General features: G+C 51.5%; 8 protein-coding genes and 3 long non-coding RNA genes across 22 annotated transcripts; 8 read left to right on the forward strand and 3 right to left on the reverse strand.

The window, feature by feature from the left end:
* The first annotated feature begins 2,728 nt into the window (after positions 1-2,728).
* LOC135191524 (complement component receptor 1-like protein) lies at positions 2,729-19,145 on the forward strand. Of its 2 annotated transcripts, XM_064173876.1 has the most exons (14): positions 2,729-2,812; positions 3,507-3,661; positions 4,897-5,088; positions 6,222-6,321; positions 7,050-7,135; positions 8,446-8,658; positions 10,082-10,264; positions 11,483-11,671; positions 12,620-12,817; positions 14,125-14,307; positions 15,557-15,742; positions 16,329-16,508; positions 16,671-16,840; positions 18,193-19,145. In XM_064173876.1, exons 2-14 carry the CDS (start codon positions 3,574-3,576, stop codon positions 18,331-18,333), a joined length of 2,109 nt encoding a protein of 702 aa, XP_064029946.1. In that variant the 5' UTR covers positions 2,729-2,812; positions 3,507-3,573; the 3' UTR covers positions 18,334-19,145. The 2 variants fall into 2 exon arrangements, with proteins under 2 accessions (XP_064029946.1, XP_064029947.1); XM_064173877.1 differs by lacking the exon at positions 12,620-12,817.
* Positions 19,146-19,579: 434 nt separating this feature from the next.
* LOC135191537 (uncharacterized) lies at positions 19,580-25,065 on the forward strand. The gene is made up of 4 exons (XR_010308839.1): positions 19,580-19,698; positions 22,966-23,145; positions 24,053-24,232; positions 25,009-25,065. It is a non-coding gene; the product is annotated as an uncharacterized LOC135191537 (long non-coding RNA).
* A 73-nt stretch (positions 25,066-25,138) lies between these two features.
* On the forward strand, positions 25,139-28,806 carry LOC135191534 (complement component receptor 1-like protein). Its single transcript, XM_064173894.1, has 5 exons — positions 25,139-25,191; positions 26,165-26,353; positions 26,968-27,147; positions 27,715-27,914; positions 28,154-28,806. The coding sequence occupies exons 2-5, from the start codon at positions 26,266-26,268 to the stop codon at positions 28,313-28,315; spliced, it is 630 nt and encodes a 209-aa protein (XP_064029964.1). The 5' UTR covers positions 25,139-25,191; positions 26,165-26,265; the 3' UTR covers positions 28,316-28,806.
* A 3,098-nt stretch (positions 28,807-31,904) lies between these two features.
* LOC135191348 (complement decay-accelerating factor-like) lies at positions 31,905-43,848 on the forward strand. The gene is made up of 10 exons (XM_064173570.1): positions 31,905-32,070; positions 33,630-33,821; positions 34,419-34,518; positions 37,965-38,047; positions 38,709-38,903; positions 39,124-39,195; positions 39,312-39,440; positions 40,803-40,991; positions 42,408-42,504; positions 43,426-43,848. The coding sequence occupies exons 1-9, from the start codon at positions 31,905-31,907 to the stop codon at positions 42,497-42,499; spliced, it is 1,218 nt and encodes a 405-aa protein (XP_064029640.1). The 3' UTR covers positions 42,500-42,504; positions 43,426-43,848.
* A 4,801-nt stretch (positions 43,849-48,649) lies between these two features.
* On the forward strand, positions 48,650-65,285 carry LOC135191526 (membrane cofactor protein-like). The gene is made up of 15 exons (XM_064173880.1): positions 48,650-48,795; positions 50,813-51,004; positions 52,376-52,567; positions 53,312-53,408; positions 53,851-53,936; positions 54,341-54,535; positions 56,399-56,470; positions 58,044-58,070; positions 58,289-58,352; positions 58,513-58,605; positions 59,624-59,815; positions 60,292-60,384; positions 62,336-62,452; positions 63,823-64,021; positions 64,726-65,285. Exons 1-15 carry the CDS (start codon positions 48,729-48,731, stop codon positions 64,777-64,779), a joined length of 1,740 nt encoding a protein of 579 aa, XP_064029950.1. The 5' UTR covers positions 48,650-48,728; the 3' UTR covers positions 64,780-65,285.
* Positions 65,286-70,025: 4,740 nt separating this feature from the next.
* LOC135191530 (complement component receptor 1-like protein) lies at positions 70,026-82,298 on the forward strand. 2 transcript variants are annotated; one of them, XM_064173888.1, is made up of 12 exons: positions 70,026-70,331; positions 70,481-70,663; positions 72,693-72,789; positions 74,394-74,476; positions 75,194-75,385; positions 76,380-76,562; positions 77,474-77,659; positions 77,788-77,881; positions 78,404-78,489; positions 78,791-78,985; positions 80,084-80,107; positions 81,000-82,298. In XM_064173888.1, exons 1-12 carry the CDS (start codon positions 70,268-70,270, stop codon positions 81,041-81,043), a joined length of 1,431 nt encoding a protein of 476 aa, XP_064029958.1. In that variant the 5' UTR covers positions 70,026-70,267; the 3' UTR covers positions 81,044-82,298. The 2 variants fall into 2 exon arrangements, with proteins under 2 accessions (XP_064029958.1, XP_064029959.1); XM_064173889.1 differs by lacking the exon at positions 78,791-78,985.
* Positions 82,299-85,435: 3,137 nt separating this feature from the next.
* CR2 (complement C3d receptor 2) lies at positions 85,436-107,959 on the forward strand. The gene is given in 27 exon segments (XM_064173571.1): positions 85,436-85,508; positions 86,323-86,511; positions 87,441-87,623; positions 87,898-88,077; positions 88,260-88,442; positions 89,073-89,255; positions 89,531-89,710; positions 89,893-90,075; positions 90,669-90,893; positions 91,946-92,137; positions 92,421-92,520; positions 93,273-93,358; positions 93,896-94,090; positions 95,390-95,572; positions 96,881-97,063; positions 97,191-97,373; positions 97,855-98,037; positions 98,622-98,804; positions 99,412-99,603; positions 99,861-99,960; positions 100,626-100,711; positions 101,889-102,068; positions 103,301-103,483; positions 105,874-106,053; positions 106,318-106,347; positions 106,944-107,019; positions 107,818-107,959. Coding segments are annotated over 27 exon segments (4,176 nt in total). The 3' UTR covers positions 107,900-107,959.
* A 4,332-nt stretch (positions 107,960-112,291) lies between these two features.
* Positions 112,292-150,929, forward strand: LOC135191496 (membrane cofactor protein-like). Of its 7 annotated transcripts, none has more exons than XR_010308830.1 (14): positions 112,292-112,483; positions 114,898-115,089; positions 116,234-116,330; positions 117,015-117,100; positions 118,396-118,605; positions 118,948-119,130; positions 122,041-122,229; positions 122,962-123,153; positions 123,483-123,509; positions 124,834-124,900; positions 143,582-143,727; positions 144,680-144,785; positions 145,133-147,271; positions 149,557-150,929. XR_010308830.1 is itself a non-coding variant. In XM_064173823.1 (12 exons), the coding sequence occupies exons 1-11, from the start codon at positions 112,396-112,398 to the stop codon at positions 127,275-127,277; spliced, it is 1,419 nt and encodes a 472-aa protein (XP_064029893.1). In that variant the 5' UTR covers positions 112,293-112,395; the 3' UTR covers positions 127,278-127,281; positions 129,993-130,072. The 7 variants fall into 7 exon arrangements, 5 of the variants coding, with proteins under 5 accessions (XP_064029897.1, XP_064029893.1, XP_064029895.1 ...); XR_010308831.1 differs by having other exon boundaries at positions 145,133-146,351; XM_064173823.1 differs by lacking the exons at positions 143,582-143,727; positions 144,680-144,785; positions 145,133-147,271; positions 149,557-150,929 and adding exons at positions 127,190-127,281; positions 129,993-130,072 and having other exon boundaries at positions 112,293-112,483.
* LOC135191497 (uncharacterized) lies at positions 134,410-147,083 on the reverse strand. Its single transcript, XR_010308832.1, has 3 exons — positions 147,005-147,083; positions 145,372-145,482; positions 134,410-134,798 (listed from the first exon to the last, which is right to left on the reverse strand). It is a non-coding gene; the product is annotated as an uncharacterized LOC135191497 (long non-coding RNA).
* An 8,241-nt stretch (positions 150,930-159,170) lies between the features above and the next one.
* On the reverse strand, positions 159,171-163,907 carry LOC135191492 (uncharacterized). Its single transcript, XR_010308829.1, has 2 exons — positions 163,268-163,907; positions 159,171-159,925 (listed from the first exon to the last, which is right to left on the reverse strand). It is a non-coding gene; the product is annotated as an uncharacterized LOC135191492 (long non-coding RNA).
* A 6,771-nt stretch (positions 163,908-170,678) lies between these two features.
* CD34 (CD34 molecule) lies at positions 170,679-192,651 on the reverse strand. 4 transcript variants are annotated; one of them, XM_064173655.1, is made up of 8 exons: positions 192,368-192,651; positions 184,361-184,492; positions 182,493-182,803; positions 182,318-182,395; positions 177,202-177,349; positions 176,881-176,921; positions 175,651-175,815; positions 170,679-172,787 (listed from the first exon to the last, which is right to left on the reverse strand). In XM_064173655.1, exons 1-8 carry the CDS (start codon positions 192,444-192,446, stop codon positions 172,602-172,604), a joined length of 1,140 nt encoding a protein of 379 aa, XP_064029725.1. In that variant the 5' UTR covers positions 192,447-192,651; the 3' UTR covers positions 170,679-172,601. The 4 variants fall into 4 exon arrangements, with proteins under 4 accessions (XP_064029725.1, XP_064029729.1, XP_064029727.1 ...); XM_064173659.1 differs by lacking the exon at positions 170,679-172,787 and adding an exon at positions 175,235-175,315; XM_064173657.1 differs by lacking the exon at positions 170,679-172,787 and adding an exon at positions 175,235-175,318.
* Positions 192,652-233,014: the final 40,363 nt, after the last annotated feature.

Raw genomic sequence — 233,014 nt, forward strand, 5'->3', positions numbered from 1 at the left:
AGGACATCATCTTTTTTTTTTCCCCAGGGGGTGGAAAACAAGCAGAGAGCAGCAGCTGGTTTGACTCAACTCTGATTTAAGCCTGAAGGAGCCTCATCAGCCATAGCCTAAAGAGAAGTGCCCTTGGATGTGGTCAAGAGAAATGCTTTTTCTCCTCCTGTGCACTGAGGAGGTCTGAAAGTGTTCAGCAGCCATCAGAGCAGCAGGTGGATGTGCCCAGTGAGAGGACAAGAGGCAGCAGGTACAAACTGGAACCCAGGAGGTTCCATCTGGAGAGGAGCTAAAAATCCTTTGGTGTGAAGGTTCTGGAGCCCTGGAGCAGGCTGCCCAGAGGGGTTGTGGAGTCTTCTTCTCTGAAGAGCTTCCAACTTTCCCCTGGCTGTTTTGCTCCTGGGTGAGCTGCTGTGGGTGCCCTGCTTTAGCAAGGGGGGGGGTGTGGGGGGGGGGGGGGGTGTGGACTGGATGATCTCCAGAGATCCCTTCCAACCCCTACCATGCTGGGGTCCTGTGAGCACCCTGTGCAGGTGCTAAATAACCTCCTGGGTGCCCAGCAGGAAGCTGCTGATTTCTGGGGTACATAGAATGAAGCAGGTTGGAAGAGAGCTCCAAGCTCAGCCAGCCCAACCTAGCACCCAGCCCTGCCCAACCAACCAGACCATGGCACTAAGTGCCCCAGCCAGGCTTTGTTTGAACACCTCCAGGGATGGCAACTCCACCACCTCCCTGGGCAGCCTATTCCAATGCCAATCACTCTCTCAGCCAAGAACTTCCTCCTAACACCCAGCCTAGACCTCCCCTGGCACATGAGCCAGCTTGTTCTGAGTCCCAGCCAGAGAGGCTGTGTTTGTGTTGGTGATTAACTGGATTCTTCTAAGCCTTCAGCTCAGGGGCATGTTGTGAGCAAGCTTCTGCTCATGGAATGAGGGCAGGAAGCCTTCTGCTATGTCCTGCAGAGCAAGAACTACATCTGCTTCACTTGGTTGTGGGCTTGGGTGATGTCCCAAGCACAGCTGAGGCTTTTGTAACTGTTTCTGCCCCCCCAAAAAATCCAGGTGTGGTGAACAAAGCTCTGCTTGGGAGGCTGGATAGGGCTGGGTGCTAGGTTGGACTGGATGAGCTCGCAGGTCTCTTCCATCCTGGTTGATTCTGTGATTCTAAGTACAGCCCAGGGTAAAAAGGCCATTGCTTGGTTCTTGATAGGGGCTGGAAGCCTTGGATGGAGCTGTGCAGCCAAAGCAGCAAATGGTTACAGCTGCTGCCAAGGCTCTTGTTGCTGGGAATTCCTGGGAACTGAGCCCCCCCAGTGAGAGTAGGAAGAGCTTTCAAGGAGACAAGAGGCAGCTGGGTTCCCATCATGGGCTGGGGTGTTCAGCTCTGAACCATGCTCCCTCAGACCTCCAGTGCTGCTGAGCTCCAGATGGTGCTTCCTTAGTGGGAGTAGCTGGAAGTGGTTGGAGAAAGCAGAGCTTGATCACTGGGATTTGATGTCAGAAAGGGATGAACTTAGAGAGAGGTGAGGGATGAGTGGAGCCAGGCTCTGCTGGGTGATGCCCAGAGCAAGGGGCACTGGGGGAAGATGAGGCATAGAAGTTTCATTTAAAGATGAGGAGGATTTTTTCCCTGTGAGAGTGACAGAGCCTGGCACAGGCTGCCCAGGGGGGTTGTGGAGTCTCCCTCTCTGGAGATATTCAAACCCTGCCTGGATGTGTTCCTGTGTGATCTGCTCTGGCAGAGGGCTGGACCAGATGATCTTTCAAGGTCCCTTCCAGCCCCTGACATTCTATGATTCTATGAACTCATGGATGATGTGCCCCATGATGACACCAAGCTAGGAGCAGCTGTGGAGCTGTTGGGAGGGTAGGAGAGCCCTGCAGAGGGACCTGCTCAGGCCACCCCGGAGTGCTGTGTCCAGTTCTGGGCTCCTCAATGCAAGAGAGATGCTGAGGTGCTGGAAGGTGTTTGGAGAAGGGCAGCAAGGCTGGGGAGGGGCCTGGAGCACAGCCCTGTGAGGAGAGGCTGAGGGAGCTGGGGGGGTGCAGCCTGCAGCAGAGGAGGCTCAGGGCAGAGCTCATTGCTGCCTGCAGGGAGGCTGTAGCCAGGTGGGGTTGGGCTCTGCTGCCAGGCAGCCAGGGACAGAACAAGAGGACACAACCTCAGGGCAGGTCTAGGCTGGATGTGAGGAGGAAGTTGTTGTCAGAGAGAGTGATTGGCACTGGAATGGGCTGCCCAGGGAGGTGGTGGAGTGGCTGTGCCTGGAGGTGCTGAAGCCAAGCCTGGCTGGGGCACTTAGTGCCATGGTGTGGTTGGTTGGGCAGGGCTGGGTGCTAGGTTGGGCTGGCTGAGCTTGGAGCTCTCTTCCAACCTGCTTGATTCCGTGATTCTATGACCATAATGTGTGCCCAAGGCCCCCTGGGCATCACTGGGGGAGCAGCAGCAGCTCTGGCTGGGTGCCACTGTGTCAGGGTGGAATGGGCAGCATCCTGTTCTGCAAGGATGGTTTCAACAAAGGACTTGGCAGCTCCACACAGCAAACAAAATGATTTCAACATCTTCTTGGGCTGCATTCAGGGCTTGAATGTTTTGCTTTGTGGGTTGGATAAATAACTTCCTCTTTGTTCTGGTGAAGGGTTAATGATTTATGGTCCAGCTCTGGTTTCTGCAGAATTCAATCTTGCCTGGATGAAGCTGTATTTAAGGATGTAGCTGCTCCTTCAGTGCTGAGGAGCCTGGATAGAGCAAGGAGACAAAGTCACTTTGCCATGCAGGAGCAGAGCACAGCAGGTCTCTCCATCTCCTGCTGCCAGACCTCCAGGTGAGATTGGCTCTGAGTGATGCAGCTTTAGGTGTTGTTGCTTTGGGGGAATTGGGTTGGGGCTTTCTTGCACCTCCTGCAAGTCCAAAGCTGAGTAAATGAAATCAAATGAGACCCAAGAGCTGTTGGGGGATTGAGGGAAAGCCAGGGGAAGGAAACTCCTATGAGGAGAGACTGAGGGAGTTGGGGCTGGAGAGGATAAGGCTCCCAGGTGACCTTATTGTGGCCTTTCAGTATCTTAAGGGGGACTACAAGAAAGCTGGGGAGGAACTTTTGAGGCTGTCAGGTAGTGATAGGGCTTGGGGAGGGATGGAGCAAAGCTGGAAATGGAGAGATTCAGACTGGATGTTAGGAAGAAGTTCCTCAGCATGAAGAGAGCCTGGAATGGGTTGCCCAGGGAGGTGGAGGAAGCCTCATGCCTGGAGGTGTTTAAGGCCAGACTGGATGAGGCTGTGGACAGCCTGATCTAGGGTAGGGTGTCCCTGCCTGTGGCAGGGGGTTGGAACTGGCTGACCTTTGCACATGGCTGCTCTCTGACACCTCATCCCCCAGCCTGTACTGCTAGTGAGGATTGCTCCATCCCAGGTGCAGGACCCTGCAGTGCTGCTGTGGAGCTCCATGAGGTGAGAAGTGAGATGTGTCTGGATGGGCTGTGGTTATCCTGAGTATTGATCTTCCTGTGCTGTTTCTACAGGTATTAGGCCTGGAAAAAGAAGCAACTTCTGTGGGATCTTCAGGCAGGGAAGGTGGGATAAAGGAAGATGCCAGCTCTGGAGCCAAGGAAGCAGAGGGATTGTGCTGTTGTCCTTGGCTTATTCCTTGTTGCTGCTCGTCTTGTAGCTGTCCAGAGTAAGTGAACACAAGGAGAGAGCAAGGGATAAACATAGAGCCCTCAAAGGAAAACCTTCTCCTGGGGTTCACAGGACTTGGGTTTCTCTTTTCCTTGCTGCCTTTGCATTTCCAGGTCGTTGTAAATCTTTGTGATCAGAATCCATCTTCCTTTGCCTTTTCTCCCCTCTCTGTAAAGTGGACATCAAATTATTGCAGCTGAAGAGGTGCAGAAGTGACACAAACTGGGGAGAGGAAAGGATTAATCTGCAGTTTGTGCCCAGCCTCTGAAGCTGCTGGCTGAGGGGCAAGGAACAAGCAGGACCTCACAGGGCAATGCTCCTTCTCTGTCCCTGCCAGAGAGGTGAGCACAAGAAGTTGTGGCCACCTCATCCCTGGAAGTGTTTCTGACTGAACTGGAGGCTTTGAGCAACCTGAGCTACTGGGAGGTGTCCCTGCCCGTGGCAGGGGAGTTGGAATTGGATGATTTGTAAGGTCCTTTCCAACTCAGAGTCACAGAATTAACCACGTTGGGAAAGACCTCTGAGATCAGAGATCTGCTGGAGAAGGTCCAGCAGAGGGCTGTGAGGATGCTGAGGGGACTGGAGCCCTGAGGGGAGAGGCTGAGGGACCTGGGGCTGCTTAGTCTGGAGAAGAGAAGACTGAGAGGGGATTTGATCAATGCTTATCAACATCTGAGGGCTGGGGGTCAGGAGGGGGGCACAGGCTCTGCTCACTGCTCCCTGGGATAGGACAAGCAGCAGTGGATGGAAGCTGCAGCACAGGAGGTTGCAGCTCAACACGAGGGGGAACTTCTTGGCTGGAAGGGTCCCAGAGCCCTGGCACAGGCTGCCCAGAGAGGTTGTGGAGTCTCCTTGTGTGGAGCCTTTCCAGGCCTGTCTGTATGTGTTGCTGTGTGCCCTGAGCTGGATTGTGTGGTCCTGCTCTGGCAGGAAGGTTGGACTGGATGAGCTCTTTGGGTCCCTTCCAACCCCTGACATCCTGTGAGCCTGTGAACTTATCACCTAACACCTTCTAATTAACTAAACCATGCCACTAAGTGCCTCATCCATCCTCTTAAACCCCTCCAGGATCCTATGATCCCCAGTCCCAGGCTGTGCTTCTCCCCTTCACTCCCAGTTGTAAGGAAACTTAAGGCCACCAAAGTATCCTCAAGTGGCCCTACAGTGCAAATCAGGGCAGAGCTCCTGCTGCTTTTGCTCCCAGCCTCTTTCTGATGGAGTTGCTGTCTCCAGGTTTCTGCACTGCTCCACCACGTCTGATATCTGCAGAGCTCAAGGAGGAGTTCCTGGACCGTACCACATTCCCCCCTAGATCCAGAGTGGAGTACAAGTGTCGGCCAGGCTACAGCAGGAATTACAGGGTCCCAAATGCCTTTGTTTGTAGACAGAATGGCAACTGGGATGGCTCTATGGAGATCTGCCAGCGTGAGTACAGCTGGGGCTGGCTTGGGGCTTTGCTTTCAGAGCAGCATCCAAAGGGACCTCATGGGCTGGGGCCAGATGAGGTGATCTGGTGTGAAGCATCCACTGAGTACTGGGCTCTTGCTGAATGAGGAGGGATGGGTTTGAAGTGGCAGAGGGGAGATGGAAAGTGGATGTCAGGAAGAAGTTGTTTGCAGTGAGGGTGGTGAGATACTGGCACAGGTTGCCCAGGGAGGTTGTGGAGCACAGAATCCTGCTGGGGTGGGAGGGATTAATGAATGAATGCAGGCTGAAATGGGGTAAGAAAGATGGGTGGATGGTTGCAGACTGGGGTGGGAAGGGTGGATGGATACAGATTGGGGTGGGATGGGTGGATGCAGGCTGAGGTGGGAAGGATGGATGGATACAGAGTGGAGTGGGATGGATGGGTGGGTGGATGGATGCAAGCTGAGGTGGGAAGGATGGATGGATACAGATTGGGGTGGGATGGGTGGATGCAGGCTGAGGTGGGAAGGATGGATGGATACAGGTTGGGGTGGGATGGGTGGATGCAGGCTGAGGTGGGAAGGATGGATGGATACAGAGTGGAGTGGGATGAATGGGTGGGTGGATGGATGCAGGCTGAGGTGGGATGGATGGATACAGATTGGGGTGGGAAGGATGGATGGGTGCATGGATGCAGGCTGAGGTGGGATGAATGGATGGGTACAGATTGGGGTGGGATAGATGGATGGATACAGATTGGGATGGGATGGATGGATGCAGGCTGAGGTGGGAATGATGCAGGGCTCAGCCTAGGTCTCTCCTTTCTTACACCTTTTCACCCTTCCCCATGCAATCCTTCCCAAAGATTTTAAGGGGGAAAGAAGTTAAAGGGGGCTGAAGATTCAACATATAAAAGCTGCAGCTCACTTTGTACCCTACAAAGATGTCCAAGATGTGATCTTTGATCACATTGGGTGATTCTGTGCTCCATGACCTCCCTGGAGGTGTCCAGGACCAGGTTGGATGAGGCCTTGAGCAACCTGTCCTAGTGGGAGGTGTCCCTACCTATGGCAGGGGGTTGGAACTGGATGAACTTTGAGGTCCCTTCCAATCTAAACCATTCTGTGATTCTAACTGCTGTTGTCCCCCAGCAAAGGCTTGCACCAACCCTGGAGAGCCTCACAATGGCAGACTCATCTCAGCAGGGCACTTCTACTTTGGTTCAACTGTGAACTTCACCTGCAATGAAGGGTAAGTCAGGAGCATTCAGGGCATGCATGAAATACCCTCAACACCAGGGGGAACTTCTTGACTGTAAGGGTCCCAGAGCACTGGAACAGGCTCCCCAGAGAGGTTGTGGGGTCTCCTTCTCTGGAGACTTTCAAGGCCTGTCTGGATGTGTTCCTCTGTGATCTGTGTTAGATTGTATAGGGGGGGTTGGACTTGATGATCTCCTTGGGTCCCTTCCAACCTCTAACATCCTGTGAGCTGTGACCCCAGGATGAAGGGTCTGGAGAACAGGGCTGATGAGGAGCAGCTGGAGGTGTTCAGCCTGGAGAAAGGGAGACTAAGAGGAGAGACCTCATTGCTCCCTTCAACTCCTTGAAAAGAGGCTGGAGTGAGGTAGGAGTTGGGTCTCCTCTCCCCAGTATCAGGTGATAGCAGGAGAGGAAATAGCCACAAGTTGCACCAGGGAGGGTTAGGTTGGAGGTGAAGAAAAATTTCTTTGCTGCAAGAGTGGTCAGGGATTGGCACAGGGATTGGCACAGGCTGCCCAGGGAGGTGATGTAGTCCTCATCCCTGGAAGGGGTTCAAGAAACCTGTGGCCTTGGAGACAGAATTTAGTGGTGATGGTGGGGTTAAGTTGCTGGTTGGACTGGATGACCTTAGAGGGCTTTTCCAGCCAAGACAAGTCTCTGATACTCTGAAATGGATCCAGACTGACTTTGTGGAGTAACTCCTCCTTCTGTGTCATGCAGGTACAGGCTGGTTGGAAATCCTCAAATCCACTGTGTCGTTGTTGATGGGAGTGTTGGGTGGGACAGAGATTTTCCTTTCTGTCAGGGTAAGTGGAGCTCCTCAATTCATCTGCTGCTTACATGTCACTGGGGGTGGGCAGAGAAGCAATCACATTGTCCTGCTGAAGGGTTTCAGCAGTTTGGTGCATGGTGGAGTCTGGAAAGGTTTATTGTTTTGTTTCAGTTTTCTTCCTGCATCATCCTGCAGGGAAGGAAACAAAAGTCCCTCCCTCTCTGGGAGTCAGGCAGCAGAGTGTAAGGCTGCCAACTGCCAACCCTTGGCATCCCTCCTCCCAGACACCAGCTCAGCTTCTTGCCAAAACCTTTCCACAGCAGTTCCCAGGCAATAGAATGGTCTTTTGCTGCCTCTTTCATTAGGATCATGGAATTGTTTCAGCTGGAAAAGCCTCTGAGCTCATGGAGTCCAACCAGCAACTCACCACCACCAATCCCATTAAATCATATCCCCAAGTGCCATGTCCACATGTTTCTTGATCCTCCCCAAGGATGGAGACTCAACCACCTTCCTGAGCAGCCTGTTCCAGTGTCTCACCACTCTTGCAGCACAGTTTTTTCCCCCCAGATATCCAATGTGGTAAATTCCAAACCAGTTGGTGCCTGGGGCAGAGCTCTGCTGCCTGTGGGCTGGGGAGCAACCTGCTGGTGCCACTGGCAGGGGTCTCAAGGACTGGAATGGGCTCCCCAGGGAGGTGGTAGAATCTCCATGCTCAAAGAGGCAGAGATGTGATGCTGAGGGACACAATTTAGCCTCAGCCTTGGCAGTGGTAGATTGATGGACCAGGCTGGAGCTGGTCTCTGCTTCCAAATTACTAACGACAGGACAAGAGGAAATGGCCTCAAGTTGCATCAGGGCAGGTTTGGGTTGGCTGTTGGGAGGAAGCTCTTTCCTGAGTGGGTGGTCAGGCACTGGCACAGGCTGCCCAGGGAGGTGGTGGAGTTGCCATCCCTGGAGGTGTTTAAAAGGAGAGTGGCTGTGGTGCTTGAGGCTGTGGTCTGGTGATGAAGGATGCTGGGATGAAGGCTGGACTGGATGATCCTGGTGGTCCTCTCCAACCACAGCCATTCACAGTGATTAGATGTGCTGAGGGGTTTGGGTTAGTCCAGGACTTGTCAGTGTGAAACTAATGATTGGACTTGAAGGGCTTTTCCAGTCCAAGAGATTCTCTGAAGCTTGGGTGGGATGATCTTGAAGGGCCTTTGCCAAGCAAAACAATTCCTGAGATCTGCCCCTTCTGGCACTTTGGGTTTCAGAGTTTGGCTTTTTTTTCTTACCACCTTTTTGATTCAAAATGACTTAAGTCCTTCCTGTTGTCTTCTTCCCTCCCTCCCTCCCCAGCCATACCTTGTCTACCCCCTCCAAAAATAGCTAATGGAGAGCACAATGCAGTCAACAAAGAGAGCTTTGAGTATGGAACCTCAGTGACTTACAGGTGCCACGATGTCAGGAGGGGAGATGCTCCTTTCTCACTGATTGGAGATGCCTCTATCTTCTGTACCACCACCGACAACGTCAACGGGGTCTGGAGCAAGCCACCCCCTGAGTGCAAAGGTGAGGTGCCCCCGGGGTGAGCTGTGAGGTTGCCAGCTATGAGAGGGTGCCCCCAGGGGTGAGCTGTGAGGTTGCCAGCTGTGAGAGGGTGCCCCCAGGGTGAGCTGTGAGGTTGCCAGCTGTGAGAGGGTGCCCCCAGGGTGAGCTGTGAGGATGCCCCCAGGGTGAGCTGTGAGGTTGCCAGCTGTGAGAGGGTGCCCCCAGGGTGAGCTGTGAGGTTGCCAGCTGTGAGAGGGTGCCCCCAGGGTGAGCTGTGAGGTTGCCCAAAGGTTGAGCTGTGAGGTTGCCAGCTGTGAGGGTGTCCCCAGGGTGAGCTGTGAGGGTGTCCTAATATCCAGCCTAAACCTGCCCTGGCACAGCTTGAGGCTGTGTCCTCTTGTTCTGTCACCAAGCTCCAGCCACAGCTCCTTCTCCACAGCCTGCTGCTCCATCTGCTGGAGCTTGAAGCTGTCTCACTCTCCTTCCTGTTGGAATCTCCTTGTAGATGAGACTTGCTGGCTTTGGTCACAGTGAGAGGATTTACACAGCCAGAAGGGCTCTTACCAATTTGGCAGAGAAAAGACCACCACTAACTGCATTAATCACTCAAAGCTGAGCTACTGTGGCCACAACAACCCCAAGCAGCACTACAGGCTGGGGCCAGAGTGGCTGAGAGCAGCCAGGCAGAGAGGGAGCTGGGGGTGCTGGCAGAGAGGAGATGAGCAGGAGCCAGCAGTGTGCCCAGGTGGGCAGCAGAGCCAATGGCATCCTGGGCTGGCTGAGGAGCAGTGTGGGCAGCAGGACAAGGGAGGTTCTTCTGCCCCTGTGCTCAGCACTGCTCAGGCCACCCCTGGAGTGCTGTGTCCAGTTCTGGGCTCCTCCATTGCAGAGAGATGTTGAGGTGCTGGAAGGTGTTTGGAGAAGGGCAGCAAGGCTGGGGAGGGGCCTGGAGCAGAGCCCTGTGAGGAGAGGCTGAGGGAGCTGGGGGGGTGCAGCCTGCAGCAGAGGAGGCTCAGGGCAGAGCTCATTGCTGCCTGCAGGGAGGCTGTAGCCAGGTGGGGTTGGGCTCTGCTGCCAGGCAGCCAGGCACAGAAGAAGGGGACACAGCCTGAAGCTGTGCCAGGGCAGGTTCAGGCTGGATGTTGTTAGGAAGTTGTTGTCAGAGAGAGTGATTGGCACTGGAATGGGCTGCCCAGGGAGGTGGTGGAGTGGCTGTGGCTGGAGGTGTTGCAGCCAAGCCTGGCTGGGGCACTTAGTGCCATGGTCTGGTTGGTTGGCCAGGGCTGGGTGCTAGGCTGGGCTGGCTGAGCTTGGAGCTCTCTGCCAGCCTGTTTCATTCTGTGATTCTCATGCTGGTTTTGCTGAACAGCTTTCAAGCTACAAGAATGTTTTTAAGCTCCTTGTTCCCCCTCTTTGAGCCTCTCTGCTCCTCTCCCTGCTGCAGTGGTTACCTGTGAGCATCCCAGCATCCAGAACGGGAGGCTGCTGGGTGGGTTCCGCTCCTCCTACAGCTACCAGGACACAGTCTTCATGGACTGCAACTTCCGCTACACCATGAACGGCAGCAGCACCTCCACCTGCAAAGAAGATGGCTTCTGGGACCCCCCACTGCCCCTCTGCCAGCTCAGTTAAGTGTGGCAGACCCAGCACTGCCCCCACTCCCCCCATCTCACCCAGCAGCTCTGCTTCAAGCTGCTTCCCACCCCCTCAAAGAGGCTGTTAGGACTTGGGAGTGAGGGCTCCAAGATTCACTTTTGGGAGGTTTGGGCTAATCTCTCTCTAGCACTGAGGTGTCTCAAGGAATTTGTGACCTGAGGGCACAGAGGCTACAGCTGTGGTGCCCAGTGGAGGCTATGAGGATGCTGAGGGGCATGGAGCATCTCTGGGTGGGATAGGCAGCCTGGGGCACTTAAATTTCCTCTGGGTGACACCTGAAGGAAAAGGCAACCAGAAATCCAGAGCCAAATCCCTTCCCTCCAGCTGTGCCTTACTCTTCCCCAGCCCACAGCTGTCATTCCAGTGGGAGAAGCAACCCCACACTCTGCACTCAGAGCTGCACCCTAGGAAGGATGTGCTGCGAAAGAGCCACCCAGCCTCTGTCCACAAACTCCTTGCAGTGGACCAGAGTTTGCATTCCAGCATCATCTCTGTGCCACATCCCTCTGCTCTGCCCTAGTGAGGCCACATCTGGAGTGTTGTGTCTAGTTGTGGACTTGCCAGTTCATGAGAGACAGGGAACTGTTGGAGAGAGTCAAACAAAGATGCTGAGGGGTCCTGGAGCATCTCTGTGAGGAGGAAAAGCTGAGAGTCTGGAGAAGAGCAGCCCCAGAGGGGACCTGATCAATGCTCAGCAAGAGCTGAAGGGTGAAGGTTATGAGGATGGGACTGGGCTGGTTTTAGTGGTGCCCAGGGACAGCAACAGGGGCACAAACTGGAACCCAGGAGGTTCCATCTGAATAGGAGGAGAAACTTGTTTGGTGTGAGGGTGCTGGAGCCCTGCAGCAGGCTGCCCAGAGAGGTTGTGGAGTCTCCTTCTCTGCAGAGCTTCCAACCCCCTCTGACTATTGTGATCCTGGGCAGGCTGCTGTGGGTGCCCTGCTTTAGCAGTGGGGTTGGACTGGATGATCTCCAGAAGATGAGGGGCAAGAAGCTGGGGCTGGGGTGTTGGAACTGGATGATCTTTAGGCTCCCTTCCAACCTGTGATCTATGACCATCACCTGCATCTCCAAAGAACAACTCCAACATGCCATTTTCACCCCAGTTCTCTCTCTTGTTGCATCCCATTGTGCACCTCCACCTTGATTTATCACCACCCATGTCCCTAATTTGCTGTCTCTCTCCTAGGCAGCTGTGATTATCCTCCAGATGTGTTTAATGCTGTCAAAGTGAGGCTGGCTGGGAATCTGTTCCCTGTGGACACCATCATTACCTACGAGTGCAAGGAGGGCCACGAGTTCAGCCCAGGAGAAACCATCAGGCACATCCAGTGTCAGCCAGGCTTCACATGGTCTGAAGCTCCACATCCTTGTGAAAGTAAGTGCAGGTTCCTTCAGCTCCCTGCCCCTGGGATCTGGCAGCAGTAATCCTGAGAGAAGAATCTGCAACTTCCTCAAAGGAGGTTGGAGCCAGGTGGGGGTTGGGCTCTTCTTGCATGCAGTGAGTTCCAGGACAAGAGGAAGAGGCTTCAAGTTGTGCCAAGGGAGGTTCAGGTTGGGTATTAGGAAAATGTTCTTCCCAGAAAGGGTTACCAAGCAGTGGAACAGGCTGCCCAAGGAGGTGGTTCTTGCCAGAGAGAGTGGTTGGCATTGGAATGGGCTGCCCAAGGAGGTGGCTCTTGTCAGAGAGAGTGATTGGCATTGGAATGGGCTGCCCAAGGAGGTGGTTCTTGCCAAAGAGAGTGGTTGGCATTGGAATGGGCTGCCCAAGGAGGTGGTTCTTGCCAGAGAGAGTGATTGGCATTGGAATGGGCTGCCCAAGGAGGTGGTTCTTGCTAAAGAGAGTGATTGGCATTGGAATGGGCTGCCCAAGGAGGTGGCTCTTACTAAAGAGAGTGATTGGCATTGGAATGGGCTGCCCAAGGAGGTGGTTCTTGCTAAAGAGAGTGATTGGCATTGGAATGGGCTGCCCAAGGAGATGGTGGAGTGCCCCAGACAGGCTTTGCTTCAACACCTCCAGCCACAGCCACTCCACCACCTCCCTGGGCAGCCCATTCCAATGCCAATCACTCTCTCTGCCAACAACTTCCTCCTAACATCCAGCCTAGACCTGCCCTGGCACAACTTGAGACTGTGTCCCCTTGTTCTGTTGCTTCTTGCCTGGCAGCAGAGCCCAACCCCACCTGGCTACAGCCTCCCTGCAGGGAGCTGCAGCCAGCAATGAGCTCTGCCCTGAGCCTCCTCTGCTGCAGGCTGCACACCCCCAGCTCAAGTGCTTCTGCCATGGTTGGTGGCTTCACACTTGCTATCTTTTGTCTTTTCTCAGGAATTCGTTGCCCAAATCCAGACATCAGGAATGGGAGGCTTGTGAATCCCTGGGAAAATAAAGAGTATTATCAGTTTGGAGACCACCTGAAAGTGACCTGTGAGGATGCCTACTCTTTCAAAGGTCATCCCGATGAAGTTGTCCTCAGGTGTCTCAGTGATGGGAGCTGGGATCCACCAGTACCTGAGTGCACTCTAGGTAGGTCAGAGCTGGGAGTGGTAGCCAAGGAGAATTTTGGTCTACTGCTATGTATCCCAGATCTGCTCTTCCCATGTTATCCTGGAAGAAACTGGTCAGGCACTGTGGTGGTGGAAGTGAGGTGGGAGTTGGCCTTTTCTAGTTGGTTGGCCAGGGCTGGGTGCTAGGTTGGGCTGGATGAGCTTGGAGCTCCCTTCCAACCTGCTGGATTCTGTGATTCTTCCTAGGATCAAGGGATGGGAGAAGAGGAAATGGCTTCAAGTTACATCAGGGGAGTTTTAGGCTGGGCAGTAGAAACTTCTTCACTGAAAAGGGTTCTCAAACACTGGCAAAGGCTGCCCAGGGAGGAGGTGGAATCCCCAACCCTAGAGGTGTTCAAGAAACTTGTGGATGTGGTACCCTGGGACATGATTTAGTGGGCAGGGTGGGGTGGGGCTGATGGCTGGGTTGATGCTCTTAGAGGGCTGAAATAATCCAGCTGAAATAATGCAGCAGAAGATCTGAACAGATCATTCTGTTGTCTGGGAACTGCAGGGGGAAAGCTTTTGGCAAGGGACTGAGCTGGTTTCTGGGAAGTGAGATGCAAAGGGTTGGGTGTTGGTAGCTTTCAGAGGCTTAGGGTGTTCCTTAAAAGCCCAAGGAGCCTGGGAGACACTTACCCCACTGGAAGGGGATGTGGTTTGTGCTTTGGGCAGTGGTTGGACTGGTTTGCTGACACAAGGCTTGGGAGCAGAGGATGTTCTCAGTGCATTTCCTCTCCCAGAAGAAAATGCAACAGCACAAAACCCCTGAGACTGCTGAAACTGCTCCCCCAGCACTGGGACAGCAGCACAACAGCAGCAAGCTGCTGGGAGCAGGCTGAGCCCAGCTCAGCAAAACCTTGCCAGGAGGAAGGAGCCAGCTCCAGCTCACAAGGCAGGCAGCACTAGAGCATGGATGCTTCCTTGTCCTGGCCCTAATGCTGCCTGGGATATGCTCAGCACTCTCCCAAGTGCAGCTGGGTGGCAAAGCAGGAGCTGCAGCCCCTGGGATGACTGCAGGGTGTGTGTGGTACAGAGGGCCTCGAGGGTCAGGCGTGGACCCAGCTCTGCAGCATCTTCCTTTCTCAGCAGCCCCTGGAAAAGCTGAGTGTAGAAGCAGAAGCTCCTTTGGAGTTGCAAAGGATGCATTCAGGCCTGCATCTGGCTGCCAGGCACTGTTTCTCCCCAGGCTTTGGATGTTCCTCACACTGTCTCCTCCTTAGGGAGCCCCCTGGCTGGAGTTCTTCCTGGGATTACACTATGCCCTTTACTCTCTCTGCTTCCTAGAACCCCGTTGCCCAAAACCAGTTCTTGCTCATGGAAGAGAGCTTGGAGGAAGCAGAAATGACTACAGAGTTGGGACCCAGCTCAGGCTGGAGTGTGATGCAGGCTATGTCCTCAGGGGCCCAGACTCCACCACGTGTCAGGCTGATGGGACCTGGAGTCCCTCCTTATCATCCTGTGACAAAGGTAAGTGTGACAATGAGTCCAATTTTGAGCCCCCGAGCTCCAGAGAGACATTGACCTGCTGGAAGGGGTCCAGAGCAGAGCCATGAGTATGACTGGGGGACTTGAGCATCTCCCCTGCAAAGAGGGATTGAGAGCCCTGGGGCTGTTTAGCCTGGGGAAGAGATCTGATCAATGTGTACAGATATCTGAGCAGTGGGGGTCAGTGGCTGGGGCCAGGCTCTTTTCACTGAGCAGCAGCAATAAGCCAAGGAGCAATGGATGCAAAGTGGAACACAGAAGGTTTCACCTCAACAAGAGGAGAAACTCCTTTGCAGTGAGAGTGCTGGAGCCCTGGAGCAGGCTGCCCAGAGAGGTTGTGGAGCTTCCTTCTCTGGAGAATTTCCAAACCCACCTGGCTGCATTCCTGTGAGAACCACCCTGGGTGATCCTGCTTTGGCAGGGAGGTTGGATTGGATGATCTCTGGAGGTCTCTTCCAGCCTCTAAATTCTGTGAGAGAACTTCTGCATCACTGCTCAGCAGCAGCAGCAGGCAGTGGGTGACCTGCTTCAGGCCTCAGGTTGCAACAGGGGAGGTTCAAGGTGGATATTAGAAGAAGCTTCTTCCCTTAAAGGGTTCTCAGAGGCTGGCACAGGTGGTTGAATCCCCCTCCCTGGAGGTGTTTCAAGGAGGCAGAGATGTGGTGCTGAGGGCCATGGTTTAGCCCCAGCCTTGGCAGAGTTAGGGGATGGTTGGACTGGATGAGCTTAAAGGGCTTTGCCCAACCAAGATGATTCTGTGGTCTGGAGAAGAGGATGGTGATTGTTTCAGCTCATGGCCTGAAGGTGTTGGGGAGTCCTCTCCTAGAGGGAAGACCCAACTGGGTGCTGGGAGCCTTGAGCTGATGTAAGAGGCAAGAAGCCAGGCAGCAGCTCGATGTGACTCTAGCACCCTGCAAGCCTGGCACTGAACTCTTGCTCTGGTTTCACAGAAGTGCTGTTGGTTATCACCTGTGACCATCCTCTGCTTCCTTCTCAACACGAGGAGGAGCTTCTTCACTTGGAGGGTGGCAGAGCACTGGAACAGGCTGCCCAGAGAGGTGGTGGAGTCTCCATCTCTGGAATCATTCCAAAGCCACCTGCATGCCACCCTGCACAACTTCCTCTGGGTGCCCTTGCTTTAGCAGAGAGGTTGGATTGGATGATCTCCAGAGCTCCCTTCCAACATCACCATTCTCTGTTTCCTGTCTTACCAATTCCCTTTGTTCTACAGTCTGTGCCCCCCCTCCACAAATTACCAGTGGGCAGCACTCTGGCTTGGGCAAGGAGCACTTCTATGGAGCAGAGGTGACCTACAGCTGTGCAGAAGGATTGTCCCTCGTTGGGAATGCCTCCATCTACTGCACCTCCCATGATGGGGTCAACCTGGCATGGAGTGGGCCTGCCCCACAGTGCAAGGGTGAGTTGTGCCTCCTACTTAGCATCAGACTGAAGCCAGGAGCTGGGCATGATGGAGGGGCCAAGCCCCAGCCTCACTACCTGCTCTGCTCCACAAGCTCCAAACCCTGACCACGCAGCTCCTGCAGCTGCTGTGTGAAGCTCTCAGCACCATGAGCTGCTCAACAGCACCAGGGGCAGGCAGGGTGCCCCTGGGAGCTGCTGCAGGCAGCTCTTGCCCTGGAGCATAGAAGTGGTGAGAGAGCATCAGGAGAGCAGCTCTGCCCTGGCTGCCTGTGGTCCCTGGGGCAGGGCAGCTGCCATCCCCCCCTCACCCAGCTCTGCCATCCCCTCTAGCTCTGCCATCCCATCGCCTCCCTAGCCCTGCCATACCCCCCCCAGCGCTACCATCCCCCCTAGCTCTGCATTCCACCTCTCCCCCCCCAGCGCTACCATCCCCCTAGCTCTGCATTCCACCTCTCCCCACCCAGCGCTACCATCCCCCCTAGCTCTGCATTCCACCTCTCCCCCCCCCCAGCGCTGCCATCCCCCCTAGCTCTGCATTCCACCTCTCCCCCAGCGCTGCCAGCTCTGCTCTGTTCCCGCAGTGGTTCGGTGCCCCAGGCCGGCGGTGGAGAGGGGCAGGATGCTTTCACAGATGGTCACCTTTCCCTACAAGGCCACCGTGAGGTTCTCCTGTGATGAAGGCTTCGCCCTGGATGGTGCTGCTGAGAGCCAGTGCCTGGATGACAGCTCCTGGCACCCTCCTCTGCCCACCTGCCAGCGAGGTGGGTATCAGAGCTGGGCAGATGCCCTCTCCTCCTCCCCACCCAGGGGCTTTGCACAGGCTGCTGTGGCTTTGAGTCACCAGAAAGTGGGTGGAATTTTCAGGGGGGTTTTCTCCTCTGTCTCTTCCCTTTCCATCGTTTTGGCTTTTGCCTCCCTCTCAGTTCGCTGTGCCCACCCCTCTGGAGGGGGAGTCTCACTGACTCGTCCTTGGAAGATGTGGTATGAGGTGAATGAAACCATCTTCTTCCACTGCAACCTCGATGCCCCCCCAGGACAGAGCTTCAAAAGTACCTGCTCGGCCACTGGCACCTGGGTACCACCACCCACCTGTGTAAGTGACCGAGGTGACCTTCTTGTGGCCTGCCAGGATCTGAAGGGGGCTACAAGAAAGCTGGGGAGGGACTTTTGAGGCTGCCAGGGAGTGGCAGGAGTGGGGGGAATGGAGCCAAGCTGGAGGTGGGGAGAGTGAGGCTGGAGGTGAGGAGGAAGTTGTTGAGCAGGAGAGTGGTGAGAGGCTGGAATGGGTTGCCCAGGGAGGGGGTTGAGGCCCCATGGCTGGAGGTGTTTGAGGCCAGGCTGGCTGAGGCTGTGTGCAGCCTGCTCTAGGGTAGGGTGTCCCTGGGCATGGCAGGGGGGTTGGAACTGGTTGCCCCTTGTGGTCCCTTCCAACCCTGCCTGATTCTATGTACCAGCATCAACTCAGCCTTTGGCTGGAACTTGCCTCATTTAGAATCATTGAATGGGTTAGGTTGGAAGGGAGCTCAAAGCTTATCCAGTTCCAACCTCCTGCCATAGGCAGGGACACCTCCCACTAGAACAGGTCGCTCAAGGACTCATCCAGCCTGGCACTGAACACCACCAGGGAGGTTGTGGAGCACAGAAGCACCCAATGTGATCTTTGATCACATTGGGTGCTTCTGTGCTCCACAACCTCCCTGGGCAACCTGTGCCAGTGTCTCACCACCCTCAACCTGTGCCATCTAGTTTAAATCTCCTCTCTGCTAGTTTAAACCCATTACCCCCACAGCCATTTGTAGTCATCTCTCCTATGTAACTGGTGCTAGAGAGTTGCTCACTCTCTACAGCTCCCTGAAAGGAGATTGGAGTGAGAGGAGGGAGAGGTTGATGTCTTCTCCCTGATATCAGGTGATAGGATGAGAGGAAATCATAGCATCACAGCAGGCATCTCTAGAGGTCATCCAGTTCAACCTCCCTGCCAAAGCTTGAGCACCCAAGGCAGGCAACACAGGAGTGCATCCAGGCAGCTTTTGCTTGTCTGCAGAGATGAAGACTCAAGTTACAGCAAGGGAGGGTTAGGTTGGGCAGCAGGAAAGTTTTCTTTGCTGCCAGAGTGGTCAGGGATCAGAACAAGCTGCCCAGGGAGGTTGTGGAGTCCCCATCCCTGCAGGGGTTCAAGAAGCCTTTGGCTGTGGCAGCTGGAGACGTGGTTCAGTGGCCATGGAGGTGTTGGGTTGATGGTTGGACTTGGATGCTCTTAGAAGACTTTTCCAACCTTAATAATTCAGTGATTTCCAGCCTGGAACAGCACTGGTCTGACCTCAGGGATGTGACTGCTTCGTTGCAGTTGGTCTCGACCCAACTGAAGGGCTGCAGCAGGAGGGGGATGCTCAGCACCTAGGTCCTGCAGCAGCCTCAGGCCCTCTCTCTTTGCTTCCTTTAAAGAAAAAGCCTCCTGTGTGTGACAAGATCCTGCAAAATGCTGAACCTTTCCAGTGTGGAATTCCTATGGAAGAACTCAAAACTCTGCTGGAAGTCCAGAAACTCTACCTGGAGGTCGAGAAGCTGCGAAGAGAGTCCCCCTGACTGGCATCACTGGGAGCATAAGGACCCAGCCTTGTGTGTGCAGTGAGCCTGGGGACTCGAGGGGGGGGTTTATGACTTTGTAGTTCATGCAAGTGCTTAAGTAGCCTGGACAGAATTTATCAGCCAAGGAAGGGGTTTGGTTATGGTGAGGGGAGGTCAGAAAGTGACCTCTCCTGGCTCATTCTGTTAGAGCTCACTCAGGGTGGCTTTTTCCATCACTTTATACACTTGAAAGCTTTCCCTTTTGTGCTACCTAGCATCAGAGACTGGTTTGGGTGGGAAAGGACCTCAGAGGTCAATAAATGCTCCAGACAGGAATGTTTGCTCTACTGACAAGTGGTCAGTTAGAAAGGAAGTGGAAAGAGGACTTCTGTGGGTGCTGAGCAGACATGTGGCATGGTCAGAGCCACCAGCCCACACTGACCCCACAGCTGCTGTGTCCCAGCTGGCACTCAGCATCACCCATTGCTTTGTCCATACCTTGCATTCATTATCGTGACCAAGCACTTTGCTGCCTCATTAGCTGTGACCTTCAGAGCTGGCATGACAAAGGAAACATCAAAGCCTGGTTCCTAGCAAGGCAGAAATGCCAAGCAGGGTGGATGTGTGCCAAGGATGTGCTCAAGGCCATGGTGGTGCCACTTGCTGCACCTTTGCTGGGTGCAGCTGCTGGAAACAAGTGCAAAGGGAGAAGTGGCTCCAGTTTTGCTGCTCCCTGCAGCAAGGGGGAAGTGCTCTGTTAGCTCACATCTTGTCATGGGATCAGTGCTCCTTCACCACCACATCCCAATAAAGCTGCAGTTGCAACAAGAGTTGTCTCTGGCATTCCATGGCTCTGTCCTAGCTCCAGGAAGGGCATTTGCTGCTTCAAGAATCGTTCTGGAATCACAGAAGCATTCAAGTTGGAAAAGGCTTCTAAGGGCATCAGGTCCAACCTCCTGCCCAACACCTCCATGACCTGAAGGCAGATGATGGATCAAGCATGGAGGGCTGCAGGGGGGGTGGTCTTTCCACAGCAGCTCATCCCCCACCCACTGCAGAGGTGAGGCCAAGATGCTGCAGAGACCTTCCAGCTGGAAAAGAGCTTTCCTCCCCCTGTCCCTACCCAGGAAGGAGGCAGAGCAGACTTCCCTCCCATGGCACCTCCTAGCTGGAGAGCTCAGGGAGGGCAGGTCAGAAGGGCTGGGGGTGGCTTGTCTGGTCTGTCCCTAGCTTCCCCCAGCTGCTTCCCTTTCTCTGACAGGCTCAGGGCAGGGAGAAGCTCTCTCCTTCCTCTAGGTCCCTGCACCATGTTGGTGTCTCTCCTCTGGCCAGGGCAGGTCCTGGCAGTGGTGGTGGTGCTGCTGCAGCTGGGCAGGAGTCTGGGTGAGTGTCACTCCTCTGCTGTTTCCTTTGCTTCCATGGCTCAGCTCTGCTTTTAGGGATCAGTGGAGCTAGTGAAGTGCATCAGGAGACCTTCCTCTAGCTGAAGTTGCTGCTAGCCTGCTGTGAGTGCCCTGCTTTAGCAGGGAGGTTGGGCTGGATGATCTCCAGAGCTCCCTTCCAACCCCCACCATGCAGGGATTCTGGGATCCTGTAACCTCTTTCTGTGCCTGATGTTCTTGTAAGAGCCATCTGGGCTCAGTGGCTGCTCCTAATTGCCTGCTCCTCTTCTTCAGCTGCACTTCTAAATACTTGCAGAGAGCCACCCAAAATTCCCAAGGCTTTTCAGAAGCCTCATGTTGGGCCATGGGTTCCCTTTGGGAGCAGTGTGAGGTGCAGCTGGCTCAGAAGCCAGGAGCTTGTCCCTGTGACAGCCCAGGGCCAGGTCTGCTGTCTGCAGAACTCCTTCTCTGGAGTTCAGAGCTGGTGGTGCAGGGAATCTATCACCCTTTGCTTCATGAGCTAGCTGAGAAGTCCTTCCTAGGCTCAGGAGATGCTTTTATGGACTGAGGATGGTGGTAAGAAGGGGAAGAGTCAGACAAGTAAGACTTCTCCCCATTTAATTACAAGGGCCATGGTCACCCATTTGAGTGGCTTCAGGCTGGGGCCAAGGTGGATGCTGAAGCCCCGAGGCAGCTTGGAAACTTGCTGAAGGGAACTGGTGCAATGTCCTGCACACCACAGGCTGACCTCAGAACAGAAGTGGGGGTTTGCTGACTAATGCATGTCCCTGGGAAGAGGACCACATCTCAGTTTATCTGCCCAAAAGCTGGCAGTTCCTTTAAAAGCAGGCATCTGGGGGTCACTTCTCCAGCACCACAGCACCTCCCTGCAGAGGCAGCTGCTGCCCCCCCCCCAGCTGCCAGCACCACCCTTACCCCTTTGGGTTGTTTTTATCCTTTCATGGTGCTTCCCAGGCCCTTTTCCAAATCCAAACGTGGATGCCAATACCTAAGGTGCAGCCTGGGGAAGACAGGGGTGGGTATGGAGATGTTCTTTCCATGGGTACAGGTATCAAAGGCAGCAGCAGCAGTGCTGCTCTGGCATGGTGCAGGCATAGAATCAGAGAATTGGTTTGGTTAGAAAAGCTCTCCAAGATCATCCAGTCCAACATCAACCCACCCCTCCACCATGGCCACTAAACCATCTTCCCAAGTGCCATGGCCACAGGTTTCTCCAGGCATGGGCACTCCACCACCTCCCTGGGCAGCCTCTTCCAATCCCTGACCACTCTGGCAGCAAAGACATTGTTCCCAATCTCAAACCCTAACCCTCCTCTGGCACAGTTTCAGGTCATTTCCTCTCCTGCTATCACCTGATAGTAGGGAGAAGAGGCCAGCCCCCACCTCACTGCAGCCTCCTTTCAGGGAGCTGTATCACTCAGAATTAACCAGGTTAGCAAAGACCTTCAAGGTCATCGAGTCCAACCTATCACCTTCTAATTAACCCCTGGCACACAGTGCCTCATCCAGCCTCCTTTTAAACCACTCCAGGTGTTTAACACCCTCCAGGGATGGTGACTCCAGCACCTCCCAGGCAGCCCATTCCAGTGCTGGCTCCGTAGGTGCCCAGGATGCTGCTGTACCAGGATGTATCACAGCATCATCAGGGTTGGAAGAGACCTCACAGATCATCAAGTCCAACCCTTATGTGAGCCAGGCAGGATGGCAGCATGGACAGGCTGTGTCTGGGTGACCTGCTGTAAGAACATGAAGTCCCAGTCCAAACTGCTTCATTTGTTTCTTCTTTCATTGAAGTTTTGTGACCAGCCCCAAAATCTTTCTCCTGGGAGATACAGTAGCTGGAAACCAAGTTTTGTGCTGGGCCATCAGTGCTGTGTGTGTGAGAGAGGTTAATGAGTTATTGGAGAGGCTCTTGTTTGTTGTGGAGATGGAGAGGGGCTGCCAGCACCCTGGAGCCATCCATCCCTGAGTGAGTTGTGTTGGAACCTGCCAGAGCAAGAGCTGTTAGGAAAGGGAGGAGTCACAGGAGCCTTTTGGATGCAGAAGGCCTCCAAGATGATGGATGAGCAGAGGGCTGGAGCTGCTCTGTTATGAGGAGAGACTGAGAGAGTTGGGGCTGTGCAGTCTGGAGAGGAGAAGGCTCCCAGGTGACCTTCTTGTGGCCTTTCAGTATCTGAAGGGGGCTACAAGAAAGCTGGGGAGGGACTTTTGAGGCTGTCAGGGAGTGACAGGACTGGGGGGAATGGAGCAAAGCTGGAAATGGGGAGATTCAGACTGGGTGCTGGGAAGAAGTTGTTCATCATGAGGGTGGTGAGAGCCTGGAATGGGTTGCCCAGGGAGGAGGTGGAAGCCTCATTGCTGGAGGTGTTTGAGGCCAGGCTGGAGGAGGCTGTGTGCAGCCTGCTCTAGGGTAGGGTGTCCCTGCCCATGGCAGGGAGGTTGGAACTGGCTGCTCCTTGTGCTCCCTTCCAACCTTGACTGATTCTATGATCATGGAGTTCAACCAACCTCTACCTCAACCAAGTCTGGTGCTAAGCCACAGCCCTCAGCACCACACCTCTGTATCTTTCCAGCACCTCCAGGGATGTGGTTTCCACCACCTCCTTGGGAAGCCTGTACCAGGGTTTGAGAAACCCTTTCAGGTGAGAAGTTTCTCCTAATGTCCAACCTAAACCTGCCCTGAAGGAGCATTTGGCTCTGTGCAGGGGAAACACAACACTGTTGGAGCTCTACAGGTGATAGCTGCTCAGCCACACTCAGCCCTGATCTCTCAGCCTCAGCTGCTGCAGCTGTTAAACCATTTCACCCTCCCTCACTACCAGGCAGAGGTTCAGGGCCAGTTGGTCACCACAGCTGTGGTTGGCAACAAAAAGCCTCAACCTCAGGGGTGATCTTATTATTATCTACAACTACCTGAAGGGGCATTGTAGCCAGGTGGGGGGTGGCCTCTTCTCCCAGGCAACCAGCAATAGAACAAGGGGACACAGTCTCAAGTTGTGCCAGGGTAGGTATAGGCTGGATGTTAGGAAGAAGTTCTTCACAGAGAGAGTGATTGGCATTGGAATGGGCTGCCCAGGGAGGTGGTGGAGGCACTGTCCCTGGGGGTGTTCAAGAAAAGCCTGGATGAGGCACTTAGTGCCATGGTCTGGTTGACTGGATAGGGCTGAGTGCTAGGTTGGACTGGATGATCTTGGAGGTCTCTTCCAACCTGATTGATTCTATGATTCTGTTTTCTGATGCTCCACAGAGGCTGAGTGTCCCATCCCAGATATCCCACATGGGCAGCTGAAACCTGCACTGAACAACCCCTTTGGCAACTCAGCCACTCTGGAGTGTGATGAAGGCTACATCCCCTTGGGTGGCTTCACCACTGTGCGGTGCCTGAGCAGTGGCAGGTGGCATCCAAGGGTGCCCACCTGCACCCTAGGTGGGTACACATCTCTCTTCTTTTTCCCTTGCCTCCCATGGTCTTGTGTTTCAGGAGTGCTGGCAGGACAGGGCCTGGAGGCTGGGAACCCAACTGTGCTGCAGTGTCTGATGGGCTCCCCTCTGCTCCTCCATTGCCCCTGGGTACTGTGGCAGGGTTGTCCTCATAGAATTGTCCTACCTCACTGCACCAAGGAGATTCCAAACCACCTGAGAGTCAAAACTGCTGTTGGATTCTCATCACCTGGGCAATTTGTCCCCATTCTTTTCCTTTCCATTTCACTTCATCCTCACCATAAGCTGCAGGTTGCCCAGGGAGGTGGGAGATGTCCCCTCCCTGGAGCCGTTCCAGGTGGTGTTAAACAGGGCTCTGAGCACCCTGCTCTGCTTGAAGATCATAGAGTCATGGAATGGGTTGGCTTGGAAAGGATTTTAAAGCTCATCCAGTTCCAACCCCCCTGCCACACATGGGCAGGGACACCTCCCACTAGCCCAGGTTGCTCAGGACCTCATTCAACCTGGCCTTGAATGCCTCCAAGGTGGGTGGCATCTGCTGGGCAACCTGCACCAGTGCCTCCCCACCCCCACTGCAAGGAATGTTGTCCTAATCTCCACTCTAAATCTTCCCTCTTCCAGCTCAAATCCATTCTCCTTCCATCCTATCACTACAAGCCCTCATGAAAAGATGTCCCTGTCCAGCATGAGATGACCTTTAAGGGTCCCTTCCAACCCAAACCTCTCTGCCATACCCCAGAGCGATGCTCAGGGTCACTGCTGCCCCTTGCCCTGCTGTTTTACCCTTGCCCAGGGGGCAGCCTGGGCTCCCCTAAAGGCAGGGCTCAGCTTCATCCCCAGCAGGTCCTCCCAGCAATGAATGTCTACGTTGTTGTCCCCTGCTCTGGCACCAGGTCGCTGTCTCTACCCTCCTGCTGTCAGCAATGCAGACCGAGCCCCCCAGAGTGAGTTTCTGGTTGGGACAACTGTGACCTACTCCTGCATAGCTGGGTACACTTTGCTCCCTGGAGTCACTCCAACAACCACTTGCCTTGCAAACTTCACCTGGTCCCCAGTCCCCAAGCTTTGCCAAGGTAAGTCCAACACTGCCTCCACTTGGCCAAGGAAGCCTCAACTCACTGCTGTGGAAGGTGTTTGGAGAAGGGCAGCAAGGCTGGGGAGGGGTCTGGAGCAGAGCCCTGTGAGGAGAGGCTGAGGGAGCTGGGGGGATGCAGCCTGCAGCAGAGGAGGCTCAGGGCAGAGCTCATTGCTGCCTGCAGCTGCCTGCAGGGAGGCTGTAGCCAGGTGGGGTTGGGCTCTGCTGCCAGGCAGCCAGCAACAGAAGAAGGGGACACAGCCTGGAGCTGTGCCAGGGCAGGTTCAGGCTGGATGTTGTTAGGAAGTTGTTGTCAGAGAGAGTGATTGGCACTGGAATGGGCTGCCCAGGGAGGTGGTGGAGTGGCTGTGGCTGGAGGTGTTGCAGCCAAGCCTGGCTGGGGCACTTAGTGCCATGGTGTGGTTGGTTGGGCAGGGCTGGGTGCTAGGTTGGGCTTGGAGGCCTCTCCTCTAACCTGCTCGATTGATTCTATGGTTCCTCCCTGGGCAGCCTGTGCCAATCCCTGACCGCTCTTGCAGCAAGGAAATTTCTTCCTAACATCCAATCACATCCCAGGGCCTGGACCATTTTGTGTTCTAAGGGAAATGGGTTCTGGCACCCCACTGCCATCCCTGAAGGTGCCAGCTCTGCTTGGAGATGTCTGTGGGCATTAAGAGGTTCTCTGGCTCAGCCCACAAGAGTCCTCCACTGTGGAAACATCTCCTGCTCCCCCCTCCTGACCTGAAGCTCTTTCTGCTGCTGCTGTTTCCTCAGAGGTGCACTGTCCCAGCCCTGTTCTGCCCCACGGGAGGTTGCTCACACCTGGAAGACAAAACTACACCTTCAGGCAGGAGGTGGAGTTTCGATGTGACAGAGGCTACCTGCTGAGGGGCAGCCAGAGGAGCCAGTGCTGGTCTGATGGAACCTGGAGACCTCCTGTGCCCTACTGTGACCAGGGTGAGTGGGATTTGGGGAGAGCAGAGTGGATGTTGGTCTGATGGGACCTGGAGAAACCTTCTGTGACCAGGGTGAGTGTGAGCTGGGGAGAGCATGGTGGGTGCTGGTCTGATGGGACCTGGAGAGACCTTCTGTGCCCTGCTGTGACCTGTGTGAGTGTGAGCTGGGGAGAGCAGAGTGGGTGCTGGTCTGATGGGACCTGGAGAGACCTTCTGTGCCCTGCTGTGACCTGTGTGAGTGTGAGCTGGGGAGAGCAGAGTGGATGTTGGTCTGATGGGACCTGGAGAGACCTTCTGTGCCCTGCTGTGACCAGGGTGAGTGTGAGCTGGGGAGAGCAGAGTGGATGTTGGTCTGATGGGACCTGGAGAGACCTTCTGTGCCCTGCTGTGACCTGTGTGTGAGCTGGGGAGAGCAGAGTGGATGTTGGTCTGATGGGACCTGGAGACCTTCTGTGCCCTGCTGTGACCAGGGTGAGTGTGAGCTGGGGAGAGCATGGTGAGTGCTGGGGAGCAGCAGGACCAGCAGGGAGAAATTGATGTCACCTGAGCATTGCTCCCTGGAGAAGCTGTTGTTGGGAGATGGGGCCCAGATCAGCACACTATACACCTTTAGTGTCCTTATCTCCTGTTAGAACTGGGATGGAGTGAAGGGGGGCAGCCATGGGGCTTGCAGCTGTTCTCCTCCAGGACCCTTCAAGGGTTTATGAGCCTGTCCAGCAGCAGAGTCATTTCTCTTGGAGAGGAAGAGGGGATAAGGGAAGGGCACTGGGGACACATGGTGTGGCACTGGGGCCATGCTGACTGGTTGGGATGGTCAGCCTGGAGCAGTGCTGGAGCCAGGGGTCAAAGCTGGCAAGGAGGACTTGAGGAGAGTAAGCCCAAATATGAACATATCTCCTGTTTCTTCCCTGCACTCCTGTCTCCATGGCCAAATGAGGACAGTCTTGGCTTTAACTTCCTCTGTTCTCTCCCAGTTTGTGGTCCCCCTCCACAGATCAGCAATGGGCAGCACTCCAGCCCCAGAGAGGAGAAGTTCCCCTACGGCTCAGAAGTCAAGTACAGGTGTACAGAGGGGATGGCCCTCATTGGGGACGACTCCATCTACTGCACCTCCCGTGATGGGGTCAACCTGGCATGGAGTGGACCTGCCCCACAGTGCAAGGGTGAGTTGTGCCTCCTGCATGGCATCAGACTGAAGCCAGGAGCTGGGCATGATGGAGGGGCCAAGCCCCAGCCTCACTACCTGCTCTGCTCCACGAGCTCCAAACCCTGACCTCGCAGCTCCTGCAGCTGCTGTGTGAAGCTCTCAGCACCATGAGCTGCTCAACAGCACCAGGGGCTGGCAGGGTGCCCCTGGGGGCTGCTGCAGGCAGCTCTTGCCCTGGAGCATGGAAGTGGTGAGAGAGCATCAGGAGAGCAGCTCTGCCCTACCTGCCCTGGCTGCCTGCGGTCCCCGGGGCAGGGCAGCTGCCATCCCCCCCTCACCTAGCTCTGCCATCCCCTCTAGCTCTGCCATCCCATCACCTCCCTAGCCCTGCCATACCCCCCCCAGCGCTACCATCCCCCCTAGCTCTGCATTCCACCTCTCCCCACTCAGCGCTGCCATCCCCCCTAGCTCTGCATTCCACCTCTCCCCCCCCCAGCGCTGCCATCCCCCCTAGCTCTGCATTCCACCTCTCCCCACCCAGCGCTGCCATCCCCCCTAGCTCTGCATTCCACCTCTCCCCACCCAGCGCTGCCATCCCCCAGCGCTGCCAGCTCTGCTCTGTTCCCGCAGTGGTTCGGTGCCCCAGGCCGGCGGTGGAGAGGGGCAGGATCCTTTCACGGATGTTCACCTTTCCCTACAAGGCCACCGTGAGGTTCTCCTGTGATGAAGGCTACACCCTGCATGGTGCTGCTGAGAGCCAGTGCATGAGTGACAGCTCCTGGCACCCTCCTCTGCCCACCTGCCAGCGAGGTGGGTATCAGCTAGGGGATGAGCAGTGGCCCCTGTGCCAGTGTGGAGAGGTTGGGGTGCAGCACTGTGTGCCTGTGTCTGTCTTTGGGGCTCCCCCAGCACCTTCTCCTCTGTGCAGAAGACAGAAGCTCCTCAAAGCTGATGCTTACCAGGCAGGAGCTGAATTCTTCTCAACAGTCCCCTGCAGAGGAGGCTCTGGGGTGGGTCTCAGGGGAGACCTTCTGGCTCTCTACAGCCCTCTGAAAGGAGACAAGGAGACTGGGGATTGGTCTTTTTTTCCTGGTAACAAGTGGTAGAATGAGAGGGAACAACCTCAAGTTGCCCCAGGGGAGGTTTAGGTTGGACATTAGAAGGAACTTCTTCCCTGAACAGGCTCCCCAGGGAGCTGGTTGAATCCCTGGAGGTGTTTCCAAGAGGCAGAGATGTGATGCTGCCGGGCATGGTTTAGCCCCAGCCTTGGCAGAGTTAAGAGAATGGTTGGATTTAATGCTCCTAAAATGCTTTTCCAACCCAAATGCTTCTGTGTCCCTCTCACTGAGCTGCTCCTGCTGTGGGTTTCCCTTTCAGTTCTGTGTCCACAACCACAAGTGGCCAACGGGAAGGTGGAAAACTCTTTGGGTGACAGAAGCTGGTACCCAACAAATGCAACTGTCACTCTCGAGTGCCTTCCTGGGTACCACCTCTCAGCTGATGGAGATGTGGCTTTGGAAGACTCCTGGACAGCCACCTGCTTGCCTGATGGCAGCTGGACACCGTTGCCCCAGTGTGTACGTACCCTGCTCTGACTGGGTAGGTGCTGCCTGGCTTCAAATACCAAAAGCAGCAGCTTGAACTCGTTGAAAGCTTTACTGGTACCAGTATGGGATGCAGCCTGCACTGGGGCAGAGCACAGCAGATGGGCTGGGCCAGGCTTGGAGCTAAGGAGTGGTTGCTTCTCCATCTGCTGCAGAGTGACCTCAAAGGCTTTTCTCTGGGCTTTGCTTCTTGTGTTCTCCCTTTTTAACAGAAGGAAGAAGAGGCTGCTGATGTGTGTGAAGAGCTCAGAGCCATGAAAACACTCTTTGAATGTGGTGTGCCTGCAGCTGAGGTGAAAACTCTGCTGGAGGTGCAGAAACTCTTTCTGGAGATACAAAAACTGAAGGCAGAGCTGGAAAGCTTGGCCAAGTGAGTCCTGCCACACGCTGGAGCCATCCCCTGTCCTCCAAAACCACACTTGGTGTAGTCACTCTGTGCACACAGAGCCTCTTGGTGGCTTGGTGCTTTCTGCTTGCATGCCTGCAGCCAGAGCAATGACAACCCAAGTGTGGCAGATGGCTTTTGTCACGCTGGATGCTAAAGCACAGGGAGGTTGCTGCTCTTCTACCCACCCCTGACTCGCTGCTTAACAAACCTCTTGTGCTGCTTTTGCTATGGGGAAGCACAGCAGGAGACTCATCTGAGCTTCACTGAGTCACTGTGCAAACTCTGCTGAGCCAAGGGCAGGGGGACTGAAGTCCCCAGGGGTAAAGCTCTAGCTGAGGTGAATGCCTGGTGGCTCTCTCTGCTGTAGCCTTCTGGCTGGTGAGGTGTGCCTGTGCTGCACCCTCTGCTTGGACCAACCTCAGCCTCTCGTTGCTGCCACACTGAAATCAGCAGTGAAATAAATGTTGAGCTTCAGGATTTCCTGTGAATGCAGCCTGTGATTTCCACCCAGCTAAGAGCAGTGACATGCAGGACACTGCTGGCTAAAGGCTCAGCTCTGGAGTTAAAAGAGGCAACAGGTCCCTGGCCCAGCACCTGGCACATGTCTGTCTTGGTGTCATCTTCCCCATCCCTATTTCTGGGAAGCAAATGCTAAGAATAGATGTTGAGAGGTTAAGAGTAGAGGTTCAGATAGCAAACTTGGTTCTCCTTCCTCAATAAATGATGGTTCATGGCCCATGGTGCTCTGTGATTGCTCCTTCCCTGCATGATGATGATGATGATGGAGTTGAAACCATGGGAGTTTGGTCACCAGTCATGCTGGCAGATGTCTAGATGGGTCCAATGGTTGTTCTGCAGGAGCTGGGTTGGTGCTTGAGGAGCTGCAGTGGACATGGCCAGTGCCAAGTCTTGGTGGAGCACTCAGCTCCTGCACAAGTGACCTGCAGTAGTACCTCATTGGTTTTCTGAGTTATTAGAATCACAGAACTGTTTCAGTTGGAAAAGGCCTCTAAGGTCATCCAGTCCAACCACCCTGGACACTAAACCATGTCCCCAGGTGCCATGGCCACAGGTCTCTTGAACCCCTCCAGGGACAGTGCCTCCACCACCTCCCTGGGCAGTCTGCTCCAATCTCTGACCACTCTTGCAGTGAAGAAATTTTGCTTTAAATGAGTTGCTTTATAAGTTGCTAGAGCCTGGAGCCCAACACCCAGGGAAGAGAAGGTGTCTGTCACCTCCACACAGAGAGCAGCTGGGATAATGCATCCTGTGCATCACCACAGCCCTGCAATGAGAGACACTTTCAGACCCACTCCAGCTCTTGTGCCACAGGGATTGGCTGGGGTGAACCCTCCTGGTGTGACACCTCCCTCACAGATGCTATCAGGCTGGAAGGGACCCTCAAAGGTCATCTTGTCCAACCCCACTGCAGTCAGCAGGGACATCTGCCCATGGCAGGGGGGGTTGGAACTAGATGATTCTTGTGGTCCCTTCTAACACTGACTGATTCTATCCTTCTGTGATCTCCAACTAGATCAGGCTGCTCAGGGCCACCAAGATGCTCAGAGGGCTGCAGCAGCTCTGCTCTGAGGACAGGCTGAGAGAGTTGGGGCTCTGCAGCCTGGAGAAGAGAAAGCTTGGAGGAAACCTTGGAGTGGCCTTGTAGGATCTTTAGGGGGGGACTACAGGAGGGCTGGGGAGGGACTATTGACAAGGGCTTGTAATGAGAGGAGGAGGAGGAATGGGTTTGAAGTAGCAGAGGGGAGATTGAAACTGGATGTTAGGAAAGGGTTCTTTGCAGTGAGGGTGGTGAGACACTGGCACAGGTTGAGGGTGGTGAGACACTGGCACAGGTTGCCCAGGGAGGTTGTGGAGCACAGAATCACCCAATGTGATCTTTGATCACATTGGGTGATTCTGTGCTCCACAACCTCCCTGGAGATGTTCAAGGCCAGGTTGGATGAGGCCCTGAGCAACCTGTTCTAGTGGGAGGTGTCCCTGCCTATGGCAGGGGTTGGAACTGGCTGAGCTTTGAGGTCACTTCCAACCTAAACTGTTCTATGATTCTGTGCTCGTTGTTCCTCTCCCTGCTGAGCACACCTGGGGCACAGAAGGTTCCTTATCTCCCTGTGCAAGGCTGGAAACCCATCAGCACGACTAAGACCTGGGTGTTACATCCTGCCTGCGTCCAAGAACAGCTCTGAGTTGTGCTGCCTGATGTCAGAGGATATTTCAGAGGGTTAGTCAGCACACAGATGCATCCCCTCACACCCGCTGCTAATTACAAGATGACTCAGGCAAGGGAGAAGAAAAGAATCAACAAACCAAAAGGAAAAAGGCTTTGGGGTTTCTTTGCTTTCTTTGTTTTCTTTCTCTTTCTTCTCTTTTTCTCTCTCTCTTTCTTCTCCTTCTCTATCTCTCTCTCTCTTCTCCTTCTCTCTCTCTCTCTCTTCTCCATCTCTCTCTTCTCCATCTCTCTCTTCTCCATCTCTCTCTTCTCCATCTCTCTCTTCTCCTTCTCATTCCCTCTTCTCCTTCTCTCTCTCTCTTCTCCTTCTCTCTCTCTCTTCTCCTTCTCATTCCCTCTTCTCCTTCTCATTGCCTCTTCTCCTTCTCATTCCCTCCTCTTCTTCTCTCTCTCTCTTCTCCTTCTCTCTCTCTCTCTCTCTCTCTTCTCCTTCTCTCTCTCTCTCTCTCTTCTCCTTCTCTCTCTCTCTCTCTCTTCTCCTTCTCTCTCTCTCTCTCTTCTCTTTCTCATTGTCTCTCTCTCTTTCACTCTGCTCATGGAGATCTGTGTTGTGTTACCTGCCAGGAAACAGTGAAGCAGAAGTTTTTCCTACCCTGCTCCAGTAGAGGCTGGGTTGGGCTGGGTTGGGTAAAACTGGGTTAGTCAATGCTCACTGCCAGCCTCATGTCAAATAAAAGGAGTTATTCCCCCAGCCCTTATGGTGAGGCAGGAGGAGCCAGAAGGATTCACCCAAGCCTGTGCATGACAATTGTCCTCCACCCATGGCTGCTCTCCATCTCCCTGCCAGAGGGTTTAGCTCCCTGTGTGTTCTGGAAAGGTTCTCACTGCTCCAGAGGCTTGGCTGAGGCTGCTGTGCTGCATCTCCTCCCAGCTTCAGCAACAGTCCCTTGGAGCCTGTGATGCTTGACAGAGGAGCACAGAAACTGCAGCAATGAAGTCTGGAGAGCCAGGGCAGGAGAAGCATCCCAGCAGCCTGAGCTGCAGGGCATCTGCCAGGCTATGGGGATCTGGTCACTTTATGCTGCCCCTGGCCTTGATGGGGCTCCTGGGCATGCCTGTGGCCTGTGGTGAGTACATGGGCATGGGATGCAGGGGGAGAACCAGCTTCCCATCTTGCTGCTCAGATGCTGGGAGGTGAAGCTATCACCCTCAAACCTGGGCACTTGCTTGGTGCTCTCAGAGATGCAGCTCTGCCCAGAGTGGGAGCCTGGACCAACTCAGCTGCCCTCCTGGGATGCTCTCTGGCACTGGGAAAGAAGCCAGGGAATGAGATCCTCACCTGAGGAGGTTTTCCTCTGCAGCAGATGACTGTGGGCCTCCACCTCACATGACCTACTCCAGCCCATCCATCGATGAGCATCTCAGCAGCTTCCCTGTCGGATCCAGGGTGACCTACACCTGCCTTGAGGGCACCATCAAGGTGCCTGGGAGGTCAGACACGGTGGTGTGCCTGCCTGGGGCACGCTGGTCACAGCTGCCCGAGCCCTGCGGCCGTGAGTACCTCCTCTGGCTGAAGCACAGCTCCCAGCCCTGGCCCTCTCTGCTGCTTTGAGGCTAACTGGAATGTTTTCAGGAGATTCTAGGCTGTGAGAAGGAAACAATGCTGATGTCTGCTTCACTCACAGGCTGGCTGAGATGTGGAAAAGCCAGGACACAGAGAGAGATAAGACAGAGAGCCTCTTTCTGGTGGTGTCTGTGTTTTCTCCCTGGGCTGCTTCTGTCTAACCCAACTAATCATGCTTCTGTCTAACCCAACTAATCATGCTGCTTCTAACCCAACTAACCATTCTGCTTCTATCCCAACTAATCATGCTGCTTCTAACCCAACTAATCATTCTGCTTCTGTCTAACCCAACTAATCATGCTGCTTCTAACCCAACTAATCATGCTGCTTCTGTCTAACCCAACTAATCATGCTGCTTCTAACCCAACTAACCATGCTGCTTCTGTCTAACCCAACTAACCATGCTGCTTCTGTCTAACTCAACTAATCATGCTGCTTCTATCCCAACTAATCATTCTGCTTCTAACCTAACTAATCATGCTGCTTCTATCCAACCCAAACAATCATTCTGCTTCTAACCCAATTAAACATGCTGCTTCTGTCTAGCCCAACCATTCATTCTGCTCCTGACCCAGCTAATCATTCTGTTTCTAACCTAACTCTTCATTCTGCCTCTCTCTAACCCAACTAATCATTCTGCTTCTAACTCCCCTTGCTGATTCTCATCTTAGTACGTAAGGCAGACTCTGGGGTAAGGTAGAGGGGTGGGAAGAAGGTGATTGGGAGCCCCTCCTGGGCACTCTGGTTTCTAGGAGGGGGAGTTGAGATTCTGTATTACCTTTAACTTGTCTATTTCTGTATAGAGCTGTAGATATTGGTAATGTACTGTCAATGTCTGCTTGGATCTTGTGCTAAGCTGGGAATATAAAGCTTCAATCCTTAGCTTCCAGCCAGCTGAGTCTAGTCTGAGAGACTTCATTGTGTGCAGGGGGCAGGTAACTCCCAAACCATCACACCCTGGCTTAGCTTCGTGCTTCTGCCCCTTATGGTGGCTGCTTTGCCATGGTACCGACCTGCTGGCAAGGTACAAACCTGCCTCCCTTAGCTGCAGGTCATCAGAGCTGCTGATGGGGGCAGGATTTGTGCCTCTCAGGCTTGATGGGGCTCTGAGCAGCCTGCTCTAGTTGGGGATGTCCTTGCTTACTGCAGGGGCATTGGACTGGATGACATTTAAAGGTTGCTTCCAACCCAAACCTGGTTGGTTCTGCCACTAAGAGGCTGGAGCCAAGGATGCTGCTGTGCCTCCTCAGACCCCAACTTGCATTGCCCCATGCCACATGCAAGGGACTTCTTATTTCCCACTGACAGCTTTGCCTGTGCTGCATCTTCATCTCTGCTTTGCAAAAGGTGCATCCAGCAGAAGTAGCCTGTGATGACCACCAGGAGCTCACCCAGAGCACCACGGTGGCAGCGCTGTGTGGTGCCAGGGTTGATTTCAGGTGCTGCCTGCTGGGCAGCACCTTCAGATCTGCTCTCCTTGGCTGCCAGGGAGCTGCTCTGCCCCAACAAGGCTGAGGTTTGCTGCCCTCTCCAAGGTGGATGAGAGGATAAATTTCTTTCCTGTTGGGACCAATGTGAGCTACTTCTGCCGGCCTGGCTACGAGAACACCTCGGACAGTGTCCCCACCAGCACCTGCCTGGACAACCTGACCTGGTCAGAAGCTGCTGAGCTGTGCAGGAGTGAGTATCTCTGCCCCAACAAGCTGTGGTGGAGTTCAGAGCAGGTCAGGTAGCTCCCAACCCACATCCTGATGTGCAGCCAAGGGGTTACCATCCCAACAGCTGCATGGTGAGACTTTTGACAAGGGCTTGTAGTGACAGGATGAGAAGGAAGGGATGGAAGTTGGAAGAGGGGAGAGTGAGACTGGAGATTAGGGAGAGATTCTTTAGAGTGAGGAGGAGAAGACACTGGAAGAGGTTGCCCAGGGAAGCTGTGGATGTCCTCTTCCTGGAGGCATTCAAAGCCAGGCTGGATGAGGTTTTGAGCAACCTGGGCTGGTGGGAGGTGTTCATGCCTATGGCAGGGGGGCTGGAACTGGATGAGCTTCAAGGTCCCTTCCAACCCATTCTGTGTTTCTATGCTTGGTGCAATGTTAGTTTGATGTTGCTGATATCCATCTTAAAGATGAGCAGCAGGACTACCAATAATGGTTGTTGGGTTTCCCCCCCCCCCCTGCTGGCACAAACAGATCTGGTTTGACTTCCATGGCTCGTGGAATGGTTTTGATGTCTGCATCACTCTGTGGTATCACTGACAGTGACCTCCTTCTCCTGCAGGGAAATCCTGTGGGGAGCCAGGAGTGGTGCCTGGGGGCAGGATGGACCTTCTGACAGACCTGCAGTTCGGTGCCACAGTGAAGGTGCTCTGCCAGCAGGGGTGAGTCAGGGAGCAACGATCCCAGCTCCAGCATACAGCATCCCAGCATGGGTTGGAAGAGACCTCTGGGGGTCATCCAGTCCACTCCACTGCTAAAGCAGGGCACCCACAGCAGCCTGCCCAGGATTACAATGCCCAGGTGGGGTTGGAAGCTCTGCAGAGATGGAGACTCCACAACCTCTCTGGGCAGCCTCCTGCAGGGCTCCAGCACTCTTACACCAGAGAATATTCTCTTTCTGTTCAGATGGAACCTCCTGGGTTCCAGTTTGTGCCCCTTGTCCTGTCCCTGAGCACCACTGATGAGGGCCCAGCCTCTTGCCCTTCCAGCCTTTAGCTCTTGCTGAGCACTGAGCAGATCCCCTCTGGGGCTGCTCTTCTCCAGGCTCTCAGCTTTTCCTCCTCACAGAGATGCTCCAGGACCCCTCAGCATCTTTGTTGGACTCTCTCCAACAGTTCCCTGTCTCTCATGAACTGGCAAGGCCACAACTGGACACAACACTCCAGATGTGGCCTCACTAGGGCAGAGCAGAGGGATGTGGCACAGGGATGATGCTGGAATGCAAACTCTGGTCCACTGCAAGGAGTTTGTGGACAGAGGCTGGGTGGCTCTTTCACAGCACATCCTTCCTAGGGTGCAGCTCTGAGTGCAGAGTGGGGGTTGCTTTTCCCACTGGAGTGACAGCTGTGGGCTAGGGAAGAGTAAGGCACAGCTGGAGGGAAGGGATTTGGCTCTGGATTTCTGGTTGCCTTTTCCTTCAGGTGTCACCCAGAGGAAATTTAAGTGCCCCAGGCTGCCTATCCCACCCAGCTGGCCTGATGGTACCACCAGGGTGTAGCTAAAGACTTCAAACCAGCTCACTACAATCTTTCAGCTGAACATATTTGGCAGACAGTGGGCAAAAGGAGGTAATGTTTGAGTTAAAATGCTCAGTGATGGCCAAGTAGAGAAGTGCCCTGAAGCACACTTTCCATCCATCCATCAGGGAGCTGACTCACACTTTCTGCCTGCTTTCAATCAGGGCACACAGGCAGCAGCCTGACTTTGCAAGATGAAGCTCTTCCACCAGCAGCAAGTACTGCAGGAGCTCACTGGCATCCTCTGGCTTTTTCTGCCCAATCTTTGCAGCTGCTTCAACTACAACAGAGTTGTTTTAACCTCCAGCTATTTAATTTGGCTGGCCTCTGGAGCAATGACAGCATGTCCCACCCTTCTGGGGCTCAGCTGAGCTTTGGAAATGCACATCAGGGTGGAGGGAGAACAATTTCCATCTAAGCAAGAGCAGATACCATCAATCCTGTCCAAATGATGAATTCTCTTGAACAGGAGGATGGAATTGGGAGACTGGGGAAAGGTGTTGGTGCTGTCAGGATGAGATGTGGCATATTCCTGCATCTGGGTCAAGGCATTCCCAAATACCAATCCAGGCTGGGCAGTGAGTGGCTGGAGAGCAGCCCTGAGGAGAGGGACTTGGGGGTGCTGCTGGAGGAGAAGCTCAACAGGAGCCAGCAGTGTGCACTTGCAGCAGGGTGAGGGAAGTGATCCTGCCCCTCTGCTCCCCACTGCTGAGACCACACCTGGAGTACTGCATCCAGTTCTGGAGCCCCTGGGACAAGAGGGCTGTGGATGTGCTGGAGAGTGTCCAGAGAAGGGCCAGGAGGATGCTCAGAGGCTGCAGCAGCTCTGCTGTGAGGAGAGACTGAGGCAGTTGGGGCTGTGCAGGCTGGAGAGGAGAAGGCTCCCAGGTGACCTTCTTGTGGTCTTCCAGGATCTTAAGGGGGGTACAAGAAAGCTGGGGAGGGACTTCTTAGGCTGTCAGGGAGTGATAGGGCTGGGGGGAAATGGAACAAAGCTGGGAATGGGGAGATTCAGACTGGATGTTAGGAAGAAGTTGTTGAGCATCAGGGTGGTGAGAGCCTGGAGTGGGTTGCCCAGGGGGGAGGTGGAAGCCTCATCCCTGGAGGTGTTCAAGGCCAGGCTGGATGAGGCTGTGGGCAGCCTGATCTAGTGTGAGGTGTCCCTGCCCATGGCAGGGGGTTTGGAACTAGCTGGTCCTTATGATTCCTTCCAACCCTGACTGATTCTAGGATTCTTTATTCCAGCAGCCAGTTTAATTCTTGCAGATTCCTATATTGGTCCTTGCTTGCCTCTGCTGTGGTGGAAGCAGCTCAACACTTGCAGAGACCAGCTCAGGAGGTAACACCAGCAGCCTGCTGCCATTTGCTCCTCTGGCAAGACTTCAGCAAAGCATCTATGCCCTCATGACCCAAAAGCAGCCTGCTAGAGAGGAGGTGGCACTGAGGAACATTGGGCACCAGCAGCTCCAGCTCACTGCACCCTGCACTGCAGCAGTCAGGAGCTGAGTGGAAGCCTTCAAAGATGCTGTGGGTGCTCAGGAGGGAGCTCCTCACCTCCTCACCCCATCCTGGTGGGTGGCAGCAAGCGTGGGAAAGGCTTTGGATGCCAGCAGCCTGAATCCCAGTGCTGTTCTCCACCAGGAAGCAGGCAGGAAGAAATAGTTCCTGATTCAGCAAACCCAAGCCTGGTGCATCCATGGAGGAATCCAAACCTAACCACAGCACTGTCTGGCATTCAGTGTGTGTGTGCTCTGCCAGCTGTGGCTTCTCCCAGCCCCTGATGAAGATGTGCTCTGCAGTGAGTCAAAGGAAGGAGTCACCTCAAAACAGAGTAACAGAGCAGGGTGAAGGAGCTCTTCATGTCTGCTTGCTTTGAAAGTGTCTTTTCTAGCAAGAAGGCCAATGGCAGCCTGGCTGGGCTTAAAAATGCTGTGCTCAGCAGGAGCAGGGAGGAGATTGTGCCCTTGCACTCAGCTTTAGTGAGGCCACAGCTTGAGTATTGTGTTCAGGTCTGGGCACTGCAACACAAGAGAGATGTGGAGGTGCTGGAGCAGGTCCAGAGGAGGGCAATGAAGCTGGAAAAGGGCCTGGAGAATAAATCTTATGAGGAGCAACTGAGGGAGCTGGGGCTGGGTAGTGTGAGGAAGAGGAGGCTGAGGGCAGAGCTCATTGCTGTCTACAGCTACCTGAAGGGACAGTGTGGAGAGGCTGCTGCTGGGCTCTGCTCACAGGGAACTGGAGACAGAAGAAGAGGGAATGGCCTCAAGCTGAGCCTGGGGAGGTTTAGATTGGACATTAGGAAGAAGTTTTTCATGGAGAGAGTGGTGAGGGAGTGGAATGAGCTGCCCAGGGAGGTGCTGGAGTCCCCCAGCCTGGCTGTGTTTCAGGGTGGTTTGGATGTGGTGCTTGGGGCTGTGGTTTAAGGTGAATGGTGCAGAGGAGGGCTCTGGGTTGGCCTTGGTGCTCCTGAGGAGCTTTGCAGCCTGCATGGTGCTGTGATTCTGTGGTCATGCTGGTACCAGTGTAAAACTCCTGTTCTCAGTTTCTGGCTGATGGCACAGATTTGTCTTTCCTTCTGCATCTTCTCCTAGGTACAGATTAGAAGGAAGAGATTTCATCCTGTGCCAGCTCAAAGGGAACGACGTCGAATGGAGTCAGCTCCCAACCTGTGAACGTAAGATGAACTCAACCTCACTTCTGACTTCAACAACCTCAGGGTTGCTTAGCCTGGAGAAGAGGAGGCTCAGGGCAGAGGTCATTGCTGTCTGCAGCTGCCTGCAGGGAGGCTGTAGCCAGGTGGGGTTGGGCTCTGCTGCCAGGCAGCCAGCAACAGAACAAGGGGACACAGCCTGAAGCTGTGCCAGGGCAGGTCTAGGCTGGATGTGAGGAGGAAGTTGTTGTCAGAGAGAGTGATTGGCACTGGAATGGGCTGCCCAGGGAGGTGGTGGAGTGGCTGTGGCTGGAGGTGTTGCAGCCAAGCCTGGCTGGGGCACTCAGTGCCATGGTCTGGTTGGTTGGGCAGGGCTGGGTGCTAGGTTGGGCTGGCTGAGCTTGGAGCTCTCTTCCAACCTGGCTCATTCTCTGATTCTGTGTTTTAGCACCAGACTTGGTTAAGAGAATGGTTGGAGTGAATGATCTTAAAGGTCTTTTCCAGCCCAAGCAATGCTGTGATTCTAGGAACTGGTGACTTCAGGAGGGAGCCAGAAGGCAGTGCTGGTTACCCATCTTCAGCTGTCCAGAAAGTTTCTTCTCCTCAAGAATCCTTGGTGGACTCAAGAACCATTTAGCATTTTCATTATCACTGCAGTGTCTCATGCCAACCTTCCTCCCTGCAGTGATCACCTGCTCCTCACCTCCTCAAATCAGCAATGGGCAACACGATGGTGAAGGTGTAGGGAAGTTTGTGTACAACTCAACAGTCACCTACAGCTGTGCCCCTGGCTTCCAGCTCGTTGGCAATGCAAGCATCCATTGCACAAGCAGGGATGAGACAAAAGGAGTCTGGAGTGGAGCTGCACCAGAATGCAAAGGTGGATTCAGCTGAGCTTGGTTCCTTTTGTAAACTCAGAGTTTAGTGTGGGCCAGCTTAAAATGTGCTCATTGCTTAGCACAGGATGTGTCTGGTGTCAGGCTGGGATATAGAGGAAGGGGAGGGAGGAATGGAGTGCTGGAGAAGTGAGTAAGGAATGTGTAAGTGCCTGTGCAAGCAAGGTGTGGTCCTGCTAGCAGTGCTCATTCCTTATACCCCAGAGAAAAGCACATCTGTCAAAGCTGGAGGGAAAGACATGCAGAGGAGACCTGCCCACAGCCCTCCTCCCCACAGTGAGTTGAGCTGATTCCACATTAACTCCACATCCCCCAGCTCAGTTTGCTCCTTTGCCACATTTCCATTCACAAGCTGCTTGAGGAGTCTCACCCCAGGATTTTCACTCTTCCAGGCTCCCATGGGAATGCCATCCAAGCATCTAAGAAGGCTTCCAAGTGGGAAATGAAGCTGAGCCTCTACAAAAAGTCACTCCAGAGCACAGCCTCCTTCTCCCACTCTTCTTCTTTCTCCAAGACACCAGGTCAATCCTGGTAGCTTATCTGGAGTTCAGAAGAGCTCATCAAGAGTAACTAATGGGAGGTGACCCTGCCTTTGGCAGGGGGTTGGAACTGGATGATCTTTGAGGTCACCTCCAGCCTAAACCATTCTGTGATTCTACTCCCAGATCTATATAAAATGAATGAAATTGAAGAAGGTCAAGTGCAGGGTTCTGCACTGTGGCCACAACAACCCCAAGCAGTGCTACAGGCTGGGGCCAGAGTGGCTGAGAGCAGCCAGGCAGAGAGGGAGCTGGGGATGCTGGCAGAGAGGAGATGAGCAGGAGCCAGCAGTGTGCCCAGGTGGGCAGCAGAGCCAATGGCATCCTGGGCTGGCTCAGGAGCAGTGTGGGCAGCAGGACAAGGGAGGTTCTTCTGCCCCTGTGCTTAGCACTGCTCAGGCCACTCCTGGAGTGCTGTGTCCAGTTCAGGGCTCCTCAATGCAAGAGAGATGTTGAGGTGCTGGAAGGTGTTTGGAGAAGGGCAGCAAGGCTGGGGAGGGGCCTGGAGCACAGCCCTGTGAGGAGAGGCTGAGGGAGCTGGGGGGGTGCAGCCTGCAGCAGAGGAGGCTCAGGGCAGAGCTCATTGCTGTCTGTGGCTGCCTGCAGGGAGGCTGTAGCCAGGTGGGGTTGGGCTCTGCTGCCAGGCACCCAGCAACAGAAGAAGGGGACACAGCCTCGAGCTGTGCCAGGACAGGTTCAGGCTGGATGTTAGGAGGAAGTTGTTGTCAGAGAGAGTGATTGGCACTGGAATGGGCTGCCCAGGGAGGTGGTGGAGTGGCTGTGGCTGGAGGTGTTGCAGCCAAGCCTGGCTGGGGCACTTAGTGCCATGGTCTGGTTGGTTGGGCAGGGCTGGGTGCTAGGTTGGGCTGGCTGAGCTTGGAGCTCTCTGCCAACCTGCTTGAGTCTATGATGAAGAGTGGCTGAAGGAGCTGGGGATGGTTAGCTTGAAAAAAAAGAGCCTGAAGGGAGACCTCATCACTGTCCATAGCTACCTGAAAGGAGGCTGTGGAGAGGTTGGTGCTGGTCCCTTCTCACAGGTGATAGAACAGCAGGGAATGGCCTCAAGCTGCCACTGGGTAGGTTTAGACTGGATATTAGGGGAAAAAAAAATCTCAGCAAGAGTTGTCAGGCACTGGAATGAGCTGCCTAGGGAGGTGGTGAAGTCACCAAGCCTGGAGGTGTTTAAAAGTCGTTTGGATGTGGTGCTCAGGGATATGGTTTAGGGTGCACCTTGCAGAGAAGGGTTCATGGTTGGAGCTGATGATCCTGAGGGGCTTTGCCAACCTGAAGCTTTCTGTGACTCTTTACCTGGAGTTTTCCTTTGGTCCTGTGTTCTCTCTGCAGTGCCCAGGAGCTGTGCTGCCTCAGCCCTCAGATTTGCTGTTCCTCTGTACAAAACCCACAGCTACTCAGCTCCTGGCACCGGCCGAGGACGCTGGTGTCTGCCAAAGTACATGGGCATCTCTGGCATCCTCCCCCAAGCCAGCTGCTTTGCAAACATGAAAAGGTCCAAAATGGCATCATTTTGTGGAAGTGAGTGATTATTTTGGGTTGTCTTTCCTCCTCCTGTAGGCTTTCTCTGTGTAATTTGTCTTACTCACTGGTTTGAAGCCCAGCTCTGTCTGCACCGACCTCCTCCTCCTCCTCCTCGAGCTTTGCTTCGTATGAAGCATTAGCACAGGTTGCCCAGGGAGGTTGTGGATGTCTCCTCCCTGGAGGTATTCAAGGCCAATTTGGATGAGGTCTTGGAGCAAACTGGACTAGTGGGAGGTGACCCTGCCCATGGCAGGGGGGATGGAACTGGAGGATATTTAAGATCCCTTCCAACCCAAACCATTTGTGAAGGTATGAAATCATGAAAGCTGTGACATCCATCACCAGTAAGTTTGGAGATGACACCAAGCTAGGAGCAGCTGTGGAGCTGTTGGAGGGTAATATAGCCCTGCAGAGGGACCTGGCCAGGCTGCATGGGTGGGCAGAGGCCAAGGGGATGAGATTGAAGAAGGCCAAGTGCAGGGTTCTGCACTTTGGCCACAACAACCCCAAGCAGCACTACAGGCTGGGGACAGAGTGCCTGAGAGCAGCCAGGCAGAGAGGGAGCTGGGGGTGGTGGGAGAGAGGAGCTGAAGAGCAGGCAGCAGTGCCCAGGTGGGCAGCAGAGCCAATGGCATCCTGGGCTGGCTCAGGAGCAGTGTGGGCAGCAGGACAAGGGAGCTTCTCCTGCCCCTGTGCTCAGCACTGCTCAGGCCACCCCTGGAGTGCTGTGTCCAGTTCTGGACTCCTCCATTGCAGAGAGCTGTTGAGGTGCTGGAAGGTGTTTGGAGAAGGGCAGCAAGGCTGGGGAGGGGCCTGGAGCACAGCCCTGTGAGGAGAGGCTGAGGGAGCTGGGGGGGTGCAGCCTGCAGCAGAGGAGGCTCAGGGCAGAGCTCATTGCTGCCTGCAGCTGCCTGCAGGGAGGCTGTAGCCAGGTGGGGTTGGGCTCTGCTGCCAGGCAGCCAGCAACAGAAGAAGGGGACACAGCCTCAAGCTGTGCCAGGGCAGGTTGAGGCTGGATGTTGTTAGGAAGTTGTTGTCAGAGAGAGTGATTGGCACTGGAATGGGCTGCCCAGGGAGGTGGTGGAGTGGCTGTGCCTGAAGGTGCTGAAGCCAAGCCTGGCTGGGGCACTTAGTGCCATGGTCTGGTTGGTTGGGCAGGGCTGGGTGCTAGGTTGGGCTGGCTGAGCTTGGAGCTCTCTTCCAACCTGCCTGATAAGAAAACAAGAAAAAGAAATGTATTTCCATTTCCCAGTGGTTCTCTTGCCCTCGTGTCACACACTTAACCAAGGCAGAGCTTTGTACCATGTAGCCTCCAAGGTGCTGGAGCTTCTTGTTGCTTGGCAGTCCTTGTGCCTGGAGTCCCTGTTCTGGCAGTAAGAGGCAATGCACTAAATGAACCTTGTTCCACACCAGCGAGGTCGTGGGCAGCCCGGAGGAGCTGGGCATGGCAGAAGTGCTGCTACAGCAGGTTCCCCATCCCCTGCAAAGGATTCTTCTACACATGACCAAGGTGAGCAGCAGCTGTGGTGCAAACAGTGTCTGGGTGGTTGCTTTCAACTCCAACCTCCTTTCAGAGAGTTGTAAAGTGGGGATCAGTCTCTTCTCCCAGGTAGCTAATGACAGGACGAGACCAAATGGCCTCAAGTTGCACAAGGTTTAGGTTGGGTATTAAGGACAACTGAAACTGTGGTCAGGCATTGGAACAGCCTGCCCAGGGTGGAGTCTCCATCCCTGGAGGGGATCTAAAACCACAAAAATGTGGCACTTGGGGACATGGTTTAGTGGCCATGGTGGTGTTGGGTTAATGGTTGGAGAGGAGGATCTCAGGGTTCTTTCCCAGCTTTAATGATTCTATTACTCTGCCCTGCTGAGACCTCATCTTGAGTATTGTGTTCAGGTTTGGGCTGCCCAGTTAAAGAGGGGCAGGAATCTGCTGGAGAGAGTTCAATAGAGGGCTACAAGGATGATGAAGGGACTGGAGCACTGCCTGAGGAGGAGAGGCTGAGAGACCTGGGGCTGCTTAGTCTGGAGAAGACTGAGAGGGGATTGAATCAATGTCTATAACTATCTGAGGGCTGGGGGTCTGAGCAGTGGATGGAAGCTGCAGCACAGGAGGTTCCAGCTCAACACAAGGGTCAACTTCTTGCCTGGAAGGGTCCCAGAGCCCTGGCACAGGCTGCCCAGAGAGGTTGTGGAGTCTCCTTCTGAGGAGCCTTTCCAGGCCTGTCTGGATGTGTTGCTGTGTGCCCTGAGCTGGATTGTGTGGTCCTGCTGTGGCAGGGGGGGTTGGACTGGATGCTCTCTTTGGGTCCCTTCCAACCCCTGATATCCTGTGAGGCTGTGATCATTCTATCAGTAGATATTTGTAAGTAATAAAGGTGGCAAGGAAAGACTTTGAGTAATAAAGATGCACATCTCCATTCATCTGCAGCTTAGAAGCAGTCTGTGATGGACCTGCCCTCCTCCAGTGACACCATGACCGAGGGACCCCTGTGCAGGAAACCCTAGGAGGAGGCATTTACACCTTCCTGGCATGGTTGCAAGGAAAATAGGTACATGCTGCTGCTGCTGCCTCCCCACTGCAGATGTGGGCACAGAGAAATGAGATCCCACCTAGGCAGAGCTGACACTTACCTGCTTAAACACAGCACTGGAAGTATGATGCATGGAGACCTTTCACCATGGGCTGGTTCTGAAGTGCCCCAGGTCATGGTTGGACTTGTGAGGACTCTTAGACTTTAAAATGATAAGAGACTAAGCTGGACCAGGTCTGTATGTACAAAATGCCTTTGTTCTGGTTTGATTGGTGACATGTTCTAAAGTTCTAACACATCATTTAAAAGGGCTTCTGAAAGTGCTGGCTGCTGCCTGAAATTCCTTCTTCCATCTGCATCTCCACTGATTGCATTGGGTTGGAAAGGAGCCTCAGAGGTCATCTTGTCCAACTCCCCCACCAGCAGTCAGCAGGGATATCTCCAACTAGGTCAGGCTGCTCAGGGGCATATCAGGGCCACCAAGATGCTCAGAGGGCTGCAGCAGCTCTGGTCCAAAGACAGGCTGAGAGAGTTGAGGCTCTGCAGCCTGGAGAAGGCTTTGAGGGGACCTTGGAGTGGTGCTGCAGGATTTGAAGGGGGCTACAAGAGGGTTGGGGAGGGACTATTGACAAGGGCTTGTAATGGCAGGACAAGGAGGAATGGGTTTGAAGTGGCAGAGGGGAGATTCAAACTGGATGATAGGCAGAAGTTGTTTGCAGTGATGGTGGTGAGACACTGGCACAGGTTGAGGGTGGTGAGAGACTGGCACAGGTTGCCCAGGGAGGTTGTGGGGCACAGAAGCACCCAATGTGATCAAAGATCACAGCCTCCCTGGAGGTGTTCAGGACCAGGTTGGATGAGGCCTTGAGTGACCTGTTCTATTGGGAGGTGTCCCTGCCTATGGCACAGCGGGGTTGGAACTGGCTGAGCTTTGAGCTCACTTCCACCCTAAACCATTCAACCTTCCTAGGAAGAAGTTGTCTGCAGTCAGGGTGGTGAAATGCTGGCACAGGTTGAGGATGGTGAGACCCTGGCACAGGTTGCCCAGGGAGGTTGTGGAGCACAGAAGCACCCAATGTGACCTATGATCAGCTCCAACTTAAGCAGGACCACTTCAAGTTTGATCTTGAATGTCTCCAGGGATGGAGCTCCAACCACATCCCTGGGCAACCTTCTTTGATTCTCTTTCAACATCCCAAACCCAGCTGCCATTCCCTGCTGAGCTGATCAGCCTTCCTCCAGGGGAGGGGGTGGGAAGTTCCTCTTGAAGCTCATGGAGTTTTGAAGAACCTCTGACAGAGCTCAGCTGTGTCACAACCTGCTTGTTTCCACAACCACACACTTCCTTGCTGGCTAGCAACGGCGACCTGCTGCCACAACAGCCGCCACAAATAGAGCCCCACAGGGCAAGCTGCGGGAGAGCTACAGCTCTGCTGGCCAGGAGCTGCTCCTCCTCTCGCCAGGAATCTCTCTGGCCGCAGCACACTGCAGCTGCAGCTACACCCAGCAGGGATGTGCTGAGAGCTAAACATGGACCTCCCTGCCCTGCAAAGCTCATCTCTGCCAGGAAATCAGCACTGAATTCAGTGTGCAAATGCTGACCTTTATATCTTCGGTACTTTAAGCTCTTTCCTTAGCAAAGCTGGGGCTGGGGGGGGGGAGTTGTTGGTATTGATTTCTATGAGAGGGGTCAGAGATTTGGTCTCAACAACCCCAAGCAGCACCACAAGCTGGGGACAGAGTGGCTGAGAGCAGCCCGGCAGAAAGGGAGCTGGGGGTGCTGGCAGAGAGGAGCTGCAGAGGAGGCAGCAGTGCCCAGGTGGGCAGCAGAGCCAATGGCATCCTGGGCTGGCTCAGGAGCAGTGTGGGCAGCAGGACAAGGGAGGTTCTTCTGCCCCTGTGCTCATCCCTGCTCAGGCCACCCCTGGAGTGCTGTGTCCAGTTCTGGCAGCCCTGGTTTTGCTGGCTGGGTTTACTGGAAGCCTCCTGCCGTTCCAGTCTGAGCCTGGCAGCGTGGCTGTGCAGAGCAGCATGGGTCAGGCTGCCCTCACTATCTGCTTGGCCTGGTGTCAGCAGCCTTTAGGGGAAGGGATGGCAGGGCAAGATAAAGCCAGTGGCCCTCAGCAGCCTCAGCTGAGCAGGCACAGACCCACTATCGCCAGGCTCACCTTCTGGGCACAACCTGCCCAGGGAGGCTTTGTGTTCAGTTGGTCCTTGAGATAATACAAGGCCCCAGCTCAAGAGGGACAGGGAACTGGTGGTGAGAGTTCAATGAAGAGCCATGGAGATGCTGAGGGGCCTGGAGCATCTCTGTGACATAGAAATGCTGAGAGCCCTGAGGCTGCTGAGCCTGGAGAAGAGCAGCCCCAGAGGGGATCTGAGCAATAAAGGCTGGGGGGCAAGAGCCTGGGGCTGGGCTCTGCTGAGTGGTGCCCAGTGCCAGGACAAGGGCAGTGGGCACAAACTGGGACTCAGGAAGCTTCACTTAAACACAAGGAAAAACTTTTTTTCATTGTGAGGGTGCTGGAGGCCTGGAGCAGGCTACCCAGAGAGGTTGTGGAGTCTCCTTCTCTGCTTCCAACCCCACCTGGGCATTGTGATCCTGGGCAAGCTGCTGTGGGGTGCCCCTACTTTAGCAAAGGGGTTGGACTGGCTGATCCCCAGAGGTCCCTTCCAACCCCTACCATTCTGCATTCTGTAACCTGAACTATTTAGGGAGATTTCCCTGGGTGAAACTTGCAGCAGTTGATGGTTGTGATGCAGCAGGAGCCCAGCCCCTCCCTGAGAAGCATTTCAGGAAGGCTTTGCCAAACACTTCTCACCACCTCACTGTCCCATGCTGAGCTCACTGCTTTAAGCTATTACCAGAGAATTCCCTAGCATTTAAAGCATTTTTTTCTCCCTCTCTGTTAGCAGCTTCCTTTTGCCTTGGCCTTTGTGCAGATGCTTGTGTTTAGGTATTCTTGGAGCTTAAATTGTGTTGGAAAGGAGAAATTAAAGAGGAAAACAAGACATAAAAAAGGAGTAGCTGAGTTAGTGAGTGGAAAGTTCAGTGTTTCCTGGCTGCCCTCTCCTCAGGGTGAGGTGATACATGTCCCTTCCTGGCAGCACTACTCAGCAGAACTGGACAGGGCAGCAAATAATAACCCCAACCCTTCCTTCCCAGCCCTGTGGGCAGGGATCCCAGAGCAGCTCTGCTTTCCCATCATAGAGCCAAGGAAAATTCCTCCTGTGCCCAGACAGCCTGGAGGAAATCCCCAAGCCTCTGTGGGCAACACAGAGCCTTGGTCAAAGAGTTTTGTGTCTAACTGGGATTGTTCCACTGGAGTTTTGTGTCTAACTGGGATTGTTCCAGTGGAAATGGTCTCCCCACTGCCTTGTTTTGTGTGCAGATGTGAATGGAAGGAGCTCCATTAGCAGCTTCCAAGTGGGGCTGACTTACAGCCCTCTGGTCTCCTGTGCACCCCTTGGGCTGCAGCAAAGTCCTCTCCTCTCCTGCAGAAAAACCTCTCTTCACATCCTAGGGATGGGTAGGGCATGTTTGAAGATGGTTTTGGGGAGGGTTCTGGCAGGGAATTGGTGCCCCCAGGCTGGGCTTGGCTGTGCTCCCTGGATCAGATGCTCTCATAGAGGGATGGAGGCACTGATGAAGATGCAGCTCTTGTCCTCACAGGCAACACAACCAAATGGGGAGGACAAATGGGATCTGCTGGAGTGAGTCCAGCAGAGGTCTATGAGGATGATGAGGGGACTGGAGCACTGCCTGAGGAGGAGAGGCTGAGGGCCCTGGGGCTGCTCAGTCTGGAGAAGAGAAGACTGAGAGGGGATTGAATCAATGTCTGTATCTATCTGATGGCTGGGGGTCAGGAGGGGGGGACAGGCTCTGCTCACTGCTCCCTGGGATAGGACAAGCAGCAGTGGATGGAAGCTGCAGCACAGGAGGTTGCAGCTCAGCACAAGGGGCAGCTTCTTGCCTGGAAGGGGTCCCAGAGCCCTGGCACAGGCTGCCCAGAGAGGTTGTGGAGTCTCCTTGTGTGAAGCCTTTCCAGGCCTGTCTGGATGTGTTCCTGAGTGCCCTGAGCTAGATTGTGTGGTCCTGCTGTGGCAGGGGGTTGGACTGGATGGTCTCTTTGGGTCCCTTCCAACCTCTAACACCCTGTGAGCCTGTGAAATGGGACCTTCCCTACCCCTCCTGGCTTTGGGGTGAGCTGCAGGGTTAACAGCTGAAGCTGGCAGGATCCTCACGCTGCCTTTTGGGTTATTTCTTTCTTCTCACATGGGGTCTGACAGCTTTGCAAAGCAGGGTTAATTTACTGGAAGGTGTGGAGGAAAGGTTTGAGGGAGAAGCTGAGGCAGTGGGAGCCTGGAGAGCCCCACCACATTCCTCAGGATGCTGGAACGAACCTCTTGGAGCAGGCAAGAGACTCGTTTCCTTCAGCCCCAGTCCTCCTCCGGCTGCAGGTGACCCTTCGAGTAGGACCCTTCCAGCGGCAGCCTTCCAGGAGCCGAAACCGCAGGGAAGGGAGCCAGGACCCGTGGGAAGCTGGGGAGGTGAGGAGGGTCAGCCCTCGGCTCTGCCTTTGGCCGCAGGTCCCGCAGCGAGGGCGTTTGCCCCTGCCTGGCAGCAGCAGCACCGGCACCCACGGCTGCTCTTGAGCAACATCTCCCCTCCCTGCGCTGCGCCCCTGCGCTGCCCGCCCTGCGCTGCCCGCCCTGCGCCCGGCGGCGCCGCTCGGGCAGTGCTCGGGGCTGGGCGGCTGCGGGCACTGCTGGGCTGGGCACTGCTGGGCTGGGCACTGCTGGGCTACCCGGTGCTCCGCTGGCTGATTCCTAGCCCGGTTCCTTCTCTGGTTCCTGCTCTCCTGCCCGGTTTCAACTCCGGTGCTCTGTTTACCGTCGCTGGACTGCCTGACGCTCCGCTCTCCGGTTCCTAGTCCGATTCTCGCTCGGATTCCTGCTCCGCTCTCCGGTTCCTAGTCCGATTCTCGCTCGGATTCCTGCTCGGCTCCTCGGTGTTGGACTGCCCGCTGCTCCGGTTCCCGCTGCTCCGGTTCCCGCTGCTCCGGTTCCCGCTGCTCCGGTTCCCGCTGCTCCGGTTCCCGCTGCTCCGGTTCCCGCTGCTCCGGTTCCCGCTGCTCCGGTTCCCGCTGCTCCGGTTCCCGCTGCTCCTTACGGTTCCCGCACAGGACGGGCAGCAGCGATGGGCTCCGGGCACCGCCGCTTGCTCCTGTCCGCGCTGCTGCCGCTGCTGCTCCCCGAGGCGTGGGGTGAGCAACCCGGCGAGAGGGCTGGGGGAGACGGGAGGGTCCTGTTCCGCTGGGGGTGTGCTCCTTTTGTGCTCTGCTGTGTTGGGTGCGAGGTGTGGGTGCTTGTGCTCCACGTGGATTCGTGTGCTCCATGCATGGAGATGTGCACCACACATGCATGTGTGTGCTCCAAGTGGGTTCGTGTGCTCCATGCATGGAGATGTGCACCACACATGCATGTGTGTGCTCCATGTGGGTTCGTGTGCTCCATGCATGGAGATGTGCACCACACATGCATGTGTGTGCTCCAAGTGGGTTCGTGTGCTCCGTGCATGGAGATGTGCACCACACATGCATGTGTGTGCTCCAAGTGGGTTCGTGTGCTCCGTGCATGGAGGTGTGCACCACACATGCATGTGTGTGCTCCATGTGGGTTCGTGTGCTCCATGCATGGAGGTGTGCACCACACATGCATGTGTGTGCTCCAAGTGGGTTCGTGTGCTCCGTGCATGGAGATGTGCACCACACATGCATGTTCTCCACATGTCCCTCACACAGATGTGCTCCACATGGGTTCATGTGCTCCATGCATGGAGATGTGCACCACACATGCATGTTCTCCACATGTCCATTACATAGATGTGCTCCACATGGGTTCATGTGCTCCATGCATGCATGTTCTTCACATGTCCTTTACATAGATGTGCTCCACATGGGTTCATGTGCTCCATGCATGGAGATGTGCACCACACATGCATGTTCTCCACATGTCCATTACATAGATGTGCTCCACATGGGTTCATGTGCTCCATGCATGCATGTTCTTCACATGTCCCTTACATAGATGTGCTCCACATGGGTTCATGTGCTCCATGCATGGAGATGTGCACCACACATGCATGTTCTCCACATGTCCATTACATAGATGTGCTCCACATGGGTTCATGTGCTCCATGCATGCATGTTCTTCACATGTCCCTTACATAGATGTGCTCCACATGGGTTCATGTGCTCCATGCATGCATGTTCTCCACATGTCCCTCACATAGATGTGCTCCACATGGGTTCATGTGCTCCATGCATGCATGTTCTCCACATGTCCCTCACATAGATGTGCTCCACATGGGTTCATGTGCTCCATGCATGCATGTTCTCCACATGTCCCTTACATAGATGTGCTCCACATGGGTTCATGTGCTCCATGCATGGAGATGTGCACCACACATGCATGTTCTCCACATGTCCCTCACACAGATGTGCTCCACATGGGTTCATGTGCTCCATGCATGGAGATGTGCACCACACATGCATGTTCTCCACATGTCCCTCACACAGATGTGCTCCATGTGCTCTGCTTTGCTGTCTGCACGCTGTGGGGGTTGTGTGCTCCATGGAGGTGTGTTCCACATGTGCTCTGTGTGCTAGTTTGAGCCCAGCTAGGATGTTTTGCTGAGAAGAATTAGATGCTAGGCTGTGAAAAGGAAACAATGGGGATGGCTGCTGCCCTCATAAGCTTGCTGAGATGGATAAGAACAAGAACACAGAGATAAGGGAGTTTGCTCTCTAGCTCTGGGGCTGCATGAACTTCTCTCTTTAACTGTCTATGTGGCTAATCCTTTTGCTTCCTAACCCCCCTGGCCCACTCTCCAAACTCACCTTGAGCATAAGGCAAAGCCTGGGGTAAGGTAGAGGGATGAGAAGAAGGTGGAAGGGTGGTTGGGAGCCCCTCCTGCTTTCTGGGAGGGCTGTTGTGTTTCTGCACACCTTTTTCACTTGTCTGTAGCTGTAGATGTTGTAAATACCTGCTTGGATCTTGTGCTAAGCTGTAAATATGAAGCTTCATTCAATTTCCAGCTGGGCTGAGTCTAGTCTGAGTGATTTTCTTAAGTTGGGGGGGGGGGAGGGCAGGTAACACCCAAACCATCACCCTCTGCCAGGGGTGTGCTGTGAGTGCATGCCCTCTGCTCTCTCTGGACTGCCTGTGCATCCCTGCTGTGCCTTGCCCTGCCCCATTACATCCCATTGTGCTCCCCTGCAGGTGACTGCGGACCGTTGCCAACCCTAAACCACGCAGAGCCTCCGGAAGACACTAAACACCAGGAAAGCTTCAGCGAGGGCTCCAGGGTGACCTACAGCTGCGTTCAGGGCTACGTGAAGCTCCCCTTGCACTCAGGCACCACCCAGTGCCTGGCAAACTCCCAGTGGTCCAACCTCCCCGAGTTCTGTGGCCGTGAGTCTTGGGCTGTTTCCTGAGCAGTTGCTTAGTGATGCCCCTTGGCTTGTGAAAGCCTTTGCTGCTTTAGCAACCTCTGCCTGCAGGGTTTCCTCACCCAGCATGACACACCATCGAGTTGCTGGCCACAGCATCTCCTGCTGCCCCTTTTGCAGGGCTCTGCTTAGCCTGTTGGAGCTCATTGGGCTACTAAAAAGCAGTCATGGAACTGGTTTGGTGGGAAAAGCCCTCTGAGATCATTAAGTGCCACCGTGGCTATTAAACTGTGTCCCCAAAGTGCCTATGTCCACATGGTTTTTGAGCTCCTCCAGGGATGGGGGTTTCACCACCTCCCTGGGCAGCCTCTTCCCATCCCTGACCACTCTTGTAACAATGATTTTTTTCTTTCCTAATATCCAACCTCAACCACCCCTGGTGCAACCTAAGGCCATTCATTTCCTCTCCTTCAATCACTTGTTACTAGGGAGAAGACTCCAACCCCCACCTCACTGCAGCCTCCTCTCAGGGAGCTGTAGAGAGCAATGAGGTCTTCCCTCAGCCTCCTTTTCTCCAGACTAAACACCCTCAGGTCCCTCAGCTGCTCCTCCCCAGCCCTGTTCTCCAGACCCTTCCCCAGCTTTCTTGCCCTTTTCTGGACCTGCTCCAATGTTCTTCTTGGAGTGAGGGGCCCAAAACTGATCCCACAGTTCAAGATGTGCCCTCACCAGTGCCCAGCACAGGGGCACAGTCGCTTCCTTCCCTGCTCGTGCTGGCCACGCCATGGGTGATCCAGGCCAGCAGGCTACTGACTGTTGAGCAGCACCCCCAGGTCCTTCTCTGCTGGGCACTTTCCAGTTGCCCTTCCCCAAGCATTGCACAGAATCATAGAATCAGGCAGGGTTGGAAGGGACCACAAGGATTATCTAATTCCAACCCCCCTGACATGGCCAGGGACACCCTACCCTAGAGCAGGCTGCACACAGCCTCAGCCAGCCTGGCCTCAAACACCTCCAGCCATGGGGCCTCAACCACCTCCCTGGGCAACCCATTCCAGCCTCTCACCACTCTCCTGCTCAACAACTGGGGGGCTGACTCTCCCCACCTCCAGCTTGGCTCCATTCCCCCCATTCCTGTCACTCCCTCACAGCCTAAAAAGTCCCTCCCCAGCTTTTTTGCAGCCCCCTTCAGATCCTGGCAAGCCACAAGAAGGTCACCTCAGAGCTGTTCAGTCTGGAGAAGGGGAGGCTCCAACTCTTTCAGTCTGTCCTCACAGCAGAGCAGCTCCAGCCCTCTGCTCATCCTTGTGGCATGAGCCTGTTGTGACTCAGGTGCAGGACCCAGCACATGCCCTTGCTAACTACACCCTCTGGTTGTCTCTGCTGTCCCCAGGCAGCTGCCCCAGCCCCCTCCATGTGCCCTTTGCCAGAATCTCACAGGAGGATGAAGTGCAGAACTTCTACCCCGTGGGTACCAGCGTGACCTACGTTTGTCGCAGAGGCTACGAGAACACCACAGCTCAGCTCCCCACCAGCACTTGTCTGGACAACTTAACGTGGTCAGAAGTTCCTCAGCTGTGTGAGAGTGAGTCTCTGGGTGGTGTTTCCTAAGTTCATGGGATGGGTTGGGTTCGTAGGACCTTAAAGATCAACCAGTTCCAACCCCCCTGTCACAGGCAGGGACATCTCCCACTAGCCCAGGATGCTCGAAGTCCTTGGTCCTCGCACTGCCCTTAGCACAGTGATGTCTCAATGCCTTCAGGTGCTTCCACAGCACTGATGGGAAGCAAAGTCAAGCAGAGATCTCCCCCAGATCCTCCCTCATCTGCCAAGGCTGGCAGCTGTGGGGTGAAGGAGCACTTCATAGAATCACAGAGTCACAGAATGGGTTAGGTTGGAAGGGACCCTAAGGACCATCCAGTTCCAACCCCCTGCCATGGGCAGGGACATCTCCCACTAGCCCAGGATGCTCAAGGCCTCATCCAACCTGGCATTGAACACCTCAAGGGAGGTTGTGGAGCACAGAATCACCCAATGTGATCTTTGATCACATTGGGTGATTCTGTGCTCCACAACCTCCCTGGGCAACCTGTGCCAGTGTCTCACCACCCTCACTGGAAATAATTCCATCCTTATCTCCACTCTAAATCTCCTCTCTTCCAGCTCAAAGCCATTGCCCCTTGTCCTATCACAACAAGCTCTTGTCACATCCCCATAGTGGTGTGACATCCCCATACTGCTGTGACATCCCTGTACTGTCATGGAAAGCACAGCTCTGAGCCTTTTCCCACCCTAGCAGTGTGCTAAGGATGCTCTTGCTCTTTTCTAGGGCAGTCTTGTGGTGTTCCAGCAAATCCCCAGCATGGCAAAGTCCTTGCAAAGGATCATCTGTTCAGTGCAAAAGCAGAGGTAGTTTGTAACCCTGGGTGAGTCTGAAGCCAGCTGCCCACTGCCTCCCAGTCTCCTGGCCAGGGTCACTGGTGTGTGAGATGGGACAAAGAGCTTTGCCTGTTAAGTCTTCAGCACCTCTGTGAGGTGATATGGTCTGGGTTGGTGACAACAACAAATCATAGAATAGAATCAGTCAGGGTTGGAAGGGACCACAAGGAGCAGCCAGTTCCAACCCCCCTGCCATGCCCAGGGACACCCTACCCTAGAGCAGGCTGCACACAGCTTAATCCAACCTGGCCTTAAACACCTCCAGGGTGTTTGGGTTGCAAATGACCTCAAAGATCATCCAGTTCCAACTCTCCTGCCATGGGTAGGGACACCTTCCACCAGACCAAGTTGCTCAAGGCTCCATCTAACCTGGCCTTGAGCACCTCCAGGAAGGGCAACTGATCTATTGCTGTGCTTTCACCCCTGCAGGTACACATTAAAGGGACTTTCCCCTTTTGTCTGGTGCTCCCTAAGGGGAGATGGAGTTGCCTGGAGTGAACTTCCCACCTGTTGGGGTAAGTGAAAGTGTCCAGCCCTTAGCTGGAAACACCAAACCTTGCAAGCCTTGAGTCATGGGGGGATTGCACTAACTGTAGTTGGGTATCTCTGGGAAGGAGCTGCTGCTGGGATGGAAGCAGGCACTGACCAGTAGCACTGCTGCTGCCTTCTGCCTGGGAGAGAGTGGCATAGATGAGCAGGCAGTGGTCTTGATGTCACAGTGTCCTGCCCCTGGGCACACAGGACAGCAGGCTAAGTGGCACCTCAAGCCACTGTGTGCCAAGAGGGTGGCCAGTGCTTCCACTTAGCCTCTGCTCCTGCCACTGGTGCAACATGAGCCTGTGTATGAGCAGCCCCTGGACATTCCTCTCTTCAGAGGAGCTTCCCAAGGGTCTCCTCATGAATTCTTTCTCTCCCCCAGCTATTTCTTGCCCTCCACCTCCATTTGTTGCCAATGGGAATCACAATGGCAGCAGCTTGAAGGAGTTCACCTACAATGTAGTGGTGATGTACACCTGTGAGCCTGGCTTCCAGCTTGTGGGGCGCGGAACCCTTCGCTGTGCCATGGAGAACAGCCCCGATGGCTCCTGGAGTGGGTCTGCTCCTGAATGCAGAGGTGAGCAGTGCTGGGGGCACCATCCTGCTCTCCAGCAGTTCTTCTTGCTCTGCAGTGAGTTACTCCTAAATCTCTGCTCCCAGAAAGGGAGAGAGACCAATCTGGGCAAGCAGGGAGCAGCTTCCAGGGGCGCAGCATCTTCTCCCAGCAGTGATGGTGAGCAGGTCTCTGCTTTGCAAGGGGCCAGGCTCTGCTGCAGAAGACTCTGGGCAGAGTCATGCACAGAGTGACATTTTTCCCTTCAAGAGGAGCAGTCAGAATGACAATAAGCAGTGTGAAGTGTGTCAGTTACCAGCCAAGCTGGTGGACTAAACCTTTCTGGAGAAGATGCTGAGGGGAAGCCTTCTGGGTTGCTACAACTAACCTGAAAGGAGGTTGGAGCCAGGTTGGGGTTGGTCTCTTGTCACTACTGACAAGTGAGAGGATGAGAGGAAATGGCCTCAAACTGCACCAGGGGAGGTTTAGGTTGGACTTTGGAAGAAACATCTTGACTGAAAGGGTTCTCAAACCCTGGCACAGGCTGCCCAGGGAGGTGGTGAAGTCACCAGCTCTGGAGGTTTCATCAGATAGATTTCATAGAAGCAGTCAGGGTTGGAAGGGAGCACAAGGAGCAGCCAGTTCCAAGCCCCCTGCCATGCCCAGGGACACCCTACCCTAGAGCAGGCTGCACACAGCCTCAGCCAGCCTGGCCTCAAACACCTCCAGCCATGGGGCCTCAACCCCCTCCCTGGGCAACCCATTCCAGCCTCTCACCACTCTCCTGCTCAACAACTTCCTCCTCACCTCCAGCCTCACTTTCCCCACCTCCAGCTTTGCTCCATTCCCCCCACTCCTGCCACTCCCTCACAGCCTCAGAAGTCCCTCCCAATTTTTTGGTAGCTCACTTCAGATCCTGGCAGGCCACAAGAAGGTCACCTGGGAGCCTCCTCTGCTCCAGCCTGCACCGCCCCAGCTCTTTCACTCTGCCCTCATAGGTGTCTCAAAGAGGCAGAGATGTTGTGCTGAGGGCCATGGTTTAGCACCAGCCTTGGTGGGAGAGTGGGAGAATGTTTGGACTCAGTGACCTTGAAGGTCTTTTCCAGCCAAAACCATTCCATGATTCTCAGGTTCTAGTGGGTTTGTATCTAATGGGCAACAACAACACTTGGACAAAGCAGCCAAGTGGGCCAGCAGCTCCCCTCCATCCATCAGGCTGTGGTGAGCAAGGGGTCCTCGTGTGCCTCTTCCACAGGTCCCCTGCCCATGCTACCTGTGCTCCTCACTGAGGTCTCCTAAAGGTCATGGAAAGATGGAGAATGCACAGAGTCTGGAGTGGTTTTCCTCTCTTTGTGTGCCAGTTTGAAGCTAGCTAGAATGTTGTGGTGAGAAGGATTAGATCACAGGCTATGAAAGGGAAACAGTGCTGATGTCTACTTCACTCATAGGCTTGCTGAGAGGTAGGAGAATCCAAACATAGATAAGGGAGTCATCTTCTTCTGCCTGGGAGCTCCAAGCTGCACTTCTCTCCAGCCTCTCTGCCTCTCTCTGATTAATCCACTTTGCTTCCTAACCCCCTGGCTGAACCTTCATTCTTCCTTGGGGCTGGGGTAAGGTTGAGAGGGGTGGGAGAAGGTGGAAGGGCAGTTGGGAGCCTCTCCTGGGGACTCAGGTTTTTGGGAGGGCTGCTGTGCTTCTGGATTGCCTTTTACCTTGCATATTGCTGTCTATAACTGTACATGCTGTAACTATCTGCTTGTGTATTGAACTAAGCTGCAAATATAAGCTCCATTCAATTTCCAGAGCCAGCTGAGTCTAGTCTGGGTGATTTCCAAAGTGGGGGGGGCAGGTAACACCCAAACCATCACACTTTGTTTCTCTCCACAGTCAGCACCACAGCAGCCACAGACCAAACCAAGCCCCCAGAAGAGAAGATTGCAGAGAATCCTTCTTGGCTAGGTAAGGGCTCAGGAGAGGTTTTCAGCCTCTGAGTCCTTTTGGCTGCTGTCATTGGCCCCATGTTGGGCACCCATGACTTGATATGCCATTGGTTTTCTGCTCTCCCTGTGCCACCTTCATTCCTTTTGGGAGGGGGGGGGTGTCCAACTCCCAGTCTCTTTCCCAGGCTTGTTCCCTGCTCTAATGCCCTTTTCTCTCTGCTCCCAGCTGAGGCACTCCTTAGCTGGCATGACACAAGGTGGGAATTTGATGCTTGGATCTCCTTCTGTGAGGCCAAGCACCTCAGTGAAGGCCATTATGTTACCTTGGCTGCACTCAGACATTGCTGAGGGTGGAATTAGATGAACTTATGAACCTCATCTCCATCAGTGGAGAGTGGTGGGGTGAAGGACTCAGGAAGCTGGAGCTACAGCCCTCAGCTCCATCAGTGGAGAGAGGTGGGGTGAAGGACTCAGGAAGCTGGAGCTGCAGACCTCAGCTCCATCAGTGGAGAGAGGTGGGATGAAGGACTCAGGAAGCTGGAGCTACAGACCTCATCTCCATCAGTGGAGAGAGACAGGGTGAGTGGCTCAGGAAGCTGGAGCTACAGACCTCAGCTCCATCAGTGGAGAGTGGTGGGGTGAAGGACTCAGGAAGCTGGAGCTACAGACCTCAGCTCCATCAGTGGAGAGAGGTGGGGTGAAGGACTCAGGAAGCTGGAGCTGCAGACCTCAGCTCCATCAGTGGAGAGAGGTGGGATGAAGGACTCAGGAAGCTGGAGCTACAGACCTCATCTCCATCAGTGGAGAGAGACAGGGTGAGTGGCTCAGGAAGCTGGAGCTACAGACCTCAGCTCCATCAGTGGAGAGTGGTGGGGTGAAGGACTCAGGAAGCTGGAGCTACAGACCTCAGCTCCATCAGTGGAGAGAGGTGGGATGAAGGACTCAGGAAGCTGGAGAGCTGCAGACCTCAGCTCCAACAGTGGAGAGAGGTGGGATGAAGGACTCAGGAAGCTGGAGAGCTGCAGACCTCAGCTCCATCAGTGGAGAGAGGTGGGATGAAGGACTCAGGAAGCTGGAGAGCTGCAGACCTCAGTTCCATCAGTGGAGAGAGGTGGGATGAAGGACTCAGGAAGCTGGAGAGCTGCAGACCTCAGCTCCAACAGTGGAGAGAGGTGGGATGAAGGACTCAGGAAGCTGGAGAGCTGCAGACCTCAGCTCCATCAGTGGAGAGAGGTGGGATGAAGGACTCAGGAAGCTGGAGAGCTGCAGACCTCAGCTCCATCAGTGGAGAGAGGTGGGGTGAAGGACTCAGGAAGCTGGAGAGCTGCAGACCTCAGCTCCAACAGTGGAGAGAGGTGGGATGAAGGACTCAGGAAGCTGGAGCTGCAGACCTCAGCTCCAACAGTGGAGAGAGGCAGGGTGAGGGGCTCAAGAGCAGCAGGATGAGGTGGGCAGTAATTAAAGGCAGATTGTTTGATGGTCACCTGGGTCCGGCCAAAGTGGTTCTGTGGGCAGAGATGAAGCAGCTGCCCTGTTTACTCAGCAGCATGCTTGGCTTCATGGTTCTAACATCCATTTGTTTTCTTCTCCAGCAAGTGTCCTCATCCCCTGCTGCACTGGTAAGTAGTCTTAGACTGAAAATCATAGAATGGGTTGGCTTGGAAGGGACCTCAAAGCTCACCCAGTTCCAAACCCCTGACATGGGTAAGGACACCTCCCACTAGCCCAGGTTGCTCAAGGTCTCATCCATCCTGGCCTTGAACACCTCCAGGGAGAGACCACAGGGGTTTTTTTTTGGTTGGTTGGTTGTTTTTATTCTAACCTCTCTGTTTCTTAGTTCCCCCAATAGCCTTTGGACTTGTAGCTGGGATCATCCTGAGAAAAAAAGGCAATAAAACCCAGTAAGTGAGCCTAAGGCATGACATTGCTGATGGATAACTGGATGTTCCCTTTCAACCTCTGCCAGTAACTCCTTCCAGTGGGTACCTGCACAATTAATATTGGGTTTCCATCTTGCTAAGACTCTTTGTTCCATGAATTTTCCTCTTGCTGTCTCCCCAGCTCTTACAATATGCATTTACATCAGGAGAAGAATGGAATGGATCCACCAATGCACCCAAGGGGGGTGGATGCTGAGAAGCAGTCTCATTTTAGGTAGGTTTCCTGCCTAAAAGCTTTTTGGCTCTAGCCACTGGTGTGATTCACTACATCACTGAATGCCAGGGGCTGGAAGGGACCTCCAAAGCTCAGCCAGTCCAACCCCCCTGCCAGAGCAGCATCTCCTAGAGCAGATCACACAGGAACACATCCAGGTGGGTTTTGAATATCTCCAGAGAGGGAGACTCCACAACCCCCCTGGGCAGCCTGTGCCAGGCTCTGTCACCCTCACAGGGAAAAATTCCTCCTCATGTTTCCATGGAGCTTCCTCTGCCTCAGCTTCCACCACTGCCCCTTGTGCTGGCATTGGGCATCCCCCAGCAGAGCCTGGCTGCAGCCTCTGCCACTCACCTGCACATCTTTATAGCCATTGCTGAGGTCACCTCTCAGCTCCTCTGCTCCAAGCTCCCAGCCCCAGCTCCCTCAGGCTCTCCTCCTAACAGAGCTGTTCCATTCCCTGCAGCATCTCGGTGGCTCTGGGTGGACTCTCTCCAGCAGTTCTATGTCCCTCTGAACTGCAGGACCCAGAAATGGACACAGCACTTCAGATGTGACCTCAGCAGGGCAGAGCAGAGGGGCAGGAGAACCTCTCTTGACCTAACCACAGCCCTTCTAATCCACCCCAGGATGGCATTTGCCCTGCTGGCCACCAGAGCACACTGCTGGCTCATGCTCACCCTCCCATCCACCAGGACGCCCAGATCCTTTTCCCCTTCTCTGCCTTCCAACAGCTCAGTTCTCAACCTATCCTGCTCCCTGGGGTTGTTCTTTCCCAGGTGCAAGACTCTACACTTGCCCTTGTTGGATTTCATTCCATTTCTTCCTGCCCAAACCTTGCCATGCCTGACTGCACCACCCTGGCACGGCTTCATGCAGCTTTGGGCTCTAGAATGCCAGCACCTCTGTGCTGGTAGCCACCAAAGTGGTGGTTGATGCTTCATGGGAGGGTTTGGTGTCCACCAGCTGCTCTCAGTGCTGGGCAGGAGGGATTCTCCCCCATCTTTCTCATCCACAGCCCCACCACGACTTGCCACGTCTGGTCCACGCATCAACAGGAGCTGCACACTTCCCTGGCTCCTCATGCCCAGCCTGGGGACCAGGGCTGTGCCACCTGTGAGCAGTGGCTGAGTGCCCAGCCTGGCTCACCATGCATCTACTCAGTCCTCAGCATTGGTGACAGCGAGAACTGGAGTCCCACAGGCACAAGGTACTGCAGCTGAGCAGGCACTTAGAGATCCATAGAATGGGTTGGGTTGGAAGTGACCTTCAAGAGCATCCAGTTCCAATTCCCTGCCGTGGGCAGGGACACTTCCACTGGCCCAGACTGCTCAAAGCCTCATCCAAGCTGGCCTTGAGCATCTCCAGAGGGGGATTCTGTTCCCCTTGCATGAACAACCTAAACTCTTCTCTCTCTGCATTTAGGACTTTAAGCACTGGAAGGCTGCTCTAAGCTCTCTCTGGAGCCTTCTCTTCTCCAGGCTGAACAACCCAAACTCCTCTCTCTCTGCATTTAGGACTTTAAGCACTGGAAGGCTGCTCTAAGCTCTCTCTGGAGCCTTCTCTTCTCCAGGCTGGACAACCCAAACTCCTCTCTCTCTGCATTTAGGACTTTAAGCACTGGAAGGCTGCTCTAAGCCTCTTCTCCAGGCTGAACAACTCAAACTCTTCTTTCTCTGCCTTCAGCATTCCTGCCAAAGCTGCAGATGTGATGAGGGATGAGGACACAGGAGAAGCTGTTCCAGAACATGAAGCAGAGCAGCCCATGGCCCATGGCAGGTTTGTCTTCCACTCACAAACAGAGATGCCAGGGTGGGCTTGAATAAAAATCACTGCAGAGCAGGGCTGAAAACAATCCCACAGCTCCTGCTTTATTCCCACTGTTTTCCTGTCTTCACTATGGGCTGAGTTTTGCAGCACTTCATCACTTCTAGAACTCTCCCCTCTGCCTTATCCCCCCTAAAGCAGAGGAGCTCTGGCCAGTTTTTTGAGGTGCTTTGTTCTCTTGGTGCTTTTAAAAGGTGCTCAGCACATTTTTCTCCCCTTCCCTTCCTTGTGGTGTGCTGTGCCCTGCAAAATCTGCAGCTGCCTTACTCTTGCTCTGCCCTGCAGCCCTCTGCCCTACTGCCAAACTCTTGCTCTGCTCTGGGGGGGGCAGCTCCAAGCTGAAGCTCTGTTGGGTTTGATGAGGAGTGGTTGGGAAGTGGGGACCTGGTTGTAAGGAGAGTTTGGATTTGAGGTTGTTTCAGAAGAAAAGAGAGATTTTAGCAAAGCAAGGATGGTAGTAGCTAATTCCAGGGATTCCTCCTGCCTTGGATGGTTCCAGGGAAGCTGCAGGTGCTGAACTTCCCATTCACCCAAGCGTGCACCATGGGCACTCACCTGTGGTGAGTGTGGTGGTCAGAGGCTGCCTGGGGTCCAGTGACCATGAAATTATAGAGTGAAACCAGGAGGGGCATCAACTAAACCTCCAAACTGCACTTCTGGGATGAGATTGAACAAGGCCAAGTGCAGGGTTCTGCACTTTGGCCACAACAACCCCAAGCAGTGCTACAGGCTGGGGACAGAGTGGCTGAGAGCAGCCAGGCAGAGAGGGAGCTGGGGGTGCTGGCAGAGAGGAGCTGAAGAGGAGGCAGCAGTGCCCAGGTGGGCAGCAGAGCCAATGGCAGCCTGGGCTGGCTCAGGAGCAGTGTGGGCAGCAGGACAAGGGAGGTTCTCCTGCCCCTGTGCTCAGCACTGCTCAGGCCACACCTGCAGTGCTGTGCCCAGTTCTGGGCTCCTCCATTGCAGAGAGATGCTGAGGTGCTGGAAGGTATTTGGAGAAGGGCAGCAAGGCTGGGGAGGGGCCTGGAGCACAGCCCTGTGAGGAGAGGCTGAGGGAGCTGGGGGGGTGCAGCCTGCAGCAGAGGAGGCTCAGGGCAGAGCTCATTGCTGCCTGCAGCTGCCTGCAGGGAGGCTGTAGCCAGGTGGGGTTGGGCTCTGCTGCCAGGCAGCCAGCAACAGAAGAAGGGGACTAAGTCTCAAGCTGTGCCAGGGCAGGTCTAGGCTGGATGTGAGGAGGAAGTTGTTGTCAGAGAGAGTGATTGGCATTGGAATGGGCTGCCCAGGGAGGTGGTGGAGTGGCTGTGGCTGGAGGTGTTGCAGCCAAGCCTGGCTGGGGCACTTAGTGCCATGGTGTGGTTGGTTGGGCAGGGCTGGGGGCTAGGTTGGGCTGGCTGAGCTTGGAGCTGTCTCCTAACCTACTTGATTCTATGATTCTGAAGGGCAGGCTTTGGCTTAAGGAACTAACTCAGAAAGTTCCTTGGTAAACAGCCCTTAAAGAGGTCCTTCTCCTCCAAGATCTCTTGAAGGCACAGGCTCAGGCTGTGCCCATGTGCCCGAAGATGAGGCGAGGAGGGAGACAGCCAGACTGGATGGGCAAGGAGCTTCTGAAGGGATTAAGGGAAAAGAAGAGGGTGCATCAGCTTTGGTAAAAAAGGGAAGGTATCCCAGGAAGAGCTCACTGCCTTCTCTATGTTTGTGTCCTGGCTTTTGCACATCTCAGCAAGCCTATGAGTGAAGCAGACATCAGCATCGTTTCCTTTCCACAGCCTGCAATCTACTTTCTCTATTGAAACATTCCAATTAGCCTCAAAGCAGCACACAGCCCCCAGCCCTCCCTGCTTCTGTGTGATTTTTGGGGGCTCCCTAGAGAGGTTTGCTGCCTGTCCTCACCACTGCTTCTCCTCAGCAGCCACCACACCTGTCCCATCTGTGAAAGCTGGCTGCGTGCCCACCTTGCCCAGCCTGGCAGCTATCCTCTGGTGCCCAGGGAGCAGCCAGGGCAGCCCCAGCAGCAGGACCAGGGGTGAGTATGAGGAACCATGGTGTGTGCTGAGCATCCTCAGAGCTGAGTTAGCCACTTAAAGCAGTGGTGGAGGTGGGTGAGTGTTGGCTCTTCATGCTTACAGCTTGGTGTCAGGGTCAAAGGGTGGTGCAAGCAAAGGGAGGGGATGCTGCTGAGAGGTTTCTTTGGGCAGCACTTGGGTGGCCTCCTTGGGTGTCTGCCAATTAACTTCTGCTCCTCAGCCACCCTCACTTGGCTTGGCCTCATGTCTTCTTTGGAGCTCTGGCTATAAAGCAGTACAGAATCCCAGCATGAAGTGACCTCTGGAGAGCATCCAGTCCAACCCCCTCTCCACTAAAGCAGGGCACCCACAGCAGCTTGCCCAGGATCACAATGGCCAGGGGAGGTTGGAAGCTCTTCAGAGAAGGAGACTCCACAACCTCTCTGGGCAGCCTTATGCAGGGCTCCAGCACCCTCACATCAGAGAATTTTCTCCTCCTGTTCAGATGGAAGCTCTTGGTGGTGGAGTGGCCATCCTTGGAGGTGCTGAAGCCAAGCCTGGCTGGGGCACTCAGTGCCATGGTCTGGTTGGTTGGGCAGGGCTGGGTGCTAGGTTGGGCTGGCTGAGCTTGGAGCTCTCTTCCAACCTGCTTGATTCTATGATTCCCTTGGGTTCATTTGTGCCCCTTGTTCCTTGAGGGCCTGGGGTGGTCTTCTTCCTCCTGGGATCCTTTCCCTGCCTGCAGGCAGCCTGCTCCTTGTCTTGACTTGAGGATGCAGCCTCTGCTGATGGATGTGGGTCCTTATTTTTCACAGTGGTCTCTGGGCCTCCCTTCACAAAACTAACTCTAAGCTCAGCAGCAGTTCACCACTGGTGGCCCAAGGCTTTAGCAGCTCTTTCTGTTCATGCTTGTAGAGTGGATGCTGTCTGAGCTACCACAGCAGTGGGCTTAGGTGGGGGCCCAGCAGTGATGCTGCACAGTCAGTTTATTTCTGAGCCTTGCCTATATGAATCTCAACCTCCCAGAGCTTCCTTGGCAGCCACCAGTGACAGAGGCAAATTGAGGCAGATGTTTGGACAAAGTAAGCCTGGTTTGAGGTGTGGATCTGCCTCCTTTAGCTTGAGGAAAAATGAATCTCTTGCTACCAGCCATTTGTTTCATGCTGGTCCTGCCTAATGCTGGTTCCACTTGCTGTTGGACTCACCTCTGGAGGAACTGTTTTGCTTCTGTGCTCATCAGCTGCTGCTTGTCTCAGCTTAAAAAGTGAAGGTCTTTGAGACTGCCCCTGAAAGGAGCTCTGTGGGTGCTGGAGCCTGCATGGTGCAGCTTGGCCAGCAACACTTTCTGATGCAAGCCCACCAGGGCTCACCCTTGGCTCTCTTCCCACAGCCCACAGGGTCCCATCTGCTCTCCCTGCACTGACCAACTGCACCTCTCCCACGTCCACAGCAGCACTGCCAGCAGCCCTGTGTGTCCCCTGGTCAGAGAGGGGACCTTAGGCCACCTTGTCACCCGCTTCACCCCCAGCTGCCATCTCTGCCCCATCTGTAAAGTGGCCACCCACACCCACCTGTGTGAGGCACCTGAGGTAAGGACCTGCTTGGGGAGCACCCAAAGGAGCCTTCTGGGCTGGCTTAGGAGCAGTGTGGGCAGCAGGACAAGGGAGGTTCTCCTGCCCCTGTGCTCACACTTGGAGTACTGTGTCCAGTTCTGGGTTCCTCAGTTCAAGAGAGATGTTGAGGTGCTGGAAGGTGTCCAGAGAAGGGCAATGAAGCTGGTGAGAGGTGGGAGCTGGGGGGGTGCAGCCTGCAGCAGAGGAGGCTCAGGGCAGAGCTCATTGCTGTCTGCAGCTGCCTGCAGGGAGGCTGTAGCCAGCTGGGGTTGGGCTCTGCTGCCAGGCAGACAGGGACAGAAGAAGGGGACACAGCCTCAAGCTGTGCCAGGGGAGATCTAGGCTGGATGTGAGGAGGAAGTTGTTGTCAGAGAGAGTGATTGGCACTGGAATGGGCTGCCCAGGGAGGTGGTGGAGTGGCTGTGGCTGGAGGTGTTGAAGCCAAGCCTGGCTGGGGCACTTAGTGCCATGGTGTGGTTGGTTGGGCAGGGCTGGGTGCTAGGTTGGGCTGGCTGAGCTTGGAGCTCTCTTCCAACCTGCCTGATTCTATGATTCTATGGTCACCATGGTTGGGGCCAAGGTGTCCCAAACCAGAGGCTGCAAAGGTCACTCCTTCCAAAGGCAAGGGCATGCAGCACACAGTAGCTAACCCTTATTAACAGCTCCTTTCCCTCTTGCAGGGGAAACTGAAGCAGCAGGAAGGTGTTGGAGAGCAGAGAGAGCTGCCACACTAAGTCTTGATGTAGTCAGGAGCGAAGTTCTAAGTGCAATAAGGCAACCTGAGGTCAAGTGGCTGACTTCACCATCAAGAGCTTCACAGTAAAGAAGCAGGAAGTTCAATCCGAGTCACATCCAGCTCTACCTAGCTTCAAGGCCTCCTTTTTAGTCTGTTTTTAGTATGAAGAAGCTACTTTTGCTTACAAGTGAGGCTTTAAAATGACAGAGTGGTAGAATCCTTCTGGTTGTGCAAAAAGCCCTCTAAGATCAGCCAGTCCAACCAGCAAGCCAACACCACCATGGCCACTAAACCATGTCCCCAAGTGCCATGACCAAAGGTTTCTTGAACCCCTCCAGGGATGGAGACTCCACCACCTCCCTGGGCAGCCTCTTCTCAATGCCACTGAACATTTCTCTCCCCCAGGAAAATGATTCCTCTGTCTTTTTTTGCACAGTCCTGCAAGATTTCCTCTTCTGTTTGTTTGGGTTCTTATTCCCTGAGGTTCCTTCCCTAGGGTGCAGCTGGGGGGGGGGGGGGGGGGGGGGGGGGGGAAATGGCAGGGCTGATTGTCCAACAGGGTTGTCAATAAAAGGAATGGCAAATCAGCAGTGCTGGTGTCCTGCCTGGGGGTTGGGTTTTTCCCTCCCCTTCACTAATCAAACCTTCTCATAGAATCGTTTTGGCTGGAAGAGATCCCTAAGATCATTAAGTCCAACTCTCAACCTAAGACCACCATGGCCACTAAACCAAGTGCCATGGCCACAGGTTTCTTGAACCCCTCCAGGGATGGGGGCTCCACCACCTCCTTGGGTAGCCTCTTCCAATCCCTGACCACTCTTGCAGCAAAGAGATTTTTCTCCTCATCTCCAACCTAAACTTGGTGCTATTTCAGACCATTTCCTCTCCTTCTATCTCCTGAGACAGGTAATTGGAAACAGAGCAAGGGGGGATGGCCTCAAGCTGAGGCTGGGGAGGTTTAGATTGGACATTAGGAGGAAGTTTTTCATGGAGAAGAGTGGTCAGAGGCTGGAATGAGCTGCCCAGGGAGGTGGTGGAGTCCCCCAGCCTGGCTGTGTTTCAGGGTGGTTTGGATGTGGTGCTTGGGGCTATGGTTGAAGGTGAATATTACAGAGTAGGGCTCTGGGTTGGCCTTGGTGCTCCTGAGGGGCATTGCCACTTGCATGGTTCTGTGCTTCTGTGAGTGTGGTGAAAGGTCCAAATTATACCTAAAATACATATCCAAGACATGTCCTAAACACCTACCTGAATACCTACCTTGCCCTTCCTCTTCTTCACGGGTGGAAGAAGCATGGGAATGCAGACAAAAGCCTTGGCATGCCTCACTCTGTCCCTGAGACACCACATTTGGCCTTGTTTTGCAGCCTGCCTTGTCTTTGGGAAGCACAGGTCAGGGATGCTGGGCATGTGCATCTCCCTTCCTTGGTGAATTCCCCTAGGACTGGCTCCAGAGGTGTTTCTGTCTGTTCCTACTGGTCAAAGGCACTTGTCCAAATGCTCAAAACCAACCCAACTTGTTTGTTGGCTGCTGCTGCCCTCGTTTAGTCTGCTCCCTGTCTGCCTTGCATGCCTTGCACCACACCTAGCTGGGGACTTGCCTCTCCCACGAAAGGCAGCCCTGACCCTGCCTGTCTTCTGCCCTGAGCCAAGGCACTGAAGCTGCCTGCCCGCTGCTGGGATATAGTTGTTCACTTGAGCTCAGCCAAACCTGAGTCCATTTGACTCTGGCTGAGTCTAGGCAATGCCCCAGCAACGACCTAGCAAGGAGTTGCTCCCCTGGGACCTGCTGCTTGCAGCTCCAGCCCGAGGGCTGACTCCTTTGCTACACACAGCACCCATCAGACTGCTCCAGCCCACAAACCTGGACCCTGCTTTGCCCAGGTGGCTGACCACAGCAATCACCTCCTGAGAGCCACAGAGGATTTGCCTTCTGTCTGTGGATCTTCTCAGACAACCTGCTCCATCTGAGCTAGGCAAGCAGCAAAAGCTTCCTGCATCATCACCTCGTGGAAGGTCACCATGGGGCTGGGACTGGATTTTCTTCCACTTATGATTGAGTCCAGCAGCAGTAAGTTTGCAGGTGACACCAAGCTAGGAGCAGCTGTAGAGCTGTTGGGAGGGTAGGAGAGCCCTGCAGAGGGACCTGGCCAGGCTGGATGGGTGGGCAGAGGCCAAGGGGATGAGACTAAACAAGGCCCATTAAAATTCACCTCTAACCCAGGTTCAAACCCTTCCTTAACAGTGAGGGGAGAAGAGACTAACCCCTACCTCACTGCGACCTCCCTTCAGGGAGCTGTAGGTGGATACAAAGCTCTTGGAATGAGTTTGCAGCCTCATTCTTTGCTGGCTGCTGTCAGCTTAATTGCAATGCTCAGGTAATTGCTGCTGGGGTTGTTCTGTTTTCCATTGCATGCCCAGCCTTTCCTGAGAATCCTGATGACACAAGTGATGCTGGAGCAGAGCCCATTTCCACCCCAGGGTGGGGGCAGGAAGGTGTGTGCTCTGTGTGACCGTCCATTGGCTCAGCCCAAGTAGAATCATAGAAGCAGTCAGGGTTGGAAGAGACCACAAGGATCAGCCAGCTCCAAACCCCCTGCCATGGGCAGGGATACCTCATACTAGAGCAGGCTGTGCAGAGCCTCATCCAGCCTGGCCTAAAACACCTCCAGTGACGAGGCTTCCACCTCCTCTCTGGGCAACCCATTCCAGTCTCTCCCCACTCTCACACTAAAGAACTTCTTCCTAACATCCAGTCTGAATCTCCCCATTTCCAGCTTTGTTCTGTTGCCCCCAGTCCTATCACTCCCTGACAGCCTCAAAAGTCCTTCCCCAGCTTTCTTGTAGCCCCCTTCAGATCCTTGCAGGCCACAAGAAGGTCACCTGGGAGCCTTCTCCTCTCCAGACTGCACAGCCCCAACTCTTTCAGTCTCTCCTCACAGCAGAGCAGCTCCAGCCCTCTGCTCATCCTCGTGGCCCTTCCCTGGACACACTCCAGCACATCCACATCCCTCTTGTCCCAGGGGCTCCAAAACTGGACACAGTACTCCAGTACTTAGTGACATTTGGTCAGCTGTTTCAGTCACAGAGATGGATTCTCACTCAGCAAGTGACAGAGAGGGCAGGCAGGAAGAGGGAAAACAAATTAAGTGGCAGCTATACAAGAGACACTTTGGGTCTGGTGCTAAAAGCAAGCCAAAAACCACACTGGAAATCTGTCCTGGTGTGAGAAAAGAAGTGAGTTCCATCAGCCTGGCAATTACTGAAGCCATGAATGTGCACCTGTACTGCAACACAACTGCACTTTCCTCACTGCATCCCCCACCAAGGCAGCACTTTGTGTTAAATAAGTACTGCTGCACTGGTCCTACACTTCACCCAACCCCCAGCTGGCAGCTCCAGCAAAGGACCTCAGGGGGTGATAGGTTGGACTGGATCATCTTGGAGGTCTCTTCCAACCTGGTTGCTTCTATGATTCTATGACCCTGAGTGCTCCCAGCTTGGTGTTTGCTGGCTTGGGCTCCTCGTTATGTCTTGGCATGGAGACACAATTAATTGTGATAATGCAGAGGCTTTAACTTTTCTGCTTTGCTTTATTAATTCACTCTAAGTGATCCTGCTCTAGCAGGAGGGTTGGAGTAGATGATTCCCTGAGGTCCCTTCCAGCCCCTGCCTGCTGGGATTGTTGGTGTTCTGGCAGCAGAGAGGCAGTGCTCTGGGCAGGACAGGGAGCTGCAGCTTAGTTTTCTGATGCTGCTGTTGTGTTTGCTGTTGAGCTTGGACACAGCATCTTCCCACAGGCTTGTGCTGCTGGATGCCATCCTCATATTGCACCTAAAGTCAGGCTTGATGCGCTTCTGAGCAACTGATCTAGTTGGGGATGTCCCTGCTGACTGCAGGGGGGTGGAGTAGAGGACAGGGGTCTGCTGGAGAGAGTCCACCCCTTGGGCTGCAGCAAAGTCCTCTCCTCTCCTGCAGAAAAACCTCTCTTCACATCCTAGGGATGGGTAGGGGATGTTTGAAGATGGTTTTGGGGAGGGTTCTGGCAGGGAATTGGTGCCCCCAGGCTGGGCTTGGCTGTGCTCCCTGGATCAGATGCTCTCATAGAGGGATGGAGGCACTGATGAAGATGCAGCTCTTGTCCTCACAGGCAACACAAGCAAATGGGGAGGACAAATGGGTTCTGCTGGAGCGAGTCCAGCAGAGGGCTATGGGGATGATGAGGGGACAGGAGCACTGCCTGAGGAGGAGAGGCTGAGGGCCCTGGGGCTGCTTAGTCTGGAGAAGTGAAGACTCAGAGGGGATTTGATCAATGTTTATCAACATCTGAGGGCTGGGGGTCAGCAGGGGGGACAGGCTCTGCTCACTGCTCCCTGGGATAGGACAAGCAGCAGTGGATGGAAGCTGCAGCACAGGAGGTTACAGCTCAGCACAAGGGGCAACTTCTTGCCTGGAAGGGTCCCAGAGCCCTGGCACAGGCTCCCCAGAAAGGTTGTGGAGTCTCCTTCTGTGGAGCCTTTCCAGGCCTGTCTGGATGTGTTCCTGAGTGCCCTGAGCTAGATTGTGTGGTCCTGCTGTGGCAGGGGGGATTGGACTGGATGGTCTCTTTGGATCCCTTCCAATCCACAATATCCTGTGATCCTGTGACCTCCAGAGGTCCTTTCCAACCCAGTGCCTTTCATGATTCTTCTCTTTGAGGAGAGGAAAAGGCAGCAGCCACCCAAGCAGCTGAGCCGTGCCGTGTCCTGCTGCCATCCTTCACTCTGCCCTTTCCATCATCCCTTTAGACACGGGTCCAGAGGCAGCGGGGGCCAGTGGTACCCCCAAGCCTCACCTTGCTGACGTGGAAGGAGAGGTGCAGGGAAGTCCAAGCGCTCTTCAGGGGAAAGCCTGGACCGAGGAGCAAAGGTAAGGGGATGGGACGGACCGCGGGAGAGCAAAGATCACGCAGCCACTCCCCGCTGCTTACGAACCGCTCAGGGTCAGCCGGGGCGCGGGTTGGTTATTTACCCTCGCTTAAACTCTCCCCGCACCACCCGAGCTCAGCCCCACGCTGCTGCGGAGGAAGCGGGGGGGAGAGAGAGCACCGAACCCAGCGGCAGCTGCTCGGTACCGCCGCTCCTCGGTTGTTAAACGCCTCCGTTCGCATTCGACCCAGCTCGGCAAAGCCCAGGCTCGCCTGGAGAGCTCCAAGCGCAGCCTCGCCGCCCCGCTGACCTCAGCCGGGGCTGGCCCGGCCCCGGAAAGGGCTGCGCCCTGCGCTGCGCATCGCTCCGGGAGCGCCGCGGGGAGCGGCACCGGCACCGGCACCGGCAGCGGCAGGAGGAAGCGCCGCGCCGCTGGGAGCACGGCCGGCACCGGGATAAGGACCGGCACCGGCAGAAGAGCTAGGACCGGGACCCCGAGAAGGACTGGCACAGAGACCAGGAGAAGGACTGGCGTGGGGAGCGGCCCCGGGAAAGGCAGAGGCGGCGGGAGGAGGCCCAGCCATGGCTCTGCGCCGGCTCTGCGCGGTGCTGCTGCTGCTGCTGCTGCCGCTGCCCGGCGCCAGGGGTGAGCGGGGCTGGGGCTGCCTGCGGCTGCCGGTGCACGGCCTTGGGGATGGGGCTGTGTGAGGCTGGGTCTCCGCGGGGTGGGGATGGGTTGAGGAGAACCTCTCCGCCCCTAATCCATCACCGTCCGTTCTCCCCCCCTGCCCGCAGGTGAGTGCCAGCAGCCTCCGAGGTTTGCCTATGCCGAGCCTTCCTCGCCCGCGCAGCCCCCGTACCCCGAGGGCACCAGGCTGAGGTACAAGTGCCGCCCAGGGTACGCGGTGGACAAGGACAAGTTCCCCATGGTCACCTGCGCCAACTCCACCTGGCTTGCTCAGCCTGACTTCTGCATCGGTGGGTCCAAGGGCTCGGGGAGGGAGGCAGAGGGTCCCTTCTGTAGCCCCCGGCCCCCGCTTGTGGTACTGCGCAGTTGGGATGGATGGTCCCAAGTTGCTCATCTTAGAATCAGTCAGGATTGAAAGGTACCATAAGGATAATCTAGTTCCAACTCCCCTGCTATGGATAGGGACTGCTCACACTAGAATCAGGTTGTTTAGAGCCTCATCGAGGCTCTCAGGCAATTAAGAACGTGCTCACTCTTCCTTCCCGGGGTCAGCCCTTCCACTTTGAGATGTTAAGCTCTGGGAGATGATCTCTGTCCTTCTTAATTACTTTGCCATCTGCTGGCAGTGTAAATGTTGTGAGAGATTCACACAGCCACCAGGTACGCTGTGACAAACCCTGCGGGAGCCTCTTGCCCCCATGCTGAGGACAAGCCTCTTGCCCCCATGCTGCAGGAGCCTCTTGCCCCATGCTGAGGGCAAGCCTCTCGTCCCCATGCTGCAGGAGCCTCTTGTCCCCATGCTGTGGGAGCCTCTTGTCCCCATGCTGAGGACAAGCCTCTTATCCCCATGCTGAGGGCAAGCCTCTTGTCCCCATGCTGCAGGAGCCTCTTGTCCCCATGCTGCAGGAGCCTCTTGTCCCCATGCTGAGGGCAAGCCTCTTGTCCCCATGCTGAGGGCAAGCCTCTTGTCCCCATGCTGCAGGAGCCTCTTGCCCCATGCTGAGGGCAAGCCTCTCGTCCCCATGCTGAGGACAAGCCTCTCGTCCCCATGCTGAGGACAAGCCTCTTGTCCCCATGCTGCGGGAGCCTCTTGTCCCCATGCTGCGGGAGCCTCTTGTCCCCATGCTGCGGGAGCCTCTTGTCCCCATGCTGCAGGAGCCTCTTGTCCCCATGCTGCGGGAGCCTCTTGTCCCCATGCTGCGGGAGCCTCTTGTCCCCATGCTGAGGGCAAGCCTCTTGTCCCCATGCTGTGGGAACCTCTTGTCCCCATGCTGAGGACAAGCCTCTTGTCTACTCTGCTGGCCCTAGTGTGGTCAGTGGATCCCTTTCCATCCCCTTCTTCACACTGTTCCCTTTCCCTATGGATCCAGACCTCTGCCCTGAGCCCACTAAAGGCTTTTATCAGTCTCCTTGCACAGTAAGCACAAACCCTTTGGATTTTCTTATCTGTCCTTAGCTTTATTTGAAGGTTTTATTTGCCTTTAATTTTGTTTGCTTTTAGATAGTGTGGCCAACAGGAGCAGGGCAGTGGTTGCCCTCCTATATTCTGCCCTGGCAAAGCCTCACTTTGCTTCATAGAATCAAGCAGGTTGGAAGAGAGCTGCAAGCTCATCCAGTCCAACCTAGCAGCCAGCCCTGTCCAGGCAAGCAGACCATGGCACTAAGTGCCTCATCCAGGCTTTTTGCAGTTTTAGGATCCTCACTACAAGGGTATTGAAGTGCTGGAGCAGGTCCAGAGAAAGAACAACGAAGCTGGTGAAGGGTCTGGAGAGCAGGGCTGGTGAGGAGCAGCTGAGGGAGCTGGGGGTGTTTAGTCTGGAGAAGAGGAGGCTGAGGGCAGGACCTTCTGGCTCTCTGCAGCTCCCTGAAAGAGGTTGGAGCAAAGGGTTAGTACCTTCTTCCAAAGAACAAGTGGTAGGGCAGGAGGAAGTGGCTTCCAAGTTGCACCAGGGGAGGTTTAGATTGGATATGAGAAGAAACTTCTTGACTGAAAGGGTTCTCAAACAGGCTGCCCAGGGAGGTGGTTGAATCCCCATCCCTGGAGGTGTTAGAAAGAGGCAGAGATGTGGTGCTGAGGGCCATGGTTTAGCCCCAGGATTGGCAGAGACAGAGAATGGTCAGAACTGGATGAGCTTAAAGGTCTGTTCCAACCCAAACCCTTCCACACTTCTGTAACTTCTGGTTCCTCAGACATTGACCTGGATCTTGGCTGCCTGACAAAAGGTTAACGAGTCTGTAATGACACTGACCAGCACTGTCACCTGCTGGGTCACCCTCATGCCATAAAACAAAGCTTATGCTGATCACTTGCCCTTCCAGGGAAGTCCTGTGGCCCACCCCAACTCATGAATGGCAACTTCAACTTCACAACCAACCTGCAGTTTGGGGCAACCATAAGCTACACATGCAACCTTGGGTAAGCATTGCCTGCTTGGTGGAGCTGAGCCTGGGTGACAGCCCCCATGGGAGCCTCAGGAGGCTTTTAATAGCTGAAGGCTGTTTCCTTGGCAAACAGAGTCACGGTGGGGAGGTGTTTGCAGGTGTGGGGGTCAGGCTCTTTCCTGTTCTTGCTGTCAAACCAGATTGTCTGCTCTTGGGAGCATGGTCTCTGCAGATTGCAAACCTTGCAGGTTTTGGTCCTTTCCCCTTGGTGGCTGTTAATAATTCAAGGTTTGCTGTTGTGTGATGGGTCTGGTTCCCCACATCTTAGCTAAAGGGTCTCAGGAGAAGAGGGTGGTGGGGTCCTGGGGATGCCAGGATAGGGATGAGAGGGAAAGGGAGCAGTTATGGTACTTTGGTGTCACCCAGCTCTGCTCAGACAAGGAGCTGCTTTTTGGATCTGCCACTGCACAGCATGGGGCTGAGCAGACTCAGGATGGGGAGGGCATCTGGTTCATGGTCCTGTGAACTCAGGATGGGGAGGGCATCTGGTTCATGGTCCTGTGAACTCAGGATGGGGAGGGCATCTGGTTCATGGTCCTGTGAGCTTATAACCTTCTCTTCTTCTTGTTTTGGGTACCCCAGAACTGGTTGAATCCATCCCCTAACTTTCCTCCAGCTGCACTATGTATTGCCTTTGTTGAGGTGCTGAGAAAATTCAGTTCAAGGAGAGCAGGGAACTGCAGAAATGATTAAAGGACTAGAAGATGTCTTATGAGGAAAGGCTGAGGGACTTGGGGCTTTCAGCCTGCAGAAGGGAAGACTGAGGGGGATCTTACCAATGTTGATCATTACTTAAAGGGTGGGTGTCAGAAGGAGAGAGGCCAGGCTTTCTTCAGTGGTGCCCAGGGACAGGACAAGGGGTGTTGGGAACAAACATGAACATAAGAAGTTCTACCTAAACAGGAGGAGAAACTTGTTTGGTGTGAGGGTGCTGGAGCGCTGGAGCAGGCTGCCCAGAGAGGTTGTGGAGTCTCTTTCTCTGCAGAGATTCCAACCTGCTGTGGCCATTGTGATCCTGGGCAAGCTGCTGTGGGTGCCCCTGCTTTAGCAGGGGTGGGGTTGGTCTGGGTGATCTCTAGAGGTCCCTCCCAATCCCTACCATTCTGTGTCATAGGAGGGCTGCTTTCCCCCTAGGGTTCAGCTCCTCCAGAGAATGCCTTTAGATACTGCAACTTTCTGAATTATAGAATCAGGCAGGGCTGGAAGGGACCACAAGGAGCAGCCAGTTCCAACCCCCCTGCCATGGCCAGGGACACCCTACCCTAGAGCAGGCTGCACACAGCCTCAGCCAGCCTGGCCTCAAACACCTCCAGCCATGGGGCCTCAACCACCTCCCTGAGCAGCCCATTCCAGCCTCTCACCACTCTCCTGCTGAAGAGCTTCCTCCTTATGTCCAATCTGACGCTCCCCACCTCCAGCTTTGCTCCAGTGCCTCCAGCCCTGTCACTCCCTGAGAGCCTAAAAAATCCCTCCCCAGCTCTTCTATAGGCTCCCTTCAGATACTGAAAGGCCACAACGAGGTCGCCTCAGAGCCTCTTCCCCCTCATTGCCAAGAAATTCAACCTTCCCTTTTCTCAGGTACCGACTGGTTGGGAAGTCCACTGCCACCTGTGTGCTTGATGACACTGGAGTTTCCTGGGACAACATTCCATACTGTGCCAGTAAGCAATGCTTTGTGTGCAGCTCTTCCTCAGCACTATGGCGACAGATCTGCTAGTGTGGAGCACAGCAGGGTGGATGCTTTGGGCTCCCCAGTTCAAGAGGGACAGGGAAATAGTGGAGAGAGTTCAGTAGAGGTTACAAGGATGCTGAGGGGCCTGGAGCACCTCTGTGAGGAGAAAAGACTGAGAGCCCTGGGGGTATTGAGCCTGGAGAAGAGCAGCAACAGAGGGGATCTGAGTGATGCTCAGCAAGAGCTAAAGGGTGGGGCTGGGCTTGTGGCAGTGGTGCCCAGGGACAAGTGGCACAAACTGGAACCCAGAAGGTTCCATCTGAACAGGAGTCAAAAATTACCAGTGTTGATCACTACTTAAAGGGTGGGTGTCAGAAGGAGAGAGGCCAGGCTTTCTTCAGTGGTGCCCAGGGACAGGACAAGGAGTACTGGGAACAAACATGAACATAAGTTCTACCTAAACAGGAGGAGAAACTTGTTTGGTGTGAGGGTGCTGGAGCCCTGGAGGAGGCTGCCTAGAGAGGTTGTGGAGTTTCCTTGTCTGGAGAGATCCCAACCCTACCTGGCCATTGTGATCCTGGGCAAGCTGCTGTGGGTGCCCTGCTTTAGTAGAGAGGTTGCTGAGGGATGATCTCCAGAGGTCCCTTTCAACCCTTACCACACTATGATTCAATGCAGATGTTCTTGCTGTTGTTTTGCCATGCAGTTATTCCCTGTTTCCCACCTCCTGAGATAGAGAATGGGCAGGTCACTGATGGGGACAGAGACTTCACCTTTGGCATGACTGCAACCTACAGCTGCAACAAAGATTTTGCTCTCATTGGAGATGCCACAATTCAGTGCTTGGCAGATGAGAACCATGAGGGAGTGTGGAGTGGTTCAGTCCCTGAATGCAAAGGTAAAGGCTTCCTCTCCTTATTCTTTTGACTTTGTTTCTCATCCCTCCCCTGATTCTAGGGATGCTGCTGGACAGCCAGCTGAACGTGAGCCAGTGTGTGGCCAGGAAGGCCAACAGCATCCTGGCCTGGACCAGCAATAGTGTGGCCAGCAGAAGTAGGGATGTGATTGTGCCCCTGTACTGGGCACTGGTGAGGCTGCAGCTTGAGTCCTGGCTTCAGTTTTGGGGCCTTCACTCCAAGAAGGACATGGAGGGGCTGGAGCAGCTCCAGAGGAGGGCAACAAAGCTGAGAAAGGGTCTGGAGAGCAGGGCTGGGGAAGAGCAGACTGAGGGAGCTGGGGGTGTTTAGTCTGGAGAAGAGAAGGCTGAGGGGAGACCTTCTGGCTCTCTGCAGCTCCCTGAAAGGAGGTTGGAGACAGGTGGGGGTTGGGCTCTTTTCCCCAGTAACAAGTGATAGAAGAGGAAATGACTTCAAGTTGCACTAGAGGAGGTTTAGGTTGGACACTGTGAAAAATTTATTCCCTGAGTAGTCAGGCATTGGAACAGGCTGCCCAGGGAGGTGAAGGAGTCACCATCCTTGGAGGTGTTCCAGAGCTCAGAGGACAGCCCAGAGTGAGTCCAGAGCTCAGGGGACAGCCCAGAGTGAATCTGGAGCTCAGGGGACAGCCCAGAGTGAATCTGGAGCTCAGGAGGCAGTCCAAAGTGAATCCAGAGCTCAGAAGACATCCCAGAGTGAATCCGGAGCTCAGGGGGCAGCCCAGAGTGAGTCCAGAGCTCAGGAAGCAGCCCAGAGTGAGTCCAGAGCTCAGGGGGCAGCCCAGAGTGAGTCCAGAGCTCAGGGGGCAGCCCAGAGTGAGTCCAGAGCTCAGGGGGCAGCCCAGAGTGAGTCCAGAGCTCAGAGGGCAGCCCAGAGCTCTTTGTGAGCTTCTCACATAGTTCAGTGCTGCTGCTGGTCTTGTCCTCCTTGTAATATCCTCGCTCTGTTCATGTCCAGTGGTCAGCTGTGAGAACCCAGAGGTGCCCAACGGGAGAAGGTTGTCTGGCTTTGGCACCAAGCACACCTACAAAGACACAGTGACCTTCGGGTGTCTCCCTGGCTATCGGCTGCGTGGCAGCAGCCTGGTCACTTGTGAAGCAAACAGTGACTGGAATCCACCTCTGCCAACCTGTGACCCAGGTGAATGCCAGCTTCTTTCCCCCAGCAACTGCAGTGAAGCAGGTGAAGGAGCTGTTGAGTAGGTCAGCATCCAGAGCTTGAGCTCTTGTAGCCATGGCCTTGCAGACAGGGCTAGCCCATCGAGTGCTGGCTCATCGAGCTAGCCCAGCCCAGGTCATTGTTTAGACCTGAAACTGCTTGTTTGTGAGCAGCAATTGAGGCAGAAATGCACTGAGAGACAAAAGGTCCTCCCTACACCTGACTTGCTTCACCAGCTTCCAGACCTGCTGGGGAGGTTTGGCTCTTGAGCTCTGCTGAGTCAAGGTGTTGCAGGTTGGGTTGTGGTCAGCAAGGGAGCATCTCCGAGGCTGCCCCAGCTGTGTCTTCTCTCTGATTAAGTAAAGGAACTGAGGTTGTTCAGTCTGGTGAAGAGGCTGAAGGGAGACCTCATTGCTCCCCACAACTCCCTGAGAGGAGGTTAGAATGAGGTGGGAGTGGATTCTTTCTGCCAGGTGACAGAACGAGAGGAAGTGGCCTCAAGTTGCACCAGGAGAGGCTTAGGTTGGGTATCAGGAAAGATTTCTTTGCTGCAAGAGTGGTCAGGGATTGGAACAGGGAGGTGGTGGAGTCCCCATCCCTGGAGGGGTTCCAAGAAACTCGTGGGTATGGCACTTGGGGACATGCTTCAGTGGGCATGGTGGTGTTGGGTTGCTGGTTGGACTGGATGCTCTTAGAGGCATTTCCAGCCAAAGTGAGTCTGTGATGAGGTGTGAGATGTGCTGCTGTTTACTAACTGGGTTGAATGCAGACTCTCTCCCAGACCCAAGCAGGGTGAAGTGTTGTGTGCTGCAAAACACACTGTTTGCTGATGTTACTCAGCCCCCTTTGGCTGCTCTCCTCTAACCAACCTTGCTGTGGTCTCCAATTGTTAGTCTACTGTGGTCCTGCTCCACACTTCCCCTTCGCCCAGCTGCCGGTGGCTGTAGGTGAGAGCTTTCCTGCTGGAACTGTGCTGAGGTATCAGTGTAACCCAGGCTATGCTGCAGCAAGTGGGAAGTCCCCTGATGTCACCTGTCAGGATGATGCATCCTGGTCTGCAGACACAGACTTCTGTACACGTGAGTAGCTCCATCCCTGTCCTGTCTTGGCTGCCTGAGTGATCTGCACCTGAGGGGTTGCTCTCAAATCTGGGTGATGCTTACCTCTGGCTTTGAAGTCATTCCTGTGCTGCTTTGCATCCCTCTAGGACAGAGCTGTGTTGCTCCCACCATAGCCCATGGGGACGTGACTGGCAGCAAGTTCCTCTTTGAGTCAGTGGTGATGTTCAGCTGTCATCCTGGGTGAGTGGATCACTGCTTCAAAGTGACCAACTTGGGGGGCAGAGGACACAGGTCACAGGTGGTAACATCCACCCCCATTCCCTCCCTGGTTTCACAGAATCCCAGCATGGTAGGGGTTGGAAGGGACCTCTGGGGATCATCCAGTCCAACCCCCTTGCTAAAGCAGGGCACCCACAGCAGCTTGCCCAGGATCACAGTGGCCCAGGGTGGGTTGGGACCTCTCCAGACAAGGAGACTCCACAACCTCTCTGGGCAGCCTGCTCCAGCACCCTCAGTGTGAAGAGGGTTTCCCAGTGCAAGTCCCCAGTGAAACTGTTAGGTCCTCAGTGAGGTGAGCAGGTGGAACACACATGGGCTTGGTCACTCAGCCACCTGCTTCAGTTCATCTCTCTTTAGTGCCCTGATTTGCTGGCTTTGATGTGGCCAGGTCCCATGTCACAGCAGGGACATCTGGTTGCCAGCATGCAGTGGTAGAGAGCAAAGGAAGGAACCTTTTTGGGATGTCTTCTTCTCTTGCCTCAGGTACCAGTTAGAGGGTTCATCTTCTGCCAAATGTGTGGTGTCAGGAAGTGGAGTGGATTGGGAGCCAGAACCTCCATCCTGTAAAGGTAAGAGGGGAAAACCCTGCAGAGAGACATGAAGATAAGAGCTGGAGCTGTGCTGGTGTAGCTGCCTTTATGATGGGCTTGGGCTGCTTGCACTTGTGCTGTGCTCAGGGTGTCAGTGCTGTGAGACCCCAGGTTCAGTTTTCTTGTCCAACAGGCTGCCCAGGGAGGTGGTGGAACTCAGAGCAGTTTCAGCTGCTGCTAGTTGCATGAACTTTGGCTGCACCCCCTTCTCCCCACACCCCTCTTGGCCTTCTCAGTCAGAAGGAGCACTCAGACACTCTTGCTGCTGTCCCTCCCTTAGGCCAGCACTGTGAAGAGCCTCCCAGCATTGCCAATGGGCTGCACAATGGCACAAAGGGCACAGCCTTTCTCCATGGCTCCGTGGTAGCTTATAAGTGCAAGGAAGGCTTCACCCTTGCTGGAACAGCCTTTCTGCAGTGCCTTGCAGGAGATGCATCCCAGAGAGGCTGGAGCAGGCCTGCTCCTGAATGCAAAGGTGATGTCTGTCTGTCTGTCTGTTTATCATCTCCTGGGGCTGTCTTGCTGCCTCCTCTCTGTCTTGATAATGCCTTTTTTTTAACCCTTCCTCTGGCAATGCTCAAATCAGAAGGATTAGAAGGGCAACAAATCTGGTGGAGGGTGTGGAGAAGAGGTCAGGAGAGGAGCAGCTGAGGGCAATTGGCTTGTTCAGGCTGGAGGCTGAGGGGAGACCTCATTGCTTCCTACAGCTCCCTGAAAGGAGGCTGCAGTGAGGTGGGGTTGGCACTGGAGGTGGTGGAGTCACCACCCCTGAAGGACATAGCACTTGGGAGCATGCTTTAGTGGCCATGGTGGTGTTGGGTTGCTGGTTGGAATGGGTGATCCCAGAGGTCTCCTCCAGCCTCAGTGATTCTGTGGTAGTTCAGAAGTGTTGACAAAGTGGAAGGAGCAAGGGAAGGGCAGAAATTGGCCATGGTTTAGCAGCCATGGTGTTGATGCTTGGACTGGATGGCCTTAGAGGACTTTTCCAACCAAACCAGTGCTGTGATTCCATGGTAATACTGCTAGGGATTAAACTATTGCTACTTCCTGGGGCAGCTTCAGTTCAAATCTAGTGCCAAGAGAGCAGAATTAGGTTGCAACATGAACCTGCAGGCTGGTGGCAATGCATCCAGGTCGATGCATCTGGCTTGTAATGAGGCTCTGGAGTTGGGCTGTGAAGGATTCTCACTCTCTTCATGTTGCCAGCATGATCTGCTCTGTTGTGCAGGGTTCTCACTCTCTTCATGTTGCCAGCATGATCTGCTCTGTTGTGCAGGGTTCTCACTCTCTTCATGTTGCCAGCATGATCTGCTCTGTTGTGCAGGGTTCTCACTCTCTTCATGTTGCCAGCATGATCTGCTCTGTTGTGCAGGGTCCTCACTCTCTTCATGTTGCCAGCATGATCTGCTCTGTTGTGCAGGGTTCTCACTCTCTTCATGTTGCCAGCATGATCTGCTCTGTTGTGCAGGGTTCTCACTCTCTTCATGTTGCCAGCTCTGATATGAGCTGCTTCTGTTGTGAGTTTGATGAACTTCTCTGCTGGGCCTCACATTTTGGCTTCCTTCCTTTCCAGGTGGTGCAAACATCATCATTGCTGGTAAGTGGAGGGAGTTGGGGCTGTTCAGTCTGGGGAGGAGAAGGCTCCCAGGTGACCTTATTGTGGCCTTGCAGTATCTCAAGGGAGACTACAAGAAAGCTGGGGAGGGACTTTTGAAGCTGTCAGGTAGGGATAGGAGTGGGGGGAATGGAACAAAGCTGGAAATGGGGAGATTCAGACTGGATGTTAGGAAGAAGTTCTTCAGCATGAGGATGGTGAGAGCCTGGAAGGGGTTGTCCAGGAAGGTGGTGGAAGCCTCATCCCTGGAGGTGTTCAAGGCCAGGCTGGATGAGGCTGTGGACAGCCTGATCTGCTGTGAGGTGTCCCTGCCCATGGCAGGGGGTTTGAAACTGGATGATCCTTGTGGTCCCTTCCAACTCTGGCTGATTTTATGATTCTAAGTGACATCTATTCCTTGTGCCCCACAAGTGTGCTCTTATCTGCCTTTATGGTGTTGCCTCCTCTGTCTTCTGCTTGAAATAGGCTCCAGATATGACCCAGATCATATTTGTGCTGTTGTTGCTTTAAGATCATGCTGTGAAAAGGGGGAGGAAAGGTAAAGAGGACCAGGGAGGGAAAAGATAGTTGAGGATCTACTACTGAGTGATAGGACGAGAGGAAATGGCCTCGAGTTGGACCAGGGGAGGTTTAAATTGGATATTATGGGGGAAAAAAAATCTGCACTAAAAGAGTGGTCAGGCATTGGCACAGACTGCCCAGGGAGGTGGTGGAGTCCCCATCCCTGGAGGGGTTCAGAAAACGTGGACATGGCAGCTGGGGACATGGTTTAGTGGCCAGGGTGGTGCTGGGTGGGTGGTTGGACTGGATGACCTTAGAGGCCTTTTCCAAGCCAAAACAATTCTGGCTGAAGCTTCTAATTTGTCCCTTGTAGGAATCTTCCCTCTCCTCCTGGCAATGCTGATTATGAATGTCTAAATGAAGGAATGGACACAGCCTGGAGGGCACCTCCAGGCATGTTGGACTCGATGACACTTGTGCCCATGCTCTCCTGCTCCCTCCTGTGAAACTGGCCAAGAAGAGACCTTGGATGACAAAGCTCTGCTGCTCCCAGCTGCATCCCAGCAAGCACTTGGCACTTTTGGCTGCACTGCATTGCACACAGCAGCTCATGCACAGGACTGGGCTGGGAGGTCTCCACCACCCAGCTGAGAATGCTCTACAGAAATCAGGAGCAGTTATCCCCATCACAACAGTGCCAAAGACAAACAAAAGTTGGCTCAAGAAAATTCTGCTCTTGGGGGGGCACCTCCAGTTTCTCAGCCCCACTAAAGCCACCTTGTGCCTGGATCTGATCAGGATTCAGGGCATTCTTGAATGTGTTGAGATGGAAAGTGCTGTGGAGAGGATTAATGGTGAATGTCTTTGTCTGAGTGATCAAAAGGTTGATAGAAATGGGGAGGGAGGGGAGGGTGAGTCTGGTAGTGAAAGCACTGGAAACACTGATGTGAAAACAAAGCTGCAAATGCTGCTTCAGGGTGAGCCTGAGCCTTGTCCCTGCAGCAGTGCACTTTAGCAGAGAGAAAATAATTGAACTGCCACATGACAAAGAAGTGTTGGTGTTATTCTGCCTCCTGCTGCCTGCTCTAAGGCCAGTGGTAAGCTGCAGCTGAAGGCCTCTGCTCTGCCACTATCTCTGTATCGCATCGGAGCTCTGCAGCAAGCACCCTGCTGAAACATCCTTCCTGTCCCTGCAGTGCCTTGATGCTTCTCTTGAAGTGCTGAAGCTTTTGGCAAGCCCAAAGCCCCAGGAGGAACCCATTTGAGTGGGTGCTCAGGGTGCAGTGGAGCTCATCTCCAGGCAGGTGCTGTCCAATCCCACTTGCAGGTGTCCTGGCAGATGCCACCAAGCATCCGAACGTTGCTGCCTGTGAAGCTTTGCACTTTCGGCTCAAATGCAGCTGCTTGGAGTGACTGAGGCAAGGGACTGCTGTCTGGATTTGGGCTTCAAAGGCTCTTCCAGGTGGTGCTGTACACCTGGAGACCATGCTGGCCCCCACAACGGGTTGGCTGGGTGTGAGCTCAGCCCCAGGATACCTCAGGTCTGCTGTGATATTGGAGAGGCTTTGGGGCTCTTGCTCTGCTCCTTGCTCAGATGCTGCACTCAAAGTAAGGGCAAATGCTCATCAAGCCAAAGTCTTAATTTACCCCTCCAAGGAGGACACAAATCTGCTCTGTGTGTGGTGTGTTTTCATCCTGTCTCACCTGATCATTCTGTTGAGGGGTGGGTAGAGGTGAGCAAAGAAACCTGCGGTGCCCAACTCAAGTCAGACTTTGGCACTGCCATGAGGGCAAGGTGGATGATGAGACCTCACTCATCATGTCTAAAGACCCAGGCAGACCTGCCCTTGGTTTGTCTGGCTGCTAGAAAGCCCACCCTGTGGTGGTGGTGTTAGCTGGTTGGTGGTGTTAGCTGGTTGTTGGTGTTAACTAGCTGTTGGTGTTAACTGGTGGTTGGTGTTGGTGTTAACTGGTTGTTGATGTTAACTGTTTGGTGTTGGTGCTGGTTTTAACTCAGCCTCACTAAATGCTGACTGAATTAGGGAGATCTTGTAGCATCAAAATCAATGAAGATTTGAAGCTTTCCTGTTTATGAGGGAAACCAAACTGTGATGGGATTGAAAATTGTGAAGCCTGAAGCCAGCTGAAGACACTTGGGACTTTTAGCTGCTGGTAAATCAGGGCTTTGAGGGTTAGGGTTTTGTCTGCTCCCATCTGAGCTCCTCATGATGCATGGCTGGGAAGGAGAAGTGTTTGAAATGTGTCCACTGCAGACCCTTTTGTTTCTGCATTTTCAGCAGAGCTTTCCTGCTAACAGGAACCTGCATCTCATGGGAGTCAGAACCACAAAGGGACATTTCTACCTGCTCTTCTTCCAGGCAGACCCACAAAGTTCTCCCTTCCTAGCAGAGCTTGTTCCTGTTCTGCTGTCCCTGGGGCACCCTGAGGGCCTGTTTTGGGAAGCCAGACTGCAGAACAAGCAGGTTGCTGTGAAGATTTGTTTCTCTCTTGCCATCAGCCACAGAAGTGACCAGTTGAAGTGAACCCAGAGGTGAAGCTTCATCACTTCACCTTGTGACCTGCTTTGTGACTTTCATCCCAGCACAGCTCTTCCTACTGTAGAGTCCAGAGTGGTTTTCACAAAGGATTTAACAGTTGATTTAGGGATCAACTTGAAATGATCTCCCTGCAGCCAGCTGGAAGGAGCTGTGAGTGCTGGGACATAGCTTGTGGGTATGGTCAGCAAAAGGCAGTGTTGAAGGTAGATGAGAGACTTAGCTGCTGTGTTTGTAATTGAGTTCTACCATCAGAGAACAGTTGGGGTTGGAAAGGACCTCTGGAGCTGATCCTGTCCATAGATTATTAGATCCAATTCATGGATTATTAGTGTGGCCAGCAGGGCCAGGGAGGGGATTCTCCCCCTCTACTGTGCTCTGCTGAGACCCCACCTGGAGTACTGCATCCAGCTCTGGAGCCCCTGGGACAAGAGGGCTGTGGAGATGCTGGAGAGTGTCCAGAGCAGGGCCAGGAGGAGGCTCAGAGGCTGCAGCAGCTCTGCTGTGAGCACAGACTGAAAGAGTTGGGGCTGTGCAGGCTGGAGCAGAGGAGGCTCCCAGGTGACCTTCTTGTGGCCTGCCAGGATCTGAAGGGGGCTACAAAAAAGCTGGGGAGGGACTTTGGAGGCTGCCAGGGAGTGCCAGGAGTGGGGGGAATGGATCAAAGCTGGAGGTGGGGAGAGTGAGGCTGGAGGTGAGGAGGAAGTTGTTGAGCAGGAGAGTGGTGAGAGGCTGGAATGGGTTGCCCAGGGAGGGGGTTGAGGCCCCATGGCTGGAGGTGTTTGAGGCCAGGCTGGCTGAGGCTGTGTGCAGCCTGCTCTAGGGTAGGGTGTCCCTGGGCACGGCAGGGGGGTTGGAACTGGCTGCTCCTTGTGGTCCCTTCCAACCCTGCCTGATTCTGTGATTCTATTATAATGATTTGGATTGGAAGGGTCCTTGAAGATCATTTAGTTCCAGCCACCCTGCTGTGGGCAAGGACACCTCCCACCTCATCCAACCTGGCCTGGAACATGTCCAGGTGGGTTTGGAATCTCCAGAGAAGGAGACTCCACAACCTCTCTGGGCAGCCTGCTCCAGGGCTCTACCATCTTCAAAATGAGGATTTTTTCCCCTTTCCCTTTTTTTCCCCTTTTCCAGTTTGTGTCCACTGCCCCTTGTCCTGTCCCTGGACACCACTCAGATAAATCTGGCTCCAATCATTCTGCTTTTGAATCTGAGTGTGCACTTCTGAGGTGTGACTGTTGGCTCTGTAAACACTGGAAGCTCTTTGGCAATAAAAGAGATTAAGAGACTTGAGTGGTAAAGTGTCTTGCTGCTGGGCTTAGGCTCAGAAAGCATCTCCTGCAGTCTGAGGTGGGGAGCTGGAGGTTGCTGCAGCTGCCTCTACATCAGAAAGTCCTGTCCTTGGGTTTTTATTTGTCCTGCTTGAGGGTTTTTGTTTTCCCAGCCAGTGGCAATGGATGTCATTGGCTGGATGAGTCCCCAGAGAAGCCAAAATTGGGTTAAGAGGATTGGGATGGAATCATAGAATGGTTTAGGTTGGAAGGGACCTCAAGGTCCAATTTCAACCCCTCTGCCATAGGCAGGGACACCTCCCACTAGAACAGGTTGCTCAAGGACTCATCCAACCTGGCCTTGAACACCTCCCTGGGCAACCTGTGTCAGTGTCTCACCACCCTCACTGCAGAGAACCCTTTCCTAACATCCAGTTTCAATCTCTCCTCTGCCAGTTTAAACCCATTACCCCTTGCCCTGTCATTACAACCCACAGCAAGGTTGGGCTGTGCTCTGCAGCTCCTGGCTAGAGCACCCAGGGTCCTGAGGGACAGATATGTCCCCAGCTGCCACCCACTGCATGAGTATAGAGGGGGTGAATGCTCTGCTCTGCCCTTCCTGTGCTGCTTCAGCTCTCAGCACTACCTGGGCACCTGTGCCACTTCCCCTAACCAAGGATGCTCTCCGTTGAGGGCACAGTGTGGTTGCCAGCACAGCACCTTTGTGCCTGCACCCACCTCTCTAGTTCCCAAGGGCCCATCCTCTCCTGCCCAAAACAGCAGCAGAAGCAGCCTGTGGGGCCCACAGTCTGCCTGGGGGTGGTGGCAGCCTCCTCCCCGTGCTGGGGAGCCCACAGGTTCCTGTCTTGTGGCCCTGGGAAGCCCCACAGCTGTGGCTCCTTCTTCATCTGGGGGGAACTGGGGTGTGCATATCTTCCAGCAGCCAGCCAGGGGCTGCAGCCTGTGCCAGGGACCAGAGCATGCTGCTCACCTTCACCCTCCACCTCTTGGGCAGCTCTGTTTTGCTCCTGGCTGCCACAGCTGGGGCTCAAGGTAAGGGAGTCCAGCAGGTCTGCAGCCCTGGGGCCTTCCTCCCACAGCCCTCTTCACCATCTCTGCTCCTCTCCTTGCTCTGCAGCCCTGGGGCCTTCCTCCCACAGCCTTCCTCTTCACCATCTCTGCTCCTCTTCTTGCTTTGCAACCCTGGAGCCTTCCTCCCACAGCCCTCTTCACCATCTCTGCTCCTCTCCTTGCTCTGCAGCCCTGGGGCCTTCCTCCCACAGCCCTCCTCTTCACCATCTCTGCTCCTCTCCTTGCTGATCCTTTTGTCTGTCCTTCTGGAGGTATCTGGGAGCCCTGTGCTGGGCCCAGGTGGAGCACAGCAAATTAGTCCCTGAGCATCACAGAGCCTCTGAGCACCTCTGCTCATGGGAAAGATCTCCTGGGTCAGCCCCAGAGCCACCCTGTGCCCTGCAGCAGCCAGGGGGAAGGCAGTTAGGACCTTGCTACAGGAGGCTGTGGAGACTCTTTCTCATCCTGCCCAGCTTCTTGGAACAAGGGCTTGACCCAGGTGCTCAGGCTGCCGCAGAGAGGCTGGTTATGGGATGCAGCAGCTCACAGCAGCGAGATGGGGAGCTGGCCCAGTGAGGGATGGGGGCTGAGCTCTCTCGGGTTGCAAGTGGCTGTGATAAGCAAAAACCGAGCTGGGGTGAGGCAGCAGAGTGCAGTGGCAGACAGGAGGGCAGGCTGAAAGGCTGCAGGGCATTGGAAGCCTGGCAGGCAGCCCGAGGTGTGCCGCAGCAGCTGCCGCAGGCAGGGGCACGCTGAGAGCTCAGAGGCTCAGGTTTTCCTCCTCTCCTCTCTCCAGCTGCTCGCTGCCCGTTCCCACACCTCCGCTATGGGAGGAGAGTGCCCTTCAGCCGCAACTCCTACAGGGCCGGGGACAGCGCCAGCTTCGCCTGCCACAGAGGCTTCACCCTGCAGGGCTCCCGCACCAGCACCTGCCAGCCTGACCTCACCTGGAGCCCACCTCTGCCAGCCTGCAAAAGGGGCAAGTGTCCTGGCCACGGCCGCGGGGGAAAGCTCCCTCCTGTGTCCTCTCCAACTTGCTGCCAAAGCAAAGCTGGGATCAATCTGCCCTCCTCCCCCTCTCCCCTCTCCTCCTCTCTCCTCCTTCCACTACCTCAGCTCTCAAAATGCTGAACAGAAAGGAGCATGGATGGGTCACAGGGATGGCTGCAGCTGTGGGGATGGCAATTTCTGTTACCCCAAGGGTGGATCCTGGGACTCCTCTTCTAGTCTTGTTTAGCCTGCAGAAGGGGAGGCTCAGGGCAGAGCTCATTGCTGCCTGCAACTACCTGAAGGGAGGTTGTAGCCAGGTGGGGTTGGGCTCTGCTGCCAGGCACCCAGCAACAGAACAAGGGAACACAGTCTCAAGCTGTGCCAGGGCAGGTCTAGGCTGGATGTTGTTAGGAAGTTGTTGTCAGAGAGAGTGATTGGCACTGGAATGGGCTGCCCAGGGAGGTGGTGGAGTGGCTGTGGCTGGAGGTGTTGAAGCCAAGCCTGGCTGGGGCACTTAGTGCCATGGTCTGGTTGGTTGGGCAGGGCTGGGTGCTAGGTTGGGCTGGCTGAGCTTGGAGCTCTCTTCCAACCTGCTTGATTGTGTGATTCTAGTCAGGTGTGGGGTGTCCTCATCTCCCTGCTGAAATGGGAAGCAATCACAACTTTCCACAGCTCTTGCTGTTTAAATGGCCTTGTGCATCTTCTGCCAGGTCCCATGATGGGCTTCTGGGCTCTCCTGTTGACAGTCGTTGCCTCTGGCCACAACCCAAGTGCAAGCTTGGTGCTATTCTCGCTGTGCTTACTCTGGGCCAGCAAATAGAACCAAGCCTGAGCAGAATTCAGGACAGAACCCTGATACCACCCAAACGGTGCTAGGAGCAGACAAACCACTGACCCCCAGGGCAATTCCTTTCCCCTCTGCAGAGGTGAAGTGTCCTCGGCCACCAAACATCGCCAACGGGCTGCACACTGGGCAGTCCCTGCAGACCTTTGCCCCGGGTGTGAGTGTGCACTACAGCTGCAGGGAGGGCTACCAGCTGCTCAGCAACGTGTCCATCAACTGCACCGAGACTGGGGTGTGGAGCAGGCCCCTGCCCCGCTGTGAAGGTGAGTGGAGGCTGCACTGCAGGGGATGGGGCTGCTGGAAGGGATGCTGCATGCTGGAGAGGCACCGATGGGGGGGGGTTGCAAAGCAACCTTAAGGAGCCTCTCGTTCTGACCCCCTGCCACAGAGACACCTTCCACTAGCCAGGGTTGCTCAAGTCCTGCGGGAGCAGCGCTGCAGGAGCAGTGCTTGGGGCAGCGGGCAGGAGGGAGGGGGCTGTGTGTGCAGCAGCTGCCCCTGCACCGAGCTTCACAGCTGCTGCTCATGTCCCTGCAGCCATCGGCTGTGAGGTGCCCGAGGTGCAGAACGGGAAGGTCCATGGGCTGCAAAGCACCTACAGAGCAGGAGAGACTCTTGAGTTCAGCTGCGACCTTGGCTATGCCGCAGAGGACACCTATGAGAGTCAGTGCCAGCCGGGGGGCAGCTGGGACCCACCGGTGCCTGCCTGTGAGAAGGGTGAGTGTGGGTGCCCCGAGGGCAGCCCTGCCTGGTCGCTGCTCCTGGCAGGCAGCAGCAGCTTGTGCGGCCTGAGCCCTTCCCCTGCTGGGCAGCATCAGCCCTGCAAGGCAGCATCAGCCTCCTGCCTTCCCCTGGCTCCTCTCTTGCTGACTTCCACTTTGTCTCCCTCCCTGCTGCAGTCCGAAACTGCTCCACGCCTCCAGGGCTGAGCAACGGCAGCCACAACGGCCAGGGCAGAGCCTGGTTCAGCCTGGGGATGGCTGTGACCTACTCCTGCGACCCTGGGCACTACCTGGTTGGAGACCCTACTGTGTTCTGTAAGGCATCAGGGAACTGGAGCCAGCCTGGCCCTCGCTGTGAAGGTGTGTCCATGGGCTGGCCCCTGGGGTGAGAGCCTCCCAGAGTGGCTCAGAGCACTGGGACGACCTTGACCACTGCCACTGGGACCTTGAGTGAGGCATTAAATTCCCCTTCAGTGCAGTCTGCAGCTCTTGTTACATAAAGCTCAAGCTGCCATGCATCAGTCCAGAGCTGGCTACAGTTCCAGCATCTCTCCTGCTGGGGCTGGGTGCTGGTGACCCCACAGTGTATGCCCAGGAGCTGGCACATCACTTAGTGGTAGACCAAGTGAGTTGGGGTCTCCACAGCCAGCACTCTCCTCCTGGTGCTCAGGTGGCAGCCAGGGTACAACATGGTATGGAGAGCTGACCAGTGAGGGTGCTGGGGACCAGGCACAGGCATGGGGCATGGCACAGCCTCTAGGGTGAGACCAGATGGATTCTGATGAATGATTCAACCTTCCTTGTCCAGGAAAGTCAGCAAAGAGACAGAGCACCCACAGGCTGGCTGTCAGGACAGACCTGGCAGCACCTGGGGTGCCTCTGCCTTCTCCTTTGCCTTTCCCCATCCCTGAAATGCAGGAGGTTGGAGCTGAGATGTCTCTCAGGATCACCTTTCCCAGGTCCCATGGCTTTTTCCTTTCCCCTCTGCAGAGGTGAAGTGTCCTCGGCCACCAAACATCGCCAACGGGCTGCACACTGGGCAGTCCCTGCAGACCTTTGCCCCGGGTGTGAGTGTGCACTACAGCTGCAGGGAGGGCTACCAGCTGCTCAGCAACGTGTCCATCAACTGCACCCAGACTGGGGTGTGGAGCAGGCCCCTGCCCCGCTGTGAAGGTGAGTGGAGGCTGCACTGCAGGGGATGGGGCTGCTGGAAGGGATGCTGCATGCTGGAGAGGCACCGATGGGGGGGGGTTGCAAAGCAACCTTAAGGAGCCTCTCGTTCTGACCCCCTGCCACAGAGACACCTTCCACTAGCCAGGGTTGCTCAAGTCCTGCGGGAGCAGCGCTGCAGGAGCAGTGCTTGGGGCAGCGGGCAGGAGGGAGGGGGCTGTGTGTGCAGCAGCTGCCCCTGCACCGAGCTTCACAGCTGCTGCTCGTGTCCCCTGCAGCCATCGGCTGTGAGGTGCCCGAGGTGCAGAACGGGAAGGTCCATGGGCTGCAAAGCACCTACAGAGCAGGAGAGACTCTTGAGTTCAGCTGCGACCTTGGCTATGCCGCAGAGGACACCTATGAGAGTCAGTGCCAGCCGGGGGGCAGCTGGGACCCACCGGTGCCTGCCTGTGAGAAGGGTGAGTGTGGGTGCCCCGAGGGCAGCCCTGCCTGGTCGCTGCTCCTGGCAGGCAGCAGCAGCTTGTGCGGCCTGAGCCCTTCCCCTGCTGGGCAGCATCAGCCCTGCAAGGCAGCATCAGCCTCCTGCCTTCCCCTGGCTCCTCTCTTGCTGACTTCCACTTTGTCTCCCTCCCTGCTGCAGTCCGAAACTGCTCCACGCCTCCAGGGCTGAGCAACGGCAGCCACAACGGCCAGGGCAGAGCCTGGTTCAGCCTGGGGATGGCTGTGACCTACTCCTGCGACCCTGGGCACTACCTGGTTGGAGACCCTACTGTGTTCTGTAAGGCATCAGGGAACTGGAGCCAGCCTGGCCCTCGCTGTGAAGGTGTGTCCATGGGCTGGCCCCTGGGGTGAGAGCCTCCCAGAGTGGCTCAGAGCACTGGGACGACCTTGACCACTGCCACTGGGACCTTGAGTGAGGCATTAAATTCCCCTTCAGTGCAGTCTGCAGCTCTTGTTACATAAAGCTCAAGCTGCCATGCATCAGTCCAGAGCTGGCTACAGTTCCAGCATCTCTCCTGCTGGGGCTGGGTGCTGGTGACCTTACAGTGTATGCCCAGGAGCTGGCACATCACTTAGTGGCAGACCATAGGCTGGCCCCTGAGGTGGCTCTGAGCTTGGGGTGACCTAGACCTCTACAACCAGACCCTTAGAGATGATTAATCCCACATGAAGTTGGGACAAATTTGAAGCCCTCCTGCTCTGAAGGTGGAGCTGGGAACATTTGGGATATGTTGGGGAGTTTTATGGAGATGTTGGACAGGTTTATGGAGCTGATGTTGGATTTGGTTGTGGCAACATTAACAGCCTGGTGGGGTTTGGTTGCCTTTCTTCTGACTCCTTTTGCATATCCCTCTGTACACTGATGATCCTAAAGGCCTTTTCCAACCCTAATGATTCTATGCTCATTCTTTTCAGCAACCATCTGCATAAATCCACACCTAGAGCATGGATGGCAAGCTGATGGCCAAGGATTCATCTCTGCACCTGGGCAAACGGTGACATTTCAGTGTCACAATGGTTACAGCCTGCAAGGCAGGGCTCAGATCTCCTGCCAGGAGGATGGCAGCTGGGACCCTCCTGTTCCTACCTGTGTTAGACAGCACCGTGGCCAGAAGCTCCCCAACAGGCTTGAACACCCAGGTAAACCATAGAACCATAGATCAGGCAGGGTTGGAAGGGAGCACAAGGAGCAGACAGTTCCAACTCCCCTGCCATGCCCAGGGACACCCTACCCTAGAGCAGGCTGCACACAGCCTCAGCCAGCCTGGCCTCAAACACCTCCAGCCATGGGGCCTCAAACCCCTCCCTGGGCAACCCATTCCAGCCTCTCACCACTCTCCTGCTCAACAACTTCCTCCTCACCTCCAGCCTCGCTCTCCCCACCTCCAGCTTTGATCCATTCCCCCCACTCCTGACACTCCCTGGCAGCCTCACAAGTCCCTCCCCAGCTTTTTTGGAGCCCACTTCAGGTACTGACAGGCCACAAGAAGGTCACCTGGGAGCCTGCTCTGCTCAAGCCTGCACAGCCCCAACTCTTTCAGGCTGTGCTCACAGCAGAGCTGCTGCAGCCTCTGAGAATCCTCCTGGCCCTGCTCTGGACACTCTCCAGCATCTCCACAGCCCTCTTGTCCCAGGGGCTCCAGAGCTGGATGCAGGACTCCATGTGGGGTCTCAGCAGAGCAGAGCAGAGGGGGAGAATCCCCTCCCTGGCCCTGCTGGCCACACTGCTGCTGCTGCAGCCCAGGCTCTGCTTGGCTTTCTGGGCTGCAAGTGCACACTGCTGGCTCCTGTTGAGCTTCTCCTCCAGCAGCACCCCTAAGGCCCTCTCCTCAGGGCTGCTCTCCAGCCTGGCACTGCCCAGCCTGGATTTGTGCTTGGCATTGCCTTGATTTAGCTGCAGGATCTTGCACTTGGTCTTGTTGAACCTCATGACCCCTACCTGATTTATGCCCCCTAACTCTGCTAAAATGATGTGGCTCAACCTTCTGAGTGGAGGGTTTAGATATATCCTGGGGCTTTATTCTCCAGAATCTTTTGGGGTATACATATATATATTTAGTTAATAATGGTTCTGTCACAAATGAAAAGAAACTATTTTTATCAAGCCAAACACTTCTCCTCCTCACAGTGCTCTGCACCCAGCACTCCTCCTGTCCTAGCCCAGTTCTCACCTCTCTTTTCTTTCTCACCAGGTGGTTGTGGTGCTCCTCCAAGGCTAGTCTTTGCTGAGCTAAAAGGGGAGCACAGAAATGAGATTGATTTTTCTGTGGGGAAGACTGTGCACTACACCTGTCGACCAGGATATGTTAAGCACCCAGGAATGTCACCTACTGTCACATGCCTTGAGAGTGGAGCGTGGTCAGCAGCTCCAGAGTTCTGTACAAGTGAATAACAGCTCCTTGGTTTGGTGTCCTGTTGCTTGAGAGGGGATTGGTGTCCAGGCTGCAAAAAAAACAACCCTTTCAATGTTATTCTGGTGCTCAAAGAATATGTGACTGGTGAAGCCATGTATCCTAAATGCTGTTGGAAACCCATTTTTGGAGAGGGGGGGGGGGGAACTGGAAATGTGGCCAGATTAAGTGGAGTAATAACTGCATCTGTTGAGCCATGGTGTAGACAGAAGGCTGAAATAAGGCTCCCCCAACTCCTTTCTTTTCTCTCTCTCAGGGAAAAAATGCAGTCACCCTGGGGAGCCAATGAATGGGAAAATTATTGCCCTAAGGGATCTCTTCTTTGGGTCAACAGTGGTCTATGGATGTGAAGAAGGGTAAGTGCTGGGCTTGGTTACTGCTTAAAGCAGTGAGGGGAGCTCGCACTGGAGTGTGTCCAGCAGACCAAGGGAGGTTCTCTTCCCCCTCTGCTCTGCCCTGGTGAGAACCTATCTGGAGTACTGCATTCAGTTTGGGGCTCCCCAGTTGAAGAGGGACAGGGATCTGCTGGAGAGAGTCCAGCAGAGGGCTATGAGGATGATGAGGGGACTGGAGCACTGCCTGAGGAGGAGAGGCTGAGGGCCCTGGGGATGTTTAGTCTGCAGAAGAGAAGACTGAGAGGGGATCTAATAAATGTGAAGGGCCTGGAGAATAAATGTTAAGAGGAGTGACTGAGGGAGCTGAGGATGGTTAGGCTGAAGAAGAGGAGGCTGAGGGCAGACCTCATTGCTGTCTACAACTACCTGAAGGGGCATTGTGGAGAGGCTGCTGCTGGGCTCTGCTTGCAGGTAATTTGAGACAGAACAAGGGGGAATAGCCTCCAGCTGAGGCTGGGGAGGTTTAGATTGGACATAAGGAGAGAGTGGTCAGAGACTGGAATGAGCTGCCCAGGGAGGTGGTGGAGTCATCCAATCTGGATGTGTATAAGGATGGTTTGGATGTGGTACTTAGGGCTATGGTTTAAGGTGAATTTTGTAGAGTAGGGTTCTAGGTTGGCCTTGGTGATGCTGAGAGGCTTTGACAATCTGCATGGTGCTGTGACTCTGTGTTTCTGTGACCTGAGATGAATGTGCCACTCGTTTATCACCAGGCACAGGTTAATTGGACAGGCCAGCAGACGATGTGAGCTCTCTGGTGGACATGTGGCATGGAGTGGTGACATTCCCATTTGTCAGCGTGAGTAGTTTGTGGCTTCTTGGAAGTGGCTTCAAGCTCTAGGAGTTTTCATGGGCCTGGTAAATATTTTTCAGCAGAGGACTGCCAATTTTTTCCACTCAAAGCTTTCCTGTGGGCGTGAAAAACATCACAAAGTTGTGGTGCTGCAAGCAGCATTTCACAGGAAGGATGGAAATGATATTTGGTCTTCTTTATTTCCTTAACAGTAGCAAAGATCAGAGAGATGCAACCTGCTCTAGGTAGGGACATCCCTGCTGACTGCAGAAGGGATGGACTAGATGAGATCTAAAGGTCCTTTCCAACCCAGTGTATTCTATCATTCCTCCACAGAGGTTTGCCCTACTGCTCTGCTTTCTGTCATAGGAATTGCTGGCCAGGGAGCTGAGATCCAGTTGCCTACAAGGCCTCACCTAGAAGGTCACTTCAAGTGCAATTATTCCATCTCTAGGACGTGTGATTGTGCCCCCCAAACCCGAGGGGTTTCAAATCCCTTGGTGCCGCTGTTGAATTGGGGAGCTTTGTTCTGTCCCTCTGCAGGTATCCCTTGTGAGCCACCTCCAGACATTCCCAATGGGAAGCACACAGGCACGCTGCTGGATGAGTTCAGCTTTGGCACAGCTGTGACATACACCTGCAACCCAGGGTACCCCCTCTACGGAGAGTCCTCCATCCACTGCACCACCCAGGATGGAAAGAACGGAGTGTGGAGCGCACCCGCCCCGCGCTGTGGAGGTAGGGCTGGGGGTGCTTGGGCACATCCTTGGGCATAACCTTCCCAACCCTACTGGATCACAGAATCATTCAAAGGTGGCCTTGTAAAAAGGACCTCTGCAGATCACCAGTTGAAGTGGGACAGGGATTTGCTGGAGAGGGTCCAAGGGAGGGCTATGAGGATGATGAGGGGACAGGAGCACTGCCTGAAGAGGAGAGGCTGAGGGACCTGGGGCTGCTTAGTCTGGAGAAGAGAAGACTCAGAGGGGATTGAATCAATGTCTATAACAATCTGAGGGCTGGGGGTCAGGAGGGGGGGACAGACTCTGCTCACTGCTCCCAGGGATAGGACAAGGAGCAGTGGATGGAAGCTGCAGCACAGGAGGTTGCAGCTCAACACAAGGGGGAACTTCTTGACTGGAAGGGTCCCAGAGCATTGGGACAGACTCCCCAGACAGGTTGTGGAGTCTCCTTCTCTGGAGCCTTTCCAGGCCTGTCTGGATGTGTTGCTGTGTGCCCTGAGCTAGATTGTGTGGTCCTGCTGTGGCAGGGGGCTTGGAATGGATGATCTCTTTGGATCCCTTCCAACTCCTGACATCTGTGAGTCTGGGATCTAATCCAACCACTGTTAGAGCAGGACAAACCACAGTAAATCACAGAGGATCACATCCAGATATGTTTTGAATGCCTCCAGAACAGGAGACTCCACAACCACTCTGGGCAGCCTGCTCCAGGGGTCTGCCACCCTCCCAGTGAAGCATTTTTGGTTGTGAGTGGCAGGAGGAATGAAGATGGCTTCAGAGGGGGCTGCACCCATTGACAGCATGAATTTGCCCTCCTCTGGCTTTTGAAAGCTGGAGCTTTATAGACTCAGAGGATGTCATTTTGGCTGGAAAAGACCTTTCAGATCATAAATGAGAGGGAATGGATTGAAGCTCGAGGAGGGTAGATTTGGAGTGGAGATTAGGAAGAAATCCTTCCTAGTGAGGGTGGTGAGACACTGGCACAGCTTGCTCAGGGACACTGTGGATGTCCCCTCCCTGGAGGGGTTCAAGGCCAGGCTGGATGAGGCCTTGAGCAACCTGGGCTAGTGAGAGGTGTCCCTGCCCATGGCAGTAGGATTGGATCTAGATGATCTCTAAGGTCCCCTCCAACCCAAACCATTCTCTCTGTGACTCCCCCACTGCAGCCACTCTCTAACCCTGCCAAGTCTGATGCTAGACAATGTCCACCAGGACTACAGCCACACCTAATTTTAACTCCATTTTTTTTTCTTTGCCCTCTCCATATTTCTTCTCTGCCTTCCCTTCTGCCTCACAGATGTGAGGTGTCCTCCCCCTCCCAGCATTGCCAACGCCCAGCACAGTGCCCAGCCCTCGGGCACTCATCTCCCAGGCTCTGCCGTGCGCTACTCCTGCAGGGATGGCTACTCCCTCCTGGGCAATGCTTCCATCAGCTGTACCCCTGCAGGGACATGGAGCCAGCCCCTGCCCCGCTGTGAAGGTTTGTATTGGCTTCTTTGGTCTTTCCCCAGGCCCTTTCTTTCTTCTTGGTTTTTGGTCTAATGGTTGCAGACCAAATTTTCAGGGAGAGATGGAGACCAAAGGCTCCCCCAGGCAGGAGGAGCTCCATCTGCCTCTGGGGCATTCCCTTCCTGTCCCCCAGTAAGGGCAAGCTTTCAGGAGAGGTTGAAGAATGGTATTTTGTGTAAAACTGAGTCAATATTGTTGGCATGCCTGTGACAGTGGTGGCAAGGTTCAGCAGCAGATATTGCCCTGGGTTAATGTCCCTTCACACCCCCAGCTGTGCCTCCTGCTCTTCACTTCCAGCCACCGGCTGCAAAAGACCAGAGGTTGAGAATGGAAGGACATCTTGGCTGGACATGTCCAAACCTGGGGACACTGTCACCTTCAAATGCAATGTTGGTTATGTCTTGAAGGGCTCTCAGGAGTCTCAGTGCCAGTTTGGAGGCACGTGGGACCCTCCTGTCCCCACCTGTGAGAAGAGTAAGTATAAATGAGGTGGCAGGGGGCAGCTGATTTCTTCTGAACCACTGTGTGAGTGCTACCACCTCTTGTTGGAGGTAAAAGAGACACTCACCTCAGGTTTTCTCTTTCCAGTCCTGGAATCTGAAAGTCACCTACAGGAAGGATGGGGAGGGGCTGTTTAGAAGGGCTTGTGGTGACAGGATGAAGTGCAACAGCCTGAAACTGGAGCAAAAGAGATGTAGGTTAGAGAGCAGGAGGAAGCTCTGCACAATGAGGGTGATGAAATACTGCAACAGGTTGCCCAGGGATGTGGTAATGGACCTGACCCCGGGACCCTGAGCAGCCTAATCTAATTGGAGGTGTCCTTGCTGGTTGCAGGGAGGGGGTTGGGCAAGATGACCTCTGAGGGCCTCTTTCAACCCGATGCATTCCATGGCATCTGTCCTCTGACCTCCACCAGCCCCACTCAGACCTAGGGAGAGCTTTCATCTCTTTGAATGAACCCACGAAGGGAGCCAGCCTGGTGGCTCCACCTTGATCACAACCAACACAAGGCCAGAGCAAGCTCTCAGGACCACAGATGGAAACTAACCACTGTAAATGTCTAAGGTGTGAGAAATGATCATTCTTGATGTCAGTAAGCTCATGACCCACAAAGGCTGGGAGGTCTGTGAGGGTAGGATGGAAACATAACTCAGGGACAGCCCTAGTGACCTGGTAGGAGTTAATGGGAAAGAAGGAAATGAGAAGGCTGCCTGCACCCTGCAGTGGGTGTTCATGGTACCAGCTCTTCACCAGCTACAACTTCTCCCCCTCCTTGTAGTGCTACAATGTCCTTCCCCCCCAAATATCACACATGGCCATCATGAGAGCAAGGAGGTGAAAGTGTTCCTCCCTGGAACATCAGTGAAGTACTTCTGTGACCTGGGCTATGTCCTCACTGGGAAGACAACACTTTCCTGTTTGGCATCTGGAGCCTGGAGCACCCCTTACCCCCGGTGTGAAGGTGAGCTGGGAATGCTGCTGCCCACAGGGAAGGGGAAGCTGCTTGGTCTGCTTGGGAAGCCAAAGGGACATGTCCCAGCTCCAGCAGCTGCTTCCTCAGCCCACACTCTGCTGTGGTCCCCTTCCAGTGAATACCTGCACAAGCCCTACCATTCAGAATGGAGATGTGGCTGGAGGACAGAGCACTCTGCACCATCCTGGTGCCAGCATCACCTTCCAGTGCCACCCAGGCTACCTGCTGCGGGGCAGCCGTGAAGCCAAGTGCCAGCCTGATGGGCGCTGGGTACCTGCTGTCCCCACCTGTGAGCCAAGTGAGTGGGGCACATGGGGGATGAGAAGGAGGACAGTTAGGGTCCTTCCCACAATGTGCCCTTGTGGCCAAGAGGACCAATGGGATCCTGGAGGCATTCAGAAAAGGGTGTCCAGCAGATGGTTGCAGACCAAATTTTCAGGGAGAGATGGAGGCCAAAGGCTTCCCCAGGCAGGAGGAGCTCCATCTGCCTCTGGGGCATTCCCTTCCTGTCCCCCAGGCCTGTCTGGATGTGCTCCTGTGTGACCTGAGCCAGACTGTATGGTCCTGCTCTGGCAGGGGGGTTGGACTAGATGATCCCTATGGGTTTCTTCTAACCCCTGACCTCCTGTGAGCCTGGGATCCTTGTGCTGGACGGGCCCTGCAGCGATGTTCTCTGCCTCACTCCTGTCACCTTATCACAGCACACTTATGTTGTGCTCCATATGCTCCTCCACTAGGCACAATGACTAAGAAGCCATCCTCTGCTCCTGCTCTGCCAGTGCTGCCCTGTCCTCCACCTCCCATCATCGCCAACGCCACGCACGGTGCAGAGCCTGGCACCAACTTCACCAGTGGCATGTCCGTGAGCTACAGCTGCCAGCCTGGCTTCTCCCTCCTTGGAGACCCCTCTGTCTTCTGCACAGCCTCAGGGACCTGGAGCCTCCCATACCCACGTTGTGCAGGTGGGGCTGGCTGCTGCCCTGGCACCCACAGCTGGCTGAGCACCCATCCTGGACTGGGATGAGTCTGGAGCAGGCAAACCTGGAAACCTACAGAACCTCTTTCAGTTCCTGAAAGAAAGCTGGGAAGGGACTTTATCCAAGGGCTTGTGGTGATAGGATGAGGGAGAATGGATTGGAGGGCAGGTTCACACTGGAGATTAGGAAGAAATTCTTTCCAGTGAGGATGCAGAGACACTGGCACAGGTTGCCTAGGGACACTGTGGATGTCCCCTCCCTGGAGGTGTTCAAGCCCAGGATAGATGAAGCCTTGAGTAATCTGGGCTGGTGGGAGGTGTCCTTGCCCATGGCAGAGGTGGTTGTCTTTGAGCTCCCTTCCAACCTAAACCATTCCATGATTCTAAGAGTCTATGAACTGGCATAGAGGGGGTGGGGGGGGAACTGCACATCCAGGGACAGCCACGGGTCTAAGCCTGCTCCCAGCACCTGCAGCAGCTGTGTTCACTTTGGTGGCTTTGTGCATGGATCCTCCCTGCCTGCTACCCTGCCCATGCCATTTTTCACTTTGCTCTGTCCTCTCTCTTTAGTTCTGCAATGTCCTTCACCTCCAAATATTGACAAAGGAAATCACAACAGCCAGAACTTGGAAGTTTTCACTGCTGGGATGGTTGTGAATTACAGCTGTGACCCTGGGTACAGCCTCCTGGGAGAGGCATCCATTTACTGCATGGACTCTGGAAACTGGAGCCTCCCTCTTCCTCGCTGTGCAGGTAGGCTGTGCTTGCAGGATGGGAGTTATGGATAGTCTGGGAAGCCTGTAGGACTCAGCTTTAGTCTTCCCAAAATGTTGAATCCTTCAGTCCTCCCTCTTTGTTTTCAGTTTTGACTGGAAACTTTGATCCATGCATCCCTACTATAGATTTCAAACCAGCTCATCCCAGCTGATAGCCCAGTTTCTGCTCTGAGGGCAGGCTGAGGGAGCAGGGGGTGTTCAGCTGGGAGAAGACTCCAGGGGGACCTCAGACCTGCCTTCCAATAGCTGAAGGGATCCTGCAGGGAGGCTGCAGACAGACTTTTCCTGAGGGTGTCTAGAGGCAGGCCAAGGGAAAATGGTTTGAAACTGAGGGAGAGCAGGGTGAGACTGGAGCTGAGGAAGAAGTTGCTCAGTACAAGGATGGGGAGACTCTTGCATAGGCTGCCCAGGGAGGCTGTAGCTGCCTCCTGCCCCGGGAGTGTTGAAATTCAGGTTGGATGAAGCCTTGAGCAGCCAAGTCTAGTTGAGAGGTGTCCCTGCCTATGGCAGGGGGTTTGAAGTAGATGATTTGTGAAGTCGCTTGCAACCTGAGCTATGACTCTTTGTGTTTCCTATCCCGACAGGTGTCTGTAGTGCCCCTCCAAACCTGACCTTTGCTGAGCTAACTGAGAAATACAAAAACCTGAGCAAGTTTCTTGTTGGGGACACTGTGAGATACAGCTGCCAGCTGGGATATGTGAGACAGCCTGGAGTAACCCCAACTCTGACCTGCCTCCCAAACCGCACATGGTCTGCGGCACGAGCGTTCTGCCAAAGTGAATAGCTCCATCACTTTGCTGTTGGTTGTTCTGAGAGTTGCCTGAGCTACATTTTGTGGGTTTCTTACAAGCAGTTCTTTAACAAAACAACTCATACATGGCTTCACCAGTCACATCCTTTGAGCACCTATTGGCCTTTTCCAAACCACACCTTGCTTGGTGGCTGAAGGTGGACAGGTCCTTTTGATTGCCTTCTCGTAGTGAGTTAGACAACTGCAAGAGAAGAGTTTAAACTCAGCCTTGTTCTTTCCCAGGGAAGAAATGTAATTACCCAGAGGCACCAGAGAATGGCAAAGTTGTTGTTCTGACAGATCTCTTCCTTGGGTCAATGGTGAGCTACATGTGTGAACAAGGGTGAGTCCTACATTGCCTTTGTAAACCATTTCTGAGCTTAGTACTAGGCAACTTCGAGGCTTAGAGCCCACTCCTCTGTGGGGGTCATTCTCCCAGGGCTGCTGTTTTGGGACCAGTTTGGCCATAGCTGCCTGCTCAGGGAAGGAAGAAGTGTCTGGAGATACTCAAAACCCTCCTGGATGCATCCCTGTGTGATCCTGCTCTGGCAGATGAGTTGGACTGGCTGAGCTTTGGAGGTCCCTTCCAGCCCCTGACCTTCTCTGATTCTGTCTCTTGTTTTTTTTCCCTGCCTGTGCTCAATATTATCTTGCAAAGCTTCAGTTTCAGGTGGACACCCAGCAGGACCTGAGGGGGCAGCTGAGCACATGCTGCAAGGAGGCTCCAGCAGTTTGGAAATCACTTGGGTCTGAGTCTTGATTTAGCACCTGACCAATCCACCCCAGAGTAATTTGAGATCGCTGCTGTTCCTCTTGAGCTCTGGAAGAAGGAACTTGGGTGTCCTTCATTCCTATGTCTCAAAGCAACAGAAACACCTCAGTGACCAGGCAGAATGAGGAGGCTGCAAGGGGAAAACTTCTGGGGGGGGGGGTAGTGCTGGAGTGAGTGGCCAAAATCCAAGCTGAATGACTTGCTATCAGCTGATATTTCTGTCTCTGCCACTCCAGGCATCGACTGGTTGGACAACCTCAGAGGAAGTGTGAGGTCTCTGGACCTGCTCTCACATGGAGTGGTGCTCTTCCCACTTGTCAAAGTAGGTCACCACTGGATTCCAGCCCTTTAAAAAGTGGCATTTGCTTACAATACATCAAACCTTGAGGAACAAGACTTGTAAAGCATAGGATTGGGTGTTTTTACTTGCTTGCTTCTCAATTCTTCCAGAGCCTGGCTTTTGATCTCTCAAAGTTATGTAGATGCCAGAGCTGCAAGAGGCCTGCAGGGATTTGTCTCTTTTCTCTCCCTTGTTCATTTTCTCTCCCTTGATCCTCTTCTCTCCCTTGTTCCTTTTCTCTCCCTTGTCCCTTTTCTCTCCCTTGGCCCTTTTCTCTCCCTTGTCCCTTTTCTCTCACCAACCTAAGTAATAAATTAATGAAGAAATGTGTCTCAGAATACAGGAGTGGGATATTGAGTAAAGCACAACTGGAATCTTTCAGACACTGCTGTCCAGATCACAGGGCTGGTTTGCAAGGGTTGATTGCTGCAATCAGTCTTTGCTTCAAGTGGAATTGCTTTGGGAGGCAGGAGCTGGGTGTGTGGGAAAGGAGTCATGGTCATAGGAATGACTTACTGTCGCTGTGGGGACAGGCTGAGTGAGTTGGAGCTGTTCAGCCTGGAGAAGAGAAGGCTCCAGGGAGAACTCAGTCTTTCAGTACCTGAAGGGGAGTACAGGAGAGCTGAGCAGGGACTGTTTAGAAGGGCTTGTGGTGACAGGACGAGGGGCAATGGCTCTGGGCTGGAAGAGGGGAGATTGAAACTGGAGATTAGGAAGAGATTCTTTACAGTGAGACACTGGCACAGGTTCCCCAGGGAAGTTGTGGATGCTCCCTCCCTGGAGGTGTTCAAAGTCAGGTTAGATGAGTCCTTGAGCAACCTGAGCTAGTGGGAGGTGTCCCTGCCCATGGCAGGGGGATTAGAACTGGATCATCTTCAAGGTCCCTTCCAACCCAACCCATTTTTACCCTGTGCTTCTCAGTATCTGCATTATTGTCTACAGGCACAACACTATGCTTATAGACCTAACAATGTGGTAACCCCAGGAGGTCAAGGAACCTAAAGGAGCTCAAACCCCTTAATTCTTGAAATTCTTCCTATGTGAATCTCCAAGTGCTGCCTGTGAAGCTTCTCTGAGCAGTGCCATGTTAAGGATGGACTTTCTATGTGCACCTAGTATCAGTACAGCTCCTGCTGAGACAAGGACTTTGTTTTTTCAGAGGTGGCATGCCCAGCCCCACAGATCAAGAATGGGAGAGTGATTGGTCATAAATACACCTACACCTACAAAGACACTGTTACTTTTAAGTGCCACAAAGGTTTCATCTTGAGAGGCCATCGCACAGCCCAGTGCCAAGCCAACAAAACCTGGGATCCTCCTCTCCCGGTGTGTGTGCAGGGTAAGTGTCAGCACCCAGACTTGACAGCATGGCAGGTTCCTCCTCAACTGCTCCAACCCATGCACTGAAGCCAAAGTTGGCTTTATTTTCCCTCTTGCCTCCAAGTACTTTTAAGGAGAAGCAGAAAATGTTCCTTTTGTTGATGCCTTTCTTCTCACCCAGGGGGAGAGCCTGGTTTCGGGTGATGCTGTAAGTACAGAGGTGATGTGCACTTTGCTCTCCCTGCTTCTTGCAATCCCTGATCCACGTTCTCTTTGTTTCCTGAAAGTGAGGACGTTGGGAGCTTCATGGCAGGGAAGTGACTATCAGAGAGGAGTGAAATTCTTGCTGGAAATGTAAAGGCAGGGTGGTGAAAAATGGAGGCAAATCTGTACATTGTATTTGCTCAAGCAGATGTGGGTTTTTTAACTCCTAGTGCAGCACCCAGGTGGAAAGGCAGAACGTTATCAGCATCCTGACACCACAACGAAGCCAGGTAGGGCTGTTTTAAGAAGAAAAGTTACTCAACACTCACTCCTCCTCCCAACCCATCCTGCTCTTTGCAGGGAAGAGCAGTAACTGCACTTTCCTCACTTTCCTGTTACCACCTTTCTAGCAAGTGAACGTATTTGCCTTCCCTGCCTATCCTCTCCCTCTCCTGCTTTCCCCCTCCTTGCCTTTCTCCTCCTCCTTTTCTCCTCTTTTCCCTTTCCCCTTCTTTCTCCTCTTTCACCTTTCCCCCTTTCTCCTCTTTTCCTTTTCCCCTTTCTCCTCTTTTCCTTTTCCCCTTTCTCCTCTTTTCCTTTTCCTCTTTTCTCTTTTCCTTTCCCACTTTCTCTTGTTTTCCTTTCCCCCTTTCTCCTCTTTTCCCTTTCCCCCTCTTTCTCCTCTTTTCCCTTTCCCCCTCTTTCTCCTCTTTTCCCTTCCCCCTATATCTCCTCTTTTCCCTTTCCCCCTCCTTCTCCTTCTCTCTCTCCTCTCCGTTTCTCCTCTCTCCTCTCTGTTTCTCCCCTCTCTCTCCTTTTTCTCCCCTCTCTCTCCTTTTTCTCCCCTCTCTCTCCTTTTTCTCCCCTCTCTCTCCTTTTTCTCCCCTCTCTCCTCCTTTTTCTCCTCCTCTTCCCTTTAGTGAAGTGTCTGCCTCTTCCAAGTTAGTATAGAACACAACAGTCATTTCTCAGACACTTTTGATGTAGAAGCCCATGTGTAGTCCATCAAGATCCTCTAGTCCTGGTCCTCTCTCCCTGGTCTTCCAGTTGTGAAGTGTCCCCATCCTCCAGCCGTCACCAATGGGAAGCCCAAAGGCAACATCTCTGACACCTTCCCCTATGGAGCATCTGTATCCTACAGCTGCAATCCTGGTTATTCACTTGTTGGGAATGCCTTCATCAGCTGCATGGGGTCAGGAACCTGGAGCCAGCCTCTTCCTCAGTGCACAGGTGTGTTTGTGATTAGTTTGCTCATGTGGCTTGAAATTCCTGGTTGGCAGAACCAGACTCCCTCAGAGCTGAGATGCTCCAGGCCCTGGATCATAGAATGGTTTAGGTTGGAAGGGACTTCAAAGCTCAGCCAGTTCCAAACCCTTGCCATAGGCAGGGAGAACTCCTACCAGAACAGGTTGCTCAAGGCCTCATCCAACCTGGTCCTGAACACCTCCAGGGAGCTTGTGGAGCAATTTGGTGATTCTGTGCTCCACAACCTCCCTGGGCAACCTGTGCCAGTTTCTCACCACCCTCACTGCAAACTTCTTCCTAACATCCACTTTCAATCTCCCCTCTTCCAATTTCAACCCATTCCTCCTCACCCTGTCCTTACAAGACCTTGTCAATAGTCCCTTCCCAGCCCTCCTGTAGTCCCCTTCAGATACTGGAAGGCTACTACAAGGTCTCCTTGAAGCCTTCTCTTCTCCAGGCTGAAAAGCCCCAACTCTTGTAGGCTGTCCTCCTCTGGACTCACTGGATAGGTCAGAGGTGGATGCAGTATCAAGGCAGGGGGCTCACAAGTGAGTTATCAGGAAACAAAGGAAATTATTACATCAGAGAAGTTCTCTCTGATGAGTGGTTTGTAGATAACATGAGCCTGACTGCTGCCTTCTCAGCAAATGCCTCATTTTATGTGTCTTGGCACCTCTACAGCACCAGTATGGGTTGGGAGGTGATCTACTGGGGAGCAGCCCTGTAGAGAGGAACTTGGGAGTGTTGATGGAGAACATCCACGGCACAGCAATGTGCCCTTGTGGCCAAGAAGGCCAATGGAATCCTGGGGAGCATTCAGAAGAGTGTGTCCAGGAGATTGAGGGAGGTTCTACTCTGCCCTGATGAGATCTCATCTTGAGTACTGTGTTCAGCTTTGGGCTCCCCAGTTAAAGAGGAACAGGGATCTGCTGGAAAGAGTCCACAGGAGGACTACCAGGATGATGAGGGGACAGGAGCACTGCCTAAGGTGAGGCTGAGGGACTTGGGGCTGCTCAGTCTGGAGAAGAGAAGACTGAGAGGGGATTTAATCAATGTCTATAACCATCTGAGGGCTTGGGGTCAGCAGTTGGGGGACAGGCTCTGCTCACTGCTCCCTGGGATAGGACAAGGAGCAGTGGATGGAAGCGGCAGCACAGGAGGTTCCAGCTCAACACAAGGGGCAACTTCTTGCCTGGAAGGGTCCCAGAGCCCTGGCACAGGCTGCCCAGAGAGGTTGTGGAGTCTCCTTGTGTGAAGCCTTTCCAGCCCTGTCTGGATGTGTTGCTGTGTGACCTGAACTAGATTGTATGTATGGTCCTGCTCTTGCAGAGGGCTTGGACTGGATGATCTCTTTGGGTCCCTTCCAACCCCCGACATCCTGTGAGCCTGGAATCCTCTGTGTAGCTGACTCAGAAGGTCACCAAGCAAACCCAAGACAATTTCATGAACGTCACAAGATTCCTGGGTGTCCCTGCAGCAAAATGTGACCATTCACCAGAAGAAACTCAGGGTGCTTCCTCGAGGAAGTTGTACCCACCTCAGTGACTCAGGAGTTAAACTGGGCTCAGATAACAATGAGAGGAAAGAGGATGCCCAACAGTTATGTAAATGAGTCAGAGGCTGTTTAAAGGAAGCAGTCACACAGGAAAACACTCTCCCTGCCAGTTCACAATCTTGTGGTTTGCAAATGCCTTTAGTAACTACTGTGTGTCAAAGTCAAAATAAACATTAAGACATCAGCCCTAAAACAAAGGGTAAAGGTGACCTCTTGACATCACTTGGTGATGTCACCATCACTTGGTGACTTGGTGATGTCAAGTGAAACTTTGGTTTCTACTGACAACCTCCTCCTCCTCCACAATTCTTGGGCAGTCAGAGGTGATTTGATGCTTAAACTGAAGCAACTAACTGGAGTTTGAGGAGGGCAGATTTAGGCTTTGAGTTGGAAGAGATTTAGATTGAAGCTGAGGAAGAAATTCTTTCCAGTGAGGGTGGGGAGACACTGGCACAGACTGCCCAGGGAGTTTGTGGCTGCCCCCTCCCTGGAAGTGTTGAAGGCCAGGTTGGATGAGGTTTTGAGCAACCTGGGCTGGTGGGAAGTGTCCCTGCCCATGGTAGAGGGTTTGGAACAGGATGGTTTTGAAGGTCCCTTCCAATCCAAACCATTCTATGAATCTATGAAATATTTACATATGGGAGTCAGACAACCACCAACTTCTCCAGCTACAAAGAAAGGAATTAACCTTTGGAATAAGAATTAATTCCTGGTTCCATCCAGGAAGAATTTAAGAGCAATGTCTCAGACAACCCACAGGTCTGTTCTGCTCTATTTTATCTCTTTCCTCATTACATGTCCTTTTTTCTTTTCATTTCAGAGATCAGATGTGTATTCCCAGAAGCTGAAGGTGTCAAGAAAACCATGAAAGGAACCACTTATCTCTTTGGGACTAACATCACCCTTGAATGTGATGATGGTTACAGGTTGGAAGGCACCAGCCAGATTCAGTGCCAAGAGGATTTCAGCTGGGATCCTCCTGTACCAGCCTGTAAATTGAGTGAGTGAAATGGGAACAAAGCAAAGACCAAACAAAAACGTGCAAACACCTTCACAGCATGAAAATGCCTTTTAAACAAGCAAGTGTGGGGGAAAAATAAGTCTAGGATGGTGTGGGTTTAAGACCTCCTCACTGTAGGTCTGAGCTGTAAAAGCTTTATTGAGGAAGTGATTCACTTTCTAATGAATTTTGTGATTAACAGCTCAGAAAGACCAAATCTTCTTGCAAGAGTTGGCTGATTTTTCTTTCTTTTCTCCCCTTCAGTGTCACACAAGTCTGGTTCAGCAGCCCTAGGTGAGCAACTCAGAGCCACTTTTGTGGCCAGAAGCAGGGGGCTCGGTGGCGCTTGCTTGCTTTGATAGAACCACAGAATGGCTCAGGTTGGAAGTGACTTCAGAGGTCATCTACTCCAACCTCCACACCATGGGCAGGGACCCCTCTCAACTAGACTCAGGTTGCTCAAGGCCTCATCCAACCTGGCTTTAGCACCTCCAGGCAGGAGGCAGCTACAACCTCCCTGGGCAGCCTATTCCAGAATCTCCCCAACCTTGCACTGAAGAACTTCTTCCTCAGCTCCACTCTAACCCTGCTCTGCCTCAGCTTCAAACCATTCCCCCTTGGCCTGTCTCTAGACACCCTCAGGAAAAGTCCCTCTGCAGCCTTCCTGTAGGATAGCTTCAGGTATTGGAAGACAGCTCTAAGGTCCCCCTGGAGCTTTCTCTTCCCCAGGCTGCACACCCCCAGCTCCCTCGTCCTGTCTTTACAGCAGAGATGCTCCAGTCCTTGGATCATCTCTGTCGCCTCCTCCAGACTCCCTCACCAGCTCAGTGCCCTTATGTGCTGATGAGCTCTAAAACACACAGTGAGAATAACAGACTCTTCTCCCTCAGGAGCTGCAGCTGCTGGAATCCTGCTTCTCCTGGGGGCTGGCATTGGCTGGAAAATTCTCTTGAAGCAGAAGGAAGGGTAAGGTGGTTTTCTGGATGTTCCTGCATGACCTTTGTGTGATGGTTTGGGTGTTCCCCACACTTTAAAAATCACCCAGACTAGACTCAGCCAGCTCTGGAAATATGAATGAAGCTTATATTTACAGCTAGCACAATATACAAGCAGATAGTTACAGCATATACAGTTATAGACAGAAATAGACAAGGTAAAAAAGGTAATACAGAAACACAACTCTCCTCCCAGAAACCTGAGTCCCCAGGAGGGGCTCTCAACCACCTCTTCACCTTTCCCCTACCCCTCTCAACCTTACCCCAGTCCCAAGGAAGAATGGAGGTTCAGCCAGGGGGTTAGGAAGCAAAGTGGATTAGTCCAAAATGAAGGGTGAGGTTAGAGAGTAAGATGCAGCTCAGCCAGCAGCCCAAGTGAGAGAGAGAGAGACTCCCTTATCTATGTTTTGCTTTTACTCTTATACATCTCAGCAAGCCTATGAGCAAAGTAGACATCACCTCTGTTTTCCTTTCACAGCCTGTAATCTAGTTCTTCCCACCAAAACATTCTAGCCTGCTTCAAACTAGCACACTTTGTCACCAAGTTTCTAGTTTTAAACACTCCATAGGACTGAAATATCTGCCTGAGAGTGCCTGGGTCTGGTCATTTTTGTCTCTTCAGCTCACACTGGCAAACTGCATGAGGCACAACAGCCTGGACCTGATGGTGTGGTTGTGGTGGTTTATTTCAAAGCTTTCTTCCTTCAAGGAAGCCAACCTGAGTGATTTTTTTGCAACCCTCTAAAGTGTTTTCCTCTTTGCCACTCAGCTCTTATCACACCTATGAAAACCACAGCTGCCAAATCCCTCTGACCCAGACACCTGACCAGAAATCCAGATGCCTTCCATAGAAGGTATGGATCTGTATTCCTCAGCCTAAAACATCAGCTAGAGCTGCAAACCTGAGTTGTTCCCATAAAGCCATCCAAGGTTCCCTCCAGCCTCCTGCTAAGATGCTTCCTTTTGCTTACATAAACCTCTGTTTTAAACATAGTGGCTTTTGAAAACTGGTTTTCCTTTCTGACACTCCCCTGCAGGGGTTGGCTTTGGTTTCTGTGATCTGAATAATTGTCATTTACAGCTCAACCTTTCAGCCTGTGCCTTGCTTCTGATGTAAACTTGGGTTTTTTGGTAAGGATTGCAAGAGAGATTGCTTTCTAATCAAGTACCTTTAAGAGCACTAGCATAAGAAACTGAGCCTTTGGGGGGGGGGGTTGGCTTGTTTTTATGCTTGTCTGGAATCCTAGAATGGTTCAGGTTGAAAGGGACCACATAAATCATCTGCTTCAGCCTCCCTTCCATAGGCAAGGACACCTCTCAATTAGACTCAGCTGCTCAAGGTTTCATCCAGCCTGGCCTTGAACACTGCTGGGAGGAGCCAGCACAACCTCCTAAGAAGCCTATTCCAGAATCTCCCCACCCTTGCACTGAACAACTTCTTCCTCAGCTCCAATCTAACCCTGCTCTGCCTCAGCTTCAAACCATTCCCCCTTGGCCTGTCTCTAGACAGGAGCACAGCCCTGTAAGGAGAGGCTGAGGGAGATGGAGGTGTGCAGCCTGCAGAAGAGGAGGCTCAGGGTAGAGCTCATTGCTGTCTGCAGCTGCCTGTAGGGAGGCTGTAGCCAGGTGGGGTTGGTAACCAGCAACAGAACAAGGGGACACAGCCTCAAGTTGTGCCAGGGCAGGTCTAAGCTGGATGTTAAGAGGAAGTTGTTGTCAGAGAGAGTGATTGGCATTGGAATGGGCTGCCCAGGGAGGTGGTGGAGTTGTCCCTGGAGGTGTTGAAGCCAAGCCTGGATGAGGCACTTAGTGCCATGGTCTGGTTGGTTGGGCAGGGCTGGGTGCTAGGTTGGGCTGGCTGAGCTGGTTGATTCTCTGATTCTATTGGCAGGCAGCTCTAACATCCCCTGGAACCTTCTATTCTCCAGGCTGATCACCCCCAGCTCCCTCAGCCTGTCCTCAGCCCAGAGGTGCTCCAGCCCTTGGATCATTTTTGTGGTCCTCTTCTGGACTCACTCCAACCAACATCACTGTGTCCTTCTTACCATGGAGACACCAGACTTGGAATCCCACTTTAACTTATAGATTATTCTGCTTTCTATGCTGAATCTATTCCAGATGATTACTTTTCACTTAGCAGTGCTCTGAACCTCCTCAGCTTCGACTACCAAAGAGACACCTGCAAACAAACTCTTATTTTCTCTGCTGTGAGATCATTGCCCCTCTGAAACAACCCACAGTTTCCCAGAAATCCTCTCCTCCCTCCCTCTGCTGGAATCTCATCACAGCATGAAAACAGGAAAAGTCTAATTTTAACACCAGATGTCATCTCTGTCCTAGGCTGGGCATCCATGCTGCTGCTGGCCCACATTCGACTCCTCCTCTATACAGAGTGGCTGCAGGTTGCATGGAAGTGTAGCTGTGACATTGAGGCTGAAATGTAGATTCAACATTAATGCTTCTTCTGCTCCTGTTAGTTACTGTAAGGATCTAACAGCACAGATGCTGGCTCAGGTGAGCTCAGGTCAGCCATGACTTCTGTGTGCTCCTGCTCTCTGTCCTCTTCTGGCAAAACCTGTGACAGCATCCACAGCATTCCTGTGATCCTCGACAGCATTCCTCTGTTTAAATCACAATCATGAAACCAAAGCTTCTTTTAAGGACTGTACTGATGTTTGCAGCTGCAATGGCTGCTGCTCAGTGTGTTCTCCCAGGAACACTTACATGCAGTGTTCCTCTCCCACTGCTTCACCTAATAAAAGTCGAGTGTGAGACAATAATTTGGTTTTGTTTCTCTGTGCATCAAGACTTGGAAGTGGTTTAGGATTAGTTTTTAGTACTGCTCTGCTTGCAGTCAAAGGAGCAGCAGCCCTGCTGACAACTGTCACACAGGAGCCTTGATTTTCAGAATCATTTTGGTTGCAAACAGCCCTTTAAGATCATCAACTCCAACTGTTCTCTACCTCTGCCGATGTCTAGTGCTAAGTTGCAGCCCTCAGCATGCAAAGTAGCTCCTGAGAGTTCTGTTAGCTCTCAGATCCATGTCCCTTTGACCGCTTCTCCTAATCCTGAGGTTCAATCCAGCAGAGCAGTAGTTCAATTTCTCCTTAAAGAATACTTCTTTTTCAGAGACAACTAAGAGGTGACCTCATTCATGCTTCTAAGTATGTAAGGGATGAGTGCCAGGAGGATGGAGCCAGCCTCTGCTGGGTGATGCCCAGTGATGGGACAAGGAGCAATGGATGGAAGCTGAGGCATAGGAAGTTCCATGTGAACCTAAGGAGGATTTTCTTCCCTGTGAGGGTGACAGGATTGGAACAGGCTGCCCAGGGGGGGTTGTGGAGTCTCCCTCTCTGGAGATATTCAAGAACCATAGGGATGTGTTCCTGTGTGATGTGCTCTGCGTGATCCTGCTCTGGCAGGGGGGCTGGACCAGATGAGCTTTCAAGGTCACTTCCAGCCCCTGACATTCTATGATTCTATGACCTGCTTGTTAAATTTCAGTGATTTAGGACAAGCAGGGCTTTACAGCAAAACAAAGTAGAGCTTACTCTTCTTGTGACCAAAGCCACAACAGCAGCCAAACACACACCTGCAGCGATGGGGATTCAACCATGTCTCAGGTGAGTCAGTTTCAGTCTTTGGGAACCCTTTCAGTCAAGAAGTTAATTCTAATATCCAACTTAAACCTGCCCTGGTGCAATCTGAGGCCATTTCTTCTTGTCTTAATGTTTGTTAGTACAGAGAAGAGACTAATCCCTATCTGGCTCCAGCCTCCTTTCAGGGAGCAGTAGAGGGCAGTGAGGTCTCCCCTCAGCCAGGCTGAACACCCTCACTTGCTCTTCCCCAGCCCTGTTCTCCAGACTCTTCCTCAGCTTTGTTGCCCTTCTCTGGACTTGCTCCAGCACCTCAACATCTTTCAGGGAGTGAGAGGCCTTTTACTGAGCCTTTGCTGGTGTTACAGAGAGTGGTGGTGAATGGTGCCACATCCAGCTGGCAGCTGTCACTGGTGGTGTCCCTCAGGGATCAGTGCTGGGACTAACCTGTTCAATATCTTTATTGATGACCTGGACCAGGGAATTGAGTCCAGCATCAGTAAGTTTGCAGATGACACCAAGCTAGGAGCAGCTGTGGAGCTGATGGAGGGTAGGAGAGCCCTGCAGAGGGACCTGGCCAGGCTGGATGGGTGGGCAGAGGCCAAGGGGATGAGACTGAACAAGGCCAAGTGCAGAGTTCTGCACTTTGGCCACAACAACCCCAAGCAGCACTACAGGCTGGGGCCAGAGTGGCTGAGAGCAGCCAGGCAGAGAGGGAGCTGGGGGTGCTGGGAGAGAGGAGCTGCAGAGGAGGCAGCAGTGCCCAGGTGGGCAGCAGAGCCAATGGCATCCTGGGCTGGCTCAGGAGCAGTGTGGGCAGCAGGACAAGGGAGGTTCTTGTGCCCCTGTACTCAGCACTGCTCAGGCCACTCCTGGAGTGCTGTGTCCAGTTCTGGGCTCCTCCATTGCAGAGAGCTGTTGAGGTGCTGGAAGGTGTTTGGAGAAGGGCAGCAAGGCTGGGGAGGGGCCTGGAGCACAGCCCTGTGAGGAGAGGCTGAGGGAGCTGGGGGGGTGCAGCCTGCAGCAGAGGAGGCTCAGGGCAGAGCTCATTGCTGTCTGCAGCTGCCTGCAGGGAGGCTGTAGCCAGGTGGGGTTGGGCTCTGCTGCCAGGCAGCCAGCACCAGAACATGGGGACACAGCCTGAAGCTGTGCCAGGGCAGGTCTAGGCTGGATGTTGTTAGGAAGTTGTTGGCAGAGAGAGTGATTGGCACTGGAATGGGCTGCCCAGGGAGGTGGTGGAGTGTCTGTGGCTGGAGGTGTTGCAGCCAAGCCTGGCTGGGGCACTTAGTGCCATGGTCTGGTTGGTTGGGCAGGGCTGGGTGCTAGGTTGGGCTGGCTGAGCTTGGAGCTCTCTGCCAACTAAAGCCGCTTTGAAGCTTTTCCTCGCAGAAGCAGCGGGCGGCTTCCTGGGGACCCTGCCCAGGAAAAGGCCTGGCTTCCTGCGGCCCAGAGCGCCACACGAAGCGCCCCAGCAGAGCGGCTGAGCAGGGAGGGCAAGGCCGAGGCTGAGGCCGCCTCTGCCGCCGCCGCCTTGCCTGGGCTCCGAGCCAAGAGCGGTCCATGACGTCAGCCCCGCGCATGCGCCCCCCGCCCCCCCCCCGCCTAGGCTCCGGCACAGGAGGGCCAGGCCCGGCCGCGGCGTCGCCTCGCGGCGGGAAGGGGAGGGTCTCGCCCGCCCCGCGCCTGCGCCTCAGCCCTGCCCTGCGTCTGCGCTGCCGCCGGAGCGGGGAGCGGCTGCGCCTGCTGCAGCCATGCGGCCGCCGAGCTGCTCTCTCGCCCGCGGTCCTCTTCTGCTGACGGTGTTGGTGCTGCCGTGGCTCGGCGGAACACGGGCTCAGGGTGAGGTAGGGGCTTCTGCTCACTCCTCCCTGCCCGCCATGGCGGGGGAGTGGCTCGGGGAGGGTGGCGAGCTGAAGGCTTAGGGGTGCACGGCGACCCCCGCGGGCTCTCGGCCTGGAAAGCAGCCGGGAGGAGCGAGGGAGCGAGGCAGGGAGCTCGTCCAGCTCTGGCCTCGGGGATGTTGCTGGGGTGAGGGGAGTCCTCATGGGGCCTTCAGGGGCCATGAAGAGGGAGAAGGAAATGGCTTCAGGCGGTGGCGGAAACTGTGAGAGCGTTCGGGGAGGCTCCGGTGGGGTTTGGGACGAGGTGGTTAGAAAATGGTTGTGCTGCAGGCTGAGGTGTGCTGATGGGTGCCGAGGCTGACCCTGAGCTCCTCCTATCAGCTTCATTTCTGCTTTGGTAACTATAAACAGATTGGGCAAGAAACGAGTAGGTAACCTGAGAGAGGTGATGGCCTCTTGGTGTGGAGGCTTTGCTCGGGCTGGGGTGGTCTGGCACTTGCCTCTTGCAGCACAGAAGGTTCCAGCTCAGCACAAGAGGCAACTTCTTGACTGGAAAGGTCCCAGAGCCCTGGCACAGGCTGCCCGGGGAGGTTGTGGAGTCTCCTTCTGTGGAGACTTTCGAGGCCTGCCTGGATGCGCTCCTGTGTGCCCTGAGCTGGATTGTGTGGTCCTGCTGTGGCAGGGGGCTTGGACTGGATGATCTCTTTGGGTCCTTTCCAACCCCTGACATGCTGCGATCTCTGTTGTAGCGGTTTGAATGAGTTTTTGTGAGTCTTTCAGCATCAAGGAGTTAAATATCTCCAGCATTAACCACACCTCAAAGTGTCCCTGGGCTTGTAGGTCTGTCTTGGGTTGTCTGGCTGGAGTTTAAACAGCACTCTCTTCATGATCATGGAATCGTTAATCATGGAAAGGTTTGGGTTGGAAGGGACCTCAGAGATCTCCCAGTTCCAGCCCCCTGCCATAGGCAGGGACACCTCCCACTGGAACAGGTTGCTCAAGGCATTGTCCAGTCTGGCCTTGAACACCTCCAGGGAAGGAGCAGCTACAACCTCCCTGGGCAACCTGTTCCAGTGTCTCACCTCCCTCACTGTAAAAAACCCTTTCCTAACATCTAGTTTCAATCTTCCCTCTTCCAGTTTAAACCCATTACCCCTTGTCCTGTCGTTACAAGACCTTGTAAATAGTCCCTCCCCAGCCTTTTCCAGTCATTTCCATTAAGGTTGGAAAAGACCTCTAGGATCATCAACCAGTAGCCTGGCACCACCATGGCCCTTAAACCATGGCCCCAAGTGCCATGCCCCCACGTTTCTCAAATACCTCCAGGGATGGTGACTCCCCTACCTCCCTGGGCAGCCTGTTCAAGTGTCTGACCATTCTTTCAGGGAAGATACTGTTTCCAGTATCCAACCTAAGCTTACATCAGTACAGCTTGAGGCCACTTCCTCTCATTCTACATGAGAAAAGACCAACACCTACCTTACTCCAGCCTCCTTTTGTCTTCCACCCGGCCTTTTGTCATGGGAAGGGAAATTAGCTATGGGAGTGTGGTTGGTTTTGTTTGTTTCTCCTGCAGCAAGCTCAAGAAGCATTTTCCTGCGACTCAGTGTCCAGTGGATTATGTTTTGTGTTTGGGTACAGCAATAAGGCAAACATAAAGGAGTATAAACAGGGACAAAAGGTATTGTCTGGGTAAGATGCTAAAGACCCTGAGGAAACAAAGGTATAAGTAACTTTACACAGTTGTAATAAAAATATCAATTTCAGAATCACAGAGTGCCAGTTTAGAAGGGACCCCAAGGTCCATCTGGGTCAACCTTTCTGTGGAGTGGTGGACTTGAAATGAGCTGGCCCAGCAGCCTGGCAAGCTGAGTCTTAAAACTGCCCAGTGTAGGGCAATTCACTGCTGCCCTTGGGAGATGATAAGCTGGATGTTAGGAAGAAGTTCTTCACAGAGAGAGTGATTTGCCATTGGAATGGGCTGCCCAGGGAGGTGGTGGAGTCGCTGTGTCTGGAGGTGTTGGATAAAAGTCTGGATGGGACATTTAGTGCCATGGTCTGGTTGATTGGATAGGGCTGGGTGATCTTGGAGATCTCTTCCAACCAGCTTGATTCTATGATTCTGCGATTCCAATCTCTGACCATTGACATGGGAAAACATTTTCTGGATTCCAGTGGGAATCTCCTCAGGACTAACTTGTCTCTATCACCCCTTGTCTTTTCCACCTGAAGCATTAAAAACCTGTAACCTAGTTAAACATCCAAGTAGCTCTGTCTCTTAAGAATGCCACTTGAGAAGCCTTTAAATCCTCCTGAATTAGCCTGAACTGCTGTGCTGTTACACCTCAACTTGTATCTCCTCATGCTGACAAGATCATGCATTTGCTTTTTCCACTCTCTTACTCCCAACAGACACCTGTGCACCTCCTGAAAGGCTGACATATGCAGAGCCTAAGGAGGATATCAGCACCATGAAGGACTTCCCTGTTGGAACCACAGTGTCCTACACCTGCAGGCCAGGGTATGTGAGAATCCTTGAAAAACAGTTATCTCGTACCTGTGGTAAGGACTTGGAGTGGTCACCCAAGGAGCAGTTCTGCACAGGTAATACCTGCAATGAGCTCTTTTGCTTTTTTCCCTTTGATCTTTAACAACTACAGTTGGGTTTGTATTTGTTTGTTTGTTTTTTTTCAAGTGAGAGTTAACATTCTGTGGTACTTTACATTCCTCTGTGATCTGGTATAGGGGATGTGGTTTTTTTAAGTTAGAGTTAGTATTCTGTGATATTTTATGTTCCTGTGTGATCTGGTATAGGTGATGTGTTTTTTTTTCAAGTGAGAGTTAATATTCTGTGATATTTTACATTCCTCTGTGATCTGGTATAGGTGCTGGAACATGTCCAGAGAAGGGCAACAAAGCTGGTGAGGGGCCTGGAGCACAAATCCTATGAGGAGAGGTTGAGGGAGCTGGGCCTGTTTAGAAGAGGAGGCTCAGGAGTGATCTTATTACTGTTTACAACTACCTGAAGGGGCATTGTAGCCAGGTGGGGGGTGGCCTCTTCTCCCAGGCAACCAGCAATAGAACAAGGGGACACAGTCTCAAGTTGTGCCAGGGTAGGTATAGGCTGGATGTTAGGAAGAAGTTCTTCACAGAGAGAGTGATTTCCCATTGGAATGGGCTGCCCAGGGAGGTGGTGGAGGCACCGTCCCTGGGGGTCTTCAAGAAAAGACTGGCTGAGGCACTTAGTGCCATGGTCTGGTTGATTGGTTAGGGCTGGGTGACAGGTTGGACTGGATGATCTTGGAGGTCTCTTCCAGCCTAGTTGATTCTATGATTCTATGTGGGTTTTTTTTCAAGTGAGAGTTAATATTCTCTCACTAGATGTGATATTTCACATTCCTCTGTGATCTGCTATAGGTGATGTGGGTTTTTGTCAAGTGAGAGTTAATATTCTGTGATATTTTGCATTCCTCTATAATCTGCTATAGGTCATGTGTTGTTGTTTCAAGTGAGAGTTAATACTCTCTCACTTGATGTGGTATTTTACATTCCTCTGTGATCTGATATAGGTGATCCTGCTCTGGCAGGGGAGTTGGACTAGGTGATTTTTCGAGGTCCCTTCCAACCCCTGCCATCCTATGAAGCTTGAAAAATGGAAGTGTAGTATATACCAGACTGTCTTTGTGTGTGACTACAAAGGTGTAGATTGGTTTTGGTGGCTTTTCCTCCCCTTTTTCTTTTCCTTTAGAGATGAAATGCAGCCATCCAGGAGACTTAGAGAATGGTGCTGTTACTGTGACAGACCTCAAATTTGGTTCAAAAGCCACTTTTTCCTGTGGAGCAGGGTGAGTGTTTTGGGGAAGTTAATTAGCCCTTTTTTATTTTTTTCCTGTTTAGGTTTAAACCAAGCCCAAATTTTCTTATGCAGACTCCATTCCACTTCTGACTTGAAATGCCTCCTGAATTCTACCTGGAGCAAATGAAACAACAGCCAAATTTGATTGGATTCTTGGGTTTAGCTGCTGTTTGCATCAAGCAAGGCTTAAGCTTTTTAGTGAGGTTCTGCAGAGTGAAAAAGTCTGTTTGCTTTAGTGGTTTCTTCTCCCACAGGCACATTAAAAGATACGAATGTACATATTCATTGCCCTTCATTATTGCATTGAGCAGTGCCCACTTGTCTCTGTCTAGGAAATTAAGTCAGAAGCCCAAACCTTTTGCAAGGCTTTCCCCTCTCCTTTCAACAACTTATTTCTTTAATCTGAGTGACTTTGGAACATTAATATTAAAGAGAGCACATCTTAAAGTGGCAGGACATCCACCCCCTCCTTTTGTCGTGTCCCATTTGCTTCTCTTTGTGTTTCCAAGTTTGAAGCTGTTAGTAAAACTCAACTAAGGAAAAAAAAAATGAAGGTAACACTGTTACCAACAACAGAATCTTGCTATGCCTCATCCCCATCATCACAGAATGATCTGAACAAAGTTTTTGCCTGTTGAAGAAATAAGAGATTTCTTTATTTTAACCTCTCTAGGTTCAGGTTAGTTGGAACTAGTGAAGCTACCTGTATAATTGTGGATAAAGGTGTTGCATGGGACAGAGATCTTCCTTTCTGTCAAAGTAAGTAAATTGCTACTCTGGTTTAAGTTTATATTTGGCTGATGTGAGTTCAGTTCAATCCAGAAATGTTCCAGTATCAAAAATGATAGTCAAATGAGATTGATTTTTATTGATTTATTTTCTAACTACTAGCAAGGTGCCTGAGAAGTGATCACTGAAATATATCAGTTACTGTGGTAGTTAGCTCATATTAATTAAGTCCTGAAAAGGACTTGGGGTTGCTGGTTGATGAGGAGCTCACAATGAGAGGGTGTCTGGGCTGACCTCCAGCAGTGGGGGCAGCAGGAGAAGGGAGGGGATTCTGCCCCTCTGCCCTGGACTAGTCCCCTGCAGTGTGGATAGCAGAAAGAGAGGGAATTCTGCCCCTTTGTTCAGCTCTGCTCAGACACCCCTCTGACCCCTGTAGTGCTGGAGCCAGCTCTGGAGTCCTCAGCACAGCAGAGACAGGGGTCTTTTGGAGTGGGACTTGAGGAGGCCACAGCAATTGTGGAAGGGCTGGAAGCCCTCTGCTGTGAGGCCAGGCTGAAAGAGTTGGGGTTGTTTGGTCTGCAGAAACCTTAGAGCAGCATTTCAGTGTTTGAAGGGGACTACACAAGAGCTAGAGAGGTACATTGTACAAAGGATGATGGATAATGGCTTCAAAATGGAAGAATCTGGTTTGAGATTATAAACATTAGGAAGAAATTCTTCCCCATGAGGATGGTGAGACACTGGAACAGGACGTGGAGAAGTTGTGGAGGCTCCAAGCCTGGAATTGTTTAAGAGCAGGTTGAATGGAGGCCTTGAGCAAGCTGCTGTAGTAGGATGTGTCCCTGCCCATGACAGGGGAGTTGGAACTAGGTGATCTTCGAGGTCCTTTCCAACCCAAACCCTTCTGTTTAGACTGCAGGTTAGGAAGAAGTTCTTCAGCATGAGAGTGGTGAGACCCTGGAATGGGTTGCCCAGGGAGGTGTTGGAAGCCTCATCCCTGAAGGTGTTTAAAGCCAGGCTGGATGAGGCTCTGGACATCCTGATCTAGTGTGAAGTGTCCCTGCCTGTGGCAGAGGGCTTGGAACTAAATGATCCTTGTGGACCCTTCCAACCCTGACTGATTCTGAGTCTATGACAGACAACCTCTTCTTGAAATTGAGGCTCCTGTACATTAATGAGTTGGTGACTTTCAGTCCTACCTGCAGCTTATCTAAAAAATAGCTCCCATGTCAGATTTTAAGTGAAATTGCTTGAAATGAAGGCTGTGTTCCTGAGATGAGTAAAGTAACAGCAAAATTCTGTCTTAATTTGTGCTTTCTTTGTAGAAATTCCTTGCAAGCCACCTCCTGACATAGCCAACGGGCACCACACCGAAGCAGCTGAGTATCTGTATCAAACATCAGTAACCTACACCTGTAATGATGTACCCAGAGGCTCAGATCCCTTCTCACTCATTGGCTCAGCTACTATTGTCTGCACATTTAATCAAGACACGCTGGATGGAGTTTGGAGTGGACCACCTCCAGAGTGTAAAGGTGGTTGGGCTTTTTCATGTACTTGCTTTGCAGATAGAGGGGGAAATGCCAGATGCTGGCCTTTTGTTATTGGGAGGCCTAGACAATAGCTCTTTGTTTTCCACTTCCTTTGGAGGTGGAACACGATTATCTCAATTACTACATCTTATTTGCTTCTCTGCCATTACAGCTTAGTAAACCAAGGATCTTCAGCACCAGAGAGAATAAACTTTGTTAAGAGCTTCTCCAAAACTCTTTGAGGGAATAGATAAAGAAACTTACAACTAGTAAAAGGCTGCTGTGGGTGTTGCAAAACTCCTGCTAATGAATGTTTCAGAGAGCTTTTTCTTTTATCTGTTTCAGTGGTCAAATGTACTGCCCCAAGAGTTGAAAATGGGTTCAGAAGAAGTGGACTTGGGTTCTCTTTCACCTATAATGACTCGGTGGTGTTTGAGTGTAATCCAGGCTATTTCATGGTGGGATCAAACGTCGTTACCTGCACAAAAGATAGCACCTGGTTTCCTCCCACACCAACTTGTAGGGAAGGTAAGCCTTTTAGTAAGAATCTTACTACTACTCCAGGAGAGCCAGTGGCATCCTGGCCTGGATCAGGAATAGTGTGGCCAGTAGGATGAGGGAGGTTATTCTTCGCCTGTACTCAACACTGGTCAGGCCACACCTCGAGTGCTGTGTCCAGAGATGTTGAGGTGCTGGAACATGTCCAGAGAAGGGCAACAAGGCTGGTGAAAGGCCTGGAGCATAGCCCTGTGATGAGAGGCTGAGGGAGCTGGGGTTGTTTAGCCTAGAGAAGAGGAGGCTCAGGAGTGACCTCATTGCTGTCTACAACTACCTGGAGGGAAGTTGTAGCCAGGTGGGGGTTGGTCTCTTCTCCCAGACAACCAGCAACAGAAGAAGGGGACACAGTCTCAAGTTGTGCCAGGGCAGGTTCAGGATGGATGTTAGGAGGAAGTTGTTGGCAGAGAGAGTGATTGGCATTGGAATGGGCTACTCAGGGAGGTGGTGGAGTCACCATCCCTGGAGGTGTTCAGGAAAATAATGGATGAGGCACTTGGTGCCATGGTCTAGTTGATTGGCTAGGGCTGGATGCTAGGTTGGACTGGATGATCTTGGAGGTCTCTTCCAGCCTGCTTGATTCTATGACCCTATATATGTTCTATGACCCATTCTGAAGAGAGGCTGAGGGAGCTAGATCCCTTTAGCTTGGAGCAGAGGAGCCTGAGGGCTGCCCTCATTCCTGTTGATGAAGATGTGCAAGGCAGTGTTGGGAAAGTGGAGCCAGTCTCTGCTCAGTGATGTCCAAAGATAGGAGAAGGAGCAGTGGGTGCAAGCTGGAGCAGAAGAGGCTCCATAGGAACACAAGAAAAAACTTCTTATGTTGTGAGGGTGGCAGAGCCCTGGAGCAGGCTGCAGGCTGCCCAGAGAGGTTGTGGAGTCTCCTCTGGAAGTTTTCCAAACCCATCTGGTTGCATTCCTGTGTGACCAGCTGTAGGTGACTCTGCTCTCACAGAGGGGATGCACTCAATCTTTCAGGGTCCTTTCCAACCTCTACCATTCTGTATGTTGAGTATGATGTAAACCTGTCCTAGGTAAGTGTGATGGTTTGGGTGTTACCTGTCCCACACACACACCTTAGAAAATCACTCAGACTAGACTCAGTTGATCTGGGAATTGGAGACTGAAGCTATATTTATAGCTTAGCACAATGTACAAGCTGATATTTACAATATATACAGAAATATGCAAGTTAAAAAGGTAATACAGACACACAACAGCCCTCCCAGAAACCAGAGTCCCCATGAGGGGCTCTCAACCACTCTTCCACCTTCTCCCCACCCCTCTACCTCACCCTTATGTTCAAGGTGAGCTTGGAGGATTAGTCAGACAGACAGCAGGTTAGGTTAGAGAGAACTTCAGCCCCAAAGATAGTGAGCAAACAACTCTGTTATCTATGTTTACATCCTTGTTCTTGCACATCTCAGCAAGCCTATGAGTGAAGTAGCCATCCCCATTGTTTCCTTTTCACAGCCTATAATCTAATTCTTCTCACCAAAATATCCCAGCTAGGCTCAAACTGGCTCAGTAAGATGTAAAGTCAACACTCTTTGTAAACTGGAAGCTAAGGAACTCAACATGGAGCCTTGTGGATGGACAACAGTTGGAGGTGTTCAAGTGATTTAAGCCCAGAGATGTTTTGAGTGCAAGCAACTTGTGTCTGTAGAAGTGATGTGGACATCCTGGAACAGCATGACAGTGTTTGCTGTAGTGATTTCCTATGCAAATGCAGGAGGAAAGATGTGCTTCTGAGTTCTGATAGGAAGATCTAGGAGCATGCCTGGGGAGGAGACCTGTGATGATCTTTAAGGTCCCTTGCAAGCCAAACCATACTGTGGTTACTTGCCTATTCTCTCGGGCAGCTCTTCAGGTTTGACTTTCCAGGCATCTTGTCTGCTATGCTGAAATGCTAAGCCAGGAGTAATTTATAGAGCTGGAATCATTACAGAAGTCTTTCCTGTAACCTTTCTTGTTTCCTCTCTGCTAGAGGGACAGGAAATGTTGTAAAGTACAGTAAAAGAATTTTTTCCATGCCTACTGGAATCATGAGTTCCACTTCTGCAAAGAGTGCTGGGATGATGCATAAGGAATGAGACTGATAAGGCTCCTGGAAATGATTCTGGAGCTTTCAAAAATAATTAACCAGCAGGAAATTTAGACTGGAGATTAAGAAGAAATTCTTTCCACTGGGGGTGAGGAGACACTGGAACAGGTTGCCCAGGGAGGTTGTGGATGCCTCCTCCCTGGAGGTGTTCAAGGTCAGGCTGGGTGAGGCCTTGAGCAACCTGGGCTTGCAGAAGGTGTCCTCCCTTGTCCTTGGCACAGGGGTCAGAACTGGATAATCTTCAAAGTCTCTTCCAACCCATTCTATGAATCTCTGAATATTAATTTCTTATCCAGAATATGATAAATATTACCTTAATGACCACCTACAGTGATGATGCTTTTAGAATCATAGAATCAGTCAGGGTTGGAGGAGACCACAAGGATCAGCCAGTTCCAACCCCCTGTGCCATGGGCAGGGACACCTCACACTAGATCAGGCTGTCCAGAGCCTCATCCAGCCTGGCCTTAAACACCTCCAGGGATGAGGCTTCCACCACCTCCCTGGGCGAACCATTCCAGGCTCTCACCACCCTCATGCTGAAGAGCTTCTTCCTAACATCCAGGCTGAATCTACCCATTTCTAGCTTTGTTCCATCCCCCCCAGCCTTATCACTGCCTGACAGCCTAAAAAGTCCCTCCCCAACTTTCTTGTAGGCCCTCTTAAGACACCTTAACTCTTCTCCAGGAAAGATCAGCTGTTCTTTAGTCATACAAATGCAGCAAGTGAATGAATTATGAAATTAACTCATGACACTTCCTTTTAAATTCCTCCCTTAGTTACTGAGAGTGGCTGTGATGCCCCAAAGGTCACACATGGAGTAGTGACTCCAGAGAAATCTGTGTATGCAACAGGAGAATCAGTTCAGATCAGGTGCACTGCTCCCTGTACCTTCCCTGGTGGTGCTGAAGAGATGACAGCCACTTGCCAAGGACAGAATACATGGAGTCCTTTACAAGACTGTGCATGTGAGTCCATCTCCTAATTAATACAATCAAAGGCAGGCTGACATCTTCCAAAAGCCTGGTGTAGGAGTGTGCAGAGCCTGAAGGTCAGAGAACTGTCAGTAGCATGCCAGCAGGTTGTGGTAGTAGGGTTGTGAGTGTTGCAGAGGGGGAGTTTCAGCAGCTGAGAGTTCTTAGCAGCTTTGGAGACCTTGTTCAGGCTTAGTTTTGTTTATGGAGTTCAGAAGCCTGTGGGAAGGCCCAAGGAGGCTGTGGATGCCTTCTCTTTGGTGATGTTCAAAGTTAGGCCAGATGAGGCCTTGAGCAACCTGGGCTGGTGAGAGGTGTCCCTGCCCATGGTGGGGGATTTGAACTGGATAATGATAAGATCCCTTCCTACAGAAAGGCTGCAAAGGCACCTTTCATGAGAGTGTCTAGAGAGAGACCAAGGGGGAATGTTTTACAGCTGAGAGAGAGTAGGCTTAGACCAGATTGTAGGAAGAAGTTCTTCAGTATGAAGGTGATGACACTCTGGAATAGGTTGCCCAGGGAGGTTGTGAATGCCCTAGGGGTGTTCAGGGCCAAGCTGGATGAGGCCTTGAGCAGCCAATTCCAGTTGAGAAGCAAGAAGATTGGAGATGATCTCTGAGGTCCCTTCCAACCTAAGCCGTTCTGTGATTCTTCAGTCTTGCTTCATCTCCTCTGTTGATGGATTTGATTCCATTATAATTTATTTTCCTTTCCTTCTCATTCCAGGTGAGGCAGAAGGTTCTGGTTCCACTCCTCACATTCATAAAGGTAGAGTAGTTGATGGACAAAAACCTTCTTACACCGTGGGAGATTTTATTACCATCGAGTGTTACGCAGGCTACACCTTACATGGTTCAGCTCGGATCCAGTACATTGGAGGGAACCAGTGGGCTCCTGAAGTGCCAACTTGCCACTTGAGTAAGTGACAACTGCAAGAATTGTCCACCAGAATTAAAATACTTGTAGCAGAGGCTTGATTTCTCAGGGGGCTTTCTTTTAGTAGCCAGAAGAAATCATTTAATGCAAACTTTCATCTTTAGTTTGACCTTAAACAAAATAAATTTGGGCAAGGGAATTTAAAAGGAGTGGTTTAGGTTAAACACATCTTACAGTGACAACTGACCTGCTGCAAGGAATATGTTGACAGGAGTGCTTGATTGGTTTGAAATGAGTGAGTGTTTTAATAGCAATGTTGGAATAAGAAGCACTTTTGTTCCTCTTGTGATGTTGCTTTGCTCTCTTTTTAGGTGCATATATTACGGCCATCATCTGTGGTAAGTATCTTTATAAAACCTGAACAAGATAAGATGTGGGGTGTGGGGTTTTATGTTTTGATTATCTGCTCATCCCCTTTGGCTGCTGATTTTGGGAGCATTGGTTGCTTTTAAAAATGCTTTTCTAGTGTTAAAGCTGTGTATCACAGTATCATCAGGGTTGGAAGAGACCTCACAGATCATCAAGTCCAACCCTTTACCACAGAGCTCAAGGCTAGACCATGGTGTAGGTCAAGGAAAGGCAAGATTGATTAGCAATTATGGATTCAATCAATTGTGTGGTTTTTTTCATCCATGTGAGGCAATCATCCACAACTTAGTCATTTAAATAAGCTTTTCAGAGCTTGGGTTTCCTGGAATCATAGAATTGTTGAGGTTGGAAGAGACCTTTGAGGTCACAGGGTTCAAGCATTCACCTAGAGCTCACAATGGCACCACTACCACTAAACCTTGTTCCTCAGCACTACATCCACACAACTTTGAGACCACTTGAGTCATGACAGCTCCACCACCTCCCTGAGCAGCCTGTTCCAGTGCCTGAGAACCCTTTCTGGAAAGAAAATTTCTCTCATATCCAACCTGAACCTCCTCCAGCACTGCTGGCTTATTCCTATCCAGTAGGATCAGGCTTTTCCAGGAGCAGCTTCATTAGGGCCTGGCAGGGAAGGAATACAGTGGTGCCAGGCATGGGACAGCATGAAAACAGAAGTGAACTATGCTGGTAAACAGAAGTGCTCAGCCCCTCTTCTGCCCATCCGTTGTGCTAGGATGAGGGCCAGTGGCTGTGAGCTAGAAGAGGGGAGATTGAGACTGGAGATGAGGAAGAAATTCTTTCCAGTGAGGAAGGTGAGATACTGGAAGAGGTTGCCCAGGCAGATTGTGGATGCTGCATCCTGGAGTTGTTCAAGGCCAGACTGGATGAGGCCTTGAGCAACCTGGGCTAGTGGGAGGTGTCCCTGCCTATGGCAGGAGGATTGGAATAGAGGATCTTGAAGGTCCCTTCCAACTCAAATCATTTTATGATTTATTACCCACTTCTGCAAGGCCACCACTTGTTTATCTGAGCTATTGCCTTCACAAGTTCATGTTGGCATCTGAGTTAATGTTACAGAGCTGATGTGGTGGATCACTGCTCTTGAGCTGAACTGTCTTGAGAGAAGCAGCAAATACACATTGGTGAATTAAATCATGCCAGTTTCAGGGTGGGTTTTTTGGGGTGGGGCTGAGGGGTCTGTATAAGACTGGGTGATGACAGTGCTATTTCTGCTAAAACTTCTGGAGGCTTTTTGTGGTGCTGAAGATGTTTTTTTTTAACTTCCTAAAGTGATTGTGGCAATTGTGGTGATCCTGGCAGCCTTCTGGATCTATAAGAAATTCTTTTCACAGAATGGGTGAGTAAACCTACTTTTGATTATCATTCTTACTGCAAGTCTCTACATACTTGAGCAAAAGCAGAGCTAACACCTGTGGAAACTTGTATGGCTTTACCTGCCCTTTCTTTTGTTTGTTAATGCCTGGTGATTAAATGTGAGCTTATCCCATCAGCTGATGGGAAGCTGAAGTGTCTAACAATACCTTTTGGCTTTGTGTCTGCTGTTCAGATAAGCTGCTCAATTAACACTTGCACTAATTTCTAGGAAGGAAGAACCCCTTAAGCTTTTGTTTAGCACGGGTACAGTTATGGAGGAAAGTGCTGTTTGCATCTGCTCTGACTGTGTCAGTTTGCCTCATAAAACCAGTGGTAGCTTTGGCTTGTGTGGGCTTGAGTTATTTTAGAGCTTGAGTTACCCTCTGGCAGCAGCAGATCTCACAGGTTTTTAAAAGCCAAAGTGGTTCCCATGAACTGGAAGCTGTGGAGAACTGAAGAGCTTCCTCTCTTCCATGCAAGATGTACTAACAGTCCTGGAAGGCTACTTGAGAGCCACTGTGTTTTGTGTGTTGGACCAGAAGCACCTTGAATAAAGTAATATGGGCTTAGATGCAAGGAAAACAAAAGAATTGGCCTAAACTGGTGCTCCTGTGCTGTCTGACAAAGGCAACTGGTCAGCTCTGCTGCTGGAATGTTGAATGTGTGGGATCTCTCCAGTCTTTCCTCCTGCAGCAGCACTGATTGGTGTCCCTGTGTTAAAGACTTGAATAGCTGTCAAATACTAGTGATAATTCTGCTTGTAGTGAGCCACACAGGACCCTTCAAGTGTTGTCTTCAACACAACTTATTTATGCTTTTTGCTGGAGGGGTGGCAGATTGAAATACTTCTTTGTGCATTGCTTCTTGCAGTCATAACTTAATTTTCTTGGGGGGAAAAAAGCCTGTTTTGTTGGAGGAATAGTCTGGAATATGCTAACTGCTGACCAGAGCACACAGTGTTCTGAGAAACACCTCATTAAAACTCACTTAGCTTTTAACAAGTATCTTGAGATGTGTCTGGATGTGGGAAGTAAAGGAAAGGGTGCTAAAAATTAATTGAACCAGGGGAAATGTTCCTGTGGGTCATATCCCCAATACAAGAAGGACATGGAACTGTTAGAATGGGTCCAGAGGAGGCCACAATGATGATCTGAGAGCTGGAGCACCTCTGTTGTGAAGATAGGCTGAGAGAATTTGGGCTGTTCAGCCTGGAGAATCCTCCAGGAAGACCTTGGAACAGCCTTTCAGGATTTGAAAGGGGCTACAGAAGACCTGAGAAAGGACTTGTGACAAAGATATGGAGGGACAGGATGAGGGGGAATGGCTTCAGTCTGGAAGAAGCCAGATTGAGATCAGGCATCAGGAAGAAATTCTTCCCTATGAGGGCAGGGAGACACTAGAACAGGTTGGCCAGACAAGCTGTGCAGGCTACAAGCCTGGAAGTGTTCAAGGCCAGGCTGGATGTGGCCTTGAGCAACCTGATCTAGTTGGAGGTGTCCCTACCCATGGCAGGGGATTGGAATGAGCTGATCTTTAAAGTCTCTTCCAATCCAAACCAGGTTGTGATTCTGTATTTGTAATGAAGTACAGACAGTGCTACTTGGGAGAGCCCTGGAGCTTGCATCCAGTGAGATTTTGGCCTTGGCATCTCCCACATGGGCAGCTCAGCCTGATTCTAAGGCTAGAGTGGCCCTGTAAGCAATACTTCTGTATCTGTGTGCTGCAGAGGAGCTTAGTACTTCTGAGCAATCTCTTCATCCATGTCTTGGATGATCTGCAAGCTCTGTCTGGTCCAAAAAAAGAGTATGTAGGAGTTCATAGTACTAGGGCAGCACTTTCTGCCTTCATCTGTGAAGAGACTTGTCAGGGTGTAGAGAAGAGGAGGGATGTAAGACAACATCATCAGAAATTACAAGGATGTCATAGTCTTCAGAACTCTGCAACATGAGGAGTCTTACTGTGCCTATTGCTTTCCTGGAGCTTCCTTGCTGTGAACATCTGACTTTTAAACCTCTTTTTTTTTGTCTGACCCCCCCTAATCTAATCTCCTTTCATTAAGGCCTAGATCTCCCTATTGAGTTTTTCTAGACTCTTGATGCAGCTGAGCCTTTGCGAGCTGTTGTGCTTCCAATGCCTCCTACTTGCTGGCTTACAGTCTTCAAATGCCAGCAGAGAAAAGAAAAAGATCTTTTCTTGCCCTCTCTTTCTTGTGTGTTTAATCTGCCAGTTTTAAGCACATTCAATCAGACCTTTCTCCCCTTCTGCTGTTCAGCTCGTACACAGTTGATGAGAGTTGCAAGGAAACATGTATTTTAAAAAGTAATGTGCCAGCTGAGATGGAAGAATTAATTCAAGCTTAAAAAGGTATTAAATCCTTTCCACTTCCTTTGGGCTTTGGTTTTTTTTTGCTCCTGTCTTCTATGATGCTTTATGTGGAATTTCAGAAGCATTGCAATCGAGGTAGCTGGGAATTTGTTTCTTATAGCAGAGCTTCTGATAGCTTTTCATTCATTTTGGGGATATGTTACATAGGAACCTGAAGATGGAGCAGGTTCAGAGGAGGGCCACAAAAGAGATCAGGGGATTGGAGTACCTCTGCTGCAAGGACAGGCTGAGGGAGCTGCGGGTGTTCAGCTTGCAGAAGAGAAGGCTTCAGGGAGATCTTAGAACAGGTTTCCAGTACCTGAAGAAGGCTACAAGAAGGCTGCAGAGGGACTGTTTGCAAAGGCTTTCAGGGACAGGACGAGGGCAATGGTTTGAGATTGGAGAAGAGATTTAGATTGGATGTGAGGAACAAGTTCTGCACCATGAGGGTGCTGGAACGCTACAACAGGTTGCCCAGGGAGGTGATTATGTCCCCATCCCTGGAGGTATTCCAGATCAGGCTCTGAGCAATCTGCTTTAGTGGAGGATGTCCCTGCTGACTGCAGGGGAGTTGGATGACCTCTGAAGGTCTTTTCCAACCCAATCCATTCCATGATTCTATACAGAATTAGCATTCCATGTCATAAATGAGAGCTTCCAGTGAGTCTGTACCACACATCTTAGTTTTGGGTTATCTTTAAAGGAGGAGTATCTTTTTTTCTCTGTGATTTACACACTGTAGAATGTTTGTACCAGGTTCAGTCATGGGAAGTGGGTCCAGTGGTGTGCTATGTTGCTAACTGATAACAGAATCCCCTCTAATTCAAAGCCTTGAAGCTGGAAATCACATTTGCTGCATTAGACAACATTTTAAAGGTGGTATTCACCCCTCAGAGGAAAGCTCAGAATCACCAGTTCTGTGTTTTCAGCCTTCTGAAATGAATGAAGGTGCAAACAAGGTCTTGCTTTTAAACCCTTTTTTTTATATAAAAAAAGAGGTGATTTCTTTTCCAAATTCAGAGCTCTTCAGCCCTGAAAAGGCTCAAAATACACTTTCTTGTTTGGAACTGATTCCCTCCTCCTATATTTTAACCCAGAGCTTTGTCCAGTAGTCAGACGCAGGAGATGTGGTGCTAAGGGCCATGGTTTAGCACCAGACTTGGTCCAGTTAGAGAAGGGTTGGACTCAGTAGTCTTGGAGATCTTTTCCAGCTGAAATGACTCTGTGGTAGTCACAACTGCTCCTGCACTTGTGGAGGGACAATTCAGCTCTTTCAAAACCTGCTTCTTCAAACCTTGTTACACCAGAAGAGATTTAAGGCAAGGAGAGCTTAGTTTGACTGTTCCTTATCAGTATTTTGTCCTTACTTACCTAAACAGAATTTGCACTACAAATACTTTGATAACTGCTATCTTGGTGTCAGTTTTTTCCACTGCAGACCTTCTGAGAAGGTCATGGTGGAAATATTGCCAACATAACCCCAAAGTCATATCAGTCAAGGCTGTGCAGTTGAAATTTGTTTTTAAACAAGTGACTTCTCAGTAGCTGCTAAGTTTGAGAGCTGGCCTGCATAAAAATGAAGCTTGGATTATCCACAGTGTGTGGATTTAAGGAATATCATCTTTAGCTTTGGGGTTTCTAATTGGGAAAGGATTAGTTTTCTGGATTAGTTTGGCATATTTTTGGAGAGGAGGAAAAATGGAATTGAGAGAGGACAGCACAGAGTTCTGGTTGGACTCAGTGATCTTAAATGTCTTTTCCAATGAAATTGATTCTTTGACTAGATAGTAGGAAGAAATTCTTGACAGTGAGAGTGGGGAGACACTGGAACAGGTTGCTCAGGGAGGTTGTGGATGTCCCCTCCCTGGAGATGTTCAGGGCCAGGTTAGATATGGCCTTGAACAACCTGGGCTCGTGGGAGGTGTCCCTGTTTATGGCAGAGGGGTTGGAACTGGATGATCTTTAAGATCCCTCCCAGCCTAAACCATTCTGTGAACCTGTAATTTCCACTCTTAACCTCTTGCACATGACAGTGAGTAGTGGAGTGAATGCTGTGGTCTGTGTACACACCCTGTTAACTCCTGAGTTTCTTTGTAGTATCTGAAACTCCTTAATAGAGCCCTAGAGTATAGTGCAGAGGTTTGATATGGGATTGATGGTTTGGGTTTTGTTTCTGTGAAGCCAAACAGGAGTTGTTCAAGAAGTTGAAAGCACAGAGAAATGGTTATAGTTATGCATTTGACTCCTCTTGTCTTTACATGATGTAAAGTTGCTGTTAGTGGACTGCAGAATCCAAACTCTCAGAAGCAAATGATCATCAAATATGTCCTAAACAGCGTATTTGAAGTTAAGTTAATGAGGAATTCTCCTGTTGTAGTCTCCAAATTAGTCAGCAATCCTTTAACTGCTCTGTTGCCAGTTTTTGGTAGTGCTCAGGCATAGTCATCACTTGAAATGATCCATTTGGATCAAATCCTCTTCTACTCCAGGGGTCATTCTTAACAATCAGTGGCTGAAAGCCAAAATCTCCTCAGCCTTAGCAAGAAGCTGATAACAATTTAGTTCCATGACTTGACTTGTTGCTTTCATGATAAAACTTAAGGTTGTGCTTTCAGGGTATGTATGAGGGGAAAAAAAAAAGGGGGCAAGCAAAGTCAAAACCTCTTTAAAAAATGTAAACTCTCTGATTTGATTTGTTTTTTTGTTTGTAGGAAACGTGACAGCACTTCCTGTACTGCCGAATATAAGAGCTGTAAAGCATGAATGACCTGGGGGGTGGGGGGGGAGGAGGGAGTTTGAAGTTGACTTTACCTACCAGAGATTGGAAAACGATTGCACTTGGCTTGAGTTTCTGCTGTGTGTCTTATACTACTGATTAACTGTTGTAGGAGGTTGTTAATAGGGTCAAAAAGAATATATCTCTCTAGATGTGTATCTGCTTTTCTTTATGGACTGCTCGTGTTGTCTTTGCTGTGCATGTGAAATGGTCTGGAAGGCACACAGCATGCAGGAATAGGATACTGGGAGCACTGGTGGTGCCACTGGCACAGCACCAGCTGCTGCTCCCTCCTCCAGTGCTGTTACAGAAGACTCCCTGCTATTAGCTCTGCTCGCTAAAATCCAAGCACGCTTCTTGTTTTGTTCTTCTGCTGGAGGAGGAGGTATAAATCATGATCTTGTCTCTTGTATTCTGAAGTGATTCAGTTCCTTGGTGCCATTTCAGGCCATGTCTTTTTGAAACTGTCACAGTTTAGATCTTATTTATACTACCTCTTTGTCTGCCAAAGTTGATTTCTATCAATTTAAATGTGCCTTTAAATCCAGATTTTGTAGCTTTGCCATTGCCTCTAAGAAGGAATTAAAAAAAAGAAGCCATACCTATTTCTAGCTCTTTGCTATAGTCCCAGAAAGACTGCATTGGATCTGTTGGGCTGGAAAACTGAAGGTTTCCATAGCAAAGGTACCCTTAGCCCTTGGATTTGTTGGCCTGTTGCCAGAAGGTACTTAATTGAAGGAACTGCTGAGATGTCAGTGGTAACCATCGCCTGTTAGGAGCACAGCCCAGGTTCCTGAGAGTACTTATTTTATCTTGAGCCTTGGTGTCAGTTTTGGAGATGAATTTTGTTGCTTTTTCAGGGTGCTATGTGGATCTGGCTTCTTTGGTCATTTCTACTTGAAGCCATGGATTCCACACAGAGGATCTGGAAGCTGTCTGCAGGCTCCCCTGCTAAATTAGATTTCTCGTAGGGCTGGATTTAGCAGCAGATCTCTGTTGAGAAACAGAAGCCTTTGCCTGTCAGACTCCCTTCTCTTTTCATGTTAAAAGACCAAACCAGCTTAGTTGTGGGAGGGAGGGGATGGGTATGCTGGCAGTGGTGGGAGATGTGGTCTCACTTTAGGGTAGCTGCTTGCATCATGAAGTGTTTTAGTCCAGACTTCAGCTCCATCACAGCATTTGCCATGAGTCGAGACTCAGACAGGCATTGATAGCATCCTGCTGCTTCTAACTCCTTATTAAAACCAAAAGCTTAATTAGGAGAGGGTTTGGCTTTGAGACTCTGAGTTGGCTCTCAATATACTTTTTTTTTCTCTCCAGAAAACCCAAAATTGCCTCACTTCAGAGGGCTGAGGCAGCATTTCAAATGTTCTTGCTTGTCTGTGCTAGGCTGGCGCTGCTCCTCGCTGTCTCGAGCAGATTGTTGAAGTAACACAGAACTATTTAGGGCTTTATAGGGCTTTTTGGGACAATCCCAGCAGTTGTATTGTCAGAATTCCTGACAGTCTGGTTATTAAAAGGCTCCATGGAATGACTTGCTGCTCTCTGGCTTGCTAACTGTTTGTAATCACTGTGATACACTGGGAGTTGGAGCGTGGTGGTCACTTAGCGAGCTTGATGTGTGGCATCTTCAGTGCTTTGCAGGCTGCTGCAACGCTCTTAATGCTCAAGTGAAATAACTGGGGGGGTGGGAGGAGAAAAGGCCTTATTTTTTTTACACTTTTTTTTCCTCTTGGATGTGATGACTTGTAATGTTGCAAATAAAATGTTAACTTATTTAGCAGTAAGTGTTTGTCTTTCATTCCTCATGTGGCAAGCGGCTGTTTTCCCCTTGCGCTTCAGATGATTTCTCCTGTACCATTAGGTGGTTAACAGTGCTGAGCTCAAAAGTTTGCAGTTTGTCACCCAGAATTACTGAATGGCAGGGTAGAAAAATGTGTTGAAACTTGCTGAGAGGATTTCCCAGGACCTCCAAAAGAATGCTGATTCCTGAAAGAATCAACTGAGGAGGAAGTTCTTCGCAGAGAGAGTGATTGTCCATTGGAATGGGCTGCTCAGGGAGGTGGTGGAGTCACCATCCCTGGAGGTTTCAAGAAAAGACTGAATGAGGCACTTGGTGCTGTGGTCTAGTTGACTGGATAGGGCTGGGTGCTAGGTTGGACTGGATCTTGGAGGTCTCTTCCAACCTGTTTGATTCTATGATTCTATAAAACACTTGATGGAGAGGTCGGATTAGCTTGTGGCTGTTTTGATGTAACACAAAGCCAAGAGCAAAGCCCAGGGTGCTCTGGTGCCTTTATTCATTGTATGACAGATGTGTGATCCTTAGGGAATAGGGCTTATGGGGGGGTTAAGTAATATGTTAAGTAGGATGTGATTAATTGTATGGGGGTGACTCTCAAAGTGTGCTTCATGCTCTCTGCAAAGAAATGTGTGGACTCAGCCACCCCAGAGTGAAGCCTTTCAGAGGGTGGCACAGAACCATGAGATGCCATATTTGTATTGCTTGGTGGTTGTGATACTCAGTGGACTGAGAATGCTGACAGATTGTAGGCAGCACAGCTCTATAACTGGGAGGTTTGGGGATTGCAGGAGGCAGCTGCTAGGCAATTTTGACTTAAACGCCACAAATGAATTTGTCCTAATTGCCAGGAGTTCTCCACCACCTCTTCTAAAACTTAGTCTCAGGTGAATTAATTCATTTTAGAATCTGGAAATGATAATGAAAGAGTCGTAGGGGTGTCTACAGGAGAGCTGGAGAGGGACTTGTGACAAAGGCATGGAGTATAGGAGCAAAGGATAATGGCTTCAGACTGGCAGAAGCTGGATTGAGATCAGGCACTGGGAAGAAATTCTTCTCCCTGAGGCTGTTGAGGCACTGGACCAGGTTGGCCAGACAAGCTGTGGAGGCTCCAAGCCTGGAAGTGTTCAAAGCCAGCTTGGATGTGCCTTGGTGTAGTGAGAGGTGTCCCTGTCATAGCAAGAACTTGGATCTAGCTGATCTTTAAGGTCTCTTCCAACCCAAAGCAGTCTGCGATTCTGGGAGCACATCGAGTTTGTGCTAAGGTAAAAGGCTGTGTAACAGCAATCTCTTGTTGCCATCTGCTGGTAAAACAAGAGATGCTCTTCGCCAAAACAGGGCCAGCAGCACCCAGCTGGATGCTAGGTTAAGGAGTGTGAAGTGCCGGGCGTTGGTTGGCTCCTGAGCGTTCACACTTCACGTGGGTGTCAACGCTGCCTGCTGAGCATGGGGTGGTGGAAGTGGAGTTGGGGGCTGAAATGAAGAAACTTGCAGCACGTGTCCCTGCTGGAGGATGTCTGTCTACCTGAGACAGAGCCCAGAGCAAGTAGCACACATTTTTATTTCAAAGGAGGGAAGGAAAAAAAAAAGAATTAGTCTGAGTAAAGAACAGGTTAAGGCAAACAAATAGCACATGGAGTAGAAGTGGTCAGGAGGTTGGGTGGCTGTGCCTCGCCCAGGGGCCCTGGGTGAGTATCAATTTGGTGTTTAAGCAGATGCTTCTCTTTCTCTTGAAGCATCCCTCCTAGTTGAAGGTGATGCTGACTGTCCTCCTGGCGTGCAGGGTGTTCGGCCTCTAGGTGTGGCTTCAGGTGAGAGAGAACAGCAAAGCATCCCCAGAGGTGTCTGGGCAGCAGGGTCCTGCTTTTGATGGTGTTTGGTTATTAAGGACATTTTGGGGGGTGAGGGGAGGGGGGAGGAAGGTTTCCATTACTGTTGCTTTTCCCCCTACATCATAACCGATTTCAAATGGTGCTAGACAAAAACTGAGACTCTGAACACCAGGAGAAATCGGTCAGCCTGTGTAAGAGACATTTTCCTGGCTCAGAGAAGAATCCTCTTGTAGATGGCAGCCTGGCATTCTGTGAAGATGACTGTGCAGGGCTGTGGCCAAGGGCTTCATCCACACAGCCACCGGCATATCTGTGCATGATGACATGTTTGACAGCAGGAAGCTCAAGCCAAACTAGTTTAGCTTCAAGGATTTGGATGGAAGGGGAAGAGAAACCTCCTGAAACATTACTAGAAGTTACCAGCATGAATCTGAAATCACCCCAGGAAAAGGAGTGGATTTTGTTTGGAGCCAGGGTGGCATCATGGTGACTGCTGAAGGCATTTCTGCTGAGGTCAGATGGTTGGGAGGGGATTTCTTATCTCTGGGAGCTGGGGGGGTGCTGATTCTGTGGTGATAGAGAGTCCCCTAGATTGGAAATAACATCTACTCCAAGTCAGTGTCAGGATCCTAGTGGTTGTATGATAGATGCACTCTGCCTGGCAGGAGGCACAGGGTTGGTTTTTCATGCAGCTTTCGGATCACTTTACTCTGGACAACTTAAACTCAATATCCATTGTTTATTGAGTAGAAATACATTGGAAAGAAGCTGTTCCTGTGGTCGGGCCCTAGCTTGAGAGAGGAGAAAAGGGTGTTTGCAGTGCTTGGAGAACTGTCTAGAAATCAGGTGATGTTCCAAAGTGGTTGGCTGGCAAAGAAAGAACCCCTGGGAGAAGGGCTGCTTTGAAAGGAGTAGAGGCCATTGGTGAGGTTGGCAGTTGCTCGGTCTCCTCCCACGCTGTAATTCTTGCTCCTAGAACACTGATTTCAAATGGTGCTAGATACAAAGTGGGAAAATCTAAGCCACCATGTGAAACCAGCTTCCAGAGGAAGACACATCTGGTGCATGGCTGCAGGCTGAGAGAGAAAATCCTTCGCCTCCACCGTACCTAGAGGAAAATTCATTTGTTTAGTGTTACTGGGAAGCAAAGCAGTTGACTTTTGGGTTAGTTACTTTATTGGCACACAGCATCTTGGGAATAGTGGAGAATTAAGTAGGAGAAATGGGATGTGTGATGAAGAAAGCCACCACTTAGGCTCTTACCAGCAAGTAGTGGCAAAGCTCTGATTTCTTTGAAGTGCAGAGGATGATGAGAGAGGGGGGAGGGGAAGGCTGTGTGGTACAGGACCGCTTCTGCCTTTTTTTTCATGCCGTGGCAGATGGAGCCAGGCTATAAACCTCATTCTGTCCAAGGCAGAGAGTGTTGTGGAGTCCCATCATTGAACTCTCAGCATCATGAAAGAGAACAGGACAGAAGGGAAATCTGCCTGTCATGGTGGAAGTTGCTCTGTCAGCTCTATCGCACCCTGGTGTAAATACTGCAGGCTTATAACAGTGCTTTTAATAAGCAAGGAGGTGCAAGATTTTTTGTGTCTCATCAGGAGAGGTTTAAAACTCTGTAAGGACGAGGCAAAACAAATGGCATGGAAACTGCTTGGAGTGTGGGTCAGAAGGAAGCCTAAAAAGGGAGCATTTGCAAATGGAACTGTAAATGGTTCAAGGAAAGTTGTCGAGGAAGTAGGAGAGTGTGAAAATGAGTGGCTGATGGTTATTGGCAAGGGAAATAGGGCTGAGCAGTGCTGTTGTGCAGCACAGCCCTGCTTCTTCTCCCACAGTCTGCATGTCCCAGTATGATGGGAATAGATGGGGTGTCTGGAAGCCTCTGAGTGACCACAGCCATGCATAATGCAGGAGCTATCGACCCCTTGGCTGCCACATGTAACCTGTGCTGCTGCACAAGCTGATGGAAAACGCAATGAAGTGTGGCAGAGGTGGAGTTTGGGGAGTTTCACTTCTTCCTGCCCTGGGTTTTTTTGGCAACTCTTTGCATTTAGTTTTGTAACCAAATCCAAGAATCTGCTTCAGTGCCTACGTCCTAATGCACACCCACAGGCAGCAAGGGGGGGAAAAGAACCCCAAAGCAAACCTGTCCTTCCAAGAAAGGGGGATGGAGGAAGGGGAAAGAGCTGTACTAGATTACTGTGTCTGGATATTTACTGTACTTTCTAAATCCATTATCTGGGGCAACAGGGTGAAAGACAAGTGGAAAGCAGGTTCCCTCCCTAGTGTCTGTCTTGCTGGCACAGTTCTTTCTGAGGCACCAGGTATTATCAGTGCAAGATTTACTCCTGAAAAGCAGGACCCAGAGTTGCTGCTGACAAGCTACAGCATCTTTCAGAAACAGGCTTCAAGTGAGGGTTGCTTTGGTTTGGTTTTTTGGGGGGGTTTGCTGGTGGTTTTATTTTTCTTTTGATGGAAATGTCACTTTTGTTTGCACTGCTGCAAATGAGACCTGCTCTAGAGGGTCTGAGAGTTAAACTGGGTCTGAACACCTCTGCATACCTTCCCCTCTGCTCTCTGAAGGAGACTAACATCCCCAGAAGTACCATGCAGCAGTTGAAGGCCAATAGCTCCTTCATTACTTATACTTTGACAAAATCAGCTTTCACTTCATAATTGAGATGCTGCTGCCCCTCCTCCAGGCTACCTGGAGGGTTGGAAAGGGACTTTGAAGATCATCTGTGCTATGAGGACAGGCTGAGGGAGCTGGGGTTGTGCAGCCTGGAAAAGAAAGACCCCTGGGGAACCTTAGAGTTGGCTTCCAATACCTGAAGGCATCCTACAGGAAGGCTGCAGAGAGACTTTTCCTGAGGGTGTCTAGAGACAGGCCAAGGGGGAATGGTTTGAAGCTGAGGCACAGCAGGGTTAGACTGGAGCTGAGGAAGAAGTTCTTCAGTACAAGAGTGGTGAGACGCTGGAGTAGACTGCCCAGGGAGGTTGTGGCTGCCTCGTCCTGGGGGTGCTCAAGGCCAGCCTGCATGAGGCCTTGAGCAGCTGAGTCTAGTTGAGAGGTGTCCCTGCCCATGGCTGGAGCCTGGGGTAGATGACCTCTGAGGTCCCTTCCAACCTAAGCTATTCTCTGATCTATTTCCAACTCCCCTGGCACTGACAGGGACACAGTCCCCTAGATCAGGCTGCTCGAGGCCATCGCCCTGTTGCCTTAAGCTGCCTCTGAGCAGCCAGACTCAGCCCTTTCTGCCAAGCTCCAGGTCCAGCTTTTCCTAAGCATAGATCCAGGACTGCTCTTTCCAAACCTAACAGCATGCTTGGGCAGGCAGCACATAGAGGGGAGAAGAAAAAGAGAGCAGTTGAAGATGCTGTGGTACACAGCATTCAACTATTAATAGGCTCCCAGTGCTCTTCTGGGTGTGTTGGATGTGTACATATGGGCACACTCAGGTGTGGAGCCAAGCAAGTAGAGCCAGCTAAGCTTGGCTTTGTCAGAGTCATTTGGAGTTGTCAAGAAACAGTAGAAGTACAACATCATTCTGTGGTTTTCTGCCTTTTTCAGACACCTTTTAGCAGCTGTACTGTTCTGTGGCTTCTTTCAGAGCAACATCTCAAAGCCTTCCACAGGCTCCACACTGCTTTATACATCCCACATGAGACAAAGAGAGAAAGGGAAGCAATCCCTACCTCTTCCATGAAAGGGAATTTCCCTAGCCCAGGACCTTTAATGTAGTCTGCAGGAGCAAGGCAAGCCTGGATGCCACAGATCTGACTTTTCACAACTTGCAGCTTATAAATTGAGGCTTTTCTGAGCCTGCCACAATGAACAAAACAAATCTCTGCATGACTCTGGCTGCATCATCCCTTTCTGGTTCCCCTCCCTGCCCCCTTCCATTTTCAAATGATGGAGTAAAACTCCCATCAGTGGGGAACTCCCATCAGTTCCAGGAGTGAAACATCAAACTCTCTTCTTCCCTGGAGAAAGTAATTGACATGCAGAAGATCTGAGCTTGATGCATCATCCCTACAGTCAAGGAATGAGTCAGAGTGAGGCCAGGTGCAGGACAGAGGGGTGTGACAGTGCAAGTGGTGACCTGTAAGGGGAATTGAAATGAGTGAACTTCTAAGGTTTCAAAAAGAAGCTTCCACAGCCCTGGGGAGCCTAGAACTGCATCTGTTTGTTGTGCAGCTCTGTTACTGTGTGGTGTTGCTTGGGTCAGGTATGGACAAATGTGTCCTGACTTGCAGCCTGAGCCAGGCATGGCTGTGTAATGCTTTCTGTGCTGGCGGCGGCGCTGCCCCAGGCTGAGGAAAGGTCAGGTGGATGCTGCTGCATCACTCAGTGAAGTTGATGCTTAAGACTAGAAGATGGCTCTGGAGATGCTGCTGATGGTGTAGGCAGCAAAAGCATGGCTTTTAGGATCGCAGTCTGGTTTGGGGTGGACTTTAAAGATCATCTAGTTCTAACCTCCTGCCGTGGGCAGGGATGCCTTCCTCTAAACCAGGCTGCTCAAGGCCTCATCTAGTCTGATCTTCCAGGCTCAAAGCCTCCACAGCTTCTCTGGGCAACCTATTCCAGTGCCTCACCAGTGTCAGGGGGAAGAATTTCCTCCTAATGTCTACTCTCAGTTGATCCTCTTCCAGCTTGAAGCCTTTAACCCTGATTCTGTCACCCCATGTCTCCGTCACAAGTCCCTCCCCAGCTCTCCTGTAGCCCCCTTCAGGTACTGGAAGGCTGCATTAAGTTCTCTCTGGAGCTTTTTCCCGGCTAAACAACCCCAACTCTGTCAGCCTCTTTTCAGAGCAGAGATTCTCCATCCCTCTCTACTTCCCTCAGGAGTTTAAAGCACAATGAAGTTGTTCATTCTGGTCCTAATCCTAACCTCCAGATCCCATTCCTGAGCTCCCCATCCCCTACTCGTTTACTCCCACTCCCACAGCCTTAAATTGCAGCATCAATAGCAAAGTTAAAAGCCAGACACTGAGTCTGCAGCCTTTGTGCTATCTGCCACCCACCCCCAGACCCCAAAAATCAGCCAGTGGCACACTGTGGGGTAAATCTTGTGCCCACAGGAGCCTCGTGTCCCACTTAGCTGTCTCTGAGCAGTAGGACTGTCAGCCCTGTGTGACATTTGAGTCACCAATTTCTATTCCTATTAAGGGTAATCTGTCAGAGCACTCACTAGCATTTGTCTAACTGTGCTGAACCATCAACAAGCTGCCTGTCAGTCTAAGCCATCTTCTAAAATGGTCCAGTTGCTGCAAGGCTTTGGGGGTGAGAGGAAAGCCAGGGGCTTGTTTGCTTGTTTTTGAAGGAGAAGCAGCTCTTCCAGGTAATTTAGTGCAGGCCCAATGATGGTGGTGGCTGTGATGGCTGAAATTTGCCTTCTGATGAGGTCTGAGAGGTGCATCTCAGCTTTTTCTCTGCATGGTGGCCTCCCTGAAGGCACCACAGTGCGTGGTTAACTCTTGCTGCCCTGAGTGAGTTTTGACAGAGCTTGTTCCCAGTGTGGGTTTGATGCCAGTCAGGATTCTAATGAGCAATCCTCTGGCAAATAAGTGGTTTAGATACAGTAAGCCTTATTTTGAGGGCAGAAGAGTTCAACCCCAACACTGGTGGTGAGATACTGGAACAGGTTGCTCAGGGAGGTTGTGGATGCTCCCTCCCTGGAGATGTTCAAGGCTGTATTGGATGAGGCCTTGAGCAGCCTGGGCTAGTGGAAGGTGTTCCTGTCAGGGGAGCTAAAAGGTCTTTTCCACCTCAAACCATTCTATGAGTCTATGTTTGGGTCACTGCAGCCTGAATTTGGTGGTTCTGTCATATTGATCCACCTTCTCTGTGGGGCTAAAGAAATCTGCAAGGCACCTGTAGCACATGTTTTGGAGAGGCCTCCTAAAAGAGGATCACCACTACAGTAAGTAGGATTTCTCCACAAGCTGTTTCCTTTCTGCCCCAGAACATTAACACTGCTTTGCTGCTTGCTCTTTCTTGTCCCAAAGCTGTTCTGAACTGAGAGCAGTTTCAGCATAGTGACAGATACTTGGGCTACAGTTTCTAACCTTGTGCTTGCTGCTTGCTCATCTGAAAGGGCTTTGACTTGCTTGGAAGCAGTTTCTTTCTGCCTTTGCTATCCTAGAACATCTTAGGTTGGAAGACACCTCAGAGGTCATCTACTCCAAACTCCAGCCATGGGCAGGGACACCTCTTAACTAGACTCAGCTGCTCAAAGCCTCATCCAACCAAGATAAGACATCCACAACCTCCCTGGGCAGCCAGTTCCAGAGTCTCAGCACACTCCTACTGAAGAACTTCTTCCTCAGCTTCTCTCTAACCCTGCTCTGCCTCAACTTCAAACCATTCCCTCCTGGCCTGTCTCTAGACACCCTGATGAAAAGTCTCTCTCCAGCCTTTCTGGAGGATGCTTTCAGGTATTGGAAGACAGCTCTAAGGTCCCCTTGGAGCCTTCTCTTCTCCAGGCTGCACAACCCCAGCTCCCTCAGCCTGTCCTCATAGCAGAGGTGCTCCAGGCCTTGGATCATTTTTGTGGCCTCCTCTGGACTCACTCCAGCAGCTGTGTGGCCTTTCCCATGAGTTGCTAGGCAAAACCACAGCCCCTCTGGAGGGCACAGGAGCTACTCAACCACAGAATCCTGAGGAGGATTTCAAATTTCACAAGGAGCAATGAGGTGAAACTGTGCAAACACACACAGGGGAAGAAAAGCATTGCACTTACATGACCTAAGTCATGGCAAAGCAGCAATGAAAGCTCATCAAACGTAGCCATGCAGAGCTTGGCTGAGCAGCACTTTGTGAAAGCAATGAGACTTCAGGAAAAAACCTGCCCACCAAAGCAGCTGAAACCAAGGAAGTAATTTTCTGTTCCTAACTTCTGTACCTAAGCATCACCTTAGAATATAAAAGTATTGATTGCAGGTCTTGAAAGCAGTCACGGGGAGGTTATTGTTGTCATTTGTATAGTGGCTCCAGGAACATGATGTTCCCCCAACATCACTGCAGCTCCTTTTGCTAATGGCAGGGGAAGTTCCATTTTCTTTTGTGTCACTGAAGAGACAAAAACATGTCCTGTGCCACTGAAGAGCACACAGAAACAGAGTGCCAGATGTGCACTGTGGAATAACCTTTGTGGCCATACCTTCAGAGATTCATAGAATGGCTTGAGTTGGAAGGGACTGTAAAGATCATCCAGTTCCAACCCCCCCGTTCCAGGGGCAGGGACACCTCCCACCAGCCCAGGTTGCTCAAGGCCTCATCCAGCTTGGCCTTGAACACCTCCAGGGAGGGAGCATCCACAAACTCCTTGGACAGCCTGTTCCAGTGTCTCAGCACCCTCGCTGAAAAGAATTTCTTCCTCATCTCCAGTCTCAGTCTCTCCTATTCCAGCTCCAATCCATCCTATTACTATAAACCCTTGCAAAAAGATCTCTTCCCAGCTTTTTTGTAGGCCACTTCTAGGTTTCCCTGGAGCCTTCTCCATGCTGAACAACTCCAGCTCTCACAGCCTGTCCTCACAGAGGAGATGCTGCAGCCCTCTGACCATCTTGTCTGGAGGCTACAGAATAGGAGAGTACTAAGTCCCCTGCCTGATGCTGGAGCTGGCTGAGGGGGCAGAGGCAGGGGGAGAGCTCTCGTTCATCTGCACTTTGCTGCTTCCTGTGGTGCTGATATGCAGAGCTGGCTGTGGGCTCTCTTCAGACAGGGATTACTGCATTCTGGTAACTCCAGGAGTAGAGTTGTTAGTTACCACTATCTGCAGTAGAAGGATTTGGCTTAACCAAATTCCTGGCCGACTCCCCTGAGCATTCTAGCTGTTTGATTTGTAGCTACTCCCAGGATGGCAGGTTGGAGTAGATGATCTCTTAAGCTCCCTTCCAACCTAAGTCATTCTGTGATTTCTATCCCTGTGCCTTCACTGTGTGTCTGAAAGCCCTCCTCAGTGTTTGAGAAGCATTTGAGCTCCACGTCCAAACACCAAAGCAGTGGCTGCTGCTGGACACCTACCATGCACCGTTTGCACTGGATAAAGAGTGTTTGTGTGGGGAGCTGAAGAGATGTGCTTAACTCAGAAATAGCTCTCTTCCTTGGAAAGCTTCAGGTCTGAATCACACTGTGTTGGCTCAGTTTTTAGCAGACAAGCTCTCACATATGCCTCCCTGTAGGCGAGGAGTTGTCACTGGCAGAGGGATTAGCAGCCAGGTTCTTTCCCTTTGAAAGCTACAGAATAACGATGCTGGAGGCTAAGGATGGCTCTAAGCAGGGGCGAGGCAGGAGGCTGCCCAGTGCTGGGAGCTTAGGGAGGTGGGCTAGCAACCCTCTGAGCAGGAAGGGTCCGCTCATGGCCATGCTTGACCTGCACTGGCCCCCACGTTCCTCTCTGTTCTAAAGCAGACAGATAAGGTGCCCCCAGACTGAACTTGGAACGATGGGGACAGAAGTGAGTTTGCTCCACATCCTTGGCATTAACCACTCCCCTGCTGCCTGGGAAGCTGAGCCCAGAGCCAGCCCTAACGTAGCCAAGTTGCCTGCCATCAGCTGACAATATTCATGACGGGGGCACACAGGAACACCAGGGGAAAAGGTGGAAACCTGGCAAGGGACAAGACAGGGCAGCTGCTGAGCTGAGGTACCTGAAAGTGAAAGCATGTGAGGGACAGCCCTAGCTTGGCAGCCACTGCTGTACTGGAAGTAGCCTGCAGACCCCACCTGGTCACAGCTACAGGACAGAAATGCAAAGGTATGCAGACATTCTTTTCCTTTTTTCCCCCTGGAGTTGCATCCTAGTCCTTAACTACCTGCTACTTCTGATTCCCAAGATTGCAGAAGAAGTCTTGGGGGAAAAGAGCATGAGGGAACTAATGCAAAGTTTATGTAGTTAGCTCAAGCCACGGCTCACAGATGTGGATTTCAGAACGCTTCAGAGAGGCAGGATTGTTTGGATCTATAGCTTTGGACTCACTGTCCCATCACTGCAGCAACATTCATTTTCAAGCCTCACCTCCAGGTTCAGAAATCAAGCACTTGCCAGAGTCACAAGAAACATGGATCAGGAGTTCCTGAACCAACTGGTCGCTGACAATGAGTCAGGGGAATGACCTTGCAGCAGGCAGCTCACGGTACCTCTCTCGGAGCCGTGCCAGTATAAACAGCCCTGGCATCTCTGAATGCTGGTGAAACCATTTTGTGAGATTCCTGCCTTGACTCTTTCTCTTTTTCTCTGCTGCTGCCTTTGCAGCAAAACTTTTGGGTGGGCGAGAACAGAACAGAGTTCTCTCTCTTTGGCATCTCCACAGCCTAGGCTTGGGACTACCCATGGCTGTTTTCAGATGTACAGAAGAGATGGGCAGCTCCTACCTCTTGCCTACTTCTCTGTCCATTAGAATCGGCAACACAGGAACTTATCTGACTTAAATCTCACCCTGCCCCCCCAGCCACACCCATATGAAATGGTGAGAAAACACTAGAAGTAAGTTTTAGAACATAATAGATGGCAGCAGTGGATTTTCCAGATAGGTCTGGGAGTGATTCGTAAGAGGACTGAGAGCAGAACCCTTGGCACTTGGACGCCTTAATTAATTTTCCCAAATAAGAAAAGGTAAAACATTTGCTGGTTGACTTTTAAGCTCCTCACAGCATCACTTGAGCTCCTGACAGAGAGCCCAAAGCTGTGTTTGTGTGACATGGAAATGAAGAGCAGCAGCAGTGCTGCAGGCTTAGAGCCTACTCTAAGCTACAAAATGGCTCGAGGTGCTGTCGTCGTCAGTCGGATTCCTTCACCCTCTGTGGGTGCTGCCAGCTCTGCCACTTTGGGGATGGTGACGAACTTTAACATCAGGATTAAATCCCTCTTTCTAACCATATTCAAGCTTGTGCCCTCATCAGCTCAACTCCTTAAAGCAGAGGCAGGAACCAACAGCAAAATCGGACTGCGTCACAGATGTAACATGACCATCGGCAAAACAAGTGCAGGAAGAGATCATGGCTGTCTCGTCAGTCAGAGAGCCTGCCCTCGGTAAGAACAAGATGGTAATGCTATCAGATTTATGTTGGGAGCCTTTGCAATCCTTGACTTTCCTTTCCCCAAATTTCTGCCATCCTCGAACAGCCACAACTCCCAAGAAAATGGCTCCTGTGCTGCCCTCAGACCCAAGGCACTACCGAACGCTGCGTCATAATGCCGCACTGAGGCTGCGAGATGCAACCGACCCCCTTTTGCCCGAGGCAGGCAACCCAAACACCCCACAAAGGTATCAGCTCACAGTGGCACACACACCAGTGAGAGGGGGAGGCAGAAATCCCAGCTCTCCTAAGTTCTTTTTGCAGCAATAGACAGAAAACCAGTACGGACCAGTTAGCCACGCACAGCTCCCACAGAGGAACCAGACCAACCCTATGCGCAAAACGGCCGCGTCCTGTGCCGTGTGCCCTTCTCAGCCCTGTTTCTTGCCAGTCCCCCAGATTCACCTGCTGACTGTAACCTCAATTCCCAATTAACAAGATTTGCAGACGAAGTTGGATATTGAAATAATTCCTCTTTTAGCTCCCTCTCCTTAACCCTCTCTGCGGTTAGGGCGCAACGAAGCCATCGCTGCGGCAAAAAGAGATGGCAGCAAAAAAAGGAGCGAACCCAAACGCGTCTCGATGCCGAACGCCACTGAGAGCACACCTCTGCCCGAGCTAGAACTCTGGCTGCTAGGGGCACCTTCTTCCAAAGGGCTGAGAAATGCCACTAAGGAGCACCATCTTTGCTCGTTATGAGGTTCTCCACCCTGCAACTGCCATGGGGAGAAACTCAAAGGGTTGTCTGTTCGGACAGCACTCAGAGCCAGCCTCAACCCACCCATCTTGCACGCAACCCAGCAGCATGTCCTTCACTCAGGCCACCCAGTGTTACCTCCAGGGCTGCCTTGCACTGTTCCTCTGTGTGTGTGTGTGTGTGTTTATGCCTGTCCATCTTGCTGCAGGGCCCACCGATGCTGCTGCTATTCCTGCTGTTCCCCTGCTCTGCGGAACTGGCGCTGCAGGAGGCAAGGATGCTCCAAGGGAGCCAGCTACAGCCAGTGAGGCTCAGTGAGTCAGGAGGGGTTGTGACGACTGCAGTGAGAGTCTGAAATTCCCTACGGGATCTGGCAGGAGAGGAGGGGAGGCAAGAAAGGTGGAGATGGGAAAGGAGGGGTGGGGGGGGAAAAGTGGGGAGTGGCACCTAGAGCCTGTTTTCTTCTTCCCTCCCTTTTCCTAGCACCGCAGTGCCATTGGAAATGGCGCCCTGCCCTCCGCGGTACTGCGCAAAGCGGCGGAGTTGGGGTTCAAGCCGCAGCGCGTTCGGCCTTTGGAACCAAACCACCAAAATTCGGTTGGACTGGGTGCCTTGTGCCTGAAATCCAACCCTTCTTCTCTCTCTTTCCCCTCTCTCTCAGGCTGCTGCTCAGCGGACAGGCTGCTGCCGGAGGAACGGAGCCGTCGGGTGCAGTGTGTTTGAGCCGGTTCTGAGCCCAGCAGTTGTTGCTAAACAACCAGACCTGACGCCGGAGATGTCAATGAGGGAAGTAATGCAGATTAAATGCTCCTGCTACCCTCCCCTTCAACTTGGTTAAGCCTCGATGGGATGAAAGGCTATGGAATAATGTTCCTGTGCCATACAAGAAAGCAAAGTTACCACTCCACTGCATAATCGGGAGAGACTTCCTCGGCCAAGAAGGACCAAGCCCAAAGTTGGTTGTGTCCTCAGCACTTCCAGCCAGAGCTGCCATCTTCACTGCTTTGGGTGCTTTAAGAAGAGAGGTGGAAAAATAGCACAGTAAATGGTCAAGAGAGAAAAATATTCTCCCTGTCATTTCCTCAGCCTCTCTCTGTGGAGCTGCTCTCTGCCCTCGCTCTCCCATTCATCCTTATCCAGTCCTTCCCAATCCTTCAGTCCCAGCTTTCTCATGCTGTTCCTTCTTTTGCAAACCTTTACAGCCCCATCATCTGGAGCTGTTTTCAGCTCCACCTGATGTTACCAGGCCTGTGGCAAACTCACACTTGATGCTAACAAAAGCTGAGTTTGGCCAGGAGTGGGTTTTCACTTCTCTTAATTATTCCCACAGTGTAATTTCCAGGTGCAGTCCCTGTCCCGACCAGTTTCCAGTCCTGCCACCGCTTCAGCATCTCAGAAGGCAGAAGGAAGAAAGTGAGGAGCAGAGCCCCAGACCCCACTGCGTTCCCCTTCCCCACGGTGTGCGGCTCTGACATGTCACTGGCACCACAACGTAGAGAAACCAAACCTCTCAGGTACCCACACGGGTGCCAGGTCCAGACCGAGGAGTTGACTGCTCCCTGCCCTCCTGCTGCCCCTGCCCGAGGGGCTCCGGCAACCACTGGGAGCCGCGGGAAGCCACCGGCAGCAGGCAGAGAGCTGCCGGCACTTTGAAGCGAGTGAAATCAACGTTGAGATTTGACACTCAGCCCTCGACCAATCCGGGAGGGCTTTTCACCTGCCATCCTTTCCTCGGCCAATGGGAGAGCAGCTCTGGGCTGAGAGCCCTCCCCGGCCAATGGGGAGCCAGCTCTGCCACTTAGTTAATGATGCAGCAGTACAGGGAAGACTATCACATGTGAGCTGGACCGCTGCCAACATGGAGACACGGAGAGAGCAAGGTAAACAACTTTCCAACGCCAAAATGATGACATTTAATCCCTAAATGCTAGCTTCCCGTCTCGACTCATCCTTAACCCCTTTCAGCTAGGCTGGAAGCCTCTGGAAGGCACCAATCTACCTGTCCCCAGTGCTTTTAAAAACTGGCCGAGGTGCCCTGCAATGATCACTGCGTCACCGTTTGCCACTTGCCCAACTACGCAGTGACAAAGCTCCCGGCTCCGGAGCGCCCGTTAACCCTGCCACCCAAAGCCTCGCCAGCATGCCAGCCTCTGGAGAGGGAGAGAGACAGGGGGGGTGGTGCTGCTGGTGGAAAGGAGTTGGGAGGAGGGGGGGGGGGGGGCAGGATAAAAAGCCCAAGCAAAACACACAAACAGCAGTCTTTGCAAAGTTGTCATCTCTCCCCCACGGCTGCTGCCCTCCTCTGCAGCACGGCAGTGCCAGCGAGAGCCACATCAGTTCAACCTGTGCCGTCGCTCCATTGAGAAAACAGCTCTGACGCAGAACACAGCAACCATCCCCAGCCAAAATCCTACCGGAGGCGCTCCGGGATCCCAACTTAGGCACAGCCCCGGGGAGGAAAGGGGACACCCTTGCAGGTCATGTAAAAGCCGTAGCTGCAGCTCCAGCCCCATCCTGAGCAAAGGGTACGTACGTGGGAAAGCCGAACCGGACCGAAGAGCTCTGCCCGTGCACCAGCTGCGCAGTCCTCAGCCCTCCGCTCGCCGGCTGGCGCCGCAGAAGAGAAGCTTCCAGAAATTTCCTTGCCGTTAACCCTTGCGCTGTCTGCCCACTCTCCCTCCCCGTGGGATTAAACGCGCCGGGGCTCCAGCATCGTCAAATGGGTGAAACCTCCTACGCCAAGCGAGCCCCGATACCATCTCTCAGGGACAGTGGCTGGTGGCAGGAGCCCTGTGCCCAGGTGTTGGTGGTACTTCTCTTGCCGGAGCTCTCTCTGCCTCTCTTGCTGCCTCTCTCCCCTCTTGCTGCAGCAGGGCTGTTGCTGGTAGAACCTATCGACGGAGCTTGCTCTCTCTCACTAGCTTGCTCTCTCTCACTCTCTCGCTGAGCTCTGTGACGCAGCTCTAAATTCTCCAGCCTGCTCCCTGTGTTATAAGAGCGGAACTGCAGCTTTCCAGGGAGCCCGTGCCAGCCGTGCCAGGGCCAGGCAAAGCGAAGGGAACGTGGCTCCTGGACTCTGCACCTTTTTTTTTTCCTCCCTTTTTGGTGTGTGTGTGTGGTAATTATTATGTTCCTCAACCTCTGTTTCTCTTCTTCCTCCTCGCCTCCTCGCATCTCCTTCTCTGCTTCTGAGTCATACTGGCTGGGTTAACTCTTTTAGGCTGGGTAGGCAGCAACACAGATCTCCACCGAGCACAGCCGAAACCACAGCCAACTTTGTGGTGGTTTCTGCTCTTAAAAAAATAAAACACAACAGAAAAAAAAAGCCCCAAAGCAAATCTTCTTGGCTCTGAAAAACAAACACACAGACAGGGCTGTTCCAGTAGAGAGTTACTGCTTTTGGATTAACTGTTTTGGTGACAGGAACCACAGCTTCGCTTCTGGATGTTAGGAGGAAATGTGAATATTGACTGGAGAGAAGGAAGAATTTCTTGACAGGGAGAGTGGGGAGATACTGGAGCAGGTTGCCCCCCTCCCTGGCAGGTGTTCAAGGCCAGGTTGTCTGAGGCCTTGAGCAACCTGGGCTAGTGGGAGGCGTCTCTGCCCGTGGCAAGAGGCTTGGACCTGGATGATCTTTAAGATTCCTTCCCATCCAAACCATTCTCTGAATCAAGGAAAGAAAAGATTTGAGGCCTGCATCCTGCAAATCCCCAGCAGGTAGGTACCCTGAGGCACAAGACAACTTAAAAGGAACTGCTGCCGTGAAGCAGCACAGGTCTGCTGGGCATAAAAAGCATGAGGCTACTGGTGGAGCCGCAAGCCCCTGCTGTGCTGGCCACAAGACGTTGATCTGAGCGTGGTTCAACCACTGGGCAGATGCATGGGGTGAGATAAAGTACTGAAAGTGCTGGAAAGCTACAGGCTCCTCTTGATCTGAACAGTATTAATAAGTGTTATCACACACACAGATTCAGAATGCTCCGTGTAGGCAGGGAAACTAATAACTGCGTTCCTGGAGTCGCCAGAATCCAATAATCCCTGTCAGAAGAGAGCCCACAGCCAGCTCTGCAGCTCAGCACAGCAGAAAGCAGCAGGCAAGTGCAGATGAACGAGAGCTCTCTGCCCCCTCAGCCAGCTCCAGCACCAGGCAGGGGATTTAGTGCTCTGCTGCCCTGTAGCCTCCAACCAGCATGGTCAGAGAGGGCTGCAGCACCTCCTCTGTGGGGACAGGCTGTGAGAGTTGGAGTTGTTCAGCATGGAGAAGGTTCTGGGAAGGCTTTAGAGCAACCTTCTACTACCTCAGTGGAGAGAGCAGGGGAGGGACTTTTTAGGATGAGGGACAATGGCTTTGAGCTGGAAGAGAGGAGATTGAGACTGGAGAAGAAGTTCTTTAGAGTGAGGGTGGTGAGACACTGGATCTGGTTGTTGAGGGAGGTTGTGGCTGCACCTTACCTGGAGGTATTCAAGGCCAGGTTGGATGAGGCCTTGAGCAACCTTTTCACTTCTTTACTGTAAGGGTCACAGAGCAGTGGAACAAGCTCCCTAGAGAGGTTGTGGGGTCTCCTCCTATGGAGACTTTCAAGGCCTGTCTGGATGTGTTCCTCTGTGATCTGTGTTAGTATTGTCCTGCTCTGGCAGGGGGGGTTGGACTCGATGATCTCCTTGGGTCCCTTCCAACCTCTAACATCCTGTGATCCTGTGAACCTGCTGTAGTGGGAGATGTCCCTGCCCATAGCAGGGGGGTTTAGAACTGGGTGATCTTTAAGGTCCCTTCCAACCCAAACCATTCTGTGAATCTATGAACCTGGAAAACGTGGAGGAGGATCTGTGGTAGGTGCAGCATCCTGGAATCAAAGAGAAGCTAATGGAGAGGCAGCAGTGTGCGAGGAGTTCATGTGTCAGCCTGCACGCACAGAAGAGCAAGCCAGGGAGCCAGCAGCCTGTCTGAAACATGGAATCAAGAGAGAGCTCACTACTACACTGCTACATCTGCCATTTTAATTCTCCAGAGCTGGCTGTGAGCTTTGGGTTTTTTCACTACAACCAAAGCTTAAGTAACCACTATTTTTTTTTTTCTCTTTGCAGCGTCTGAAGAGCCTGAGCTATTTTGGGATTTGTCTGTACTACACTGAAAATGACACCTGTTACACTCAGGCACAAATGAGAGGAATTGCAAGCCCCTGGCTTCTCAGGATCCTACAGGAAAAGAAGATCCTATGAGCTGAGGACCTGGGAGAGTAGCCCAGAAGATCCTGTGAGCAGGGTACCTGGGAGAGCAGCCCAGCAAAAATATAATGAAGAAGATCCTGTGAACTGGGAACCTGGCAGACTAGCCCAGAAGATCCTATGAGCTGGGGACCTGAGAGAGAAGCTCAGCAAAAATACAATGAAGAAGATCCTATGAGCTGAGGATCTGGGACAGCAGCCCCGATCCTATGAGCTGGGCACCTGGGAGAGCAGCCCAGAAGGTCCTACAAGCTGGGCATCTGCAAGAGCAGCCCAGGAGGTCCTATGAGCTGGACCCCTGGGAAAGCAGCTCAGCAAAAATAAAATGAAGAAGTTCCTATGAGCTGGGGACCTGGGAGAGCATCCCAGAAGATCCTACGAGCTGGGCATCTGGAAGAGCAGCCCAGAAGATCCTGTGAGTTTGGGACCTGCAAGAGCAGCCCAGAAGATCTATGAGCTGGGGATGTGGGAGAGCAGCCCAGAAGATCTGTGAGCTGGGGATGTGGGAGAGCAGCCCAGAAGATCTATGAGCTGGGGATGTGGGAGAGCAGCCCAGAAGATCTATGAGCTGGGGATGTGGGAGAGCAGCCCAGAAGATCTTACAAGCTGGGCACCTGGGAGAGCAGCCTGGCTTTTTGGTGTGAGGTGCTGGGGGTGACCCTGCTGAGCTGAACAGTGAGCCAGCAGTAGGGAAAAAAAAAAGTACAAGGCCTACTGTAGCTGATGCAAGGGGAAATCAGACCTCCATGTGACCAGAAGAAGTAGTGCTTGATCAACTAAATGCCACCAGACAAGGTTTCTTATGCAACCAAACCCATGGGACTCCAAGGCTCACACACAGCCTTTGTGGCCAAAGCTGCAACGTTAACTACTTCGGTTAGGGAGGCTGCAGCAGGCAGAGCACAGCGGCTACTCGAATGAGTCACCCCCACGGTGATGCTCGCTGGAGTAGGTTGGTGTTTGCTATCTCTGCTAGTTTCAGTTACCCCCTGAGTCAGCTCAGAAGCTCTCACAAGCAAGGGCAGAGTGGGTTTCCCATGTCCCACGTCACCATGCGCTGTGCAGCGAGCCCGGGGCCGTCTCGCTGGAGCCAGCAGACCCTGCAAAGCTCTGAGCGTGACTGCACCCAGCACTGGAGCAAGAGAAGAGCCTCAGAAATGGGACAGCTCAGGGTGATTTTGGCAGTCTTGTGGCGTATTAAGAAAGTAAAATGGAGCTTTGATTGCTTGCAAGTGACATCTTTTTGTGGTTGCTTTCAGGGTAGCATTTATTGTGTGGGTTACATTAGATTAGAAAAGCAGCAGCTGTGGAACAACTCCACCTTTGGCTGAGTGAGTATTTACTTTCTGGTGGCTCTTGGGCTCCTGAGAAGAGTGGTCTGGGAGTGTGTAACTAAGAAAACATGGCACTGTGGAGAGCTTCAGCACTTGGAGCTGGATAATGAGGCCCCAAGAAAATAAAAGTCACCTTCTCAGGTTGCTGGTTAGGATTTGGCCTTTTCTGTGAGCTGAAGGAAGGAACTAGAGGCTGTGGTAAAAATGTAGGCTGCTTTTCTGGTTTGAGTGGAGTCCATGTGCCTGTTTTGTTACTGGGTAGGGGATGGGGTTTTTTCTCCATATATTGTCTAAAAGCAAGAGGCAAAACTGCCTTGGTGAGACCTGACTGTGAGGAAGCAAAGTCCCAGGCTAGAAGACAAGGCTGGTAAGTGGAAATGATCCCCAGCTGTGGTTGGATCAGGTGAGATCAACCTCACCATGCAAATGGGAGAGGGAGAGTCCTTCCAAAGTGAGGGGTGACCTGATGGCTGAAGCTGAGCCATGGTGCTTACAGTGTTGATGACCTAAAAAGAAGTTTTGATAGTGCCAGACAATGTCATGAGGTCAGGAATGGTTCATGTAGTCTACTTGGACTTCAGCAAGTGCCATGGTCTAGTTGATTGGTTAGGGCTGGGTGATAGGTTGGACTGGATGATCTTGGAGGTCTCTTCCAACCTGGTTGATTCTATGATTCTATGATTAGCAGGGGCAGGGGGAAAGTTCCTCAGGAGAGTGGGAAGGGTTGACAGAATCTCAGAATGCCAGGTCAGAAGTGACCTCAACCTGGTCCAATCTTCCTAGGTGGTGGTGGAGTTGAAATGACCTGGACCTGTCAGGATGAGTCTTGAAACTGTTCAGTGTGGGGGACTTCACTGCTTCCTTGGGAGGTGATTCCAATCTCTAACTGTTCCCACAGGGAAACATTTTATTCTGGGATCCAGTGGGAATCTCCCCAGCAGTAACTTGTCCCTGCCACTTCTTGTCTTTTCCATGGGACTCCTTGTAAAAAGGGAGTCCCCATCCTCCTGGCAGCCACCCTTTTATGTCCTGGCCCATGGCAATAAGGTCTTCCTTAAGCCTTCTCAAGGCTGAACAAACCCAGCTCTCAGCCTTTCCTCTCATAGCAGGTTGAGTGATTGAGCCCCCAGCCCCCATCACTGCCCTGCCTGTTGTCAGTTGAGCTTCCCTCAGCATCATGAGAGGATCAGGGAGCAGTTCATCAGGGAGCAGAGGAGGTGTGGGCTTGCCACTGCTGCTACACCGAGCTGCATCCTCGGTGCTGTGGCATCTCTTGTGCTATTTCCTGCTGTCATGCTACGGTGACCTTTACAGCAGCAACACACTTGAGGCTGACATTGCACATCGCCATGGGTGCCGTGGGTCAGCAAACCACTTCAGTCACCCCCTGAGGCAGGTCCTTGGGCTTTTTAACGAGCAGTGAAAAACCCTGGTGGTACCAACCCGCACTTCGAGCTTCCTGCTGGAGAAGCCTTGGCTTAGGTTTCACTTTAAATGCCACCAGCCACACCTTCCTCTGGCTGCAGGAAGTGGCGATTGTTAAAATCAGGGCATGTTCCTGTTGAGCTAAAAAAGCACAGATCAAATAATCCAGAGGCCTTGACTATGCCAAACAAATTCCTGCCCCAAGACAGAGCAAGTCTGTGCAGCTGTAGATACGTAACCCCTGGACCTCAGTATCACAGAATCATGGAATGGGTTGAGTTGGAAGGGACCTTCGAGATCATCCAGTTCCAAACCCCCCTGCCATGGGCAGGGACACCTCCCACCAGCCTAGGTTGCCCACGGCCTCATCCAGCCTGGCCTTTAACACCAGCCTTTAACACCTCCACGACCTGTTCCCATGTCTCCTCACCCTCCCTGTGAAGAACTTCTTCCTCATCTCCAGTCCCAATCTACTCTGTTCTGGTTTCACATCACTGCCCCTCGTACTACCACCACAAGCCCTTCTAAACAGTCCCTCCCCAGCTCTGCTTTAGCCCCCTCAGTTACTGAAAGCAGACTGGGGTTGGGGGGAGGATTATCATCCTCTTTGTGGGAGGAGGAGGGGGGGGGGGTCAAGAAAACTGGATGGAATTCGCTGGTGTTGAGATCAAACCACAGCAAAGCCAGGGGTGTGGGTTTGTACCCAGGAGCTGTCAGGGATGTGCTGGCATCTGCATGAAACTCTTGCACCCTGCATGCAAACCTTTGCCCACACAGTAACACAGTCACGGAGATGGAAGCCTGCAGGTGCAAACCTGGCCCTGCCGTTGGAAAAAAACGAGAATTTACCCTGCCAAGCATTTAAGCAAATCCCAGCTGGAAGAGCTGAGATCCTTTCCAAAGAGGTGGCACCACATTAACATACCAGGCAGCTTCAAAGCAGACCTTACACCCCGTGGTGAAGCTGGCTTTGAGATATTCAACGTCCCCCACCCAGCACCCCGCTTGCTGCCCTGCAGCATCCCTGGGGCCGGCACAAGTGATGCAAACACAGTGATGGAAACCAGTCTGGTGGCCTCCTTGACCGCTCTCCCTGACGCAGGAGAGGCAGTGGGAGCAGCCAGGCCCCCCTGAGCCGTGCTTGCAAAGCCGAGGAGCTAAGAGAGCGGAGACAAAAGTAATTATTTCGGCTATTAGGTGCTAAGAATAGAGGTGGCGGGGGTGCTGTGCATGGCTGAGGTGCGCTGGCAGCGCAGTCGGAGGGAGCAGGGATTGCAGGGGAGGCACAGAAATAGCCCTCTCCAGCCTCGGAGCTTCGTGAGTCACTCAAACACACGGCAGGTGGGGTTGAGAGGAAAATCCACCCTGCCCCTCCATGGAAAGCAGGACATGGCCCTGGGCTGGTTGCTGGATTTTTCGGGGGGGAGGGGTGGGAAGGGTATTTGGCTGAGTAGCTTTGCCCTAGGCAGAGAATCATCCCCATGCCAAAGCTCTGGACCACGCTGGTGCTTCCTACCCATCGCAGAGCAGAGCTGGGGCAAGGAGAACTCCAAACCTGCTGTCTCGACGCTGCTTAAAGGTACCAATCCTTACCCTCGGCGGGAAGGGGGAGGTGTGTGTGGTGTGGGTCTGACCCTGCTCCTTCCTCCCCGCATCCCGGCCCCAGTCTGGCGTGGGGCATCAATAACCGCAAAAGCCAAACCTTACCCGGGGTGTGTTTGGGGGTGGGGGGGTGCGGTGGAGGAGTCTATTGATCTGGCTCCGACTGTGTTTGATGCTGTTTTCCTAACTACTAATCTGCCTGGAAGTTCCCTCTACAAATAGATTCTAAAAGGTTAAACATCTGAGGAGCAGAGCTTTAAAGACAGGGGCTGTAAACACGCTCAGCTGGCGGCTCGGAGGTGTCTCTCACATCTTCTCCCGACGCTTTCCTCTCCCCCAAACCAAACTCACGTTTGGTATCACTTAGGATAGGTTGGAAGAGCCAATTTTCCTCCCGTGCTCTTTGTGCAGCTTCGGCTACAACACATTCCTGATCTGTGAGTAGGATCCCAAACGCCAGAGTAAAAGGAACAATAACGATAGGAAAAGCTGCACAACTTTTTTTTTCCCCTTTTAAAATATTTTTATTCCACAGCCCCCCCCCCCTTTTTTTCCCTTTAAAAAAAAAAAAAAATCTTTCCCCCCTTTTTTCCCCTTTTTCCCCCTTTTATTCCCCCTTTTCCCCTCCCGTTTTTTCCCCTTTTCCCACCCTTTTTCCCCCTTTCCCCCCTTTTTTTCCTTTTTTATTTTCCCCTTTTTTTCTTTTTTGTTTTAATTTTTTCACCTTTATTCTTTTTCTTCTTTTTCCTTTTTTCCTTTTTTCCCCTTTTTTCTTTTCTCTTTTTCTTCTCTCTTTTTCCTTTTTCCTTCTGTTTTCCTTTTTCTTTTTCCTTTTTCTTTCTGTTTATCTTTTTCTTTTCCCTTTTTTCTTTACCTTTTTTCCTTTTGCTTTTTTCTCTTTTCCCTATTTTCTTTTTCCTATTTATTTTTTCATTTTCATATTTTCTTTTTCCTTTTTATCTTTTTCCTTTTAATTTTCTCCATTTCATTTTTTATTTTTCTTTCTTTTTCCTTTTTTAAATTTTTTTCCCTTTTTCCCCTCCTTTTTTTTTTCTTTTTAATTTTCTCTATTTTTTCTTTTTCTTTCTTTTTCCTTTTTAATTTTTTTCTTTTTATTTTTCCCTTTTCCCCCTTTTTTTCCTTTTTTATTTCTTTTTTTAAAATTTTTTTTCTTTTTACTTTTCCTTTTTTTTTCCTTCCCCCCCCCCCCCCCCCCCCTTTTCCTTTTATATTTTGTTCCTTTTAAAAACCAATTTCTTATAGTGCAACCTTTGTATCACTTTAGAGCTGGATTTCCCGGCTGTTCTATATGAGAGTGGGATCAAAAATAAAAGATTTGGGGGTAAAAAACATAACACTCAAGCAAAAAAGAACCAACACTCCCCCAAAACAACCCTTAACCTCCCCCCCAAAAAAAACCCAAACAAAAAAAACCAAACAAAAAAACCCAAACCCAAACAACAACAAAAAAAAACCCAACCCAACCAAAACCCAACCAAATCAAACCAAACAAGCAAACAAAACAACCCCGAACGCAAAAACCCAAACAAACCAAAACCAAACCAACCAAACACACACACAAAAACCCCCAAAACCCAAAGCAACCAAACACACAAAAAAACCCAAAACCCAAAGCAATAAACTCAAAGCAACAAAGTTTAAGATTTACATGGAAACAAAAAAAGCTCTCCCCAAATCCTGGGTGCAGCAGCGCCAAGAGCCGAGGTGGATGGCAGGAATCAAACCCTCTCAGCTGGAGCAGGGACAGGGCAGCAGACAGCTGCCTATAAATAGATTAATCCTAATTACAGCCACACTTCGGCTTTTTTATCCCCCCCCTCCAACCCTCTCTCTTTTCCCATGGGGACGCAGAGGCTGTGAATGGTGACAGGGGTGGGCTGGGGGTGGGGGGAGTTGGTGACGACTGCAGCAGGGGCAGCAGCAGCAGCAGCAGCGAGGCCGGGGGGCAGCCGCCTGCCGGTATTACATAACGCCGGGAACACGGCGTGCTCCGGCGGCAGCGATGGGAACGCCGGGAGTGACGGCAGCGATCCGCCTCGCTGCGCGCTGCTGCGGCCAGCCCACGGCCGCGGGCTCGACCCTGCTCCAGCCGCCCGCCGACTGCGCTGCCCGCTGCGCCGAAAGCGAAACTGCGCGCAACGAAAGGCAGGGAGGCTGCAGCCAGCTGGGGTTGGGCTCTGCTGCCAGGCAAGCAGCAAGAGAACGAGGGGACACAGCCTCAAGTTGTGCCAGGGCAGGTCTAGGCTGGATGTGAGGAGGAAGTTGTTGGCAGAGAGAGTGATTGGCATTGGAATGGGCTGCCCAGGGAGGTGGTGGAGTGGCTGTGGCTGGAGGTGTTGCAGCCAAGCCTGGCTGGGGCACTTAGTGCCATGGTCTGGTTGGTTGGATAGGGCTTGTGGATAGGTTGGGCTGAATCATAGAGTCAAGCAGGTTGGAAGAGAGCTCCAAGCTCAGCCAGTCCAACCTAGCACCCAGCCCTGCCCAACCAACCAGACCATGGCACTAAGTGCCTCACCCAGTCTTTTCTTGAACACCTCCAGGGACAGTTCCTCCACCACCTCCCTGGGCAGCCCATTCCAATGCCAATCACTCTCTCTGCCAACAACTTCCTCCTAACATCCAGCCTAGACTTTCCCCAGCACAACTTGAGACTGTGTCCCCTTATTCCATTGCTGGTTGCCTGGGAGAAGAGGCCAACCCCCACCTGGCTACAACCTCCCTTGAGGTAGTTGTAGACAGCAATGAGATCCCCCCTGAGCCTCCTCTAGGCTGCACACCCCCAGCTCCCTCAGCATCTCCTCATAGGGTTTGTGTTCCAAGCCCCTCACCAGCTTTGTTGCCCTTCTCTGGACACCTTCCAGCCCCTCAACGTCTCTGTTGAATTGAGGGGCGCAGAACTGGACACAGAATGAGCTTGGAGCTCTCTTCCAACCTGCTTGATTCTATGAAAAAATACCAGGATAAACCCTCCTGGAAAATGGGATCCAGGTAAGGTGGAGTTTGCTGGGGGATTTAACCCTGGAGCATCTTCTGACCAGCTCCCCAAGCTTCCAGAGCTTGATCCTGTGTCAGAGTTTGGTGAGTTTGGGGCTGGAGGTCTGCAAACCTCCAGCATGATCCCCAGATTGTGACCCAGGGTGCTGTGCCTTAGGGATGTGCTGAGTCAAGGTCTGGGATAATCTTGGGCCACCACAATTTGTCCTTGTGGTTTGAGTGAGATGCTGGGGAAGGGCTTGATGGGAAGACCTCAGCTCCTTTTGGCTTCTCCAGAGGAGTCTGGTGACCAAACTTGGTTGTTCTGGAGAAGAGAAGGCTCCAGAGGGACCTTCTGGTAGCTTTTCAGTACTTAAAGAGAGACCTCAGCTCCTTTTGGCTTCTGCAGAGGAGTCTGGTGACCCAGCTTGGTTGTTCTGGAGAAGAAAGTGCTCCAGTGGGACCTTCTGGTGGGTCTTCAGTACTTAAAGAGGCTGATCAGAAAGATGGGACAGACTTTTTGGTTGCACTTGGTAATCTCCAAAGTCTTTTCCAACCTTTTTGATTCTGTGGCTCTCTTTGCCTCTTGTCCCACCCTTGACAGTAGAGTTGTAAATTATATTGGCCAGGGACAAACTGTCTTTGCTTGGACAGCACTGAGCCCACCCCAACCACTCTGAGGGAGTCTGAGCTTCACCAGGTCCCAGCTGAGGCTTCTAGACAGTTCTAAAAATAAGCAATTCTAAGATACTATCTCTTAAATATGCTCATAAAAAAAGCAAAGGGCAAGAAGAGGTTTCTTTCCCAGCTGCTTTCTCCTCAAACTGCATCCAGTTCTGGAGCCCCTAAGATAAAAGGGATGTGGAGATGCTGGAGAGTGTCCAGAGCAGGGCCAGGAGGATGCTCAGAGGCTGCAGCAGCTCTGCTGTGAGCACAGCCTGAAAGAGTTGGGGCTGTGCAGGCTGGAGCAGAGGAGGCTCCTAGGTGACCTTCTTGTGGCCTTCCAGGATCTGAAGGGGGCTACAAAAAAGTTGTGGAGGGACTTTTGAGACTGTGAGGGAGTGGCAGGAGTGGGGGGAATGGAGCAAAGGTGGAGGTGGGGAGAGTGAGGCTGGAGGTGAGGAGGAAGTTGTTGAGCAGGAGAGTGGTGAGAGGCTGGAATGGGTTGCTCAGGGAGGTGGTTGAGGCCCCATGGCTGGAGGTGTTTGAGGCCAGGCTGGCTGAGGCTGTGTGCAGCCTGCTCTAGGGTAGGGTGTCCCTGGGCATGGCAGGGGGGTTGGCACTGGCTGCTCCTTGTGGTCCCTTCCAACCCTGACTGCTTCTATCATTCTAAGTTGTTTTCATTTCAGGGATGTCTTGGTTTGGTTTTTATTTTGGTCTCCTCTGTAGCCTTTCCTAAATCCCAGGTACTCAACAGCTCCAAAGTGAGGAGAGGGATTTGGTGCTTAACAGAGCAATCAACACTTGAGGGCCACTCCTAAGCTCTAAAATCCAGCTTAGAGCATAAAAAATTCAACTCCAAGTAAGATTTCTGATTTCTCTTCCCAGCCTGGAATCATTTTGCCAACAAATCTTGATCTGAAGGTGAACTTCCCCCCTCCCCCACCCCTTTATATTATCATTTGGGGGGGGTTTTCATGGCCAATTTTGCTTAGTCACATTACCACTGCAGGGCTTTATTATCCCCCCCTCCTTTTCCAGAGTGGGAGACCTTTGTTCCCAGTGATTCCTTTGTCTAATCCTTAAAGTAGAAAACAAAACATTAAACATTGCAAAACAAAACAGATGAAAATACTTTCAGCTTTGCTCATGTTCCTGCCAACTATTTTCCTTCTTAAACAAACCACCCAAACCAGCTCCTTCCTTCTCAGCCTCTGCAGGACTTGGATCTCATTGACTCCTTGAAAAAGGGAGGATGCTGAGGGGGGGACTTCTCTGGTGAAGAAGGGATGAAGGACTTGGGGCTTTTTAGCCTGGAGAAGAGAAGGCTGAGGTGGGGATATGATCAATGCTGATCAATACTAAAGGGTGGGTGGCAGGAGGATGGGGCCAGGCTTTTGTCAGTGGTGCCCAGGGACAGGGCAAAGGGTAATGAGCACAAAGTTGCACATAAAAAAGTTGCATTTGAACACGAGGAGGAAATTCTTTAATTTAAAGGTGCTGGAGCCCTGGAGCAGGCTGCCCAGAGAGGTTGTGGAGTCTCCATCTCGGGAGAGATCCCAAACCACCCCCTGGCTGTTGTGATGCTGGACAAGTTGCTGTGGGTGCCCTGCTGGAGCAAGGGGGGTTGGGTTGGATGACTTCCAGAGGTCCTTTCCAACCCTTTTCATGCTAGGATATGCTCCAGCCAGCCCTGAAGAGACAGCAAGGACTGACTTAAAGCCTCTAAACCAGCTGCTGATTGTCTTCCACCCCCCAAAACCCAAAGCTGTAAGAATATTGTGGTGAAGATAGAAACTTTGCAGTCTCTTCTCCCTAGTAACAAGCGGCAGGACGAGAGGAAACGGCCTCAGGTTGCAGCAGGAGTGGTTTAGGTTGGACACTATAAGAGACTTCTTCACTGAAAGGCTTCTCAAAGACTGGAATTGAGGTGAAGGAGAAACAGCAACATCCATCCCAAAGTGATTCCACGGAGCTTCCAAACCCACCGGTGAGTAACAGCTTTGCCTGGGGCAAAAGCTTCTGTTTTGTCCTTTCACTCCAGGCATCCTTTCTCCCTTTCTTTTTCCTTGGCTGGGAAGTTTTCACCGAGTCCCAAAGACCACAAAAGCCAAGGAGCAATGCCCCCAGCAATCCATCGTGTGGAGGTTGTGATGCTATGTGGAGGTTGTGATGCTACCTGGAGGTTGTGATGCTACCTGGAGCAGTTAGCCCTGAATATAAAAGCAGAGAAAACACAAAGCTGTAAAGCAGTCACTTTTGACCCCCCCCCACCCCCATGACCTTGTGTCAAAGCAGAGTTAAGTGAGAGGCCCTTTGCATCCCACCCCATGTCCCATTTGACCCAGGACAGGCATTCCCAATTATCCATCGGGAAGGAATGAGTCTGGCCAGAGCTGCCTGAGATTTGACCTGTGTGGTCTCCCAGCCCTTGGTGAAGTGCAACAGAAGGAGCTGCTGCTGCTGCTGCTGCTGCTTGTAAGGAACAATTAGTACTTAATAAATAGTAGTACCTGGAGTACATTGGTAGTGCTTTGTATTTGTATTATTAATAATATACTGATATTTAGTCAATGATGATGATGATGATGATTCCTCATCACTCTGGGGCAGCAGACCAGCCTGAGGGGAGCTGATATTATTATTATTATTATTATTATTATTATTATTATTATTATTATTATTATTTCCATTATGATTAATTATCATCATCATCATCATTATACTGATATTTATTCAATGATGATGATGATGATGATTCCTCATCACTCTGGGGCAGCAGACCAGCCTGAGGGGAGCTGATATTATTATTATTATTATTACTACTACTATTTCCATTATGATTAATTATCATCATCATCATCATCATCATTATACTGATATTTATTCAATGATGATGATTCCTCATCTTTCTGGAGCAGCAGACTAGCCTGAGGAAAGCTGCTATTATTATTATTACCATTATTATTTATTATTATCATCATTATACTAGTATTTATTCGATGATGATGATGATGATGATGATGATGATGATGATGATGATGATGATGATAACGATGATGATTCCTTGTCACTCTGGGGCAGCAGACCAGCCTGAGGGGAGCTGATATTATTATTATTATTATTATTATTATTATTATTATTATTATTATTATTTCCATTATTATTATTTTTTCCATTATTATTATTTCCATTGTTAATAATTATTATTATCATCATCATTATACTGATATTTATTCAATGATGGTGATGATGATGAAGATGATGATTCCTCATCACGTTGGGGCAGCAGACCAGCCTGAGAGGAGCTGCTATTATTATTAATATTATTATGATTGCTACTATTTCCATTATTATTATTGCTACTATTTCCATTATTATTATTATCATCATTATACTGATATTTATTTGATGATGATGATGATGATGATGATGATGATGATGATGATGATGATGATGATGATGATTCCTCATCACTCTGGGGTAGCAGACCAGCCTGAGAGGAGCTGCTATTATTATTATTATTGTTATTACAGAATCAAGCAGGTTGGAAGAGAGCTCCAGGCTCAGCCAGCCCAACCTAGCACCCAGCCCTGCCCAACCAACCAGACCATGGCACTAAGTGCCCCAGCCAGGCTTGGCTGCAACACCTCCAGCCACAGCCACTCCACCACCTCCCTGGGCAGCCCATTCCAGTGCCAATCACTCTCTCTGCCAACAACTTCCTCCTCACATCCACCCTAGACCTGCCCTGGCACAGCTTGAGGCTGTGTCCCCTTCTTCTGTTGCTGGCTGCCTGGCAGCAGAGCCCAACCCCACCTGGCTACAGCCTCCCTGCAGGTAGTTGTAGACAGCAATGAGCTCTGCCCTGTTGTTGTTGTTATTGTTAATGATTATTGTATCTTGTCAATTATTTCAATACTATTATTTATGACTTATTTAGCAGACTGTTAAACTGATTTAAAATGTACTAATGACAGTAGTTAACATGTAATTAATAATTATCATTTATCTGTTATTGTTTAAAGTTGCTGCTTATTAAATGTTTAGTAAAAGGTTAAATGTATTAAAAATAAATAACATAATAATAATAATGATTATAATAATAATGGCAATAATAATAATAATAATAGCAGCTCCCCTCAGGCTGGTCTGCTGCCTCAGAGTGATGAAGTATCATCACCATCATCATCATCACCATTGAATAAATATCAGTATAATGATGATGATGATAATAATAATAAATGGTAATGGTAGTAGTAATAATATAATAATAATGGCAATAATAATAATAATAATAATAATAATAATAATAATAATAATAATATATAATAATAATATATATAATCAGCTCCCCTCAGGCTGATCTGCTGCCCCAGAGTGATGAGGAATCATCAACATCATCATCATTGAATAAATATCAGTATGATGATGATGATAATAATAAACAATGGTAATAGTAGTAGTAGTAGTAATAATAATAACAATAATAATGGTAATATCAGCTCCCCTCAGGCTGGTCTGCTGCCCCAGAGTGGTGAGAAATCATCATCATCATCGAATAAATATCAGTACAATGATGATGATAATAATAATTAATAATAATGGAAATAATAACAATGGAAACAACAACAACAATAAAAACAATAATAAATAATAAATAATAATAACAATAATAATAATTATTATTATTATTATTATATCAGCTCCCCTCAGGCTGATCTGCTGCCCCAGAGTGATGAGGAATCATCATCATCATTGAATAAATATCAGTATATTGATTATGATAACGATAATAATTAATAATAATTGTAATATTACTAATAATAGCAGCAGCTCCCCTCAGGCTGGTCTGCTGCCCCAGAGTGATGAGAAATCATCATCGAATAAATATCAGTACAATGATGATGATAATAATAATTAATAACAATTGAAATAATAATAATAATAATAATAATAATAATAATAATAATAATAATAATAATAATAATATCATCCGCTCCCCTCAGGCTGATCTGCTGCCCCAGAGTGATGAGAAATCATTATCATCATCATCATCAACTCTGGAGAAGTGAATCATGTCAAAGGCTGAACCCCACCCCCCCTTCCCCAGCGTGCTCCCCCTCACCCCAGCTCAGGATGTGCTTGGCATGGGGAGGCCTCTGCAGCCCAGTTCCTCTCTTCCCAGTGCTTAGACCTGACTGTGGTGGGAGGGCTGCAGGCAGGGATGTGGTTGGGAAGTGTGTGGGATAGGTGCAGAATATGCATGGGATGGGAGTGGGATATGCATGGGATGGGTGCAGGATGTACCAGAATGTGCCTGGGAAGCACATGGGATGTTCATGGGATGCAGGTGGAATGTGCATGGGACTGGTGCAGGACGCAGATGGGATGTGCATGGAATGCTGTTGGGATGGGTATGGGATGTGTATAGGGGAGGTGTGGGATGCAAATCAGATGTGTATGGGATGGGTGCAGGATGTAGATGGGATGGGCATGGGGTGGACACAGCCCTGTCCCCTCTCTCCCCAACCGACCCCCTTCCACCACGGTACCTTCCCAGCGTGCAGCATCCCTGTGGCTCCAGGAGGCAGCGAGTGGCCCGAGGAGGGGGTCCCTGGCGGGGTGGGACGGGCTGAGAGAAGGGAGCTGGTACTCCAGGCTCCCCTGAGGTGCCTTCTCCCATCACATCTTCCTCTTCCTTTCCATCCATCCTGAGATTTCCCGACGCAGGGAAGCAGGCAGAGAAACCTTTTCAAATCCTATTCCAGGATTTTCCTCAAGGAGAGAAAAAAAATAAATATCAAACCCCAACCCAAACAGAAAAAAACAAAACCCAAACCCAAAGCAGCAGCAGGAGAAACCAATTCCCAGAGGGTTGCTTTTAAAGCGCTGCGTGTTCCTGCCGGGTCTGCAGCCACTACGTGTGTCACTGCGCATCTCCCTGGCTACCTTCCAGTCCTCCTCCTCCCCCCTCCCCCCTTCCAGTCATTACTGGGCATTATTCTCACTCATTCCTCGGAAGCAGGGGGATAATCATTCCCCATTTAACGGATGGGGAACTTGGCACAGCACAGCTGAAGTGATTTGCTGACAGGCACGTCAGAAAACTCTGCTACTCCAGCGTTCTCCCAATGATGCCATCCTTGGAAGTGCAGAATTTCCCTGAGTGATTCCGAAGACGGTGCAAAATCCTCCCCCGCTCACACCCCCCCTCTCCCCCCCCATGCTGTGCTTCGGCACTGCAAAGTCTGCATCAGCATCAAGCCTTCATGGCAGGGAGAGTTAAAGCAGTTTGTGTCCTTGGGCTGGGGGGTTCCACGGGGCACAGAATAACAGCTCTGATCCCACAGAGACATACACACCCTCCCGGCAGGGGGAAAAAAGGTTGCTGGATCCAGGCAGCATCTTAGGAGATGCACAGAAGGGGGACACAGGAGCCTGTGAGATGCTCAGCTGCATAGAATCAGAGTCACAGAATGCACTGGCTTGGAAGGGACCCTCGAAGGTCATCTTGTCCAACCACCCTGCAGTCAGCAGGGACACCTCCAACTAGATCAAGCTGCTCAGAGCCCCAGGGAGGTGCTGCAGACACTGCTCCAGCATGCACCACTGCAGCCAAACGCTGCTTCACCCCTCGCAGCCCACACCGAGCCCAGCAAGCTCCATCTGCAGCCCAGTGGAAATTCCCCAGTGGTGCCAGCTCTGTGGCCTCCAGAGCCCAGCAAAGCTCCCTGCATCCAGCCAGGAGCTGGGACGTTGCCATCTGAGTGCAGCATCCCCCGGAGCCTTCTCTGGGGGTGAAGAATCCGAAGTAGGGAGGTTGGTAGGGGTCGAGCTCGGGGTGTAAGTTGCCCCGGGGGCTGCTCGCTGCCCTCCGCCTTGGCTGGCTGCGTCATTGCCCCTTAGCCTGCGCTTTCCCGAGCTCCCCTGCCCTCATTGCGATGGGCCCTGCCTGCCCAGCCTCCTAATCTGCTCTAAGTGGGACTGGCGATGGACGCGGCGATAAATTTAGAAAGAAATCTTTGTGCGGGTCAGAGGAAAAACACAGCAGAAGAGGAACCCGAGCTGAGCGCAGCGGAGCGGCTGGCTTGGGTTTCCCTCTGCTCATGGAAGCTGAATCGAACGCTGGAGGGGGGTGGGGGGGGGGTGGGGGTGAAGGGGGGAGGAAGAGGGATGGGGAAGGCATAGAGGGGGTCCGGTGGTCCTTCCTCTGCTGGAGTTTTCCCGAGGCGAGGTGAAAGCGCTCAGCTTTAGCCGCTTTCAGTGCCAGAAGGAGCAGGTTGTGAAGGGCGCTGAGCTGCCCCAGCTCCGAGCACGCCTTGACATTTCGTCCAGAGAGCCTCTTAAAGAGCAACTTTACCTCCTCCCTCCCCCCTCCCCCCTCCTTCCTCCTCCTCCTCCTCCTCCTCCCCAGGACTTGTTTATGTGCAGGCACTTTGACTTTCCCCTCCTCGCAGGCTGCTTGCTTTGCCTGCCGCACCGCAGCCGCCGCGGTCCCGGGCGAGCGCTGTCCTTAATCTGTTCCGTTGGTTGGGGTTTGTAGAACGACGACCACAAAAGAATGGGTTTAGAGGTGCAAAATCCTCTTTCCCTCTCCGTGAAATCGCAAATCCAGCAGCACTTCTCCTCCTCGGAGCCTCCAAACTTGGGGTTTGGGGGTTTGTTTTTAATCATTTGCTGGTGAATTATATTGGAGCAGAGAAAGAGGGGGGGGAAAGGATTTTCTGAATGGCTTTAATAAGCTATTAAGACCTTGTACTGCTAATTAAACTATTCATTAGATGCCTTATCGTTCCTAAACATGTTAGCGTGTTGCCAAAGCAGCAATAAAGCCCCCGGGGGCAGGAGGATGATAAAAGAAGGGAGATTCACGCATGGAGATTGGGAAACAAATCTCGGCAACAAATAACCTCCCCCCCCCCCCCCAGATAAAAAGGAAAAGGGAAAAAAAAAGAGGAAAAAAAGAATATAAATCAGCAAAAGAAAAAGGTGAGGAAAAAAATCACACACAAAGAAACAAAAAGGGAAACAATCTCAAAAAAAAAAAAGGGGGGGGGGGAAGAAGAAAAAAGGGGAAAAGAAATCAGAAAAGAAAGAGAGAAAAAATTATGCACACAAAAGTAAACAAGCAAAAAAATGGGAGGGGGAAGAATGACCAGAAGAAAAAGAAAAGCAAAAAAGGAAAAGAATAAATCACCCCCCAAAAAGGAATAAATATTTAAAAAAAAAGAGGAAAAAAAGAAAAAGAAAAAGGTACAAAAATATTTTAAAAAAATATTTAAAAAAAAGACAAAAAAGAAAAGAGGAAAAAAAGAAAAATATATAAGAAATTAAGAGAAAAAAAAGAAAAGATGAAAAAATAAGAAAAGAGGAGAAAAAAGGAAAATGGGAAAAAAAAGAAGAGGGAAAAAAAAGAAAAGAGAAAAAAGAAAAGAGAAAAAAATGAAAAGAAAAAAGAATAAAGATTAAAAAATCAAAAGAGAAAAAGAAAAAAAATAAGAGGGAGAAAAAGAAAATAATAAAAAAAGAAAAATGTAAAAAAATAGAGAAAAAAAGAAGAGGAAAAAAAGAAAAATGAAAAAAGAAGAGGAGAAAAAAGAAAATAGAAAAAAAGAGAAAAATGTAAAAAATAGAGAAAAAAAGAAGAGGAAAAAAGAAAAATAAAAAAGAAGAGGAGAAAAAAGAAAAGAGAAAAAAAGGAAAAATATAAAAAATACAAAAAATATATTAAAAGAATAAAAAAAATAAAAAATAAGAGGAAAAAAAGAAAATAAAAAAAAGAAAAATATTTAAAAGGAGAAAAAATAAAAGAGGAAAAAATAAGAAAAGAGGAAAAAGAAAAATAAGAAAGGAAGAGAAACAAAGAAAAGAGGGAAAAAAAGAGAAAAAGAAGAGAAAAAAGGAAAATAAATAAGAAAATATAAAAAGAAAAGAGAAAAAAAAGAAAAAAAGAAAAGAAAAAAAGAATAAAGATTTAAAAAGAAGATAATAAAAAGAGAGAAAAAAAGTTTTAAAAAAAAGCTTATTTATTAAAAAAAAAAAAGGGGGGGAGGGGAAATGACAAGGCCCAGAAGGAGGAGATAAATAAATAACTAATCCAGGGTTGGTGGAGAATGATCTGATTTAATTTCTGGGAAGAAATAAAACCAAAACAAGTATGTGCCTTGAAAAGATCTTTTGGAGGCTCAGGTCCTTGGGACATCATCTCCTGTGTCTGATGCAAGAGAAGAGGAGACCCAACCGGTTTCAGACTCCTTTCCCCTCCAGCTGCAGTGAAAAACTGAAGGGAGTTTCCTTTTGCCCTGACCACTGCCTCCCCGTTAGCAAACTGCCAGAAAGGCTGTTCCAGTCCGTGGGGGTTTTGACTCCCAGGAGAAGCAAATGAATCCTTCTCAGCAGCAAACCTCACTCCACTGCGATTCCCACCTCGGGCTGCACAGCCGCCCCCACCCCACCCCTCTGCTTCCCAGCTCCCCTGGGATGTGCCCTGGCTCCACCAACGCTGCTTCCCTATCGCCCACTCGAAGTGGAGCCCAGGGTGTTCCAGAGCCTCTCACTGCATTCCCTGATGGCAAAGCCTGCCTGGCCTGGCAGCAGATGGTGCAGCAAACATTGGCAGACTCCCACACGAGGTTTCTTTTTTGCAGGATCAGGCACGGAGGAAGCAGATAGGAAATGGATCAATGGGAAGTTCGTTGGAGACATTTCTTTGTGGATGTTCCCCGTTCCTAGAACATGAGCTTCAAAGCCCACCCTACGTGTTGCTCCCTTCATAATTCCACAGTGTTGGCATGTCGACTTCTTGGAGGCATTGCCAGCACCCTGGAGTGCTACAGGGGCTTGTGCTGGAGCTGGATTCTTCTTCAGATGCTGCTTCTGCCTGGGCATCCTTAGTGGAGCATCAGCTGCTCCGTGGAGCGGAGTAGGAAATGCTTTAGCAGAGCACAGCCACCAGATAGCAGCATTGGTATGTGGAATAGACCCCAGATGGCTCTGCTCTGGCTTCCAAGTCCTGCAGAAACCTTGGTCTGGGACCATGACCCTCTCCAGTTCTGTGTGGTGAGTACCCCAGACACTGAGCTCGTCTGCACTGAGCCTGGGCTGCAGAGGTCAACCTTTAGCAGGTGGAATTAAAGAGCAGGAGTGGTTCTGTAGCCTCTGAGCTAAACTGCATTGAGCAAAATAGCACAAGGGTGGGGCAATTTTGCTATGGGACACAGAGTGCAAGGCTCTTGAAGTGGAACTTTAGCTCAGTGCTCGATTCTGTCCTTGCAGAGCAGGGATGTCAGTTGGGCTTGGTGATCCTGAAAGTCATTCCCAACCTGAATGATTCTGTGCTTCTGTCAACTGGAGAAGGGGAGACTTAGGCTGGACAGTAGGAAGAAGTTCTTTACTGTGAAGGTAGCAGAATCCTGGAACAGGTTGCCCAGAGAAGTGGAAGCCTCATCCCTGGAAGTCTTTAACACCAGACTAGTTGAGGCTCTGAGCAACCTGAGCCAGTGGGAGGTGTCCCTGCCTATGGCAGGGAGGTTGGAACTGGATGATCTTGAAGGTCCCTTCCAACCCAAACCCTTCTGTGAGCCTTTGATTCTACAAGTCTATGATACAGACTCCTAGAACCAAGCAGGTTGGAAGAGACCTCCAAGATCATCCAGCCCTAGCCAATCAACCAGACCATGGCACTAAGTGCCCCAGGCAGCTTCCTTTTAAACACCTCCAGACACAGCGACTCCACCACCTCCCTGGGCAGCCCATTCCAATGCCAATCTCTCTCTCTGCCAACAACTTCCTCCTAGCATCCAGCCTATAGGCACCATAGAGGAGCAGGACTTGGCATCATGAACCAGACATGCATCAACCTTGGGCTCACCTTTATGGGCAAGCAAGCTGCTGTGGGAAGCTGAGCTGGACTAAAAAAAGACAAACAAAACCAAAACCAAACTAAACGAAACAAAAAACCCAAACAAAACCCCAAAACCACCACCACCAAAAAAAAAAAACAACAACCCACCCAACCCAAAACTGACCCAAAAGCAGCTGTGAGCCCTCAGGCAGCACTGGCTGGAGGAGGAGGCTGTCGAGCCGCCAGCGACGGGGCCAGCAAGGAAGGAATGCAAGGAGGCTGATAAGGAAGGGCTAACAACAATAACCTTCTCTGCTGGTCCCGGGGGTGTTTACACACAGGCAGGAAAGCTTCCTGAGCTGGAAGCCCAGATTTTTCCGCTGGCTCAGCCCTGTCCCTGCTCGGCCATCGCCACACTTTGGCATTTCCCTTGATCTGGATGGTTTGGAGATAGCTTTTGTTGTGCCAAAAGCACTTGACTGTAACTGAAAAACACACCTGAGGTTAGGATTGGATCTGCTCCTCTTGCTGATGCTGATTAGATGAACAATTGCCAAATTAAGGGAGGCTGTAGCCAGGTGGGGATGGGCTCTGCTGCCAGGCAAGCAGCAACAAAACAAGGGGACACAGGATCAAGTTGTGCCAGGGCAGGTCTAGGCTGGATGTGAGGAGGAAGTTGTTGTCAGAGAGAGTGATTGGCACTGGAATGGGCTGCCCAGGGAGGTGGTGGAGTGGCTGTGGCTGGAGGTGTTGCAGCCAAGCCTGGCTGGGGCACTTAGTGCCATGGTCTGGTTGGTTGGGCAGGGCTGGGTGCTAGGTTGGGCTGGCTGAGCTTGGAGCTCTTTTCCAACCTGCTTGATTCTATGATTATGTGATTCAAATGAAAGGAGAAAAAAAAAACCACCAAGCCAACCCCAGCTCCCTGTCCTACCCTTCAGACAAAAATCCTCCAGCAGAGCTTCCCCTGTGCTCCACAGCTCTTGGGAAAGAAGCACAGCAAGATGCAGGTTGGCAAAGCCCCTCAGGATCACCAGGTGCAACCTAGAACCCTACTCTACAAGATTCACCTTAAACTGTAGCCCTAAGCACTAAGACAACTCCATTTTCCTGCATCTGTTCCCAGGAGGTTCCATCTGACAGGAGGAGAAAATTCTTAGGTGTGAGGATGCTGAAGCCCTGAAGCAGGCTACCAGGAGAGGTTGTGAAGTCTCCTTCTCTGGAGAGATTCCAAACCCACCTGGACACTGTGATCCTGGGCAAGCTGCTGTGGGTATCTCTGCTCTAGCAGGGGGGTTGGACTGGATGGTCTCTAGAGGTCCCTTCCAACCCCCACCACACTGGGATTATGGAATTCTGTGATCTTTATACACACACAGACACATTCACACCCACCAACCCCTGCTGCAGGATCAGACTCCAACCTTGTGAGTCACTCCATGACACTGAGGTCTCCTTTCTTTATCCAGGGTGTATCTGGACGCCCTAAAGCCTTAGGAAGTCAAATAGTTAATGATGTGCTGTGGGTCACTTGTCCTGCAAATGTGGGCACCTTAAAGCCTTAGGAAGTCAAACAGTTAATGATGTGCTGTGGGTCACTTGTCCTGCAAATGTGGGCACCTTAAAGCCTTAGGAAGTCAAACAGTTAATGATGTGCTGTGGGTCACTTGTCCTGCAAATGTGGGCACCTTAAAGCCTTAGGAAGTCAAACAGTTAATGATGTGCTGTGGGTCACTTGTCCTGCAAATGTGTTTGTCAAAACCTAGGTAAAGGTGCATGGAGCCACAGCCTTCAGCCATCAGATCCTAACTGGAGATCCAGGGAAATTTCCCTCTTGCAAGAGTGGTCAGGGATTGGCACAGGCTGCCCAGGGAGGTGATGGAGTCCCCATCCCTGGAGGTGCTCAAGAATCTGTGGCCATGGCACCTGGGGACATGATTGAGTGCACGTGGAGGTGTTGAGTTGATGGTTGGACAGGATGGACTTGGAAGGCTTAATGATTCTGTGATTCTGTCTCTGCTGGGACATGACCTCTGCACCAGGCATTGTCCTCCCATCATGCTGGCAGATGGCACAGCCAGAACCACACATCCTGGAGGGACAAACATGCTGCTGTTCCAAGGTCACAGTGGAGAAAATGATTTTTAATGCTCAATTTCTTTTCAGCTGGGATTATTTACAGTGGTCCTTGGGAGAAGCAATTCACACCAAACCAAACCAAACCTGAACTAACATGAAACTGTGTCTACACGACCCCTGCACCCACAGAAACAGCCTCTGATGGACATTGCTGTCAGTCCTTTAAGCACTGTACCAAGAAAAAAGCCTCTCCTCAGGTGTTCAGCACTGAGGAAAGCTTGTGATAAATTCACTAGTGAGAGGGTAGGTCAGCTTCAAGAGATGTTTTGGACCTAATTTTGGATGTGGAAGTCACTGCTGGTACCAGCAGAGACTGTGGTTTGCTCAACATCTGCTGAACTGCAGCTCCTCAGGGGCTTGCACCACCAGTGTTGAGCTGGCAGCACTAGCACTGGGCTTGCAGTACCAATATTGAGCTTGCATCATCAATATTGAGCTTGCATCATCAATATTGAGCTTGCAGTACCAATATTGAGCTTGCATCATCAATATTGAGCTTGCATCATCAATATTGAGCTTGCAGTACCAATATTGAGCTTGCATCATCAATATTGAGCTTGCACCACCAATGTTGAGCTTGCACCACCAATGCTGAGCTTGCACCACCAATGCTGAGCTTGCACCACCAATGCTGAGCTTGCACCACCAATGCTGAGCTTGCACCACCAATGCTGAGCTTGCACCACCAATGTTGAGCTTGCACCACCAGCTCTGCTCTTGCATGACAACAGCTTGGGATCCCTGAAAACTTGCTTGGGTCTGAGCACAAAGCTGCCCCTGGCCCCTGACTCTCATGTAGCTCAACCTCAACGATGTGACTTGCAGCACTGCTTGCTCTGGAAGCAGGATTGACCCACAGCTAGGTAGGACCTTCTCCTGCTCTTGGGAATTTGGTGGTGCCCTTCACTTACCAAGCCAAAAAGAAATACTTCTTGTTGTTCATGAAGCCACTGCTGCTGCAGAGGGAGGAGAAACAGAGCAGAGCCAGCTTCTTGTCTATCCCTTAGCCCACTGGGAGCCCTTTGGCATCTTTTATTCCTAAAGTCCTACCTAAGGCACTTGGGTTCCACATGTGAGGAGGGAGGGTGGTGGAACTGCCAGATGCCTGCAGAGCCATCCACAGCCAGGTTAAATGTTCTCCACCTGGCTCAAATTGTTCTCCACCTCTGTTTGCTGGCCCTGCCTCATCAAAGCTATCTCCAGTCCCTGCCACGAAGAGGCTGGGGAAGACTTTTTTTCCCCTCCCTACCTGCACACTGGTAGGACTGGAAAAGAAACCAGATTGAGGTTTATTCACATTTCAGCCTTCAGTTCCATGTGGGAAGTTTTGCCACAGAGCTTCAGCAGATTCTGCTGGAGTAGAAAAGACTTAAGAGACTCAAAGCCCAAGAAGGGAGGTTAAATGCCTGGTGCTCTGAAAAAGAGGAGGATATCCTGCACTTAAACACAAAGAGATTAAAAGAAGATCTGAAACCTGAGAGGTTTTGGTCACTGCAGTCCCAGGGTTGGGTGTTTGACTCAGCCTAACGCTCCTCACCAGCGCTGCCTGCTCGGAGCCTGCCTCAAGGCTTCTGCAGCTTTGCTCTGCCCCTGGGGCTAAGGGCACCTGCGTCTCTCATCAGCTTCCAACAACAAAAGCAGAGAACAGCTGCAACAGAAAAAGAGTCCTGTGTGGTCAATGGGAGGAGGAAGAGGAGGAGGAGGAGGCAGACAAGCAGGTTCTTTGGCAGCTCTGGTGCTGAATGTGCTTTAGGCTGACTTTTGAAGTCCTTCACAGAAACAAGGATGGGAACGAAGGAACGAACAAAGCTCTGCTATTCCCTGACTGTCCGTAGGGAATCTCTTGCCCTCCCTCATCTCTTTGCTCCCCTCCTGGGTGGCGGTGAGGACAGATTGCTCCACCTGCATCACATCTGGGTGTCGGCAGGGCTGTGCTGCCGGGCGGAGTGGCCGTTTTTGGAGGCTGCTTGGCCGGTCCCGTTCTCCTGAGTGCCGCCGTTGAGGTTGGGCTTCTCCTGCAGCTCGGCTTGCTCCTGGGCAGGCATCATCAGCATGGTGTTTCCTTGGCTGCCGTTGTCGTACGGGTCTTCAGCCTAAAGAGGGACAGAAACAACAGCGTTAGGGCAGGGGCAGGGCTGACAGCAGCCGCTTGGGTTGCAGGCAGGGGCTTGGCTGCCTGCCGCTGCTTCCTGGACAGGAGGCACAAACAGCTGCAGGCATGGGAACCTGCTGCTGCTGCTGCCCAGAGGGAGAGCAGAGGCCCTGAACCATGCCGTGGCTAAAACAAGCAAGAAAACCTGCCAGGAATTCCCTTTTGTTAGTGAAATGAATTAAGTTTTTCCTCCTGGAGCTGAAAGGAGAAGCCAACAGGTTTTGGTGCTGTCTCAGAAGGAGGTTTTGGAGCTGCCTCAGAAGCAGGTTTTGGTGCTGCCTCAGAAGGAGGTTTTGGAGCTGTCTCAGAAGCAGGTTTTGGTGCTGTCTCAGAAGCAGGTTTTGGTGCTGTCTCAGAAGGAGGTTTTGGAGCTGTCTCAGAAGCAGGTTTTGGTGCTGCCTCAGAAGGAGGTTTTGGAGCTGTCTCAGAAGCAGGTTTTGGAGCTGTCTCAGAAGCAGGTTTTGGTGCTGCCTCAGAAGGAGGTTTTGGGGCTGTCTCAGAAGCAGGTTTTGGTGCTGCCTCAGAAGGAGGTTTTGGGGCTGTCTCAGAAGCAGGTTTTGGGGCTGTCTCAGAAGGAGATTTTGATGCTGTCTCAGAAGGAGGTTTTGGGGCTGTCTCAGAAGCAGGTTTTGGTGCTGCCTCAGAAGCAGGTTTTGGGGCTGTCTCAGAAGCAGGCTTTGGGGCTGTCTCAGAAGCAGGTTTTGATGCTGTCTCAGAAGGAGGTTTTGATGCTGTCTCAGAAGCAGGTTTTGGGGCTGTCTCAGAAGCAGGTTTTGGTGCTGCCTCAGAAGCAGGCTTTGATGCTGTCTCAGAAGCAGGTTTTGGGGCTGTCTCAGAAGCAGGTTTTGATGCTGTCTCAGAAGCAGGTTTTGGGGCTGTCTCAGAAGCAGGTTTTGGTGCTGTCTCAGAAGCAGGTTTTGGGGCTGTCTCAGAAGCAGGTTTTGGGGCTGTCTCAGAAGCAGGCTTTGGGGCTGTCTCAGAAGCAGGTTTTGGTGCTGCCTCAGAAGGAGGTTTTGATGCTGTCTCAGAAGCAGGTTTTGGGGCTGTCTCAGAAGCAGGCTTTGGGGCTGTCTCAGAAGCAGGTTTTGGAGCTGTCTCAGAAGCAGGTTTTGGGGCTGTCTCAGAAGCAGGTTTTGAAGCTGAGCCTGCCTTGGGATTGCAAAGCCACCCCCAGGGCAGACCACCTCTGCTTTCCACTTGGGCTAAGCGAGCAGTGCTGCTGGATGGAAGCTCCAGAAAGTGCCTCTTGTTCTTTCCCCATCCTTTCTTCCAGCCTTGAAAGTCACACAGCTCACAGCCCCAGGTGCTAGCAGGCTTGTAGGACTGCAGAGAAGTGCTGTCTGGCTTGCTACCACCACTGCACCCAGGAGCAGATGCTTCTAGAGCACCCAGAGCTAGAGCAGCACTGCCTCCATCCCCCACCACGATGCAGGTCTGGTGCTGGTGGCCCTGGGTTGCATGTGGCAACCGATGGTGGCAGACAGCTCCATTCCTTGCTTGCCCAGCAGCATCTAGGCTGCTGAGCTTCCTGCCTGTTCCATGATTTTGCTCAGCTCCTTGTCCAGCAGGATGGGTGTGCTGGACACATCTCCTCTGGGAACTGGATTGGCTCTGCCATGTGTTTACACAGGCAGCTCCCAGCTGTACATTTGTGCTGCCTTCTGCTTGCTGCCAGCACCCAGGAGATGGTACCTGGATGTGTAGTGTCTTGGAGAGCCCCAAGCTGTGATGTCCCTGCCTCTGACACAGGCACTTGGTTTCCTATCTGCATGCTCACAGAATGGTTTGGGTTGGAAGGGACTTTAAAGCTCATCCAGTTCCAACCCCTCTGCCATGGGCAGGGACAGCTCCCACTAGAGCAGGTTGCTCAAGGCCTCATCCAGCCTGGCTTTGAACACTGGAAGGAACAACCACAACCTCCCTGGGCAACCTGTGCCAGTGTCTCTCCACTCTCACTGTAAAGAATTTGTTCCTTATCTCCAGTCTAAATGTCTGTATCCAGTCCAGATGTCTATATCCAGTCTAAATACTTGGAGAGCATCTTCTCTGGTGATGAAATGACCTAACAGATTCCCAGGGCACAACTGCTGCCCTGGGGGCATTGATGTCTCATCCTCAAGGAAAAAGCCTCCCATTGCACCAGGAGAGGGTTAGACTGGAGATTAGGAGCAAGGTCTTTACTGAAAGAGTGGTCAGGGATTGGGACAGGGAAGAGTCTTCAGTGGTCAGCCTGTCTGCCTGCCTGCCTGGGAAGGGCAAGATGGAAACAGGGAGTTTCTTTCTCTTTCTTCCTTCCTTCCTTGATGTGTTTTATTACCAGTGAGGAGAGAAACAGCCTTTATTACAGCATGGGTACAAGACAGACACGGAGCTCGACTGCAGCCAATGGAAACTCAAAGTGTGTCACTTTTAATGACAAATTCATAAGGTTCCTGTGTCCCTGGAGGGGTCTTGCTGGATGAGTTCTTACTGCTGAGCAAAAAGAAGTGTTAGGCCTGGAAGTAGGAGCAAAGGAAGGGGTGGCTTTCCCTTGGGAACAATCAGCTAGCAGTTCATGTTAGTAGACAAGCCCCTGCATGGTCTCACCTCCCTGCTCCTGTCCTTTCACCTTGCCCAGGCTGACCCAGCCCTGGTCACAGCACTCTGTGTGCTGGCTGAGCTGTCCCACTGAGCTGGGGACAGACACAGGTGGAGGATGCTGAGCTTCAGGCTGAGGAGCAGGCCCCTTCCTCTGCCACCCAGCCCCCTCCCTGGCACTGCCAGGCTGCTCTCTACCCTCTCTGCTGCCAGCGGTAAGCACTAACCAGCCTCTCGCCCGCCGGGCTCCAGCTCCTCCGCTTCATCAGCAGATACCCTGCCAGGCCCAGGAATGCCAGCAAGAGTCCAGATGTCACCAAGGCTATCAAAGTCTTCTGAGAGAAGTCTTGGTGGTTCCTCACACTCCCTCGTTTCAGGGATTTTATTCCAAACTGGGGGGGGGGAAGAGAAAGCAGAAAACACCAAAGCGAGTTTGACAAACAGCAAATCTTTGCCTCTGCTGAGCCCAGCCTGGAACCAAGGCTGGGCTTCACCTCCTCCTTCAGCCAAGCTGGGCTTTGCTACCCCAGCTCCTGAGCTTTGCAACCCCAGCTCCTGAGCTTTGCAACCCCAGCTCCTGAGCTTTGCAACCCCAACTCCTGAGCTTTGCTACCCCAGCTCCTGAGCTTTGCAACCCCAGCTCCTGAGCTTTGCAACCCCAGCTCCTGAGCTTTGCACTTGCCCTCTGTGGCACATGTCTCTTCTCCCAAGGAACAACTGATAAGACAAGAGGAAATGGCCTCAAGTTGCTCCAAGGGAGGTTTAGGTTGGATATTAGGAACAATTTCTTTCCTGCCAGAGTGGACAGGGATGGGAACAGGCTGCCCAGGAAGGTGATGGAGTCCTCATCCCTGGAGGGGTTCAAAAAACCTCTGGCCATGGCAGCTGGGGCCATGGTTTAGTGGCTGTGGTGGTGGTGCTGGTTGGACTGGGTGGCATTAGAGATCTTTTCCAGCCTTACTGGTTCTATGACATTTCCTCCCTTGGACTGCAGCACTCAAGCCCTTAGCTTTAGGTTGTGACTCTGCATGGCTGAAGTCTCTCTGTGCCCTGCTGCTGCTGGCCTGCCACTTCTAGAATCACCTGGAGTGCAGCTCTCAGAGCCAAAGGCAGCTTCACTGGGGTGTGGAGGGGTGGAATGAAGCAGTGCCAGGAGCAGGAGAGGGTCAGTTGTATCCTTAGAGTTGTTGCTGGGATCTAAGCCTTCAAAAAGGAAATACTGCAGAATTTCACAGGCTTGGCAGCATTTCTGCCCCCACTGCTTGTGTTGGTGCTCTGCCATCACTGTCTTGCTGCACATCTGGTGGTTGGCTCCAACCATCTCAACATTAAACCGACAGAAGCAGGCTGAGGTCTCAACCATCCACTCCAGCCACAACTGACCATCTACAAACCTCCTTTCTCCAGCCACTCAAGGCCACCCTCTTTGCCCAGCTGCATTTGCTTAGGGAATTTACCTTCTCCCAGTGAGACTCCTGGAGCACATCTGTAGCAGGATCTGCAGGAGTTAAAAGAGGAGAAGTAGATCAGATGGAGGTGACTAATGTCACCTTCAAAGAGCCTGGCCACTGCTGAGGAGCTGTGACCCCTTCACTGCTTTGGAGGCACCATTGTGGCTCTGTGGGTCTAGCAGAAGCTCAGAAGAAAGATGAGGAGCTGCAGAGAGAAGTCCCCTCCCGGGCTGTAGCTGAGGATTTGTGTTCCACAGCCTCTCCCCACCCTGCCCACACTGGGTGGGGGTCATTATCCAGTGGGCTCAAGGAACAAGCTCAACTGACCTCTCTCGCCGACGAGGATGAGGAGCAGGCAGTCATGGTCCACCTCAGACTTGGCCAGCTTGATCTGGCAGGGGGAGGGCACAGGGTGGCTGCTGCCTTCACAGATGGCACTCCACAAGGCTGAGCCCTTCTCCTCCAAAAAGTGTTTCTGCAAAACACCCAAACAAACAGACACTGAACCAACCCAACCAAACCAAACTGCCTCCTTCTCCAGCCCAGCTGCACCAAAGGGGGAGACCCAAACTGGAACTTAGGAAGTTCCACCTCAGCATGAGGAAAAACCTTTGGTGAGATGATGCTGGAAAAAAATTTGCTGTGAGGGTGCTGGAAAAAACTTTGGTGAGAGGATGCTGGAAAAAGCTTTGGTGAGAGGGTGCTGGAAAAAACTCTGGTGAGAGGATGCTGGAAAAAGCTTTGGTGAGAGGGTGCTGGAAAAAGCTTTGGTGAGAGGGTGCTGGAGCCCTGGAGCAGGCTGCCCAGAGAGGTTGTGGAGTCTCCTTCTCTTCAGACTTTAACAACCCCTCTGGAAGCCTTCTTGAGTGACTCTGCTTTTTGGCAGAAGGGTTGGACTCGATGACCTCTGGAGGTCACTCCCAACCTCTGCCATTCTGTGATTCTCTGACCCTTTGAAGGTGCTCCTGGAAGTGTGCTGAGTTCATCCTCTGTGTGCTTTGGAGGCTCATCTGTGCTGTGCAAAGCTGAGCAGAAGCAACAAGAGGTGAGCATGAAAATACTGGGCTGGGTGTCAGCCTTTGGCCCCCAACACCTAGCAAATGGAGATGTTCTTTTCTGGTGCCTTAGCCTAATGAGGCTAAATTAATTGGAGGTATTATTAGCAGCTCTTGCAAGTGGTGTTTAAACAAAGCTAAATTTAGGGTCTGAATTGCACTCAAGTCCCTCCAAGCTTTAGAGCTAAAGAGCTGCCCAAAGGGTTCTATTGTTTGAGAGTCCCAGGCAGGGGCTGGGAAAGGAGGGAAATAACAAAGAAGCTTTGAGCCTTCCTGTTTAGGAAATGTCTTCTGTGTTTTTGCTGGGTTGCTGATCAAAGGCTGGGGGGAGGGGAAAAAAAAACCCTAAAAAAACCCAACAAAACACAAATTTCTGACATTTTAGAGCTGAATTGACTCTTGGGTGGAAGAGGAAGAGGAGTGAGGAGCTGCAGCCTTTCTCTCTGTATCAGCCAGGACAGGCTTTCTCCTTGGGTCTATTTTCAGCCGTGGTCAGGCTTGGAGGCAGAGCTTACAGTTGCTGATGGTGTTATCAGCTTCCCAAACATCCTCCCAGCTGGGGACATCAGCTGAGCTGTGGCCATGTGCACCCCCTTGAGACAGAGACCTGCTCTGGCTGATACCCCAATCCTGTCCCTGCCCTCTGCTTGCCCTCTAGAAGGTTCCCCCGACGTTGGGGCTGTGAAAGAGGAGCAGGCACTCTTGTCTTGCAGCTCTGTGCTGAACTGGGCAGCTCAGTGCCTTCTTTTCCTTGCCTTTTGGGCCCCTCACTCCAAGAAAGATGTTGAGGGGCTGGAGTGGGTCCAGAGAAAGGCAACAAAGCAGGTGAAGGGTCTGGAGAACAGGGCTGGGGAGGAGCAGCTGAGAGAACAGAAGCTGTCTGGGTCTGGAGAAAGGGAGGCTGAGGAGAGACTCTCTGCAACTCCCTGAAAAGAGGCTGAAGTGAGGTGGGGGTTGGGCTCTTCTCCCAAGATAGAACAAGGGATAGAACAAGAGGAAATGGCCTGAAATTGTGCCAGGGGAGGTTTAGGTTGGAGATCAGGGGGAAAAAAAACATCCTGCAAGAGTGGTCAGGGATTGGAAGAGGCTGCCCAAGGAGGTGATGGAGTCCCCATCCCGGGAGGGGTTCAAGAAACCTGTGGGCATGGCAGTTTGGAACATGGCTTAGTGGCCCTGGTGGTGCTGGGTTGCTGGTTGGACTGGATGCTCTTGGAGAGCTTTTCCAAGCCAAACAGTTCTGTGTTTCTGTTCGAGTTGCCTCAGCATTGTGCTCGCATCACCACATCCTCTTAACGTGCAAAACATGCAGCAGCTCATCCAGGGGAGAATAACAAACAAACCCTTCTCAGCTGTTTCTACAGAGCTTGGCTTAGGGGTGAGAAAGGCCAAGATGGAACAAGAGCCCCAAGTGTGTATTTTCCTTTCTCTGCTGTGGAAAGAACTCCTCGCAGTGTCAGAGTTTCCCTTTGCAATTAGCAGTGCTGGGAGCCAGCTGATTGCTCATTTGCTTTGGGAAAGGCCAGCAGGAAAGCAGGACATGGCATGGGCCCTCCTATCTGCTCTCCTCATGGACATTCTTATCTGGTTCTCAGGTTGCTGAGCCTGAGCTGGTTTTTCCCACTTGATGGTTGCTGAGGAGGAGGCACAGGAGAGGTCTGCTGTGAGGTGAAAGCTCTCTAAAGGAGGCTGGAAGTGAAGCAGTTTGCCTTGTTGGACATGGAGGGAGGGTTAAGAGTGTGCAGTTAGTTATGGTTAGTCTCTCTAAAGGAGGCTGGAAGTGGAGCAGTTTGCCTTGTTGGATGTGGAGGGAGAGTTAAGAGTGTGCAGTTAGTTATGGTTAGTCTCTAAGGGAGGCTGGAAGAGGAGCAGTTTGCCTTGTTGGATGTGGAGGGAGGGTTAAGAGTGTGCAGTTAGTTATGGTTAGTCTCTCTAAGGGAGGCTGGAAGTGGAGCAGTTTGCCTTGTTGGATGTGGAGGGAGAGTTAAGAGTGTGCAGTTAGTTATGGTTAGTCTCTCTAAGGGAGGCTGGAAGAGGAGCAGTTTGCCTTGTTGGATGTGGAGGGAGAGTTAAGAGTGTGCAGTGAGTTATGGTTAGTCTCTCTAAAGGAGGCTGGAAGAGGAGCAGTTTGCCTTGATGGATGTGGAGGGAGAGTTAAGAGTGTGCAGTTAGTTATGGTTAGTCTCTCTAAGGGAGGCTGGAAGAGGAGCAGTTTGCCTTGTTGGATGTGGAGGGAGGGTTAAGAGTGTGCAGTTAGTTATGGTTAGTCTCTCTAAGGGAGGCTGGAAGAGGAGCAGTTTGCCTTGTTGGATGTGGAGGGAGGGCTAAGAGTGTGGGGCTAAGAGTGTGTGCAGTAAGTTGTGGTGTAGTAGTGGCCCTGGTAGAGTTAAGTAAGGGTTGGAGATGATGATCTTGAAGGTCTTTCCCAACCACAGTGATTCTGTGACTCCAGAGCATTCTGTATGCTGTATCCACATCCCACACTCCAACCCTGGCAGTCCTCAAACCAGGCTGGAGTTGCTTTGAGCAGCCTGGGCTAGCAGGAGATGTCCTTGCCCATGGTAAGGGGCTGGAGCTGGCTGAGCTTTAAGGTCTGGCCCAGCCCAGCCCGTGCTGCCATTCTATCATGTCTGTACCCTCGAAGCTCGCAGACTGTGCCTAATCCCTGTGCCCAGGAGGTGCTGTTCCCACTAGATGGCATCTGTGACCAGACTCTCTCTCTCTCTCCTGGAGGAGCTTCCCTGTGAATCCTTCCTGAAGTGCAGTCCCTGTGACCAAGAGCAAAGTCTAAGCACCATTTTAATCTCCACTCTGCAGAGCAAAGCCAAGAAAGATTCCACTCATCCTGAGTGAGCCTGTGTCAAATCAGTCACTGCCATTTCATACCCAGGACACTGCCAAGGCTGCTGGCCCACCACCATCTGCCCTCTCTTTTAGGTTGTACTTCCAGTGTGGAATGTTTCCTGCCTCCCACTCACCACAGTGGCTCTGCTGGACCCTCCTTGGCTTCTACAAAACCTTCATTGTTTGGTGCACAAAGTGAAGGGCAGTGGCAGAGAGCCTGGAGCTGGTGCAGCAGCAGCCAGAGCTCCTTCAGGTGCCCTCATTTCTTCCCTGGGGCAGTGGCAGAGAGCCTGGAGCTGGTGCAGCAGCAGCCAAGGCTCCTTCAGGTGCCCTCATTTCTTCCCTAGGGCAGTGGCAGAGAGCCTGGAGCTGGTGCAGCAGCAGCCAAGGCTCCTTCAGGTGCCCTCATTTCTTCCCTAGGGCAGTGGCAGAGAGCCTGGAGCTGGTGCAGCAGCAGCCAAGGCTCCTTCAGGTGCCCTCATTTCTTCCCTAGGGCAGTTAGCAAGGCAAAAAAAGCTTCTCCCATTGCCAGCCAGGAAGAGGAAGCAGAAGAACAAAGGGAATTTCCCATTGAACATGGTGGGAGATGCTTCAGAAGTTAAAGTGACCCCAGAGCCTTAGCATAGAATGTTAGGGCTGGAAGAGACCCCAGGAGATCAGGATTGTTTCCTCTGGGACTGCTGTGATCATCCCTTTGGGATGCTTTTGGGATTGCTGTCATCATCCCTTTGGGATACTCCTGAGACTGCTATCATCATCCCTTTGGGATGCTTTTGGGGTTGCTGTGACCATCCCTTTGGGATACTCCTGAGACTGCTATCATCATCCCTTTGGGATACTCCTGAGACTGCTATCATCATCCCTTTGGGATGCTCTTGGAGTTGCTGTGACCATCCCTTTGGGATACTCCTGGGACTGCTGTGATCATCCCTTTGGGATGCTCTTGGGATTGCTGTCATCATCCCTTTGGGATTCTCCTGGGACTGCTGTGATCATCCCTTTGGGATGCTTTTGGGATTGCTGTGACCATCCCTTTGGGATACTCCTGAGACTGCTATCATCATCCCTTTGGGATGCTTTTGGAGTTGCTGTGACCATCCCTTTGGGATACTCCTGGAACTGCTGTGATCATCCCTTTGGGATGCTTTTGGGGTTGCTGTGACCATCCCTTTGGGATACTCCTGGAACTGCTGTGATCATCCCTTTGGGATTCTCCTGGGACTGCTGTGATCATCCCTTTGGGATACTCCTGGAACTGCTGTGATCATCCCTTTGGGATGCTTTTGGGGTTGCTGTGACCATCCCTTTGGGATACTCCTGGAACTGCTGTGCTCATCCCTATTTCCACCAGTTTGGCACATCTCAGATGCTATGTCCTAGGGATCATAGTGTGAGTTTCTCACCCTAAACAGCCCCCCCTGTGATGGGGTGACCCCTTCTTTGCAAGCCTGAGAGCACTGCAGGCTCCTGCCCTTGGCTTTTTGCTTATAGCTCCCTTCTCCTGCATGTCCCCTCCCTTGGTGTGGCCACCCCAGGCTGCAACTCACGCAAGTGCTGGACTCGTTGAGCTGCAGGCAGATGGCTCCAGTGTCACTCACTTCTCTGACATTGTGGCATGTGATGGTCTGGAAGGGAAAAAAAAGCCCACATCAGGGAATTGCTGGAGGGTTGTGAGACGAAAGCAGCCTCCTATGGTCCCACAGCTCCCAGCTATGGCCTCACCTTTGGGCTGTCTCTGGCTGTGTGCAGTGTTGTGGTAGCAGTGGAGGCAGGAGGATGCCCTGAGGTGATGGAAGAGGTCATCAGCTCTGATGTGGCCCTTGGGGTTTCTCTTGCTGTGCTGGGTTGTGTTGCTGGCTTTTCACTTGTGGCAGCCTCATGGCTCGTGTTGTTGAAGTCCAAGGGGGTGCCCAGAGGCTGCGTTGAGGTTGCTGCACTGGGCTGGAGGCTGGAGTGGAGGCTGGGCTGGACACTTGTGCTGTCACTCCTGAGCCTTGGGAGGGTGGAGCTGGCTGCCAGGGACTTGTCTGCAGCTTTGGTTTGGAAGAAAAGCAGTGAGAAGGACACATGAGGAAGCTGAAGTCCTCTCAGGTCAGTGCTGGGCATTGCAGTGGCTGAGCTGCAGCACTGATTGGTGCAGCCAGCAGAAGCAGGATGTGCCCCTGGCTGCAGGGGACACCATGGGACCTGCTCCAGCTCCGTGGTACCTAGAAGAGCTTCAGCATCTGCTCACAAGGGGCTCATTTCCTGGGCATGCCCTGCAGGACAGCAAAGATGTCCCAGCCCAACACCCCCTGCATCACCTTCCTGAACCCAGAGATGATGACTTCAACCAAGCTAAGAGCAAGACTCTCAGGGGTCCTGCTGCAAAGCCCCTCAGAGCCTTGGGCTGTGAGCAGAAATGCAGGCAGAGCTCTTAGGGCTGCCTCTTGCTGGGCAGAGGAGAAGTGCTGAGAGAAAAGATTTTGTCCCATCAGCTCTTGGCTGTTTGGAATGGGATGAGTCTTGCCAGGGAAGGTTGGAGCAGATGATCCTTGAGCTGCATTCCAACCTGGGATTTATTCTAGGGTTCCACAGCTCTGTGATTCTGTGCTTCTAGGATTCCTTTATTCTAGGATTGCAGGATTCCAGGATTCCATGATTCTAGGATCCTGTCACCCTAGGATTCCATGATTCTGTGATTCTGTGGTTCTAGGATTCCATGATTCTAGGATATTAGGATTCTAAGATTCCATGAATCTCAGACTCCATGATTCTAGGATTCTATGATCCTTTGATTCTATGATTCTAGGATTTTAGGATTCCATGATTCTGTGGTTCTAGGATTCTATGATTCCATGACTCTAGGACTCCATGATTCTAGGATCCTTTGATTCTATGATCCCATGATTTTTACCATTCTATGATCCCATCATTCTAGGATTCTAAGATATGATTCCATGATTCTAGGATTCCATGACTCTAGGGCTCCAGGATTCTAGGGTTTTAGCATCCTTTAATTCCAGGATTCCATGATTTCACCATTCTGTGATTCCATGATTCTAGGATTCCATGATTCTGTGGTTCTAGGATTCTATGATTCCATGACTCTAGAACTCCACGGTTCCATGATTCTAGGATCCTTTAATCCTAGGATTCCATGATTTTACTGTTCTATGATCTCATCATTCTATGATTCCATGATTCTCTAGGATTTTAGGATATAATTCCATGATTCTGTGGTTCTAGGATTCTATACTTCCATCATTCTAGGACTCCATGACTCTACCATTCCATGATCCTATGATCCCATCATTCTATGATGCTATCATTCTACTCTCCTATAATCCTATGATTCCATGACTCAGTGATCCCATCATTCCATAATCCCATGCTTCTATCACCCCAAGCTTCCCACCCTCAAGACAGCAGTGTCAGGTTGCCCCAGGTAGAACTTGTGGGGCAGGATTAAACCTTTTGCCCATGCCAGGCTCTTGGCTCGCGGGGGAGCCAAGTGTGTGGCTGCCCAGGACGAGGCAGTGCACTTCATCAACCTGATTATTAATGCAATTGCTACCAGGGGGCAGGGGGGGAGGAGAGGAAGCAGTTACCAGAGGGCTGAGGAGTGCTGGGAGCTGCAGGGGCTCCAGAGTCTGCCACAAAGCTGCTGCTGCTGCTGCTGCTCGTCTCAGCGGCCATGGCTGGAGGTGTCAGAGGGACTGTTGAGTTCCCTGAAGCATTGCCTGGGGACAGAGAAAGGTGTTAGGAGCTTTTAACACCAGGGAGGTTCTTCTGCCTCTGTACTCGGCATTGCTCAGGCCACACCTGGAGTGCTGTGTCCAGTTCTGGGCTCCTTCATTCAAGAGGAAGGTGTTTGGAGAAGGGCAGCAAGGCTGGGGAGGGGCCTGGAGCACAGCCCTGTGAGGAGAGGCTGAGGGAGCTGGGGGGGGTGCAGCCTGCAGCAGAGGAGGCTCAGGGCAGAGCTCATTGCTGCCTGCAGCTGCCTGCAGGGAGGCTGTAGCCAGGTGGGGTTGGGCTCTGCTGCCAGGCAGCCAGGGACAGAACAGGGGGACACAGCCTCAAGCTGTGCCAGGGCAGGTCTAGGCTGGATGTTGTTAGGAAGTTGTTGTCAGAGAGAGTGATTGGCATTGGAATGGGCTGCCCAGGGAGATGGTGGAGTCCCCATCCCTGGAGCTGTTTGTAAAGAGGCTGCATGAGGCACTTAGTGCCATGGTTAGTTAATTAGAAGAGTTAGGTGATAGGTTGGGCTCGATGATCTCAAAGGTCTTTTCCAAGCTGGTTACTTGATTCTGTCCTCCCACATCCCCCCATTTCCAGGGAGGTGGTGGAGTCCTCATCCCTGGTGGTGTTCAAGAAACCTGTGGCCATGGCACTTGGGACTGTGGTTTAGTGGCCATGGTGGGGTTGGGTTGATGTTTGGAATCAACAAGGGCTTTTCCCACCTACTCTATGATTCTACCCCAACCCCTGCCTGCTCCTGGGGTTTCCTGCAGGCAGGGCAGGGCTGGCTGCTTTCATAACTTCTCTCTGTGGGTTTTTTGCCCCATAATGACAGGCAGCCCTGGAACCCATAGAGGAGAAGTTGAGACTAAACACTTGGCCTGAGCACCAAATATTCTTTGAAGCCCTTGCAGAGGCTCTTAGGTGGTGCTGGGAGAGGACAGGCTCATTTCTGCCTTTATCCTGCCTGATCCTTGAGCTCACCAAGGGATGCAGAAAGCTCTGCACGGAGCTGGATTTCAGAGCAGTTTGAGTTTCTAATCCTTGGAGGAAAGACTCAGGTTGTGGAAGAGCTCACTTGTGTGCCTCAGGAACGAAAAGAAAACCCACCCCACAACCAAAAATCAGTTGGATTTGCAGTTGCAGGCAGAATCTCAAAGTAAACAGAAACATTCCCATTGGCTTGGGCTCAGCTCTGACTCATGAGCAAAAACAGCTTTGGAGGTGAAGCAGAATGTTTGGAGAATGGATCTGCTGTTCAAACCTAAAGTTTATATATTGCTTCCTGGTGTGTTACAACCATGACACTTCCAAGCTTTTCCTTCTGCAATGGGCTGTGTGAGCCAGTGGAATGAAGTCCTGCTCGTGGCTTAACCTCTTCTTCTCCTAGGATCTACCCCAGCTTCTAACAAGCAGCTTCAGCCTCTACTCCAGGGCTGTCGCTGGACAAGATTCTTATTGGGCACTGAAGAGAAAATCCTCCAAACTGGGTTGTTTCCTTTGTCCTTCTGCCCAGAAGAAGGCAGAAAGCTCCAAGAAAAGTGACTTCATCCTTCCAAAGGAGCCTTTGAGATGGAGCAGCACTGACAGGTCCTGCTCAGCTGCCCAGCGCCGGGCAGGGCAGTGCCCACGGCCAGTCCAAGCCAGAGCTCTGCAGGGTTGTGTGCTTCAGCAGTGTCCTGGCAGGGACTTTGCTCCGTGGGGATGTCAGAGCTTTGCTGGACCAGGCCCAGAGAATCTGGATGGTTTATGAAAAGCAAAGGCTGAGATCACTGGAGTTGAGTTTTGGCAGTGGGTGGCAGCAGGCTGAGCTGCTCAGCTGGTCCTGCTGCTTGTGGGTGGTTGGACTGGAGGGTGCTGAGTAGGGTGCACATCCCACACTGTTCTCATGGGATTGCCCATACTGAGCTGTCCAGCTGGTCCTGCTGCTTGTGGGTGGTTGGACTGGAGGGTGCTGAGTGGGGTGCACATCCCACACTTTTCTCATGGGATTACCCATACTGGTGCATCCCATCTCATACCATCCAATTCCTTCCCATTCCATTCCATCCCATCTATTCTGTTCCATCCCATCTCATCTCTTCTTATCTCCTCATCCCATCCCATCCCGCTCCATTCCATCCATCCTTTCCCATTCCATCCATGCTGTCCCATGCCATCCATCCTGCTCCATTCCATCTATCCTTTCCTATCCCATCCTATCTCATTCCATCCTGTCCACTCTATCCTTTCCCATCCCATTCTTTCTCATCCCATCCTTTTAATTTCTTCCCTCTCCTCTCTCCTCTCCTCTCTCCTCTTTTCTCTCCTCTTTTCTCTCCTCTTTTCCTCTCCTCTTTTCCTCTCCTCTTTTCTCTCCTCTTTTCTCTCCTCTTTTCTCTCCTCTTTTCTCTCCTCTTTTCTCTCCTCTCTCCTCTCTCCTCTCTCCTTCCCATCCCATCCTGCTGCAGCTGCTCTGTCTGTGGGACCAGGGAAGGGAGGCAGGGGCCCTGCCGAGGGCTCAGCACAGGTGTCTGGAGCTGGGATTTTGGTTCTGGCCTGGCTCCTCTTTGAGGGAGGAGTTTCTTCTCTCCCAGATAATTCAGTTCCAGCTGTTTCCAGCACTGAGCTGCTCTGAGGAGAGTTCCCAAATCAAAAGCAGGAGGCAAGGCTGCCTGCCCGGGGACTCCTGAGGAACACAGAGGTTCAGAGCCACAGCTTTGTGCTCACATGGACACGAGCAGGAAAGCTGACATCACTGCCTGCACTTGACCTCCCCGAGTGCCACAACCACCCAAGCACCTCTGAGCTCTTCCAGATGGTTGCAAAGCACCGAAGGCATTTCCAATCAAAGGCTTCACACCGCTGAATGCCATCAATGGGAGGCTGCACTGTTGCTCAGTGCAGTTTGTGAGCAGACCCTGCCACACTTTGGGGTTTTTTTTTTTCCCTCCCTCCTCCCTTTGGTGTTGCCTTTGCAGAGGCTTTTATAGAAAACAAGGCTCAGGCTTCTGAAGCCTTGGGGCTGGGGAAATAAAGCAGGGTCCAGCTGTGGGCTGGGTGATCCAAATGGTGCTCAGCTAAAGCAGGTTCATTTGCTGCCCCAGGCTTTTAACCAGCCTTGCTAAGCTTGCTCAGGTTGTTAGCACTAAAGGTTGGAGGCTTTAAGCCAAACCATTTGTTAACCTCAGTGACCATCCAGGATCTGAAGGGGACCTACAGGAAGGCTGGGGAGGGACTACTGCCAAGGGCTTGTAATGACAGGAGGAGGAGGAATGGGTTTGAAGTGGAAGAGGAGTGATTGAAACTGGATGTTAAGTTCTATCTAGTGAGGGTGGTGAGACACTGGCACAGGTTGCCCAGGGAGGTTGTGGAGCACACAGAGTGAGGGTGGTGAGACACTGGCACAGGTTGCCCAGGGAGGTTGTGGAGCACAGAAGCACCCAATGTGATCTTTGATCACATTGGGTGCTTCTGTGCTCCACAACCTCCCTGGAGGTGTTCAGGGCCAAGTTGGATGAGTCCTTGAGCAACCTGTTCTAGTGGGAGGTGTCCCTGCCTATGGCAGGGAGTTGGAACTGGCTGAGCTTTGAGGTCCTTTCCAACCTAAACCATTCTATGACTCTAAATCCTGGCAGTGGCTGCACTTACAGGAGCAAAAGCTTGTAGGGAGCTGAAAGATAAAGAGCTCTGCACAGCCCTTGGGTTTACCTGCTTAGTTCTCAACAACTCAGCGCCTCTGGCTTGTAAAGATATATTCATTATGGGGCTTCAGAACCATCTCAACTGATCTGAAAGGTGCTTTCATAAGGAGGCTTAGGAAGCATCTTGGCTCACATAAAATGAAAACCACCACCAAGGTAAATGCTATTGAACCTGCCCCCAACATTGATCCCTGAGCACTAAACCAGGACTATAGAAGGCAAAACTCTGCAGTGGCAAAGAAAAGGAGGTATCCTTGGTCTGTGTCCCATTCTGCACCCACAGCAAGTGAAATGCAGGAATGTGTCCCCTGCACACCCATCCCTGCAAGGAGGAAGATGCAATCCCACAGGGGCTTCCCAGATGGGGGCTACACCTCCTCTGCTGGAATGTGGATGTCTTTTGGGAGCTCCTAGGTGACTGGGTGCCTGCTTTGGTATTCTGACACTGAAACCCTGGGCCAGGAGAGCTTCTGGATCTCCTCTGCGTGGTTAACAAAGCCTCTTCTCAAGCTCAGCCAAGTGCACCAGAAGGGCTGGGGGTGACCCAGCACCATGGTACCACCGGTAGGAGCAGCTGGAGAAAAGGAGGTTGAGGAGCCACAGGACACAGAGCTGGGAAGCTGTGTCCAGCCCAAGCTTCTCTCAGCAGCTCCTCCAAGGACTCCAGCCTGCATTACTCATCCCTTCCCAGTTTTACTGCTCTCAGCCATGTGGCAGGAATTCAAGCGGGTGGAGCCCTCTTCCCTCTGGAAATATCTGATAAAGCCTCCTTCCCTCCCCCTTTCCCTTCTCCCAGACAGGATATGGGTGTGGGGCCACAGTCACGCAGGGCAGGGGGCTGCAGGGAGCCCCCTGAACCCCAGCTGTTGGGCCAAGGTGAGTGGTAGGCTTCAGACTTCTCCTGCAGCTGGGTGCTCCTGGGGAGCTCAGCACCTTCCTGGGCACTAAGGTTACTCCTAGATTGATGTGCAGCCCTTTAAGGGACACCAAACTCAAGTAGCTGTGAGGTTTAATGCTGTTTTTTTCCCCCCCCCTTCTCTGAGTTTTATGAGCTGTCTGGGTCTTGCAAAGGGAATGAAGGAAAGAAAGGATGCTTTAAGGTGGGAAAAGAAGGGATTGAAAAGGAAAACGTTTGGCAGAGTTGAATTAAAATTTATGGGAAAAGGAAATGATTGACAGAAAAGCAAATTGGTTGTGTTAGGTGCAAAGAGAAGATAGGAGACAAGAGGAAATGGCCTCAAGTTGCACCAGGGGAGGTTTAGGTTGGCCACAAGGAACAATTTCTTCCCTCAAAGGGTTGTTAAGCTCTGGCCCAGGCTGCCCAAGGGAGTTTTGGAGTCCACATCCCGGGAGGGCTTTGCATGCTGTGGAGATGTGGTGCTGAGGGCAGTGCTGGGTTAAGGGTTTGACTCATCTCAAAGGTCTTAAATCATCTTAAAGGTCTCTTCTAACCAAAGCCATCCTGTGAGGCTCTGGTTCTTTTCCATGTGTGTCCCAAAACAGGCACGGGGCAGCTCTCCATGTGCTGGATCAATTTTGGCACCACCAACTGCTGGCAGCCTCCTGCTGTAGAGGTTTCTCAAGCACCTTTGGAGCATCATCCCACTGTGTGGACCAGGGGTGGGGGGAAAAAACCCTCCTCTATGCTCATCACAACTCAGCAGTCCCCCAAAGCATCAGGGAAAGCCCAGAAGTGAGCATTTAACCTGTGAATAGTCTGGACAAGGCTGCTCATGGCTTTGAAGACTGCAGTCAGTAGCTACCCAACCTCCATCCTCCCCACACGTGGTGTTAGCACAAGGCTTGTGCCCGGTCCAGCATGGCACTGGAAGGGGGGGGGAGGGTTATTTCCCTGACAAAACACATGGAGTTAGCTGGAGGTGTTCTGGTGGACAGGTAGGAGCTGCTTGTCTCACCTTTGGCAGGAGCATAATCCCCACCCCAGAAGTGGGATTTCCATCCCCAGCTGCACACCCAAACCCTTCACTTCATTCACTCTGACCCCACAAAGAGATGAGGAGCCCCGGGAAGAGCTCCCTCACCTTCCTCTGCCCTACAAGGAGCAGAGAGAAACCTCCTCTAACAAAGCCTTGTAAAACCCTGCAGGAATGTGGAGCATTGCCCCCCCAAAAATGACATTTTGCAGCATTCCAACCCCCTGCTGCCTTTGTTTTTCCCAAAGCAAAGCTTTTCCTTGCCCCTCACCACCACTTTTGCATCACTTTTGCTCTGTGCTACAAGCAGCTCAAGTTTTCACACTTCAGGTACAGTTTTTTCCCCCCTTGCTTGGCTTCAGCCCAAGCAGGCAGCCCTGAGCTGTATTTTTTTTCCCCCTCAAATAAAGCTCTTTTTCATTTCTTTTCTCTCTGTAAAATCAACCTCAACTGGAGGCTCAGGCAGAGCTGCTCGGGTGAGCGACCTATTGGCAGCAAAGGGGAGAGGCAAGCAGCACCACGAAGCAGAGGAGCAAAGCAGAGCAAATTCTTGCACTCCACCTCGCTGCATGGGAAGGAGGAAAAATCACATTTGAGGAGGCACCCGCAGGTTCCTGGCTCCTATCCCAGTGCTGCTGCACTCTTTATTGCTTTCTGCTTGTTGGGTTTGGGACCAGAATGAGAGGATGGCCTTCAAATAGAAGCCTTTACAAAGAACTAAGTAGAGAAAATAGCTGGATCCTTATTCTTAGTTTCTTGGTTCTTATTCTTAGTTTGTTTCTTCTTATTATTCTTATTTTCTTATGGCTTTGTCTTATTCTTTTTCTTATTCTTAGTTTATTTCTTATTTCTTATTCTTAGTTTCTTATGTATTAGTTTATTTCTTAGTCTTAGCTTCTTATTTCTTATTCTTAGTTTCTTATTTCTTCTTATTATTATTATTTTCTTATGTCTTATTCTTATTATTTCTTATTCTTACCTTATTTCTTCTTATTATTATTATTTTCTTATGTCTTATTCTTCTTATTATTTCTTATTCTTAGTTTCTTATTTCTTCTTCTTATTATTTTCTTATGTCTTATTCTTCTTATTTCTTATTCTTTCTTATTTCCTCTTAGTTTCTTATTTCTTATTCTTTTTTCCTTATGTCATGTTCTTATTTTCTTATTTATTCTTAGTTTCTTATTCTCAGTTTCTTGTTCTCATTTTCTTTTTCATTCTTATTTTTTCTATCCTTGTTTCTTTTTCTTAGTCTTATTTTCTTATTTATTCTTATTTTCTTAATCATATTCTTATTTTCTTATTTCTTATTCTCATTTTCTTAGTCTTATTTTCTTATTCTCATTCTCATTTTTATTTCTTCTTTTCTTATTCTCATTTTCTTAGTCTTATTTTCTTATTCTCATTTTCTTTTTCTTCTTTTCTTATTCTTATTTTCTTATTTCTTATTCTCATTTTCTTAGTCTTATTTTCTTATTCTTATTTTATTATTCTTATTTTCTTATTTATTTTTCTTCTTTTCTTATTCTCATTTTCTTATTCTTATTTTCCTATTTATTCTTATTTTCTTCCTGTTTTCTTATTGTTATTTTCTTTTTCATAGTCTTATTTTTTTCTTATTTTTTCTTATTCATATTTTTGTTTTTTTTTTTAATTCTTATTCTTATTTTCTCAGTCTGATTCTTATTTTCTTAGCCTGATTCTTATTTTCTTAGCCTTATTTTCTTAGTCTCAGTCTTATTTTCTTATTTTTTTTTCTTCTTTTTTTTTTCTCCTTTTCTTTTTTCTTTTTTTTTATCTTTTTCTGACATGATAAATATTGGAGGAGAACATAAGGAGAGGAGAATTTAACACTGATGGAGATCCCTTTTCCTTCTCAGCAAACGCTTACTTCCTACCACAAGCCCTGCTTTACCCCAGGGTGGGCTAAGAAATGGCTCAAACTAGAGCTGCCACTCCGCAGCGCTGCGCTGCTGCAGCTGCATCCCCATCGCCTGCCTGTGGCGTTCCAGGGAGCTTTTCCATCCTGACCCTTCTGCTCTTCATCCCAGCAGCACATGGCTGTGGCTCTTGCCTGGGTGCTGCCTGTTGCAGAGCACTGCAGTGGGGAAATTGCCATCTCCCCTCACCACTGATTAAATCCATCCCTTCCCCTCCTCCCCACCCCCCTCCCCAAGCTGTTCTCGCAGAGGTTGTGAAGGAGTTGCCTCAGTTCTCAGCTCTGGCAGCCCTGGCACTGCAGGCTGCAGGCAATACTCACCAGCCAGCTCCAGCACACAGAATGCAATCCAGACAAGCTGCCTCCACTTCATCACTTTTAAACTTCCCAAGCACAGCATTCCTGCTCTCAGCTCCCACTACAACAGGCTCTGGCTGTCACAGCTCCGCAGTTCTCAGTCCTGCAGCCGCTCTGAGCTCATGTAGCTTGGGTTTAGTTCAAGCCTTTTGAGCTCACTCACTTGTGGGGTGGGTTTCTCTTTCAGGGGTTGTGCTTACGGTTCAGGACTGCGAAGGTGGAGTTTGCTCCGGGTCGATTTCAGTGTTTTATACGGTTCGTGGCAACCTCACCATCACTTAGGTAATTTTCTCCTCCCCACTTTCCTGCCAGCGCTTCAAAACAAACAAAAGCACAGCCCTCTCCCCACCAAAGCATCCCAGAGCCTCGCAGCCTTAACTCTTTCCTGAGAGCTGCTTACATTGCCAGGAAAGGGAAGGGAGGGATAGGACATGCTCCAGCTGGAAAGAAGGATTACAGTGGAGTTGGCTGTTAAACCTTGCTCAGAGCAAAGCAACCAGAGAGTGATGAGCCCAGGGAAGTGGAGAAAGCCCAGGTCCAGGCACAGCTGGAGAGCCTTGTGCTGGGTCCCAGGGCTGTGGCAAGGGCAGCTCTGAAAACTGACTTCAGAGCTGGAAACCTTCACAGCAAATGAAGCAAGGAACTCAAGGATGGGAAATCATCGCTGACCTGAAGAGAGCTAACTCCATTAGCTTCACTAAATTGACTTTGATCAAACAGAGAGCACGAATGAAATGGTTCAGAGGAGGTCTAGGGGAGAGGAAAAACCCACAGGCAACAAAACTGCTGCGTGAAAACTTGGAGCAGAAGAGGGACTCGAGACTAATAAATAGCTTCCTGGAGCTCATTTCCATTAATAACACATTAAAGAAACATTTAAAAAGCAGCAGAGAAATACTGACTTCACTTTTATTACCTGGCTGAACTTTACCCAGTGGAAATAGTTGGCCTTGGCTCTGCCTTGCTTTTTTTTTTCCAGTGGCTGCACCACAGGCACAAGTGGGAGCAGTTCTGGGGGGGGGGGTTTTGCAGCAGGGCTCAGTGCATCCTGACATGGCCCCAAAGAAACAGGAGCAGCTTCAGAAGTGTGGATTGAAAGGGAAAAAGGGAGAGGGAGGGGGGGAAAGAAGATAATGATTAAAAAAAACCAACCCAATCTGTATTTCTTTATTTAAAAGGACTTTGGTGTTTCTCTTCCTTGATGTTGACAGCAAGGACAACAGAAATGCAGGACAACAAAAATGCCCTGGTAGTAATTTGGGCTTTTGAGGGTTAATAATAATATCAATAATAATAATAATAATAATAATAATAATAATAATAATAATAATAATAATAATATCAATAATATCAATAACAAACACAATAACAATCCCTATGATAGGTAAAATATCAATTATTGTATCAGTAAGAACAATAACAATAATATCAATAATAAACACAATAACAATCCCTATGATAGTTATGATATCAATTATTATATCAGTAACAGCAGCAACAATAATATCAATAATAAACACAATAATAGTCTCCATGATAGTTATAGTATCAATTATTATGTCAATAATAACAATAATAATAATATCATCAATAATAAACACAATAACCATCCCTATGATAGTTATGCTGTCAATTATTATATCAATAGCAACAACAATGTTAATAATAATATCAATAATAAACACAATAGCAATCTCTATGGTAGTTATAGTATCAATTAGTATATCAATAACATCAACAACAATAATAATATCAGTAATAAACACAATAACAATCTCTATGATAGTTATAATATCAATTATTATATCAATAACAACAGCAATAATAATATCAATAATAAATACAATAACAATCCCTATGATAGTTATAATATCAATTATTATATCAATAACAACAGCAATAATAATATCAATAATAAATACAATAACAATCCCTATGATAGTTATAGTATCAATTATTATATCAGTAACAACAGCAATAATATCAATAATAAACACAATAACAATCCCTATGATAGTTATTATATCAATTATTATATCAACATCAACAGTAATAATAATATCAATAATAAACACAATAACAATCCCTATGATAGTTATAACATCAATTATTATATCAATAACAACAGCAATAATAATATCAATAATAAACACAATAACAATCCCTATGATAGTTATAACATCAATTATTATATCAATAACAACAGCAATAATAATATCAATAATAAACACAATAACAATCCCTATGATAGTTTTAACATCAATTATTATATCAATAACAACAGCAATAATAATATCAATAATAAACACAATAACAATCCCTATGATAGTTATAACATCAATTATTATATCAGTAACAACTCCCCAGCCCTCCTGTAGCCTCTACATCCTGGGAGGCCACTCCAAGGTCTCCTCCAAGCCTTCTCCTCTCCAGGCTGCACAGCCCCAACTCTCTCAGCCTGTGCTCACAGCAGAGCTGCTGCAGCCCTCTCAGCATCTTGGTGGCCTCCTCTGCACTGCCTCCAACACTTCCATGTCCTGCTTGTGCTGGGGGCTCCAGAACTGCCCCCAGGACTGCAGGTGGGGTGTGAGGAGAGCAGAACCAAGGGGCAAAATCCCCTCCCTTGCCCTGCTGCCCACACTGCTCTTGCTGCAGCCCAGCAGAGGGTTGCTGTCTAAATTCCAATTCAATCTGAGTTTTTCATTTACAGCTAAGTGATGCAGCTGACCAAAAGGAGCTGTTGGCACAGGGAATCATAAATGAGGTGGTCACAAAAATGGCTCTGGAATGAAGGAGCACAAAACACTTGCTCAGTGCAATGCCTTTTTTTCTGATGCTCTGATTACAGTTCTACAATCACAGAATCCCAGCTTGGGGAAGGTTGGAAGGGACCTCTGGACACCATCCAGTCCAACCCTCCTGCTAAAGCAGGGCATCCACTTGCCCAGGATCACAATGGTCAGGGGGAGTTGAGATCTCTGCAGAGGAGACTCCACAACCTCTCTGAGCAGCCTGCTGCAGGGCTCCAGCACCCTCACACCAAACAAAATTCTCCTTAAGGTCAGCTGAGACTTCCTGGGCTCCAGTTTGTGCCCCTTGCCCCTTGTCCTGTCGCTGGGCACCACTTAGAACCATAGAATCAACCAGGTTGGAAGAGACCTCCAAGATCATCCAGTCCAACCTAGCATCCAGCCCTATCCAATCAAGCAGACCATGGCACTAAGTGCCTTATCCAGTCTTTTTTTGAACACCTCCAGGGATGGCAATTCCACCACCTTCCTGGGCAGCCCATTCCAATGGCAAAACACTCTCTCTGTGAAGAACATCAAGCATATACCTCCCCCAGCCCAACTTGAGACTGTGTCTGTTTGTTCTGTTGCCTGGGAGAAGAGACCAACCCCACCTGGCTAGAGCCTCCTTTCAAGTATTTGTAGACTTCATATTATCCCTCCCATTATGGGCATACCATCGGGATGCAGGATGCAGCCACACCTCTGTCCAGGCTCTCCAAGGATCAGTGCTGGGACCAGTCCTGTTCAATATCTTTATTGATGATCTGGACGAGGGCATTGAGTCCAGAATCAGTAAGTTTGCAGATGACACCAAGCCAGGAGCAGGTGTTGATCTGTTGGAAGGTAGGAGAGCCCTGCAGAGGGACCTGGACAGGCTGCATGGGTGGGCAGAGGCCAATGGGATGAGATTTAACAAGGCCAAGTGCAGGGTTCTGCACTTCGGCCACAATAACCCCAAGCTGCACTACAGGCTGGGGACTGAGTGGCTGGAGAGCAGCCAGGAGGAAAGGGACCTGGGGGTACTGATAGATAGTAGCTGAAGATGAGCCAGCAGTGTGCCCAGGTGGCCAAGAGAGCCAATGGCATCCTGGCCTGCATCAGGAACAGTGTGGGCAGCAGGACAAGGGAGGTTATTCTGCCCCTGTACTCAGCACTGCTCAGGCCACACCTTGAGTACTGTGTCCAGTTCTGGGCCCCTCAATTCAAGAAAGATGTTGAGGTGCTGGAACATGTCCAGAGAAGGGCAACAAAGCTGGTGAGGGGCCTGGAGCACAAATCCTATGAGGAGAGGTTGAGGGAGCTGGGGATGTTTAGCCTGGAGAAGAGGAGGCTCAGGGGTGATCTTATTACTGTCTACAATTACCTGAAGGGGCATTGTAGCCAGGTGGGGGTTGGCCTCTTCTCCCAGGCAACCAGCAATAGAACAAGGGGACACAGTCTCAAGTTGTGCCAGGGTAGGTATAGGCTGGATGTTAGGAAGAAGTTCTTCACAGAGAGAGTGATTTCCCATTGGAATGGGCTGCCCAGGGAGGTGGTGGAGGCACTGTCCCTGGGGGTGTTCAAGAAAAGCCTGGCTGAGGCACTTAGTGCCATGGTCTGGTTGACTGGATAGGGCTGGGTGCTAGGTTGGACTGGATGATCTTGGAGGTCTCTTCCAACCTGGTTGATTCTATGTTATGTTATGTTATTCTATGTTATTCTTTCCTGGGTTACCCTGACCATAGTGATTTTCTGTATAGCTTGTGATTTTTTCTGTCTGCACCCCTCTACTGACAAGAGCCCAGCCCCAGCCTTTTGCCCCTCACCCTTTAGTTGTTGCTGAGCATCGCTCACACCTCCTCTGGGGCAGCTCTTCTCCAGGCTCCCACCCCCAGGGCTCTCAGCCTTTGCTCCTCACAGAGATGCTCCAGGCCCCCTCAGCATCTTTGTAACCTCCTCTGGCCTCCCTCCAGTAGTTCCCTGACTGGCTACAGCCAGCAAAAGGACTCAAAGACAGAAAACCAGAGCGGGGCAGCTTTAGGCACAAAGAAATGCTCAGACAACAGCATTGCAGTAGCTTTTGTTTTTTACTGCAGGATGGGGGGGGGGGGGGGGGGGGGGTTGGCTGAGATGCTGTTTAAAGGTCTCTTCCAAACCATTCTGTGACTCCACGACAGGAAAACATCTCTTGGAAGGAAACATCTGTAGCTAAGAACCGTGCTCCAGCAGCTATATAAAGACTTCTATTATGCTCAACAATCTGTTACGGACTGACAGAGCTCCAGAGCTCTGCTAAAGACCAAAATATCCCAGGAAAACATGGGCTGCATGGACACAACCTGGCTCCCACCAGGCATTTGCTCTTCTTTCCTCTCTCAAAGCCACCCAAACAGAGTGGGACATGTGTGGCTTGCTCTGGGGCCCAGGTTTGCACGCAGAGCTGCGTGCAACAGATGCTCAAAAGACGAGGAGAGAGAAGCGGAGTTAGAGAAAGGTCCTGCTTAAGTAACAAGGTTTGATGGATGTTTATTTGGGTTTGGTTCTCTTCAAGTGAGAATTTGGATTGAAGCACAGCACTAAAAATAAGGAAGTGGAGATTTCCAAGTGTCAGGCACCTGGAGGAAGGAAAGCATCTGGTGAGGAGCAGCAGAGCAAGAGCAGCACCAAGAGAAAATGACAGTAAGATGCTGCTGAGCTGCCTCTGAGAGGAGCAAACTCAGGAGTGCTGCTGGCAAGGCAAAGAGAAAGCTCTCAGAAATGCTCAGAAATTTGATGTCAGTCCAAAAAAAACAACCAACAACAAAGAAATAAAATAAAGAAAATTAAAGAAAGAAATCAAAGAAAGATAAAAAAAATTAAAATAAAAAAGTAAATATTTAAAAATTAAAAAGTAAAGGAACAAAAAGCAAAGAAATAAACATTCAAAAAACAAAGAAAAAAATCAAAGGAATCAATTTTTTTAAATTAAAAAAGAAAGGAAAAAATAAAAAGCAAAGAAATAAAAAAGCAAAGAAATAAAAGACAAATAAAGGAAGAAATCGAAGAAAGATAAAATTAAAACCCAAAGGAATCATTTTTTTAAAAATTAAAAAGTAAAGAAATAAAAAGCAGAGAAATAAAAAAAAATAAAAATCGAAGAAGTACATTTAAAAAATTAAAATGTAAAGGAACAAAAAGCAAAGAAATAAAAAAGCAAAGAAATAAACATTCAAAAAAACAAAGAAAAAATTCAAAGGAATAATTTCTTTTAATTAAAAAAGAAAGGAAAATAAAAAGCAAAGAAATAAAAAAGCAAAGAAATTAAAAATATAAAAAGCAAAGGAATAAATTAAAAAATCAAAAGTAAAGAAAAAATAAAAAGCAAAGAAAAAATAAAAAGCAAAAAAAAAAAGCAAAGAAATATAAAATTTAAAAATCAAAGGAATAAATTTTAAAAAAAGTAAAGAAAAAATAAAAAGCAAAGAAATAAAAAATCAATGAAAGAAAAATTTAGAAATCAAGGAAAAAATGAAAAACAGAAAAAAAAATTAAAAGCACAGAAATAAAAACAATCAAAGAAAAAAAAATCAAAGAAATAAAAAGAAAAAATCAAATAATTTTTTTTAAATTAAAAAATAAAGGGAAAAATAAAAAGCAAAGAAATAAAAAGTCAAAGAAATAAACGTTTAAAAATCAAAGAAAAATTTAAAAATCTAAGAAAAAAGAAAAGTAAAAGAAATAAATCAAATAAATATTTTTTTCAAAATCAAAGAAATTAAAAAATCAAAGAAACAAAAGTTTAAAATCAAAGAAAAAATAAAAGACATAAAACATCAATGAAATAAAAAATTAAAAAGAAAAAATAAAATCAAGGAAATAATAAAACCAATAAAAAATTAAAGAAATAAAAATGTCAACAGAAAAAAATAAACATCAAATTAAAAAATTTAAAAATCAAGGGGGGAAAAAAAACCAAATAAAAATAAAGAAAATGTAAAATAAATTAAAAAAATAAATAAAAATTTTAAAAATCAAAGAAAAATTAAAAAAGAAAGAAATAAAAAATGAAAGAAATGAAAAATGAAAGAAATAAAAAATGAAAGAAATAAAAAATCAAAGACAATTAAAAAAATCCAAGAAATAAAAAGCAAAACATCAAAGAAATGAAAAAATAAAATAAAATAAAATCTTAAAAGTCAAAGAAAAAAAATTAAATTCAAAGAAATAAAATAAATCAAATAATTAAAATTTTAAACATCAAAGAAAAATTAAATTCAAAGAAATAAAATAAATCAAATTAATTAAAAAAAACCTAAAAATCAAAGACATAAAAACTCAATATCACAGAAGTAAAAAAACCCCAAAGAACCAAATCAAAGAAATAAAAATTAAAAATGAAAGAAAGAAAAATTTACAGACCCAAAGAAGTCCAAATTTTCATAATCAAAGAAATTAAAAAGCAATTAAAAAGGGACCCAGCCCAGCTGCTGAGCTCTCTGCTTGCACAGGAGAGCCTTGGGCAGCCCCATGGTGTATCCCCCCCCTGCTACCAGCGGCTGGTCCTCTTCTGCTCCCCTCATCCCACCCCAGGGGATCTCCCCACCTCTCTCCTGAGCTTCCTCCCATTCTCCTCCAGTGCTGCTCTGGGCTGCTGAGTGATGGAAACCACCAGAACCATCCGGGTCTGGCTGCTGGTTTGGTTTCACCTTTCAAAGATAGCCTAAAAGTAGAGAGCTGGGCTAAAAATAGCTGCAGCCAGGGGAAGCTCCTGGGTTGGGTTTCCACTGGAAGTTGGGCTGTGTTTAAATGACATTCCCTGTGTCATTAATACTTGTACCCACTGCCTGCACCACCTGAGTGTGTCAGACCTGAGATGCTTGAGCGTGTCCAGAGAAGGGCAACAAGGCTGGGGAGAGGCCTTGAGCACAGCCCTACGAGGAGAGGCTGAGGGAGCTGGGATTGGTTAGCCTGGAGAAGAGGAGGCTCAGGGGAGACCTTATTGCTGTCTGCAACTACCTGAGGGGAGGTTGTGGCCAGGAGGAGGTTGCTCTCTTCTCTCAGGTGGCCAGCACCAGAAGGAGAGGACACAGCCTCAGGCTGTGCCAGGGGAGATTTAGGCTGGAGGTGAGGAGAAAGTTCTTCCCTGAGAGAGTCATTGGACACTGGAATGGGCTGCCCGGGGAGGTGGTGGAGTCGCCGTCCCTGGAGCTGTTCAAGGCAGGACTGGACGTGGCACTTGGTGCCATGGTCTGGCCTTGAGCTCTGTGCTAAAGGGTTGGACTTGATGAACTGTGAGGTCTCTTCCAACCTGCTTCATTCACAGCATTCTCCACTCCAACCTCAGTTCAAATCATCCTGAGCACTTCACAAACCAACACTTAAGGATTATTTCCTCTTGCAACCCAACACTGCAAAATCATTTCCTCTTGCAAACCAACGCTGCAGAATTAGTTCCTCTTTTCAGCCCCCCCAGATGAAGTTTGAACAGTGCAGAATGGAAAGGCCAAAAACAAACCCAAGAAGAACCAAGCTCTGGAAGGATCCTGGAGCAGCCCTTTCCTCTTTTCAGCCCCCCCAAATGAAGTTTGAACAGTGCAGAATGGAAAAGGCCCAAAAACAAAACCCAAGAAGAACCAAGCTCTGAAGGATCCTGGAGCAGCCTTTCCTCTTTCAGCCCCCCCAAATGAAGTTTGAACAGTGCAGAATGGAAAGGCCAAACAAACCCAAGAAGAACCAAGCTCTGGAAGGATCCTGGAGCAGCCTTTCCTCTTTTCAGCCCCCCCAAATGAAGTTTGAACAGTGCAGAATGGAAAGGCCAAAAACAAACCCAAGAAGAACCAAGCTCTGGAAGGATCCTGGAGCAGCCTTTCCTCTTTTCAGCCCCCCAAATGAAGTTTGAACAGTGCAGAATGGAAAGGCCAAAAACAAACCCAAGAAGAACCAAGCTCTGGAAGGATCCTGGAGCAGCCTTTCCTCTTTTCAGCCCCCCAAATGAAGTTTGAACAGTGCAGAACGGAAAGGCCAAAAACAAACCCAAGAAGAACCAAGCTCTGGAAGGATCCTGGAGCAGCCTTTCCTCTTTTCAGCCCCCCAAATGAAGTTTGAACAGTGCAGAACGGAAAGGCCAAAAACAAACCCAAGAAGAACCAAGCTCTGGAAGGATCCTGGAGCAGCCTGTGTGAGATTCACAAAGGCTGAGCCAACTTCAGCTAAACATTTACAGGATCCAGCCTCCAGCTTTCAAACAGTGTGGAGATGAAGGCTGCTTCACACAGACTGGGAATTTACCCAAGTGTTTAAGGGTGATTTCATTTAATTGTGGGTGATGCAATAGACATATGGCTGGGAAGTTATATGCCAGGAAGCAGGTTTCCTATAAGTATTTTAGCAGGCAGATGGCATACAATAGTTTTGGAGTAGTCATTTCCTCACCTCTTAGAAGCTGCTATTTCGGAGGGATGAAATAATTGCATTCCCACCACCCTCTTGACACCAGCACTGCTGCCCCAGCAGAGGATGTGCAAGTCTTAGAGGACTGTTTCTGTATGGAATCCCCTCGAAGAAACCCAACCTTACACTCAGTCGTTGCCATTGAGGAGTTTCCAAGCATGTAAAGAACTCTCCCACTTAAAGTGAAAGCCAGCGAGGGCCAACTCCTCCCAGCCCTCCCACGGCACGGGAGGAGCAGAGGCATGTGGAAGCTCCTGGAGCAAAGCCACACCAACAGCTGGACCCCAAGAGCCAAATGTTTTGCCTCTCCAACTCTCAGCCATAGCAACCAATCCACACCACTAACCCAGGCAGCCCAACGCCTTCTGGGAGTCACAACCCTTCTCCTACAGCCACCACGCTCAGGCTGCTGGAGAAGTGCTGCAGCAGGTTCAGGTTTTGGGAGAGAAACTAAGAGGTGGTGCAGGAGGTTCAGGTTTTGGGAGAGAAATTGAGATGTGCTGCAGCAGGTCCAGCTTTTGGGAGAGAAATTAAGGAGTGCTGCAGTAGGTCCAGATTTTGGGAGAGAAACTAAGGAGTGCTGCAGGAGGCTCAGATTTAGGGAGAGAAACTGAGAAGTGCTGCAGGAGGCTCAGATTTAGGGAGAGAAGCTGAGAAGTGCTGCAGGAGGCTCAGATTTTAGGAGAGCACCAAAGAAGTGCTGCAGGAGGCTCAGATTTTAGGAGAGCACCAAAGAAGTGCTGCAGGAGGCTCAGATGTTAGGAGAGCACCAAAGAAGTGCTGCAGGAGGCTCAGATTTTAGGAGAGCACCAAAGAAGTGCTGCAGGAGGCTCAGATTTTAGGAGAGCACCAAAGAAGTGCTGCAGGAGGCTCAGATGTTAGGAGAGCACCAAAGAAGTGCTGCAGGAGGCTCAGATTTTAGGAGAGCACCAAAGAACTGCTGCAGGATGTCCAGGTTTTGAGAGAGCAACTGGAGGAGCTTAAAGGGCTTTGCCAACCAAAGGGATTCTGCAGCAGGTGCAGCTTTTGGGAGCAGTATGAGCATCCCTACACCTGTCCAGGACAGGACAGCCAGAGCAGAACATGAAGCTGTAAATAACATGGAATTTGAGTGACTCCTGGCTTATTTCTCCCAGTAAAGCTTCTGAGATGTTGTTGGGAAGACATCTTTGTGCTGACAGGAGACACAGGACTGAATCCTGACTGGGGCTGAGCAAGAAGAGCTCCTGCCTCTTGCCAACACAGCTCTGCTCTTACCAGACAGCTGCTGAGGAATGAGCTGATTTGGATTCACCTCACAAAGGGCAAAAGGCTCAGAACTTCCCCAGTGTTATCATCCTGGTCATGATTTCCTTAAGAACTTGTCACCTTTGGGGTTTATTGTGCTCTGCTTCACACATTGTTGTACTTGCCTGGTAACTCTTGGGGCAGGAAATGCTTCCTTCATTAGCGCTTCAGAAACGACATCCTGAACCTCCTCTGGAGGCATCCTTTGTGTGAAGGCTGCTCAGGAGAGATTACTGCCTCCACTTCTACATCAGAGCTTCTGCATCTGCTACTCCCAGCCCTAAAGTGTGCCCTGGGCATGCTGCTCTCCACCAGAGGAGGATGCTGGGTGAGAACCTCTCTTGCCCCTTCACCTCACCCTTTCCTACAGGTCTAATTGAAGGTTCCTCTTCTCCTCTTTTCTTTGGAGACTCAAAAGAAAACCTCCTGGTTCAGGAAGAAGAGAAGGGTGATGAGGATGGGGAGGGGCCTGGAGCAAAGCCCTGTGAGGAAAGGCTGAGGGTGTGCAGCCTGGGGCAGAGCTCATTGCTGTCTGCAGCTACCTGAAGGGAAGCTCTTTTGCCAGGCAATTAGCAACAGAACAAGGGGACATAGTCTCAAGTTGTGCCAGAGGAGGTCTAGGCTGGATGTTAGGAGTTGTTGTTGTCAGAGAGAGTGATTGGCACTGGAATGGGCTGCCCAGGGAGGTGGTGGAGTCACCATGCCTGGAGGTGTTGAAGCCAAGCCTGGCTGGGGCACTAAGTGCCATGGTCTGGTTGGTTGGGCAGGGCTGGGTGCTAGGTTGGGCTGGCTGAGCTTGGAGCTCTCTGCCAACCTGCTTGATCCTGTGATTCTAAGATTGTAGCTTCTTTGGGCTCTTCAAGGATCTCCTCTGGACTTTTTATAAGGCTTGTGGTAATAGAACAAATGGGAAGGGGTTGAGGCTTGAGGAGGGGAGATTGAGACTGGAAGTCTTTCCAGTGACAGTGGTGAGACACTGGCACAGGTTGCCCAGGGAGGTTGTGGATGCTCCCTCCTTGGAGATCTTCAAGGCCAGGCTGGATGAGACCTTGAGCAACCTGTGCTAGTGAGAGGTGTCCTTACCTATGTCAGGGGTTTGGAACTAGATGATCTTTAAGTTCCCTTCCAAAACCCAAACCATTCTATGTATTCCCTTCCAAACTGAGTGCACTGAGCCTTCTTATAACCACCATTTCCTCCCCTCCCCCTCTCATTTATCAAGATCTTTGCATTCCTTTTTCTTCTAAATCTTATTTCAATGCAATGCTCAGAATTAGAGACCAAATAAATGCATCACTTGAAACTTGGGCAAAGTCTTGCTTCTCCCCAGCCTTTGCAAGTGCATTCACATGGTGCCTTGCTATTTATTACAGCTCCTGCTTCCCCCTTTGCACCCAGCAGAGTCACTCCTCAGCTGAATAAAAACCTAAGACACCTAACTTCTGATTTGCAGCTCATCTGTTTTACTACTTAAAAAAAAAAAGCTTTTGGAAACGTTAAAGAAGAAGGAAAAAATAAGAGAGAGAGAGAGAGAGAGAGAGAGGAGGGGGAGGAAAAAAAATACCCCCCCCCTAAAAATGAATTGTAGTTGTCACAGCCCTGAGGTGCTGTTATTAAAGTGGGAGATTAAAACAAATTGCTGGGCATGATCACTCCACCAAAATCAATATCTTCAAGTAATAAGGCAAATATGATGCAAGCACACGAAGCATATGGTGGGGAGATGATTGCTGCATGGTTTTGTGCCTCTGACTCCTACTGCAGGATTGTTGGTTCAAAGCTGATCAAGGCTCTGCTCGTTTGCCACCTTCTGTCTGCTCAGCGCTTTGGAGGATGTTGCAGGTCCTTTTAATCCAGTTTTAAGGGGCAGGCTGCAATCTAAATCATGGCACTTAAGTGTTTTTTTTTCCCCACCAAACTGGTCCCCAGTTGCACATTTTCCACAGCAATAGCAGAGGTTGAATGAGTCAGAAGGAACTGCCTTGAAAAAAACAAGGCAAGGATAGGCAGAGCAAGCAGCTGACAGAAAAGCAGCAGCCTGAGCTGCAGCAACTCAGAATTGAGTTGTGAGAACAGGAGGCTAAGTGTGGAGAAGGAATCATAGAATCAAGCAGGTTGGAAGAGAGCTCCAAGCTCATCCAGTCCAACCTAGCACCCAGCCCTATCCAGTCAACCAGACCATGGCACTAAGTGCCTCATTCAGTCTTTGCTTCAACACCTCCAGGCATGGCTACCTGAAGAGAGGCTGTAGCCAGGTGGGGTTGGGCTCTGCTGCCAGGCACCCAGCAACAGAACAAGGGGATACAGCCTCAAGTTGTGCCAGGGCAGGTCTAGGTTGGATGTTAGGAGGAAGTTGTTGGCAGAGAGAGTGATTGGCATTGGAATGGGCTGCCCAGGGAGGTGGTGGAGTGGCTGTGGCTGGAGGTGTTGCAGCCAAGCCTGGCTGGGGCACTTAGTGCCATGGTCTGGTTGCTTGGCCAGAGCTGGGTGCTAGGTTGGGCTGGCTGAGCTTGGAGCTCTCTTCCAACCTGCTTGATTCTATAATTTTATGATTCATAAGGTAGAGTGGAACTCACCAATGTAGGATTTTCAGTGGCTGCTGGTGGTGAGTGATGAGTTCCCCTCCAGCTCTGGGTGTTTTTCAGTTTCTCTGGACATAAACCCAGTGGTTTGAAGATAGAAAAGATGAGAAGTGGTTTAAGGAGAGGAAGAGGAGAGGACAGAGATGAACTGGTCATATTTCTGTTACTATCCATCACGACTTTGGGCTGTGCCACACTCTCATTAACCCAGCTGATTTCATTGACTGCTTTTCATTGCCTCACCAGCCAAAGTACTTAGCTGTAATAAACAGCAGCACCACAAAACACCAATAAAAGTCATTAAAGCATAAGTCTCCTAATTTAGTACCAAGATGAGCTTCTCCAGCCAGATCTGCAGCCTGCTGATTGCAATTTATTTCCCCCATTTATGGATGTCATATGAACATACAAACTGGATTCATCACCTGGGCTTTCCATCCACCAGCAGCACTGCAGCAAGTCCATCTTGCTGACACACCAAGCAAAGAGTCTCTGAGATACACAAGAGGCTGAATTTCAACTTTCATTCCAAAATCAGAGTGGGTTCTGCCCCTCTGTTTTTTTCTGAGAGCTCACCTTGAATACTGTGCCCACTTCTGGTGTCCCCAGCATAAAAAGGACACAGAGATGTTGGAGTGAGTCCTAAGGAGGCCACAAAGATGATCCAAGGGCTGGAGCGACTCTGTCGTAAGGATAGGTTGAGGGAGCTGGGAGTGTTCAGCCTGGAGAAGAGAAGGGTGGGGAGACACTGGAACAGGTTGCCCAGGGAGGTGGTGGAAGGTTTTAAGTCCAGGCTGGACTGATCAAGTGTGAGGTGTCCCTGTTCAGGCAGGGGGGTTGAAACTAGATGATCCTTGAGGTCTCTTCCAGCCCTGACAATTCTGTGATTCCATAAGACTCTGGAGGGACCTTAGAGCTGCCTGAAGGGATCCTGGAAGCTGGAGCTGGAGTGCTGCAAGGAGGAGGATGTGGAAGATGTAGATCAGGAGCATGGAGCAGCAGTGCCCCTTGGTGGTCCCAGTTCCCTTCAGGCTGCCTCCAGGAGCTGAAGGCTGAAGCATCCCTAAAGCCAAGTAGCTGTGGGTGGAAGTAGCTGCTCTGAGTAGGTGCAAGTGGTCTTTGGTGAAGCAAAACTGACCAAGATTAGGGGGAAAAGAAAGGAAGAAAGGAAAGAAGGAAGGGGGAGAGAGAGAGAGAGAGAAAGAGAGAAAGAGAGAAAGAGAGAAAGAGAGAAAGAGAGAAAGAGAGAGAAAGAGAGAAAGAGAGAAAGAGAGAAAGAGAGAAAGAGAGAAAGAAAGAAAGAAAGAAAGAAAGAAAGAAAGAAAGAAAGAAAGAAAGAAAGAAAGAAAGAAAGAAAGAAAGAAGAAAGAAAGAAAGAAAGAAAGAAAGAAAGAAAGAAAGAAAGAAAGAAAGAAAGAAAGAAAGAAAGAAAGAAAGAAAGAAAGAAAGAAAGAGAAAGAAAGAAGGAAGGAAGGAAGGAAGGAAGGAAGGAAGGAAGGAAGGAAGGAAGGAAGGAAGGAAGGAAGGAAGGAAGGAAGGAAGGAAGGAAGGAAGGAAGGAAGGAAGAGAAAGAGAGAGAGAGAGAGACAGAAAGAAGAGTCTCTGTTGCCTTTCTGTCCAGAGAGAAGATTCCACTGTCTGCGGTTGCTGTAGAGCAAGCAGAGGCCAAAGCCTGTGCTGGCCTTTCTGTAAGAGAAAGCCAAGCTGTCAGCAGGAGATAAAGGCATGGCTTTCACTCTGAGTAAACAGCAGGTTAGGGCCAGGTGCTCCTGGAGCATCAGATGAGATGGAAAACTCCCCAGCCCCAGCATCTTTAACAGCACCATGGGAAAAGGGCTGGGGAAGGCTCTCATCTCCTCCCTGCCAATTGCTGATAATAAAGTGCTGCTGTTTCCTACCTGGGAAATGAGGTCCCTGAGGTATGAGTAGCTTCATTTTTCAAGTGAGGTTTGCTCACATACACAGACAGGAGCATCCTCACTCATTACCAACTCGTGCTGCCACTGGAAGCTCAAACAGCTCCCCTCCAGAATAGCCTTTTGTTGTGATTTTAAAGCCATGTCCTTGGTCTTAGAGAGATAAATAAAGCAAAACAGGAACCTAAGAGCCACTACTTTGGTTTGTCTCCTGAAGAGAAGGATGCAACAGGGGAAGTATTTCAACTGCAGTGTTAGCTGACCTGAAAAAAAACCAAACCACCAACCCAAACCAACCTGACAGAGCTCTGCTAACAGTTATGAGAACACAGCTAAATTCAGACACCACTTATTTATTGATGTGTTTGTACAATAGGAGTGGCTGGGAAGGCTGCAGGCTCCCAGGTACCTTCTGATGGCACATAATAAGCACAGACAACACAGACCCACGGTGAATAATAGAACAAAAAGCTCCCAGTATCACTGCAAATCAAAGTGCATATGCAAGCAGATGCTATCCAGCTCAGCCTCCTGGGAAGGGGAGTGAGGGGCACTGGATGAGCCTGGCTCTTGGCTGGGGAGGAGGGGCACTGGATGAGCCTGGCTCTTGGCTGGGGAGGAGGAAACTATTACAGGACAGTTGTGTTAAAATAGAAGCAAATCTGTCACCAAAAATACACCAGCACCAGCATTTGAAATGCTTTTTAACCCTACTGTTAATCATTAAGGTTGGAAAAGCCTCCCCTAGATCATCCAGTCTGACCTTTGAACCAACACCACCACAGCCACTAAACCATGGCCCCAGCTGCCAGGGCCACAGGTTTCATGGACATCCCCAGGAATGGTGACTCCATCCCTTCCCTGGACAGCCTGTTCCAATCCCTGACCACTCTTGCAGGAAAGAAATTGTTCCTAATAGCCAACCTAATATCCACTTAATAGCCAACCTAATATCCAACCTAATATCCACCCTGGAGCAGGTGCAGAGAAGGGCAACGAGGCTGGGGAGAGCTCTGGCAAACAGGACCTGTGAGGAGCAGCTGAGGGAGCTGGGGGTGTTTAGTGTGGAGAAGAGGAGGCTGAGAGGGGACTTTACTGCCCTCTACAGCTACCTAAAAGGAGGTTGCAGTGAGGCTGGAGCTGGTCTCTGCTCCCCAGTTACTAACGATAGGAGAAGAATGGCCTCAAGTTGGGCCAGGGCAGGTTTGGGTTGGCTGTTGGGAGGAAGTTCTTTCCTGAGTGGGTGGTCAGGCACTGGCACAGGCTGCCCAGGGAGGTGGTGGAGTCGCCATCCCTGGAGGGGTTTAAAAGGAGAGTGGCTGTGGTGCTTGAGGCTGTGGTCTGGTGATGAAGGATGCTGGGATGAAGGCTGGACTGGATGATCCTGGTGGTCCTCTCCAACTGCAGTGATTCAGAGTGATTTGATGTGCTGAGGGATTTGGGTTAGTGACTTGTCAGTGTGAAACTAATGATTGGACTCAAGCAGCTTGAAGGTCTTTTCCAATCCAAGAGATTCTGTGAGTCTGTGATTCTAAACCTCTCAGGGGCTACAGGAGAGCCGAGGAGGGATGTTTGACAAGGGCTGGGAGTGGGGGCAATGGCTTTGAGCTAGGAGAGGGAACATTGAGACTGGAGACTAGGAAGAAATTCTTTCCAGTGAGGCTGGGGAGACACAGGAACTCCCTGAAGGTGTTCAAGACCAGGCTGGATGAGGCCTTGAGCAACCTGCTCTAGTGGGAGGCCCATGGCAGAGGGGTTGGAACTGGATGCTCTTTAACATCCCTTCCATCCCAAACCATTCTGTGAATCTCTGAAACACTCCAAATCAACAGGGTGGGTTTTTTTTTGTGTGGGGGTGGGTTTTTCTACCTCCAAGAACTTTTCCTCTGACCTTTTTGGCACACAGCCCTCTCTCAGCAGCATTTGCAATCTCAGGCAGAGCCACGGGGACGAGAAGCGACATTGCCTCGCTCAGCTAAAGCGCTGCGGTGACACAGGGCACACGATGGATGCCTGCAGGTTGAGGCTCCATTACTTACCAGAAGTGCTTTGGAGAAGCAAACCACCTCCTGGGACTTCTCCTAGATGGGTTCAGATTAATTGTTGCAGGTTTGTGGGGTTTGCTTTTATGGAAGGAAGAAGATTTGCTTGCGGTTTTAAGCCCCTCTGGAGTTTCGCTGTCGTCCGTTCTCATTAGGGAGGTGGCAGGAGGTCAATGGACTCCCCTGGCTGAGCAAGATTCCTTCATCATTTGGAAGGGAAACATTCAGGGCTGCAGTGCTCAGGGTACCCCAGAGTGTTGCTCTCTGCTTCTGAGCAAGCTATGGACCACACCACCCCCTCCCTGCTACCAGGTTCTTCCTCAAACACAGAATCTTCCTAATTGCCACCAAGGCAAAGTGTGGCCTTGCTGCTCTCCAGCCTCAGTGGTGTCCCAGCCATGCTTCTGGTGGCATTTCATCACCATACACAGGACCAAAGCAGAGCAGGGACCCTCTGTTTTGGGGAAGTAAGTCAGTCCCTCCTGCCCAGAGCAAGGAACACAGGTCCTATGAGGAAGCACTGAGGGAACTGAGGGGGGGGTTAGTCTTCAGCAGAGGAGGCTGAGGGGAGACATTGGGTGCTTCTGTGCTCCACAACCTCCCTGGGCAACCTGTGCCAGTGTCTCACCACCCTCAACCTGTGCCAGTGTCTCACCACCCTCAACCTGTGCCAGTGTCTCACCACCCTCCCTGAAAACAACTTCTTCCTAACATCCACTTTCAATCTCCCCTCTGCCACTTCAAACCCATTCCTCCTCCTCCTGGCATTACCAGACCTTGCAAATAGTCCCTCCCCAGCCCTCCTGGAGCCCCCTTCTGATCCTGCAAGGCCACTCCAAGGTCTCCTCCAAGCCGCAGAACTCCAACTCTCTTAGCCTGTCCTCATAGCAGAGCTGCTGCAGCCCTCTCAGCACCTTGGTGGCCTCCTCTGGACTGGCTCCAACAGTTCCATGTCCTTCTTGTCCATGACATCTCCCTCCCTCTGCCCATCCTCCTGCCACCATTCTTTCTGGGTGGTTTCTGTTTGGTTTTCTTAATTATTTTGGGATCTGGAGAACAATCCCTTGTCAGCTGGTGCAGAACAAATGGAATGTCAGGTTGTTTCCAACCACCCTTAATAAGGCAGATGGGCTCAGGAGCCTGTAAATCTCCTCCCAACTTCAATGCCTCTAAGTGCTGACAGATTATCCATTAATGGGCAGATTAATCCTGAACAACAGAAAGACAGTAGGAAGGAAAACACAGGCTTTTGTCTCTCTAACAGGGAAAATGACCACACCAAGATGGACAACTCACAAGAGAGGGTCAGTTCCATCCATCATGGGCACCTGGAGTGATGGGCAGAGCCCAGAGCTGCTCAGCACAAGTCCACAGCTTACTCCAGCTGCCCAGGGCCTTGCTTGGACCAGTAAAGTGAGAATAGCTTTGTGCTGGAAGGGGCAGGGCTGGCTGGCCTGATGTTCCCAAACAGATAAAACTACTGCCAGCATTCCCCTCTTTCCTCTAAGGATGGGATGGGACACAACTTCCCACAGAGTCTGTCTCCCTACCATCATCTCCATTCCAGTGCCAGTCTTCTCCCAATGCTATTCCCTTGCCCAGTGCAGCATCCCCTACCCAGCACAGCATCCTCTTCCCAGCACCATCCCTTTTCCAGCACCATCCTCATCCCAGCGCCATCCTTTTCCCAGCACAGCATCCCTTTTCTAGCTCAGCATCTCCATTCCAGTGCCATTCTTTCCCCAGTGCCATTCCCTTCCCTGTGCCATTCCCTTGCCCAGCGCAGCATCCCCTACTCAGCACAACAACATCCTCTTCCCAGCACTATCCCTTTCTCACTGCCATCCTCATCCCAGTGCCATTGCCTTCCCAGCACAGCATCCCCTTCCCAGTGCCATCCTTTTCCCAGCACAGCATCCCCTTTTCTAGCTCAGCATCTCCATTCCAATGCCATACTTTCCCCAGTGCCATTCCCTTACCCAGCGCAGCATCCCCTACCCAGCACCATTCCTTTCTCACTGCCATCCTCATCCCAGTGCCATTGCCTTCCCAGCACAGCATCCCCTTCCCAGAGCAGCATCCCATTCCCAGTGCCATCCTTTTCCTAGCACAGCATCCCCTTTTCTACCTCAGCATCTCCATTCCAGTGCCATTCTTTTCCCAGTGTCATTCCCTTACCCAGCGCAGCATCCCCTACCCGGCACCATTCCTTTCTCACCGCCATCCTCATCCCAGTGCCATTGCCTTCCCAGCACAGCATCCCCTTCCCAGAGCAGCATCCCCTTCCCAGTGCCATCCCCTCCTCTCCCCACTGCTGGTTTGCTTGGCAGGTGTGAAGTATTAATTGCCTCACATGGGAGCTGGGCTCACTGTCTGTCGCGTTTGACTGAAATATCATCCTCTGCTGCAAATATAATTACTGGGGGTGGGGATGGGGGGGAGGGAGGATGGGGGGGGTAAAAATAGCCTCTTGCCTGCCTGTTAATTAGGAGCCATGCTTTGCTACCCAACGAGATATTTTGGTTAATTATGAAAGAGAAAAGGACAAATTTGTCACGTCTTTTGTTTTCCTTCCACCGCGTCTGCCGGTGACAGCGGAGCCGAGCCGTGATGGACTGCTCAGCCGACAGCACCAGATGCTCCCTCCCAAAACAGGGAATTTGGAGGGGGGTGGTGGTGTTTGGGGTGTGTTTAACACTGGCTGAGATCTCAGCACTGAGGGGGAGGTGGTCCCAGCACCCTGAACCACAGAGGAGTTTAAACAAAGGAAGGAGGATTTCAGGCAAACTCAAGCTCTTGGCTCGATGCTCTCCAGTCATGTGTGTAAGGCTGCCCTGGCATGGATGGATTCCTGTGAGGTCAGAGAATGGGTTGGGTTGGAAGGGACCTTAAAGATCAGCCAATTCCAACCCTCCCTGCTGTGGGCAGGGACACCTCCCACTAGAGCAGGTTGCTCAAAGCCTCAGGCAGCCTGGCCTTGAACACCTCCCTGGGCAACCTGTTCCAGTGTCTCACCACCCTCACTGTCAAGAGCTTACTCCTCATCTCCAGTCTCAATCTCCCCTCCCCCAGCTCAAAGCCATTGCCTCTCATCCTGTCACTCCCAGCCCTTGTCAGAAGTCTCTCCCTAGCTCTCCTGTAGCACTCTTCAGGTACTGGAAGTCTGCTCTAAGGTTTTCTCTGGAGCCTTCTTTTCTCCAGGCTGAACAGCCCCAACACTATCAGCCTGTCCCCATAGTGGAGGATGCCCTCTGAGCATCTTCATGGCCTCCTCTGGGCCTGCCTCTCTTCTGCCAGAAGAGTTGACTTGAGGCATCCTGGGATGCAGCTCCTGCATCCAAAGGACCTTTTTGTGTTTGTCCTCTGCTGCATGCCTCTCTGTGCAGCCTGTTTCAGGTCTACCTGCATTAGCATCTGGACAGAAGGAGAAACTTCTTTGCTGTGAGGGTGCTGAAGCCTTGGAGCTGGCTGCCCAGAGAGTTTGTGGAGTCTCCTTGTCTGCAGGGATTCCAATCCCACCTGGACATTGTGATCTTGGGCAAGCTGCTGTGGGTGCCTCTGCTTTAGCAGGGGAGTTGGACTGGATGATCTCCAGAGGTCATTTCCAACCTGATGCCATGGTGAGACTCTGTGCTGGGGGTGGCAAGAGGGCAGAAGAGGCACTGGGACATCCTTCCACCACCATTCCCAGCTTCAGAAGCCTGACCTCAGGTACTCACACCAAAATTCATCCCCATTTCTGGGTTGTTGCTCAGGAAGGAGAAAAAAAGGTCATTTCCCAGGCACCACTGCAAACAGAGGAGAACAGTGACAAGTTTGGAAGTGGCAGAGGCAGCTGCTAACAAAGCTCCCTTTGGCCTCCTGTGCTAATTAATAATGTGCTAATAAACCTCCAGCAGGATAACGATCAATAGAGCTGCTGCATTCCCAGGCCTTGCTTGAAGCTTGCCAGGCAGCAGCAGAAGATGGTTTCTGATGCTCCATCTCTGCTGCTGGAACCTGCTCCCTGCTCAGGGCACCAAAAGCTGATCTGTTGGGGCGGGTGCTTGATGCTCTCTCATCACATTGCTGCATCCTCAGCCCTGCATCCTGTGTCCTTTCCTGCCTCGATTCCAAGCCCTGCTCTGGGTTTCGCAAGACAGAGCTTTGAGACAAACATTTTGAGCTCGGACAAAAGGCATTTACAAAGGTCCCACCCTTGGACACGGCCAAGTTGAGGGTGTGATGCTGTTGAGAATGATCAAAACCAGCTGCTGGCTGCCTGAGGCAGAGCAGAAAGGGGAATTTGGGGATTTGTCTCTTGCTTGTAGGAAAATGGACAACAACAACAACCTAAAACCCCCTGCTACAGGCATCATCCTTCTGCCCACACCTCTGCCCAGCTCATCTCTCAGGAGGAACTCACCACAGTGACCCTCACTTGAGAATCACAGCATGGTAGAGGCTGGAAGAGACCTGTGGAGACCACCCAGACCAACCCCCTCCTAGCAAGGCAGGATCACCTAGGGCAGGGCACACAGGGACACATCCATATGGGTCTTGAAAGTCTCTGGATGGAATCCACAACCTCTCTGGGCAGCCTGCTCCAGGGCTTCAGCACACTCACAGCAAAGAAGCTTTTCCTCATGTTGGGGTGGAGCCTCCTGGGTTTCAGCTTGTGCCCTCTGCCTCTTGTCAGGATACCACTTAAAAGGGCAACCTGCTGTGGGCTTTGGTTTGGACTGGATGAGCTTCAGAGGTCCCTTCCAAACGTTGCCATTCTATGGTTCTGTGATGGGGTGAGAGGCCCTCTAGAGCTCAGGGTTTTGGTCTGCAGGGACTGACAGTGAAACTGGTGGAGTGGGGTAAAGTGTTTCAGCAAGAGGCTCTCTGTAGTCTCATGGACTCTAGTGGGAGGTCACAGGCTCAGAGGATGTCAGGAATTGGAAGGCACCCAAAGAGATCATCCAGTCCAACCCCCCCTGCCACAGCAGGACCACACAATCTAGCACAGATCACACAAGAACTCCACACAAGGAGACTCCACAACCTCTCTGGGCAGACTGTGCCAGGACGATGGGACCCTTCCAGGCAAGAAGTTCCCCCTTGTGTTGAGCTGGAACCTCCTGTGCTGCAGCTTCCATCCACTGCTGCTTGTCCTATCCCAGGGAGCAGTGAGCAGAGCCTGTCCCCCCCCCTCCTGACCCCCAGCCCTCAGAGTTATAAACATTGATTCAATCCCCTCTGAGTCTTCTCTTCTCCAGACTAAGCAGCCCCAGGTCCCTCAGCCTCTCTTCCTCAGGCAGTGCTCCAGTCCCCTCATCATCCTTATAGCCCTCTGATGGACTCTCTTGAGCAGATCCCTGTCCCTCAAACTGGGGAGAACAAAACTGAATGCAGTACTCAAGATGGGGTCAAGATGGGTCAAGAGGTGTCCCTGCCCATGGCAGGGAGGTTGGAACTAGATGATTTGCCATTGGAATGGGCTGCCCAGGGAGGTGGTGGAGTGGCTGTGGCTGGAGGTGTTGAAGCCAAGCCTGGCTGGGGCACTTAGTGCCATGGTCTGGTTGGTTGGGCAGGGCTGGGTGCTAGGTTGGGCTGGCTGAGCTTGGAGCTCTCTTCCAACCTGCTTGATTCTATGATCTTTAAGGTCCCTTCCAACCCAACCCATTTCACAGTGCTTCAGGACACCTGTGGCAATCTACTGAAGCAGGAGAGCCTTCCACTGGGGAGAGCCACAAGCCTGAGCAGGGAGCTGGTTTCCCCCTCCTCTTGCTGCTGCTCTTTGCTCAGGCACTTCTGCTCTCCTCTGGGGAGGTGTGAGTGACACTTCCCTATTTTTTTTGGTATCTTTTCCCTTTGCCCATAGGAGATGTCAGTGTGGTGCACTGGGTAAGAGTGACATAACTTTCATCTAGAGGAAATTTGAGGCTTAAGTGCCTTTAAAATGCTGGCATCACTCAGCACAGGCACCAGCTCCTTTGGAATATTACACCCATTATCTGCAATTCTTTTTTCCTCTTGGAGAAATATTAGCATCTACTTTTCTCCTCATCAATCACTTCTCTTGACCTTTGCATCATCAGCTGTCATTAAAAGGGTCACATTTATCCTGATGACTGCTTCTTCCAGACCCTCCACTAACAGCAGCATGAAGTCAGCCTGGAAATAACATTATGGGTTTGGGGTTGGGGGGATTTGAGGGGTGCATTTATGCAGTGTGCTCCTTCAGGGAATTTCAGCTGTTTCAAATCCATCTGGGAGCTTTCTGTCACTCACTAGAGGCTAGAGGTGAATTGAACCATCCCTCTGCTCCTGCCTAAGCAGATGAGTCATAGAGTCACAGAATGGGTTGGGTTGGAAGGGACCATAAAGATCATCTAGTTTCAAGCTGCCTGCCATGGGCAGGGACACAATCCCACTTAAGACTCCTTGGAGATCCTCTTGCTGGAGCACTTTTCTCACCCTCTCTCAGCCAGTTTCACTCAATCAGTTGCTGCAGGGTCATGGCCATGAGCTCTGGAAGGGTTCCCATCCCACCAAAGAATCAGAGGAAGGAACCCTCAAAGCTCATCTAGTCCAACTCCCCTGCAGTGAGTGGGGACACCTCCGCCTAGGTCAGATTGCTCAGAGCCCCATCAAGTTTGACCTTGCAGATCTGCCCTGTTGGGGCCTCCACCACCTCCCTGGGTAACTTGTTGCAGTGTTCCACCACTCTCATCTGTCTCAGCACCCCAGGATGGCCCTTGCAGGCTCAGCTGCTGACAGTGCAGAGTGCTGGAGTGCAGAGCTTTGGGGTGATTGAAAGGTCTCACCTAAGACTGAAGCAGTTTGGGGTAAAGGACCATGCCACAGGCCTCAAAGCTGTCCTTCTCCTTCTTCTTTGTCCTTCTCCTTGTACTTCTTTCCCCACCATCTTTCTCCTTCTCCTCCTCCCCCTTCTATCTCCTGCTTCTTCTCCTCCTCCCCCTTCTTTCTCCTCCTTCTCCTTCTTCTTTTTTCTCCTCCTTTCTCCTCCTTCTCCTTGCAGTTCTTTCTCCCCCTTCTCCTCCATCTCCTTTTCCTCCTCACCTCTTTTTACTCTTCTTTGTGGCACTGGAACAGGCTGCCCAGGGAGGTAGTGGAGTCCCCATCCCCACAGGTGTCCACGAAATGTGTGGACATGGCACCTGGGGATAGAGTTTAGTGACTGTGGTGGTCTTAGGTTGGGCTTGATGGGACTTCTAAAACAGATCCATTTACAACCCTCTGTCTCTGCTTATAAATTATGGGGTTTTTTTGGTTGTTGCTTACCAGTGCACAGGGTCAGAAACACATTCAAGGCAGAAACAGTGATAATTTGAAGCAGAGGAGATCCAGGAAAGGCTCCGAGTTCAGTCTCCACCTGGTGCTGAATCCTGAGCAATCTGCTCTTGCTTTATGTCCCTTGATCCCTCCAAAGCCTGCCCAGCTCTTCACTTCTAGCTCAGCTCAGAGGCAATCTGCAGCACCTTAGGAATTGCTCTGGGACCTGAGCAGCCTGGAAAAAAAAACCCTAAAATATCCACACCAAAAAATCCCCACGAAAAGTAAAAGAGCTGGAAAAGCCACTAGATGGCAGGCGGAGCAGCCCGAACAGCAGGAGCTGGAGCAACACACGGGGAGCTGGAGCATCGTCCCAGGAGCTGGAGCATCCCCATGCGGAAAGGGAGCATCCTTCCTCCAGGAGCTGAACCCTCGGGAGATGGAAGATTCCCCTCCCCGGAGCATCCTGCCGTGAGAATATCCCCTCAGGAGCTGGAGCATCACACTCAGGAGCTAGAGCATCCCTCCCAGGGACCGGAGAATCACTCCCGGAGCTGAGCCATCTTCCCGGGAGCTAAAGCATTCCTCCTGGGGACTGGAGCACCACTCCAGAAGCTGGAGCATCCTCTCCCGGGGAGCCTAAGCATCTCCCCAGCCTGGGCAGTTTCGTACCTTTTGCCTTGCTCTCACTTTTCCTTCACCCTTCTCTTCGTCCGGAATCACCCTCGGAGTGGGGGAGTGGGGGATGGGGTTTAGGGGTGAGCTCTGGGAAGCCAGGAGTAGCAGCCAGCAAAGCTCCACTGTCATCTACTGGGGGCATAAATTATCCCTGTAATTACACCATATGCACCAATTGTACCACATTAATCACTACAGAATGTTAATTACTCTGCCTGCAGCCCTGGCCCCAGGGGGACACACACCCCCTTCCCCCCCACCCCGGAGGTTTTGCTGCTGAATTAACCTGAGCTGTTCCATTTCCCAATTTGCCTGGGAGCTGGGGGTGGGGAAGAGAGGGGCTGGGAGGGGCCATCTCACCCCAAATGCCATAATTAGCCCAGCTGCAGGCTGTTGCAGGCTGAGACATCCCTGCCATTTCCCTGACTGTGGGGGGGTAATTGGTTTAATAAGGCCCTTTTGTGCCCCCCTGTGTATGTTTGGTGGCTCTTGGTGTAGGTTTGGGGGTGTCATTGGCATGCCAGGTGCTGGAGGAGAGAGAGCTTTCAAGTCCTGAACCTAGCATCCTGCTCATTACAGCTGCTAGGAGCTGCCACTTGCACCCCAAAGCTGTTGGTTAATGAGTCTCACTCAGCAGCAAGAGTTAATTAATACCCAAACACCTTGGCTCAGAGCTGAGAAAGGCAAAGGCACTCAGATAAAGGCAAAACAAAGAGGAAGGCAAACCTTCGCATCATCTCCCACCACTGGGCAACCAGCCTGGGCTTTGCCCACCTGTGGTGGGCTCAGCTCCATTCCCCCACGCCCAGAATCCCACACCCTGCTCCCAGCCCCAGCCACCTGTGACATTTCAGGTGGTTTGTTAGTGAGAAGGAAACAAAAATGACTCTGTGGAAGTGGGGACCTCTGCAAATGTGCTGAGGAGCTCTGAGGAAGGAGCAGCTGTGGCCTGCCAAGCCAACCAGAAAATGACAGACTCATTTAAAGGCAGAGCAGGATAGATTTAGACTTGGCATTGGGAAGAAGTTCTTTGCTCTGAGGGTGCTGGAACACTGGAAAAGGTTGCCCAGGGAGGTGGTGGAAGCCCCATCCCTGGAGACATTGAAGGTCAGGCTTGGTGGAGCTCTGAGCAGCCTGATCTAGTTGGGGATGTCCCTGCTGATCACAAGGGGGTTGAAGATGACATTTAAATGTCATAGAAGAGGCCATAGAATCAGATAATCAACCAAGTTGGAAGAGAGCTCCAAGCTCGTCCAGTCCAACCTAGCACCCAGCCCTAGCCAATCAACCAGACCATGGCACTTAGTGCCCCATGCAACCCAGTGTCCCTTCAACCCAGGGCACCCTAGGAGTGCTTTACAGCCATGCAGATGTCTTTGTGCCCACACATGAGCAGGGCTGGCCCCAGCCTCTTGGATCCTCCTTCAAGGTCCTCTGTGCTCCTCACAGCCTGCTATGGCATGAGGGCAGAGATGGTTTTGCTATCCCTCAGCTCTGCCAAAGGCTGCTTTCCTCCAAAGAGCAATGAAAGGCAATCGAGGGGGAGGTGAGAGGCACTTTAGAGCTGCAGGGTGGGGAGTAAAGCAGTTAAAAGTCTCCTTCCCTTTTAGGTCAGTGCTTTGGAGACAGGGCAGGGATCCACCTGTATGTTTAACCCCTGTTTCAAGTGAGGAAGACACCCAGGGCTGGGAAAGCTCAACCCACTTCAGAAGATCACAGGAACCACTCACCTGAGCCTTTGCTCCAGCCTCACCCTGCCGCTGAACCGAGTTCACTGAAGGTCACACAGCTACAGAGCAGCAGCTCAGATCGGTGTGACCAGGGTCAGGAGCCACACTGGAGGGTGGCAGCCCCAAAGAGGGGGTAAAGGAGATGGTGGTGAAATGCCTGTGAGCAGCACCTGGCCCATGGCAGCGGTGAGACACAAGCTCTGAGGCTCTCCAGAGATCTTCTGGCATTCTTCACCCAGCAGGCCTGAAGAGATTCCTTGCTCTGGGTTCTAAGGGTTCACTCTTACACTCTGATTTAATGAGGTGCTCTGGATGTGGATTCAATCCCAGCATTAAGGTACCAGTCGCTGCATCCCAACCCAGGAGTGCAAGCAGACAGCTCTGCTGCATCCTTATTAATCCCCAAATCAAATCCATATTAATCACTCCACAGATTATTACTCAACCCACATCCATTACCAACCTGCTAAGCCTCCAGCACTGGGGTATTAACCCCATCCATGGCTGACTCCTTGCAGCTCCTCTGGAGATGGAGGAAGATTCCACTTCGTTTCAGGAGTGCTGCCCATTGAGCTACTCACGAAAAGGCAGTTTGGATGCTGCCTGATACAAACACTGATTTGCACACAGAGAGGAATCAGATCAGTGACACAAACATTTACACACACAGAGGAATCAGATCAGTTTATTAGTGTGTGAGTAAAGGAGCATTTGTTTGAGACCTGCAACTAAATCAGCACTGAGACGTCCATGGATATGTTTCCTGTGTCCTCACCATGCCAGCACTCACCAACCCTCAGCTCCTGCTGTGGCAGCAGGAATGCTGCTCCATGTTCCAGGACATCTCCAGAGAGAGATTCAGCTCAGCTAGGGTCAGTTATCTTCTAGAAGCTCTGATTTCATACATATCTGCAGCTGGAGAGGTGAACCCTGCCAGAAGCATGATAGGAGCTGCTGGCCAGAGTCTTAATTTCGTTGCCAGCCTCTCAGCCAGCAAACTGAATCACAGAATGGTAAGGGCTGGATGCGATCTCTGGAGGCCATCCAGTCCAACTCCCCTTGCCAGAGCAGGTCATCCAGGGTTGCACAGGACAGGTGGGTTTGTAATGACTCCAGAGGAGACTCCTCAGCCTCTATGGGCAACCTTCTCCAGGGCTTCAGCACCCTCATAGTAAAGAAGTTTGTCATGAACTTTACTTTTTGCCTGTAAAGGTAGAAGCAGGAGGATGGTTTGATGCTGCCAGAAGGAACTTCAACTCCTCCCTATCTACTCTGTCCTGGTGAGTCCACATCTGACATATGGTGTCCAGTTCTGGGCTCCCCAGTTCAGGAGGGACAGGGAAATACCGGAGAGAGTCTGTGGGGACCAGTTGAACTCTGAGCTGGGGGTAAAATGCAGTGAGGCCGATTTAAAAGTTATTAAATAATTTATTAATCTACACAAAATAATTCCCCCAAACTTATTTACAGCTCTCCACACAAGTCCTTTGATGTGGTTAGCAGAACTGTTTTACAGAATGCCTCTATACAATGGAATTTTGAAAGGTCCCAGAAAATGTCTTTATTTAATAGAGTCTGGCAGCTTCATTCACCGCTTGTGAGGCTGACACTGGAATGAGGTTCCCAGAGAGGCTGGGAGTGCCTCATCCCTGCCAGCGTTAAAACGCAGGCTGGATGAGACTGTGAGCAACATGGGCTAGTGGGAGGTGTCCTTGCCCGTGGCAGGGAGGGATTTGGCACCAAGTGCCTCATCCAGTCTCCTTTCAAGCACCTGCAGGGGCAGGGACTCCAGTGCCTTCCATCTGGGGCTCTCTGAGCAGAAGGACTGCAGTGCTGTGTCCACCGCTGCGGTCCCCAGCACAAGAAGGACATGGACCTGCTGGAGTGGGTCCAGAGGAGGCCAAGAAGAGCACCTCCATCAGGAGGACAGGTTGGGAGCGTTTAGGCTGTTCAGCCCGCAGAAGAGAAGGCTTCAGGGAGACCTTAAAGCAGCCTTCCAATACCTGAAAGGGGCTACAGGTGAGCTGGGGAGGGACTTCTGACAGGGGCTGGGAGTGACAGGATGAGGGGGGATGGATTGAAACTAGAGCAGGGTAGAATTAGATTGGACCTTAGGAAGAAGTTCTTTGAAGGTGGTGAGACACTGGAATGAGGTTCCCAGAGAGGCTGTGAATGCCTCATCCCTGCCAGTGTTAAAAAACAGCCTGGACGAGGCTGTGAGCACCATGGGCTAGCGGGAGGTGTCCTTGCCCGTGGCAAGGGTGGGTTTGAAACTGGCTGCTTCATTCCTCACTTGTGAGGTTGACACTGGAATGAGGTTCTAAGAGAGGCTGTGAATGCCTCAGTCCTGCCAGTGTTAAAAACCAGCCTGGACGAGACTGTGAGCAGCATGGGCTAGCGGGAGGTGTCCTTGCCCCTGGCAAGGGTGGGTTTGGAACTGGCTGCTTCATTCGCCGCGTGTGAGGTGGATTAAAATCCTTTAGCAACTTGAAAAAAAAAAAGAGTTAAGAACACTCACTCGTCCTAATGTCCGTGGCCCAAAAAACATAGGCAGGAAAAGATTCAACAGAAGTCCCGTGGCAAATTCCACGTGGGCTGCAAAGTGGAATCAGCTGCTGGCTGAGGCGGCTGAGGTGGCTTGAGGCGGCTGAGGAGGCAGGCGGGCGGGCGGGCGGCAGGTGAGCGAAGAACGAGCGCGCCAGCACCGTATGCACCTGTTCACCCCCATTTACAGCGCAATGGGCGAGGCCACTGGCCACACAGTCACCCAATCACCTCTGCGATCACCCAAGCAGACCCAAAAGTGGAAGAATCCACAGGTGTCGCCTTCCAAACCCGGGGGGGAGCGCATGCGCCTTGCACTCAACAGCGGCGTGGGCGCCATGAAACCCCTCTCAGGCAACCGGGTTAAACCGGACTGGGCCGGCTGGGTTTGTTAGCGCTGTGTCTGCCCGCAGTGCGGACGGGCGGGCGGGCGAAGGAGACAGGACACGCTTCAAGCCATTTTTATGCCCTTTAGGACTGTTGGTTAAAATTGAGCCACCAAAAACTTAGCGCTAAGTGGAAGGAGTTTTATTTTGGCGAGCAAGGGGCAGCGCTGGGCGCAGGGGAGTTGATCGGCGCAGGGGAGTTGGTCGGCGCAGGGGAGTTGGTCGGCGCAGGGGAGTTGGTCGGCGCAGGGGAGTTGATCTCCGCAGCTGCGCACCGCACACAGGCGGTTGCAGGGCGTTTATCTCCCGCTCAGATACATATGCCTAGGGCAGTGCAATACAAACTCTGTCATTTCCAGAAGCGGGTGCGTGTTTTTTGCTGGAACTGTTGTGCATGCCTGCTAATCCTCCTGGGGGTCTCTGTGGTGGTCGTGAGGCTGAAGTAACGAGTCTTCCTCAGGCGTCCTTAGGACTCGGCTCTCTGCATCCTCATGTGCGTGAGCTTTTCACTTATCTGCCCTGCTGATGGTGCTTTTTTGTCACAGTACCACAGTATCACACAGCATCACAGTGTCACAGTATCACTAAGGTTGGAAGAGACCTCACAGATCATTAAGTCCAACCCTTTAGCACAGAGCTCAAGCCCAGACCATGGCACCAAGTGCCACGTCCAGTCCTGCCTTGAACAGCTCCAGGGACGGCGACTCCACCACCTCCCCGGGCAGCCCATTCCAGTGTCCAATGACTCTCTCAGTGAAGAACTTTCTCCTCATCTCAAGCCTAAATCTCCCCTGGCACAGCCTGAGGCTGTGTCCTCTCGTTCTGGTGCTGGCCACCTGAGAGAAGAGAGCAACCTCCTCCTGGCCACAACCCCCCCTCAGGTAGTTGCAGACATCAATAAGGTCTCCCCTGAGCCTCCTCTTCTCCAGGCGATCTTTCTGTTATCGTTGGTCCCTGGCTTTGCTTCAGTTAGCTCTGGCACACCCCTGTTTTGTTCACATCCTCCATTGACAGGCTGCTATCTCTTCACAGCGCTGTTATCACTCGTAGGTGCCGAAGTCTCCAGCTCAGTTAGCTCCGCCGCACCCCTGGTCCCCTGCTTCACTCCCGTCCCATATCGACACGGGGCTATCTTTCCACAGTACTTTGTGCTATGGCTCGTAGCTTTCAACGTCTCCACCTTAGTTAGCTCTGACACTCCCTGCTCTGCCATTCTCATATTGCCATGTTTTCATTTTCTCAGGTTTTAAGCTTCTGCTCTGCCCTGTCTCATACTGACACGGGGACTATTTTTCACACTATTCACCACAAAAGTTTTCCCTCGTGTTGAGGTGGAACCTCCTGGGTTGCAGTTTGTATCCGTTGCCCCTTGTCCTGTCACCACTGGCAAGAGCCTGGCCCCTTCTTGGCACCCACCCCTCAGATATTTCTAGACGTGGATCATGTCCCCTCTCAGCCTTCTCTTCCCCAGACTAAACAGCCCCAGGGCTCTCAGCCTTTCCTCACCAGGCAGATATTCCAGTCCCTTCGTCAGCCTTGTACCCTCACCTGGACTCTCTCCAGTTTTTCCCTGTCCCTCCTGAAACTGGGGAGCCCAGAACTGGACACCATATGTCAGATGTGGACTCACCAGGGCAGAGTAGATAGGGAGGAGTTGAAGTTCCTTCTGGCAGCATCAAACCATCCTCCTGCTTCTACCTTTACAGGAATGGGCTGCCCAGGGAGGTGGTGGAGTCACCGTCCCTGGAGGTGTTGAAGAAAAGTCTGGATGAGGCACTCGATGCCATGGTCTGGTTGACTGGATAGGGCTGGGGGATAGGTTGGACTGGATGATCTTGGAGGTCTCTTCCAACCTGGTTGATTCTATGATTCTATGAAAAAGCTGAAGGCGTGCAGAGAGTGATCCTTCGAGTTCCCTCCCAGAGTGGATTTGAGCCTTTCTGGTGCTTGATGCACTTATTTGGTGTCTCCATTCCGTGTGCCCAGCCTTGAACCATTCCCCCTCCCTTGGCAGGTTGCTGGCACTGTGACCTCTGCTTGTCAAGGTCTCAGCTGCTCTTTGAGCAGCTCTAAAATATGCATGAGGTCCACGACCCAGGCTCTAAACTCCTGTAGAGCCTGAGGCAATGCCTTTGTGGTGGGCTCAGGGAGATTGCAAGTTCCTGCTGCCAGAATCAAACAAATGTCAAACGACTGCTTGAGAAAAAAAAACACCCTCGGGTGAGAGCAACTCTCCCCCAGCACACTCCCCTCAGAGAGCATCCCAACACTTCCCTTTGTGAAAGCTGGAAGGTGGCAAAAAGAGAGAGGGAAAAGCAAAAGGCAAAGAACTTTCAAGCATTTCTGTTTTCTCCTCAAAGCTCAGCCTAATTGAGAGCTAACAAAAGAGAAAATGCTTTCTGCTCCCTGAGCAGCCAGCAGCAGCTGGAGCAGAATGACAATGCCAATGTGCCCAGACAGCCAGCTCCAGACAGTCCTGCTCCACATCCCAGCAGCTCCCAAAGCCACCCGTGTCAGCACCGAGGGTCAGTGTGTCCAGAGCCAGCCCTGGCAGCCAGCAGCTGATGAAGACTGCACTCACACAGAAGCACAGGATTAAGCAAGATGGGAAAGACCTTTGAGATCAAGTCCTACATATCACCTAGGTATTGAGTTAGGTATCACCTAACACCTTCTAATTAACTAACCCATGGCACCGAGTGCCTCATCCAGTCTCCTTTCAAGCACCTGCAGGGGCAGGGACTCCAGTGCCTTACATCTGGGGCTCTCTGAGCAGAAGGACTGCAGTGCTGTGTCCACCGCTGCAGTCCCCAGCACAAGAAGGACATGGACCTGCTGGAGTGGGTCCAGAGGAGGCCAAGAAGAGCACCTCCATGAGGAGGACAGGTTGGGAGCGTTTAGGCTGTTCAGCCCGCAGAAGAGAAGGCTTCAGGGAGACCTTAAAGCAGCCTTCCAGTACCTGAAAGGGGCTACAGGTGAGCTGGGGAGGGACTTGTGACAGGGGCTGGGAATGACAGGATGAGGGGGGGATGGATTGAAACTAGAGCAGGGTAGAAGTAGATTGGACCTTAGGAAGAAGTTCTTTGAAGGTGGTGAGACACTGGAATGAGGTTCCCAGAGAGGCTGTGAATGCCTCATCCCTGCCAGTGATAAAAACCAGGCTGGATGAGGCTGTGAGCAGCATGGGCTAGCGGGAGGTGTCCTTGCCCGTGGCAGGGGGGAGCTTGGAACTGGGTGATCTTCAAGGTCCCCTCCAACTCAAGCTATTCTGTGACACTTTGTCTCAGTTACTGAGCCCCAAACTTTGCCTTGAAGAAAGTCTGGGAGAAGAGGACCTGTTTATAAACCCCCCAAAATATTATTGCTGTGCTCAGCCTACAGACAAAGCTCTTTCCAGGAGCAGTAAGTGTGAAATGGCAGCCGTAAAAGTGCAGTAATCAAGTGTGAGAAGAGCAGCCTGATTCATTAATACCCAGACAAGCTGAGAGAGCCCTTTCTTAATTATCAAATATTGCCATGGAGTTAATTTTTACCTGAGTTGCTTAAGCCTGGCTGTGCTCTTCCCTTCCCTCAGCCGTTTTGCCACAGGGCAGCGCTGAACATTTGTAATTAGATTCCTTTGCTGCAGTTAATTAGGAAGTGACAATAAAGCCTGAGTGGTTTCCATTTTCCTAAGCATTATTTTGCATTAAACCCAAATCCTTGGGTCTGGCATCGATATTTGTAGCGTTGAGTTGGACACAGACCCTGGGGTGCTGGGCCTGATGCAAACAGATATAGACAGCTTCAGGCTGCATCCTGCTGCACAGATGTGTGCCAGGCTGGATGGGCAGGCAGAGGCCAAGGGGATGAGATTGAACAAGGCCAAGTGCAGGGTTTTGCACTTTGGCCACAACAACCCCAAGCAGTGCTACAGGCTGGGGACAGAGTGGCTGAGAGCAGGCAGGCAGAGAGGGAGCTGGGGGTGCTGGCAGAGAGGAGCTGCAGAGGAGGCAGCAGTGCCCAGGTGGGCAGCAGAGCCAATGGCATCCTAGGGTGGGTCAGGAGCAGTGTGGGCAGCAGGACAAGGGAAGTTCTTGTGTCCCTGTGCTCAGCACTGCTCAGGCCACCCCTTGAGTGCTGTGTCCAGTTGTGGGCTCCTGAATTGCAGAGAGATGTTGAGGTGCTGGAAGGTGTTTGGAGAAGGGCAGCAAGGCTGGGGAGGGGCCTGGAGCACAGCCCTGTGAGGAGAGGCTGAGGGAGCTGGGGGGGTGCAGCCTGCAGCAGAGGAGGCTCAGGGCAGAGCTCATTGCTGTCTGCAGCTGCCTGCAGGGAGGCTGTGGCCAGGTGGGGTTGGGCTCTGCTGCCAGGCAGCCAGCAACAGAAGAAGGGGACACAGCCTCAAATTGTGCCAGGGCAGGTCTAGGCTGGATGTTAGGAGGAAGTTGTTGTCAGAGAGAGTGATTGGCACTGGAATGGGCTGCCCAGGGAGGTGATGGAGTCATTGTCCCTGGAGGTGTTGCAGCCAAGCCTGGCTGGGGCACTTAGTGCCATGGTGTGGTTGCTTGGGCAGGGTTGGGTGCTAGATTGGGCTGGGTGAGATTGGAGCTCTCTTCCAACCTACTTGATTCTATGATTTCATTTCAGATTGCCTTCTGATACTTCACTTTCTTTTATACACACTTCTCTGCACAAACATGTCCTGGCTCAGGTAGCCAAGAAGGCCACCAGCATCCTGGCTTACATCAGCAGCAGTGTGGCCAGCAGGACCAGGGCAGTGATTGCCCCCCCGTGGACTCAGCACTGGTGAGCCTGCACCTTCAATCTTTGGTTCAGTTTTGGGTCTCTCAGTCCAAGAAAGATATTGAGGGGCTGGAGTGGGTCTGGAGGAGGGCAACAAAGCTGGGGAAGGGTCTGGAGAACAGAGATGAGGAGCAGCTGAGGGAACTGGGAGTGATGGAGAAAAGGAGGCTGAGGGGAGACCTCATTGGTCTCTACAACTCCCTGAAAGAGATTGGATTGAGGTGGGGGTTGGTGTCTTCTCCCTAGTATCACGTGATAGGATAAAAGGAAATTAACTCAAGTTGCACCAGGGGAGGCTTAGGATGGATATTAGGAAAAAGTTCTCTGCTGCAAGAGTGGTCAGGGAGTGGCAGAGGCTGCCCTGGGAGGTGGTGCAGTCCCCATCCCTCCAGGGGCTCAAGAAACCTGTGGGCCTTGTCCAAGCAAAGCAGTGCTATGGTTTTATGAGTCCCTGTGCTGGAGCAGACCCAGGATTCTCTCTTCTGCAAGATGTCTGAATTAATGAAGTGGTTTTCATCCCAGGGGTATCAAACCAGCAGCCTCCCTCTTTGGAGCTTTGCAGCTTCCCTGCTGGCATGCAGGGAGATGTTCCCCCACAGTGGGGCATGGGGAGGGGTTCTGAGTCATGGACCAAAGAGCTCCATAAAAGCAACTCTGGAGCAGGCAGGAGAGTTGTTAACATGGCTCTTAGTGACATCCTGCTCCATTCCAAGCAGTGAGGAGTGTCCACTCCACACTAAGCTCCATTTCCACTGCAAATGAGTTCACCACTTGAACGAGCCCACGTGTGCTCAGTGGAGCAAAAAGCAGGAGATTTGGGTGGTGATTATTGCCAGCTGAAGCTATCTGTCTGATTACATACAATTATATGTCACCCTCTAGCTAAGCATTTGCAGAAGAGAATTTAAACAGGTCAAAATTAATGCTATGATTGTGGTGGGTAATTGAAAGTGTCACCTCCATTAGCTCGCCCCCCATCACCAGCCTTGAAAAGCCAGCACTGGGATGTCCAAAATCCTTTCCACCACTTACAGAGTGACAGTGATGAAGCAACAGGGCAGTAACATATGTGCTGAAGGTGAAATCGAAGCTGGTTTAGGGTTAGCACAAAGCTGAAAGGTGGGGGTGGAATCACAGAGTAGTTTGGGTTGGGAAGTGACCTCAAAGGTCATCCAGTTCCAACTCCTCTGCCATGGGAGGAATCCCCTGGAGGAATTCAAGCCAAGCCTGGCTGGGGCACTTAGTGCCATGGTCTGGTTGATTGGCCAGGGCTGGGTGCTAGGTTGGACTGGCTGAGCTTGGAGCTCTCTTCCAACCTGCTTGATTCTATGATATGATATGAAAATTCACTTACTCTTGAGTTGGCACTCCCCAATCGACCACAGGAACAGATACAGCACCACCAGCCACAGCAGAGCCCATGGGATCAAGCTGGTGACGTTAAGATGAGCTGCTTTAAAGTGGGAGGTGGCAAAACGTGGCCCAGCAGCCTTCCTGAGGCTTGTGTCAACCTTTGCTCTCAGCTGGAGGCAAACAAGCCTCCAAATGACCTGCCTGAGGAGCAGGTGCACTGCTGCAGTGGATTTGCATCAGCTGCAGCCAGGAGCAGCTTTCCCCCACCCTGTCCTGGTTGGGATTAAAAATGCTGTGGCCAGCAGGAGCAGGGAGGGGATTGTGCCCTTGGACACAGCTGTGGTGAGGCCACAGCTCAGATGTTGTGTTCAGTTTTGGGCACAGCAACACAAGAGAGATGTGGAGGTGCTGGAGCAGGTCCAGAGGAGGGCAATAAAGCTGGGGAAGGGCCTGGAGAATAAATCTTGAGGAGCAAGTGAGAGAGCTGGGGATGGGTAGTGTGAGGAAGAGGAGGCTGAGGGCAGAGCTCATTGCTGTCTACAGCTACCTGAAGGGACAGTGTGGAGAGGCTGCTGCTGGGCTCTGCTCACAGGGAATTGGAGGTAGAAGAAGGGGGAATGGCCTCAAGCTGAGGCTGGGGAGGTTTAGCCATTAGGAAAAAGCTTTTCATGGAGAGAGTGATTGGCATTGGAACGAGCTGCCCAGGGAGGTGCTGGAGTCACCCAGGCTGGCTGTGTTTCAGGGTGGTTTGGATGTGGTGCTTGGGGCTGTGGTTGAAGTTGAATTTTAGAGTCATAAGCAGGTTGAAAGAGACTTCCAAGTTCATCCAGCCCAACCTTGCACCCAGCCCTGGCCAATCAACCAGACCATGGCATGGACCATCTTGTAGAGTAGGGTTCTAAGTTGGCCTTGGTGATGCTGAGGGGCTTTGCATGTTGCTGTGCTTGTGTGCTCAGCACTGCACAAAGCCAGGCAGACTCTGTGTCTGCATAAAACCCACATCTTGGGGCAGCCCTGCACTCCCTGCTGTGCTCCATGCTGTGCCATGCCTTCCCCACCTGCCTTAGCTTTATCCTTTTTAGTACCTAATTGAGGGGGGGGAGGAAAGCCCCAGGAGCCTTCAGAAAGAGCAGCAAGACTTCTTCTTCCAGCTTCCACATGCTGCTTGCCTTTCCCCCATCCCCCTTTTAATGCTTCCTTAAGGGTCTCCATTTTTCTGTCACTTATCATCATCCAGAGTAATTTGGGGCTGTTAGAGAAAGTTCATTGCTGTAATTGCAACCATATTGGTCATTAAAGTTGACAGGCAGCTGCTGAAGAAGTCACTTGCTGATTCCTGCTACTCAAGCAGATGCCTCTGAGCCTCTGCTGAAATGTTCACTTGGATTTATGAAATGGAAGCAAAACAGGTTTGGTTTTTTACCTGAAGGATCATCCCAGGCAAGGCAAAAGAGGCCTTTTATTTGTAAACACCTTTTCTTCTGTTGCTTCCCTACCTAGCAGTGCCCAGGATTCCTATAGTGAGAGCATCCTGGAATTGGTTGGGTTGGAAAAGCCCTCTGAGAGCATCCAGTTGAAGCATCAACCCAACACCACCATGGTCACTAAACCGTGGCCCCAGGGGTTGTGTTCACATGAACCCCTCCAGGATGGTGACTTCACCACCTCCCTGGGCAGCCTCCTCCAACCTCTGACCACCCTTGCAGCAAAGAAATTGTTCCTAATGTCCACCCTAAAGCTCTCCTGGCACAATTTCAGGCTATTTCCTCTCCTTCCATCACCTGATGCTAGGGAGAAGAGACTGAGTCTGATCTGTTTCCAGTCTCCATTCAGGGAGTTGTAGAGAGCAATGAGGTCTCTCCTCTTCCTCCTCTTCTCCAGACGAAACCACCCCAACTCCCTCAGCTGCTCCTCCGCAGCCCTGTTCTCCAGACCCTTCATTGCACTTCTGTGGACATGATCCAACCCCTCAATGTCCTTTGCTGTCTACAGCTCCCTGAAAGGAGGCTGGAGCGAGGTGGGGCAGGCACCCAGTGGCAGAACAAGAGGACACAGCCTCAAATTGTGCCAGGGCAGGTCTAGGCTGGATGTTAGGAGGAAGTTGTTGTCAGAGAGAGTGATTGGCATTGGAATGGGCTGCACAGGGAGGTGGTGGAGCTGCTGTCCCTGGAGGTGTTGAAGTCAAGCCTGGCTGGGGCACTTAGTGCCATGGTCTGGTTGGTTGGCCAGGGCTGGGTGCTAGGTTTGGCTGGCTGAGCTCAGAGGTCTCTTCCAACCTGCTTGATTCTATGATTGGCTAAGGCTGGCTGATAGGTTGAACTGGCTGAGCTTGGAGGTCTCTTCCAACCTGCCTGATTCTATGATCCTATATTGGTCTAGATGCTCTCAGGGGGCTTTTCCAAGCCAACTAATTCTCTGAACTCCACAAGAAATGACCCACCCCATGAGCTAGAAAATAAGAACCTACCCAGCTGGGCTTTAATGTATTTGCTTTTGGGGTACTTTTTTAAGCAGTAAACTTTATTTATATATAACAACAGTACAAAGTGAGTCCTTGGCTTGCAAAATAGGAGTGTTTCATATTTACAATAGGTACACAATAATATATTAGAATAATAACAAAACCCTCCCCCCCTCCCCCTCCTTTCTCCCCCCTCCCCTCCTTGGGACACTTTTAAATACTTTAAATTTCTTACAGGGTTTAGGTTTGTTTTTTTTTCTCCCATGGTTTTGTTTGGTTTTTGTTCTTTTTTATTCCTTTTTTCCCCCTCCACAACACTTTAAAAACAACAACAAAAAAAATTACCCAAATGACATCAAAGCAAATAAAAAGAACCCTCCCCCCCAAAAAAACAAACCTCCTCAAATCCAAAGAAACTGAGACAATCATCTTTAAAATAAGAATATACTACAGAACTCCAGTGTGTCAAGTATAATAGGGAGGGAAAGGAGCTGGAGAAGAATGGTGGTGGGATGGGTGGGATACAAACCAACTCCTTGGTCCTGCCCAGTACACAAAGCCCCTTAAATTGGGGTGGAGGTTGTTTTAAGTTGGGTAGAGAGCAGAAGAAACCATGAGTGTGGTTTTCTTGCTGATCTCTCTCTCTCTCTCTGCCTTCTGGGATGTTTTGGGGCTGGAGGAGAGAGGTTCCAGGAGGTATAGTACCTTTACATTCCCTTCTCCTTGCTGCTTCCCACTGCTTTTCCTAACAGTCTTCAAGCTGCTGTTAGCTCCTGGAGCAGAGAAGGGTGTTTTACCATGGGGATCCTTCTGAAGCCAAGAAGGAACGTGGCAAAATCAGCTCAGCAGCTTCCCAATGGCTCCTCTTGGCAGCTGTGCCTTTCTGCTGCCAGGTCCATGGGATGGGAACATCTGAGGGAGAAGCTGTTACATAACCTTCCAAGCTTATTTGAAACAGAGGTATCAAAAACAAACCAACCAAACTCTCCAAGGAAAGGCCATCCAGGAGTTCTCCTGTGGGCTCTGGCAGTCTCAGGAGGCTCAGAGTTTGGGATGTTGTCCTTGCAGTTGGATGGAGCCTGCAGGTCTTTGGAGCATGTTCTTAGGAGCTGCAGGAAGGTCTGGGTTTGGGTTGTGGGTTGTTTTGTTTTTTTTTTCCAGTGTTAATTTCCAGTTGGACAAAGAAAAGAGAGAAATGGGCAAGGTGGGGGCAAACAGGGGGCTGCAAGAACAAGCACACAGACACCATCCTGCCCACAGCATGGGGCTGAAGCACCTTCAGCTGTGGGTGAGCTGCAGCCACAGCAGCAACATTGGTGTGGACATCCAGGTGAGACAAGGAGCTGCTTTTCCAGCAAGGGAGCAGCAGGTCTTTGCTATCCTGTACTGTCTCACTGCCTTCACCTCCACATCTTGGTCCCCAGCACCCAGGGCTGCAGGGCACAGATGGAGACCCAGAGCTTCCTGCCAGGAGCCAGGAAGGCAGCAGATACCACCCATGGCTGGGGACCAGCCTCTGTGCCATGCCTTGCCCCAGAACAGGACCACCACCCAAAGCTGGTGTGGGGAGCAGCAGCTTTGCACAAAGCCTTCCAGGTGGTGTAAAACAGTCTGAAGCCTCCCATCCTTCCAAACTCATCTGACCAAGCTGCGTTCAACCTGCACATCCAGGGCTGCAGATCCTTCTTGGTGGTGCTCTCTGGCATCTCCTACTCTGATTATTCCCCTACCAAAGGTCTAATTAAAAACATTCTGTCCATGCTGGTGTTGGGTGGCCTCAGAGCTGTCAACAGAACTTTGCCTTCAACCTCTGTCCTGCTGGTCTTGGTGGCCTGGGGTGAAGACTGAGGTGATGTGGGTGTCCTCTCCAAAGCCACATCAACTAAACTTATGGGGCTGCTTCTGTAGCTCTGCTCAGAATGCATCTGCATACAATATCAAAGCTTCCTGCCTTCTTGGCTTCTGGTTTGTGGTACAAATGGGACTCCAAAATGGGGTGGCTGAAGCTTTGTGGCATTTTAATGTGTCTTTGCTGTTGTTATTTATCCTCCTCTGACCATTTTTCCATCTCTCCAGGGTGCAGTCACTCATGAGCTTCCCCTGATGTCTCAGCTTATTCATGTCAGTCTATTTGAGTTCCATTTAGTTTGGAGAGCCAAGTCCCTGTGACAGGTGAGCTCTGACAGCACTGCAAACTGCATGGAGAAGAGCCAGCAATGGGCAAGAACTTGGCTGGGCTGCTGCCAGGGACCAGGCTGGAAGCTCAGGCTTGGACAGGAGCATCACAAGGACAGTGCCCAAATCTGCCCTGCCCTTTGCCAACCTGCTGCCCTGGGGCTGTGGGCAGGTCCACGCTTCTCATCCCTTCTGGCTGCTTGGGACTCGTG

Source organism: Pogoniulus pusillus, chromosome 39, assembly GCF_015220805.1.
Source record: "Pogoniulus pusillus isolate bPogPus1 chromosome 39, bPogPus1.pri, whole genome shotgun sequence".
NCBI classification, from domain to species: Eukaryota; Metazoa; Chordata; class Aves; order Piciformes; family Lybiidae; genus Pogoniulus; species Pogoniulus pusillus.

Coding starts and splice junctions, on each gene's coding strand:
- LOC135191496 (XM_064173823.1), top strand. CDS start 112,396: ATGCGGCCGCCGAGCTGCTCTCTCGCCCGCGGTCCTCTTCTGCTGACG. Junction 112,484..114,897: donor CGGCGGAACACGGGCTCAGG/GTGAGGTAGGGG, acceptor TACTCCCAACAG/ACACCTGTGCACCTCCTGAA. Junction 115,090..116,233: donor CAAGGAGCAGTTCTGCACAG/GTAATACCTGCA, acceptor CTTTTCCTTTAG/AGATGAAATGCAGCCATCCA.
- LOC135191348 (XM_064173570.1), top strand. CDS start 31,905: ATGACCTACTCCAGCCCATCCATCGATGAGCATCTCAGCAGCTTCCCT. Junction 34,519..37,964: donor AAGGTGCTCTGCCAGCAGGG/GTGAGTCAGGGA, acceptor ATCTTCTCCTAG/GTACAGATTAGAAGGAAGAG. Junction 39,196..39,311: donor CCACAGCCCTCCTCCCCACA/GTGAGTTGAGCT, acceptor TCACTCTTCCAG/GCTCCCATGGGAATGCCATC.
- LOC135191530 (XM_064173888.1), top strand. CDS start 70,268: ATGGCTCTGCGCCGGCTCTGCGCGGTGCTGCTGCTGCTGCTGCTGCCG. Junction 72,790..74,393: donor AGCTACACATGCAACCTTGG/GTAAGCATTGCC, acceptor CCCTTTTCTCAG/GTACCGACTGGTTGGGAAGT. Junction 78,986..80,083: donor GCCTGCTCCTGAATGCAAAG/GTGATGTCTGTC, acceptor CTTCCTTTCCAG/GTGGTGCAAACATCATCATT.
- CD34 (XM_064173655.1), bottom strand. CDS start 192,446: ATGCTGTGCTTGGGAAGTTTAAAAGTGATGAAGTGGAGGCAGCTTGTC. Junction 184,493..192,367: donor CTGTGTGCTGGAGCTGGCTG/GTGAGTATTGCC, acceptor CTCTGTCCCCAG/GCAATGCTTCAGGGAACTCA. Junction 182,804..184,360: donor CAGCACTCCTCAGCCCTCTG/GTAACTGCTTCC, acceptor TCCAAACCAAAG/CTGCAGACAAGTCCCTGGCA.
- LOC135191526 (XM_064173880.1), top strand. CDS start 48,729: ATGGGCTCCGGGCACCGCCGCTTGCTCCTGTCCGCGCTGCTGCCGCTG. Junction 53,409..53,850: donor GAGGTAGTTTGTAACCCTGG/GTGAGTCTGAAG, acceptor TCACCCCTGCAG/GTACACATTAAAGGGACTTT. Junction 58,353..58,512: donor AAAAAAGGCAATAAAACCCA/GTAAGTGAGCCT, acceptor CTGTCTCCCCAG/CTCTTACAATATGCATTTAC.
- LOC135191524 (XM_064173876.1), top strand. CDS start 3,574: ATGCCAGCTCTGGAGCCAAGGAAGCAGAGGGATTGTGCTGTTGTCCTT. Junction 5,089..6,221: donor CTCTATGGAGATCTGCCAGC/GTGAGTACAGCT, acceptor GTTGTCCCCCAG/CAAAGGCTTGCACCAACCCT. Junction 7,136..8,445: donor AGATTTTCCTTTCTGTCAGG/GTAAGTGGAGCT, acceptor CTCCCTCCCCAG/CCATACCTTGTCTACCCCCT.
- LOC135191534 (XM_064173894.1), top strand. CDS start 26,266: ATGGCCCTCATTGGGGACGACTCCATCTACTGCACCTCCCGTGATGGG. Junction 26,354..26,967: donor ACCTGCCCCACAGTGCAAGG/GTGAGTTGTGCC, acceptor CTGTTCCCGCAG/TGGTTCGGTGCCCCAGGCCG. Junction 27,148..27,714: donor TCTGCCCACCTGCCAGCGAG/GTGGGTATCAGC, acceptor TTTCCCTTTCAG/TTCTGTGTCCACAACCACAA.